At 37.2% G+C, this 277413-nt stretch overlaps 2 protein-coding genes across 15 annotated transcripts; one reads left to right on the forward strand and one right to left on the reverse strand.

Moving 5' to 3' along the window:
• Window positions 1-28272: 28272 nt before the first annotated feature.
• CDC14B (cell division cycle 14B) lies at window positions 28273-169768 on the forward strand. 14 transcript variants are annotated; one of them, XM_072596885.1, is made up of 19 exons: window positions 28273-28616; window positions 29326-29394; window positions 34778-34831; window positions 35212-35317; window positions 43167-43298; window positions 46997-47102; window positions 91356-91469; window positions 92149-92224; window positions 99029-99121; window positions 122752-122828; window positions 129243-129309; window positions 133758-133820; window positions 140429-140516; window positions 141150-141380; window positions 145915-146053; window positions 147465-147624; window positions 148435-148541; window positions 160530-160646; window positions 168222-168391. In XM_072596885.1, exons 1-19 carry the CDS (start codon window positions 28425-28427, stop codon window positions 168259-168261), a joined length of 2031 nt encoding a protein of 676 aa, XP_072452986.1. In that variant the 5' UTR covers window positions 28273-28424; the 3' UTR covers window positions 168262-168391. The 14 variants fall into 14 exon arrangements, with proteins under 14 accessions (XP_072452986.1, XP_072452984.1, XP_072452983.1 ...); XM_072596880.1 differs by lacking the exons at window positions 28273-28616; window positions 29326-29394; window positions 34778-34831; ... (2 more) ...; window positions 46997-47102; window positions 160530-160646 and adding exons at window positions 66080-66548; window positions 153507-153652 and having other exon boundaries at window positions 91379-91469; window positions 168222-169768; XM_072596877.1 differs by lacking the exons at window positions 28273-28616; window positions 29326-29394; window positions 34778-34831; ... (1 more) ...; window positions 43167-43298; window positions 46997-47102 and adding an exon at window positions 66080-66548 and having other exon boundaries at window positions 91379-91469.
• Window positions 169769-180255: 10487 nt separating this feature from the next.
• Window positions 180256-223652, reverse strand: HABP4 (hyaluronan binding protein 4). Its single transcript, XM_072596886.1, has 7 exons — window positions 223152-223652; window positions 217789-217951; window positions 207478-207642; window positions 197405-197488; window positions 190523-190697; window positions 184141-184323; window positions 180256-180614 (listed from the first exon to the last, which is right to left on the reverse strand). Exons 1-7 carry the CDS (start codon window positions 223555-223557, stop codon window positions 180558-180560), a joined length of 1233 nt encoding a protein of 410 aa, XP_072452987.1. The 5' UTR covers window positions 223558-223652; the 3' UTR covers window positions 180256-180557.
• Window positions 223653-277413: the final 53761 nt, after the last annotated feature.

Consider the following 277413-nt stretch of genomic DNA (forward strand, 5'->3'; position numbering starts at 1 on the left):
CTCAAGAACTTTGGATTTGATTGTGCAACAAGGGAGACACTGGCACAGGACCATTCAGAATGGTATGCCTACATCAGAAAGGGTGCTGTGCTCTATGAGCAAAGCAGAATTGAGACAGTACAAAGCAAACACAGGATGTGTAAATTAGGGGTATACACTCCAAATATTCACACAGACTATCTGTGCCCAACCTGTGGTAGAGCATTCTGAGCTCATATTGGTGTGATCAGCCATAGTCAGACACACTGAAATTTCACTTTATCATGGTGATGTCATTTTGGTCCTCTCCGAGAATGGACAACAACCAACCAACCAACCATTCAACTACCCCAATGGAGAAAGTTTCCTTGGTTTTTAGGTAGGGCCTTGTGCCACTTAAATGTGTCATTTGCATGTGATAATATTCTGCCCATGTGAAGTGACTTTTAGAGTCACACAACTGGTTAGTAGGGGAAGCAGATATCCTATCCATAACTACAATCTATGTTTTCAAGTCCTCTTATCAGCAAGAATATGGAAAAAGACAAATGGTAAGAACCAGATTTTCTCTAGAATTTTCTTTCCTCCAGAGAATTATTCCTGCACGAACTCCTATCCACACACCCCCTCCAAGAGACCAGTTCAATAATTAAACTAACATCCTTCAATCAATATATGCTTTAGCTTCTTAGTTAAACATTGTTTCTAAAGGACAGGGGTCTTCCTTTGCACCTTGAATATATACATCTGTTAAGTAGGTCAAGTTTGCATGGTGCAAACAACATAGGTGGATAAATCCTAGACCAACAAAGCAGGCAGAATGCTAAGTGAGAGTCTATACAGCATTATTTGTGGAGCACAGGGAAAGTTCTTCTCTTCCCAAAATATTCCTCTGGCTTGTCTGAAATTCATTTTAGAATCGTATTCTCTTGGTTGAAGAATTTGTCTGCCTATTAAAATGCAGCTGTAATACCACTGGAACAGGCTGTGTGTTAAAGCCTAATCTGTTTCAGTGAGTGTTTTCAGCAGATTTCTTTCTCGGAGAATAGGTTTTAATAAGAAGAAAAATATGCAGCTTAAGGGCACTGAGTGTCTAAGGGAAAAGGAGAGGGCGCAGAAAGGTGAGTCTGGGGCAGCACAACCATGGCTAACAATTTTAGCTTCTGAGACAAGCACCATAAAACTGAATCAAACAGCAAAAAAGGTTCCCTCAAATCACTTTAGGATAACTCTTTCCAGATCTTGGGATCTCCATGGGCAGGAGGCAGAAGATGAGGGTAAGATACCAGACACTTTCCTGCATACATGGAGAAAAAGAAACATGGAGAAGACATCTTGGAGACATAGTGGTAAAGAAAAGACAGGTCAGGAGTAGATCAGATCAGAGAGGAGCTAACTGGAAATACGGCTGGTGAAGGGATGAAAGTTTGCATCTAGTAGGTTTCTACTTGATTGTTATTCTTTTACTTACTGGGCATTTTTTTTCCTTCCTCTTATCTAGGCAGCACGATGGAAGGAATTCTGGGACTGGAGTCATGAAGATCCCAGGGCAGATCTAGCCTCAAATGCATCATCATCATCATCATTATCCCTAACATTCATATAGTACTTACTACGTGTCAGATACTATGCTAAGAGCTTTACAGTTATCTCATTTGATCCTCACAACAACACTGGGAGGTAGGTTCTATTATTTCTCCAATTTTACAGATGAGGAAACTGAGGCAAATAGAGGCTAAGTGACTTGCCCAGGGTCACAAAGCTAGCAAGCGTCTGAGGCTGGATTTGAACTTAGCTCTTCCTGACTCTAGGCCTAGCACTCAAATCTACGTACACCACTTGGGTGCTGTGGACAAGGGACTTAACCTCTTCTCAAAGGGTTGTTGTGAGGATCAAATAAGATCATATTTATAAAGTACTTAGCTCAGTATCTGGCACACAGTAAGCACTTAATAAATGCTTGTTCCCTTCCCTTCCATACCTCCACTAACAAAAAAAAAAAAAGACCCTGCTGGAATAGTGTGGGTGCTGTCACCTGTCAGCATCATCTAAATTTTGGCACCCTGGAGCAACCCTCACCCTGCCCCTACACATACCACCACCACTATCCCTCCCCATATCCCCATTCTAGTTTGGAAACTCATAGACAAACTTCGCCTCCTTCATAATTTTACCTCAAGTTAGAACTGAAATAATGCTAGAGAACAACTTCCCTAATTTCAGTTTTGTTCTTCTCCTAATAATAACTCACATTTCTATAGTCCTTTAAAGTTTACAAAATACTTTCTTGACAACATCCTCATGAGCCCAGTACATATTACAATTATTATACTGAAGCTTGGAGAGGTAAAAATAACCTGCTCAAAGGCATATAGTTAGCAAACATCAGAGCTAGAATTTTGCCCTATTGCCAAAACTCATTCTACTATACCTTGTTGACTCTCTGTAGTATTCCACATACAGTAGGCTCTCGATAAATTCTTGTTAACTAAATTATGTACCATAGCAGAAAGAGCTGGAAAATTGGCCCTATTAGAGATCAGAAGATTCATACTGGAGCAAACTCCTAGAGGAGCACAGAAGTAGAGCACACTGTGACACAGATGATTCATGAAGCAGGAAGGGAATGCAAGGAAGGAAGGAAGGAAGGAAGGAAGGAAGGAAGGAAGGAAGGAAGGAAGGAAGGAAGGAAGGAAGGAAGGAAGGAAGGAAGGAAGGAAGGAAGGAAGGAAGGAAGGAAGGAAGGAAGGAAAGAAGGAAGGAGGGAGGGAGAGAGGGAGGCAGATCTGTGCCACTATTATGGCTTGATAATCTAAGCCAGCAGTACCAGAATTTTCAGTATAGGGACTACAGAGGGGATCCTTTTGAATGACAAGCAAGTCCCAAAACTGAGCAAGAGAAGGCCGAACAAAGACTTTTATTCTTTGTGTGTCTGTGTACATGTGTGTCTATGTGTGTTTGTTAATTTTGGAGTCATATTCCTTACCATGACATATCTGGGTCATTTCATTTTATTATATAACACTCCAATTTGAACTTTTCTACTAGAGATTTATTTGAATCCTCAGCCCCGAAAATACAGACCAAAGAAGAAAATCTATCTGGCTTCTTCTTCTACCCAGGGAAACCCTAAAAATGTTAATATCTAGATAATTTTGCTCCTGTCTAGTGGGTATTCAGTTCCCCCAGAAACAATCAGTTTGACAAGAGATCTAATCTAGGATAAATCTTAGAGCATAATATAAGCCCTTTGAGGTTAGGAACTACTGCATTTTTCCTGTCTTCTACAATGTCTACCACATAATAGGCATTTAATTAAATATTTGTTCAATTAAATTGAAACTGACCAAAAGATACAGAGCAGAATCTTACAAGAATCATACAAGAGTCGCAAAATTGCTTCTCTCTTTTTCAGAAGACATCCAATAACCTCTCCCCTGGTAGATTCTACTTTCCATTGGGAACGCTACAATTCCATAATTCACTGTACAGTAAAGGGATAGGTGTGGGCTGCCCACTTAGACATTTTGTTCCTGGCTGTGACTGTTGTCTACTGTGCTCCACTATCTGAAAGGGAGAGGACTACGACTTTGCCCAGCCCATTTCTTACTGTGTCCGATGGCTTCCTTTTAGAACCTTTCCTTTAGGAAATCTTCAGTTACTCACAGATTAAAATGATTTATTCAGATTCAGCAGGGATTAAATTGTCAAGAAAAATTATATTACAACTATTCAGCAGTTTCAGCATTGTGCTTTTGTGTCTTTCACACTTGTAAAGGTCATACACACACAAAAATAAGTCTACTGGCCTCTTGTGAAGTTAGATAATTATCACTTATTTAGGCAATGAGCATGCTACAAGGAAAAATCACATGCTTTAGGATTATTTGTCATCAGTTCAGCTCCCATGAGCGTTAAACTCAACTTCAAGTTAACCTTGAAACTCTCAGAGTTAAAAGGGACAATTGTATAGAAGCCAGAAAAACAAAATGCCAACTACTAAACTTATCTTGGAACATTAAAGAAAAACGACCATATTAGCTATTGGCATGCTTTATAAAATAATTGCATTTTAACCTGTTGTTCAGTCATTTTTTCAGTCATGTCTAATCTGACCTCAGACACTTATTAGTTGTGTGATCCTGGGGAAGTCATTTTATCCTGTTTGTTCATCTATAAAATGAGCTGGGGAAGGAAACAGCAAACTGCTAGAGTATCTTTGCCAAGAAAACCTATGGGGGCAGTGATTGTTAAACATTAAAAAAAATAAAAAAATTAATAAAAAAAAAAAAAGAATTTCAAATAAAAAAAAAAAAAAAAAGAAAACCTATGGGATCACAAAGAGTCAAGACATGACTGAAAAACATCTCAACAAAAATCAGTCAGCAGATCATATCAAACCAGATGCATTCTCTCTCTCTCTCTCTCTCTCTCTCTCTCTCTCTCTCTCTCTCTCTCTCTCTCTCTCTCTCTCTCCCCCTCCCAATACCTCTCCCTCCCACCTTTTTTTTTCTTTTGAAAGGATAACTATTACAGGTAGATCAGGAACATGTAAGTATAGTTTAAACAAATTTAGCATATCTTTTGATAAAGCCTTTCATTTTATTCTACGGACAAAGTGTAGTGATGTGGGATAGAAAATATGGTATAATTAGGTAGTGTTAATAGTTGATAGAGAACAAATCCCCAAATCTGAAATGATTTCAGAAAGAATTTTTATTAGGTCATTTTGAAAAAGATAAAACCAGAAAAAAAGATGTGGCTTCTTCAAGATTTTGTGAAATTATTAGACAGGGTTCAGACAAGAGCATAAGAACATTTGCCTCTTTGGCATCACGTAAGCATTTTGAGATGTGTATCAGTACATCAGTATAAACATTCAAATTTGTGAAACCCAAAACACAAGCTTTAGGTGGACCCATAGCAAGACCTAGGTAGAATCAAAGCATTCTCTGTAGCCATCCAGTATCCCTAGAGCATTCCTGAAGTCAGCCTGACCTCTACCATATGTTCTGGGTCAGACAATTTTCTAGCCACATAAAATTAGGTTCAAACAATATTGATAAATATTAAAATATTTTCCCACAGTAGTGTCTGAGCTGATTGAATAGTTAGACCCAAAGAGGTACCAGATTGAAAGAAGGTATCCAGTGGAATACCTTGGACATCACTATCTTTCCATGTGCTCTGTTTAACATTTTTGTCAATGACTGGGTTACAAGGACACAGGTTGCAAATTTGGTGAGCATGACAATGACTTAAAGCTAACATAGTAAATGACAGGATCCCAACCCTTCCACCAATCTCCATTTATCATAACATTAGACTAAATATAATAAGCTAAAAGTTAATAGCAATAAATGAAGTTTTATGCTTGAGTTTCAAAAAACTGCATCACAAGAACAAAATGGGGAAGGTATGGCTAGATAATAGTTTGTCAGAGAAAAAAACCTAGGGTTTTTAGTAAACTACAATTTCAGAACGTGTCAACAGAGTAATGTCAGCTGAAAAAAAATAACACTCTTGGCATGCCTTGTGTGCCAAGAACTGGGTGACAGTTCTGATAAACTTTGCCTCAGTCAGACCAGATGTAGACTGTTGGATTCATTCCTGCCACATATTCGGAAAAGACATTATTAATTCATGTGGGATTTGTCAGAGGAAGAGAGAGAGAGAGAGAGACTAGAGAAGAAGGTAAGGAGGCGGGGGGGAGGGGATGAAATGGAGAATGGTTTTCATAAACAATTCTCTTTTTTATGTAGAGAGTGATCAGGATAGGGAAGAATTTTGAGATCCCCTTTGAGAACTGATCAAGAGGACTCAGGATGTTTAGCATGGAGAACAGAATTAAGGAAGAAATGCCAGCTATTTCATGTATTTGAACAGTAATCATGGGGGAAAGATATATAATTTGCTCCATTTTTCCTTACAGAACAGGTCTGTAAATAATGGGTGGAAGATGCAGATTCAGGCTCCATGTAAGGAAAAAAACAATTCAAAAGTGAAACACGTTACCTTGAGGTTTCCCTCTGAATAGAGATCTTCAAGCAAAGGCTGAACGATCATTTAGTAAATATGTTGTAGAAGAAATCCTTGTTCAGGCGTAGAACAGACCAGATGGCTTCCAAGATGCTCTCCAAATCTGCACGTTTGTAATAGTTCATCCGACTCACTTTTTAAATGAAGAGGCTAAGGCAAATAGCATAAATTTGACACCTGTTTTCTGATTCCAACTCCAAATTCTTTCAGTACACTATGTCAAGGCTTTGACAACAAGAAGGAACCCAACTCCAAGCCAGGCCAGAATTTTAAGTCCATTACAAAACAAAAAAACTGAGTATTTTATTTCAAGAAACCATAGGAAAAAAAACTTCTCAGATCCATTAGAACCAAGGGGCAAAGTGAAAAAAAATAAAAGACTCAACTGGTCTCCTCTTGAGATAAATCCCAAATTGGAAACACCCATAACCAAAATCTAGAGCTTCCAGGTCAAAGAAAAAAACTGCAAATATCTGTATAAAAAAAATGTTTTTGAGTACCAAGGAACCAAAGTTGTGTTTACATAAGACTGTACAACAACTATTAAGAAGAGAAATCTTGGAATATGACTCTCCTAAAAGCAAAACAAAAAACGTCCATGATCAAGCATTTTTTACCCTGAAAATCTAAGTAAAATTATATAAGAGGAAAATGGATCTTTAATAGAATACAGAAATTTCAAGCATTCCTGATTTTGAAAAGGAAGCCCCAGATAGAATCTGTGAAATGCAAACACAGGAGACAAGAAATAAATAAAGGTAAAATACATTTGACTATATGGAAGAAGTTAAATTATGACAAAGTACTTAAATTGTAATTAGGAGAGATTTATTCCTTCCAAATGCCACTGTCTTCAACAGTCACAGGGCCTGGAAGTGGTTTTATTCTGATTTGTTAACTTTAAGAAAGGAAAGACAAAGGAGGTGAAAAAAAATAAACCAGGGAAGAAGTTAGGGGGTGGGGAGATACTTACCACTTCTCATAATTGGAGCCCACCAGAAATATATAAAAACCTGTGGAAGGAGTGGCAGAAACAGGAATTTCAGGAACCGCACTCTTATCTGAACCAGGCAAAGGAAGGCTAAAAACACAACACACACACACACACACACACACACACACATACACACACACACACACAAACACATATATACAGAACTTATTATAGGCGTATGTAATAAAACATGAGAACAGGCAAGAATAGAAAAGAAGAGTGCTGTGTACAAAGGAGGAGAGAGAGAAGAAAGGAAAAGTCACAAGTAAAATAAGCTCCAACTGTGGGAGGTGGATCATAAAGGGGGAATTAAAAGGATAGAAAGGATGTGTGAAAAGCAGTAATAGGGGTTTGGCCTTCGTAAAAAGAGGAGAGGAAGAGGAGTAGGATTGGACCATTTCAATTACTGATTAATAATTTTAATCACATTCCTCTGTTTTCTCCACCTCTTATTAAAAGGGAGAGGGAAGGAAGGAAAGAAAAGTAAAAGAGGATATGATGGAGGGAAAAATACAATTAACATTTAAAACTGTGAATGTAATGAACTCCCCCATAAATCAGAAGAAGGTAGCAGAACCAAGTAGAAAGCAAATTCTAATAATTAACTGTTAATGAGAAACAAATGTCTAAATGTTAAAAGTTATATAATGAGGCAATGTGTATACATACATAAAATAGAATAATTATATACTTAAAGGAAAAATTAAGGTAAGAAAAAACAGCAAAACTATAAGCTGGGATACTCAGTGTCTTCTTTCAGACCTAAACAAATTAAACAAAATGATAAATAAGAAAGACATTAAAGATTTAAGTAGAATTTTAGAGAAAATAGATATTATAGATCTCTGGTAATTATTGAATTTGAATCAAAAGTATAATTTTTGTCAACTATAAATAGCACCCATACAAAAATTGACCATATGCATATTAAGACTCTATAAACTAATACAGAAAAACAGATATATATATATATGTATGTATGTATGTATGTATGTATTAGACACATCCTTTACTGACCACAAATTAATAAAAAGTTTAATAAATATAATAAAATATATCAATAATAATATTATTGTGACAATAATAAATATATTAAAATATTATAAACAATAAACAAATTTGTAAAAAGGAGTCAGTTTAAATGGAGCCTCAATAATTTAATTCTAAAAATTTTGTAAGTTAAAAATAAGATCAGAAATACAGCAATTATTTCATCAAATAAAATTATAAAAGTGAGAACATATGCCAAAACCTTTGTCAGTGCAATCCATAGGGAGAAATTTATCTCCAAACACTTTTCAAAAGAGAGAGACAGAGAGAAAGGATAGATCAATGAATTGGACCTGCAACTAAAATAAAACTGAAAAAGTAATATCAAATTCCAAATAAAGGCAAAAAATAGAAATTTACAGCAAAAATTGAAAATAAAATAACTAGCCAAATTGAAAAATAATTCCATTAATAAGATAAATAAGGAGATGATTTTTAAAGTCTAATAAAATCAACAGACCATTAGCTAACAAGAGAAAAATAAAATTGACAAAATGAAGAAGGGCAATTCCCAATAAATGACAAGATACTAAAGGAAATTATTAGAAGCTTCTTTGCCCAACTATATACCAACAAAATAATCAAGTTAAATATGTGAATTTATTTTTTTAAAAAATACTCATATAGGTAGAACAAGATATGGAGAAGTTTTAAAATCCAATCTCAGAAAAAAGATTTTGAACAAGTCATAAATGACTGACCAAATGAATTTCAAATAAATTATAACAAATACTTAACGAATAACTAACCCCACTATTAAATAAACTTGTTGCAAAAAAATAAGGGAAAAAGGAATTCTTTCTGTGAGACAAATATGGCCCTGATAGTTAAATCAGGGAGAAATAGAGCAAAGGAAAAATAAAAACTACAGCTCAATGTCTATAATGCACATAGCATATAAAAATATTGAGTAAAATTTTATTAAATAATGTAGAGTAACATATTTTTAAAACTATAAAGAAATTCTATTTATATCAGGAGTACAAATGATTTAGGCAGGTAGAGAAGGACACTCCCACTGCTGGTCCTTACACTTAGTAGCACTCCTTACTAAATGGGTTCTGGATGATCTGAGACAAAGAAAGAGGAAAAATGTACCCCCTCGGGGGCAGGTCTTCCCACTGCCCCTCCTTACATATCTTAAATATCAGACCTTTCCCCCAAGAATTTTGTTGGAGGGCTATGAGGCCAGAGGCACAATAATAACAGCTGAGGAAAGGGCAAAGGCAGGGTTATAAATACAATTAATTATAAACACCCTTTAAAGAAAGAAAGAATCATTAACTAATTGAAGGGATATTAATTGCTTGTGGTTGAATGATGTCAGTAAGATAAAATTGAAACTTCTTAAATTAATAAACAGTTCTGGTGCACTAGAGCACAGCTTCTTAACCTTTTTCCACTCATGACCCCTTGTTGTGTTTTGGCCACATTCATTGGTGTTATGTGGGCTGAAGGCACACACAGTGCAAAGTGCACACGCTTTGTGTTGAGAACCAAAGCTGCAATGAAGTTGCCCAATGCAACATAGGCAAGCACTGCCAAAAATAACTCAAATTCATTATACATTTGATTTTTAATTAATTTTTGGTTGTTGTGCATTCAGAAACCTTTTACTACTGTCAAATTTTTTACCACCCCATATAGGGTCACAAAGCACAGTTTAAGAAACACTGCTCCATAATTTGGAACTATGCCCAAAGGGCTGTAAAATCATGCACACCCTTTGACTTAGCAATACCACTACTAGGTCTATATCCCAAAAGAGATAAAAAACAAAAAGAAAAAAGGATCTATATGTACAAAAATATTCATAGCAGCTCATTTCTGGAGACAAAGAATTAGAAATTGAGGGAATACACGTCTAACAGAGAATGTCTGAGCAAGTTATGTTATGTGATGGAATACTATTATACTCTAAGAAATGATGAGCCGGATGCTCTCAAAAAAACCTAGAAAGACTTGTACAGACAGATGCAAAGTGAAATGTACTCTGTACAAAGCAGCAGTATTACTGTAAGATGATCAGCTGTGAATGACTTGGCCTTCTCAGCAGTACAACCATCCAAGACAGCTCTAAAGGAGAAAAATACCATCCATCCCCAGAGAAAGAACTAATAGTGTCTGAATACAGATTGAAGCATACTTTTTTCACTTTTTTTTTTTGAGGTTTTTTTGGGTCTGTTTTCTTTCACAACATGACTGTAATGAATCTGTTTTGCATGACTAGATATGGATAACCTATATAGAATTGCTTGCCTTCTCAATAGTGGTGGGGGGGAAGAGTAGAAGGGAGGAAGGGAGAGAATTTGGAACTCAGAGTTTTAAAAATGAATGTCAAAAATTGTTTTTACATGTACCTGGGGGAAAATTTTTTTAAAATAAATAAATACCTTTTTAAAAAATTGCTTCCATAGAGGCAGCTAGGTGGCATAATGGATAGAGTGATGGGCCTGGAGTCAGGAAGACTCACTTTCCTGAGCTCAGATCTCACCTGATATTTACTAGCTGTGTGACCATGGGCAAGTCACTTTATTTTGTTTGCCACCATCTCCTCATCTGTAAAAAGAGCTGGAGAAGGAAATGGCAAACTACTCCAGCACCTTAGCCAAGAAAACCCCAAATGGGATCACAAAGAGTCAGATATGACTGAAAAACAACTGAACAACTTAGTGTTCTAGCAATCAAACTACTAAGGGAAACTTTATAAAGTTAAATAAAATAATAACAAAGTTTATTTGAGGCATAAAAGTTCTAGAACTTTCAGGCAAATAATGAAAAAAAGTAGGAACTAAAGAGGAATATTGTCATAGGGTTCACATTATCACATAAAGCAGAAGCCATCAAAATTATTTGATACGGGTTTAAAAATGGAGAAGTAGATCAATGAAACACAGGAGATCCACAAGAACTTCTTCCCCTCAAAATGAACTAAATCGTCCAATGCTGGATAAGAGCAAGAAGACAAACTATTTTCATTAGCATATGAGCTCCTTGAGAAAAAAAGGACTGTATCCTTAGCATTTCCAGCAGTGCCTGGCACATAGCAAATACTTAATAAATATTTTTTGACTAATTATTTGGGGAAGAATTTCCTATTTCACAAGAATTGCTAGAAAAACTACATAGCAGTTTGGCAGAAACTAGGTTTAGAACAGGAAAACAATATGCACAACATCTACAACAATGTGAATAAAATGAAGTTAAACGCTATGTAATTATAATCATCAAGGTTTCCCCAAGAGGTGAATGTTTAAAATGCACCACTCTCCTTTTGTTGCAAAGGTGCTGGTCTATGGGCTTGGAATATTACATATACTCTCAGAATGCTGCATAGGATGTAATATTTGAGAAGTAAGAAAGAGAGGATAACAGGCAATCAACAGGCATTTATCAAGAACCTACTATGTGCCAGATACTACATTAAGGGCTGAAGATACAAAGACAGGCAAAAAACCAAAATCCCTGCTTGGGGCAGCTAGGTGGTACAGTGGATAGAGCACCAGTGCAGGAGTCAGGAAGATCTGAATTCAAATCTTACCTCAGACACTTGACACACACTAGCTGTGCGACTTTGGGCAAGTCACTTAACCCCAACTGCCTCATCCTGGGTCATCTCCAGTCATCCTGATGAATATCTGGTCACTGCATCCAGATGGCTCAGGAGGAGAAGTGAGCCTGGTGACCTGCACAGCCCTCCCTCACTCAAAACAAAGTCAAGCGCAAGTCATGTCTTTGTTTCTCTGATGGCATGGTCTTCTTCGGCAATGAAGGACGAACACACACAAACCAGTCTTATGGGTTAAATGGTTGAAGCCAAGTACAAAGAAGGAACTGAGAGGATCTCCCTATACAATCTTTATTAGCTTTGAATTTTTTATAACCAGCCCTCTAGGGTGTTTCAGTACTACCAAGTTTATTATATATAGAATTATTTATAGAATACATATAATTCTATAGATAATATATAAATCATACATGATATATAGAATTCTACTATATAATATAGAATTATATAGAATTCTACCTAAATATTATTTAGAATATATAGATAATATACCATATAGAGAAATAAATTCTAGAAGTACAACATATGTATTGGAAAGGATTCAGAATTTGGTGTTGGAAGGTCTAGGTCTAAATCTGAGTTCTGCCACTTGCTACCTGTGTGAGTCTGTACCATTTGGAGTCTTATTTTCCTCATCTGGGAAATAAGGAGGGTCAGATTCCATGACTTCTCAGGTCCCTTCAACCATGAATCCACTATCAAAAACAAGCCTTTGATGAAAAATGCCTCTTTAATGGAGATCTCCACTGTTATGCCAACTCCTTTCCCAGCCTAGAATCCTCATTGAATCATTCCTATGCTGCAGCTTTGCAATTAAACCACTGGATGTCAGGACAACACAATACTTGATAACCATGTTTGCATGCGAAGATTCTTCTGTCAGGCTGTATTTTATATCTAGTAGAATCCAGGTTTTCCTTTTAAAATTCAAAGTGTTCACTTCTCAACTCTGATTCTTAATTATCATGACAATTTGTCTGATATGTACATCAATATTCATTTCTCTTTCTCTTTTGTCTTCTCTTACCTGCATCCCCTATCAATCCTCTACCCTCACTCCTCACCTCCCAACACAGAAAGGAGAAAAATAACAGCTGTCTGAAATATTTTTAACAAAGGTTACTCACAAAAGAAGGTTTTCTTCCCTTAAGATTGACTGTATGGTTATTACTGGTGGCAAGCAGAGTGGGAAAAGGTACTATGAATCCTATTTAAAATCATACTCTTTAAAATGAATTTTTGTATTATTTAAATGATTTCCAAAGAACTATTTTCAAACACACGTACGCGCACACACTATAAAGAAACATTGTTTTCAATAGTATGTATATTTTAAAAAACAAAATGAGATTTAATTAACATTAAGGAATAAGAATTGTGTTGACTTTTTTTTGCATTGATAATTTCATTGGCTTTCAATTACCTCAGGTGATTATCCATTTACACAAGATTGGGAAGAATGGGCCTAATGAGAAATAGACCTCATGCACATGCAGCCTTCAGATCCCAGGTTTTCCTGGTCCTCCTTAATCATAAGACTTTCCCTCTGAGATTATCTCCAATTTACCCTGTATATATTTTGTTAGTACAGTTATTTGCACATTTTCTCCCCTATTAGACTGAATTTCTTGACAACAGGGACAGCTTCTTCAATATTCTCTATATTCCCTAGCCCTTAGCATGGTACCTAGCACACAGTAAGTATTTAATAACTGTTTACTTGACTTGCCCATGCTGTTTAAAGTTCATCAAGTTGACCTTTATTATAGTTTTGAGGAAAGAAGTCCATCTATAGGACAGAACTCCTGAAAAAGGATAATCTATTTAGTTACAAGAAGTCTAACAAATAAAAACAAGTTTAATCAAATAAAAAATAGAAAGTTTGTACTCCTTTAATAGTGTGTGTGTGTGTGTGTGTGTGTGTGTGTGTGTGTATGTCCTTCATTGCCAAAGAAGGCAGCCTCACTTCTCCTCCAGAGCCATCTGAATCCAGTGACCAGACATTCATCAGGATGACTGGAGATGACCCAGGATGAGGCAATTGGGGTTAAGTGACTTGCCCAAGGACACACAGCTAGTGAGTGTAAAAAGTGACATTTGAACTCAGGTCCTCTTGACTCCTGCACTGGTGCTCTATCCACTCACTGCACCACCTAGCTGCCCCACTCCTTTGACAGTATTAGCAACAAAATAGATACATCAAGCGAAATGACTGAAACGTGAGCTTCTATGCAAAATCGAAAAGTGGTAGGGAAAAAAAAAGATCTGAGATCACCTTATTATATGAAGAAGGACACCAATCATCACCTGAGTAAGGGCCAATGACTTGTTTATATGTATGTTACAAAAAGCATTCATATCAAGGTATATGACTTTGCCAAAAAACAAATTAAACAGCTCTTTCATCTGGTAGAATTTTTCCCTATTTCAAAACATAACTTGGGTAAAATAAGTGTAAAATTTTTAACATATGCAAAAGAAAGATAGAGACTGACCCCTATAAACTGGAATTTATAAGTCACATTGATTCAAAGGATGAAAGTGATAACTAAAAATACCTTGGTCTCCTCCAGGCAAGATGCATTAAGCATAAAAATTTCAGGGAGAAGGCTATGGCCGAAAATATTAAGACTTTTGCAGGCATTCCAATATCAAAGCTGAATAGGAAGAAGAATTTAAAGCAACATCAATTTAATACCAATCTCAGTGTACACTTCCAGAATTATAAATTGGACCATAACAAATCTTGAAAGTGCCCTAACCAAAAACAAACATGCAAAAAACGATGCAATGTTAATAAAAACATCACCTTAAGGAGACTATAGAAAGATTAATGCTCACCTGACCAAATGGAGGAATATGGGTGATACACTTCAGAGCACGACAGGTCAAAAACTATGGAAATTCTTTTCGGTACTTTTGCATCCTCCTCAGCTACAGGAGTAAGTAATGTAAGTGTCAAAGCCTTCCATTTTTGGATTTTAGAAAAAACAATACTGGAAATCTGTGACCTTGAAAACTTCAGGCTGTGTGTGAGTCCACGTTTTCCATGGAATACACAAACCACTTCCCAGAGCACCAGAATAGCCTTATAACAGGAAGTCAACATTGGATTTGTTGAATGTAACCAAGAGTTCCTTACTTCCAGAAGAAACCTATGAAATGACTAAGATATGAGTGGAACGATCAGGCCATCTGAATGAGTTTGGCCAATATAATACATCCCCCCATCCCCCAAAAAAAGCATCAGACATCTAGATCTCTGTCAGCCAGATTTATCCTCAAGAAATCATAGCTATTAGGGAAATGGATGACCAAAAGAGAACCAGTAGCTTAAATAATTTTTAAAAGGAGATGGACAAAAACCTGGAATTTCAAAATCTCCCCTTTGAATTTCATGGATGAATCCAACTAGTAGACAAATTATACCAGAATAGTACCTTTTTTTTTTAATCTTGTCTTCTATAACCATAATGAATGAATTCATTATTTCACAGCATTTGACAAAGTATAAAATTATCCTAGGACCTATATAGAGCAGTATATATTACAGCAATTGACACTGTAAGATTCATATGGGGAAAGCTGGAACTATCAAGAAATATTCCTAAGTATATGGGTCAAACATCACCATGGTAGAAGCAATTTGTCAGGTGTTTTTGAGTGGTCAACTGATTCTGACAACTCATGATGTACATCCTTAGCGGATTCTTCCAACTTCATCCAATATGAGTTCTATTATTCTGCATTCTCTAACTCTTTTTTTGAGTGCTGAGGTATTCTATAATATATTCAGTACCATGTCCAGAGTCGGCTCAAAATATCAATATTCCCTTATGGATGGTAACATCCACAAAGCAGCAGTATTTTTTTAAGTACCCCATTTATATTTTCTCAGTATTACTCCATCATGTCATTATTTAACCAGTCACCAAAGGGCAGTTTACTAACTGATGAAACAAGTAATCAATTCTCCAAAGAAAGTGACATGCAAAAGTATAAACAAATGAACAGCAAAGCATTCCACTTACACATAACTGGCAGTTAGCGCTGTTGTCATATTCACACTATTGATTAACAAGCATTTAATATAGAGATGCAACATAAGGGCACAGTAGTCCAAGCTCAGCAAAAGATTAGTATGCAGAGGAAAGAAAACCAATAATTCAAAATAAAATAAATTAGCCTTCAAAACAGTCCAACTGATAACTTCACTGACAAAGAAGAAAATACAATGGCATAACAGGAAAAAAATTAATTATATAATTTCAATCCAAAAAATTCAAATTAGAAAACAAAATGTCCAATAATTTTCCCTCAAAAGTAGCGATGTTGGGCTAAATTCAAACTTATACTCAAGCTGTAAAAAATAAATAAATAAATAAATGAATAAATGATTAATTAATATAAAATTGAAAATTTGAAAAATATCTAAATATATATATATATTAGTACATGTATATTCCCTCATGCAATGATCATGAAGGAAATTGGGTTCTAAAAATACCAGGAAGAAAAAAAATGGATTTTAAATTACCAAAGCAGAGAAAAGAAAATCCAAAAAACGAAAATATTGATGATGACTTTCCTACTTTGTAACCACTAGATGGGGATGTCCAGCAATATTCGGAATATTAAGGGAAAACAAAAGAGCTGCTCACTCTGTCCTCACTCAGTTAGTGCTATGGCTCCCTGATCTGCTGTTTTGGCATAGGGAAAAACACAAATTAAGGACCAGGATCTTTACTTGTAGTCTTCTCTGCTTTTGAGGAACTTGTAATGGTTGTGAAAACAAAACCATAAAGTTCTTTCTCAGTCTGGGGGAGATGGGTAGAAAGGGTAGGGAGCAGGAAGAGCAATGAAATGAATTCCTCTCCCAGCCAGCCTCCTCAGGCAAAGAAAGTTCATCCTTTCTGTTCACAGAAGCCTTTCATTCCCTGCCTTTCTGTCACAGCCCCTATGCTGTCAATGAAATACATAAGAAATCACAAAGCATTTTTGACTGGTCTCAGTTTTATGTTGCACATAAGATGCTTTCAAAGGCATGAATTAAATTCTTTTCAAAAGACTTAAGGAATAATGAAACTTTGGAGTAAATGCCTACCAACCACAAGCAAGGGTGGAAGCAAAGGGGGTAGGCCAACTGCAGTACTTATGAGAGAATTCAATCAGGCCAGCCCTACCTCTTAGCAGAAGGTTGAACAGGTGGAGGGAGTTTGGTTCTCCAGAAGTCATGATAACATCCATTTAAAATATGCAGGTTCCACTTGCTTCTCTAGCTTACTTATTCCTTCTCCATCAGAGTACTCCTCCACCTGCCTTTCTCTGAAGCAAGAGCCCTTAAACTTTCCACATTCATGCTGTGACCAGCTCAGCTCCGTGCCTTCCCTTTGCAGTCCCAGTGCCCAGTCTCAGAATTTCTTTCCAAGAGGTCCCATTCTGACCCACAAATCATCGATTCCTATCATACATATTTCCTTGTCTTAGAGGTTACAGTCCTCTCTGGGGATTGAAATTTGTGATCCTTTGCACAATCAGCTACAGAATTCTTGATGTCTGAAATTACAGAACAGCACAAAAATAAACATTAATGTTTAATTAAAAACAAATATGATTAACCCAACATCTCAGGCGATCACTTTAAGGTGTTACTTATAAAAGATGCAGACCAACAATCTATGCTTGAGACGTTGTTGTACGTTCAGGTGTATGCAACCCTCCATGACCTCATGGACCACACCATACCAATATTGTCCATTGGGTTTTCCTGTCAAAGATACTGGAGTGGTTTGCCATTTCCTTCTCCAGTGGATTAAGGCAAATAGAGGTTAATTAACTTGCCCAGGTCACACAGCTAATAAGTATCTGAGGCCAGATTTGAACTCCAATCTTCTGACTCCAGGCTCAGCACTCTTATCCTCTGAGTCTTCTAGCTGCCTACATAAGGCAGTGCAAAGAAAGCATCCCTTGACCTGATAGTTCAGAGACTACAAGGCTAAATTTCACACAGGGCGTAACACATACATGTCATAGCAGTATACGCACCTCCATAAGCAAAAGCAAACTTTCTTAATGGGAAGAAAAAATAAAGCAATAATAACCTCTGTAGGCATAAAAATTAATAAAATATGGAGAAACATTAGGACACATTCAAATAAACAAGTAGCAAAATTATGTATACTTATGATAGACTACAATATAGGCATGATACCAGCCCCGAAAACATAAATAAGAAAATAGAACAACAGGAGCATACTTAAACATGCAATTAATACATACATCAGTGATCATGTATTGTTACATGTAGGCACATATTACATGGGCAAATGTTAGCATCATTATCTGTCCGTATTTCTCCAGGTTCCCTGGAACATCATAAATTAGACTGGTCACTAGTCTAATAGATGTGACTCTCTCGTGTCCTGAAATCCTGCCCTCTGCTACACTTGAATGAGTTGGACTGATTACAATCCTCATCAGAACCATACCCTTGCAACTCTGAACCTGAACTCAGGAAGGGTCCAGGGTCCAGTATTACTCACAGAGGTTGCTGTTTGTCCTTCATTCTCAAAGAGGACCATGACATCAGGAAGATGATGTCATGATATGCAAGTGAGTTGGATTTAAGTGAGGGAGGGCTATGCAAATTCACCTGCCTCACTCTCTCTTCTGGGGCCAGCTGGGGTCAGTGGCCAGATATAGATCAGGAAAACTGGAGATGGCCCAGGATGCAATGGGGAACCTTGGGGTCATGTCTATACATTAGGAGGCTCTAAAGTTAAAGCTCCAGGCAGGAAAGCTCTTGTATCTGATTTTAATTGTCTCCTCTTATTCTGAACTTGTACTGCAAGACTAATAGATAAAGGTTCATTTCTCCAACTCCAGATAGTTTTCAGAGGACCTAGGGAGGTTCTTGCCCTTATACAGTAAACATAGTTCTTGATTGCCTCTCTGATGTCATGCACTGATTCCTAGCAAAATACATTCAGCACAGCTCTTGAACACTCCCAAGACCAAGATTGTCAAGAGATGTTACTGAGTGAGAGTTAAGAACTGTGAGTGATAGGGTTAACAGCACCAAGACATCATGATGTTTTCCAGGTTTGTAAGTGGCAGTCTGTATTGAAGAGTTTTCTCTACAGAATAGTCTGTGATGCTAAAGAAAGGTTAAGAATATAATAACATGAAATGCTTGCTAAGAATGTTTCCGATGTTTTTAATTTTCTTTTCTATTTGAATTAAATGCTTTTATTGATTCTATGCTGTGGTTTACCTGGGCTTTTTTTGAAGCATGGTAATAAGAATCTAGATATGGCTTAATATTATTACCAAAAAAAATTGATTCAATGCCATGGTTTAATCTAATTTTTTTAAAAACACAATGAGTTAATAATTTTACTAATAAATACAAAACTGGTACTCGTATATTATTTCAAAGTTTGAAAATGTTTTACATATTCTATCTCATCTTAGCATCCTAATAATTCTAAGAGATAGATATTACATGCATTTTTATTCCTATTTTACAGAGAAAGAAATTTGAGGGTTAAAAAAAAGTTAAGTGACTTGCTCAAGGTCACCCACCTCATAAGTATCAAAGAAAGGAATCGAATCTAGGTTTTTCTGAAATCATGTCCAACATTCTATTCAAAATGCCATATAGCCTGTCACGTTGATTTTAGAGGGCCTCACTTTTCACATCTTGGCTTGCGATTCAAGCTTCATTTCCAAAATACATCACTTAACTCCCGTCTACCAAACTTGTTACACAAAAGGCCAGGAGAAATAATGAGAAGCTAGTAAACTCATTTGTCCAAGAAAACAGCAAACAGAAATCATTATTATACAGATATAATACAGATTAAAATATATCAGAAAATATTCAAGAGTGAACGAGTTCTTTAGATGGAGTGAGATCTCATTTCAATTACGAAAGAGTTTTTGTTCTTTTGAACCCCACTAATCCATTGGTCACCATGCTAGTTCAGATCTTTATCATCTCTAACCTGGGTTCCTCTTTGTCTTCTTACCTCATCTGTCCCCCTTACACACAAGTACCAAAGTGATTTTCATAATTCCAGACCAGATCACTCCTCTACTCAATAAATTCATTTTGCTTTTAGGATGAAACTCTTCTTTTCGGTTTTTAAAGTCCATCACAATATGGCCCCCAACTACTTTTCCAAAATTAATATACATTATTTCCCTTCATACACTCAATGGTCCAGCCCAACTGACTTTCTTGCTGTTCCTCACTGAAGTATTCCCTCTCTCTTTTATATGCCTTTGCATTAGCTATCTCCCTTCCCCACCTGCCCCATACCTGGAACATATTCCTTCCTTACCTCTATCACTTAGAATCCTATGGTTCCTTCAAAGCCCCTGATCAACCATCACATTGTATGTGAAGTCTTTCATCATTCCCCAACTCCTAGTGTCCCCACATAAAAATATTTATTTTGTTTCTTTTGCCTATATTTATGTCTACACATGAGATCTCCCCACTAGAACTCTGGTTACTCAAAAAAACATCCCAAATAGTGAGTAAACTCATCAATCCATGTAAACAGCAAATGGAATTTGGAGGAATTATAGATGAGAACAATAGGAAAATAATGATGGTTCTAGGAATCCCAGAACCTTTGAATGTCACTGCAGATCCAAAGAGCATGAAAAGAAGTTAAGTTATCACAAAACTATGGAGTCCATCTGTCAATCTTTAGCAGAGAGGCAGATAACGTTGCATGTCTGAAGTCCTCCTCTCTCCACCTCTCTCCTCCACACACTTAGCTGCAGGAGACCTAATGCTTTCCTTCATTTTTGGAGGAGTGAATTTGGAGGAAATTGCTTCTTGAACTACTCAGTCAATAAGGCTGATGAAATATTTATAGCAGTATTTTTTTTTTTTGTAATAGCAAAGTGAAGGAAAGTGAATCCCAGTCAATTTGAGAAATGACTGAACAATTTTTAGTGAATGAACATAATGGAATATGTCATTAAAATGACAAATGAAAAATTCACAAAAACTTGGGAAGACTTGTATGAACTGAGGCAAAATGAAATTAACAGAACCAGAAGAAAATTTACACAATGTCCTCAATAATATAAAGGAAAATACTATTGATTCTGATTAATGCAATCTGAATGCTTGTTTGGTAAACCATGCTTTATACCTATTGATAAAGAGGTAGTAGATAATAAGTGTGGGGTGAGACATACATCACTAGACATGACCAATATATTGCTTTATTTTGCTTGATGGTACTTAGTTGTTAATATTGGAAGCATGGAAATCATTGGAATATGACAATGATCTTTTAAAAAGGAAAAGTACAATCCAGTAATACCAATTCTAGGGCTGTATCCCAAAGAGCTCATAGAAATGGGAAAAGGCTCCACATGTACAAAAATATTTACAGCAATTCTTTTTGTGGTGGCCAAGAACTGGAAATCGAGGGAATGCCCATCAGTTGGGGAATGGCTTAACAAGTTGTGCTATATGAATGTAATGGCATACTATTGTGCTCTTAGAAATGACCAACAGGTGGACTTCAGAAAAACCTGAAAAGACTTACATGAACTGATGCTGAGTTAAGCGAGCAGAGCCAGGAGAACATTATACACAGTAACAGCCGCAGTGTGTGAGGACTGATTTTGATAGATTTAGGCCCTTCACAGCAATGCAATGACCTAAAACATTTCCAAATGACTTATGATGCAAAATATCATCCACATCCAGAGAAAAGAACTATGGAATCAGAACGCAGAATGAAGTGACTATTTTCTCCTTTGTTAGGCTTTGTTTTGTTTTCATGGTTTCTCCCATTCATTTTAATTCTTCTATGCAACATGACTAATGTGAAAATATGTTTAGTAGGAATGTATGTATAGAATCCATATAAGATTGCATACCATCTTGGGGAGGGAAGGAGAGAAGGGGAAAAATTTGGAATTTGTGGAAGTGATTGTTGAAAACTGAAAACAAATAGATTAATAAATTTGGGGGGGGGGGGGGAGAAAAAAAGGAAAAGCACATAAACATTTTACAGAGTTCTGACCCATACCCTCCCACTGTGTATTAGGCTTCTTGGCTATAATAATAGTACTAGCTGGCATTTATATTGTGCTTTAAAACTCACAAAGCACTTCATATATGCTATCTCATTTGATTCTGACCTACTTATGTGGGAGGGGTACCATTATTTTCCTTGTTTTATAGAGTGAGAGAGGATAAATGACTTGACTAGGATCACGTAGCTGCTAAGTAAGCTAAGAACTCAGGTTTTTCTGACTACAAGTCTAACAATCTCTATATTACTTTTGCGTAGTAGTAGCTACCTCACTGGGGACTCCCAGAACTGGACAGTTCCAGACAAACTAAAACCTGTTAAAGACACTTGCTTGCAAAGACCAATGTCCCCCACTGCATCTGGGGCCATCTCCAGTTATCCTGATCTATATCTGACCCCTAGACCTAGATAACTCCAGAGGAGAGAATGAGGCTGGTGACTTTGCACATCCCTCCCTCACTTAAATCCAATTCACTTGCAAGTCATGACATCTCCTTCCTAATGTCATGGTCCTTTTCAAGAATGAAGGACAAACAAGAAAACAGCAACAGCACATACTAAGTGTTTAAAAAGTTCTTGTTAACTTATGGGCCAATTTTGTATATTTCTTTTTTCCGTATTTATTGATTTTATTTTAATTGATGGAATAATAATCATTTCTATAGCATAGCATAATAAAAAATATAATCACAAATTATATATATGAAACTGCAAATCTATTATGTACAATTTTGTATATGTCTTATATTTACTTATGTGTGAACATACTGTTCTTGCTCTAATAGAAGACACTCCTAGAAGAACTGTCTTGTTTTCATCTTTGCTTCTTGAGAATCTTGAACATCCCTGGAACATAGTAACAGTGTTAAAAATCTATGTATTCTACCATTTGAAAAATACATATATATACATAAAATATTGAAAAATACACACATACACACACATATATATAAAATCTCAAGAGTAGAGATGTTTTTTAAAAAATTAAGGCAAGCTCTTGTCTCATTCTTTTCTTGATGCTGAGCCTTGTTTTGAGGAAAGTAACAAGAATTTTGTTGTATTTTCTCTCTGGCTTCTTGTTTTGGAAAGGTCAAATTTTAGTATTTTTCTCCTCTTCTCTCAGAAAAGAGCTCAGAAGAAGTTTCCTTTCTCCTCTGTCTCTTCCATCCTTCACTTTTCTTTTTCAGACGGAGTTCAGAAACTGTATTATCTTTTCAAATGACCAAGGAGCTCTAAAATACCCTCAGCAAGAATAGTCCCTCAGGACCTTGGGAAAGCAGGTCTACCTGCCTACAGGTAAAATTGCAACATCTTTATCCACCCTTCCCCCTGTATTTTGTGAGCATGTATCTTTCCCCTCTTATAAACTATAACCCTTTTCAGCTTCTTTCTGTCTGTGTCTTCTCTGCCTGATTATGGTGTGTGAGATGCTCTTTTAGAAGATGTGAAAGCTGAGTTCCTAAAGACAAAAAATTACTTGATTGAACTGATTATAATTTTGAAGAAAATAATTTGCGTATTTGCTTTGAATTAAAATTTCTCCAATATGTCAACATGTATTTTAATTTTTTATGATTAATAAATTTACATTCATTTTTTTTAAAGAAATATCTATGAAAATGAGTTGTAAAGTGCCATCTGTCAAGTTGCACTGTCACTAAGAGATGCCAAGTTCACTTTATTTCAAGACTCTTGAAATATGCATAAAAGAAACATATGTCTAAGAGTAGTGCTTTACTTGCAAACTTGGTACAGATTCAAAAGCCTTTTCTCATTTTTTTTTTGAACTTCACATACACATGTAGCTGTCCTTTGTACATTCACAGTTCACATACCTACAAACATTGTATTTGTGTGTTTCACCATAAGGGTGCATAGAACATGAAAGGCAGATTCCCTGAGGTTCTCCAGTATTCTCCCTTGTTTCTCTCCATTAGTTCTTTGCACCTCAGGTGGAGTCCATTAAGGAAAGCCTGATTAGGGGAGGCTTGTTTTGTAGGAAGGCCCATACTTTTTGTTAATTTCTAATGAAGCATTGGGTCAAGAGGGTCATGATGGTTCTGACTCTGAAAAGTGTACATATACTCTGAGGTGAGGTTTTGCTTTGGGGCTTACTCTTTGGAAGATGGTTCGTGTGCCAGACGAGATTCTGGGTAGCTGTTGAGGAGCCCCCCATCTTTGAAAACCCAGATGATGATGCTTCTGTCTCTGGTAACTATGTATATATGTAAAGGTCAGACAACTGGATCTGTCTGTAGAGTGTAGAGTGAGTCACAACCTGACCATCATCAGGATGATAAGAAAGATAACAAAAGATAAAACTCATATACTGAGGCCTCACATGTTGTGAAGGCTGTCCCTCACTTGTAGCATGGGGTGTTATTGTGTGTCTTGCAGAGAGGCATAAAAAACATTTCTACTCTCTTCTCTCCCAACTCTTCTCTAAGGGAAACTTTAATTTCCTCTAGGAGGGTGTAGCATCAATGTGATACCCACAGCAGGCAGCAGCCGCTGTGGATATGCTACATCTGCATTTCCAGGGTAAATTTGCAAAATATAAAGTTTCTTCCTCAAAAAGAAAACCAAAATTTTTATTCAGATACCAGAAAGTCAATTCCACCAGGGTAACAACGAAGTTTGTACACATTACCAATAGAGGGAAGACTGCCATCCCCAAGCCTTCCCTCCATCAGGCCTCTCCCCAAACAAGCTCCCTTAGACAAAACCACTCCCTCTCTCACTCGCACTAGGTGCTCTGCTCTGTTCTGCCAGCTCTCTTCCTCAGCCCCACCTCACTCTCTATTCCTGCTGTACCCTTCCTGCTCCACCCATTCAACAGGCTCTTCCCACCATCAGCTCCATGTGACTCAGACTATGGGCTGGGCCAGAGCTCAAAGCAGGTCACATGAGCCTATTAAGGGGCAGGGAAGATCTTCAAATTCCCTTAACATTACAGAGGACAATTTTCCCTGTCTTGCCTGCTTTAAGCATATGTCTAATAAGGGACATTGCTTTGTCAAAGAGTATATATAGTTTACTGACCTTTCCCATATATTTCAAAATGCTTTCCAGAATAGTTGAACCAATTCACAGCTCTACCAACAGTGTGCCTATCTTCCCATAGTCTCTTCAGTGTTTATCAGTATGATCCCCTGTCCCAAAGTCCATTAGTATGCAACTCTCTCCTCATAGATGGAAATCAATGCCCTGTGCCTACATGAAGAATGGGTAGAGTTGGTGAGACTGGCAGAGAGGAGAGAGTTCCTCGATCTTTGAGATTTGGTTGTTTTGAGTCACTGATTCCCTTCAGACTCTGCATTTGCTTCTGGTACTTTTGGCTTTCAACTTCAAGAGAGAAAATGGAGGGTCCAACCCCACTTCAGGTTACTGATGGGAAAGACTCTGGGAAGAAGCCAACATGAGAGAGCTGGCAATCTCTGTCATGTCCCTATCTCCAGCTTGCTATATTAGACACTTCAGGAAACTGTAATGTTAGTGACAGTTAGATCTTCCCTGTTCATTAATAGGCTTCAGGTGAAGTCCATTAAGGGAAGCTTGATTAGTGGAGGCTTATTTTGTAGGAAGACCCACACCTTGTGTTAATTTCTAAGGAGGCACTGGGTCACACAGGTCATGATGCCCTCTGACTTTGGAAAGTGTATATATACTAAGGTAAGATTTTGCTCTTTGCTTCTTTGGAAGGTTTGTGTGCCAGATGAGACTCTGAGTAGTTGTTGAGGAGCACCCTCCAGCTTTGAAAACCCAGATGATATTGCTTCTCTCTCTGGCAACTATGTATGTATGTAATGGTCAGACAGTTTGATCTGTTGGTCAATCTGTGATATATGTATTGCTTATAGTCAGACAGTTAGAAGCCCTGTCTGTTGGTCTTTATTTCTCTGCTTGTATTTTCTCTGTTGGTATATGTGATTAAAGAAGATTGTTGACCCCCTCAATAGGTGCTTTCCATTTAGAAAAGCAGATCTAAGAATCTGTACTAGCAGGCCATCCTGGATGTGTCAAGGTGCTAGCTGCTACAGGAACTTCTCCTTAGATGAGATCTAGAATGTTCTCTTGATTTACCTGAGTTACCTTGCTCCCAATGGAAGAACCCCTTCTTTCTGTATTGTCTAGTATATATTTTCCTATGTATGCCTTTGCTGGCTTCTGATTTGGATAAATTGGTTTCTTGGCTAAGTGCTATGTGTGTGTTTATTGTAGAAATGGTGTTTGATGGAAAAGGACGGACATAGAACTTGGGGTCCCCAACAATGAAACAGTGAAGTTAGTTTAAACTGGAAAACCATATCCCCTGCACTAATAATATTTAAGGAAACAAGTAGGTATAATTCTAGCCTGGTACTCCGATCTCTGAGGACAGAAGAGTGGCCAAACTTCTGTTGGCCCTAATCTCCTGCTTCCTCTCCTGGCATGAATTAAAGTCTCACTTGGAGAAGGATGGGGGGAGAATAGGCTAGAAAAATCTGTTTTGCCTCCCTTCAAGTCACACAATGACACCCCCAAACTACATGTGGGAGACAGGCCCCAATGTATCAGTTTTGTCTTTTGTCATTTTTATCAATATGATGAATACAAAGTGAAATTTCAAAGTTATTTTAATACATACTTTGTCTTATTAGTGATTTGGAGGATTCTTTCATGTAATTATTTATAACTTCCATTTCCTCTTTTGAAAACAACCTATTCATACCCTCTGTATACCTGGAAAATGACTCTTGTTCTGTATCTCTATCAGTTCCCTACACAGCTTGGATGTCCTACCTTTTTCAAATATTTGCTACAAAGATTTTTCCCAATTAACTGCTTTTTTCTTTTAATTCTAGTCACAATCATTTTGTTCATGCAAAATCTTTTCAGCTTTATTAAATCAAAATTGCCCATTTTATCTCTTATCATCACTTATACCTTGTTTTAATTATTTTCTACCAGCCACAGTTGTGAAAGATATTTCCTTCAATTCTGTAATTGTTGAAATGACATCATCTTTTATATGTAAGTTATAACCATTTGAAGTTTATTGTGCTATGCAATTTAAGATGTTCACCTAAACTTAAATTCATCTCCACCAATAAGAAAATAGTCCCAAACCAATAGGTTTTGGGACAAGGGTTACAGATAGAAATAAAGATCTATTATGTACTATATCAAAGTATTTAATAGAACACTTTTTTGTAGCAGCAAAGAACTGGAATTGAAGTGAATTACCACCAAATGAACATAAATAATGGAATCTAGTTATTTCATATGAAATATGAAGAATTCAGAGAAGTATAAGAAGATTTACACGAACTTTATTCATTTATTTGTATGAACTTTATTCATTTGTATGAATAAAGTGATCGAAGCAGGACTGGAAAAAAATAAACAAAACAGCTCACTTAAAAACCCAACTGTATTGACCTAATCAACATGGAAATTTCCTCTGGTGATGCAGATTGTAACCCCAATAATGCCTGTCTATCTTGTCTGACTCTTATGTATTTTGTCTCATAAAGTTCACCACAGAAGGAGTGTCCCAAGGTGCTAAGGACTCCCACACTTTTTGTTGATTTTGGAAGAATGCCAGAATAGCATAGGCTATTCAGCAGGGATGGGGAATTTGTTCTGTGAAATTTGAATTTAGTCAAAGGGCTGCACTTAAGGACCTAGAGGGCCACGTGTGGCCTCAAGACCACAGGTTCCCCACCCCTGGTTTGGTTCTCTATCCCTTTCACCAATTGGCAAGCATATTGCTTTTGGTCATACATCTTTTGCTCCGATTTTTCTTTATAATTCTTTATGTGTTTATCTGTTTCAGTCTACTACATCATGATCCTCTCTTTAATTGCCTTCTGAGTAAGATATATTTTTAATTCCTCAGAGACTACAGTGCTTCATGACAAATGAACTATGGCTGGTCACTACATTTACCAATCAGTGTTGTTTTCCTTTACATTATTATGGACCTTGTGCCAGTTGTCAAAAACCCTGATAGAGTCCTGGTACTAAAAAAGATGGGTTTAATTGGGGTGGGAAATCCCTGCAGATGCATTATAATTTACAGTCTTAAGACAGCTGCCTGAAATACTGAGAGGTTAAGAGATTTATTTGTCCCATAACCACACAGCTACTTTGTATCCAATAGTTGAACTGAAGTATTCTTGAAGCCAACGCCAAGCCTCTACCCACTCTGCTTATCATGTTGAAGGGAAAAAAATGTGCTAACTTTTGAATGTTTTTATAGTGTGCTTTAAATAGTTCTGGGATTCATACAAGTCAATTTCTTGTCTTTTGCTGAAATTTACAACACAGTCTTTAGAAATTCCATCCGGCCCAGTAAAACAGCACAGTCAAGAGTGGGGAGTTAGGGGTCCCGCTGTGCTCAAGCTGATATAATCCAACGCTAATTTGTTATCTTTATTCCCCCTCCCTCCCATTTTTGGAAGGCCAAGGGCGTGGGTCTGCGTCTGTGTGTGTGCATGCCTAGACGTGAAGCGCAGGTCTAGACAGTCCAGCGAAGGAAGACCGATGCGGCCAAGGCCAGCCCTGCCCCTCGCAGCCCCTCTGGCTCCACCTTCGCGGACTCCGGAGGAAGAGACACTCAGCCTTCTCCCCGATCGTCCTTGAGCCGGCGAGCCCACCACGGGCCCCTCCATACCGAGGGCCTACCTTGTCCACCCCACCTCTCTTGTCCCCCGGGACGTAGGACGAGCCGGGGGTCCCAATGGCCAGCGCCGCGCTCGAAGCGGTCACGCAGCAGATTTGCAGCCTGGGCCCGCCGCAGCAGCCCGAGGCAGAGCTCGGCGTGCCCTTGGCCGAGGACGTGGCCGAGCTGCCCGTGCTGGATGCCGCGGGCAAAGGGATCCCGTTCGGGGCGCTCTTCCGGGAGCGCCGGGCCATCGTGGTGTTCGTGCGGGTGAGACCTGGCTGCAAAGTCCTCCATCGGAGCGGGGACGTTTCGCCTCCCCTGCCCTGCCTGCGATCGCTTCCTCCGCTGGCCTAGCCTTAAGTTGCTTCTAACCCACTTCAAGGAGGGGCTGTAGCTTCCTGGGAATCTGGGACAGGAGGAGCTTTATTGCGTTATACCCCCTGAGCATTAAAAGACCTTTCCTGTGGCAAGGGCTCTTCATCTCGGTTATCTCTTTTTATGCTATGCTCTACTCAGCCTTCTCCAATCGATGCTTTTAATACTTAAAATACATCGATTACAAAGGAAACCAAGTATATTGAAATAGTTATCAAAATATTTTTTAAAACAATAAGTTCATGGTCCCACCCTGCCTAGAGAGAGAAGCCAAGAGAATGAAAGCCTAGGTTTGTGACTGTGCTCCACTTCTGAGTATGAGGGTTGTTTCTTTCGCTTTTTGAAAGGGAAAAATGCAAATAGATGTCAGGCTGATCACAGCCCCTGGTTTGGAAGATGCTTTTCTCTCCTTTTTTCCTGTTCCCAAACACAACAACAACAAAAGAGGTGGTGGGTTCTTTTCAATTTTAATATGAATGCCCCCCCAAACACCTTTTGCTAAATTTTTGAGTGCTTTGAATTTAAGAAAACTCGACCCTTTCTGGATGCTCACATTGGGGTGAGTTCCTAACCTGCCTATCTTGCTGCATTGATGTTTCAGCATTTCTTGTGTTACATCTGTAAAGAATATGTGGAAGACCTGGCCAAAATCCCCAAGCATTTCTTACAAGTAAGTTTCCTAAGTGAGAATAATCAGTGTACTAACAGTGCAAGTGAAATATTAGCCCATCAATAAGCATTTACTAAGAGTGCCAAGCAGCAAGCTAGGTGCTGGAGTTCCAGATTATATCCTCTGACTTTAGATAGTTTATATTCTGTCAGGAGAAAAAAAAACGTGTGTGCATGTAAGTAAATACATAATATGTGTGTTTGTATGTATACGTGTGTGTATATACCTATATATACACACATACAGAGAAAATAAATACAAAGGTCACTAACAACAGTTTAGGAATGATCACATTAAGTTATAGAATCTCAGAGCTGAAAGGGACCTCAGAGGTCACAGAGTCCAGTCTATACCTGAACAAAGATGCCTTCTACAATTTGCCCAAAAAGGAATCATGTAGCCTTTGCTTTAATATTTCAAGTGAAGGAAAACTCATTACCTCAAAAGGCAACATATTCTACTTTTGCAAATTGTTAGGAAGTTTTTTCTTACATTAAGCCTTAATCTACCTCTGTTCAAGGTTTGCCCATGACTATTAGTTTTGTCCTCTGGGACAAAGCAAAATAATACCTTTGCATGCCAGCCCTTCAAATAATGTTGACAGACACATATCATTTCCCTCTTACATCTTCTCCAGGGTAAATATGCACAGTTTGACATTTGTATAGCATTTAAGGTTTGCAAAGCATATATGTGAGGTCGTTTATTATTCCAATTTTTATAAATAAGGAAACTGAGACTGAGAAAGGTTAAGTGACTCCCATGTTCACATAGCTAGTATGTGTTTGAAAGGCAAAATTCAAACTCAGTTCTTAATTCCAGGTCCAACATTCTATCTACCGTCACCCTCCTCTCTGGGCTAATTTGCCTTCAGTTATCCAAGTTTCTTTCTTACCACCATCTTGAATTTCAATTCACTTAACCATTATTGACCTATCCTTCCCAATCGGAAGATGATTTCAGAGCCCCTTTTCACAGGCTGAGGAGCTTGTCCTAGACTCTACAAGACTTGGGTCTACAGGACTTCCTAGTCAGGATTTGAAGTGCATGGTCTTAGTATAATGTGACACTGGGTGGCAAACAACATTGGACTGTGCTTTATTAGCACCATTCAAAACCCAAAGATGGTAATAAATCACAGGCCCAGTAAGCAACAGCAGCTGAGTAAATAAATACTGTAAGATTGAATCAGATGATATCTCCACAGTTCATGCAAATAGGAGTCAGATCTAGAGAAGGTGGCAGAAACACAATAATATATGCAAGAAGTAAGGCTTGAGAGACAGCAGGCTCTAAAATCTAGCATTTTTACTGCTTTATTGAAGTAGTAACAGTTCTTCTCTCAGGTTTCCACATGCATTCATTTTCACCTTCCATGTTTCTCATCCACAGTAGCCATTTGCAGAAGTCTTGTTGCTTGAAAGATATAGATGCCCATTTTATTTTCTGAATTTAAACCTCAGTTCTTTGTGTTCAGCCAAAGGTACATTTGATGCTACTTCATTGATTGGCTTGTGTGAAAGTAAAATGGATAGAGTATCTGATTAAATAACTCTAATATTAGTTGCTTTTATTCTTCCCTCACATGCTTTTTATGGTAATAAAACTCATTAATCATATAATTTAGGAAAGTCTTACTTATTGAAGGAGCTATGTAAATGCAATCTGTTTCTCTAAAATAATTTTTAAAATTTATTGATAGTTTTCTTTTGACACAACAGACACTTTCCAACAAACACCTTCCTCCCCACATATACACATAAATTATATGCCTCTAAGCAGTTAAACAAATTTTCTAAATAGTTGTGGTTATTTTTCTTTAAACAACTGATTGAAATTAACACATTACACTTTTCTAGTTAATTGACTTTTAATGGAAAGAAAGGATGTGGGCTTTAAGTCTATTAACTTGGTGCTGTTATTATTCACTATTATATCCTTTTTGAGTTCTTTTGCCTCTTGGGGACAACCTCTTTATTTGAATGACCTTTTCCTATGGCACCCTGATTTCAAGAAATACTCATTCGATTCTTTCCTGACCCTCTGTTGATCACCTATAAAATCCTATGGCCAAGTTCACTGGGGATTCTTCAGTCCCTCTGAGGCAGTGGACAGCATATTGGGCCTGGAGTCAGGATGACCTGAGCTTGCCTCTCACCTCGGGTCCTTACTAGCTATGTGACCACTGGGAAAGTCACTTAACTCAGTTTCCTCAACTTTTATAATGAAGATAATAATAGCACCTGCTCCACAGGTTTGTTGTGAGAATCACATGAGATAATTTCTGCAAAGTGGTGCTACATAGGCATTGTCTTCCCTTCCCCCTCCTTCCATGAACTGTTAACAGAGACTTCCACAACCTACGACAAAAGTCTTGCCTCCACTTTGCAACTTGTGAGCACTTGGCCAACATCTAGTTCTAGAAATGACCTTAGTGGCCATCAAGGCCAATGTGCTCGTTTTACAGATATGGAACCTGAGGCACTGAGAGGTTAAGTGACTCTCTTGGGGTCACACAGCTAATAAGTGCCTGAGAGAATCAAACCTAGGTCTTCCTGGACAAGGTACTATTGTGTGCTAGATTTGCATTTTTTAAAACTTCACTCATCTTTGATCTTATTAAAAGGTATTTTTGAAAATATCAATTATGTAAAAAATAGCATTTTCCCATACAGGATTGTACTTATCTCTTTTTTTGCAGGATAAGTTATCTTTGGGTACAAGTCATTTTCCTTTGCTTTTTGGTATCTTAAATTCCAGCCTAGTCTTTTAATTTCTCAATTTGTACTTGATGCAGTATGATGTTGTAGTGGGAATGCTGGATCTGGAATCAAAGGTCCAGGGTTTAAGTCCTCTGGGACTTATGAGTAAGTAACTTATCCTCTTCAAACCTGTTTTTAATCTGTAAAATGAGGAGATCAGAGTAGATGACCTTGAGGGTCTCATGTAGCTCCAAATCAGTGATGTGATATGTGCCTTTTTGGCTGCTTGTGAGATGTTTACTGAAGCTCTGAAATTTGTCAAAATGCCTTTAAGGGCGAGTTAAATTTAGGCTTCCTCTCTGTTAGTAGCCTGTGAACCAGTGCTTTGCCCTCTAGCCTCAATACTAAAAGGAAATTTTCTTACATGATTTCTTATAAGGTAGTAGATATGTGCACTCTCTTGCATCATGAGTTTTCTTTCTTCTTTTTTTGGAAGCCAGTTATTAGATTATTAAATTAGGGCCATTCACTGAAGTAATTGAAATGAGGCTCCTTGAATTTGAGAAATTTTATAATGAGGAGATTTGATTAGTTTCTTCTACTAATTTTGGCTCTTTTATTTCGTGGCATATAGCTCTCCAAAATGGTGATTATGAAGTGACCCAAGTATCCTAATTAAGGAGGGAAAAAAGAAGACCACGTGCCAAATTTAAATGTCAAAGAAGATTTATTAAAGTATAATCTTCACATCTTGTTAGAGACATAAGTAGGATACTTAAGCTATGATATGCCAATTTCCCAGGTTATGATGGTATGGCCTCCCAGCTTACCTTTTTTTTTTTGTAGTAGAAGTCCCATCTCATACGTGTTAGCTTTCCTTTTTTGTGTAGTAAAAGTTTCATCTCTAATGAGTGTTAGAGATGCCACCTTCCTTTTCTGGCATTCCAGGACAGTGATTGGTGGAAGAAGGTGTTATCTGTTACCTCCATTTTCAAGATCTATGTTTTTCTATCTCAGAGCACAGTAATTAGTTGTGAAGGATGAGAGCAGAATGTTCCCTGATGTATTCAAAGTTAGCTAAAAGGAGACACATGGAGAGTATTCACAATGCCTATTGCTGTGATGCAGTCTGGGCCAAGATGGGCACTTTACCTGTGAAGTAATTACTCATGGATAATAAACACTTATAGGATACATGCCAATTACCAGGCAGGTGTCAGAAAAAATGGTCCTAAGTTGTTCTCTGAAGTGAGGAATCTAAAGTCTCCTATGGTTTTTATTTTCTCTAGAATTCCACATGTGAAATTCTTACTCAGGAAAGGACAAATCAACATTCCATACACAAAGATCCTAAGAAGGTGATAAAGGCCTTGCTTGCTAATATAGCTGCGTATAAATATAGCTTTGTTATAAAAATAAATGAAAATATGCAAGTTTATTCAATAGCAATCAGTTTTAATTCATTTTTAGTCCTTAGGATGAGGAAAGATAGCACTTGGCAGTTACAGAGTTCTAGAAAGCACCATTATATCCTCATACACATAATAAGAAAGAACTGCTGAGATAGAAAGACCAAAAATTATAGAAAAAAATTACAAAACTGAAAGTTCTGTAGGGCTTCCCACAATTGTCTTACTCAATCTGTGCCCTTGGAGTAAGTTGCTTTAATTTGTAGAGATCTTACATCTTCTTCCAATTTTGCTCTTCTAGCTTTCGCTTTAGTATTTTTATTAACCTTTGAATTTTGACATTCATTCTCTTTCAGGATGTTCACTGCTTTATTTGTTTTTTAAAAACTTCTCCTCAACCATTTTCATTCTTTAAAGTTTTCTTTAAAACTCTGATTTTTATAAAAATATAAAGTAAGGCAAAAAGTCTAATGGAGGAGACACCGTGCAAGCAACTGTGTATGCACATGATGTAGACAGGGTAAATAATCATCAACAGATGTGAAGTGCTTTGCAAACCTTAAAGTACTGTATTATATTATTAATACATTATGCTATATAGTATATATATAACATATTATGCTATATTATGTTGTTAAGCTAGTGATTAGTAATTATTATTAAACTAATTGTTAATTATCTATCGATAAATATTTATTAAGCTTTAAAAAAATTCTGATTTTATTCATTATCCCTTCTTTTAATGCTTTTATCAAGCTTTTAAAAAAAAGTGAGGATACCCCATTCTATTTTCTGGAGTTTTATTCCACCACCATGGGGATGTCTCCTCTTCTTTCTTTGTGTCATATTATTTCTTTATTCAAGAGAAATTTTTCTACTTACGTGTTTGTTCATCGTTTTTCTCCAGGATTTTCCTTGTAAGGAAAGTACTCCTTTTCCTCCTTTTTTTTTTGTTTACACTTTTTCATTTTGCTAGCTATTTTGAGGTAATGAGGGAGAGCATTAGTCATGACCTCTCACTTAGCCATCTTGACACAACCCACAATTTAGAATTAGCATAACTTTTTTGTGATTACTTATACATTTTTGGAATCTTTTATCCTGATACTGTGAAATACTGTTATTAAAATAAAATAAAAATTGAAGGGTGAGGAGACAGGTGTAAAATGAATAGTTCCTAATAAATAAGACATTGTTAAAGAACTTTATAAGATACTATTAAAGATATGCTATAATCTTACATAGTCACATTTTTTTTTCTCTCTTTCAAAGGATGCTAATGTCGCACTAATAGTTATTGGTCAGTCATCTTTCCAACATATTGAGGTATGTAATCGGTAAATAAAAATTTTATTTCCGGTCCAAACTTATGATTCTATTGATGTAGGGAGCTCCCAGTGTGGAAATTCCCTCCACTGGGACTGAGCTGCAATAATCTGTAACTTGCCATCTCTCAAATACTCCCCTAGAGAATTTAGATGTAAGGACTATGTATCAGAGACAGTACTTGTATTCAATATTCCTAACTGTATCCACTGTGCCATACTTCCTCTCTACTTAGGAAAAAATAAGATTAAACCAATTTACTTTCAGACATTAGATGTGTGCGTCATGTAAATTTTTTGGCTACAAATAAAATTAAATCAGAGTTATTTTTTTCTATATATTTTCTTTTGAAAGACTTAGTTTTTCTCCTTCTTTCCTAGGCTTTCTGCAAACTGACAGGGTATTCTCATGAAATCTATGTTGACACTGAGAGAAAAATTTATAGAAAACTTGGAATGAAGAAGGGTGAAGGAATTGCTACTTCAGGTATGTATAATGCTGAGTCTTTTATTTTACTGTAAAAAATGTTAATATTTTCCTTTTGTGAATATATTTGCTTATGGATCTATAAACATGCATTACAGTAGAGAAAAAATAATAAGAGTCAAGGGCCTTTAAAATTTATTGATATTTTGCTTTTACTTCACCTTAATTTCTAAATTTATCCTTCCCAGGACTATGTTTTGTAAATAAATAGAAAAGAAAGAAGGGGAAAGGTGATCCAGCAAAACTGACCAAAACATCAGTTGAGCCTGAAATGTATGCAGTGTTCCATATCCATAGTCCACCACCTCTGAGAAGCAGCTAAGGATGGGCTTTTTCTCACTTCTTCTCCTGGGTCAGGCTTGGTCATTACAATTACACAATATTGAGTTTTGTTGTTTTTATTTCATTCTTATGTTTGTAGTCATGTGCAGATTTGTTTGCTTGGATCTCTTTCCTCTACATTAGTTCGTATAACTCTTCCCTCATTTTTCTGAATTCTTTATATGTTCATTGTTGGTTACATCGTAATAATATTCCATTCTATGCACGTAATAAGACTTATTTAACCATTTCCCAATCGGTGGGCATCTACTTTATTTCCAGGTCTTTGCTACCACAAAAGTGCTGCTATCAATATTTTGTTGTACAGTTTGACCTTATTTTCTGTCTTTGACATCTTTGGGGTATGTATTTAGATTTGGAATCTCTGAGACAAAGGAAATGGACATTTTAGTCTCTTTTAAAGCGAAATTCCAAACTGTTTTCCAGAATGGTTAGACTATTTCACAGTTCCATCAAAAGTGGATTCTGTCTGTTGGTCTTCCAGTAGCACCTTCAATATTACTAATAATAGCAGACATTTATATATAATTCTTACTATGTGCCAGGCAGGCCACGAGGTTGCTCAGTGGATAAAGTGCCAGACTTGGAGACAAGAAGACTTATCTTCGTGATACTCAGATACTGACTAGCTGTGTGACCCTAGGCAAGTCACTTAACCGTGTTTGCCTTAGTTCCTCAACTGTAAAATAAGCTAGAGAAGGAAATGGCAAACCCTTCCAGTATCTTTGCCAAGATAACCCCAAATGGGGTCATGAAGAGTTGGACGTGACCAAACAACAAATGTGCCAGGCTCACTGTTGCTAAGTACTTTACAGTTATTATTTCATTAGCACCTAACAATCCTGAGAGGTGTGTCTTCTTATTATCCTTGTTTTAGAGATGAGGAAACTGAGGTTAAATGATTTGTGTCTGAGGTTGGAGTTGAACTCAGGTCTTCATGACTCAAGGCCCTACTCTAACCACCTAACTGCCCCAAATCTTCAATTTAATTATCCCATCTTTTGTCATTGCTAATTTGCTGGGTGCAAAGCAATCAAAGTTGTTTTGATTTTCGTTCCTCTTACTACTAGTAATTTAGAGAAATCTTTCCTGTTTCCAATAGTTTGTAATTTTTTGTTCGATTCTGTTCCATTTCTTTTCAATCAACAAAAGTCTATTTCTCTTCCTTCCACCCTCTCTCCATTAAAAAAACAAAAACAAAACCCTTGTGACAAACATGCAAAGCCAAGCAAAATAAATACCCACATTGGTCAAGTCCCAAAAAAGTTTGAGAATTGGTTTTCCATATCATTGAACCACTTTTACATGGGAAAATGGTTCTTGGTCTTCCATTTTTGATTAAATTCTTTGCATATATATCATGAATATCACGTCATAAGCACACTGCAGAGAGAGTTTAGAATCAAGAAGGCTTGGATTAACATCCTACTTCAGACACTACCTCTGTAATGCTGGGCAAGTCATTTAACTTCATTGAGTCTCGGTTCACTCATTTGTAAAATGGGGGGAAGATCTCTTCTATCTTAAATCAATTATCCTATGATTCTTACGAGATATATATGATTCAGGGATTTTTCCAGTCAACCATATCCCACCTTATCTTAGTTGAATTGTGTTCATTCCAAAATTTCATGTAATCTAAATTGCCAAATTTAGATTATTTTGATCAAATATAATTTTTTTGGTGTGTGATTGCCTTTATTTTTTGTTTAGATTAGAGATCTCTCATTAGCCATAGTTGTGAACACTCTGAAAATCTTATCATCTTGTATTTTTTTTTAATGGTCTGATCTTTTATATTCAGACCATAACTCTACTTTTAGCTTGTGATGGCATACGTCAGAATTTTTGGTTTAAACCTCATTTCTGTCAAACTTCATTCCAATGCTCCCCCCAGCAGTTCTTGTCAAATAGGGAGTCATTCCCCAAGTCATGTGTGTCCTCAGATTTATTGAAAACTGGTTAGTTAGTTCATTCACTGGTTTCTGATTCCTCCTTATCTTGTCTCTTTCACTGATCTACTTTTTTATTATTAACCAATACAAACTAGTTTTGATAATTGTTTCTGCATCAAATAAATTATATTTTTTACATTACATTTTTTCATTTCAACCTTTGTTTATTAATTTTGTAATTTCATATATCATCTAGCATGTTAGTTTGATTAATTTGGCTCTAAATCAATAAATTAATTTAAATTTAGTATAATTTTTATTATATCACCGTGATCCGATAATGAACAATTCCAAAGAATTTGAAGCAATCTTTCCAATTATTTGTCATTCCTTATTTCCTCACAGTATTTTATAATTGTGCTTACATAAGTCTTGAGTGTACCTTCGCAAATTGATTCCCAGATATTTTACATATTATGCAGTTAGTTTTCATGATACTTCTTTCTATTATTTCTTCTATTCAGAGGCTCTTAAAATTATAATTTTATGAAAGATAATAATTTCTTACTTTAAGATAGACATTCCATCTTCATCTGGGATTTTACTTCCCCCAAATAGTAGTTATTATGTAGGGGGGTTGGGAGACAGAGGAGAGGCAGGTGTGAGTGGATTATCATATGAATCATGGCCATGACATTTTGAGAGAATCATTCCTGTACTCTTTGAGAATCTTAATAGATTCTGCATTCATAGAGCTCTGTGTAATTAGGATGATAGGATCATATACTGAAATGAAAGGGACCTCAGAGGCCCTCTAATCCAGCTTCTTCATTTTACAGATGAATAAGTTAGGTGGGAACTGTTTAGTTTAGTTGTTTATGCCTAAACTAAGAGTGATTCCTACAGTAAATATGTAAAGGTTGAAAGATAACACATATACTCCATGGTCCAGAGTATCCCCTTTCATAAAAGGTTCTGGCTCTGTGCTCATACAGACCAATTCAGCTGGGCAGAGAGTCAGATTTTTCTGTGTCTGGCTATGCCCTCATTCTGGAATAGAACTTCAAGGAAATTTCTAAAACCACGCTTAAGTATGGTCCATGTCCACAGTCTACGCAAGATCTGGATAATAGAGTATCTTCTAGAAAAATCAGTTAATGCACAATATGGAGATGCAGCCTAAGGCAGCTGTTTACATCTTTTGTCACAGAAAATATTTAAGATGCAAAGGATTGAACAGCACACATCAAAAAATACCAACAACATGTGGCTGTGTCTGGGATAATCCTGGTGATGCCCATGTTCTCCTCTGAGAAGTTCCTCATTCTCTGGTTGACTGATGGCCTAATCTCAAATTTAGTAACTCAACCTGTGAGGTAGGTAACTGGCAAGGTTGAAAAATGGTCCATTTTTCAGAATGCTGATTTCCTATCTTTAGAAAAGGAAAGAGAAGGGATTTGAAGTCTAGTCTCATGGGATAGTAAACATTCTTTCTGCCATGTGTTTGTAGGTTCCATTGGCACTGGGGAATGGTGGGGGGAATCAAGAGAGAAAAAACTTCTTCCTCCCTTCCCCTACTGCCACAAATGAGAGAGTATTGGAAGACTCTTAAAAGAGAAGGATCCAAGAGAGAGATAGGGACATTACTCTTCATTCATCTTATAGACCAACACGGGCAGTTCCTCCTCACTCTCAGGGCAGCTTCCAGTCTCTGAGGACCAATCAGGAGTGTCTGTGTCATTCCAGCAAGGTGCATGTCACTCAGCAAATAGAATGCATATCAAGTTCTGAGGGATGTGTCCCTTTCTGATAAAGATCCACACCCCATACATTTGTTAGGTGGATTAGGATGGGAGGAGGACTCAACTGACCCATGGAACTCCTTATCATATCCCCTCTCCAGCACACAGAGATTTTCTAAATTTGTTTCTGCTAATTGCTTATACGGCCCATAGAAGTTTTGAAGACCCTTATTCCAGTTCACACTCTCACAGATGAGTCTCAGATCCTGGAGCAAGGATATATCTGCCCCTCAGGATTGTAAGGGGTGAGAATTATCTAGTGCTATTGTCTTAAGCTTTCACTAATGTGCTTCACCCCAAGATTATCAGTTGAGAATCATTTAGACAACTAGCTTTTAGAAAGGAGTATTTTTATAGTAAGAATAATTGGTAGAAAATACCCCCACAAAGACACCCTGTCACACAAGTACATGTCAAGTCTCTGGGAAAATAAGCTCAAACTTAGATAGTACATGTGGTAAAGGAATAATTCTCAGCTCCTAGATGTTGGAAGTTTTCTTATCCCATTTGTGGAGTGCTCAAGAAATTTCCCTTAGGCATGACATGAATTCTTTGCTAGATTCCTTGTAGAGCTGTAAATCTTTGTCCACTTTGTCCTTGGCTCCCAGTACAGATGCTGCTAGGACACTAACAGGAAACACACTGTCCTCTTCTGACCAAAGTTGGCGGAGGGAGGGAAGACGAAGATCTGGTCAAAGCTGAAACCAGAGACCTCTCCTCCCCTCTCCGTCCCCAGGGTGCTACTTTTGAGGGGTTTACTGGAAAGCCACATTGTTTCAAACTCTCCAGTGACTCTAGCTGGAAAGTAACTTGACAGTTTATCTAGGTGGATGACTCCAGTTCTCTCTGACCTATCCAGAACTTTCCTCCTGTACAATGTAATTCCATTTCCAAGTGTATTTTTTAGCACTTAGTCTAAAACCTATGAGTGAGATTGATTGAGCGTCTTATCACTTACTTTAAGTGAGCTGACTTGATTGAATAAATCAGTCACCCCACTCTATAATTATAAAGGCAGGGTGGTGTAAGGAATCCTGACTCTGACCTTAGCACTTACGTGACAGTACAAATCACTTACTTTCTCTTCACCTCAGTTTCATTATCTATAAGGTAAGAGTATTAAACAAGATGACCTCGAGTTTTTTTTTCCCTACACTAAATCTTTGAGCTTACGATTCTGTTAAATTCTTTTGTTTCTTATTAGCTCCTAATAGGAAAAAGTGTCTTTTTCCCCCAGTGAAAAACAAAACGATATACGTCTCAAAATTGAATACAAAGCATTCTGTTTGTTAGACAGGAAATAGAAAAGTAAAATTTTGATTTAGATAAAGTGAAGCAAGTGAAAAGAAATGAGGTAAAGCAGTAAATTGCAAGGAAAATGGTTTGAAAAGTGGTAAATATGAGAAATTTTATACATAAGTAGTGAAAGAAAATAGCCCAATTAGAACTGTAACTGGCTGACAAACGGGAATACTAGAATCAGTAACCAAAATAGGTTTTAGAATTACCTTCCTTTGACTGTCTTTGAAAATCCAAGATATACCAAATCTCTAAAGCAGTGAAATCTGTTTTAGGGTGGATATATGGAGGTGGGTTGGAAGAGAGCTACATGTCAGTTTTGTTCCAAGAAAAAAGTTCTGTATGTGAAAAAATTATGTGAAAAAAGTGTGGAGAAAATACTTATTATTTATCAGTTATTAATATTATTCAAACCTAGCTTTATGTGTCTAGAAAAGCATCTAACAAAAAGATTACTACAGAGGTCAGGCTGACTCTCACACTCAGGGAAGATGGATAGCCCCAAATTAGATTAACCTACCAGCTCATATACAGTTCAAACTACTCTTCTGGAGACTACCTACTGCCTCTATGAAGCCAATCAGGCAAATAAATGTACTTTATACCGGTCTGCATTCTCTATAAGGTAACCTCACAAAGACTTGAGGAAGGAGCCACTCCTTCTTTCTGCCTCTCTCTCTGCCAAAAAACCTAATGAATTTCTTTCTAAAACTATTTCAAATGTTAGGGTTCATTCCCATGACTAACAAAAAATAAAAGTAAAATTGAGTCTTTTACATATAATAACCTTTGCAGAACTGTACTCTCAAATCCTAGGCAGTCAAGGACAAAGGAGGGAACAAAGTAAGGGTAATCAAGGGAAAGATGTTAGAAATAGACTAATTTCTAAAAAAGGCCCAGTGATCAGATGTATGGGATAGTGGAATGTCATCCACCTTAGGAGATCTGGGTTCATATTTCACCTCTGCCGCAGTGGCTGTGTGATATTAGACAAGTTATTTCACCGTTGGGCCTCAGTTCTCTTCATCCGTATAATGAGGGGGTTGAACTAGATGATATTGAATGTCATTTCCAGCTCTGGCATTATCTTATTATGATCTTATTATGAACTGAGTAAAAAGCCATAAGCATAAATGGAAAAGCTAAGAAAGAGAGCAGAAGAAAGATACAGAGATAAAAATTTAGAAAGTGAAGGAAGTTTTATTCCATCTGTAGTAGTATGGGAGTAAAGTTAGGGAATCAAATTCACTATAGGAAAAGAAAAAAAGTTAGCAAACAAGTAAAATACAAAAGTACTTGGGAAAGACAGAAGGTACTTGGAGGGAGAGTGAGGTTCAGAGTGGAATAACCCAAGAAGCAGAAAAAAATCATGACCAGTATGGCCAACTGTACAGGATTAGGAGGAGAAAATAAGCTAAATCTGTAATTACTCCCATTATAAACAAAAATCATAATAGGGAAATGGAAAGGAAAGCTAGTAAGATAAGTTGGTACATTTGTGAGATGATATCATGAAGAGCTAAACATTCATTTAAAATGGTTTTTTATGTTGAATTTAAATCTCAAAAATTATGTTCTACTGAGTCCCTTTATTTTTATATAACTATCATTTTTAGATATACAGCCCTCAACCTTACCTTAGAATTGATTATTCCCTTGTAACAGATACAACCAGTATCGTGACCAATTTAATATGTTTCATTATCTGTTCCCTGGGTTTTCATCTCTTCAAAGTCTAATTTCCTTTTAGTGATTTATTCATTTACGTTGTTGTTACCATTATGTATACTGTTCTGCTTACACACATTTCATTCCATGTCAGTTCAGAAAATTTTCCCATGTTTCTATGAATTCCTCATATTCATCACGTCTTATTACACAATAATATTTCATTACATTCCTGGTAACTTGATTCACCCATTCCCCAACTGATGGACACCCACGCTGTTTCAATTCTTTCACTATCACAAAAAGTAATTCTATTAGTATTTTGACACATATTAGATATTAGTATCTGCTTTGAATTTCCTTCAGATACATGCCTAGTATTAGCGATGCTAGATCAAAGAGTATGAAGAGACTAATTACATTTCGTTGTGGTTGTCCCAGTATTTCATCATGTTCAGATCTTCATGACCCCATTTGGAGCTTCCATGGTGAAGATACTGGAATGGTTTACCATTTCCTTCTCCAGATAATGTTTTACAAAAGAGGAGACTGAGGCAAAGAGGGTTAAGTGACTTGCCCAGGGTCACACAGCTGGTTGAATGTCAGAGGCCATATTTGAACTCAGAAAGATGAATCTTCCAGACTCCAGGCCCATCATTCTACCCACTGCTCCACTTAGCTGCCCCAGTTACATTAATATTCAGAATGATTAGACTAGCTCACAGTTCCAACAATACTGTATTGGTGTGCCTATCTTCCCACAGAGAGACTAATGATTTTTTTATCCTAAACCTTATAAAATATGAATTAATATAACCAGAAGATGAATGCTAAACATTTTAGTGCGGAGTCCACACGTGAAATCCAGTCTACTCTCAGGAAGCATTCAAAGCCTGTGGAGAGCAGTGACTGGCCCTGCCTTTGATTTTCAAGGAGATCCAGCTCAGCAAGGTGGAACGCTCATTTTAGGTCCTGGTAAGTCTCAGTTTTAAAAACAAGCAACTTCATTAATTAGATGTCTACTCTTTGTGACTTTTTCTTTGCTGTTATTAAAATCTGGAGGCCGTTCCCAACATAAGCACCATTTCTTCTCCAGCATATTAAATGCTTCCATCTTTCTTGCTTTGCCTGCACATAGTGTTTAATAAATCCAAGGTTGATTGACTGACTAATCTAGGGACTTCATCCTTTAATCCAGTACTTTAGATTTTCAAATGTGTTCATGGCTTTTCTTTCTAATGATAAATTTAATATAATACTCTCAATATTCACAAAGCAAGTAATGTCAGGTCACTGAGATTATAGGGATGAGCAAAAGAGAGAAACTGAAGTAATTCTAATTTAATGATTTGCAGGTATTTCACAAAATATCCTTCAGTTCCACAGAGTTCATAGGATTATAATCCAATTAAATAAACATTTATTATTCACCTACTATGTGCTAGACATTGGTGGTACAAATAAGAAAAAGTCTGTTATCAAGGAGTTTACAATCTAAAGGGGGGAAGTCAGAACATAAAAGGAAGCTGAAAAGAGAGAAGTGGGCACTAGGGGATCCCAGGGTTGGGGGTACGATGTATGATGTCAAAACCAAGCAGAGTTGCTGAACTGGAAAGTTCTGAAACCTCTTTAAAGGAAAGCTTTGGGAAAAGATTTTTGCTCTATCCTTCAGTCCTCAAATCAGAAGGCAGAGGCAACTGAGGGAGTCGAGAAGGTATTGAGTCACAAAAACTGAGGCAATTAGCATGGTGATCAGATTTCATGTTATCGTCTTATCTATAGTGAGGTATGATGTTCCACAGAGTTAAAAGCAAGTAGAACTACTGATGGAAAATGGAGAGTCATCATTGATGTAGAGATAGAAACTTAGAGATCATCTTTTTAAAAAAAATTTAATTTAATTCAACCCCTTCATTGAACAGATGTGGAAACTGAGGCCCAGAGCAGTTCATTAAGCAGCTCACCCAAGGTCACCCAAGCAGTCCAGGTCCTCTGACTTAAAATCCGGTACTCTTTTCACTGAAATAATGAGGACCAATGATTATTTTTCTTTATGATTAAAAGGTTTAGAATTTATCTTACACCTGATAAAACGAAGCATTCATTTATGAAGTGACGTACTAGAAGCAGCTAGCTGGTACAAGGAGTACTGGACCTGAAGTCAGTAAGACCTGAGTTCAGATTTGATTTCAGATGCTCACCAGTTCTGTACTCTTGGACAAGTCACTTAACCTCCCTTAGTCTCAATTTATGCATCTGTAAAATGAACAGGATAATAGTGCCTATCTCTCGGGGTTGTTGTGAGACTAAAATGAGATATAAGTAAAGCACTCTGCAAACTTCAAAGCTCTATATAAATCCTTATTATTATTATTCAGAGCCAGAAAGCAATTCAGCAGCAGAGATGCTGAAACATGTGAGACTTATTATTTGTACTGAGTGAAAAAAGGCCACACAAACTTCACAGCTTTATTCCCAATATTTAAAATAAAAACAAAATTCCCCTATTTTTTTTCTTTACAAAAGGTGCCAAGCAAGCCCTTCCCACTTGTGTAGTTAGACACACAACTTTTTAAGTTACAAATGTTAAAGGAAAGGAAGTACTTTTGAAGGACCTATAATTTTAGTGACATGGAGAATTCTTAAATAAGGAAACTCCCTCTGCCATTGCAAGGTCAGTGCCTTCTCTGAAGGTTGTCTTAGACAAGGGTACTTAACATTTTTGGGGTCCTGGACTTCTTTGGCAAACTAATGAAGCCACTGGATCCCCTCAGAGTACTGTTTTTAATTTCATAAATTAAAATACGTCAGATTACAAAGGAAACAAATAATGTTGAAATACAGTTATCAGAACATTTTTTAAAAAACAGGTTCATAGGCTTCACGTTAAGAACCCTCATCACAGAGAGTTTCTTGGAGAACTCAAAACTTAAGTGACTTGCCCAGGATCACCATCACCATCCTGTGCCAGAAACAGGACTTGAACTCGGACTTTCCTGGCTTTGAGATTATGCTTTCTACTGGCTTTACCAAGCTGCCTCTCTTTTAAAGGAATTCATATTTATAAGTTCATTTAGGATTTTGACCCAAAAAAATGTTATGTCTTTTGGTTCGTTTGTATAAACAACTGGAAGATGGAAAACCCAATCTGTTACATTATACTGGAATAGGGCCAGTAGTCAGGAAGACCTCTCTCTCAGTTCAAATACTTCTCCAGACACCTGTTAGCTGTGCGAAGCTGGGCACGTCCCTTAACCCTATTTGCCTTAGTTCCTCATCTTTAAAATAAGCTGGAGAAGGGAATGTCAGACAGCTCCAGTATCTTAGCCAAGAAAGCACCAAACTGGGTTGCGAAAAGTCAGACGTGGCTGAAAAATGACTGAATTGAATATGTAATTATCCCCATTTTACAGAGCTAATAAGTACCTGAGTCAGGATATGAACTCAGACCTTCCCAAGTCTAGGTACAGTGCTCTATCTACTATGGCACCTACCTGGCTTTAGTACTAATTAGGAGAAACATTATTAAAAATCTAACAACCAACGAAAACTATACTGAGAGAGAACTAATTGCATATGATTATTCACACACTTCCACAACATGACTAAGCATTTTCACTCATCTTTTAAAAGTAGTTATAATAGAGTGATTATAATGGGATAAAGTTATATAAGGCAATCTGATATAAATTCAAATTCTGCCTTTTAGGGCTCTTGTATAATTAATTTAATTCTATGGGAATGAAACATAGAATATAAATTTTTGTTCTGTCAGTTAACTAGCAGGCGTTTATTAATGAGGCACAGTGCTAGGTGCTTAGAATACAAATAGCTGAGATAGTACTTGCCCTCAAGGAACTTACAGTCTACACAGATAAATAATATGGAATACAGTGATTTACAGGATAGGGGAGGAAAAGCTAACAACTTTTAGGGGAATCTGGAAAGGCTTCTTGAAGGAGGTAATTCTTAATGTGGACTTTGAAGGGAGCAAAAGAGTTCCAAGAAAGAGAAATAAGGAGGGAGAGCATTCCAAACATGGAAGACAACCCATGCAAAGCCACTGAGGTAGGAGCTAGGTTGTATTGTGGTTGACTAAAGCTTATACTGCTATGGGTGTAATCGACCCTGAAAGGTAGGATGGAGTCAGATGGTGAAGGATTTTAGGTGCTTAACAAAAGCAGTGCATTTAGGCTTGTGACTATGGAGATCTAGGGGTTTTGTACTTGAAATCTTTCATGCCATGCTTGCAACTTCAATATTCCATTAAATTAGTGTTTTGGAGTGGAACTTTAAAAATGAATGATTTACTCAACTATTTCAGAAGCAAGGATGACTTATACCCCCTCAACATGTGTATGTCACCCCTATATTCTGCCATTCCATCTGGCCAGGGATTGGATTTGATATGCATAATAAAGAATTATAACCGAAGGTTAGAACTCAAGAATCTCTCCCCTGGGATCTTTTAAAGGGTCATCTATCACGCTCACTTAATGGTATTCCTTTGCATTCTTTGTTGCTGTAATGAATATTCTATAATCCAGGTGATTAATTTGCCTCTTTAGAACAATTAATTAAAAATCTAAAAAGCTCCCTTTATTCCACTATTAATAATAAATCTAGAAAATATACTTTATGTCACTAACTCAGTTTTTATTCTTCTGTTCCAGGTAACAACATCCATTTTATACACCTTGATAAGAATAGACTAGATCACAAGCCTATAAACTCTATTTTGCAGCTTGCAGGAGTTCAAAAAGTGAACTTTACAAATAAGTCTTTCATTATTGACATATGATTTAGAGACACACACTTCTCTTTTCAAGACTTTGTCCTGAGGGGGAAAAGTCTCCAAAAGAAAATTATGAGGTGATTAAGAAATGACCTGTCAGATAAATAAAAGAGATACTATTTGTTCTTAATATATTCTAAATGTCACTATGAAATATCAGAAATCTTTATAAGGCATTCTCTTTGTAGCTGCTCATAGCTCACATACTTCCATTCAGTTCACTTAATGCACAGAAAAATGTGTCCAGTGGTCACAGATGGCAGACCACCTGTTCAATCATCTGGTAGAGCCTTCTGCTTGAATATTAGGGGGACTGGATAATAAAATGTTGATTGTTCAACTCAACCTATTAATGGATAAATAGTCACAACAAAAATATGCTCAACTGACAGTTTTGCTATGAATTATTTCATTTTCTTTTTTGCATGTGTTTCTTTCTATAACAACATAGAAGTGTAAATTTTGAAAATTAAGTAATGTATTTAAGATCATAGGCAAGTATATTTTTTAAAAGAGCAATATTTAAAGTTTTTAAAAAATAAAAATGGAAAAATTTCTTATAGTATGTAATAAAGATAATTGATCATAATCATAATGATTACAGAAAGATTATCCTTAAAGAGTTAAGACTTACTGATCAGCAGAGATTACGCAAAGAAGTTATGGAAAATGTGCAACACTGAAGGATACAAAAATTTAGCCATCGACTAGATAGAGCACAATCAGTAGGGTACATATACACCAGAAACTCACTGTTCTTTAGAACCTAATAGAAAATAAATCCCCAATGAATACAGATCCCCAAAGTATTTTTGAGAATTCAGTAGGCAAACTACACTGAAATCATTACAGAGAGAACTGTTTCCCACAAAAACCCAGATGTAATATTTCATTTTTAAATAAACTTCCTCATACAAAATACTCTTTGCCTCTCAACTACTTGAGATGGAAAATTTCAAATATATAGAGGTAACTAAAACCATATGGGAATAAGATAAAAGTATTATATGTCATCCATATCCTCCTGCCTATGAAGGTACTTTCCAGAAAGTAAACAGAAGATGTGCCAATAGCTCAATGTTCTAATTCTGTTTTTTTAAAAGCAATAATTTTAGTTCACAAAACATGTCTACTACAGCAGCCACCCAGGCTAGTGACTTCCTTAATTGTCCTTTACCTTCCCCTTCATAGTCTTCCTTGGGTTCATTGCAACAAACTGCATGTCTCAGTAGAGTAATGAGATTTCCAGGCTTTGATTCCACTCCCATCTTAGCTGTTCAAATGGGCAAGTCATTTAAACCCTATTTGCCTCAGTTTCCCCATCTGTAAAATGAGCTGGAGAAGGAAATGACAATCCACTTCAGTATCTTTGCCAAGAAAATTCCAAATGGGTCACAAAGAGTCAGATGTGACTGAAAAATGACTAAGCAACAACAAAAAATATGGTGGTATTCTTTTATTATATGCTTTTATATATATAATAAAAGAATGATATAGGGTATTTTTTTATTATATAATAAAATTTTATGTACACACATATATACATAGATATACATACACATGTGTATGTGTATATATCTATGTACACACACACATATATGTATGAAAGCATGATACCAGGATAGTAATGTCCTCAGACCATTTCTGAACTCTATCAAAAAAGATGAGAATGAGATGACAATAAAAAAAAATAACATGGTCATATATGGTTAGATATTGGTTGTCTTCCACTTCAAAGGTGAATTCATTTGTAGCTATAACTAAGAACCTTGATTCTCCAGGCAAACCCAAAAGGTGCCCTCAGATTAACTTTTTTAAGAAAAATACTTTTGTTGGAAGGAGGCGAGAAAGCTCCTTGGAATACCTCAAAACTCAGGACAGAATACCTCATGGATTCTTCCCCTCATGAACAGAGACTTGTAGTGAGTAAAAATGATGCTGAGATGTAGTTTTCTCCAGGGCAAAATACCATTTTAGTGACTGATGCATTAAAATGGGTCACACTGGGACCTCACCAGCAAACCAGGGACCTGAGCATATCAATTTATTAGTTAGGCTAGCAGTAACAGAAATTGAACCAGTGACTTTCTGTTGATGTCCAAAGACCCAGAGTGAGGGTTGACAGGTTCTTTTAAAAACCTAAGAACGCCCTCCTTCTGATTGAACTGAGAGTACATTATTTGGTTCTTCCCTGGTCTTTAAAGGCAAGGCAGTCCCAGTTGGTAGACAGTTTAACGTGGAGGTGGGTTAAGAATTCTTAGCTCCTCCCTATTACTTCATTGTTGGGGGGGGGGGAAGGGAGGAGGGCAGGACTAATCTTGAGGTCATAGGATTAGTCTGTAGCACTGGAAAGTGGGCTGGCATTAAGATATGGCTGATTATTCCCCTCTCTGACACTAAAGAAATGCTAGCTTTCTGACACCCAACTGCTTCTAGCTAGCAATCTTGGCTAGGTAAACAAAAGCTATCTCAATCAGGTTTCCCCTGATTTGGTCTCCCCCTTATAGGTCAAGTCACCCCTAATTTTGAAACCGGAAAAGCAAGGACAAGAGACTTGTCTCCTAGGAAGAGTCTACCACAAGCTAGTTTTTTGTTTATGGGGTAAAGAGAGGCCAGGGTCCCACTTGGGAGGGGCCCAGCCCAAGCTGATTAACTAGGGAAGCCTTGGGGGCTAGGAGTGATCACTTTACTAGATCATGCCCTTCAGAAATTACCTGGTGAATTTACTATGAAAAAAGTGAGGTTTGATCAAATAGGGAAAAGGATGGATTTCAGATTAATATGATATAGCATTATATTAATTTTCTTCAGACCCCAGGACAAAGGAAGTTGCTTCTGGAGCATCCTACATCTAAGGGAAAGGAGCTTGGTAAGGCCAGGCTAGAGCAGAGTTTGCTTTAGTTGTGGTAGAGTCTTTGAATTCTTACCGTGACCAAGTTGGGGTCATGTGCTGGCCTTCACATCCATTGCAGCTTCAGTGCAAATCCCTGAATCATGTACACATAAGGCTCTTTGGCCTGTGTTTCATGACAGGTTGAGTAACTTACATCACACTGATCTCAGGCAGGGGATGCATCAAGGATGGACTACCCTAGTTGGTTATAGGTATGCCAGAGAAGGGACAGTCTCCCTCTTATGCTTCAGTACTACACCAATGACTCTCAGATCCTCCAACTCCAGCAAGGGGATCACAGCAACTCTCACCTCCCTCTGCCCTGGGACATGACCATAAGTGTCCTGGTGATTTGTGGCAGATATCAGAGGCTCAGGAGAATAGTGCAATAGTTAAACTGGGGATCAGTTAAGGGAGTGGATGGATATGTATGGGTCAATGGCATAATTATATAGCACTTTCATATTTGTAAAGCTCTTTACAACCTTGAGAGTTAGGTGCTATCCTTATCCCCATTTTTATAAATAAGGAAACTGAGGCACAGAGAAACCTTTTTTTTCCAGTAACTTATTCAGAGTTACATAACCAATAAATATCTAAGGTAAGAAAGAGTCAAGTCCTCAACCCCAAGCCTAGTCTTCTCCATCTACTATATTCTCTAACTGGTTAAAGTGGAAAGGCAAAAAAGCATGATCTCCAGTAGTTTCCCATTTTAACCAGTTCTTGTTAGTTAGGCACTCCCTTAGTAATACATGCTGTAGGAGTAAAATTCTGTCAATATCCTCTGAATTTTAAATGCCCTAGGACAAAGCCTCTGGTATCACTGCCTTTGTTAACCAAACATTTTGTTTAACAGTATTTTGTTGCAAAAAAACCAAAAAACTATGAGTCTTTATGTACAGATAAGATCTCTGGATCAAGGGTATGAATAACTTAGTAACTCTGTATAATTCCAAATGGCTTTCCAGAATAACTGAACCAATTATCATATCTTTTTTCTCTTCCCAGAATGTTTTCTATCCTTTAGCATCTCTACACATCCCAGGATTGTTTTAATTTGCATCTCTTTAATTGTTAATTATTTTAAAATATTTTTTCAGTTAATGATTGTGTTTCTTTTTTTTGAAAACTTTCTTCTCTTTTGACCATTTTATTGGGAAATGGTTCTTAAGGGTGCAGATGTATGACAATTACTTCTAGATTCTGGATAAGAGACTATTTTTGAGATATTTCATGCAAAGATATTTCTCACTCTGTATCTTTTTTTCTTTTTGCATCGTTGGTTTTATGTAAAAGTCATTTGAACAAAATTGTCTATTTTGGTTTTTATAATTTCTCCCATCCTCTATTTGATTACAAATTATTTCCCTATCCATTGTGATATATCTTTTCCCTTCTCTGCTATATTTTTGTGGTTTGATTTTTTAATAACTGGAACATTTATCTATATGGAAATTGTAGATGTATGACATGAAGTACTAGAGTAAACCTCTCAGCCTATCTTTCAGACTTATTTTGAGTTTTCTCAGTAGTTCTTGACAGATAGTGTTTTCCCCAATAGTTTATGTCTCCAGTTTTCTTTGATACTAGACATCTGTATACATTTGTTTCTAGGTCTTGAATGCCAATTACTTTCCATTAATCCACTTTTCTATTTTATCCAATATTCAGTGATTTTGATAATTTAATAATTCCTTTGCAAAATAGCTTTAAATAGTGGTAGCACAAAGCCCCTCTCCTTACTTGTTTTTTTCCATTATTTCCATTGATAGTTTTGGCATTTTGTTTCTCCAAATGAATGTTATTTTGTATAATTCTATAAAATATTCCCTGGATAATTTGATTGCTAAAGCACTATGACTTCAGGGGCAATTGCTTTGTCTCCTCAAGACCTCTTCACATATAATGTTGCCACTTTTTGTCTTCATTCTAATTTTTTTTGTTGCATCTCTGTATTTTGAGTCTTATCTCTTCCATTCTCTGCTCTAGGGTTTCTACTGCTTCAGTAAAAAAGTTCCAACTTCTGTTTTATACCATGGATTCACTTTTCAAATTTTTTAGAATTCCAATTTTGCTTCCTTTCATTTTCTCATTAAGTTTTTTGGCGACTGTGAGGGTTCCATTGTCTTTTCAGGGATTCCAGTTGTAATAATGATAGTATTTGCTAATAAAGATTTTCCCTTGCATTCTTTTACTCATTGTATTTATTGATTTTAGGGGACCTTTTGTAGCTTATTCATTTTTCCTGTTGACTTTCCTGTGAACACCTCCCTCTTTTTCCTTTCCTTTTGTTGTCAATTACTTTTACTTTGTTACATTTCTTACTGATCTGAGGTAATGAAGAGAGAGCTGATCTTAACCACAAGCTCTTACCCAGCCACCTTGCCACTGCTTTTGTGAATTGTCATTTAAAAATGAGAATGTCACTATAATTGTTTTATTTATAAACGACAGTTTTAATTAAGGGCAACACTGTGTAGCTCGAAATTCTATGTGCATTTTATTCTTGAAAATGCTGGCTTTTATTTTGTAGATGGTTGAACTTATCTATGAAGACACAAGTATACAATAATCCATTTCTCTAAGACTTGCAAATAGCCCTTACTTTGATTTGGTGAAGTACAATTGCAATGTGCAGTGTCATAGAACAATTGCCTACTTATTGTCTAAAAGCAAAGGTATTGTAAGCTGTAAAGCTTATTTACTAACAGTGTTTAAAATTTGAAATTTAATTCAGATCTTATTGTTTAAAGCAATTATTTCCCCTCTCAACTTGTGAGACAAACTACACGGAGATTTCTATTCACTCCTAGGTTTTATAATAGCTGTATTATAGTTGCTTTTAGAATTACAATGACCTGAATAGAAGATGGAACATTGTAGATAGCATACTATTGATTTACCTTTATAGGCAGAAAGGGGAAAAAGGTATTTACACCTTCTATTTAAAGATAGCAACTGGAATTTATGGAAGTGATTGTTGAAAACTGAAAACAAATAAATTAATGAATTTGGAAAAAAAAAAGATAGCAACCCATATCTTTTTTTAAGGGACAACCCTACTGTGGAACTTCATGTAGATGAAACTGTTTTTAGTCAATGTACATTTATTCAGCACCTACTAAGTGTGAGGTACTAGGCCAGGCACTATAAGAAAAACAAGTATGAAACATAGTCCCTGCTTTTACATGACTTTTTGTCTAGTTGAAGAATAAAAGCTCTATATAAGGATTCACAAGGTGTTGGTCAAATCTAAAGTATGAAAGTAATGAGGCGCATGTATAATATATACGTGTGTGTTCATCCTTCATTCCCGAAGAAGGCCATGCCATCAGAGAAATAATGACATGACTTGCACTTGACTTTGTTTTGAGTGAGGGAGGGCTGTGCAGGTCACCAGCCTCACTTCTCCTCCAGAGCCATCTGGATCCAGTGACCAGATATTCATCAGGATGACTGGAGATGACCCAGGATGAGGCAATTGGGGTTAAGTGACTTGCCTAAGGTCACACAGCTAGTGAGTGTCCAGTGTCTGAGGTGAGATTTGAACCTCCTGACTCCTGCAACGGTGCTGTATCCACTGCACCACCTAGCTGCCCCCAACATATATATATACACGTATATATGTCTGTGTGTGTGTGTGTGTATGCAGGCATGTATATACATACTGTTAATATTTAATATAAATTTTAGACTTTAATAAGGGCCAAAGTTTGAATTAAGAAGAGTCTGGACCTAATAGTCTCCTTTGTTTAGAGGAAAAACACAGATACCTTGGGTTGTAACTTCAGCTTTTGTCAAACTCTGTTAAGATAACAAATTCAAAGGCCTGTTTAGGACAGGATGTCTGTTATCTGGGTGATGGGACCTTTTCCTTATCTTAAATCACAGAGATATGCTACAGAATGAAGATGCCCATAGTTTGGGATCATAAAACCCAACTGACGCCACTTTTGTTTACAATGTGTCTATCTAAGAGAATTCCTTTCTCATGGCAAAATGTACTTAAGACAGTCGATTTCTGTACTAAGTCAGCCAGTTCTGATCCTGGCTCCATAGTGCTATGTAACCGTTTTCTATATGGGGAATTGATTAATTAATTAAATCATAAAATGTCTGCATTTAGCCTGTTGCCTTTTTTTGTAACCAAGTTTTCAGGTCAACAATACATACATACATACATATATGGCAAAGGCAACTCACATCTCCCGGTGCTACAAAACCTAGAAATCCCTTCCCTCTCCATAGAATCCTCATACACACTTCCTGCATCCTGCAGCTCAGCATCTCTGCTGACAGTGGGCAGCCCATCCATGCTTACAGGGTCTTCCCCAGAGCCAGCTTTGTTCTCTGCTGCTAGAGGTCCCATTCTTCAGTCCTGCTTTCCTTCCCTGGATGTCTATCTCTCTGTGGCAGCATCTGGAACATCTACCTCTATTCACTGCTAGATTCAGTATCTCCTACTGGTTTGGTAGCTCCCCTTCAAAGAGGTATGGTTCATGACCCATGTTTCTGTTCTCTCCCACACTCAAACTCGAACTACTAGATGGCTCGCTTTTTTATATAACATGACAAATTTAGTCAATTGCTCTATTTCCTATGTAGTGTCAGTTCCCTTCATCTGGTGGCCAAAGCCCTATAGTACTCTCAAGTTTGCAAAGGAACTTCTTTATGCATTTATTGTGGAGTTGTAGGAAAACTCAATATATCTTTTACACTTCATCTTCACACCTGGTAATTATATTCTGGACTTTCTATGGCTTTATCAGCAAAGGTAGGGGAGTTACCCTTCCCTACACTGATTACAATAATAGTTAATGGTTCAACTCCTGGGAGCCTTACCGACTTCTTTCTTTTTCTTTTTTCATACTTTTGGAGAAGGCAGAGGAAGTGAGAGCAATAAAGTATTTAAAAATTAGAAAATGGCAATATAGTAGTACAGGGCAGCTAGGTGGTACAGCAGATGGAGCGCCTGGCTTGGAGACAACAAGACTGCGGTTCAGATCTGGCCTCAGATATTTACTACCTGTCTAAGTCTGGACAAGTCATTTAATCCTGTTTTGCCTCAGTTTCCTCATCTATAAAATGAGCTCGAGAAGGGAATGGCAAACCACTCCAGTTGCGTTTGTCCATTGTTCTCAAAGATGACCATGACATCAAGATGATGACTTGCAGTTGACTTTGATTTGGGTGAGGGAGGGTTGTGCAAGGTCACCAACCTCATTTCTTCTCCTGAGCCATCTACGTCCAGTGGGCTGATATTCATCAGGATGACTGGAGATGCCCCAGGATGCAATGTGAGACCAGGCTAAGGTCTTATCACATTCTCACTTTGAGTGAGATACACTTATTCAGTGAATAGGTGTCTTTAAGTTACTCAAGGGATGGCCCCCTTAATCAAAAGAAAAAAAAATCAACCTGGAAGGGGAAGACCCTCGGGATTCCTGGGTAAAAGAGAAACAATTACTATTTAGCTATCATATTCACTCTGTGCTAGGTGGGTGGGGACTTATTGTTCAGTCTGTGAGATCCAGAGTGAATTGAGTTTAAGGCTTGATCTTTGAGCAAGAAATGTAGCTAGTAAACCCAGAAGAAAAAAAGGCAGCTTTTAGCCATGGAGTATTCCTTCCCCTGGCTAGAACACCAGAGGGGAGGGGAGGGGAGAAGAGGGGAGAGAAGAGATTGTTTCTCTTTCACCTGGGAACCCTGAGGGTCTTTCCCTGCCAGTTTGATTTTTTTTTTTTTGATTAAAAGGGCCATCCCTTGAGTAGCTACTTAAAGAAGCCTATTCATTGAATAGGTGCATCTCACTCAAAGTGAAAATGTGATAAGACCTTAGCCTGAAACGGCCAGGGTCTCACACTGAATCCTGGACCATCTCCAGTCATCCCGATGATTATCAGGCCACTGTACCCAGATGACTCAGGAGAAGAAACTGAGATAGGTGACCTTGCACAGCCCTCCCTCACTCAAATCAAAGTCAGCTTCAAGTCATGTCATCATCTTGATGTCATGGTTGTCTTTGAAAACAACAGTAGTAGAAGATGACATTTCCCAGAATTCTATGGGTCAAAAGCTTAGTTGATAGGTACCAAGCAAGAGACTGCTGAAAGGTTGGAGGAAAGTGGGAGTGAAAAAAGCATCAGTGTACTTGGATCCCATCACTAGGGATACTGAAAATACTTGGGATGATGAGGAAGCTTTATCATCTACAAGAGTTGGTGATCTGAGCATTGATGCCAACATGGAATCCATTGAAATTTCTAGCCATCCTCTCAAGTTGACCCCCACTCCAGCTGCAGAGTAATTCCCCAAGCATCCCCTTTTGTGTTTGTATGTTTTTGGAGGGGGTAGAGATCTGACTTACTCTGGGGAAAGTAAGGCAATTCTAACTGGGAATTCAAGCTGTGATTACTTTCTTTTGCTTTACTGTTCAGTTCTGTAATTAGTAAATGTTATGATTTTTCAATGACATTGGGAGCCTAGGCTTGCCAGAAGATGAGTCAACTAAATATCTTAGTAGCAAGCTAACTAAATGAGTTCCCTGGTGCTTTTAAATCTAGGTAGACCAAAGTAGATATTAATTACTGAGAACTTCCATGATTGAGTTGGATCTGACACCCAGATTATATCACGCCTGACAGTTTACAAAACCCTTTTCTCACAGTAACCCTTAGAGATAAATTTGATCGATTTAATTGAATTCAAGTAATAGCATCTTCTCCAATTTATGCATAAAATCATAGCACGGAAGGATGAAGAAAATTTCTTCATGTCACATGACTAGAAAGTGGTGAAACCAGGACCAGAATTCAGGTCTTTTAAATTACTGATCCAGGTCCAGTGATCTTATGCATTTCCAATACATCCCAAAGAACTTGAGAAAAGTTAGAAGATTGTTGCAATGGAGTAGATGTAATATGATGGGGTCTAGGTAAGTAACAATAGAAGGAGACAAGGAGAGATAAAAGTGAAAATAAAATATTGCAAACAGAATTGACAGGACTTGGTGACTAATTGGATGCAAAGGTCAAGGGGGGACAAGTCAAAAATGGCTCCATGGTTTCTAACCTGGTTGACTAGGAGAATAAGGGTACCACCGAGAGAAATGATAAAACCACAGAATCACAGAAAATCAGAGTTTGCTGTTAATTTCAGAGACCATCTAATCTGATCCCCAATGAGTGGTCATCCATTCATTAATTATAGGAAACACATCACCTTCTGAGACAGCACATTTCACTTCGTCTGCTTTCAACAGTTATAAAGTTTGTCCTTACATCCAACCTAAATATTCTTCTGCAGCTTCTACTCATTGCTATGAGTTCTGTCCTCTGAGGCAAAGTGCAAATCTAATCACTCTTTTACCTAACAAGCCCCTCAAATACTTGAATACATCTGTCATGTCAAAGTTTTCCCCTCTCCAGATTAAACATTCCAACAGCTTTAAATAATTCTCATTTACCGTGGCCTATTTTCTTCTTGAATCCTGGACACTCTTCACTTGAAGGCAGCATCTTGTCAATGTCCTTAGTAAAACACAGCCCCCAAAACATCACATGATACTCCAGATGGGATTTCACAAAGGCAAAATAAAATGAGTGTTACTCAATCCAAAGGGCTACTCAGTTTTGGGGTGAAGAAATGAAGGGTTTGGTTTTAAGTATGTTGAGTTCAAAGTGATGGCAGTACATCAAAGGGAAAATATCCATCAATCACTAGAGATGTGGATCTATAAAGGTCAGGTCTGGAGACTGAGATTTGTAAGCTTCCCAGATAGAGGTAATAAATAAAATTGTGAGAGTAAATGAGCTTTCTTAGAAAGAAAACCAGAGTGCCAAGGACCGATCTTTGGCCTATATCCACCGTTTAGAGGATGGGACGAGGAAGAGGAGCAGGCCAAAATGGAAAAAAGAAAAAGCAAAAAAGCAGCAAGGGAGAGAGAAAGAAAACCATAATGGTGTCTTTTCATACTCTAGTAACCCAATGAGGTGCAGTCAAGGATAGAACCACTTTTTTTAAAATCAAAATTTTATTGTAGTGAATAGATTACTTTAGAGAGAACAGTTATTGTTTACTTCCCTCTTCTACCTTCATTTCTATAATATTGCTTCTATTACTGCAACATCTCCTAAAGTCATCCCTGCTCTTTATTCTTACAAATTTATGGCATATAACCTCAAATGGGTTCAGGCTATGATTACCAATCTCCTTCCTTATATCATTTCTCACAGGCCCTTTTCTTTCTCCTCTTGCCAAAACCATTTCCCAGCACTTCACACTTAATATCAACTGTCCTAACCAGATTGAAGAGGGCTTTAATTTTTTTTTTTTTTTTTTTGGAGGCAATCAAGATTAGGTGACTTGCTTGGGGCCACATCTCTAGTATCTGAGGCCAGATTTAAACTCAGGTCCTCGTGACTTCAGGGCTGTTCCTCTATCTGCTATACCACCTAGTTGCCCCCATAGAGGGATTTAAATGTCAGCTTGAATTGTCAGGAACAGCTAAATGATACTGGACCTGGAGTCAGGAAGACCTGAGTTCAAATGTGGCTTCAGATAATCACTATGTGATGTCAGGAAATTAACTCAATCTGCTTCAGTTTTCTATAAAATGGGGATAATAACAACCCCTACTTCACAGGATTGTTCTAAGGATCAAATGAGATAATATTTGTAAAGCATTTTGTAAACCTTAAAGCAATCTATAAATGTTAGCTATTTTTATTGAGGAATTTTCCTTTTATCCTAGAGGCAATAGGGAGCTACTGAAGATTTCTGAGAAGGCAACTGACATGGTCAAACTTGTTTTCTCTTTTATCTGTAAACTCCTTGCAGGTATTGAAAATGTCATATATATGGTATAGTAGAAAGTAGAAAGAGTCATAGATTTGAAGTTAGAGATCCTGAGTTCAAATTGCAGCTTAACCACTGACTACAAGTCCTACATTAGGCAACTAACTTTGCCTCTCTAAGGATCCATAGAAGAATGTGGGCTTTGTTGGTGGGGGTGGTAGGAGGTGGTAAACAAAATACTGATATTACTACATATTTTTAAGCACAAAAAAATGAATGCTGACCAATTGCTCTAGATTTTAAAATCAGCCAGTTCCCCAAGTAACCCAGACATGGACAAATCTGAAATGCTGCCTGGGTAACTTGAAACTGAAAACTCACTTCTCTTGGTCAGTTATTTCTTCTTATGTTATTGTCATAGTTATATTGTAATATGCAACATTTTCATAGAATGTATTATTATTATAATTGTTCATTATCCTAATAAAAAAAGTTGCCCTCTCTGTGATGGCTGATTGGTTGATTTAAGAAAAATGGATGCAACTGGAAGTGAGTTCAATATTTGTCACTCCCTGTGCTTGTTACAACCTACATTTATTTAAAAAGAGAATACTTTCATATTTCTTCCCCAAAACACAGAGTTGCAGCATCTCAGAGCTGAAATGAACCCCAGAGGCCATGCAGTCCAACCATTATTGGATATGAATCTCCTTTATAACAGATGAAGTGGATTGAGTCAGGAGACCTGAGTTCAAAACCAACTTCATACACTTACTAGCTGCGTGGCTCTGGGCAAGTCACTTAACTAATGTCTCAGGTTCCTCAACTGCAAAATGGGAAGAATGATAGCACCTACTTCCTAGGGTTGTTCTGAGGATCAAGTACTTGTAAAGCATTTAACACAGAGCCCATCCCATAGTAGGTGCTTAACAAATCCTTGTTTTCTTCCTCTCTTCCTCTACAACATACCTGACAAGTGGTCATTCATTCTTTGCTTGGGGCTTCACTAGATTGTAATCATGCCTGAAATTTTCTTCCTCTTCCTCTCCATCTCCTGACTTCCCTGGTTGCCTTCAAGTCCCAACTAAAATTCTACCTTCTAAAAGTTTCCTAATCTCACTTAATACTAGTGCCTTCCTTCTACTGATTATCTCCAGTTTATTTTGAAGGAAGTCTTGGAGTCAAGAGATGGAGCATGTGATATGTGAGAAACAGCACTAAATCTCAGAATACGTGAGAGTGAGTTAGGTGTAAGAAGACTGGAAAGGTAGGAGGGGACAGAAAATACAAGTGAATGAGCTCTCCCATTGAGAGCAGGGTATCTCAGTTTAACTAGGAGAGAGTCTCTGCCATCCCTCCAAAAAAAAATTTCCTGAAGTCTCTAGGGAGGCAAGATGGAAATCAGAGAAAGGTGAGGAACCAGCCCTCCCCTATATGCCGGCCAGTGAATAGTTTACTGAACTTATAATCAAGAAAATCTTTGTTCAAATCCTGCCTCTCATACTTTCCAGCTACGTACACCTAGTCCATATTCACTGAGAACACTAGGAAACAAAAATCAGAACCAGGAGAGCTTTAAGTATCCTAAAGGTGGCAGACTTCTCTCTCAAGAGGCAATCGAGTACACATCAAAATCCTAACTCCAGGAATAAATCCACCAGATAGGGATGCTGAACTAGATTAAGAAAAAAAAAGTCTGAATCTCAAGGATTTCCATTTTTATTGATGCTATTTTAGCAGCTAGTTTCATATGAGACATTTAATTACACATTATTTAAATGTGTGTGCCTTAGAATGATTGGTTAAGCTAGAATAATACATTTTAATACAATTCCATTAAAGAGGGGAGAATGTCTTTTCTACACTAATCAGTCATACTCTCTTGCAAGAGAGTAGTAGACATACTACCGAATTTGTCAATTCAAGAGAGTTCAAACCACAATTCAGCAAGCAGACAACTCTAGAGATACATGGAAAAAGAGAATCAGTCACTTGAGGAAGAAAGCAGTTTGAAGGAGTAGATCACTTATTAGCAAAGAAAAAAGCTAGCTATGGAGAGGAGCATGAGTAGAAGTGTTCTACCCAAGGGAAGCTGCAAAGGATTTCCAGACACTATAGCACCAAGAATTATGAGTCACCTTTTCTATACACATGTATATGTGCCTCACATTATACTCAAAGTTGGAGAGTTCTTTCCATGGACGCTGTGTATATTTGTGGGAAAATGTACCTCAGGGTAATGGGAGGAATATTTTTTAACTACCTATTCTTAATTATGCCATTTGAGGAAATGCTTTTGTTAACAGCAGATTGAGTCCATTGGCCTACTTCATAGGATATCCACTGGTGGGGCCCATGAGTCAAAGGGCTCAAAGTGCAGAATATAGACAGACCCAAAGGGCTACCCCTATAATCCAATGTAGTTGGCATCCTTCTGGAGATTCAACCCTTAAGAGTGTGTAGATTAGGAAAGTATTCCAAAAAAGTAATGTTATATCTCGATGGATGGAGGGAAGGGGGGAGGGCTCATCAATGCCTTCTCATCCTGTGTGACTCTTTATTTATGTCCTTGAATAAGGCCTTTATATAAGATATATCTGATGTTTGGTCGTGTGCTCCTTGAGGGTAGAGACCATCTTATTTTTGCTTTTTTATGCCTAGTGCTTAGCATAATGCCTGGTATGCTGTAGATACTCACTATACTTATCAATTGATTGATTTTTAACATTAGGTAGATGCCAGTGCAATACTGGCTATATATTTCTTATTGTTCACTCTCACTACATGACAAGTCTGTCTCTTTTCCAGTCATATACTTTCTGAACAGCATCTTTTCTTCCATGTGATTAAGCTAAAACAATGCATAAAGTATTTAAAATACTAACAAAGCTGTTCTTTCTTTTTGGTTAAATTATAATCCTCTGCAAATTTATAGCATTCAGCAATTGATTATCATTTTTATGGGAAATTTGGACCATTTCTCTTCTACCATATGACCATTGCTCATTTGAACTTGCCTTAGTAATGATAACTCCCATTTATCAATGTAAAAGGGCAAATCCTTTAGGATTTACCCAAGTGCTTTATCTTAATAAGCTTTTCTCACAATAATCCTGTGAGGTAGGCTAAGTACATATTGTTTCATTATTTTCCTATGAAAAGACCAAAGACCAGAGAGTGTAGGTGACTTATCCAAGGAGTGAAGCCTTAAATACAAGTCCTCTGACTTCAAAATCAGTGTTCTTGTCATCATAACACACAACCTCAGAAAATGGAAAAAGGAAATAAGTGCCTTGTGTACTTACTCCAAAACCCACTGAGTGGCAGCCATGTACCATTTGTTCCAGGATACAGCTTCTTCCCCACTTCTTTGCCTACCCCAAGATCAGGGAGGTACATGCCACAGGAATCCAGTTTTACTCTTCTCGTTAGATTTCTGTCCACTGGGAATCTGCTTCTCCAAACTAATAAAGATGTCCTGTACAAGGCCACACTAGGGTGGATTTCATTTTCAAACTTTGATGAAGCCTCCAGAAGCCATAGTTTTGACTTTTCTATCATCTAGTCACAATCTAAGGGTCTTTCTTGACTTCTCCGTAGCCTATCAACTTCCAAGTTCTACATGCAGAGGGTCTCTCACATCCTTCTCTCTCTCTACAAACATGACCACTCTAGTTCAGGCCTTTATTACCTCTCATCTGGTTTACTGCAATACCTTCCTCCTTGTTCTCCCTCCATCCATCTTCTCTCCTCTCAAATCATCCTCCACAGAGCTGCCAAATGGATGTTCCTAAATCACAGGTATATCGTCTGTTCACACAAACTTCACTAGTTTCTTATTACCTTTAGGATAAAACGTAAACTCTCTTTGGCATTTAAAGAGCATCACAATCTAGTTCCTACTTACCCTGCTAGACTTTTTCCCTCATTAGCTCTCACGTACTCCACACTCTGGCCAGATTGGCACACTTCCTGTTTGTTCCCTGTTGTGTACACACACACACACACACACATACACACGTGAATAGGATATTGTTTGCGTTCATCCTTCGTTGCCGAAGAAGACCGTGCCATCGGAGAAAAATGATGACATGACTTGCACTTGACTTTGTTTTGAGTGAGGGAGGGCTGTGCCAAGTCACCAGCCTCACTTCTCCTCCAGAGCCATCTGAATCCAGTGACCAGATATTCATCAGGATGACTGGAGATGACCCAGGATGTACTGGGGAGTCCTTGGGCCCATTAGGCCAAGGTCTTTGCAGGTACTCACTTAGGGTGAGGCAACACCCATTCGTTGAATAGGACTGTTTAAGAAGTAGCCAGGGCATGGCCCCTTTAATGAGGTCAAGAAAAAGAAAGACATCAGATGGGGAGGAGTGGGGGTGGGGGTGGGGTGGGAATAGGAAATAATTAACAGAGGGAAGGGATTAGATATAGGGGTAGGGAACCTTGGGCCTGGAGGTGACCTGTAGCCTCGAGGACACAGGTTCCCCACCCAGTAAACTAGAATTAAAAGGGTTTGGGAAAGACGTCTTGTAAAAGATGGGATTTTAGTTGGTACCAAGAAACCAGAGAATTCAGTAGTCATAGTGGAGCAGACAGAACACTCCAAGCATGAGGGTCAGCCAAAGAAAAAACTATAACCTAGAGGAAGAGTATCTTGTTCATAAACAGCCAGGAGGCCAGTGTTATTGAACTGAAGAGTATTTGATGGGGAAAAAAGTGCAAGAAGACTGGAAAGTTAGGAGGGGGTTAGATTATAAGGGCTTTGAATGCCAGAGCATTTTTTATTTGATCTTGGAAGCAATAGGGAGCTACTAGAGTTTAATGAATAAAGGAGTAACATAATGGGACCTATACTTTAGGAATATTACTTTAATAAGGAGATGCAAACTGGTATGGAAAGGGGTGAAGGAAATAAGGATCTGTTTAGTACCTACTGTGCTAGGTACTTCACAAATATTATCTCTTGTGATCTTTGCAACAGTCCCAGTGAGGTAGGTGCTATTATTATCCCCATTTTACAGATGAAGGAACTTCGGCAAACACAGATGAAGTTGATTTGCCTAGGGTCACGCAGCTATTCCTGTCTGAGACTGGATTTGAACTCATGGTTTCCTGATTCTAGGCCCTTTGCTATGGCCAGTATGTCACCAGCTGATGTAATGCATAGAAGGCTGATCTTGGAGTCATGAAGACCTTTGTTCAAGGCTTGCCTCTTACACACATAGTAGCTTACACAACATACCGTGTGAGGATGACAGATCTCTTAATCTCTTTATGTCCTAGTATACCAGTAAACACCCCAACATACACAGGGAAGCCTGCTATCACAAGTTCTTTGATCTGCTTTTCTAAAAGGAAAAGCAACTTTTGAGGGGTTAATAATCTCCTTTAATCAAGCAGATATATCATTTACTTACTTCAGGAAATCAACAGACAGTGCTTCCAAACTGTCTGATGTAAGCAATACATATAGTCTAGCTGTCTGACCATAGTTGCCAGAAAGGGAAGCACCAACATCTGAGTTTTCAAAGGCAGGGTGCCTCCTTAGTGGCTTCCCAGAGTCTCATCTGACCTACAAAGCTTCTTCCAAAAACTAAGCCCCAAAGTAAAACCTTACCCTCAGAGTATTTATACTCTTTTCAGAGCCAAAGGGCATGACCCTCTGACCCAGTGTGCTCAATAGAAAAAACAAAAGGTACTTGGGTCCCTCCTACAAAACAACTCCCCTATTCAAGCTTCCCTCAATGGGCAGGCCCATCAATGTGTGGGGAAGATCTTCTTCAATCACATCATTCAATCAGAGGCATTTTTAGTAAAACAAAAACAGCAAAAGATTCTGCTTTGCTTGGCCTTATACCTAGGCAACTCTCTTGGACTGTACATAACCAGAGGAATTGCTTTTCTCCATCAGTACAGGGAGCTTTCAAACTTGGAAGTCTCTGCCCCTTTACCCTGCCTATCAAAAAAACATTCTATTCAGTTCAGGAAACATTAATAAAATTACTTTTCTGTGCAGAATACTGTGTTAGGTGCTGGAAGAAATAGAAAGTTTAAATTAGAAAACCATCCCTGCTCTTACTGTGCTTACAGTAAGATAAAGAGCAATGGCCTACAAATAACTAACATAGGATAACACATGCTTAGTGCATAAGAGAGGTTTGAAGTGCTGTTTCCAAGACCTTGGCCCTTGGCATTGACAATACAATTGGACTCAAACTTACTCAACTTTCTTCTAGGGGGCTGCCTTCCCCCAACCACAATATAAGTAACAAAGTCCATATGCTTCAGTTTATAAAGTGATAAGTAAGACCTGGGCTAAGAACAATGTCAGGTTTTTGCATAACTCATTCTACTAATGGGTTAAGTTGCTGTTGACACGTTGTTTTAAGACACTGAAGGGACAGGTGACTTCAAGTCATGCTAAGCACAAGAAACTGAAGAAAACATAAGATTTTTAAGGACATTTTTTGCTCTCTTCTCTTAAAACGTTATTGCAAGATTCCCATTCACTGGATTAGAGAGGCAAAGCCACGAAAGTTATTTTGGAATAATAAACCCCTCAGGTAGATAGATAATAGATAACAAGATAGATATGGATAGGAATGTAGATGTAGATACAGAGGAACACGTGGATATAGATGTTACTGTCGAGGGCGTGTATAAAACTTGTACAAATCAAAAAAGTATCTGCTTAGGAAACTAAATGTGAAGGGATACATGACAGAATTTTAGAAACAGTTTGGGGTAGGGTGGGGAACAGAGAAGAAACCTCAGGAGGCTTAGGGAGGCAGCTCAGCGTAGCCTAGAGGGCACTCTTTATCCCTGATTGGTGGAACTGTCCGTACTTCTCTATGGCGTCATTAGCTACTTGCTGGTAAACTGCCCCTGCTTCATGACGTCACATGCCCCTGGCCAATGAGAAGCCTTGGTTTGCAAGACTAGGCTAGGGCTGTGGGCATTTTTTGTGAATGAAACTCCACCGAAATCCCCTTCAGGGGTCCCCAGGAGCTGCCGGCCCCGGTGCCCTCGGCCGTCTCACCCACCGGGGCTCTCGCAGCCTTAATAGATGCTGGGATACCATCCTCAGACAGCCCTCTACCATCATCATCACCTTTAAGCTGCAGGGAACGTGGGGGCGGGTTAGAGAGAGGAGGAGGAGGAGCCGCCGCTGTTCCTGCCGCTGCCGCTGCGGCCGCCGAGGGGGCTGCGGGCAAAAGGAGGCGGTGGCGAAGTAGGGGCTTCCTCGTCTGGCAGCGGAGCCCGATCGCAGAGTGAGGAGCGTTCGCTCGGGCTCCTCCTCTTTTCCTCCTCCACCACTTCCTCCTGCTTCTCTCTGCTCCTCCTCTCCCCCCCACCCCCCCAGCTGCGGAGGCTCCTGTCCCCCCCGGACCTCCCCCCAGCTCCAGCAGCAACGCCAGAGCCCCCCCCATCCTCGGCGAACCCCATCGTTTGCCATTCTCCGCCCCCTGCTTTTTCTCCTCCTCTGGAGTGCATCGGTGCGGGGCTGGCGACGTCCACGGCCTCACGGGCGGGAGCTCAGGGCAATGGTCGTGGGTCCCCGGACGCCCCGCGCTCGGCTCCATGAAGCGGAAGAACGAGAGGCGATCCTCGAGCTGGCTCAAGGTCTCCGGCACCAAGAGCTCGCTGGACTTACTCGGAGCCAAGAAGAGCCGGCACTCGACCTCGCAGGACCTGGCGGAGCTGGAGCAGGAGGACGTGTACTTGGACATCACCGGTAAGGAGCGCCGCTGCCGGGGGGAACGTGTGCCCCGTCCCGCCCTGCCCTGCCGAGGTGCCACGCAGATCGGGGATGGCTGGGGGGATGCTGGTGGAGGAATGAAGGGGCGTGGCGAGTGCGCCCGACCTCTCCTCCGAGCCGTCTCTCCGGGCCGGGGGGCCCGAAACATCCCGCAGACGCCCTTCCTTGAATTCTAGCTCCCCAGCCCCCTGTTGCTCTGCCCCCTGGTTCAGGTGCTCTGTGGCATTTGCGGGAGCCAGGAGGCGGCGGGAAGGGAATCTAAACCCTTTGGGTACCTCCTCATCCCCCCAATCTTTCAGGGTCCTGAGATGCAGCCCCCAGGCTTCACCTTCCCCCCACCCCGCCCCCTTCTCCAGTTTCTGTTTCTTCCAGCTGCAAGCCAGGAGCTAGCTCATCTTGCTCTTAGGGCTGGCCCAGTCCGTCTTTTAGGACAATGAAAAATAAGCAACTTGGCCCCAGTGGTTGTGTTGGTTGAACAGAATCGAAATGGATTTCAAACTTGGAGCTTTAGTCTTTGGGGAACCTAACTCTTTTTCCCATTATCTCTGGGTTTTTCGGAGTTCTTCCATGGAATCGGGCTGCCAGCCAGGGTTTGGAGAGCCTGGCGCACATGTTAGTTTTGAACATCTTAAGGAACTACATTGTTTCCTTGAATCCTTTTAGGAGAAAGGGTTTTGCATCAGATTCAGGAGATACCCCTTCTGCTTTTGGCTGGGCTATCCAGTTTTTAAGTAGGAAATCAGCTAGAGGAGGTTGTATAGTCACTCGTGGTGTAGCATTTCCTGAGTCATAGCACTAAGGCCCAAACACCCATTTTCTTTGGCTGTTTTGGTGTCTCTCCCCCCTCCCTTTCTTGCTTCCCCCCCAAAAACAAACAAGCAAAGCTATGGCAGGGCCCAAGTGCTTGAAAAGGAGATCTGTTATTTTGATGGCATTTGGACTAGTTAAGTTGCTTTCATCACAGCTTGTCACTTCTAAAAAAGCAGTTAGTTCTGGATAACTGTATCCATTATTGAACAGTTTAATAAAGTCAAGATAGCAAATAGAGATCAAATTTCCCAGACCAACACAAAAGGTTAAATGTATTTTGTACACCCTATATATCATCTACTTTGTTTTTAATTCCATTTTTTTTTGCATCATATATCGCTTTAACCTCAGAGAAACCAGGCTTTTCCTAATACTAATACAGAAATGGAAGATTTTAAAAAATGAATTCAGCAGGAAGGTAATAATATACTATATCTTAATTAACAAATTACTTGCAAACAATTACGCTTTTAACAGCACTCTGGGTAGATAGTGAGATGGAGAAAGTTCCAGACTCTTGCTGGATACAGAGGGTATGTGGCCAAAGTGGCTGAGAGGGAAAAGCAATGAGGTTTCCCAAACGGAGGCCTCTTATAGGCATAGCTACATTGATAGGGGTTTCAAGCCCACTTATCTGTGGGGTAGGTACTACTGAGGTCACAGACTGGGAGAAACTTATGCTGAGAGACTAGACCTCTCCCCTTCTCTTCCTTACCCCCTTCCCTACTAGGGCTAGAGAGGGAAAACCTTTTCCAGCAGAGAGCTCCATTCCAAAAAAAGGGAAGTGAATCCTTAAATCTGAAAAGCAATCCCATCCTGTCTCCCACCTCTTGTTTTTTCCAACCTCTAGAAATGAAATTTCTGACCCCAACATATATTATTGGAATGCTTTCTCTTCCTTAATAGAGATATTACTGTATCACATTGAGGGTTGTGTGAGGATGTGGTAAGTATGAAAAGCCTTCAGAAAGATAGCCAGGAAATATTTTCCTGTCTGATTGCTTAATCAAATGTTGAGGGAGAAAGTCTTTTGTTTCATTTGAAATCCAGATTCAGTTTTTCAGATTTAAAAAACCTGGCAAGATGAGACAGGAGGAGATGAAACTAGTGTGAGTAGTAGAGTGGATACTTTAAGGAAGGCTTCTCTGGTGGAAAATCATCAGATTTCTTCAATTTTCTCTCTGGTCTATTTTGGAAGGGAAAAGAATTGGTATTGTACAATCATTCAGTTTTAACATAATTAAAAAACATGTTAAAGTAATTTGTTTGCAAGTTTTAAATAATCTTTTGTTAACAAGACCAACTTAATGAAGACTCAAACTCCAGGTGCAGGTTTAACTTTGAAATGACCTGAATTGAACCCCATGCTTTCTACAAGGTTCAAAATTACAATCTATTTCCTTTCTGCAAATTTTTGAAACTTCTAAGAAGACTATTCTACTATTCCACCTTTAGAGAAATATGTCAAGAAAAAATTTTGTTATTAATTTACTCAACACACCTGAAAATTGTTGGCACTAAAATTTGGCTACAACTGAAAATATTTTGAGAAATTGAAGAATTTGAGAAATTATTTTTTTTTGGTACAATGTTCATTATATTAACTGTGCCTGCAATCTTCCCTTAAATATTTAAAAACTGAATCTCATTATTTTAAAAGAAATAATCACCACTCATTTTTTTAAACTTATAGTATCAATTATTATAGTGTACCCACTACACAGGCACATAGTTTATTTTCTTTTCACAATATACTTTGTATTATCTGCAGGAATTTCTGCTGCTATGTATAGCTGTTTGTTTTCAGTTCAACACTCCAGAGATAACAATTTGCTCCGTACTGTTTTTATTGATTTTTCCCAGGGTTGGAAAGAGGGATAGAAGAAGTGTACCATAGATAGTAGGGAGAAGACTCTGTCTCTTTAGCAAGGCCTCTTTCCTAAATAAGCCTTCATATTATTATATAAAGAGGAGAGACAAATTCTTTATCGAACCATTTTTCAAAATTACTATCGTCTATGCAACACTTCGATATTTAGCGTGGCATTCAAAAAGGGGAATGGTATAAAAGTTTAGTATCACCTAGAGGACCTTATATTTGAGGAAACAAAAGTATATTTATATGAAACCGTAAGGAAATACCTAAATTGTAACATTTAAAACCATGCAGTGTAGCCTAGTATTGACTTTATATATGCATGCTGAGAGGAGACATGAATTTTGTGATTAGGCAGAGTGAGGTGGTGTATTAATCAAGGGAGGGTTTTTTTTGTTGATGCTGAGGAAGTGAGTTTTGATCTGGATCCGTAAGGCCCCTTTTAACTATAACATACTGTCATTCTTCCACTGAAAGGAAAGAAGCCATTTCAAGTAGAGAGGAAACAAACAATATGTTGAAAATAAGGTAAACTGAAGAGGAGGAGAGATGGTTAGGGAAAGTTGTTTTGTTATGGTCTGGACCTGTGCGAAAGCTTAGTGTTGAGCAATGACAATCTGACCCAGGTTCCTCCTCTTTCCCTCTTTAATGCCACCAGGAAATCTTTTTTTTTTTTTTAATGACTAGGAAAATAACTATTCCATTTTTATAATATACTGAAATCATTCAGAGACTCAATTTTTGTATTACTTTGTACTGCATTTACTAAAGAAAATTGATAATATGTATGCAGGTTAAGGGAAGATTTAGGATATCGTATTTAAAAAAAATTATATACCCTACTTTGTTAGTTTTCTCCTAAATATCTCATCTAATTTTACATTTTTTGATGTGTTCATATTCTTTTAACACACTTTATCAACACTTGATACGCACTAGCTGCGTGACCTTGGGCAAGTCACTTAACCCCAATTTCTTTATCCTGGGTCATCTCCAGTCATCCTGATGAATATCTCGTCACTGGATTCAGATGGCTCTGGAGGAGAAGTGAGGCTGGTGACCTGCACAGCCCTCCCTCGCTCAAAACAAAGTCAAGTCCAAGTCATGTCATCATTTCTCTGATGGCATGGTCTTCTTCGAAAACGAAGGACAAACATAAACACACATCAAGAGTTGATACAGTATATGCCAAGACTGTAATTCTTTTAAAAGCCCTCATTACATGACTTACTCCTTACACATGATGTTATGCTGGATACGCTAGAGGAAAAGATATAATGGATAAATCCCAAGGACTTAAGGAATTTATAGTCTACAGCCCATGACATTGACAGGAACAAGTGTGTAAAAGGTTATATATACTCAGAGACATTATATGGGTGTATGCAGTGGTGCAAGCCTTTTTGTGTGATATAGAATGAAGACTGCGATGAGAATTGCATTTTCAAATAAAGTAGAATCCAAGGACAAGTATTTAGTTCTCCATTAGTCTTCAAAAGTTTCATGAAAGAGATTGAACAGAACTTCAGAGTTGCAAGAAACCTTCTTGTCCAACTTGCACAAATCCATTTCTTGAACAAGAATCTCTTTTACAGTACATCTGACAAGTCATCATCCAGCCTTCAGTTAGTAAGGAATCAACTATGTCCTGAGGCAGTGCATGCCATTTTTTTCTTTTTTAAAAGAATTTAATTAATTGATTTTTAGTTTTCAACATTCACTTTTATAAGATTTTTGGTTCTAAATTTTTCCTCTCCTTCCTCTACTCCTCCCCCCTTTCCCAAGACAGCATGCAATCTTATATAAGCTGTACATGTATGATCATATTAAATATTTCCACATCAGTCATGTGAAAGAGGAATTGGAACAAAAGGGAAAAACCATGAGATAGAAAAAACAAAAAAAGAAAATCATATGCTTTGATCTGCATTCAGTCTCCATAGCTCTAGTGTTTCCATCATGAGTCCTTTAGAATTGTCTTAGATCATTCCATGCCAGTTTTTGAAAAGAAGTTTTCCTTATATTAATTGTAATTTTTCCTCTTTGCATCTTCTACCCATTATGCCTATTTAGTTTCCCTGACTCCTCTTGGGGCTGAGCAGAAAAAACCTAATACTAATAATACAAGTCTATACAAGATAGTCCTTAAACATGCTTTTTTTCGAGGTAAAATATCCCTAATTCCACAACTGATTCTAATGTATATTTCCTTTCCCCTCATCATCGTAGTCATCTTTCTCTAGGTCCGTATCAGTTGATTGATGTGGTCTGGTGAGGGCAGTGTGTAAATGAACCATTCCTCCTCTAGGCCTGTACATGATCCTTTTCTTTTTCGAAACTTGATGTCATTAGCTTCTTTTCTACTATATTCCACTAACTTATGTTATACTTTCCTTCCACTTCAACCCAAAGATCTTTTTTCATATGAACTATTGTTTATAACTCTGGGAGACTGTAAGGATGGGTGATAACTTTCACAGAAATAAGAAAGTTTAGCAGAAAGAAGTTTTTTTATAAGAGGGGAAATACAGTGAATTCAGTAATGAACATATTCGTTTTAAAATGTGCAAATAAAATGAGGACTGACTGAATGACCAGAGCCAATGGCTACTCATTGATTAGTCAATTTTATCTGAAAAAATTTGCTTTAAAAATTTGTTGGGAAAGAATTTTATAAACTGATCAATGAGTTTACAGTCGCCTAGATTCCTAACCTTTACTTTATCCCGGACTCCTTACTATCTATCCTTCGCTCCATACGTCCCGTTAGTTGCCAAATCTTGCCATTTCTACCATCACAGCTTCTCTCACATTCAATCCCTTCTTCATGCACATGGCTACTACTTTAGTTCCGACCCCAATCACCTCTTGTAATAATCTTCTATTTGGTCTCCGTGTCCCAAGTCTATCATCACTAGAGTGAATTATATACGGTGCTCCAAAAGTAATTTTCCTGAAACACAGATCTGAGAATGTGACTCTTCTATGTTCAGTAATCTCCAGTGGTTTCCTATTGCTTCTAGAATCAAATAGAAACTCCTCTGTTTGACTGGTAAAGCCCTTAAGAACCTGGCACCAAACCATCTTTAGCCTCATTGGACACTATTCTCCTTCTTGTACTCTTAATTCTGCTAAACCGGCCATCTGTCTGTTCTTCACACATGCCACTTCACGTCCTACCTCTGTGCCATCATGTCCTGGCCATCCCATGTACGTGTAATGTATACCTCCTCTGCCTCATGGAATCTATCTCGAAGACACAGTTCAAGCATAATTTTCTGCTTAAAGAAGGCTTTCCTAGTGTACCTTTCTTCCCAACCAACGTAGATTTACCTAGCTTGTATTTGTTAATAATGCTTTGTGTGGTTTGGTACGTACTTTTTATCTTCACCATTAGTATGTAAGCGCCTCGTGAGTAGGGATTGCTTCATTGCTTGCACTTGTATCCCCAGTGGCTAACAGAGCGCCCCGCACATAATAAGAACTTAATGAATATTTGTTGATTTATTACTCAGCTATTCTGTTGATAATCTAGCCCCCATCCTTCCATTTTGTCTGTCCACAAGAACTGAAGGAGAGACTTTGTTAAATGCTTTGCTAAAAGCCAATTATGCAGGTTTGCAACATTTCTCTGATTCATCAGTCACTTTCCCTGTCAAGAAAAAAATGAGATGACTCCTCACAATTCTTTGTGATGCAACTCAACTGTCTTAATAATCACTGCTCTAAAAGCAGTGATTTTACATTTAGATTCTGCTAAAAGACAAAAACATCCCTTTGCAAATCTGCATCTGTCCTTCCATTTATCATCTTAGAGTGTGGCCTAAGTTTCTGGGCCACCTGTCTCCACTCATTCTGATTTAGTGTTCCTGGAATTTTTCTTTAAAAAGTTTGTTGTTTTTTAGCTACTTACCTTTGTTTTCTTCAATACATTTGTTTTTTTTGGTCCTTTAGCTGACTAATACACAGTTCCTTGTATATCCATCCACATTATTCCCTTCAGGTAGCTCCCTTCTTTATCAAAATGGTTTGTGTTTGTACTGTCTTGTTGGGTGGACATCCTCAGAAGAATTTCAGAGCAAGAGGTCCTCTCTGTTATTTTGCTGAACTTATTGAAATCTGCTGTCCTAAAATCTAGGGGGCATATAATTTGCTAGGATTTACTTTTCTTTTTTATCATGGACTCACCACTTTCTCCTGGGATTTTCATCATTTCTACTTCAGCAAGCAATTTTTCTTTAGTGCTAGTCTAGACTAACACTTTCCCACATTGCTTCTTCTACCTTTTGAAAATGAAATAAACAGTAAAGTCAAGAATTCCTCAGCTTTTGGAAGAAAGTGTGCCAGCAGCTGTCTGGATAGCTGAACTCCATCACTACTCTTCCTCTGCTTCTGAGAATCATCTCTCCCATCTTGTGCTTGAGATTGATTTGGCTATCTAGTGATAAAACTTTATGGACTTTAAAAATATAATATACTTTTCTCTAAAGTTATCTCAGAGAAAAATAGAAACTCCTGATTATAGAAATGCTATTCCATTTCTGGTATAAATATGCTGTGTTTGCATAATGTTGTAGATTATGTTTTGGATAACATCAAATTGCTAATAAGCTTATGAGTCTTTGTTAAATAAAATAGAGTGCCTCGGGTAGCAAGTCCTTCAAATAACACATGTTCAATTGTTTTCCCTGATGTGATATAGCTTTTAAATATTGGTTTAAAATTAGGGCTTATGTTTTGCTCTTAAAATAATCTGAATTTTAAGAAATTGGGGTTTAGGAATAGGGAATGGACCTGTAATTGCAGTGGCATAGGAAGCTCCCAAATGAAGAAACTCACTACCAATGAAAATCAGCACCTCTTCAACTTAAGAGTCTTAGATATTTACTTAGAGCACTCAGAGGTTAAGTGATACACCTAGTTGCCACACAGCCAATAAATGTGTCAAAAGCAGGACCAAAACTTAGGTTTTATTGGTTCCAAGGCTTGTTCTCTATCCACTGCACCATGATGGCTCTCTGTTATTTTTAGCCAGCAGAACTGATACCAATCATGTACCTCAACAACTTGTATATTACAGTCTACTTGAAAGAAAACTGGTAATCAAAGGGCTTTTCCAAATTTAGTCATGTAATACAGAGAGATACATAATTACTTGTAGGAAATTGACATCAGGTCAGAAGTAAATAAAGAATTGTGCTTGTAACTAGCATTGACAAATATGTATGTATTTCCTTTTACCATCTTAAAGGTTGCCATTTTTATGTCTATTAAATCTATGGGGTAAGTAGAGGCACTAGTTAATACTGACACTTTCTAGATGTATGAATCAGCAAAGTTAGGTTAATTGGTATGAATCACTGGATTTTATTCTAATTTTTTTTATTATGAATTACCTCTAGCAGCGCTGTTCCTATCCAGTATTCATGGGTTTCTATTTGCTGCCATTTGTTCACCTTCTGAGTTTTAAAATTTATAAGCACTTGTGGTTACTCTTTTCAGAAGAGAAAAACAACCTTCTAGCATTTGATTTCATTTTTTTAATTTAAGCAGATTTTAAGACTATGTGGCATCCTCATCATCACATCTAAATTCTCTAGTCTATATGAATGTCTGAAGTCCTCTTCTCTCTTTTTTTTCTATAGCTTTTCATGGATACTGCTCCAACCAGGTATTCAGACATTGACTCATTGTAGTTATTTCTGCTGATTATAAACTGTAGAATTTAAGTTCATGCTGTCAGTTGTGATTCATGGGTCTCCCCTTTCCTGTTTGTTTGTCTAAATTTGGTTTGAGTTCAATTCAGTTTTATAGAAACATACTATCTTTATGTGTATGATTTCATTGATTTTTTCTTTTGATATGAAAACTTATCTTGGTTTCATAAGTGCATGGATACTGGTGAGGATGGGTGCTACAGTCTAAACTTATTGAAGTAATTCTGGAAGTCAAAATTAGGGCAAAGGGCATATTCTATAATGTTAAATTGTTGGATTTTTTTTTAATTTGAAATTCACCTTTTCAAGGTTTTGCTTGAAAGTAAGCTTGTAGAGAATTCCTACACACATCTTGGTGTCTAATTAGCTGGTCTTCATGGTTTTTAGGCATCTTAGTAGTAGTTTTTAGTTTAATGACTAGGCTTACTTTTTTAGTTTACTGTGTATTACCAAGTAGGAAAATCTATGACATATAACAATGAAGAGAAACTGTTTATCCACAGGTATCTTTCATATATCTGTAGGTTTATCTATATTGTGGTCTGAACCCTGTGATTTTCCAAGTGTTGGGAACTTCTGCTAGACCAATAGTATCTCTCCAACTTTTCTTCTTAAGAGAGCTGCCTAGGGAACTTAAGAGACTTGCTCATGGTCCCACAAAACCTGTGTGTGTTAGAAGCTGAACTTGAACGCAGGTGTGTTATTCAGACTCTGAGATCAGCTCTCTCTCTACTACAGCAGTACATACACCCATATAAATATATATGTATTTATATGCATATACACACATAAACATTTAATACACATCTATATATTCGCATAAAAGTTATAGAATAGATATGCTTTTACATGAGAGGTAGTATAGTAAATAGATAGAAGTTTGACCTTAAAGTCTGGAAGACCTGAGTTTAAATTCTAACTCTAACACATGCTATGTAGGTGACCATAGGTAAGTCACTTAAGGTCTTGGCACACCCAAAAAACTTTATGAAAATACAAATTGGGAGTTGTTCTGCATGAATGGAGGGAGTTTAATATCATGAGTTCCCTACACCAAGGAAATCACAATTCCAGACCTATGTCTGTATGTGCATGTATGTGTGTGCATTTTTGTGTATTTATACACATATCCACATCTAATTATTTTGATTTCCTTTAATATTTGTTGCATTTTATTTAAGGACAAATACCAAAAGAACAGGTTTGAAATATCAGGTGTGTGTTACTCTAAAGTATGCTTTGTATTTATTATTTTATTTCTTTAACCTTTTCTATGATGCTTTAAATTCTTTGGATCACGTATGTCTTATAGGACCAATATTCGGTGACTTTGTACCATGCTTTGTTCAATGTCCACTTCGGATTGTGGCTTCCCTGTCTGTCACGTGTAGGGCTGAGAAAAGCTAGGTTGTGTAAATTAATTTTGACCATATACTATCTTGTTTTATATTTAATGAGTCTGTTTTATTTCACTAAAACTTTGATCTCTAACATTCTGGCTCTTACATAATAATAATAACAGTAGCTAATATTTCTATAACATTATGCACCAAGCATTTTGTTTAAGTGATTTACAATTATGATCCTTGTGAGGTAGGTGCTATTACTACCCGCATTTTACAGATGAAGAAACTGAAGGAAACAGAAGTTAAATGACTTGCCCAAGGTCATAGAGCTAGAAGTAGGTTCTGAAGCCATATTTGAACTAAATAAAGTCTTTCTGATTTCAGGCCCAGAGATCTACTCCCTGCACCATCTCACTACGTAAAGAAAAACAGCTCATTCCAGCTATTTGGAATTCTCTTAGGGATTTGCAGGATATTATAATATTCTTACCAATTAAAATTTTCAAATGAAGATGTTTGAGATCTCTGGGGCGCCAGCTTCCTAGAACTTGTCAGCAGCTTGCAACCCTATATGCTTTATTATATTTATTTGAATTTATGAAAACTGTGAAGCATTCATATTTAGTAGACTGTTAAAACATGCAGGTATTCACTCAATGAATGTGGTAGGATGCAAAGATGTTTTAAGACCTGCGGAATGGGGATACAGAGTATGCAGATGACCAGCTCAGCCTTTTCCCTTCTTTCTCCCAGCTTGTATTATTCAGCCAGCTCTTCTACTAATCTATTAACCTAGACAATATTACTACTAATAATAGTTTACATTTACATATATTACTTTTAGGTATACAGATTACTTTGTTTACAACAATCCGATGAAATAGGCAAGTTTTACCATCTCCAGTTTTCAAATAGGGAAACTGACACCCAGTAGGACTTGCCCAGAGTCATGTAACTTGTTGTCATTCACTTTTTTCAGTCATGTCCAAATCTTCGTGACCCCATTTGGGGTTTTCTTGGCAAAGATACTGAAGTGGTTTGCCATTTCCTTGTCCAGCTCATTTTCCAGTAAGGGAATGGAGGCAAACTGAGTTAAGCGGGCTTACCTAGGGTCACACAGCCAGTAAATACGGAGGCCAACTTTACACTCAGAAAGATATCTTCCTTACTTCAGGCCCTACTCTGTCCCCTGTATTACCTTGCTGTCCAGTCACACAGCTGCTGAGTGAATTGAACCTTGGTCTCTTGCCCCCGAGTTCATTGCTTTTTCCGTTTTATCATTCTACCTCTCTGGCATGTGCCCTCTTTAAAAAAATTTCAACAATGTAAATTTGGGAGAATTTTGTGATGAAACACAGAATTCCTAATGCAACTAATGAGTGAGTCAGAGTTTCTAAAGTCCCTACGATAATTGTTCTACACATGCTTAGATGCTGCCTCATCTTCACAGGGCATTTTTCTCCCTTAAAATAAAAGACCTAAAAGGAACATTTCATATGAGTGTATAAATAGTTCTGTAGCAGAAAATATAATGAAAGCTGTTAACAAAAGAGATTGGGTGTATAGTTCAATTAATTACACATCTCAGTCTGACTTCTCAAAGTATCCCAGGAGGTAAAATGTTAAAATAAGAGACCTTATTCATTTTTGTTAGAGTAATTGTTCAGTACATATAAGTCTCACGAACAGAAAGTACTGGAGGACATTGAAATTTTCTATTTTGGAGTCTAAATTTCCTCTGAATCAAGCTGAAAATGCACCCTAATTTTTACATATATTTTCATGACTGTCACTGAGAGACAGCTTTGACATAACAGAATGAAATTCAGGTTGTGCTTTTTAATTTCTGTTATTTCTCAGCTTATGTTAAAAAATGTTACTATAATGCTGCTATTAGATTGCTTCTTTGAAACTAAGAGATGAAGCTGCAGAATGAAGACTGTTCATTCCTCTTGCTTTGAAAATAAAATAAATTGTCACTTCAATTCAAAAAAGCACTTATTAATCTCTTTATGGGGCAGTCGCTGTGCTAGTTGCCAGCATACTGAGACAAAAGTAATTTATTTCCTACCCTTGAAGAACTTATCTTTTTCTGTAAAATGAAGGGGTTGAAACTGGGTGAGTTATAAAATCCATTCCAGTTCATTCAGTGTCTGAGTCCTGGCTCAGACACTGTATCTATGACCATGGACATCTCTCTAATCCTCACTTTTCTCATTTGTAATATGGTGTCTAACACATGCTTTCTGTAAAAATATAAATTATTGGTACTTAATACAAATGTTAGTGGCCAGATATGGTCATCACTGGGGAAGAACTACGTGTATAATAAACATATTAACCAAGGCTTTATTTGTATTTTTTTTATAAAGGATTAGGCAACTAGGTGGTACAGTAGATAGAATGCTGGACCTGGAATCAGGAAGTCTCATCTTCCCAAGTTCAAATGTAGTCTCAGACACTTTACTAGACTTAAGTCACTTAACCCAGTTTGCCTCAGTTTTCTCATCTGTAAATGAGCTGGAGAAGGAAATGGCAGATCACTCGTATCTTTGCTAAAAAATATCCTGGGGTCAGGAAGACTCATGTTCTTCCTAAGTTCAAATGTAGTCTCAGACACTTTACTGGGCAAGTCACTTAATCCAATTTACCTCAGTTTCCTCATCTGTAAAATGAGCTGTAGAAGGAAATGTCAAAGCATTGTTGTAGCTTTGCTAAGAAAATCCCAAAAGGGGTCATGAAGAGTTAGACATGATTAAAAAATGACTGGACAACAAAAATTAAAAAGGATAATTATTTCTTTTAAGAAAGAGCCTTTTTCAATCATCATGACCACTCCGATGATGATGAAAATAACAAGGAATGGCCCACACGAATACATAGAAGGCATGGTGGATGAAATGATGGAGTTGGAATAAAGAGGACCTAAATTCTAATCCTGCTTCAGATATTTACTAGCTGGCTGATGCTAGGCAAGTTATTTAACTTTTCTCAGTCTCCTGTTTCCTTATGTATAAAATGGATGTAATAGTAGCACCTACAGGGTGAGGATCAGGTGAGATAATGTATGAAAAGAACTTTGCAAACTTTAAAGTGCTATATCAGTATTAGCTCCTATCATGATATGAGTCACACTTTAATATTTTTTTAGTAAACACAATTAAATCAGATTTTTACTCCTATTAAGATATTTTATTTTAAACCATATATGTGAAAAGTCTTAATAAAGCATAAAATCAATTAATCTTTATTGAGGGCTATGTGCCCAGCGCAGAATTACTTAGTGTGTATGCCTTCTTAGAGATATCAGAAGATGTTTGAGAAATGGGCACCTGATCTCAAAGAATTTACGTTCTATTGGGGCAGGGTTGGGGAGTCTGATACATGAAACAATTACCAAATAAAGGACTGGAATTAAATACTAAAATTATGTAGAATGTCTTGTAAGCACTAAGGAGGAGTTCAGAAAAAAAGCAGTACTCAACTTAAGAAAGCTTCCCAAGCAAAAGTGATACCTGGAATGATAAAAATTAGGTACCTTATGGTTTCATTGATACTTTTCCCAACTTTGTCTTACGGGATTTGTGGAACCATAGCAGTAGTAAGATGACTTAAGTAATATTTGATGTGGTGTGTGTGTGTGTGTGTGTGTACTGCAACTCCCCATGACTTAAGGCATGCTACAAACAAAAAAAAATCACCATTTGTTGGCCAACATTTCTGGTGATGAACCTGTCTGAACTTGGCAAAGCCAGTGCTTGAATGGTTGTCTGTTGCCAGACCCATACCTCAAACCTTTCCAGCTTGGTGTAGGCCCTGCCAGAGTTGGTGTTTTACTGACTTGTTTTGAGAATCTACAGTCCCTATACCCTGTGATAAGGCATAGGGAGAGGGCTTCAGTGGGCAGATCTAGAGTGTATGTACATTTTATTGCAAAATAGGTTTCTTTTCCTTTCAAACTGAATATGTGTCTAGGAATATTAAAGGAGAGAGGTGCTTCAAAGCTCATTTTGTTTTCAGGCTATTTGGTTTGGGTTTTATTTTTTAAATAGGATAACCAGATTTTGAGACAATGGTCTGAAGACTTCTGTCTTGCTAAAACCAAAAAAACCCCAAACCACAGTATTGTGGATTTTTAGCTTTTTTGATATGTGTGTGTTTTCTAATTTAGATTTTCACAAAATAGATTCATAGCATTTTAGAAGAGACTTTACAAGAGCTAATGGTACTCAGTCCTCTCATCTAATAGATGGAGAAAATGAGACTCAGAAAGTTGATAAATTGTCCAGGTTCAACCAAATAGCAACAGAGATGAGACTTGAACCAAGGTCTCCTGAATCCTAGACCAATGTTCTTAACTTCTGTCTCAGGTTCCAGACAACCTAATCAGGAAGTTTGGGAGAAGTTACTAACGTTAACGAGTGAAACCATGTCAGTGAATAAGTACCATTCAGGGGCTTCTAATGCAGTGGCTTGGGTCTTGGCAGGAATAGTTTTAAAATGAATATATCAAACCTTGGGTTTTTATACGCCAAAATCTATTGGATGAATTCAGTAAATACTTTAATGAATGACTATAATGCTGAAAGAACTGTGTTATATTTGTTCAGTGTCTTCTGGGGAAAACAGAGATGTATCCCTGACCTCAAGGAGTTTATAATCTTTTATATATAATACACACACACACACACACACAACCATGCACACATGCATATATATATATATACACACACACAAATATAGATATATGTATATATGAGTGGATGTATATAAAATGTGTATATATACCTATATATACATACATGCATGCATATAAAATCAGCTACTACAAAACACCACTCATGGCAAATATATGAGTTTGGAGGAGGGTAGCTACAGATGTGAGAATACATCCAGTGTGGTTTTCTATAAAAACCCATTTGGTTGCTAGTTTTCATTTCATTTCATTAGCACTACATAATGCATTTTCATTTCTATTCTACATCTCCCTCTGTTTTGTTCAGTACAAAAAAAATATAGTGGTTAAATGTTTTCACTTTCCTGGGCCCCTCATCCTCACCCTTTTAAGACTATCTTTCATCTTCTCTGTATGTTTCTCTGTCCTGATTTATGTTCATAGTCATCCATCCCCCATTAGAATATAAGCTCTATGAAGGCAAAGGCTTTTTATTTGTATCCCTAGTGCTTAGCACAGTGTCTGGTACGTACATAGTAAGTGCTTATTGATTAATTACTTTCTTCATTTTCATTGGAGGAAAGATGTAAGAAATTAGTCAAAATCCCTGACAATTTTGCGAGAGGTAGAAATAGCTAACATGTTTGTATAATCCTTTGAGGTAAGTACTGCGAGTATTACTGAGATTTTTCAGATGAGGAGGCTAAGGCTCAGGCAAGTAGAATTGTCTTCCCTTGGTTACACAGATAATAAGTACCCGAGATGGGATTTAAACCCACTGACTTCCTGACTCTCAAGACCACCTGTCTTTCTACTATATCAGACTTAACCTCTCATAAGTCTAATTAAATTTTACCCAAGGTTTCACATGTGAACAGGAAAGACAAAGCTTGGTTTTTTTCTTGTATTCTTATAGAAATTCTACAATAAAAATTTTGATTTAAAAGTGGTTAGAAATATTTTCAGTAGATTCAGGAGATCTCTGTCTGGTGCTAAAAGTGCTTAACTGAAAGTTAAGCTAGAAGACAGACAGATAGAAAGATAGATAGATAGATAATTTATTAAATGTACATACTATGTTCCAGGCACTGTGCTGTGTTATGAATAGAAACTTGAGCAAAAAGATAGTCTCTGCCTTGCCATAATCACTAAACCAGGAATTTGTTATTAATATCTTTAATTTTGATATCTGTTTAAATTAAAATATCCCTTTAAATGCTATATAGTTTAATTATTTAGTCTATCTAATGATGGTCAGATTTAATATGTTAAATTTCTGGTTACTTAAGTGAATAAATCAGAATTTAAGGAGCAAAATAATGAGACAGTTTATATACATGCATATGTGTATATATATATATACACGTTGTATATACACATACAAAAGATACAGATATGTGTATATATGTATATGTAATTTTTTTTTTTACGTGTAGCATAGTTGACTGCTAGCAATCCTAAGAATCAGGTTAACTTAGGTTCCAGTCTCACTGCTGACACATACTCACTTGGCTATGTGACTCTGGGCAAGTCTCTTTACCTTTCAGTATCCCTAAGCAACTTTCTAAGATTCTGAGTAGCTGAGTAGTTAGCGATCTGCATTTGTATGAGAAGTGCTGTCAGGGGGAGCTTTTTACACTGATGAAATCACAGGTCTGGGCCAAAGCCAAAATTTCTAACATGGATAATCTTAATAATTCTAGGTAAATTATTAGATGAATTTAAATTGGGTTTCAACACAATAGCAAACATAATAAAACATACTTATTAGTATGTAAGAACATTTTATATTTATGATCTTTTCAAAATTAAAAAAAAAACTTTTCCGAGTTCAAAGAAATATTTTTGTAACATAAAGGAATATAACACATCTTTACCCTATAATAAAAGTCTGAACTATCCCTGTGATTGCCACAAAAAATGGTCTGAAATATAAATGAGTAGGAATTCTATTTGTCAAACCAATATTTGAAAGATCAGTGATGATAAAAAAATTATTCTGACTATACAATGAATGCTTATAAAGCTGTTACAAACATGTAGTAGAGACTCTATATTCAGCTCTATAAGGATTATAAACTTAAGAGCTCCTCCATCTTTCCAGTTAACATGGTTTGGATGAAAATCAGTAACTTAAAAAAGAAAAATAAAATAAGGGTTCTTCCTTCGGTGAAAGGGAAAACATGTTTTAATCATCAGTACTGAATGTTTTATGCAAGATTATTGATAGGTTGGCTCCCACAGTGAGCTCAATGGCCCAGATCTGAGAATCCATTCTGATAACAATGACCTGTAATTAAAATCAGTATGCTCCATTTGCTGAATAACCCCATTTAAGTAGGTTGAGAAAGGGTGTTCAGCAAATATCCCACTTTCTTTCTTTCTTAGGTTTCCCCAAAGTTCTGCTGGCTCCAGCTTCCTTTGTTGTTTCCCAGGATGTTTTCTTCCATGATGTCACAGCTACCACAAGGAAGCCCTGCCGTAAAGTGAAGTGAGCCCCAAAAAGGCTCAGGTAAAGTGTTTCTTTATATGGTGTGGGTTTCAGTTTGCTTCCTTTGCTCTTTTCCTTTTTTTCTTTTCCTTTTCTTTCCTTTTTCTCTTTTTGATAAAATCTTAAATCTTGAAAGCCATATCATATAAAATATGTATTTTTTAAAGTCACTCAGCTGAACCCTTGGGTTATTTTTCCTGTGGGGCTTCCTTGGCATAGTTTCAGTTAGAGTAGTGAACAGGAGCAGTGACTGTTAGCATCATAGGATCTTGGAGACACACTCCCAAAGACTGAGACACCTCGAGATATTAAGATGTATACCAAAACTTGGGTTACTATAGTCACTAATAACCAGGAAAACGAATTGCTTAGAACTGTTCTATGGAAACCTAAAGTTTGACATTTTGAGAAGAGTTCTTATATCACAGGATTCTAAGAAACATACATTTTACGTAGACCAACTGTGAGCATATGTGCTCTGTAAAGTAAAACAAATCATTCTTATGGATTCTATTCAGTATCTGTCTAATCTATATTACTCTGTGAATTATAGGTTCCTTCTAGTACCATCAAATAAGTCTCTATCAAATTTCATCAAAATGTGTTGTTGTTTTTTTAAGTTACACTTGGAAACTTTTATCCACTACTTTTGGTTTTAAGATGGTTTTGATTTAAGAAGATACCCAGAATTAGAAACTGAATTTAGTAGAAAACATAACTTAATGCCTTAGGAATCTTTGGAAGTATTTTTCTGTCCCTCAGAGATAGCTCAGTAGGACAATATTATGTAGAGTTCTTTGCTCTTTACGACCTCTGCTAAACTCTCAAGAAAGTAGGGCCAGTATGTGAAAGCAATCTTATCAAGGTAATTTTTAATTATAGTTAGTGACAAGTGTCTAGATATGTCTTTTGCGAAGTACTCTGGCATTTTCAGAGCTCCTACTATGAGGAGCTCATCTATTGATGAGTTCTTTCTTTTTCCTCCACTAATAAATTTGAAATTCTTAATCATCTTCTGTGCAAATGGACTTTTCTAACCAAAGTTAGCCTTTGAATCTCTCCAGAAAGTCTTTTTAAACGGAAAAAGATCTTGTTGATGAATGTTAATAAGCATTCTTATCCTGGCAATGAGTGCTCTTTAAAAGCATCAAGGAAGCAACTGTGATAGGTTTTGAAAAAAAAATCTTCAGAACAATTAATATGATAAAGCATCAACAATTAATATTATAAATAAAAACTTTCTGTTTATAAAATAAAAAAATTCAAATATGTGTATTGAATTAGCATTTTGAAAATTGTATGAGTCAGATAAATTTTCAGTGAGTCAGTTAAAATTTCATTTTGTCTTTGTTATTTTCACTGAAGAACTTTAGAACCACATTTCTGTGCTTTTAGTTCTAGAAAAAAATAGCTTTTATAGCTAGGGTTATAAAGAATTCTTCTAAGCTTACATTTCTGAGGAATCTCACTTTCTTATATCTGAAATCAGCTGACTAGTACCACTACCCCACTGCCCTGATCATGGTCCAACTGTTATTCTTTATCCGTACATTTCATATTGACTAAAATAATACATTCCAATCTTACTAACCTCCATTACCTGTTTTTCTCTAAATCTTAAACTGATCTAATGTATTCTGTTTTTCTTTAAACAAGGCAGCTAAAGTCTTAAATGCTTTGTATATGATATTAAAAGTAGTGTTTGCATTCAGAAGGTTTTTCTTTTGAAATTTGTTTTTTTGACTGAAGATAAGGACCTTGCTATTGAGATAGGGATTCTAACTCAGGCTAGATGGGAGGAAAGCCAAGATAAAGGAAGAGTATCGTAATTCAGTGTGTGTAAAAGAATGCTGGTTAGCTCTCTTTTCTTGAGTCCAATGTGTTGTTTTAAGTTTTTTCCTTTTTCCTAGCCTAATGAGAACCAACTTTTTCTGACTAAGGAAGACTGTGCTGGCTGCATAATTGTTGTCTCCCTTTATCCCCCCCCCCAAAAAGAAGTAGGGGGATGAGTTATGCAAAGAAAATATTTCTTTTTCTCTTTAGATCATAGGATCCAGAGCTGAAAGGGACTTTGGACACCTTCTAGTACAGTGAGTCAAGGATACAGACATATTACTAGAGGTCTGTGAATATAGAGATACACACAAATATGCCTTTTTGGAGGTTGAATAAATGTCTTGCACATATACGCATGTATATATTACCATTTTCCCAAATTCCATAACTTTTGGTGTGACTAACAAAATACAAAGTCAATTATAAGCATTACTAAATTCATAGTAGCCCTTTGCCACGTATTTTCTCAATCCACCAGTATTAATAACACAACTTATTATATAGAGGTCCATTCATTTTTTTTTAATAATAAAGGGTCCCCTCATATAGAAACAGAATGAATCCCCTAATTCTTTCCAATTTCCTCATTTTATACTTAAGGAAAACTGAGGCCCAGAGAAGTTAAATATTTGCCAAAGTTCACGCAGCAAGTTAGTGGCAAAGTTAGACCCAAGGGTGTGTGCTCCAACTAGCTCTGATTGTTAAAATTTCAGTATAAGCATTTCTATCTCAGGAAATCAGCAAACTCTAAATTATGGATTGATTTATTGTTTTGTTGATTTTTCTTTGTGTGTTCGTCCTTCCATTGCCGAAGAAGACCATGCCATCAGAGAAATGATGACATGACTTGGACTTGACTTTGTTTTGAGTAAAGGAGGGCTGTGCAGGTCACCTGCCTCACTTCTCCTCCAGAGCCGTCGGAATCCAGTGACCATATATTCATCAGGATGACTGGAGATGACCCAGGATGTACTGGGGAGTCCTTGGGCCCATTAGGCCAAGGTCTTTGCAAGTACTCACTTAGGGTGAGGCAACACCCATTCATTGAATAGGCCTGTTTAAGAAGTAGCCTGGGCATGGCCCCTTTAATGAGGCCAGGAAAAAGAATGACTTCAGACTGGGAGGGAAACAGCAATAGTTACTATTGATAATCACTCTAAATCCAGGAGGGTCCAGAAGAGCCCTTAGGCAGGTGCCCATGTTGATTGCTAGACTTGGGAAAGTGATGGAAAAATGTAAATAGTAGCAAACTTAAAAAGTGTGTCTTGCTTACATTGTTCTTATTTTTTTTTCATTCTAGAGAGCCAGATTTTAAACATTTACCATCACCCCCAACTAGGCCCCCAATTTCCTGCCCAATGCTATGTATCACATTGGTTCTGAAAATGGGGAGGGGAAAGAGAGAGAAGAATTACATGTGAAATAAAACCATATAAATCATGATTCTGAGCTCTGCACTCTAAAAGAAGTTGAACCCCAGCTGTTTTCCTCCTGCTTATTATCTAGGACAAGTAGAACTAACACTGACAAACATATCCAGGAACTACTAAGGACTCACACACAGACATCACAAATTTAAATTTTGGATTCTCATTTTAAATTTTTGAAAGGGGACCCTTTCTAGCTCACTGCTCTTTTCAAAACACCCTCCTCCTATTTTCCCATACTTCCAAGATTTCTATTTGCTCTGGCAGGTACTTGGACAGTAACCATAGTAACTACACATAAATAGCAGTGGTAGTGATGGTAGTAATGTATATTATATGTATAGCATATAATATGTATAGCAACTCATAGTTATGTACTTTACATAGATTTTTTTTTCTGATCCTCCGAACAAGCCAGAGAGGTAGACCATTATAATACTCTGTATTATTAGTCCTGTTTTACAAATGAGGAAACTGAGGTTCACAGACACTTAACTTGTTCCAAGTCGCGAATGATGACAGAGCTGACAATTTAACTTAGGACTAACTAATATAGTAGAATTGAAAGAGTACTAGACTTAGAATCAGAGAATCTGGGCTCAGATCCAGTCCCTGTCACTACTTGTATTGTCTTAGATAAATGACTTAACCCTTCTGGGCCTCAGTTTCCCCATATGTAAAATGAAGGAGGTGGCCTCTAACGTCCCTTACAGTTTGAAAATATGAAATTCCTTGACTTTTCCCTATGTAGAGAAGACTATTAAGAACATTATGCATGTGTAGTTGGGGAAAAAAATAATTTTCAATACTGTGTACTGAAAAAAAATACAGAGATCTAAATAGTTAGAGCGAGGTACTCATCTCTTTTTATTATATCTGGGAACATTTTGTTGAGGAGATGGAATTTTATTCCTTGGGAAACACTTGACCATTTTATTCCTTCTTGATTTTTACAGAGATTATGTATCAGGTTGTCTGACACAGTATTTATTTGCCTCTCTTGCTGAAGTAAATTTTCAGAATCATTTGCATGCAATTTTTTTTAAAAAAAGCAGTCAAGATTGTATTTTGAAGAGTTTTATTGGGAGTGTAAATGTTTTGCTTCTGCCTTAAGCATCAGAGTTTTCATCACAGGGTGCCAAGGCTTTAGCATTCCCTTTCTGGAAAAAACAGATATGTAATATGTATGATACATACATGTGTGTTCTCTCTCTCTCTCTCTCTCTCTCTCTCTCTCTCTCTCTCTCTCTCTCTCTCTCTCTCTCTCTCTCCCCCTCTCTCCCCAGGATTTCTGTCTGTTCTGGCAGATACCTGAACAGTAACCATAGCAATAGCACATATATAGGAATCATAGTATCTATCTGTGTTATCATTCTATAGATCTGTCAATGCCTGCCCCTCTGAGGAGACTGAGCATTTGCAACAGTAGCTCCAGATGTCAGGATACTTTTACATTCCCCCCCCCCCCAAAAAAAAGCACTAAAGGAGGAAAAATATTTAGCGTGTATCTCCCTCACTCCATCTTCCAATCACTATTTATGAATCTTACTGTTTTGTACTGGAGCAGGAAGTATAAGAAAGTAGGAAGTAGGACGTGGTATTTTCATAGTGATGGATCCGCCGTCCAAAGTGGGTGATTTCATTTTCTCTCCAGCCAGATGTTTGGTTCAGCATCTTCTGCACTCTCCCCTTAGGTACGTACCTACCTAAGGAGCTAGAGACCAAGAAGAAGCTAGTGGAAGCTGACCCAACAGAGGGCGTGCTGTCTCTAGCACAGACCCACCAAACATTGGCTGCCTAAAGGGGAGGAGGTACTGAGGAAAGGGGATGAGACTGCCCATCAAAGGATCGTTTTCCTTTTCAAAAGATAAGACTCTCCGAGTTTCTGCCTGGCTCTTTAAGGTGCAGTCCCCTGATTGCGGTTTATTAAGGTGCATTCTCTGGATTGTAGCAATCTCCTAACTCCCTTTGCCCGAAGCTGGCGCAGCTGGAGACGTCTGTGGAGGCGGGGCCTCAGCGCCCCAGCTGCAATACCCCTCCTGGCTGGGCTGGTTCCGCATTCCAGCCGGTTGGAAATAACAGGGGGAGGAGCCTTGAATCTGGAGGAAACTGGCCCAGATACAAACTTTCACTTAGGGAGCTAATTCTGTATTTGTGTGTTTCCCTTTGCTTACTTAAATCAATATCTCTAGCCCAACTCTTTTCATCTCGTCACCTGAAATATTTTCCCATCTCTCAAAGAATTGTTTACAAGAATTTTTAAAAAATGCTCAGAAGAATCCACTGAAGTGCTTATTATGTTGAGAATTCTTTTATTTATTGCACAATTTGGAAATAACGCTTTAAAGTTGTTCATTTTTCAGTTTGCTAATGTTGAATCTGGAGGGTCTCAGGAAAGTTGGCAGTCCCCAGTGTTGGGCACGGTACCGAGGAGGAGATATTATACATATGGTTCCTCCTCCTTTGGACTCAGATATAGCCCTTTAAACTTTTTTCTCTCCTTTTATTTTGGGGGTGTGGCTCCGGCACTTCTTTCTAGCTGTGGATCTGGGAAGTTAGATCCGCCCTCCGGGCTCTTTAACTTTCCCCCTTTTTTCCCCCCTTCTTACTGTCCCACTTCCCCCCTCTCTTCCTCGCCCGTTTTCTTGGATGCTTTTAAAATCATGACTGGCAAGGAGAAACTTGTAGTGGAGGTGATAAAAGGTGAGTCTTACGCCAAGGGGGCGCCCAGCCTTGCTTGTCTGGAGTAGCAGCTCTGACCTCCACCCCGGGAGCGCAGTGTGGGAGGAGAAGAGTATAGGAGGGCTGAAGGGGAGAGTTGAGACCCCAGCCCCAGCTCTGGGCCCTAGCATTTCTTATGCATTTTCCATGACACTGGATCTTCTCTAAAGAAACCTCGACTCACTGGGGGTTTCCTCTGCCCCCAGTCCTTGGCCGACTTAGTCTGAGACCTCAAAAAAAATGAGCATGGTGTTAAAAAAAGGGGAGGGAGGGATCCCAAAATTTCCTTCTTTGCATTTCTGTATTGTATACTTTAAGAGTCACTGCAGTGTAGAGAATGGGAGAGGTAGAATTAAGCTGGATACTTTTCCCTGGAATACAGAATGACTGGACCTAGAGGTCAGGTCTAAAACCTGTGAGGGGCGTGCATGTCTTCCACCAGAACTCTTGAGTTCCTTGGGTCTTGGGGCTTTTTCTGAGTTAAACCTTTTAAAAGAAAAATCCACTAACTACGCAGGTTGCTGGGGAGAAGCATATAAATGTTTTTTCATGTGGGATATTATCATAGTAATCTTGTTCATTAACTTATTGTATTTGGGGTTTGTAACTGTAGCTATTTAAATATTGCGTTTTTTCAAGTAATTTGTTAAGTGTGGTTGCAGAAATTGACTTGAGTTCAGTGTAGCTCAGGACATTTCGAAGTTAAGTTTCGAGGAGCAATGCCGACTGGCGTCATTTGTTTCTTACCACTAGTTATACTGAAAATAGAACTTAAAATCAGTCTGCATTTGGCGACATTTTAAAGCAAGAATAAACATGTCACTATTGCTTTTTTCTGGACTTGATAGATATTGATGGTTTCTGGGGAAGGCTTAAAGACAAAGATTTCCGAGGGGAGGGGGTGGAGCCTAGTAACACTACTTTGTAGTCGAATGTTTGGTTGCTGTTTAACTATTCTAGGGGACCCTGGTGTATTTACTGCAGTTCTGAAGGTCTCACTCCAGACTGATGGAAAAGCCAACCCTTCTGGCATTTGTATTTTCAATAGTACCTTAGCCTTTAAAACAAACAACAAACAAAACTTAGTACTTCAGAATGTAACCCTTTGTTTAAAAAAAATGTGCCATAAAGACATGGATTGCTTTTGTTTGGTTCTTTGCTTTCTCTGAACTTAATTTAGAAGAAAAAAGAATCTCCTTTTTTAAAAATAACCCCCCCCCCCCAATGGTTTTATGGTTGAAGCATTTGGTTTATAACTTAATTGGCTGCATTAGCAGTTTTTTTCAGGATGTTCTGAACATGGAGAAATAGGATGCTATAGAAGAGGTTTTACATGTATGCTGGCTGTTTACAAATGCTATAATTAGCTGAAACCTCAGGATTTTAAGTATTATAATAAACAAGTGGTAGAAATTTGTTAATTTGCCCAAAAAGCAGGCAGTGCAACTCTATGGGAAGTCACTTATTCATATTTAAATTCAGAGGGTGAAAGATCATAGGATCACAGATTAAGAACTGGAAGGAATCTTAAGGGTCAGCTAGTCCAACCTCTCATTCTACAGATGAGTAAACTGAGGCCCAAAGAGGTTAAATGACTTACCAGTGTCACATAGTGGCAGAGGTGGGATTTGAACCCAGGACTTCTGACTTCATATCTTGACCTTTTCTGTTGCAAAGATGATAATCCTTTAAAAAAAAATCTGGTAATTGATTGATTGAAACAGCTTGCATTTTTTATTATTCACCAGTTGAGTTTTCTCGTATGTGGAAACATGCATGAAAAATAAAAGTTTGTAATAAAAGAAATCTGAGGATTTGGATAACTTACAAGACTTTTTTTTTCCTCTGAAGAAATCAAGCTTGTCATTTTAAGAGGAGCATTAGTTTTGACTTTTTTTGCATTTCAGATCGCCTTTGTTTTGCCATTCTTTACCAGAAACCAAAGAGTGCTGCAAACATACACTATTTCTCCATAGATGACGAATTTGAATATGAGAAGTAAGTATCATCTTGTGCTCTTCTAAAATGATAGGGAATCTGTTAGTTTTTTTCACTAAGCCAGAAGAGCACCTTAGTACAGCGCCTTAAGGACATATTAGTTTTGGGGGATTATAGGATTGGATAATTGGATATAGAGATTCCATTAATAAATTTCATCCTTCCTTCATGGGAAAATAGATCTTGCATGGGGGTGGATGGGGCGATTATGCTTTTTTTCCCCTCAAGTTTCAGAAACAGTTTGTACAGAATCAAAGAATGTTAAGAACTGGAAGGAACCTTAGAATTCATCTGTTCTATTTGAAACATATATTTTTAAATTTATGCTAATATTACATTAAATTGAGTTTAATATGAGGATATGCTTTACCTTTCTTATCAGTGGAGGACAAAAATTTGTCAGATGTAACAGTTTTTCCCCAAAAGTGTTTTCCAATTATTAGTGTGAGAATAGAAAAATATTTATTAATTGTATTCGTTGTGGTCATTTATTTTTGGAAGCTTTGTATTTGCCAGCATGTTTCCTCTATAACAAGGCAATATCTTTAAATTGTTTGTCCAGTAATAGCATATTATGTTGTGTTCTTTTCTTGTGATTTGATCTGCACAACAAAAACAGTCATTTATTCAGAAAAGCCAAACCATACCTATACAATTTTGTTTGTTTTCACTTTTAAAGCTTCTTCGCAGATTTTGGACCACTCAATCTGGCAATGGTTTACAGATATTGTTGCAAGATAAATAAGAAATTAAAGGTAAACTATTTTTTTGGTAGCAGATTGGATTTAAGTAATTAGCATTGACCTAGTCAGAAAAAAAAGATTCTTCTTCAAAAGAATAGTCTCAGGTGTTTTAGAATGACCTATGATGTTTCCTATGCATTTAGAGAAGGCACCTATATATGTATATTTAGAAAGTAACTGCATATATATGTACATATATGTTATCATTTTGGTTGAACAGTTCTTGTTTATGCCTCTACTGTTTTGATTTTTATTCGTTGTATTTGTGACAGTATTTTAAGAATCATAATATCCATGAGATAATAAGGAGAACACAATAGTATCTATACCAGTGGAGTTGAGGCATAAGCATAAACTGATCTCATATTTTCATTGACCATTATCTTTTTGCATTCTGTTCAAGCTAAAAGGATCCATTTTACAAATGATGAAACTGACGCCCAGCAGATGAAATTACTTTCCCAAAGTCACGGAAACATAGAACTAGCTATTATCTTAGACGCCCAGTGCCCTTTCTACTATACCTTCCACTGCTCACCTTTGATAAGAAACGCCAGCAAACAAAAGAATTGATTTGTTTCCTTGAGTAACTTTTGAATGTTGATGATTGTGTACTAGGTCAGACTATTCTGGGCCAGGCTTAACTCAGTCCAACCTTTCAGCTTGAGGAAGGAGGAGGCAATAAAACACTAGTGACCAACAATAAAAAATTATAGAACTCCTAACCCACAACATTACAATGTTAAACTCCCTTAGGCTGAGCCTTTCATGCCTCAGGCTGCAAGGAAGTCAAACAGCCTCTCTTTCCTTATAGGACCAGCCCAACCTATATAAAACCTAAAAAACCATTTTTATCACATAGACCTTTTCCTTGATTCTCTCACTCTACTGTAAATACTTGGTACTTTTTGTTTGCCAGTGTGGCCTAGGTCAGTTGAAGCAAAAAGGGTGTCAGGTAACTTGCCCGTGCAAGACAGAGAGTGTGGTAGTATATTTTTTTTTGCTTGATTTAATAGTATAAAATAAGAAAAGCAGTCTGGTTTAAAAAAAAAGTAAACTTAAAACTTTATATTGGTATTGGTAACTTATGTTAAAACATTTTAATAAAAAAAGATTCCATTTAACATCATGAATAATTAACATTAGTCCATTTTCCATTAATATCAGAGATACCAATGTCTGAAAGAATCTTGATGCCCATGTAGTCTAATTTGTAAATGAACAAGAATTCTCCAGTTCTTGCCTGCAAATGACCCACTAGCCTTTGTTTGAAGCTCCCTAGGAAGGGGAAACTACCACAAGGGAGCTTCTTATAATTTTGTATAATAAAATTGTTTAAAAAAAAAATTCCATCAAGCCTAAATCTTATTGTTTTCTTTTAAAAAATCATTTATATTCATTTTTTTTAAAAAATTCTTATTTCTGCTTTCTGGGACCAAGCAAAAATATTGAATTCCCTTTTCCATATGGCAGCCTTTCAAATACTCCTCCTAAGTGTTCTGTTCTCCAGGATAAAAATCCCTAGTTCCTTCAACTGAGATGTGGCATGGTCTAGAGTCCCCTCATCATTCCAGCCATCATTCTTTGAACCCTCTCTAGCTTATCAGTATCTTTCCTATAAATAATATGCCAAATGTATTCCAATAATGACAGGAGAAACTATCATCTCCCTGGTCTGAGACACTATGCTTCTCTTAAAGCCCATTAACTTTTTAAGCTACCATATGATACAGTTGACTCATTTAGTTTAAAGTCAACTAAAACCTTACATCTTTCTAAAATGTAACTGCTTGGTAGTCATGTGTTTCCTACTTTATTCTTCTGAAATTGGTTTTTGTGCACCAAAATATAAAACTTTGTGTTCTCATTAAATTTAATCTTACTGGATCCAGCCTAATATTTTAGACTAGTCAGATCTTTTGAGATCCTGATTCAGTCTTATAGTATATTGTCTATCACTCCTAGCTTTGTGCCATACTCAAGCCATTGATTAAAAAAAAAATTGAGTACCACCTTATTAGCTAGGATGCATCCATGTTGGTAGATAGTATAATAGATTGAGCACTGGACTTGGAGTAAGGATGACCTGAGTTCACATACTGCCTCAACCCTGGGCAAGTCACTTAATTTCTCCCTGCCTCAGTTTCCTCATCTGTAAAATGAGGAAAATAGCACCTGCTTCTCAGAGTTATTGTGAAGAATCCAAGGAGATAATACCTATGTAAAGAGATTTGCAAACATTTAAAAAAGCTGTTAGTATAGATCCCTGGGAAACACCACTAGAGACCTCTTCCACAGTTGATATTAAACTGTTAGTGACTCTTCTTTGGGTCTGATTTAGCCAGTTCCAAACTCACTTAAATGTGCTGTCACTTAGCGAACATCTCTCCATCTTGTTCACACATACAGTATGAGACTTTATCAAATGCTCAGCTAAAGTCTTAAGTAAATAGCTACAATATGGTCAACCAAACGACCAACCCTATTTTAGTGATGTTACCTTGTTAAAAAAAAAAGGAAATAAGATTAGTCCAGTATGACTTAGTCTCTAGAAGTAAAGTTTAGACATTAGACTTAGACATATTAGTCTAGTATGAAACTACCTTGGCTCATTGGGATTACTTATCCTTTGCTTTTTTTTAAGAAAAATATTTCAGTTATTTTCTATTAATTGTGTTACATATACATCATTATACCTAAACATGAAATAGCTAATGTACCTTAACTTTAATAACTATGTTATTATATGTATATATTCATGAGTATGTAAAGGAAGCACTAATTTTCATTTTATAAACTTCCCCACCGGCTCCATGATACCAATAGACTATGGTACTTCAGGCACTTTCCCTAACATTTTGGGCACCAAATTTCCATCACCATTTCTTTTTTCTTCTTTATCAACTATTCACCAGCCATAGTCAATAATAAACATTTATTAAACTCTCATTATGTGCCTGGCACTGTGCCAAGTGCTGGGATATAAATATGAAAAAAGAGAGTTCCTGACCTCAAGGTGCTTGTAATCTAATTATCCAAGACGACTTAGAAAAGGAAACTGAAAAACCAGGGAGGAGGAATGGTGTACGAGTCAGAGAAATCCCAGAAGCCACCTCAGCTAGGTGACAAACAAGATATTTTGAGCTGAGCTCTCTCCTTAAATGGAGGTTTTGGAGATTATGGCTCTACCCTCCAAGTCAGAGGGAAGTGATCCTACCAGAGTTGAAGGGATCTTGCAGAATCTTCCCTGACATGAGCATGATGATCCTAACAGTGAGCCTGACCTAATAAAGTCATCCCTTTAATAATATATCCCCCAAACCCACAGGCCTATATCTTTGATCTTCCCTTTTTTAAAGAAAAAAAATCCAGACAGTGCCTGTCCTTCCATCTTTCCTTTTCCAATCTCTTCTAAAGATGACAGACACTGGTTCTGTAATGACATCTGCCAGTTCTTTCACCATAATCCTGTGTTGTAGTTCATCTGGGCCTATGACTTGAACTCATCCAGGGCAGCTAGTTGCTCTCTTACTTTCTTCCTGTTTATCCTGACTGTCAACTCCTCCGCAGTTATTTCTGGACTGTTCTTTCCAGTTCAAAGGTCTTTCTCCTTGGCACAGAAAAGAGCAGCTAAGTAAGGACTATCTTCTTTCTGTCATGCATTATCATCACATCTATCAGGGTTGCTGACTTTCTTCTTTTCCCCAATATAGTTTATTTTCTGAATGTCTTGTTTTACTTACCAGAACCATACCCTGTTTTTATCTTTAGTTTGTTACCTGGCCCTACTTTCTTTTTATACACTCTTAAAAATCTGCTGTAGTCAATCATTTCCCTTTACATCCATATCAGTCTCTTTAGACAACTCCCCCTTTTTCTCCTTATTGAACTTGTGTCTTTCCTTATCATTTCATGCCTTCCAAATTTCATTCTTGAGAGTTTTGCCTCCTCCTTGAAGTTATCTCCCATGTCAATGTCTGTTCCATGGCACCTAAATGTAAAAGCTGCTCTTCAACCAGTGCACGTATTAGTGTGCCCATATTGATTAATGTCTGTCACAAATTCTAAGACTGAGTGCTAACTTTTCCCCTGAGGTTACCATTATTTCCTCTCTAAGCAACCACTTCCTCACTATAGATGAAAATCAGATCTAGAATAGAATTTTTCTCTACCAGTCAAATCAAAAAGCACTTATTACTGCTCCAGATGTATCTGTTACTTAGTATACACAGAAGGACATAGTTCCTGCTTTCAGGAAACTCACAGTCTGATGTGGAAGACAAAATGCAGAAACTTATGTATAAAAAAAGATGTCTACAGAATAAATTGGAGATAATCTCAATAGGGCAACTTCTTACAGAAGGTGGAATTTTGGCCGAGACTTGGAGGGAAGCCAGGAGAAGATAATGAAGAAAATTTAAGGCCTGTGGGACACCCTTCTTATTTCCTCCATCTATTGAAGGACAAAATCATTGAGACAGGTCAAGAAATTATTAGCTGTTTTGCTCTTGGTAGAGAGATGGCTTCAGCAGATGTCTGGATTATTGACATACCCACCATCTTCATTATATAATGTCACACTGCCAGGCTTGAGATAATGTTTTCCAAATTGATCATCTGTTTCCTCTCTCTCCAGGTTGTCTGTAGTATACACAGATAACGATGTAGCTTTAATTTCTGCTCTGTTCCTCTTTACCATACTTCCTCTGTTTTGCAGCCTGAATATTCTCGCCCGTATCTCTATCCTACCCTTTCTCCTTTTATCACTTCTGTCCATTTTTATTTGATGATACCCCAGTACAGTCATAATTTACTCTTGAACCTTGTCCCTCCAAGTTTCCTTGAGACTTAAAATGTCAAATTTCCTTCCTTGTCTTAGGATCTCTTAGTTTAACTTGCTTATTACCCATGCTTTGTGAATTTGTGTATAGACATCTGAGGCTATGAATTTTATTTGTGACTTTTTGGGGGGGGCGTGATTTTTATCTCGTGAACTTTTGACATTCTGCCATTTTTGCTATTTATATGGTGTCTTGATGGCGAGGTGGGGTGGTCTGGTAATTTTCTTCCTCCTACTTCCTTTTCAGTTTAAAGATCTTTTTCTTAGATTTGCAAGAACTCCAGGCAAATGTATTCTTACCAACTGTCCTTTTGTGCACTTCGTTTTAAGAGTCCGTTATTCTATAATCGAAACTGTGGTCCAGAAATCCAAGTCCTGTTGTCAGTTAGCATCTTGTTAAACAGCTCTTCACTCCCCAAATCTGTCTTTCTGTTTTGAAATGCTTCGTACCAATTGTCAGCAGTGATGAAAATACCACCTGAGGTCTTGCCTAAGATTTCACAAATCTTAAAAATGTTTTCTTCCTTCTGGCAGTATCATTTATGCCCATCGGAATCCCCAGGTAGGAGTCATCCTTGACAAGGCTTAGAATTAGGTTTCTTGTCATTTCCTGGATACTTGCCTCAAGAAGATAACAGACCCCTCTGTTGTTATCAAGTCTACAGAAAACTGCCTCAGGACCCCTCAGCAGGAAATCATCAACTACCAATTCTTAATTCTTTTTCAGCTGACCTTTACAGGGTAATCTATCGCCTGCTAGATAGCACATGTGCTTCCTTATCATCCTTTCTTCATATCCATAGTACCTTACAAATCATAAATACTTCTGAATTGAATGACCAGTGGCTGACACCTCCTTAGAGTCTCTTACCTTCCTCCGCAGGAGGAGCTTCATATCTGTTTGGTGGGCTCAGATGTTCAATCTCCTCTTTCTTTTACTCTCTTGGCTCTTTACCTAGGTAAAGATTTGTTTTTTCTATTAAAGTTCTTCATGTTTAATGAACACTTGATTTTTTCTCCCATAGCATACAGGTACATAGTACAAATTTTCACAGATTTGTAACTCTTCATTTTTTTCTTGGCTTCCTCCTTTTCTACTCTTTTTTATTCCATTACTACTCATGAAACAGATTGGGAGGAGGGAGGTTAACCTCAATTCACTGTTACTGGGATGATTAGCCACAATTTCCTTTTACTTTACCTTTGTCAGGAAGCTGTAGGGAAAAATATATATTTAAAAATACATTTTTCCATAATTTTATTTAATGTCTTTGTTTTAATTTTTATCAGAATTCATTTGTGGCTTTGGGGGCTTTACCATACTTTACATTAGATACATTATATGACTTCCTTTGTCTGATCTATTAACAACATGCAACTTATTTGCTTGTAGGCCCCACTACTGTTCCATAAAGTTGTGAATAAGGTATCTAGAATGAGTAGAAAATTAGAGTGTGCTAGTTAAAAATAAAAGAACCCAGATAGCATAAATCAAATATCTATTATTTAAACAGCCCAAGGGAGAGTGTATGCACACACACATACACACATACACACACACACACACACACACACACACACATACACACACACGTACAATATGGAGATCTGGCACCTTATCCTGAGTGAAATATTTTAAAATTAATTTTTATTGAAACATGAGCGTGTTATCCTTTATCTTAAAATTAGCATTATTTAATGATATAGACACAAATATCTGTGGAATTATGCATTAATTTTTAATAATCTTGGTGTTTTTAGCATTAATGATTTAGTATTGACCTCTCGTGTCTCAGTTGTTGAAAATTTTGAATTAAGATAGATTGTATGTCTTATTTCTAAGGAAAGTGCTTATAAGTGGAGAGGTTTGGGATTTTTTCTGAAATCACAGTATAAAGGGTAATATATCAGGCCACAAATATTTAATGAATTTTAACAATAAATGGAATACTGACAGCTATTCATTTTTAATGCAGTCCCTTACAATGATAAGGAAGAAAATAATTCATTTTACGGGCCCTGATCAGAGAAAACAAGCAAATGCAGCTTTCCTCATGGGGTGTTACCTAGTAAGTATTTCACTAACTCCCTCATTTAATAAGTGAAAAATGTACTTTATGCTCTGCTAGATGTTTTTAATCTGATGCTTTTTAAAAAGTGAATCTCTTGCTTTTGCTTAATAAGCAAATGTAGAAAGGGATAGGTTTTCATTGTGGTTTTCCCTGGAGTTAGGGAATTGGTGACTTGTACAAAATGGTCAGCTCCCAGGCTGAATTTTTAAAGGTCATAGAAACGTTTTTATATGCAATTATTTTGAAGATGGTTACAATTTTAGTATTTTTCAAAGCCTAAACATTTGCTTTAGGAGAAAGGCAGAAAGAACAGATGACAATTATAACGTGCTTTAAAATGTTTGGTGTTCTTTTTGTACATGTGGTAAAATTCAGTGCCAACCAACCCTTTTCTTCTTCTCAAAAACACTAATTGCAACTGAATGCATGAAGAGATTCAGAAAAGCTATACAAGGGAATGATTCTAAATAATGTGATGATTAGGGAGTAACAGATAAATATAGAGTATGGTTTTCATTTACTTGGAAGGTACTCTGCCTAAATGGAATAGGTTCCATTCACTGCAAAGTAACCGTGAGTTGGGTTCTTTTAATTGTGGGGAAAGACCTGGGTAATTTCATAATTACCATTGTTACCTGAGAGGCAGCATGGGATAGTGAATTTGAAGGCCAAGCTTGAAGTCATGAAGACCTGAGTTTTAGTAAAGCCTCTGTGTCATCAAGACCAAGTCACAACGAGTCAGTTCTGTAGGTAACTAACTCTCTAAAACTATTAAGTTACAAACAAGATTCCCACCTGCTTTGTTTGGGGAAAGTTTCCACACTAGTTCTCTACATGGATAAAATCGTGTCTTATCTTTTCTTCCCTCTTTCGTTTAAAAATATTTGCTACCTGCATAGTATCTAAGCATCTAACTTCCTCCCTCACACTTGACAACAGAGACTCAGAGTGATAGTATGATGGAGTGAATAGGATACCGGACATAGAGTCAGTGAGAATTGAATACAAATCCCACCTTAATAGCTAGATGACCCTATATAAGTCACATAACCTCTCTTAAGCCTCAGTTTCCTCATCTGTAAAACGAGGGGGTTGAACTTATTGGCCTCTACTTCCCTTGCACCTCTGGATCTATGATTTACAAGGAAATAAAGATTAGCTTTGACCTGTAAGAGCCTGGCTGTGTGCTTTGTAAGTCAGCAGACGTTCTGTTAATTGGAAAAAGTAGATTATTAAATATTTCTTTCATTAGTGTCTTACTCAGGATGCACATGTTAGGTTCATCAGAAGCTCCTTATTTGAGTTGAGGCAGCTTTAATACAGGTATAACTTGGAGATAATTGCATGTTTGGTTCCAGAGAGCACTGCAATAAAGTGAATATTGAAATAAAGTGAGTCACATGAATGTTTGGTTTCTCAGGTTAACACAATACTGTAATCTATTAAGTGTGCAATAGCATTATTCTAAAAAAATGTACATAATTTAATTAAAAAATACTTTGTTGCTTAAAAAAATGCTAATCATTATTCAGCAAGATGTAAATCTTTCTGCTGGTGGAAGGTCTTGCTTACTTTGTGATGGCTGCTGACTTATAAGGAAGGGTGTGGTTGCTGAAGGCTGGGGTGTCTGTGACAATTTCTGAAAATAAGACAATTAAGTTTGTTGCATGGATTGACTCTTTCACAAAGTATTTCCTGTATAGCATGTGATGCTGTTTGATAGCATTTTGCCTATAGTAGAATTCTTTCAAAATTGGAGTCAGTCCTCTCAAACCCTGTTGCTGTTTTATCAATTAAGTTTATGCAATTTTCAGTGCTACTGTGTCTCATGCGATAGGGAAAGCCGAAGGAGAGGGAGAGAGATGGGAGAATGGAATGGGCAGTTGGTGGAACAGTCAGAATACACACATTTATTAAGTTTACCATCTTATATGGGTGTGGTTTATGGCACCCTGAAACAATTATGGTGGTAACCTCAAAGATCATTGATTACAGATGACCATTAACGGATATAATAATAATTAAAAAGTTTGAAATACTATGAGAATTACCAAAATGTGACACAGAGACATGATGTGAGCATGTGTTTTTGGGAAAGTGGTGCTGATAGACTTACTTGATAATGAGTTGTCACAAACTTTCAGTTTGTAAAAAATGCTACCTTTGCAAAATACAATAAATGTAATGTCCAATAAAATGAGGTATGCCCTGATAACTTCCATTGCATGTTTGTCCTGCTTGATGTAGTATACTAAGTTTATAAAGTTCATTCCTCATAACGTCTCTGAGGTAGATAGGAAAAGTTTTAGTATCTGTATGTGTGTACGTGTGTGTTTCAGACCTCTGATTTTATCAGAGTAGGGTGCTACTGTAATGCCTATGTGATACCCATAGCAGCTGCTATTGTTATGCAGGCATATTTCCAGGGTAAATTCTCAAAAGTATAAATTCTTCCTCAGAGAGGAAACCAAGACATTTATTCAAACACCAGAAAGCCAAATCCATCATATTAACAAAGAAATCTATACATTATCAATGCAGGAATCATTCCTTCCCGCCTCCCCACGTACAAGCTCCCTTAGGCAAAACCACTCCCTCTCTCATTCACACTAGCTGCCCTGTTTGGCTCTGCCTGCTCTCAGCTCCACCTCACCCTGTCTTCCTGCTCTACCCATTCAGAGAACTCCTCCCACCATGGCTCTATGTGAGTCAAGCAGTAGGCTGGGCTCAAAGCAGGTCACATGGGCCTGTTAAGGAGAAGGGAAGATCTTCAAATTCCCTTCCCATTACAGCTACTAGGGAAGAAAACCAGAAATTCTTCTGCTACTTTAATTAGTTTGTCTTAGAGTTGGGACTCTAGAGTTTAAATGACTAACCCAGGCATATACAACTAGTATGTGTGATTGAACCCATCTCTTTCTTCCTCATAGACCTGCTTCCTATCAGTCCACACCATCTCCCCACCCTCCACCCTCGTTTTATTGATAGGAAACTGATGCCAAGAGATTCAGGTCAAATGACTTGCTCAGATTAAGTGGAAAATGATAGTAAATACCAGTGACTGAATTCAAACTCGGGTCCCAAGACCCCCATGTCCAGTACTCATTCTACTGTACCATGTAATTTTGCAGTTTTTTAAAGAATTATTTAGAGTTGCTTGGATCACACTTTAATGTCTAGAATTTCAAACTCAAATGAACAGTGATAAATGACACAGTGCAGAGAGGTGAAGATATACATCTGGAAAAGCCTTATTTTTTGTTCTTGATTTCTCTCTCTTGTTTTACAAGTCAAGTCACCTTCTGCTTGGATCTTCTGTGGGTTGGGCCTGCTGACACTGAGGAAATACTAATAGGCACTTGCATTTTCTCAGAGGTATTTTTCCCCCAGTACAAAGTCATGGAAACTTGACTTTTTGCAGCGGACATCGCCCTTTATAAAAAGAAAGAATTGAAAAGAGACAAATACTTTTCCTCCCTCTGTGAAAATAGCATTCTCTCTGCCCCTTTTTTTGGGGGGAGGGGTTTGGAAATTTAGAATTTGGCAAAGATTTAGAAAAATTCAGTTCCTACTCATTTATTATGTGTAAGTTATCCAAAAGATTTGCCATTTACTGATGGAATTTTCTCTTTGGAGAGATGAACAGTCCTAAGGGACATGCTTAAAAATGTATTCTCCCTAAAATAAATATTATTGTCTGCTGTCTTTTCCACTGCTGTTACTGTTAGCCAGAAAATCAGTGTTGTCTTACTGTTGCGTGAAAATAATTGGTGTAGGCCCTCCCTGAGTTAAAGACTTTTGATTTCTTAACATCCTGAAAAAGTGTATTAACAATTTATTCTTTTCCTTCACTCTTTTTCCCCCTTTCCCCACTCCCTGGATAGCAAGTAAGTTGTTCATCCTTGGCTCAGAGCATGGAAATTGTACCAAAGCCTCTCCTCTAACATCTCCTTTTCTCTGTCCTGGGGAAAATTGTAAATGCTATGTGCTTCCCTATTGCCCTATCTCTTCTACCATAAATTCTGCTATATATAGACATCTTCCTTCTTTCCTGTGTGTCTTCCACCTTTTGCCAAGTCAAGAAAATCTATTTATTTCCGTCTTTTCACTCTATGTAAAGCTAAAAAATTGACACCAGTTATAGCTAATAATGGTGACATACCTCTAGTGAGATGAAAGAAAACTTCAAGTTTGGAAGTGAAATTAAGCAGAGCCATTGCCTCCAGGTTTCAAAATTATTTGAAAATCCAAGTCTCTATTTCATCATCATTTTCTCTACATATTTTTCTTTTAGCAGAAGCATTCAAGATAAACTAAACTTCTCCATTCAATTTTGTTATTCTCTCCTTTTTTGTTGTTGACTACCACTAATTCAGTAGTGTTTTTACATTACATTTGTAGCATTTCACTGTTAGAAGGGACCTTAGAGGTCATGGCATTTAAACATTGGATCCAAGTCCTTGTTTTACATATATTAAAAATGAGGCTTTCCTAGTGTAAAGTGATTTACTCAGGCTTTACATAGCCAATTAACGGCTGAATAGGGGCTGGTTTTCCTCAAGTGTTCCGATTCTCAGTGCAGTCCTTGATCAACATACAACCAGGTTAATTTAATGATTTTATTAATACTTTAACAATCAGTAAATCTAGCCACTTTATAGTGTTGTTAAGTAGGAGAAAATATTATGAGTTTCAAGCAACTGACACAGTATTGGAATACATTTGTCAACTGGACTATTTAATGATGGTTAGCAGATTATAGATCTTGGTGGTTCCAGTCATTGCTTTAATATGTAGTTTCCCTGTTAATTTTAGTAATCATGCTTTTAACTAACAAGTCCCTGATCCCTAGTCTTGCTAGACTAACTCGAAGGCACTTCTTTATCCTGATAAGCATTTACATTATTTTTTATGGATTGTAATATTCATTCACTGATAAGAAGTTCTGTTAATTCAATCTCATGGGAAGAATCTTAAAATCTTAGGAATTTAAAATAGCTCTAAGGGTTATGGTAAGAATACATAATTTGCCATGCAACTTAAGATCAAGAGAATAACATATCTACGTTAGCCACCTCCACACACCTCTGAAAGCAGATGGATTGTGAATGCCCTGTTTTGTCCTACTATTTCGTAGATCACTGTGTCTAGTGATAACATATCGCTAAGAGAGATAGAAGTCTAGAGAAATGAAGCCCACATGAAAGTTGTAGGTCAGTGGTCAGGTAGGCAAACAAATCTAGAAAACCAAAGGGTGAAGCAAAGTTAGAGGTCCAAAGTCTTTGTAAATAGTGGGCAATTGTAGTAATGTTGTAGTACAAAGCAGAGATTTACAAAACCAGGCAAAGAGCAATTGGGAGATCCATTAGACCTTTGAAGAAAACACAAAGGAAGCACCAACTGAGAAGGAAGAACCTTGTTACTGTCGCAACATTGCTATCCAAACCTATGACTCATTTTTTCCCATTTTTATCCCAGTGAAAACCAGTCCTAAATGAGTGTGACCTAGAGATCTGAGGGCTGTGGTAACAGCACATTTAGTCCACTTGATGAGTTTGAAAGCAAGTTGCAGAATGCAGTAACCTCGTCAAGAGATATTTCTCAAGACAGTTTGAAAAAGTGGGTTACTATTTTTTTGTGTTCTGACTTTATATTCCATTCTGGTCTGACACAGTTACATGTCTCCTTGTTCTATTGATGAGCAGTGTAACTCTTGGATAAGAGATTTGACCTCTTGATTCCAAATTTCTGCTTCTGTAAATTGGGAAAATTCCACTAACCCCCATGTGCCTCACACGGTATTGTGAAGGGGGAGAATCAAATAATATAAGGGATAATGCTTTGAAAAAGTAAAAGAGTCCATTCAAATTTAAGTTATTACTTATGGATGAAAATCTGATTTGGGACTTACCATTTTGAGAGAGTTAATTTTCTGTAAACTTATCAGTATTTGCATAAGGACTTTGCAGAATAAATCTGTAATTTACTGCCTGTCTTTCATGTAGCTAAAATAGATGGAATTCCCCCTATAAAAGTGTGTCATATTAAACTTTTCCATTAGTCATCTTTCCTCCTACAGGGTGTGTAAGCATATGTCTGTTTTTTTCCATTTCTACGTAGCTTCAAGGACTATACATATTAAGCTGCAGCGTGACTAAAATGAAATCTAAATGAAGTTCTTGGCTGAGAAAAGAACATTACATCTCCTTACGAGTTACATGTATTGTGAATATGCATATGCAATACAGTTCTTCTTTTAGAGGAGAAATTAGGTAGTCTACTGGTACATTGTGCTGCCAGATGTTTGATGGGACTTTAAATATCCTTTGTGGTTTTTAAATCTCATGTGGTGGCTAAAATGTAAACTATGTAGCCAAAGGCTTCTAGATACACACACATACACAAACACACTTTTGAAAATTTGTATGTAAACAGGAAATGAGCAGACATGTCTAAAGCAACGTAGTTCTTTTACCCCTTGCTTTTCAGGATCTTAAGATAAATAAAATATAATCAAGTGATTTCTTTGAGTAGTTCTGTCTTTCAACATGACTTCTCAATCATGTGGTTGTTTGTTCTTCATTCTCCCAGAGCACCTTTTACATCAGGAAGTGATCTCTTAATGTGTAATTGAATTAAATTTGAGTGAGGCAGGGCTCTGCAAAGTCTCTCTCTTCCAGAGCCATCTGGGTCCAGTGCCAAGACATATAGATCAGGGTGACTGGAGATGACCCTGGATTCACTGGGACACCTTGGCTTTTCCAAACTAAGGTCTTTCCCAGGTCTCAGTTTGTCTGAGGCAACATCCATTTAATGATTAAGGCTAGGTAAGAAATGAGGCAAAATATGGCCTCTTTTACCTACTCCAAAAAAAAAAAAATAATGAAGAAAGAACTGGCAAACCACTCCAGAATCTTCTCCAGCAAAAATTCACAGTTTATCCACAGGGTCACAAAGAGTTGGACACAGTTAAGTAACCAAATAATGACATAACATAAACTCGTTGGAGGCAGGATTGTCTTTATTTTTGTCTATTTTTGTCTTAGTACCATGTCCTAGCATGGTATTTGGCATATTCCTTAAACTCTTGGTTCATGGATTGACTGAGGCTACTACAGAAAGGGCTGTATTATTACTTCTGATTTTGTCTAGTATTTTTTTATTACATATTATGTAATATATTATTATTATACATTATATATGCTATGTATTATACTTAAAATTTTATCTGTCTTATACTCAAAAAATTTCATAGTTTATGCCTAGAAAAATCCTCCCTACTCTTAATTTCAATATAAAAACATGTTAGGCACCAACCCCTAAAACTTATTACTTGATATTAAGAAAATCTCTGTATAGAGAAGTTAAGGGTTTCCCTGGAGGAAAAAAAAATTAATCTTTTTGGAGAAAAGACAAGGTTATGTTGTAAATACTCCATAGGAATAAAAGTCAGTATAGCGATAGTATTTAACCATAATGGTACAAGTTCCTAATTTTTTCTCAGCAATTAAACTACTTTCCATGCAGTGTCCTCCAGAAGGAAGCTGCAGGTTTCCTTATCATTTTAGTATTTTAAATTACATTTCCTAACATTGCAAGGCATGATTCCCGGAGCTCTCCTTAGACTTTCACTTGGTACTCTTGGTTACTATACTACAGAGTTCATGTGCCATTCCTTGCAGCACCATGTTTTCACAATGCTATTTGATAAGGGGGCAGTATGATGTCACGTGGATTTTCTAAGTGTATGGATTATCAGTAGGATGTTTTAGAAATTCTTTTCTAAAAACAAATCTCTCTAGAAAGAAATCTTTAATTGGGAGTTTATTGATAGGTGGTGTTGTTGATAGAAGTATCCAGGATTAGGGAAAATATATCTTGTACTTGTCAGAAAAATTCCTCAGTTTAAGATTAAACATAGTATTTTATTAGGAGAAGGAATCCTAGTTTTCATTTAGTACCACGCCCTTATTTTACAGATAAAGAGCCCTGTATGGGGCAAGTGGTTTCCCTGAGGCCACGTTGTTAATTTGTGACAGAACCAGAATTAGAATTCAGGTCTCCTGATTGCTGATCTATTGCTTTTTCCACTGGGTTGTGCGTAATTTGTAATTTGGCCTGGAGCAAGGAAGACCTAACTTCAAATTCTGCCTCTGGTCCTGTTAGTTGAATGACCTTGGGCAAGTTGTTTAACATCCCTCTCCTTCCATAAAATGGGACAATAAAAGCTCCTTTGGCTCAGTATTGTGAGGATAAAGTGAGTTTATCTATGTAAAGCAGTTTGCAAAAAATTCTACATAAATTCTAGCCATCATTGTTATTACATTACACTGTGCCCTTAATCTTTAAGAGTTGTCTTTTTTTCTGTCTACTGTCTTTTTAGAAAAGCTTTTACTGTCTTTTTTTCTTCCTCCTACACAGTTCTCCATGTAAAATCCCATTACTTGAAATGGCTTTGTGTATTCTAAATCTAGTTTATAAATGTAACTAGTAAAATTTGATTACGTTTTCCCCAAATTGGCATGTACTTCTATCCACTGAAGTATTGAAGTGAATTTTAACATCTGACTTATTAACAAATGTCTATCTCTCTGACTCATTATTGGATTTGTCATGTCATGGTGGCAGAAGATTGTTACTTAGAACAAATTATTTTTCTTTATAATAGAACTACAAATAAAATCCTAGTTCAGTCAAGCAATTAATCATCACGTGTTTATTGTGTCTAATATGGGCACTATGCTTCGGGCTAGGATGCCTAGAAAAGAAATGGAAGCCTTTCTTGTCCTCAAAGAGTTTGTTTTCCATTCAGTGTATGTATGTAAGTATATTCTAGATAAATACTAGTGTAATACTGGGTGAGGCCAGTTAGGGCTCAGTAGTTAGGGCTTCCAGTGGAGCTCTCACCACCACCACTCCCATTCAGCCTTTTCTTGGGACTTGATTTGATCTTTTACTGATCTTTCCGCTCTGCCCCCACCCTACTTCTAGGACTATGTTTTGCTTTCAAACCTGGCTGCTTAGCAAAGGAGATTATGGCTGCCTAACATACTCTCTTGTTTATTCATTCACACACTTTAATCCTAGTGAATGCCCCTGGTACGTGCATTTTTTTTTTGCTCAGAGTTATACTAAAATGACTACTAAATTAATATTTAATTAATTAGTTTAATTAATCAAGTTTAGTTCTCTTTTCCAATCACTGCCCCACCTATCCAACACTACATTAAGGCATTAGTTTACAAAGGAAAACTTAGACATTAACATTCCAAACACCTTGACTTTGCCACTAAGATGAAGAATGGGACTTTACTTTCTTCCTGGGTGCTGTTGAATGAGAAAGTCTGTAAAACTAGAATTATGTGTCATGGCTTAGAATGAAGCTTTTCAAGGACACTTGCTGTCTCTTCTTTGGTTATTATCCCGCTTTAACAGGAGGTAGAATTGATAGGACTTTGGCCACTGTTGGTTCTCTAGCATCAGGGAGTGTAAAGAGTCAAGGGAGACTTTGAGGTTGGGAGTCTGGGTGACTGGAAAGATGATAGTGATGAGGTTAATGGTGAGGGGAACCCCAAAATACCGACGGTCCGGGTCGTGCTCGAATGAATTCGACTCAAGCCTTCTTAAAGCCAAAGAAAACAAAGTTTATTAAGGATTCGCCTAATTGGGTTGCATCTTAAGGAGCCTAAGCTTTTGTAACGCTTGTATTCACAAGCGGGCCAGACACAATCCCAGCTAGACAGAGTCTGAGCTGGATTGAATCTGAGCGCCTTCATGGAGGCAAGGTGGGACTTAAATACAGAAAAGAGTATAGGAGGGGGGTGGGGGTCTGGTAGTCCAGGGTGAAGAGAGGAGGGGTTTAGGAAGGGTCTTGAGAAGTCCAAGGAGGGAATCCAAGGAGGGTCAAAGACTGGAAACACCTGGAGGCTATCAGGAGATAGACAATGGAGGGTTTGGGTGGGAAGCAGGTAGGGCAATCAAGGGATAACAGACAATGATCACAGATCTGTGTATGAAAGGCCAGATTCTGTGAGGAGAAACAGAGAGCACAGTTAGAGTATGAAAAGCCAGGTTAAGTGAGGAAATTCCAGGGGAGCTCAAGGAAGTTCCTAGAGTCTGAACCTCATCAATAGTACCCTTACTGGAGATAGAAAAGTTGAGAAAAGGGATGGATTTAGAGGGGAAAAAACAGGTTATGTTTTGGACATGTTGAGTTTGAGATGCTTTTTTGACATCTGTTTGGAAATTTCCAATATACTGTGATGGGGGACTAGACCCTAAAAGACCAGTACTGGGCATGTATTGTAGATCAAGGAGTCATTTGCATAGACATGATAATTAAGCCCATGTAAGCCAGTGAAGTCTCCAAGAAAGACAGTGTAGAAAGAGAAGAGGTCATAGGACAGATACTTAGAGCCTACTCAAAGTAATAAATATGAACCCAGCAAAGGAGAATCAGAAAGAATGGTCATAAGTCAGGGTTTTTAAACCAAGCTAATCAATGTCTTGATCTGCCCTTTTGTGAGTGAAGTTTAATATGTGCTTTAATTGTAATCCTGAGGCTGTTCACAACTGGTGCAGCTGGCAAGAAGCAGAGATACAATTTATTACTTTCTGCTCTTTAGCAGCAGGCTTAAAGAAGCTATGGTTACAGAGAGAAGGTAGGAAAGGTTTGCCTGTACACATAACAACATTGTTTAATAAATATTTATGAATAATAACCTGCTGTGTGATAGTGACTGCTAAATTCTGCGACATCAAAGAGAAAAAAATTAAATAGTCCCTGATCCTCAAGGAACTTATTTTATACTGTAAACTGAGAAGACAAAATTCCCAATGATCTTTTAATTCCCTAGTCTGATAGCCTTTCCTCAGGCCTTATCCTTAAATTCAATAGCATTTGATCCTGCTGAACACCCTCTCCTCCTGGAAACTCCTCTGTCTGGGTTTTCAAGACACACACTGCTCTTGGCTTTCCTCCTACGTGTGTAAAATATCTAAATTATGAAGGTCTTGATTTCTTGTAAATGTAAGCCTTTGTTCTCTTTTGTGTCTCAGTTCCTCAGTTGACATCTCATGTTTCAGCTTTTCTTTGACAGTATCATGATTCTCCAATATTCTGAACACCCAGGTTTTACAGTAAAATTTTATGATCTTGCATCCAGTCTTGATAAAAAGTTGTCCTCACTCTGTTATTTCTTGATACTGGGCATAAAGTACTACTATAAATATTTGGCTGTATATACTGTCTTTCCTTTTGTTATGTATTTCATTAGGGTATACTATTAGCTGTAGAGTTTAAAGGACAGAGATATTTTAGTCACTTTTCTCACCTAATTCTAAATGTTTTCCTGAATGGTCGGGCCAGTTCCCTAATGCACCCCCAGTGCATCGGTGTGGTCATGTTGCCACAACACCTCCAACGTTGACTATTCCTGACTTTTATCATCTTTACCTATTTACTGGGTATGAGGTGAGACCTCAAAATTATTTTGATTTGTGTTTTTATTATTAGTGATTTGGGACAATATTTCATATGCTGATTAATAATTTCCTGTGCTACTTTGGCAAATTGATTTTTCATGTCCTTTGACCACTTTTCAATTAATAGTTTTTCATCATGTATTTATGTGACATACATATATAGATAGCTTGTATATTATCTAAGAGAATTTGATTTGTAGATGTTTCTTAATAAATTATCTCCTTTACTAGTGCAAAAACCTTATTAATGTCATTTAATCTTTTTTATCTTTTGGGATTGCATGCATTTTCATGTTTTAAAATACTACACTTAGCCATAGCTGTGAAAGATACTCATTCTTATCCTTTTCTAATTTTTTATGGTATGATCTTTTATATAAAGTTTATATAAAATATATTCGGGTTGCATATCCATTCTGAGCTTATCATGGCATCGTGTGTAAGATGCTGGTCTAAACCTAATGTCTGCCAGTCTGCAATTCCATTTTTTCCAATATTCTTGTTAAATGAGTACTTCCCCAAGTAATTTGTTCTTAGTTTTGTCAAATATTGGGTTATTGAAATCTCTTGTTTCTGATTCTTCCTTAATCTAAGTCTTCATCAGTGTTCTACTGATCTACTTCCACATTTACCTATATTTAGCAGCATTTGCCCTTAAACGTCAGCATTTAAAAATCTGGTTATTTACATAATTGGCCATCATTTCTTAGACCCTGTATTCATTTATTAATTTCACAAGTACATAGGTAACTACTGTGTGCCACACCCTATACTACGAATTAGCTCTACAAAAGCAAAAAGGAAACAGTCCACACAACTTATACCCCACTGGGGAGAAAACCATAGATATACAGAAAATTGAATATGTAATAAATACAAAGTAATTTCTTATTAGGAAAATAATAGTAGTAATGAGGATGGGCTTCCTGTAGGAAGTGGGACCTGAGCCAAGCCTTGAAAGAAGCCAAGCCTTGAAAGAAGCCAAGCCTTGAAAGAAGCCACAGATGAGGCAGTGATAAGAAGGGGAATACATTCTATACATTGGGAATGACCTGTACAATTGCCAAGAGATAGGTAGTGGAATGTTGTGTATGGGCAACAGCAATAGACCAGTGTTATTGAAAGGTAAAATGGATGAAGGATAGTAACATGTCAGACTGGAAAGGTAGGCTGGAACCATGTTTTCTGAAGGGCTTTAAAAGATAAATATATGAGTTTACATTTTATCCTAGAGGCAAGAGGAAGCCACTGAAACTTCTTAAGCAGGGGAGTGAGATGGTTATGATGGAGTACAGGGTCTGGGAGCCCCCTCGAAGTCTCCTTGGATTTCCCCACTTGATCTGGCATTCCCTTGACCATAAGCTTTTCATATTAACTCTGCCCAAATTTGTTACTTCCGGATTTCTTTCCCCTACTTCCCACCCTTGATCCTATCAAAATCCCATTCTCCAGGCTACTGGCCACTCCCATCAAGATCCTCCCTAGATTCCACCTCTAGTCACCCCAGAATACTGGTCCTTTCCATCAAGATCCTCTCTAGATGCCCCATATTACTAACCATTCCCATCATGACCGTCCCTGGAACCCTCAGACTACTTGGGTACCCCTCATTCTTCCCTTAGTCTTTCTGTGTATAAGATCCGTCTTGTTTCCATGAAAGTACTTGATCATTCTGTCCTGCTTGTCAATACTAGCATCACAGAGTGCTCAGATTCTATCTAGCCTGCTCATGTTAGCGTTGCCAAGGTCCAAGGTTCAATCTGACTGACTGGCATTAGAGATGCAAATGCTGAAATTCCTTAATAGTCTATCCATTATGGCTCATCTTTAATAAACTTTGTTTTACTTTGGCTGAAAGAAGGCTTCGGTTGAATTCATTCGGGCAGCACCCGGTGTGTTGATATTTTGGGGTCCTGGGTACCCCTAACCCTCAACATTTAGATCTGCGCTGCTTTGGGAACAACAATCTAGCAGATCCCTGGTAGTTAAATTAGAGGAAAAGAGATTGGAAGCAGGAAAGCCAATTAGAATTCAATTCGGTAATTCAATAAACATTTATTAAGTGCCTACTTTGTGCCAGGCGCTGTGCTAACCATTGAATATACAAATAAAAAGGAAGACAGTCGCTTCCCTTAAGGAGTTTATAATCTAAGAGGAAGAAAACACAAAAGAGGGTAGGAAAGTGGGGGTAAGGGGTAACAGGTAGGGTACTTGGGGAGGGGACATTTTATCCTGTTAAAATCAAGCAGAGCTGCTGATGGAAAATGCAGAATTACCAGCAAAGTTCTTAAAGCTCTGTGTTCCATCCTTTGTTTTCAAAGAGGACCATGACATTAGAGAAATGATGACATGACTTGCATTTGACTTTGAGTGAGAGAGAGCTGTGCAAGGTCACCAGCCTCACTTTCTCCTCCTGAGCCATCTGGATTCAGTGGCCAGATATTCATCAGGATGACTGGAGATGGCCCAGGATGCAATGAAAGCTTGGGCAGGAAACGGGGGTTACACACAGGGTAAATGTAAAAAGCTGGAGTAGAATCTATAAAAGAAGACTTTGGGAGGAGTTTCGTATTCCACTCTTCAGCCTTCCAGTCAAAGAGCAGAAGGTGAGGGAGGTGATGAGATATGAGATGGTATGAGATTCTCTCCCAAGGGACATCTTGTTCTTGGAGTTGAAACCAGACAGCAGCAGATGCAGAGCAGAGTGATCTGAAAGTCAAATTTCTTTCCTTTATAAAGGTAGACTATTATTAGAAGGGTATTGAAACATTCTAGGAAAGAAATGTGAAGGCATATGAACCAAGGTTGTGACTGTATGAGTAGAAAGAAATGGAAATAAATGAAGTGTATCATCAGAGTAGAATTTTTATTAGATATTTGGGCAGAAGTGTTGAGGATGAGAATTAAGCCAAAATTGGTGTAATTAAATATCATTGTCCTAAATAAGAACGGTAAAGTTGTGAAGAGGGAAGGGTTTTAAGGGTGTTAACCTGAAAGTTTGGTTAAAGGAGGCAAACAGGCTAGCTGATATATACATTTATATTGCTTATTCCCTTAAAGCTAGCTGCGTGCTTGCACGGAGCCAAAACATAAGTTCTGACTGCCTGATAAAAGAATGAACAGCTTTAAATGTGTTTCAGGACAATTACAAGTGAGGATGTTTGTGCCTCCGATTCATGGTCTCCATATGTGTTTATACCATGAGTAAGGAAGTTTCTTAGTTTAATAAGTTGTAAATACAAATTGACTAGACAATTGACAAAGTAGTATCAGTTGGAAATTAAGATCCCAGGATAGCATATGCCCCTGTGATACCAAGATAAGAGAGGCCCCATTATTCTGGTTGCAGGCATCCTGCTCCTTGACATCGTTCTCTGGTCTTTGAAATTGTTGACGCAGGAAAGGGCATTTTTAGAGTAAAGCAAAGCAGTCTGATTAATTAGTTCAGGCTTTGGCCCTTATTGGGGTTCAGATAATCTGCAACATGATTATCAAGGGGAAAAATAAATGAATTAACTGTTTGGGACATAGTGAGTCTGAAATGCCTACAAATCTAGTTCAATGTGACCGGTAGATTGTTGGTGACTGGAGACTAGATAGAGTTAAAGGGAGAAAAGGGCAGAATATAGTTCTGGGGATTATTTGCATAGAGATAAACTGCCTATTGAAAAAGAAGGGAATGGAACCCTTAGGTTTGCCCAGAGGATGAAGGTGGGATTTGTAAGAAATCCAACCAAGGAAATTGGGAAAGATCAGATAGGTAGGAGGGAAGAGCCTAGAAAGCGCAGCATTATGAAAGTCTAGGGAGAAGCTAATGTAATAGAGGGCAAGGTGCCAACAGTGTCAAATGTACAGGGAGATCAGGAAGGATGAGGACAGAAAAGGCCATTGAGTGGCAATTAAAATGATTCAGAACTTTAGAGAGAGCTATTTCATCTGAGTGTGAAGACTGAAGCCAAATTGCCCTTCAATTCAAATACAAATTCAAACGCAAATATTATCCAATAGAACCCAGAGGGCAAAAGTGTGGTACAGAGTGTTTGAGTGATGACCTGTCACTCAAAGAAGAAGAACCAGAATGGATATGAAGGCAGAATATTTGACTGCTGAAAGGAAGAGTTGGATCATTAGGTTTCATAAATAGAACACAAAGTGCAGGTAGGGAGGTTCAGGGGTTCTGAGGCCCCCAAAATACCGACATTCCAGGTTCTGCTCAAATGAATTCAACTCAGGACTTCTTTAAACCAAAGAAAAACAGAGTTTATTAAAGATTCACCATATTGGGTTGACTCTTGAGGAGCCTAAAGCCTTTGAAACGCTTGTATTCACAAGCTGGCCAGATAGAATCTCAGCAAGACAGTCTGAGCTGGATTGAATCTGAGCGCCTTCATGGACACGAGATAGAATTTATATACAAAATGTCTGTGGGAAAGATCTAGAGATGGTCTGGTGGTCTGGGAGGAAAGTCTAAGGAGGATCTTGATGGGATTGGGATAACTAGTGATGTAATCCAGGGTGTAAAATAGATGGAAGCAACTGGGAGGTATCAGACTCTGCAGGACTTGGGTGGGATATAGGTGGGTCAATCTAGAGGTAACAGACAATGGAAGGCCAGGCTAGGCCAAGAGTCTGAACTCCATCATGTATTTCCACAAAAGAGGATATCTTTTAATTTTTTATTATTTTAAAAGTTTTCCTGACTTTAAAAAGTCTTAACTGCCTCCCAGTAGCTCCTCTTACTCTTCTCCACCAAAACCCAGAGCCTTCCTTTGTAACAAAAAAAATCAATTAAATAAAACCAGCCCACAGTATCCTCATTCAGCTGTATATACCGTTTTATACTTTTAGTCCACTACCTTCTATTAAAAGTTGGAAAGTATATTTTATCATCAGTCTTCAGAAACCAAGATTGGGTAGTATGTGTATAATTTCTTTACGTACACTGCTTCTCTACCACTTTTTGTATATTTTTTTTTCAATTTAAATTAGGAATACTCTTCTATTCCTGTACTTCAGTTATAAATCAAGTCCTGCTAAAACTCAAATGTTCTTATAAGATCAAAGATCAATATCCTTATTACCAGACTGTTATTTGCCTTTTTGTTTACTGATCTGAGGCCATGTTTATTATTATTTTTTTCCTCCTTCTTGGATGCTTTTTCCAATGAACTATTTTGCTTCTCCATTGCTTTGTTCTTTGAAGTTTGGATTCAATCCAAGTTCTGCACTTGGGGACCTAAAGGGTCACATGTGGCCTTGAGTCTGCAAGTTCCCCACCTCCTCTACCCTCTGAACTATCTCATTAAGCTGTTGTATATGGGTAGTTTTCTCTTTCCCTGTTTTCACTTAAAAGTTATCTTGTATGTATCTGAAAATTTTAGGCAAATATATTCTTACTAAGGTTATAGGAACATAGGTATAGAACTAGAAAGGACGATAGTATTCATGGACAGATAGGTGGTATTGATGTTTGGGGTAGTGGGGACCCTAAAATACCAACATGCCCAATTCCTGCTCAAATGAATTCGACAGAAGCCTTCTTAAAGCCAAAGAAAAACAAAGTTTATTAAAGATTTGCCATATTGGGTTGACTCTTAAGGAGCCTAAGCATTTGTAACAAGCTGGCCGGATACAATCTCAGCCAGACAGAGTCAGAGCTGGATTGAATCTGAGTGCCTTCATGGAGGCGAGATGGAATTTAAATACAGAAAATGACTTGGGAAGAATCCAGGTATGTCGCCAAGTAGTCCAGGTCCCAGGGATGGCCTAGATTGGGGAGGTCCGCCTGGAATGTAGATCAAACCCAGGGAAGATCCTGATGGGAGTGGCCGGTAGTCCAGACAATCCACAATCCTGGCTGAGCACCTGGGACCTCAAGAGAATGCTAAGAAGTTACGTGTAATAGGATCCAGGGGAGGTATATCCTAAATTCCTAAATCAAGGAAGGGGAATCCAAGGAGCCCCCAAGGCCAGGCTTTCTGGTGGGGCCCAGACAAATGGGACCAAAATCCTCCAGTCCAAGGGACAAAGGTCTCATCTTGAGCTTGTACCCCTTTACCCCCTCAGTGGTACAGTGGATAGAATGCTAGACCTGGAGTTAGGAAAACTCATCTTCCTGAGTTCAAATCTGGCCTCTGATACTTACTAGCTAGGTGACCCTGGACAAGTCAGTTAACTCTGTTTGCCTCAGTTTCCTCATCTGTAAAATAAACTGGAGAAGGAAGTGGCAAACCACTCAAGTATCTTTGCCAAGAAAACCTCAAATGGGGTCATAAAGATTTGGACATAACTGAATATCATAGTATTCGTCTAATCCAGTCCTTTTATAAATGAAGTAACTGAGCAGTCCAGAAAGAGTAGCTGATTTGTCCAAGGTCACACTAAGTTCTCCACAAGAAGCATTGAGACTACCCTTGAAATTTAATTGGTGACTTTAAAGGATGAAAGAACCATCCTCATAGAATTTGAGGCCCTTCAGACTTGGCAGTTATCTCAAGACCATGCCCAATATCCTGTTGAAACAAGGGTAAAAAATAGATTGATTTTGTTGAGTATTCTTTCGATGACAGAACCCCCTTTTGTTAACTATTGAATGACCTAGGATTGTCTCATTTTGTTCCATTACCAGACATAACCACCAGGACCCTCTCCTTATGGGCCTTTCTTACAATACATGTATTCTTGCATTTTATAATCCTCAGCCAGATTATAAAATCCTACAGACCACATTACTGTTTCACTGTTCTGTCTCCTCAGTATACAGCATACAGTCTGGCATGTAGGAGGTACTTGACAAATCCTTGCTTATTGATTAATCTTAAGCATTCCAGTCTTCCAGTTTCCATCATTCCAATGCTTCTTTCTCAGAGGGTCCATTTCCTACCATTTATGGGCAGAAAAGCTCCAGTTCAGGATTTCTTGACTCTCTTAACCCTTTTTTTTGGCATCCAACCTCCACATTCTGTCTGCTTAGGAATATTTTTCTTCTTGGAGTGACTCTTCCTTTCTTTCAGGGAACACTTTGGTCTCCTTGAGAAGCTATAGAGAGCTTTTCTCAAACTCTTTATCTTTCTTCTTTAGCAGTAAGGCCAAGCTTTGCTCTGCAATTATCCATTGAACCTGCGAGAACCATAGGTTTTCATATTTGCTAAACTGTGGTTCTCACTTCTCTGTGACTCATGCCCTTAAGTTATATGGATAATTGCCCAGGCATTTTTGGTTATTGTTTATTTCATCGTGCACTTTTCCTCTTCACTGGGTTGCAGCCTTTTGGCTCCATTGGGAAACTCCCTTATCATCGATTTTCTTACTTTTTCTTCTGTCTTATCATTTATTTATTTTTCATGTGTATAATGTTGCTAAGTCATTTCAGGCATGTCCAGCTCTGTAACCCCATTTGGGGTTTTCTTGGCAAACCTGCTGGAATGGTTTACCATTTCATTCTCTAGCTCATTTTACAGATGAGGAAACTGAGGCAAACAGGGTTAAGTGAGGCACAACTGAACAACCACCTGTTCCCTTTATTAGAGAGACAGCATGATGTGATCGAAAAGGCACTAGATTTAAGAATTAAAACACCTAACTTCAAGTGCTAACTCAGCTACTTCTGTGTGATACACAGCCTTTCTGAATACTTTGTAAAATAGGGAAAATATATTCTATCGTATGGGGTTATTGTGAGAAAATTGCATTGGCACATTTTAAAGGCCATCCTTAAAGTTGTCATGATGGTGATTTCTTGTTATCCTAAAGCTTATTCAGAGAACTGAGCCGTTTCAGTAACCTGCTTATTAATCTCCCTGATTCCTATTTCACTCCATTTGACAGTCTCAGCAGTCTGTCCTCCACCCAGAATCAAAGTGATGTTCCTGAAGTACAGAGCTGACCATCTTACCACACTCACCGATACCCACATGTGCTTGCGCATGCACACGTAAACACACACAACTTAAGTGGTGTCATGTCATTTCCAGGATATAAAGCCCTTCTCAACCTGGCTTCTCCCTACTTTTTCCACTCTTCCTCTTTGCACCACTAGCCTCATTGCAGTCTCACACAAGATACTTCATCATCCCTGGCTGCCCCTTATGTTTGCCTGGCTTCGTTCAAGCCTTGGTACCTTCTGGCGTTGCTCCTCATTTATTCTGTACGTACCTTTTATATACATAGTGGTTTGTATGTCATCTCCCCCATTAGAATGTGATCTCCTTGAGATCCTTGAAGGCAGGGGCTTTGTTTGTATGTTAGCACTTAGCACAGTGCCAGGCATATTATAAGTGCTTAATAAGTGCTTATTGACTGACTAATATATACATGAATATCTTCTGCCATCTGCTTTCATTCAATTATCCACTTTTAACATGGCCCTTTTTGTTTTCCTGCCATCATCCTCAATGATTTTCAAATCTATGCTTGTCATCTATTTAAAACACTAGTCTCATAGTTATTCATACTCTGGACTTGGATTCTCTGTCAGCCAATTTACCAACATAGTCACTTCCTGGCCTTGGTCATCAAGACGGCAGTAAAGTTAACTCTTGTTTCCTAGATCTTAAATTTAGTCTCATTTTTGGACCATTAACATTACCCCCTTACTTACATTCCCCCCCTGTATATCTCTTCTGAACTAGTTTGACCCTCCCTCTTCACCTAGGCTCCATGACTTCCCTTTTGGCTGCATTTTGACTCATGTTTCCATTTCAGTCCTGCTCTCAGTAACATTCTGGATTGAATGCCAGTCTTCAAGTCTGAGTCATCTACCAGTTTCTGTGTTTTTCTCCCAGCTACACGCCCGAAATGACTGGACAGCAAAACAAAGGGCTGCACAAAATCACCCATGCAGACCAAAGTCATAGTGACTTCAACTGGACCTCCTCATGTGGCCCCGCAGTTCTCTAATCAGTCACCTTCTCTGTACAGTCTAGCATGTTGCCCACGAAAGCTATTCCAGATCTCTCCTCCAGCCCCCAGTTGTACTACCTCTGACTCTTACTCTCCCAGATGACCTTATCTCTTCCTTTACTGAGAAGATAATGAGCTTATCTTGCTTGACTTCTCATATCTATTCTGTCTTCACCTTGATTCTCTGGTTCTTGGCCTCAGTCTCATAGAATCCTCTTAACTCCTTTTAAACTTGTAAAAAAGTGGTCCTATTTCTGACAGCACTTCTCTGTGACAGTAGATGTATTAGTCATCCTTCACCCTCTCTGGCTATTTTCTCTGTTTTCTCTTTCCATTCTTAATAATAGTTAATAATAGTATTTATAGAATGCTTTAAGGTTCACAAAGTGCTTTAAAAATATTTCATTTTATCATCGTAACAAACCAGGGAGACAAGTACTGTTATCCTCCTATTACAAATGAGACAAACAGGTTAAAAAACTGTCACACAACTAGTATCTAAGGCGGTTTCAACTCATGAATTCCTGACCCCAAGTCCAATACTCTCAACTGTGCCATCTGTCATTCTTTGTCTTCAGAATTTGCCGCAGTCCTCTGCTTTTCTTTCTACAGTATGTTCTTACTCGTCTAATCTTATGCTTCCACTATCACCTCTTAGTAGGAGACTACTGATTCTAAATCTCTAGTTAATATTTATCTCCTAGACCCAGTCTTATATCTCTGCATCTCTACTAAAATTTTCATCTGAGATGATGTCTTAGCATCCCCTCAAGCTGCCTTCCTTCAAGGTTCCAAGATTTTATTGGTGTGGATGCATTCTTCATTAATGAGCAACATATATTCTCATTCAATTTTTATAGTCGATATGGGTTTCTGTGGTATTAAAAAATATTTCTCTGTTGACCAGACAGCTCTACAAATATGCCTCCTCTGAGTTTAAGTGGGGGGGGCTTCTCAGATGCCAACCGTAAAGTCCATCGTTGGGTCCCCTTTACTCATTTAAAATCCTTTGGAGTAAAGTTCATTTACCATTTTTCTGTGTTGTACCCTCCTTTGGCCCTGTACTGAAGCTTATGGACTCCTTAGGATGATATTTTAAATGCACAAAATAATATAATAGGGTTACAGAGGAAAGAAATTCTATTGAAACACAGTTATCAAAGATACTACACATTCGTATGTGTATTTAACATGTGAATATGTACATATATGCATGTATGTGCATAATATATACCTTACAGATATTTGCATATATGAAACTTATGGACACCAGGTTAAGAACCCTTGTTAGAATACATACTTTCCCACACTTAATACAATGGCTGTTTTATGGTAAGATCTTGATAAGTGCTTGTTGATTGATAGCTTTATAATAAATAAATAATTGATCATTTTAAAGTGGTAACATTATTGAAGCAAAATTATTAAGCAAAGAACGAATAATGAAAAAAAACCACGCATTGTATGTTTACTACCTGCAAAGCACTGTTTTAAGCACCAGAGATAGAATAGAAAAGAAGGTCCCTGCTTTCAAGTAGCTCACATTCTAATGGCGAGGCAACATGTATGGAAGGCCCCATGAAAAGCAGATAGGAATCCCTCTTTAAAGAGGGATCATCTCCATTGATAAAATTATATTCATTTCTGGTGTTGAAGCATTTGACGATGCCAAAGACTTTGGTGGCAAGAACTTTTTTGTTTTTCTGGGAATATTCATATACTTAGAAGTAATGAAAGACACTTTTTAAAGTATTTTGTGGCTCTTCTCAGCAATGCAATGTTCTAACACAACTTCCAAAGGCTTATGATGAAAAATGCTATCCATATCCAGAGAAAGAATTGTGGAGTCTGAATGCAGATCGAAGCAGATTGTTTGCTCTTTCCCCTTTTTCTTTTATTTCTTCTTTCTCGTGATCCATTCCACTGGATATTGTCCTTCTTTACAACATGACTGATGTAATAATATGTTTAATATGAATGCATATGTAGAGCCTGTTATCAAATAGCATGCAATGTTGGGGAGGGGAGAGGGAAGGCAGGGGGAGAAAATTTAAAACTCGAAAGCTTATGTAACTGAATGTTCTAAACTAAAAATAAGCAAATAAATTTAAAAAAATAAAAAAATAAACTATTTTGCTCCTCTTCCTTTTTGCTAAATTTGCTACCTAAATTGGCCTTTTCTAGGATTTATATGATTAGTCTGTGAATTAGAGATGGATTTTTTATTGATGCCATGGTTTTCCTGCAAGTGTTGTTTAATAATGTCAGTGGTGACATAATAGAAGATTGAGCACATTTTCCTATTTTTGTTAACATACTGTAAATATTTTCAGTGCTTTCACAACTGAGGGACCCAGGAGTTTTGGTGTAGGCACTGCTCAAAGAGGTGTAGTATACTGGTGTATATTTTATAGGTTTCTTTTTAACCAGAATAAATAGTTAAGACATAATTTTCCTGAGCTATGGAAAATTGTCAAGAGGGGAATAATCTTAAAAAGGTTTTGTAATATTAACAATGCTTTCTCAGTGTTTTCTTTTAATGTGGATTTTCATATGTGATATACAAAATGCATTTTAGTGCTAAAATTCTTTCACTAAATTGGAGAAAGTTATGTCCTGAAATTATTGACCTTTTTCTTTCCTTAGCTCTTGTGTTCGGTCAGATGTGTGCTATTAAATTTGACCTCCATCCAAATTGATTTCTCTCTTAAAACTTGCTGTGTGGATGACTCTTAGCTCATCCCAGCTTCATTAGGGTTGAAGCATTTAAAAAAGTATAATGAAGAAAAGAATATTTTTTATTATTGTGTAATTGTTTGGCATTCGTTTAGGCACCACAGTATTCTTAGATCTATTGCAGTGTTTAGATGAGGAAATTAGCACTGTCTTGTTAGCCAAAACATTGATGGTTGCCCGTTCCTAAAATCTACTAGGAATCTTGATAAAATTTAGATGTGATAATATGTGTTTTGTGGAAAAAATAAAGAAAATGTTGTTACTTCTGTTAACAGCAGTTCAAAGGATTTGTGTTATTTTCACTTTATGCTTAAGCAGCCTGTCTTAGGCAGAGGAAGGCACACTTCTTCATCTTTTTTTTTCACTTCATCTTTTTTTTTTTTTTTTTAGAAATTGAACAATAATTTTTAGCTTGTTTTTACTAGAAGTAGAAATTATAAATAACGAGTTCTTAATCATATAATTTATGAATAAATTGCCCTATGTTTTTCCTCCTTTAAACCTAGATAATATATTTGGAGAGATCTCCAGAAGATACCTACAGGACGCTGTTGGTTGGAAACATATCCTATGTTCCTTTCAGGTGAGTATGAGAGTTTTTGGAGTCATTAATGACTTTTGTTTCACGTAATGCTCATTTCTAGATATTTTTCCTTTTCCATCTTCACCTTCCTTCTACTTGCATACATTTTTCATTGTAAGAAATTAAAAAATATAAGTGAAATCAGCCAGCACAGCAACCACATCCAAAAAGTATTTACAGTATTTCACATCCATTTTCCAAGAAAAGAAAAATCTGTTTTCTCATCTCTGCTCCAGTTCCAAGATTAATCATTAACAAATTTGAGAACTTTACTTAGGAATTTCGCTATTTTGAATCTTATGGATCTTGTGTTCTCATCCTTTATCCGTAGCACAGAGAAAATGGCTTGGTGTTTGTTTTTAAGAGAGGAGTTGGTAAATATCCATATGTGTTCATGATATATGTGCAAAAAAGCAACCAATAACCAAAAAGAAGGCTTGTTGAAGCAGCTGAGCTATCGTGCATACAGTGCTAATTGAAGACAAGTTAGAGATTTAATTTTTATGTTAGTCTGCTAGTTCCATATGCAATGACCTTTGCTGGCAAAAATTGTCCTCTGCACATGGACAGGTGGTCTCCAATTTTTGTGTGCCATGTTAAGAAGAAGCAAAGGAAGGGATTGGGTAGGATGTATTGCTAGCTTATTGGCTGCTACTGGAAAAACTATTGAATCATACATTCTATAGTTGGTATGTGAGTAATATCTTCCTAGTATATAAATACCATTAGCTTAAGTTCAAAGAAGTCATTATAAAACTTGCAGAAATATTTAATAGGCTGCCTTCTACTAGTACCATATGTTATCATGGTAAACAACTTCTGCAGCTTTATAAAAAGTTAATTCTCAAAAACATCCCATTTGATGTATTTACTGGTGTACTCAGGCATGTTATTTTAAACAAATGCTTGATTAATATCTTAGCTATTTGGTAAGATGGTTATACAAAATAATTATGTCATCTAGATGCGAAGTACCAAGAGAAAATTAGGCATCTGCTTTTGAAAGTATCTATCTTGTATATATTGATATTAGCATAGTTTCTTCATTCATTTTCCATGGCCTCATTGAAGCATTGAGATGATGTTGGATTCTTGAAGGCTATATCCATGAAGCATCAGCCCTAAAACCCAAGTTCTTAAACTGGAGAACAGAGAGTCCATGTATGGAATTCAGACTATCTAGAACTTGGATAGGGAAGAAAAAACAACACATTTTCTTTTTCACCAACCTCTGACATTTAGCATATCCTTCAATTATGAATGTAGGCAACCAACATTTTTCTGAGTTTGGGTCCACAAGCTTTTAACAAACTACCCAAAGGGTCCACGAATCAGAAATAGGTTAAGAACTCCTGCTTCAGAAGGTCCTATCTAATTGGAAATGCTTTGAATAGGAGCCCTGCAACAGATGGCAGATCTGCCCACCCCCATCCCCCAAGGAACCAGTATCACTTTGAAAGACTCATAACTAAGTTAAACACAGTTTGGTGAATTTGGGGCCATTATGAGGAAATCTGTCCTTTTGGAGTGGAGTTTTATAACATTTCTAGATGTGAAATTCCTGCAGGAATGGAGAAGGAATAGTTCAAAATACCTACCTGACCTGTATTGAATTATCAAGTCAGCAGAAATGATTTAAACTCAATAGGAAAAAAGAAGGAAAATATCATGGATTGTGAAGTCTGAACTGGGAAGGGATGAGAGGGGAGTTGTGACCTAAGTGATGAATTGTTTGTATGGAGATTAACCCTCTTCCTTCCTACATTGCAAAGAACATACAGGCTGAGGGATGATGTCATTTAGGAGGGAGACTGTTGCCCAAACAAGAACCAGAGAAGTGTTATGTTATAAGTAAAGGAAGAATTATTTGGCATAGACTAAGAGAATCGTATCTTTCCTCTAATAGTGTCCCAGCAGAACTGAGTATTCAGGCATTATACTCAAAAAAAGAACTATCTAGAAAAATTTAGCTTAGCCAGGTAATTTGAATTTCTCTTGTCATAGCCACCAAGAAAGGAGTTTCTCCAAAGTAAAATATAAAATCTCATTAGTTTGAATTAATTGGAAGGAGGGTCAGTCTGAATGAATGAAAAAATCTAAATGAAAAACTCTTAAAAAAGGAATTACATTATTATTTCTTTCAAGCACTTCACCTAAATCTAGCAAGCTTTTTGAAATTAGAGGTTCTGATAGTTCTTTGGAGAATGGACTTGTTATTTGCAGATAAGAGCTTCCATTTATATGTGCTTTTATACTACTGTTCCCACTTTGACTCCCATTAGAGAAGGAAATTTTCAGCTGAAGTGAATTTTTCCCATAAATTAATTTGACCCACATATAAAAAATCATTTTTAAAAACCATTGTTGGTACAAAATAGTTTCCTGCATTGGTCAATAGCAAGCCACGCAGAATATAACTTAGCCGTATCTTGATATTTAATAGTGGCCCTGAGATGAATTAGATGATTTCCAAATTCCTTTCCATTTCTAATATTCCATAATTTTTTAAAAAATTGAAAACCTATGATTCATTGCCCTAGGCATTTTCCGTTAAGGAAACTCCCCCCAACCAATGCGCATATATAACGATTTTTTTTTCATACTGTGCTATATAATACAGGAGCCAGCTTTGTGTTGCAGTGGACAGAGTGCCAGACCTGGAAGATTTGTTTTCTTGAGTTCAAATCTGACCTCAGACACTTACTAGCTGTGTGACTGTGGGCAAGACACTTAACCCTGTTTGCCTCAGTTTCCTCATCTGTAAAATGACTTACAGAAGGAAATGCCAAACCACTCCAATATCTTTGCCAAGAAACCCTGGATGGATCACCAGTCAGATACTAGTGAAAAACAACTGAACAACATTCTATAATAGAGTCATGATCATAACAAGACCGGTTAAGGTCATTTGCTTTAGAGTCCCTGCTGGAAGCTGAAATTTCTAAGCTTTTAACGATCTTCCAATCATTTCCTCCAAGTTTGTTGACTTTATAAGCTCAATTTTACATCATCTAAATTCCTCTCTAATCTCTGAATTGAGAAGCAAATACATTGGCCCTGTGACATTATTTTCCCCTTAAGATTCCTTCCAGGCTGCATTCCATGTGGTTGAGAAAGTCTTACTAATTAGTAGTAATTGACATTTTTACAGGGTATCCCAAAGGTCTTAACGTAATTTTAAACTTTAATAGGATACCTCATATAGGCTTGGTGCTTTAACATGATTTAAATACATTATCTCATTTGAGCCTCACAGCAACTGTCAAGGTACAAACTACAGGTTTTATTTAATCCTGTTTTGTAGATGAGAAAATGAAGGCTCAGAAAGATGAAGTGACTTGCCCAAGGTCACACAAGTAAAATGTCTCAGATTAAGTTCTGTGACTTTAGAGTGCATTTATTCTTTGCATTGTCCTATGCTGTCTTCTATCCAGTATGTGACATCACCTGTAGCTTGGAATTCTTACTAAGATAGATCGTGTCCTTCAAACTAGTTTTGCTTTTTGACAACCTATCCCTCCTTTGTTTTTTTTTTTTTTACGCTATTAAAATTAATGAGTCTAAATTAAATTAAATGAATTTTAATTAAGCTTAAGGGTTTAGTAACCTTTACTCCATAGAAAATATGAAGGTAAACTTTGGTTCAGCACACACGAAATTACAACAAATTCTAAATTAGTTAAATCCAAATGAAGGAGATTTTGTTATATTTTCCCTTAAGAATTTCTTTGTGGGAGTAGCCATGACATCATAGTTTAGGATTACATTATGATTTGAAAAATAAGTCTAGAGAACTTTTGTGCTTAGCTTACATTGGAAAATTATTAATATCCTCCATGGACAGTTCAGACCTAAAGGTAATATTACCAGTGTGCTTTATATTGGCCTTTGGGAATGCTTGAATAGGTGAAGAGGATCTGCTAATAGTTGATTAAAGGAAGGGAGGCAAATGTTGGGTTGATAATAACATCTCTGAACTCTACATGTAGGAACATTGGTCAGCCATTCTCAGTAGTGGAGTGCTCCTTGACCTACTCTTTGATTGCCATATTTAAGCCTATTAACCCAAACTCCACTGCAGGTGTTGCTAAACTGGGGTCCATAGATTTGTTTATTTTTCCAAATATTTTGTAAATGTATTTCAATAAAATTGGTTCCTCTTGTAATCCTATGGTTTTTATTTAAAACATTCTGATAAGGGATTCAAGAGTTTCACCAAGCCACCACAGAGTCCCTAATACATGAAAAAATGAAAGAACCACTCATTTAGGTAAACTTTATATTTGTATATTTTTTCATCAGTCAAATTTCAGTATATCTCAATAAATTAAGTTGATAGCCCCCATCAGTTGATCAAATATGATTTATCTAATAATGTAGAGAAGCATCCTTTCCTAATAGTGGTTAGTTATTTATAACTCTGTATTAAAACCTTTCATTTTATGATATTAAATATGTTAAAATCCTAAAATATACAGTTTATTGACAGAGAAGGAAATCAGTAGTAAAACAAAGGCATAGATAATTTGAAGTATTGTAGCTGTGAGAAAACTCATAGCCAGTGTCACATCGTATCCTCTATTTAATAGCAGATGATTTCCCTTCTCAAAACACAGTCCCCCACCGTTCAGTTTATCTCTACATTGACTTATGAATTAAAATTCTCATTATAATGTTTCTTTATAAAAAAATATTTGACAGTTCTCACAAGAAAGACATTTCCCTTTCTTTTAGCCTATATTCTCCATAGTCTACTTCCTAGAGCAAAAGTTAAAATACACAGTTTCTCCCTGAATCCATAGAGAGAAGCAGTTCATAGAGTGACCGTTTATCATTGTAGTTCCTTATTTCCGTATCATTAGATATGAGTTTATATAGCTTCTGGAGGAAAGGATTGAAACAGTTATTATACAGTTTACGTAGCACTCTAAATTTAATCCGAAAACCTGGTTTTAAAAAAAGTAGATGATAGTGTATTCTTTATGAGGCCCCTTTTTTTTTCTAATTCCATGAAGAGAATCCTTGAAATCAGAAAAAGCATTTAAAACCAAATTTGGTGACTTGGAGTGATGACAGTAGCTATCTAATCGCCTTCTCAAGCTTCATAATCCCATGCATTTTCTTCTTAAAGAAGAGACACATACATGGAAGTCATTCTAATCAAATCAAATAGTATTAACCAAAACAACCTGACAAGTGTTCTTTTCATTGTCTGTTTAATGGTATTATATCATAGTATCCAAACACCCTTGAAAATCAAGAATAAAAATTCCATTTGATACAATGCTTAGTTTTTCAAGTGAGACATGTAACATAGAACTTGAATCCAATGTGAATTTGTGTGTCTTTTGGTCTACAGGATTGATAACACCATGAATGATTCTGTTCTGTTGGGCATAGAGAGTGAATTAAATTTAAATAAAAGTTAAATAGCACCATTTTAAGCAAATTAGAATTTTTCATTATTTAATGCCCTGTAGTTGGCAGAAATGCTGTGTTATATGTCTTCCATTGAGAATTTTCTGAATGATGAGAGAAAATAATTGACTTCTCCATCCATCTATGTTCTGATTAATTTTTAAGGGGGTCTGCTATCCTGAGATAAGTATTGTACTACAGCTTGAACTTAAAATATAGTTTGTAAACACCTTACTTCCCCAGCATAACATTTACCTTGTTTTCATGAACAGTTCTGAGTTCTGGAAAAAGACATATAATGATTAATATATTTGCTTTTAAAATATTTCTCTTTTAAATTATAATAATATTTTGGCATGTGTAAAGTTAAAGTGAAAAACACATATAACTGTAGTACAAATCAAATGCCAAGAGGGATTGTCATCTTTTCATTGGAAAAAAGGAAAAGGAGTGTTTCTTTCTAGAAACAAATTTTGGGATCTAAACACAGCACTATGGAGTCTAAGGGTGCCTAGCAGTAGCATAAAATTACTTGGATTATCCAATAATGTTTTTAAAAAAATCCCTCCTTTGTTCCCTCCTATCCTTATTTTACACACACACACACACACACACACACGCGCGCGCACACACACACACACACACACACACCCCCAATATAAAGGTCTTTTGAGATGAGATGTAGTTGATAAAAAAAATTAAAGATGATTCATTTAAAAAAATCTAGTAGCTATCTTAATAAAAGTGATCCAAAATAATTATTTGGAGATAAGACAAAAGAAGGGCTGAACTTGAGAGTTTAATAGTTAGAAAAATCAAATAGGATTGTGCTTTTGGATATTAAATTAATAATATTTGATTTAAATTGATCCCTTTTTTTTTTTGAGGAAAAAAAACCCTGTTTGATTCTGCCATCCTCTAAATGGAACTATAAAAAAGTAGTTTTATTTATGAGAACTGACTGAGATACTCATTGAAATATTTGTGGAATTTCAGGGATGCTTCCTATGGTAATTGCACTTTCTACATAACACTACTGGACTGTTTTCAGGCAGTACATAAGGTAAGTGAATTAAAAGATGCTACTTTGCAGGGCTGTATTGTAATGTTAAAAAACCCAGTACTGAAAAATCTGGTCCAGCATTTTCAGGGGCTCGTGCCCCTTCGTGTTTCTTTCGAGAGATTCCTATGATTTCACATGTATTCTAATTTCTGAGGAATACGATATAACATGATAGTTGGAATAGGGGTGGGGGATGAATGTAGGGCTAGGGTTTTCACTTTGATGTTAAACTTGGTGCTATTTAAATAGTAGTAGATATCCTAACTTTATTTTTAAATTAAGTTTTACTGATATCTTTTGTTTTTATGTCATAGTTGTTTCTGGATATCCTCTATTTAATAGGATTCCATAACAGATTGATCTAAATAACTCTTCATATCTAAGTCAGCAGAGCTTATTTATAATATACAAACCACCAGTGTTTTATGCAGAAAGAACACAACAATTATATGTGCCATTTAGCTCAATTGTCCACCCGATTTGTCAGCTGTCTCTTTTGGTCCCCGAGAGGTCAAATGGTGCATGCGATAATTCTGTAAAAACTTGGTGTAATCCAGAACTGCAGACCTGATCCAGGTAGCAGTAGTGGTTAGTGGTATGGCAGTTTCATTCTAATTATGATATAGAGAACTGGAATATTTTTCAAGTGATAAAAGTTTCCGATGTTACAGATAGCTTGATAAAGGCCTTTTACTTAAGAAAAAAATTGATAACTTTGTTTACTTTATAATTCCTATAGCGTAAAACTTTGTTAAATGAGACACCATTAGAAGACACTGTTAAATTGCTTAACTTCTCTCATCTTTCTATGACCTTTTAAAGTCTAATGCTCTTATGAAAAAAGTCTCTAACATTTTTTTAACTGTTTCTAAGTTATTGACCTTTGACCTGTACAGCTCACTACTGAGTTTATAGCCTAAAGAAATTAATGACAGTACGAGTAGATCATATGATTAAAAATATTAATAGCACTGTTTATAATAAAAATCTGGAAATAATATATGTTCTCAACAGTAGAAATGACTGAATAGACTGGTGTGTGAATGTAGTAGAATATTAAAGAATGATAAATTTGAGGAATCCTGATACAGAAAGATATAAAATGATGTAAATTAGGAAGAACAATGTGTTCCATTTCTACAACAGTGCAAGAAAAGGCAGCTAAATTAGTTTATTTCAGAAGTTCAGGAAATAGAAATGTAGCCACAGACTCTTTAGAACCCTAGTTTTTCAGGATTTATTCAGAGATATAAAGTACCAGTACTAAAAGGCTGTAAAGACTGGATGTGCCAGGTGTGGCCTCCACCAGTCACTGAGTTCCTCATCTTTTGTCTGTTACGGCCCCAGAGAGGCAAAGTAGCACATGCATAGTTTTAGGAAAATCTGCTTTTAGAAACTGCTTTTAGACCTGAGTGGCAATAGGAGTCAGGAGAAGTAAGTACTATGTTATACTCAGGAGAGCACAGAGAACTGGGGGCTTTTTTTCAAACATATCTGTAGACCCCAAGTACTTTTTGAACGTCCTAACAATGAGTATGCTCCATAAGGGATTAGTGGAGTTCCTTTGTTTCTATCTATCCTCTCACACATCCCAAATAAAATAGGATAGACACTGTTGGTGTCCTGTTGTCAAACGTAAAAAAACTTTCCTTCCTTTTGAAAATCAGTAAACAAGTAACAAGTGATGCTTCTTGTCAATTGCAGTCATCTGTTAGGTGGTCTTAACATTCCAGGGAATGTCCTTCATGGGAAAGTTTGTTCAGATGTTTGGGAAATGTCTGTTCTAGCAGTAACAAATGTATCAAAATATGTGTGTGTGTGTACATGTGTCCATATTCTTTCAAGCCCCCAGCTCAAAGTCAAGTCTATTTTTTTCAAGCACTATCCCATATAATTCAGTTCTTGTACAACAGAAGAATTTGGTTAGTCAGTTAAGCTATGTTAATGTGACTCAATTCTTTTTAAATTCCCACCGATTTTGGCATGTGTGCTGTCAGCTTGTTGAACTTGTAATTAAAAGGCCATCAGGGCTATGAAAATGCCATATTAAAATAAGTTATGTTAGTACTGTACAGGACCTTAATAATTGGAATGGTATTTACATTTTGATAGTTAATAGTCTGTGGCTTATTTGTCCTGTAACAAAAAACAGCAACTTTTTTTCCGCTTCCCTCTTTTTAAAATTTTTACTTATTTATTTATTTTCAGTGTTCTACCATCGCTTCCATAACTTGGATTTTTTTTCCCCTTCCTTCCCCTCTTTCCCCCCTCCCTCCCTGAGATGGCATACAATTTTATATAGATTCTACACATACATTCCTATTAAATACATTTTCACCTTAGTCATGTTGCATAGAAGAATTAAAATGAATAGGAGAAATCATAAAACACACCAAAATGTAATATAAAAGAAATTGATCTGTTACATTCTGCGTTTGAATTCCATAGTTCTTTCTCTGGATGTGGAAGGCATTTTGCCTTAAGAGACCATTGGGAATTTTTTAAGTCCTTGCATTGCAGTGAAGTTCTAAGGCTACCAGAAAAAGTCCTCTCACACTGTGGTTGTTGCTGTGTATAAAGTTCTCCTGGTTCTGCTCCTTTCGCTCAGCAACAGTTCATATAAGTCTTTCCAGGCCTCTCTGAAGACTTCCTAAAACAGCAACTTTATAAGAATCTTAATGTGGATTTCTCAATATTCAGAGAGAAGAGTAATTAGTTTTTTTTTTCTTAAAGAGAAGGTTAACCTCATGTAGAGATTTTTAAAGTTATAGAGTTGTCAAATCCAGGGACTGGTTACTTCCATATTACCTGAAATACAGATGGATGCATTACACCTGCAGTCCCTCCTATACACTTAGGGAATATCTTGATCTGGCCACAGCCTGAAGCAAAAGACTGAGTTTAAAATAGCATTGGATGAAAGCCAGAGAATGTGTCTCCTCCTAATTGTAGCTGTAGACAGCAGAAAGGATTTACAATTCTTGGCACACCCTGACACACCAGAGAGATGTGCTGCTTCTGTTAGAACAGCTAAACCAGCATATGTTCCTATCCAAGCTTACTTGTCTGAAAAGCGAATTTTGGTCAACTTTTCAGGGTCACATCAATTCTATACATTAAGGATACTTATATTTAGTAAATTAACAAGAAGGAATTTAACGAGGATATATCTCAGAATTTGAGCTTAGAAATACATTTACAGAATAGTAGAATTAGGCAGGGGGAAGTGGTTGGTTTTTCAAATTCCTTATTAAGAATATGTATTTTTCAGTATTTTGACTCTCAAAATTGGCTTACATTCAGGTATTGGTATCTGAATTTTTTGTTAAATTGGTTTCCTTGGTGTTTTAGGTATTTTACTTTGTGCATTTAAGCATCATAATCCTGAGAAGGGGTCACTATACTGCCAAGGGAGTCCCTGATGCAAAAAAGATTATAGGTTGCACCTTTATAAATCCTATATGTTGATTAGAAATTCTTGTGTAAGTGCATTGAATACTAGTGTATTAATTAGTTCACTCAGCTTGAAAAAAATTCAGTGCTGGCAATGTTTAACTCATCTTTCTAGAAAATAGATACTAGATTTTTCATTTCACTATAGCAGTGTGGTATATTTGAGTCACAATGGCTATGATTCAGATAGAGGTTAGAGGACAGGATATTCACCTACATGAAGCATAGCAACTTCTGTTTTTAATGTTAATTAACGTTGCTCTGTGGGATTTCTTTTCAGTACACAAAACATTTGGTTTCTAAGAATTGGAATTTAAAGAATTTCTAAAATGAAAGTATATATGGAATATACAGGGTTGCTTCAGATGTTGTTTCTTTCACAGTCTATAAATTTCATTCAAAGGAATATTAAGGAGTGTTACTGAAGGTTAAATTCCCAATCCTTTTTTTTTTTTAAATGCGTAAAGGTGTTATTAATCTACATGGTCTGGTCTCGGTGGAAAACATAGATCAAATAAAGTATAATAAAAACTGAGGCAATTAGGCTTTGCTGCAGTAGAATAAATTCTGAGGAAGTTTGAAAGGCAGGTTGGTGTAATGGATAGAGAGGTAGCCTTGAAGCCAGAAATAACAGTCAAGTCATGACTGACATACTGGGTGTGTGACCCCTGTTTAATCTCTCAGTTCTCCAAGCAACTCTAAAGACTATACAGTTGCTGAGAAGATGCTGACCTGCACTGGTAGAGATAGCTTCCTCACCTGGGAATTTCTTATACTGATTAAATCACAGGTCTACTCCCTATTCCTATAATGAATACATTCTGTCATAACAAAGATCCCTTATGATGAAGGCATTTCAAGAAGCTCCAGCTCATTTATTTTGTGTTATGTTTAATAGAATATAATTATGCATCCCTTGAGAACGCCTTACTTTTTGCTGTAACAAGAATAGATCTGTAATTATTTGCTGTTTTAAAAGTTTCTTTTTTATTTAGGCAGTCCAGTATGGCTTTCTAAATTTTGAAAAATTTGACCTTGATGATTACGAGCATTATGAAGTAAGTCTACATGGTTTTTCTAATCCATTTCATATTTATATGTGTGCTGTAGTCATACTGACTCCAAAAAGCTATTTGTTTCTTTTATTACACATTTGTGTTTATCTGGTTTGAAAACTGGGAGAGAGGGAAGAGAGAAGTATAACATTTTCACATAACAATTACCAATGTCAATATCCATGATCTCAGGTGTGTTTTTCTTGACAAAAATTCAAAAACGGAAATCCAGTCATGTTAATTGGGAGTTGATTTCATTTCTATCACAAAAAAAAATGATTCTTATTTAAAAATTAAACAGTATTCCTTTGAAGCTCATCTGAGATGGTGCATTGAAATGTTCACATGCACGTTCAAAGTTAAAGAGAATTTGGCAATAGGCAAATGTAAAACAGGCACTAAAGGTTACCAATATCACATTGAAACCAATCAGAAATTGAGATAAAGCATAATTAAGGATTCCTGAATTGCCACCTGAGTTTTAACTCTAGAAGTCAAAATAGCTAATGAAGTTATTAGGTACAATTGTGCATTATAGTTAGTTATCTGTGTCTCTAGGTCTTATGCCCCTCTTAAGTTGTGAGTTTCATGAGGTCAAAAAAGTGTTTTATCTAAACACTCCTATCCCCTCCCCAAGCAGTATTTTGCACGAGAGACCTTAATTGGAATTGAATTTCAGGGGACAGATTAGATGGAGATTATTTCTCTTCATTGTTGACTGTGAGGAGCGGAATCACTCAGCAAGCATTTATTATCTACTATGTGCCAAGCACTGTGCTGAGAATGTACAGTGACATTTCAGAGCTATTGGTGATTTGGGGTGTGAGGGGTGTGATGACATGACGATGAGTTAGAGTCCTATAGAGCCCAGTTAGAGCCAAGCTTCTGAAATTGCTTAACCTGTTATCTTAAATAATAGCTGTCAGATTTGTTGCAGACTCAGTAAGTTCAATACCACAGTAATTATTGTAGCACTTAATGATATGAAAAACACTATGGAAATAAGAGTTATGCTTATCTTTTCCCTCTTCCCCATACTCTGTCCTACTTCTGCTCCTGCACTAACCATTCTTCCAGCGACCCAGGCTCGTAATCTTAGAAATCTTTAACTCCTGTCCTCTCACCATAATTAGTGTGTTGAAAAATCTGATTGATTCTCTTTTTTGAATATCCCAAGCATCTTCCTCCTACCCAGTGCTGCTGATGCCACTACCAGGAGTCAGACGCTGATTACTTTTTGTTTTTATTTAGTAACCTCAGAACCATTCTTTCTTATCCCAATGAAGCAGCATCCTGCTCTGAGACAATTTTCCTAAAGAATAGTTCTGATCATTCCCCTGTGGCAGCCTTAGATCTGAAATTTACTTTCTTGAAAAATGTTCCTGCTGTTTCCTAGTAGGTTATTTACCTCTTTCTCAGGAAGGTGGAATTGAGTGTGCTTGCCCTTACAGTACCTCTACAAGAATGTAATAATATATGTATGTAATATAGCTGACTTTCTGGCAAATTAATTGGAGAACCAAAAATTTCAGTAGCCATCTTCGATGTGTTTTTCTCACTTTTCAGAAAATAATGATCTTCTTTCACTGCTAACTAATATCAGTGTCCTTAGATTCATTGGAGCTATCATGAAGTTTGAGATTTTTTGCATCACTAACACAGTGAATTACAGGTACCTTCTTGGCAGCTGCTATTCACTTACTTACATTAAGTTTATTCATGAGATGTGAAGAATATTCTTCATGGTTTGAAGAATTTGTACTAAGGTGGTTTAGGAAAAACCCAAAGCAGACCGATTCTTCATTGTCATGGTAAGAAAGTGGTACTTTGGCAGTCTCGACATCCAAATGACAGTTTTCTTTCTTCTCTGTCTTGTGTGGTGCAAACATACTGAATTTGGAATCTAAGGACTTCTGCTCAAATCCATCTCTGCCATCTGTGTAGCCGTGCATAAATCACTTAACTCCTGAGCCACAGTTTTCTCATATCTAAAATAAGGAAGTTGAATTAAATGATCTCTTAAGAATGCCCTTCCAGTTCTAAACTTTCTGATCTTAATGATTAACTTGAAGCTGAATTCCAAACCAAGCAAAATTTCAAAATTGCATTATAGCAAAATTGAAGGTTGTATATTTATACATAATGGAACAACCTGATGAAATTCCTTATTGTACTAAGGGTACATTATTCTGAATCACGCCCTAATTAGTACGCCAAATCAGCAAGCTATTGTTGTGAAAGAATGGAAATATTGAATTCAACAAACATTTACTAAGTATCTATTAGAATAAGGCACTGCTAAATGCGATCGAGAAGACAAAGATGAAAACCTAAACCTTCCCATTTAAGATCTTATGTTCTGGTTTCCATTAAAGAACTTAGGTTGTAGTTTGAAAAAACTACTAATCTACTTGCTATTTTCTACATAAACATTCCATCTCCACCTTCCTTGGCTTCACAAAGACCATCCTCTTTGCCAGTTTGTCCTTTTTACTGCCATTTCTAGGAATTCCTACTTCTGTTTAAGGCTCAGCTCAAATGCTTCCTACAAATCTCTTTCTTAATTCTCTCAGTCGTTAGTGTACTTCCCCACTCCTCTCTCAGATTACTTTGTGCAAAGCTGTTATTTTCTCCCCTTCCCCTACTAGAATGTAAGATTTTTGAGGACAGCTGCTGTTTTAAATTTTGCCCCATTACCTAGCAAAGTACTTGGCGTATGATAGTTGCTTAATAAATGCTTGTTGAATTGAATTAAAAACAGGTGCTTTAGTTGATTCGCATATGAGAGGTTTAAACAAAGTTCACTGAAAACATGGAGGAATGAATGACTTCCTGATTATTTTTGAGGGGGAGAGAGAGAGAGAGAGATCAAGGAAGGCTTCATGGCAAAGATAGATAGCCTTTGAACTAGCAGCCAAATGTATGTAGCTAGAAGTAGAAGGTAAAGAAACCAGGGACCTGAATAACTGAAGCCCTATTATTTGAAACACTTTTTGAGATAAATAGATTAGAGAGAGCCAGCTTTGGAGTCGTCAGGAAGACGCCAGCTTTGGAGTCGTCAGGAAGACATGAGTTCAAATACTACCTCTTGACACATAACTGGCTGAAAAGGTGACAACAGCCAGTATTAATAGACAGAATTTCTTTACTGGGAGGGGTCCCTGCAGTAGAAAAACCACAGGTCTAGTCACTATCCCTGTATACAGTCCTTTTCTTAATTTCTTAAAAGACTTATTCAAACTAATCAAATTAGAGATAGATTATCCTTGTTCTTACTCAGGAAAGCTCTTTGAGTCAGTGAAATTTAATTAAGTAGAGACTAACAAACCAGTTTAGTATTAGTAGCTAGAATTTACGTAGTGTTTTAAAGTTTGCAAAGTGCTTTTCAGATATTATCTCTTTTTATACTCACAGCAACCCTAGCACAGGTAGGTGTTATCATTACCATTTTACAGATGAGGAAACTAAGGCTAAGAGAGGTAAAATTACTTGTCCAGGGTCACACAGCTAATTTGAAGGGCTAAGGCTGAATTTGAATGTATATCTTCTGCTTCAGATCCAAGTTTCTAAATGGTTCTTAGAAAAATGTGATCTCCTATTCATTGGCATCAGTTCAGTGAGTATTCCAAGGATTAGAAAGGTAGAATGGAGTACTAAGTAAAGGGCCACCCTGAGAGTCAGAAAAACTTGAAATCAAATACCACTTCTGAGACATATCGGCCATATAACTCCAGGCAAATCGCTGAATCCTTTAGTGCCTGACACAGCTCTCTGAGATTATAAGTATTAGAATAGGTATGCATCTGCTTTGGTAGAAAGGGAGGTTTTTTTTTTACCAGGAATTCCCTATACCAATGATCTCAAAGGTAAAAGTGTTCCAAAGACAGAATTTTCTTTGATTTAAAATATTTCAGAGAGATGTTTTGCGAGCTGCTGAGCAAATCACTTCAAAGTTCCCTCAACTGTAAAATGAGATTTTAATTAGATGACTTTTAATGTCTCTTGAAACTGTAAATCTAAGATCCATTGACCAAACTAAAGAACCTAGTTCCCATATCCAGTAACTTTAGCAGGAGAAAATGATACATGTATGGATGAAATCATTTGGCGAATTGGAAATACATTTGTTAAGCAGAATAATTTCTCTTTTCGTGATCACCATGTCTCAAGGATATTTAAGGATGAACAAAGGAGGACAGATAGAAAAAAATGGAAAAGATCTGCAAAGATTTTTTTTTTTTTAAATAATTTCTTTTCTCCTTCAAAACAACAGAACCTCCATACTGATCCTTAACACTGTATTCCTAGATTTGCTTTTAGAGGAGGTAGAAATAACACAGAAGTGAACAAAGTTGGGGAAATCTGCCAGATTTGATCATAGATGAAATTTGTGCTATTGGAAACACAATTGTGGCACATGGATAGATCCATTCACGTGATATCTGAAAGGGGGAAGATACACCAGTGGCATGAAAAAAAAGTCATACCTCATTAATGTTTTAATTTTTAATTTTAAATATTTAAATAATTCAAAGTTACATATTTAATTGAAATATTAAAATGTTTTAAAGGAACAACCCACCTGTATGTATATGTGTGTACGTATGTATATGTATATACGTACACACATATATACATATACATATATATATTTGTAAGAAAATAACCTATACACCCTTTGAAGGCATTTTCAATGAGAGAGCATTGGTAAGCAACATACAGGCTTTTTCACATATCCATACCATGTAGAAAATATAAGATCTCACCATATTTGTTTATTATAAAACAGCATTTGCTTCTGCAGAGCAAAGCATTACCTTTAAGAGTATTTCGAAAAGTACTGGTGATTGATGCATAAAAGAAATAAAAATTCCTTGAAAGACATAACCTTATTCAACCCCCTAATTATAAATATAAGGCTAGTAGATGGTAGGTAGGTGGCGCATTGGATAGAACCTGGACCTAGAGCCAGAAGGACCTGAATTCAAATTCAGCCCCATACGCTTTCTAGCTATGCAACTCTGGTCAAGCCACTTAACCTCTTTGCCTCAGTTTCCTCATTTGTAAAATGGGGAGAATAATAGCACCTACCTCTTAGAGTTTTTATGAGAATCAAATGAGATGGTATTTGTAAAGTGCTTAGTACGATGTCTGGCACATAGTAGGCATTTAATAAATGCTTGTTTCCTTCCTTTTTTCCTACTCACCAAAAGTGCGTTCCACTATCATGGAGGAAGCCCAGGTCAGTGTCCAAATTGAAACATGATTCCTATAGATCAGGGGTTCTTAACCTGGGGTCTGTTTAAATTGGATTATTAATATTTTGATAACTGTATTTCAATATAATTGGTTTCTTTTGCAACCTATGTAATTTTATTTTATGCATTTAAAAATAATGTTCTGAGAAGGAGTCCATAAGCTTTACCAGATGGCCAAGAGAGGTCCATGGCATGCAACAAAAGGTTAAGAACCACTGCTATAGATAGTGAGGTCCTCCAGATTCTCCTCTTTGCAGGTGGCTTCATCTCATTTATATCAAGTGGCATACTATATAGAACACTGGACTTGGAGTCAGGAAGACCTGAGTTTAAATCCTACCTCAAACATTTAATAGCTGTATTACTAGGCAAGACATTTAACCTCTCTGGGTCTCAGTTCCCTCATCTGTAAAATGGGGATGCTAATAGGACCAACCCCACTGTTGTTATGAGAATCAAATAAGAGAATGTGTAAAGCACCTGCAAACCTAAAGTGCTGTATAAATGCTTATTGTTTATCCTAATCACTTATATTAAGCATTAGTAGACTTTCTGGAAAAAATCTATGATCCTTCAAAAGAGTTTGGAATTTCCCAAAAACCAAGTGGATAAAACATGCTTATTGCTTAGACTACAACATACTGTTAAGTGGATAAGCTATGGAGAGCGCATCCATTTGTGTGTGTGTATGTGTGTGCACACATGCATGTATATATATATATATGTATGTATGTTTATTTATTTCTCAACAGACAATGTAAACAGACAATGAATGGAGTCTTGAGTAAGTCAGGAGAAGGAAAATTGACTTGATTGCCTTTAGGAAGCTCTTTTAATAACCCCAAACACCAGCTTTTTTAATACTAAAATTCTACTCATATTCTTTTATGATTGTGACTCATGGAACATTTCAGTCTGATAAAATAAAAACAGCTGTAACTCAGAGGACCATAAAGAGGTACAATGGTGGCTATGAGCAGGTTGCAATACATCCCAAATAAGATAATAAGGATGCCATCAGGGAGATATATGATGAAAAAGATATACTAGGCATGTGGGAAAATCCAGTCTTGACCAGCAGTGAGCTTATTGATATACTCCCAATATTAGCAGGAAGTAAGACAAATTAGATGAGCCCCCATTTGGTAAATTTATGATAGGATCTAGGCAAGAGTCCCATGGTGTGGATGAATTGTCCTCTGATTGGAAAGAACATCTCAGCTGATGAGGTAACAGATCCATTTTGATATTTAAGTCACTTAATGGCTTTTATAAATGTTACAATTAAGTTTCTAGAAATGTAGAGGGAAGGAAAAGTGTCAAGTAAAAATGTATGTATTCCTCTGTTCACAGAAAGCGGAAAATGGAGATTTAAACTGGATAATACCAGGCCGATTTATTGCCTTCTGTGGCCCTCACCCAAGAAGCCGACTTGAAAGTGGTATGCCAGAAAATGGAAATAAATCTTCTTGAGAAATTGAATAAGCACATTGTCCTTTTCTGGATGCCAGTCCGTATGTGTGTTGTTCAAGGGAAATAGAAATCTGAACTAAACCCTGAGCTTAGTTACATAAGCTATGCTTTTGGAAATCAGTCATTTGAGTGTGACTTTCTTATTTTATGATAACTCATTTTATGATAACTCATTTTGTTTTTTATTCAGTTATTCCAAAAAAGTCTCAAATCTGGTGTAGTGAATAGTGTTAGACTTGGAGTCAGGAAGACCTGATGTTAAATTCCACCTCAGAAGATTTACTATCAGTATGACCCTGAGCAAGTCTCTTAACTTCTTTCAGCCAGTTTCCTCAGCTGTAAAATAAGAAGGCTAGTCTTGGGAACCTGTGACATCCCTTCAGCTCTAAATTTACAGGCAGTAGAGAATGATTTGGGAGGGAGTAGAGCATGAGAGAAAAAGGGTATGGGGGGAGGAAGGGAGAGAGAAAGAGAAATCTTTTGATATCTCTACTTTTTTCTAAAAAGCATTCTAGCGGGCAGTCCCTGTTCATATAGAACTAAAATAACTTTTAGTCTGTTTTTATATTGTTCAAAGAAGAATATTTTTTAATCCCTACAGGTTACCACTATCATACACCTGAAGCCTATGTTCCGTATTTTAAAAGGCACAATGTTACCACCATTATCAGACTTAACAAAAAAGCATATGATGCCAGGAGGTTTACAGAGGCTGGTTTTGACCATCATGAACTTTTTTTTGCTGATGGCAGCATACCTAGTGATGCCATAGTCAAAGAATTTCTCAACATCTGTGAAAATGCTGAGGGTGTTATAGCAGTTCATTGCAAAGGTATGTTTGTTTTGTTGATAATGCATATCAGTGCTCTGAATTCTTTCTGTGCTTCTATGAATACAGTAAGTGGTAGACTTCAAGTTCACTGAGGATTTGGACTGGTTTCTCCTACACACTTTATGGCCACAAGTCTAGCTGATGAATACTTTGTATTTTTGGCACAGGTGTCCAGACCTGTGATTTCACTGGCATAAGGAGATCACTCTGATAGTAAAAATCAGATCTCTTTGAAAAAGCCAAACCAATCACTTTTCTCCTTGATCTCATTCCTCTCTTTTGCTGTCCGTTGCCCCATCTATCATTCTCTCCCTCCCTTCCCCCTCTCTCTGTCTCTCTCTCTCTCTCTCCACATCTTTGATCTTCCTCTGTCTACTGACTCATTCTCTGGTGCCTGCAAATTTTAATTTTTTCCTATTCTGACTTTGACAAACGTGAATATTTCCCTATACAGAGTAAAACAGGAGAATTGTAAAGATCATATTTGAAAAGTGTTTTGCAAACCTTAAAAAGCTCTGTATAAATGTTGTTACTCTACAAATATCTATTAAGTAGAACATGGAATTTTTAAAAATTTAATTATTTGTTTTCAGTTTTCAGCAATCACTTTCATAAGTCTTAAATTTTCTTCTCCCAGTCCCTCTCCCCTTTCTCTTTCTCCCCTCCTTCCTCGAGATGGCATGCAATCTTATATGGGTTCTACACATACATTCCTATTAAACACCTTTTCACATGTTGCATAGAAGAATTAAAAAGAATGGGAGAAACCATGAGAAAAACAAAACGTAAGAGAAGAGAGTCTGCTTCATTCTGTGTTCCAATTCCATAGTTCTTTCTCTGGCTGTGGATAACATTTTGCCTCTAGAGTCCTTTGGGAATGTTTTAGGTCCTTTCATTGCTGTGAAGGGCTAAGTCTATCAAAGTCAGTCATCGCACACTGTGACTGTTACTGTGTACAATGTTCTCCTGGTTCTGCTCCTTTCACTCAGCATCAGTTCTTATAAGTCTTTCCAGGTTTTTCTGAAGTCTGACTGTTCATCATATCTTATAGCACAATAGTATTCCATTACATTCATATACCACAACTTGTTCACCCATTCCCCAATTGATGGGCATTCCCTCAATTCCCAGTTCTTGGCCACCACAAAGAGAGCTGCTATAAATTTTTTTGTTCATGTAGAACCTTTTCCCATTTTTATGATCTCTTTGGGATACAGTTCTAGAAGCAACATTACTGGAACAAATCGTATGCACATTTTTGTAGCCCTTGGGCATGGTTCCAGATTGCTCTCCAGAATGGTTGGATCAGCTCACAGCTCCATCAACAATGAATTAGTTTTCCAGTTCTCCCACATCTTCTCCAACATTTATCATCTTCCTGTTCTGCCACGTTAGACAATCTGATAGGTGTGATGTACTACCTCAGAGTTGTTTTGATTTGCATCTCTCTAATCAATAGTGATTTAGAGCATTTTTTCATGACTATAGATAGCTTGAATTTCTTCCTCTGAAAACTCCCTGTTCATATCCTTTGACCATTTATCAATTGGGGAATGACTTGTATTCTTGTACATTTGACTCAGTTCACTATATATTTTAGAAATGAGGCCTTTATCACAGACACTAGTTGCAAAATTCTTTCCCAGTTTTCTGCTTCCCTCCTAATCTTGTTTGCATTGAGTTTGTGCAAAAGTTTTTCAATTTAATGTAATCAAAATCATCCATTTTGCACTTCATAATGTTCTCTATCTCTTGTTTGTAATTTCTCCATTCTCCATAAATCTGAGAGATACATTATCCCTTACTCCAGAACATGGAATTTTAAAAAATACATAATAAATTCAATATTAGCTCTAAAGTTTCTTGCTTATCCATGTCTGTCTCAATTTCTCTTCCGTATAATTAGAAAAATTGTCACTAATAATATTTTTTCTTGTTTTTTGACAACTCTATTGCTAGGTCCCCTCTTTCCCTGCTCCACCTTTCCAGATGTCCTACCTTATAATAAATAAGCAGTCATTCAGAACAGGTATACACATTGTCCATGGGTATGGCTCCTGTATTCTCTTACCTCTCTGTTATGATGTTAGAAACATGCTTCATCATAATTCTTCCTACTAAGTGTGAGACTCTAGAAAACTGACTGGGCAATCATTGCCTTCTACTAGTTTTGGGCTCTGGGGAAAGACAGCAGATACGCTGGCATATATGCTGGTGTTGAAAGGGATTCAGGCACAAACCTGTGATTCAGGGTTGATCCCTCCAGTGGAAACATAGAGGCCATTGCAAAATGAGTGCTTTGAGAATTCATGTTTTCTGGTGTTAATTCTTAATAATTTTAAGTTAACCCGCTTCTCTCTTATTTGACCTGTTGTTTCAACTGTCATTCCATAGTTGTATCTGGCAACTAGTACCTTTATTTCCTTAAGTTTTGGAGAGTTAAAAGATCTCACGGAAGTGTAATCTTGCTGGTCATGTTTATTTGTTTTTAAATTATTAAATTTTAAAAATTAAATTATTTTTAAAGAGCAGAAAGCATGGAATATTTCACATGGAAAATATCAGTTACAATAGTGATTTGAGTAAGTAATAGAGCTTCTTTTGTCTTAAAAGTTGTTCCTCAGACTGCCTCTTTCCTCTTCCATATTTCTAGGCATTGGTAATATCTTAGTAGAACTAAGCCAAAATATCCTACTTTACTAGCTGTTTACTCATGGTATATGAACTTTAGCCAAAAATGTGAAGCTCCCCATTCGGTAAAAATGAATCTATCTCCTATTTAAATTGTCCAACATTCCCCCTAAGTTGAAAATGCTATAAAACTGACCCATAAATCCTAAGCTTCAGGAATCTTACAGATAGCCATTTTATAACAAAATCTAGTATTTCATTATATAATCTTACCTAAATATGTAGCAGTGTGCTTCACTCTTTCCATGCATACATATCCAAGATTTATCAAAGCAACTGAATAGTGTTAGTCCATAGCTTAACTATGGACATCTGGCTAACGTAAGCTTTTCAGAATATCCGATCATCTCCCTGAACCCAATTCAAAGGGAAAGGAAGGGAGTAAGTAATAGTGTAAGTGAAAAGAGGAGCCAGATGGTTATCTGGCCTTGTTTCTGCCTTTGGTTTATATGTGGCTTAGGAAGTACCTTAGCCAGATAGGCTGTTATTTCTTTCCAGGTAGTGAATACTAGACTATCTCATAGTAGACCATCAGTGTCTTTAATTTAGATTTAGAACTGAAGATAGAAACCTTGAACTTTTTCTCCCTGAAGGTTAAAAAAAAAATCATTAGGCACTTGATCCTAGATACAGAGACAGATAGCTAAATCATTTTATGAGACCCCTACATACAGCAAATTTGTATGAAATTTGACCACTTTCATTTATCAGTGTATCACTGAAAAACAGTCTGCCATTGGATTCGTTGTTGTATAATACTTTATCCTTCTGAAAGCTACACTAGGGCTATGCTGCAGTGACCTATTTCTTATTAACAAATATGTCATCCTAATTAGCATAAGTAAAATTGATTAAATGATGAGGCTGATGAGTGACACAGAGTAAAACATAAACTGGAATTTGAAAGACTTGATTTCAGATTCTTCCTTAGATAGTTATTAGTTGTGTGATCCTGGACAAGTCACAGAGCCTCTGTGTGCCTCAGTTTCCTCAACTGAAAAATGAAAATAATAATAGCACCCACCTTATAGGATTGTTGTGAGGACAAGATGATAATTTTAAGCCACTTTGCAAATCTTAAAGTGCAAATCTGTAAATGCTATTAATTATTTAATGAAATGGAGAAGCCTCTTCCCAATTGTAATCATTCTAATGATAATAAAAAACAAAGATATATTATTATTTAACTTTTTGCCTGTGACCATTGTCTCAGCCTGATTTATCCCAGACCATCAATATAACAAACAGTAGTTGATTCCTCTTCATTATCTGCATGAGTTGTTTGTTTTTTTTTAAGTTATACCACAGTTTAATGTAGTTCCATCAAGGAGAATGTTTCTCCCTTTCTCCTTCCTAATTTTCCTCAATTTTTCTTCAGAAATCACAGTAAACATCTTTGCTTCTCTTTGTAGAATTCCATTTATTAGCTTTCTTTTGTTCAATTATTTTCCCAAGACATCCGTTCTCACCTTCTTTCTATTGCGTAGTTTTTATAAATCTTGATGCATCCTGAGTAAAACAGGATTTCTGACTCCGTAGAAAAGTCACTTTCCAGAGCTAATTTCTCAACTGACTCTATAATAAGACATTTCTTAGCTGTCAGTTTCTAAAGTGTCAGGACAAAACTGCTTTTCCCCTAATATTCTTTTTTGAGGACTTAAAGCTTCAGTAATGTTTTCTCTAGCTTTTGTAGGAGATTCAGTTGGAACAAGGGTTACAAAAGCAAATCTGTAACTCCTTTCTTGGAAAAATAAACTTCCTTTCAATAGAAAAGTTTATAGATGGCTAATTGTTTTTTTTTAAAAATTGCATGAAGTTCACAAAATAATATTTCTTTTCTTAGCTGGCCTTGGAAGGACAGGCACCCTGATAGCTTGTTATATCATAAAGCATTATAGGATGACAGTTCCTGAAACCATTGCCTGGATCAGAATCTGTAGACCTGGCTCTGTGATTGGACCTCAGCAACACTTTTTGATGTCGTAAGTAAAACTCCACTAGTTTCTCTGTGTGGCATAGAGGTGACCCTTATTTCTCAAAGGTTGTGACAGTAAAGTGTAAGTTCTGGCAGATTCTAACAAGCAGAAAAATTTTCTAGTGATGAATTGCAGGTCTGGGCTTTAAGGGGTTAGTCTTGTTAAATTCAGGAGAATTGTTACCTTGTTACCAAGTTGGTGAATTTCTTGGTTATAAGCAACAGTCAGATACCATGTGAAAGGGCTGCCATCCACAAAGGGAGGAAGTACTCCCGTTTATGGCATCAGATGCTTGAAGGATTAAATAATACTAGCTAAGATTTATATAGTACTTCCTGTATTCCAGGTTCTGTGCTAAGTGCTTTACTGTTACTATCTCATTTGATCCTCACACTAACCCTGGGAGGTAGATGCTATTATTATACCCATGTTACAGATGAGGAATCTGAGATAAACAGAAGTTAAGTGACTTGCCCAAGGTTGTACAGTTAGTACGCGTCTGAGGCCATATTTGAACTCAGGTCTTCCTGACTTCAGGCCCGACGATCTTTCTGCTGCTGCACCTAGCTGCCTTAGACTTGTGTAACGGTAAGCATCCCAAAATACACGGGGTGGGGGGGGGGGGTGGGGGGGGGGGCTACTACACAGGTTCTTAAATCTGCATTTATAAAAGGAAAGACAACTTTTGAGGGATCAACAATCCCTTTAATCAAGCTCAGGTGTCAGAGAAAATCAAAATTTCAGAGAAATCAAAAGTTAATCAACAGACATCTCTTCCAAAATGCCTGACCATTACATACATACACATGTCTGACCATTCTATATATACACAGTTACCAGAGCGGGAAGCATCAACTTGTGAGGGCACTTCTTAATGGCTTTCCAGAGTCTCTCTGGCCAAAGAGACTTTTCCAGTCATTAAGCCCCAAAGTAAAACCTCATGCTCGGAGTATTTATATACTTTTTAGAGCCAGAAGGCTCTGGCTCATTGCCTTAATATAAAAAAAAACAAAAGGTACTTGGGACCCTCCTACCAAATAACTCCCCTAATCACACTTCTCCCCAATGGGTGGGAGAGATCCTCCCCAATCACATTATTCAATCAGAGGCATTTTTAAAACAAAAACAGCAGAAGATCCTAATTTGATTACACATTACAACTTGACTCCATCAGAACCTAGCTGTCCTCTTCTATATTCCTGGGCATATGTGTTTAATAGAACTACAAACTGAAAAGACTAGAAGCTATTACTGAATTGTCTTTTCTTTGTCTCCGAAAATTGATGGTAGATATAATATCAGTTTTTGAAAAGGAGAGAAATAGTAGACTAGGACTTTTAAAGTGTTGACAGGGAAGACTGTCAAAGCATTGGCACGCTTCTGTAAAAAGTCTTGACATTATTTCCCTTTTCTGTAGGAAGCAGGCAAGCCTTTGGACAGAAGGCGACTATTACCGTAAGAAGTTAAGGGACCAGGAAAATGGAAGACACACAGCTGCAGTCACAAAAATCCTAACGGGGGTCGATGACATTTCTATAAATGAAACCCAGTCCGAAGAAACAAAAGATTCTGAATCGGTAATCGCCTCGAAATCCCACTGTTGTCTTTTGGTTAGATGCTTCTGCCGTGTGTTCTGCTGCTCATGAGAATCTTTTAGAGTGTGGAGAGAATGCAGGTGAAAATAAAGCCAAGTTGTGAGGGATTATTGTCCACATTTTTTCATTTCTTTATATCCCCCTTCAGATGCTTTTTCCCCCCTTCAAAAAGCCTGAGAATTAGTCACAAAAAAGGTTGGGTGACTGTTATGTTAAAGTCCTTTTCACACCTAGGCAAAGATTGAAACAGCAAAGAGGTATGTGAAATGGCTTTTCAGGTGGTCCTCATTCTGTTTTTTCAGTATTTTTTTCCCCTTTTCTTATCTGTTAATAAGCAGCTGGTTTAGTTCAAAATAGAACTTGAGGTAGAAGGGCTTGTTTTGATTGGATGGGGTGATCTTTGCACATATAAGTAGTGTTAAGATGCTTGGGGAACAAGAATGTGTCCTTTCATTTTCTCTTTATATGTGTATGTATAAAACATATACATGTATGTATGTATTTTAAATCCTATCTCTTTCGTGTTGGTGTATATATATATTTATATATATATATTTAAAATATTAGCATTGTTAGGTTATCACAATTACAGATTGTATATAATTGGAAACAATCCAACAGATTTCTTGAAATTCCACCTGTAGTTTTATTCTGAAGTGAGACGATATTTTAAAAATTAAATAGAAATTTGAAATAGACGTTCACATTATGGCAGGAAGTAAGTATTGATCTTTGCTGCAGTTGAAAGATGCCACTTAAAATCATTAGCTCAGTGTTTGTTTACTTATACAGTACAGTGATGATGGTGGTGATGAAATAAGCGGAATGACACAAGGTGATAAGCTCCTTGCCCTGAAAAGCAGAAGACGGGCAAAACCAGCTACTTCAATTCCTCTAACGTAAGTCTTTTTTTTTTTTTGCATATGCAATGTCTGTCTTTATTTTTGGACCTTTCCCCCCACTGTCATTTTAAAGTTTCAGATATATCGATGCATTTCAAAACAGTTTTTAAAAGCTATTTTTAAAAATGGTAGTAGATGTTGCCAATATCTTTGACTATAAAATGTTATACCTCATTTGTTTTTCTATTTCCGGGGTGTTTCCTTGTATGCCATGGGGCTTCACTAAGCTTTGTGAAACCCTGGATAATTGGTTAATCTGTATCCACATGTCCTTTTTAACTTGGTACAAAGTAGTGTGCGTGTGTGTGTGTGTGTGTGTGTGTATGCGTGTGGGTGTGCTAGAGCTGCAAAAAAAATCATAGTCAACTGAAATGCAGTTAGCATTCTTGCCTAAATGTAGGGAAATAATAAATTGGAGTTGGCTTAGTGTAAAATCTTGTATATGCACATGAAATTTCTCTCAGAAATTACTTTCAGAATCATCGAAGATTCTACCATTGGTAAGGGAAGGAGACAACTTTGATTATTGTAGACATTTTCTTTAAGCCTGTAATCTATATTGTTCAGTCCTTCTAATATGGCAGAAATAGTGGCAGAACTCTACCTTCCCAGTGCATCGTAAGAGCACAGTACCAAGTATTGTCCTTGCCTAGAAAGTAAAAGATGAAAGCAAGTGAGGTTGAAGTCTGGACATCTTAACCTTGTAGGCCACCTCTGATCTCATTGGGGTCCTAATACTTCTTGGGTTGAGCTCTCCAGGCTAAACCATTATTGTTTGTGGTAACCAGAGAGTGGAGTGATGTGCAAGATCAAGGATGCAAAACAAACCAACATACAAGCTGTCTGTTATAGTTTTCCTTTCCCATTTTTAAGATCCCCATAGTATTTTCTCTTTTTTGAAGACTTCACACCAAATAGATGTGATATAGATCATAGATATAATGATCTTTTATATATACACACACATGTACAAATGGATCAGATTTTTCTTAATATTGGTTTTATGTTGTGTTCACCACTAGAAATTCTAAAGTAGAATTCCCCATAAGACATAGTAGCCTTTGCTACTATCCAAATAATTACCAGAAATATTTCACTATCATCCCATTTTACCAATAATGCCATATGGACCTCAAAGGTAACCTTCCAGAGTGAGGTTTCCAGGCAGCCCTTGATACTCCTCAAGCAGCCAGTTGCTATACAATTACAATAAAATCTGTTAACTAGAATACTTGTGAAATGGTGTATTTGGGGAAATTTTTTCTGATTAATTCCTAGTTCTAAATACCTTTCTTCTTTCAACTCTTATTGAAAATATTTTTAAATTATTATTCATTGTCTTATTCAGTATTACTTTAATACTCCAGGGATTAATTACTTTAGGGATTAATAATTCACTAGTGTAGGTTCTTTTTCCACCGATAACCAATTGCAACCTCTCTCTAAAATATTAGACAGTCTTTGAGAGGTACTGTGGCCAAAAATGCTGTCATCTTACAATCAACCTGATGACAAATTTCCAAATATAGCTAGTTTAGTCCTTAAATAATATCCGTCTAGTTCTTTACTAGGTTTGCATTCATGTCCTTTAGAGCATAGTAGGGCTTCTCTCCCCCGACCTTGTGATTGGCTAGCATAATGAGAACCCAACATCACCTACACACTACAATGAGGCATCTGAAGAGGATTTCAGTGGTGTATAAAATACTGCATATGAGACATAATTGAATCCTGGATGATTTTAAGGTCTCACAGTGCCTCAAGGAGACCATTATTGGTCTCATTTTTAATGATACAGGTGTGGGAAGAGAATATGAAACTAAACAGAGGCTTTCCTTATCCCAGGACATGACCAATTTTTATTTTTTTAAATGAGTCTATTAGAGTTGTTCTTGAGATTTGCCCCTTTTTAAAGTCAATTTCTGGCAAGAAGGGATAAGATCTGCTTAATAAAAGTAAGGTACCAGTTAATCAGGATTTTCTGACTGAGTCCCAGGATTCATTTGTACTCATGTTTCCCTACAAGAGTTCAAACTGTCTAAAAACACATAGGGCTTGAAATATTTACTTCCTTCTGTACCAAAGACTGCAGGTGGAGACAGAAGACAATCTCGTGATGGCAGAGTTATGTGATGAAGTAAAAGAGGAATCACTGAGTGAAAATAAAAAGGAACTGTCTGAACATTATCAAAAGCCTTTATTTCTTACAGTCTTCCGTGGGGATTATATATGGTCTGCAGGGGTTAGATTCTTTTCATCTGAATGTGTGTGTAGTTCCCTGGGCTCACAATGGGATGGACGATGTAGGATGCAGGAAACAAGCAAAAGCAGAAGAAAAATATTGAATAAAACTAATAACTTGTTACTTGCCTTTTGCCAGACTGAGCATCTCTCTCCATCTAAACACCATCTAACCCTTACTTTGCTTAGATGCCTTTGGGCTTAAATCTAACTTAAACACTTCAAAGAGATAACAATTAACGGTTCCAACCTCACTTTTATTGACTCCTTATCCATACTTGCCAAGTCCCAGTGTTATCAGGGGATCCCTAATTCAGTTGTAGATAGTAGATTAGGCTATTTTTTTCTTTGGGGAAACTGAACTCAAAAATATACAGACAAGATCGTAAGTTTCTAAAAGTTAAAAACTGTGGCACTTTTTTTTCTGTGTTTTTTGGCTTCTCCTACAAAAGCTAGCACAGTGTCCTGTGCAATAGAGATTCCACAGATATGTGTTGAAACAAAAAAGCAGAATTATAAAATACTCTTAAGCCCTTAGTTGGGTGTTTCACACCTCAGACTACCTGTAACCAATCTTGCCTTCTGTCGTCTTGCTACATTATAACCTCCTGCTTATTTAACTCCTTGATTTCTATTATGACCATCACTTTGTTTTCTTATTCTGAAGACAGCCTCATTGGAATTAGGAGGAGAGGAAGGCTTGAGATGGCCTCCTTAACAATAAATTTTAGCTTCCAGAAAAGTCCTTTTCCAACAAACATGGGCATCATTCTGCTGAGGTAATGTGGAGCCCTGAACTGAGAATCGGGTTAAGTTCATTACTTCTGCCATTAACTACACATATCACTTTGGGCAAGTCTCTTCGTCTCCACATTAGTTTTATTTAGCCTCTGTTATTTTTATTAGAGCCGTTTGAGATAACTGTGGGTTACTAAGAAATGGACTAGTCTTTCTGAGAGTTTCCAGGCCAATAAACTGAGAGGCAGCACACCACAAAGCACACACGGATTCTGTGATTTGGTCTGTGTTGCTCTGAGCCTCTTTCTTTTTCTGCAGAATGAGGGATTTCACTAGATGACTTCTAGAGTTCCATCTCCAAGTCTATGTTGACGCTGCGTGGAAACTGCCTCTGCGAGGACAAATTGCAATCTTTCTGATCAGTCAGGCGATAGACCTTTACTAAGTAACTTTCTGTGTCAGACTTTTTGCTAGGTGCTGAAGATACAGAGATAAATGAAACATTTTCTCTCAAAGAGCTTACAGTCTATTGGGAAAGATAACACACACACAACTGTGAAAAATAAGTACACAATAATTTTTGGGTAAAGGGTGCTAGCGACAATGAGAAACAAGAAAGTCATGGAAAAGGTGACACTTGAACTGAACCTTGAAGGAAATGAGGAGGGTACTATGAAGGGGATTAATGTATATAATAAGGCCAGAAAGGTAGGTAGAAGTGTCCTAGAGGAGAGATGGGCACATGTGACCTTCCAGATCCTTGGGTGCAGCCTTTTGACTGAGTCCAAGTTTTAAAGAATAAATCCCTTTATTGAGGGGATGTGTTCTGTGAAGTTCTGCAGGTTCCCCACCTCTGTCTTAAAGAGCTATTGAGGCACTCAGAGATTGTGACTTGCTAAGGGTCATATAGCTAGTAAATATCAGGCAGAATTTGAACTCAGATCTTCCTTGATCCAGTTCAGCCTTCTGTCCATGCTTCCTCTAGATTGAGAATGCTCAGGCTGAAAAGAGATCTTTAGCTTGTGATAAAAATTATTCAGTAGGAAATAATTTTTTTGAAGAAACAAAATTATATTAGATGGTCACAAGGGATCATAAGTTAAGGAAAATTAAAATGAAAATTTTGAAAAGCAAAATGCTTCCTTCATATCTTAATGTCTAAAATGTGCATGCTTATATAATATTCTATATTACTAAAACACTATACATTTATTGCTCCCATTCTTAAACACATACAAGATAGATAAATTAAAAGCAAATGAGCAGTATTTTGTGTGCGTGGTTTATGAAGTCAGTCTCACTAATATTGCCACATCTCATATAATCAGTGATTATTGTAGCACAATAATCACATTTCAAATGATCTGCCTTTAAACATCAACAACGGCTGTGCTGTTTCTGTATATAATTCTTCTATAATTCTATAGTTAAACTTTTTTTTTTTTTTTTTTTTTTTTTGCTGGGAGGGAGGAATGGTGCAGAAAGGAATTAGACCTTGGAATTTCAGTTATATAACTATGACTGAAACTAGGATCAAAGTCATTATAAAATAGAATTAGTTAACACAATTAATTTTCCCAGTTAGAAATTCATTTTGACTGTCAAATCAAAACAAAAACATGATATAATTCAAGTCAAAAAGCAGGTGGTATTGATTGGCATTACTGAGTTTATATCATTTCCATACCATCCATCTCTCTTATACATTGTGTTCTTTCTCTGAGTTATTGGTGTTTTTTTTCTCTTCTGACCTCTGGAAATTAGTTTACTTCTCACTTTTATGTTGGCTCCAAATAAAATGATAAAATTATTTTTTCATAAGAAATGTTGAAATCCTATTGAGCTCCTTTTATTCTTTGCGTTACTTTCCCCTTACCCCAGATTTCCATGGGGCTAAGATTCATATTCAGCTTATTTTTTTTAATTTTTGTTTTTGCTTCCCAATTTGAACGTTTATTCTTTTCCTCCCCCACCCCTTTCTAGATGTATCCTAGCTGTGCTGACCTGTGCACTCTATAGTATTGTCATCTGGTGGATTGTTTGTGACTGCATTCTTCCCATCCTGCTATTCTGTCTAGATGGTTTAAGAACCTAGTAACCATCAGGACCCTTTGACAGATAGCCACTGTGTAAGTGTCCCATTCCATTTCTCTACTATTACTCACTTTTGGTGTCCAGTATGTTTCTCATGATGCATGTGTTTACCCATATTCCCCCTCTCCCAGCTTTATCGTAAAGGTTTAATTTGATTTGCATTTTTTAAAAGATTCTTTTGAGTGTGGTAAAAACTGTTCAAGTCGACTGTTCAAAGGGGATGGTAACATATAGGACATTTAAAAGATCCATCTTTTGATTTTGTCTTTGAAGTAAAATGAAATATAAATGAAATAAAAATAAGGATAGTGATCATTTTTATCTCATCCCATAATTCATCAAATGAAGTTATTTTTCATTTTGATTTTCTTCTATAGAATATGTGTGTGCAGTTTCTCTTAGAGAACTTACTCTTTAGTTTACACACTTTTTCGGTTCAATGAGAAAAATGCTCTTGCTGGTGTTTTATTAAATGGTGATTGCGTACCCTTCATCTTGTCTTTTAAAATCTGTTTTCCAGCCATTATGACAGTTTAGTCTTAGTGTTTCCCCTCTGTTAAGTTTTAGTTGTTTTCTTTCCCCTGTAGAAATGTTCTATTTCTCTCACTTTTGGGGAATTGCAGTAGATACAGCTTCTCAACACTTTCTGTCAAATCAAAAGAAGAAGGAAAGGGGCAAGTTTTATAGCATTATTTTATGAGTGATGGTGACTTCTGCTTTCCACCACCATCACCACCATCCTCCTTCTCCCATCCTTCCCTTAAAAAGTTGTTTTCATAAAAATTTTCTGAAACATGTATTATTGGAGTTAAGTGTTCACTTGGAAAATCAACTTCAAAAGGAAAGTCATGACAAGAAGAGTCAGGACTTCTTTGTTATAGAAGAATAATTTGGGAAGAAAAAAATCTAAGAACTCATGCCAGAGTCCTCAGTGACAGTAAAGAGAAGTTCTCTCCTATTTTCTCTGATATTCCTCCTCTAGGATTTCTGACCAGCCTATAAAAGATTTGCCAAGATCTTCTGCTCCAAAGATGAAATAGAAGGTTGCCTCAACCAAGAATAAAATCTGCTACTCAGTGGGCTTAGTATGACTTTAAAGCACTGGAAATTCCATTTTCATCTTGAAAATCAGAAAGATCTTGAAAATCCCATTTCTCCCCATTGATTCTTGAAAGTAAAAAAACTTATTGTATTCTTGTTTATGACATTCTCCTAGACATATTACTGCTTAATTAATTAAGCTTCATTAATACACAGTTATAAGGTTATACTACCTGTTATATTTTCCCTGTGGAGGTACTTTTTCTTTATGCTTAGAAGACTGTAAGATTTCAGAATATTTGCTAACTCTACAAGGACTGGTTCATTGGAAAGAGGTGACAAATAACTTTTAACATTTATCTCCACAAAGAAGGATGAGCATTTTATGGACATATTAGCCTCTCTCAGCTGTCCCATAGATAGAGGGATATAGGGCACAAGCTGCAACTTTTAAATTATTATTATAGAGACTTGATGAGGCATAGAGTTCATCTTGAAAGAGCCTTCTCTTCATACCTTCTTGTCTTTTATAACCATTCCTGGTTTTTTGTTGTTTGGTATTTCTAGATTAATTTTGAACTATCTCTGTGTGTGTGTGTATATTTTAGAATTTTCATCTGTATTTTACTGACAACTACAATCTTTATTTTTGTTTATTTAAATTTCCAACAGGGTGAGTTGTAAGTTATTCTTTTTGTAGTAGATGAAAGATAGTACAAGAAATAGAGTTATTTTTTCACATCCATCATTGGTCTTAATCTCCTTTCATCAGTTACTTATTTATGAGGCAAGAGGGGAAGTTTAGCACTGGGGTTGGAGGTCCAAATTGGGAAGCCAGCATGTGGATACTTACTATACACAGGACTCTGGCCAAGTCAGAGTAACCTTTTGGAGACTGTTTCCTCTATAAAATTAAGAGACTAACTGAAATGTGTATAGTATCATGAGGTTTGCAGAGTGCTTTCCTTACCTTTGAACATCACAGAAGTCTGCAGGGAGGCATCGTAGGTACGTTGTTACCTTCATTTTACAGAGGAGGAAAGTGAGCATCTGAGTGTGCCTTGTCCAGGCTCACACAAATAGGAAGCATCAGAGAGGGGTTTGAACAAGATTTTATTCCAGATCCAGCACTTTATCTCTTTTCATGGTTGTTTTATAAACTTAGAAAGTTCTACTGGGAGTTACTGTTTGTAAGATTAGTACCTATACTACCTCTTACTGAATGCAAATCCTTAAGCCCTGTGGGCTCTTTGTTTTTTTCTTTGGTATGAGGTATCTCTTTTCACATTTGTTCCCAACAGTTGCTTGCTTTGGGGATCCTAGCAGAGTGAGGGATCAAAATTAGATTGCATCATTCTGTTATCTGTTGACTCTGTTCTCTAAAATAAATAGTGTTGCCTGCTGCAGCTGTCTTCTCACCATCTTCGTGACAGATGAGGCTATTTGATTCCATCAGTAACATATCTACTATTTTCTGATAGGTAATTTTTTTTAACAGCATGCTGTGGTCTGGCATGTTTAAAAATTAGGATGGCTTTTATTGATAGAAGGAACTCCATTTACCCATCCATGCAGACTAAAACTTCCTCATGCCAGCAGGGTCACAGAGTCAGGAGGTGGGTGTCAGAGGTAAGAGTTGAACCCAGGCCTTTCTGGCTTTAAGACCAGCTCTCTATTCACCCTACCACATTGCAGAGATTGGGATATCCTAGGTAGAAAATCATATTTGTCGCATGCATGGGTTATCAGTTTTTAATGTATTTGAATAAAAGAAAATACCTCTGAAACTATACTGACTATAACTTAACCTTCTTTTAGGAACTTGGATTGCTTCAGTATCTTCCTGAACGTCATTTAGGGTTGTTCAGAAATTTCTCTTGATTCAGTTTGGTTCAATAGGGTGGCAGATACACCAGCTCTTTCCCTGCTGTGTTGTTCATATTTGGATATTCTAAGGTGACCAGAATAGCCAGGTGGATGAGGCCTTTGATTTCTCCCCTGGAAGCAAGGGCTTTCACACTAAATATTCAGTTTTGTGGCATGAAAGGCATCTAGTACTTTGCTTTTCAGGCTGGCAAATTCTTTAAAGTTTCAGAGCTCACAGAGGCTCAAAGATATGAGAACCAGTGAGAAGAGAAGGGGATTGTAAATGTAAGCCATGGAAAACAGAATCTTGATGAAAGATTTGACAGTAGAAGGGGAGAAAGTGTATCTGAAAGGTATTGTATTTAATGAAGCAATGTCAGTAGCTTGATTTGAGAGATGTAAGAGAGTGAGAGGAAAACACTGTATTTCATCAGATTATGCTATTTTGCCGAATGTAGTTGTGATGTGCTGTGATAGGGGCTAGGAGGAACCTCAATGATGGGCTAAGACACAGACCCTGCCCTCATGGGTCTTGTAGTCTAGTGAGGGAGTAGTAACATACACACAAAAAATTGTAGTTCATAACAAAGCATAAGTGTATCAGGACACAAATCATATTCTGAAGGAATAAAAGTCATTACCATTTGAGAGGACCAGAGGAGGCTTCTTGGAAGTGGCATTAGACTTTGACTGTAAAAGATGGATAGGCTTCCATCCAGGATAGACCAGGAGAGATGGGGGTAAGTAAGGATTTCTATCCCAGGCATGATAGGGAACAGCATGAGCAAAGTTTTGGAGGCAAAAAAAAAATGCAGTAGGTATGCAGAGACAGCAGCTCAGCTGGGCTACATCACATGAGGGGAGTAGTACGAGGCTGGAAAAGCAAGGTGCCATCAGATTTTGAAGGGCACTGAAAGTGAGACTGTAAAAGAGTTTGGCAGTAGTCAATAAGGAGTCATGAGATAATATTCAGGAGAGCTGGGATATAACAAGATCTATGCACAAGGGAGATTCGTCTGGGGGTAGTAGGAGTGGATCAGAAGGGGAAGAGAATGGGGAATTAAGAGGTTTGTATCAAAGTTACGGCATTGCCAGTAAAGAGGAAGGGAATGAGTATGTGAGAGATTGTAGAGATATAATTAATAAATGTGGAAATTAAGGGAAAAGATGAGTGACACATGACTCTGAGGAGACCTAATTTTGGTGTATCCTGTTTTCTCTCACTTCACTGATCTATAGTAAATTCCAAAGACTGTGGCATAAAGTATGAATTTAATGAATGACTTTTGATGATGACAAATTCTGTGAGGATGAAAAGTCATATAATGTGGTAAATTACCTAGCATTTAGCACAGTGCCTAGCACATAGTAGGTGCTTTATAAATGTTTTTTAGGTTGATTGGTTGTTGGTTGAGTTCACCAAATGAATTCACTTGTGGAGGAAAATTTCTAACTTGATTAGCCAAGATTCATTTTTTCATAGAAAGGTAACATGATTCAAAACTATTATTCATGTGCTTTGCACATACTTGTACTACTAAATATTTTCTTACTTTGCATAGGCAGGTAGTGAATGAATTGAGTAATCTTTCTCAGCTGAGACCAGTAATGCCCTGTTTAACTGTCTATTATGGTTCTATGTCCTGGGATTTTTTTTTTTTCTAGAACATTCAGCACAGGTGACTTGACTGTGACTAATTCCAAATCAATTGAAGGGTGGTTATTGGCTAATTTGTTTACAACTCATTGCCTCAGGACTGAAGGAGAGATATTTTAACAAGCTTTTGAATATTTGAAGGATGATTTCATGCTCTGTCTTCTCCATTAAAAACAAAACAGTTTTCCCCGCCATCAAATATGTCAGTCCTGTCCTCGAAAGCTGTCAAGAAGAAAGCATGATTTTTCTGTTATGATCTTGGCACAGTTATGGAGTGGATTAGATAATTAATCCCTGGGAAACTCTTCCAGATTTCTAATGATTCTGTGATAAGCGAAGCACACATGCTGTCAGCAGTAGCAGTGGGAGTTAGTCTTTTGGCTGATGACCTTGGCTGCCTTGACTGTGGTTAAAGAAGTGCTAACTTTGTTGGAGGGGTTCTTTATCTTTACTGGGTCATGAAGGGACTACCTCCCTTTGGTTAAATATTAACTGAAGCCACCAAAAAAAAAAAAATGTATACAAGCCAAAACTGTCCAATGTAGGACTTAAATTGGAGCTGGGTTCTGCTGTACCTTAGGATCATTAAATTATAAGGGATTATTATCATTTTGTTTTTATCAATGCAGAATTAGTTAGAGGAGGAAATGGTAGAATACATTCTTAGGATTGACGACCAGTGTCCTGACCAGTAGTTGTTGCTCGACACAGAAAATAATTTATAAAAGCATCCTAATCTAGAGAGGCAGCATGACGTACTTCATACCAAGTACAAGTCCTATCTCTGGTCTCAGGCAAGTTATTACATTTCTAAATGCCCTGGGCAGCTTCTGTAAGTTGTAGAGAAGATGCTGATCTGAATTGGTAGCAGTTTCCTTAGCTAGAGTTCCATATATCAATGAAATCACCTGTCCGGTCAAAAAATACATGAATAATCTTGTAAATTATCATTATTAAGATACAGTATCGTAAGAATGCGCAAGTGAAAAGTGGAAAAAAAGAAATCTTTCTTTTCCTCTAGTCAATCCAAGTTTAGTTATTGTCAAACATCAGTATTTGAGCTGAGCAGCTTGAGTGGACCTGGGTGTTTAGATTTTTAAAATGTAGTCCAAGTCCCAAAGCCCAGTAATCTGGGACTCTCAGTTTATTGGTGGAGGTCAGTGCCATGAGGGGCACTCAAAATCACTTCCCTTCTTCTCTTAGCCACCATTCCATTCTTTGCTGTTGCCTTGCAACAATAATGTGAAACATGGTTTATTTCCATTATGAAATGTGAAATTTGTCTGGGTTTCTCATTTCTAATCCATGGGCATAATTATGTGAGTGTCAGACATGTTTGGTTTTTGTTTGCCTTTTACTGTTTATTAAGAAACCAAGTTCTTTAAGGTGACCCAAAATGTATAACTTTGTTTTTGCTTCCTTGATATAGTAGCCTAATATAGAGAGACAGAGCAACCTCTTGTATAGAAAGTTGATCTCAGAGCCTGCAAGACCTGGGTTCTAGTCCTGGTTCTGACATATACTGGTTCTGATATATACTGACATATACTTGAGCAAATCACTTAACATGTCAGTGATCTAGGCAACTCTTAGTCTAAGCCTTTTCAGTTGCAGAGAACGTGCTACCTGCTTTGGAAAAAGGATTTTCCTGACCTGGAAATTCCCTATACATATGAAATAAGAGATCTAGCTGGTCTCTAACCCTATCCTACTTTGGAAAAACCCAAGGATTACACTTTTATTTCATTAGGAACTTGGAGGCATAGTAACAGATCATTGATATAATCCAAATGAGGCTTGAATTTGCTGAATGGATGTTCAAGTCATGAAAAAGCATCTTATTTAATGTTATCATAGCCAAAGAGAAGTTAAACTAACTCTGCTTTGAGTTGTTTCTTACTGTTTGTAGTTGTAGTGATTATAAACTTCTTGGTCTTGAAGAACTGACATGATTTTTTACTTTTTGTAACTGAAAAACCATTAGGCACTAGAAGATTCATTAACTTTAAACACATAGGGGTGACTTTTTTCTTTTGGGAGCTGATTTAAAAGTCAAAGACTCATCAAGATTCCTCAAAGCACACTAGGTCAGGGAAAAAAGAATTCTGATAATCCTGACCTTTCTCCTGTAAAGGGGGGATTAATAGACAGCACATAACACATCAAGAATGCCTTTGATTACAGAGGACATATGCTGTAAAACATGCTTCAGCATCTGTGAACAAATTTGTTTCTGGAAACGTCAGTCCATATTGAAAATATGTTTTATACTGGGGAAAAAAATGACTTCTGTCAGCAATTTGAAAACAGTTACAATTCATGTGATTTTATTTTTTCCAACTTTTCAGAGTAATTCTTCAGTCCAGTGTTCAGAGCAGTAAAACATCTGAACCTAACATTTCTGACAGTTCAGGCATTTTTCAAAGAGCTACCAGATCTGCTACAAGAAAAAGCAGTTTTAAAAGGTGAGGAAAGAATCTTACCTTTCTGAAAAGATTCATGCTTTGCTTTTTTTAGCACAGCTTTTTGGACCATCCCTGTCCACTTACGGGAGCTGGCGTTTACCATTGGAGAAAGCAGATTCCCAGGAACCAAAAAACAAAAATACTAAAACCTGTCTTTCTTTTTTAATGTACTCTGAATTTTTGGAACTTTTAATGCTGTTGTCATGCTTTGGTTTAGCCATAGATGATTCTGGACACTGGAAACTTTGAGCTCTTGTTTTTGACATGTTATAAAGTTAGGAATTGCTACGTTTTCACAGATACTTAACGTCATCTCAGAACCCTTTCTTAAAGTTTGGAAGAAACTCCTTCCACACATGACACTCAGTGAGATTGTCCAGATCACAGGGATAGCTGATGATGAAATAGGCCTCACGCTGCATTTCCTTTTGTGACTGTACCTCTCTTTTTCTCACTCAGAAACTATGCCAGATAGTTTGGACTTAGCATTTTTTCTCAGCCTTGCATAATGAAAAGCTTTTTAACAACATTAATATAACATATCTCTATCATCTCTCTCATGTAGGCTTTATGCTTAACATAACCCTAGAAGATTTGTTATTGAAGGTGCCTTTGCGGGGACAAGATGAAGGCAGTGGAGTGGAAATAGAATTCATTCTGAGGAAAAGTTTCAAATCTTGGCTCTGATCTGTAATAACTGTGTCACCTTGGGTCAGTTACTCAGTGTGTGTGTGCTTCAGTTTTCTCATTTGTAAAATGATGAGAATGAGGCTTGCATTGTTTCTTTAGTACAGAGTGTTTGTAAAACTTAGAAGAGACAGATGGATCTTTGTAAACTATAAAGTTCTATGTAGTGAAACTCTTAAGGGTTTTTTTTAATCACTCATTATTGTTGAGTTCTGCATGTGATTTTTTAAAATAGTCATATGAACTAGAACTGGGAGGGACTTCAGAGATAATCTGTTCCAACTATTTTCATATTTTGTAGATGTAAGTATAGCTTTATGGAGGTTAAATGATCTGCCCAGAATCACACGAGCAAAGTGAGATTTGACCTCAGGTCCCCTAATTTAAGTCTGGTGCTCCACGCATCATTCCAGATGTGCTTTTATTATGTCCCAGCTATTTATTTCATACTGAATGGCATTCTCCTCAGACTTGAATGTGCACTACATAGCCATATCAGCTAGGAGAGCAAATATCTTAACTAAAGTAAAGTAAAAAAAATCTAAAGGGCATCCTTGTAGCAAGATCTGAATCTTAATTTTAATTCTTTGCTGAATTGTAGGGGAAACTCAAGATACACCCACGCCTGACAGACACATTTATGAAAAGGCAACCCTATCACAGACCTCACAAAGGTGCAACGTAACCAAGTTTTACAAAGCACAAATTTCTAAGTATTGCAAACCAAAATAATTTTTCTTACACATTTAAGGGCAGCGATATAGAAAGCAAGGAGCATTGCTGAGGGGAAGAGAGTTAGCCTTAGAGTTGAGATAATCAGGGTTCAACTCCTACCTCTAAAAATATACTAGCCATGCTGCATTGGGTATTTAGCCTCTCAGTACTCTCAGGTACTTCTGCAAGATCATAATTTACAAGTGAGTGGTGATCATCCTTAGCAGAGAGTTTCCTTTCCCAAAGCCCCTCTCAGAGATGAATTCACATCTTTGAACAATCCCGGTAGCTGGTGTTCAGTTGTTTCACTTGGATTTTACTCTTCATGACACCTTTTGGGATTTTCTTAGCAAAGATACTGGAGTGGTATGCCATTTCCTTCTCCAGCTCATTTTATAGATGAGGAAACTTAGGCAAACCGGATTAAATGATTTGTCCAGGGAATTCAGGAAGATGAGTCTTCTTGACTCCAAGCCTGACCTTCTATCCCCTGTACCACCTAGCACAGTAGTATAGTTGAAAATTCATCACATCTGTTGGTGGGAGCGGTGTGAAAGGATGCAGAAAGTGCAGAGGACAAGGGGTGAAGAATGTTTATTGACGGTTGGATTGTGTCACTGTTCATTTGCAAAAAAGTATGCCACTTAAAACTGCCTGTGGTAGACTCCAGTTAAAAAGGAATGCTATAAAACAGGAAAACATGATTGCTTTGTTTGCATACTTTTCACTGAATTGATTTTAATACGCCGTCGAAGGTCTTATTTTTCTTTGTCAGTTTGTACTCTCAAAGATACTGAAATTAGCTTAAAAAAAAGTCCTCACCTCTCACCTTTTTAGTATTTTCTCAGAAACTAAATCATTAGATAATACTTTGAAGACTTATTTCTCATTCCTTCTCTCTGCTCTTATCAGATAATACCCTCTTCCAGAGTTATGTTGGGAGTAAACTGCTTAAATTATCACATTGTGGATACATAGAGCACAAGAGAAGGAATTGTGTGAACATCACCTTACATGTGAGAGTAAAAGGAAGAAAAAATCTGCATAGATAGATAAAATATAGAGCATTCAATAACTTTAAATGGGCATACAGAATTGGCATAGCCATTTCACCAGCCTTGAATGCGTTTTTTCTGTCGTCATAAAGGTAGGGAGAAGTTTTGCCCCTCCCACCCTGTTGATGTAAACCCAGAAGGTAAGGAATAGATAGATAACAGTGTAGCTGGGGGGAGACATAGTGCATAGAGAGCCAGATACTATTATTGGAGAACAGATAACAAGGTATCAACAAAGACATGTCTATGCCCTCTACAGAATCTGAAGAAACTTTTCAGCAGGAATTGAAAGGGCTACTAGCCATCAGCCGGCTGAATTTTGGCCATGCCTAAAAAAATCTAAATCTAAAAATAATGCCTGCCCTGAAAGTAGTGAGATTGGGAGTAGTTTCATATGATCCTTGTGCTTGTAACAGAGGCCACAGCAGGGTTATGGATGGGAGTTCTCTCTTCAGTGGCCATGTCTTTTGCAGCAGAGCTATTCCCTCAGTAGGAGACAACACATTCAGCCCTGAGAGGGTGAGAGCAGGACTCAGATCAAGGAGCATAACCTCTGACAGCTGAGAAAAGAGATGTCTGGGTTCAAGAGAGATCTAGCCTTTACAATCCAAAGTTGAGCTGCAGAAAGGATCAGACACAGAGACTGACTGAACAACCTGCCCAGCAAAGATACTGAGTCCAGAAGGGAGTGCCATCAAAATGCCATGAGAAAAGAAAGGATGTCATAGCCTTATAATATCAGAGGACTTTGTCACCCTGGCTATCTGTGTGCCTTGCTTCTTGTTTGCTTTTAAGGCCCACTCTTCCAGGGTCACTGTGTATTTTTGTGAGAGAGTACACTCTAGGTTTGTGGCAGTGAATGTTTTGAAGCTACCCATTCCTGGTACACTATCTAAGTTAATGCTTTTTGGGTTTTTTTAACTAATTGTGACTCCTGACTAGAAAAAGTAACCCCGTGGGTTGGGGCTTGTGAGTTACAGTTTTAGGAGTACGTAACTACAGAATGCCCATAAGTCTGCAACTAGTTGTGTACTTTCTCCTCCCTTCCCCAACCAGGGACCCAGACTACAAACCTGTATTCTCCCATAAACTTAGCTTTCTTTTTTTTTTTTAATTCACATATCCTTTTATTTTTTAAATTTACCTTTTGCTGATTTCTTAGTCACTTTAGACATATGGATAACTTTTATCACAGAACTGAGTTAGACCACAGATTTGGTAATATCAAAAACTAGGGTTACTCTAAGTATCCTTTAGTATAGATTGATATTTGGAAACTGATTTTCTAGTTGCTTCTCATAACCCTTTTTCACAGTTTCACCACTTAAGTTTGTTCTACCATTAAAAGGTGGAAAATTACCACGGAGAATTGAAAACTATGTTTAGCTTATGATAATGATATTTTAAAGTTCTCATTCCAAAGTGTTGGGGATATGCTTTCCCACCACCTTTTGGATAATTGAAAAACTCATTGTCCAGATAAAGAATGTACTGGTATCTAAGTTTGTCATATGGGCCATTTTTTACTGTAAATGTTTTTTTTTCCTTTTAGGTGTAAGTACCTGGGCATTCAGTATGAGCCAGGGTTTTGTAAACATCTAAATGTGCTTTTGCTTATTTGGACAGTGCCTTCTAGGTTTACCGTGAAATGGAACCCAAGACTCTGGCTCAAGGCTAGAGTCCTGCTGCAAAGCATTTAGTGGTTGTTCACGTATTGAATACCTGTCACCTCCATCTAGGACTTGTCTATTCCTTTCACATCCATAGCCTTCTAGAGAACTCTGTAGTGATCCAAACTTGTCCCTTCTGGTAGTGAAGGTTCCAGAGCAAATTTTGAGGACCTAGGATGCATAATCACTTTGGAAGAAGGCATTGACAGCATGTATAAAGCAGTGTACAACTAGTTTGGATAGCTGTGAGAAACACTTCAACTTACCCAAACCTGCATAGAAAGGAGAAGATTTGGGGCAGTGGGGAAATAGATATGAAGCAGGAATTATGCTCTTGTAAATGGAAAACTCCTTATACAAAACACATAATTAGCAAATTCTTTGTCTGTTATTTGCATGTCTTTGTGTCACTTGTTTTTTCTCATAGCCCTAATTTCTTGAACTGAAAACAGCCATACAAGGCATTCTGGATAAATAATATATGTGAGGTATAGTCACTATCTTTTATTGAAAGGAAAGAACCTGTGACCTAGTTCTTGGTGAATTTTAGAAGGGGAAATATGTGTATAATCTGCTGCATTTTAGTAGAGTTTAGAATAGCTAAAATAAGGATTTTCAAATATTGGATTCTTTTAAATATCCAATTTATTATTAAAAAATCATACCCTGTTCTTCTCCTGGGGTTTTAGGTAGCTTCCTCAGGGCCCAAAGATTGATTCTACTCACAGTTCTGTCAGAGGCTTTCTCTTGATATCCTATTCATGTATTTATATCTGTGGGTGCTCTACTTACATATCAGTTCTCCAATTTATTTCAGTTATTTGCTTCTGCTTATGAAGTGGTTTTCTGCTCAGATGTTCCATAAATACTCTCACTGAAATTCATAAAATAGCTTCTGATTGGTTTCAGTCAGGTTGCAAAGTTCTACAACTTTGGAGAGTTTCTTTGGCAGACTGATAAAGAGTTATCAACTATGATTGGAAGAAGAGATAAAGCACATGTCTTAGCCATACTCCCTCTCTACTTCCTCATCATTCTAGAGGAAATTCCACCATGTTTAATGTGGCAAGCATGCACAATAGGAATGTGTGTGTATATATTTATACCAGCTGTGTAACTCCTTAAAACTACAGCAATTTAAATGGAGAGACATGGTATTTAAACCTGCTTTGATAAATGGCAAGCTAGCTAATTGACCAACAGAGTCCTTTGACTTTGGAGTGTTAGGGCTAGGAGATGAGTTACATGCTTTTCTATTCCCTAGGTCTATAGAGTGAAAGTAATAAAATATTGATCCCTTGAGATGCAGCTGAAGGAATGTATAAACATTTCTCTTTGGGGAATATTTAATAGATAGTTTTGTAGGATTTGTCTATGTTCAATTTTCACTCTGATTCTCTAAAACCCCTATTTTAGTGTAAGTCACATCTTGTAGTGCTAAGAAATTTTCAGAAGTCTTATTTCATCATTTTGTTTTCATTTGGTTCTCTCAAGTAGATATTCTCTTTGAATAAACCCTTTCTTTAAAAGGTTATGCTCAGGAATCCCTGATTTTCCTAGGAAGCCATCCTACGTACAAATTCATTCATTCTCTCTACAAGAATATTTTTGTTGTAATCTCTGTTACCTTTAGTTGACATATTCTTTAACATCTGTCTTTCTGGACCATCATAATATTTATTTACCTCTGGGTTTTTGCATGTTTGTTCACAGTGAAGTACTAGGGATAGAGACTGTACCTATGATTTCATTAGTGTTGGGAGCTCTTGGGTGAGAGAACTTCCTCTTCCTATGCAGATCAGCACCTTCTCGTCTTAGAGAGTTCCTAGAGTACTGAGAGGTTGATTGACTTTCATAGAGCTGCACACAACCAGGATGTGTCAAAGGCAGAATAAAAACTCAGAAATTCCTGATTCCAAAGCCAGCTCTTATTCTGACTAATCAGAGTTGCCACCGAATGAATGCGATTCTATAGGCTTGCTGTCCAAGGTCCTGTTGCTTATAAAATTTAAATATTTCTTTGTTAATTATTTTCGAAATGCTTTCATTTTTTAGATTTCTTTACCGAAACACTTATTTGTGACATTTCCTTCTTTGTCTGTACTATGGTTCTTTGCCTCTTGTGGTGGCAGGAACTCAGATCTCCAGTACTGTGACTTCTGAAACTTTAGAATTCCTGACTCTTCTGATTAGATGTCAAAGTGTATCTGGTTGTAACAGTCCTAGTATATCATTAGCTTGTAGGCTATTGTTTTTTTCCAGTGGCAGGAGGTAATGAGTAGTGGATCTGGTTGCTCGGCAAAGGCAGTAGATCACTTTAAAGTTAACTCCAGTAACAAATCTGGCAACTTAGACCCAACATGGTGAGCTGTGAAAATTAAGAGAGTTAAGTAAAAACTGTTATAGTGGAAGTTAGTATATATAGATGTCAGTCATCCAGAATCTTTTCTTTCTATGACAGATTTGTTCCAGGTAAAGCATTTGCTTTATGACTTGTTTTCTTTAACTCTTTTGTTGTATTGCACTTAAAGAAGTGGGGCAGGAGGGATTAGAACAATCTCATTTCCTGAGTTTTTCCTCCTCAGTTGAGGTGCGTGCAGTTCTTTTTCCTTATGGAGTGTGCAGATCATACTTCTGTGCTCTTTCATAACGAGAGTGGAGATTTCACCAAGCATGGTAGCATATTTAAATGTTATTCCACAAGGCAGGTAAATGTCCCTTGTATCATTCTACTGTTAGTTAAACTGGAAACTGCTGGAGCTGCCAGAGCCTTTTCTGTTACCTAATTCTGTCTTTTAAATAGTTAATATTTCTTTAGTTCTTCTGGAGCAGCTAGGTGGCTCAGCGGATAGAGTGCTGGGCCTGGAGTCAGGAATTGCTAAGTTCAAATCCAGTCTTAGACACTTACTAGCTGCGTGACCCCAGGGCAAGTCACTTAGTCCTGTTTGCCTCAGTTTCCTTATCTGTAAAATGAGCTGGAGAAGGAAATGGAAAACCACTCCAGTAACTTTGCCAAGAAGACCCCTAATGTGTTCATGAAGAGTCAAACAGGACTGTACAACATCAGTCTTTCTCCTTTCCCATAGTCTAGTTCCCAAAAGAGAAGGAAAGAAAAATACTTTGTGACAAATGTTCTTATACAAATTATGTCATTTTAATTGTTTTAATGTTCTTTTCTTGCAGAATTGAATCATTTTCTGCTCAGCATCATCACTTGTCTGTCCTTTTATGGTTAATAATTGTACTACACTTCTAAAATCTTTGTTTTAAAAAGGTACCCCAGGACCCTTTATGATTGTTCATCTTAAATGTGATATTTTTAGCATATATTGGCAAAAATGTTTTTTATGAGAGTGTTGTATTATTTTGTCTTTGACCAGTATTGTGAGTACAAGGCATTTTTACAGATTCATTGTCAATATCCTGTTTTGTTTTGTTTTTTTCCCCAGTAGCCACTCCATTCCAAGGACTAGAACGGTTTTGCGTTAAGTTTTAAAAAAAAAATGTGGCCGGAACTGAAGGAATCTTCTAGGAAAAGGAAAACAATGGGACCCAGCACAATTTGTTTGAAAACCAAACATAAAGCAAAAAAAAAAAAAAATTCTTATTTGCCTCCAGCTAAGAGACTTGGTCAATGAAGAAAATGTACATGAGAGATTAATTGGTTGACTGTTCATACTATTGAGTCTTGAGGCCAATGATTTGATGAAGAGCTCAAATCTCTGTGTGAAGAAATCTTTGAAGTTTGGTAAACAAACAAAAATAATCTATTGTAAATTTAGTCTCAGGTGTAAATATGAAACCCTCTATTGTCAAGAGGGTTCAAGAGTCTGTTTGGTGCATGTGTATAAATTGTGATGGCAATCATTTTTAGCTCTTGGCCTCCAAAGGAATGGAGAATTCAAGGCAGGCTTCTGTATATTTATTTTCTGTTTGTCTTTGCTATGTTCTATTAAGATGTAAAAGGAAACTGCTTTATGGAAAGAGTATTTTTTTCTTGATTTGCTGTAATTTGGTTTATTCCATGTTATTTAGCTAAGTACCACCAAACTGCTTGCTTTTCACCAAAAATGTGTTTTACTGGTCACCTTATATAAACACTGTTACATGTTTTGGTACAAAATGGTTCTTTTGGAAAATATTTGAAAACTAGTGAAAGAATATGATCATTGCTTTAGAAGGTCAAGAAGGAGAACTGGTTTCAAATAGTACAAATGCTGCATAACTTCATTCCTCATCCTTAAGACCATTTAGTAAGTAAATAGTGCCCTGTGACTGGTCACTGTTTTGTTGCCTAGTAACATGAACAGAAAGCTTTTCTTTAAAAAAGAAAAAAAAAGAAAGAAAGAATACTGTGACTTCTATTTCCCTTTACAAAACAAAGATTACCAAGTAATTGAAATTTTTCTTATGGTACTACTTTAATTGAATTCTGCTCTTGCTTCTTTCCCTTATCTGATCTCCTCCTTCATTTCAGACGATATATTTGTTTATATCTATGGATTTCAGTTATTGGTAAATATGAGACCTCACTTATTGCCTTTATTTAGGGTATACAAAAATGTAACTCTTTGTATAGTGCCTTCTTCAAACCAACGAAGCAGAGTAGATTCTGTGAATATTAGATGACAATTATAGAAATTTAATTTAAAATTTGACGTATCTTATTATGTACAATAATGGGGGACCCAGTAGAAAAGAATATTTGAGCATCCTGAGTTCACATATAGTTGTTTTCCACATACACATGAATGAAGTGTATGATTGTTACTTCACTAGACCAGTTTCAGGCTGTCCAGTTCGAGAAGTTGGACCGTTGAAATCTCCTAGAAAATGTATACTTTTATAATATAATACAAATGCATAGAATAAATGTCAGCCATGTTTATTTTTATACCTAATTTATTTTTAAGAGCTGTTGTTAAAACAGAAGAGGCCCCATTAGGGCTGAAGGATGATTGTAATTTAGCCTGTAAATGCAAAAAAAAAAAAAAGACTTTAAAGCAGTGGTGGTTCCATTTGGGGGGGCAAGGGGTAATTCTCTCATGTAACACATTGAAATTGATAGCTGACATAGGTTCCAGCAGTTTAGCACAAAATAATCCTTTCCACCCTTGAGACTAGTGATTTGAGGGTAAGATTGGACACAAAGACTGCTAGGATATCTACTATTAAATTAATGGCCCAAAGGCAGTCATTTCCCCATGTAGCTACTGACTCTTCTTTTCTAAGCCATGTTGGGGAAAAGAGTATTCTGCTTTACCATGGTGGGGGGTGGGAGGGGGACAGGAAAGAGGGAAGCCCACAGTTATAAAAAGTGAATATAACATTAAACTCCCAATTCTCAGGTCTATTTTCTCATTCTGACTCTTATTTCTTTAAAGACTTTCCTCTATTAATAACCATATATATAATCAAACTCAAATCTCAACCACTTGTAGTTTCCTTACTAAACTTATTGGTCTCTTAAAACAAAATGGGAAAACTTCTGCTCACCATCTGTAAAATGAGCATCTTGTCTCCAAGATTGGTTAAGATAATTCTTTTTATTTTTTGGCTAGTAATAAAGAATCTTGGCTGAAGTGTTTCCTCCATAAACATTTTAGCCTCCAAAAATTGCCATCACGAGTCCTCAACTCAGCCTTTCTTGAATTTCTAAGTATTTTACATTTCAGCAAGGATCTTTCTCCATATTTTAATGTTCATCTGCTCTGTTCATACCAGAATTAGTCATAGGAAGTCTGAGTTTGGTTAAAAAGCATTTCTTTGTTGGCCGCCCTCAGTGACTTGAGCTGGTATATGCCAAACAAAACAGCAGACAGAGCATGTGGGTGGGGGTGGGGGAAAAGGGACATATTTAGGGATTAAGCAGCATCTGGGTATGGCTGCTGAAAAGATTCCTGTTGTTAGAAGTCAGCTTTTGCTGTCTTTTTTTTTTTTTTTAGTTTTTGCTTTTTGATCTCCAAAAATAGAACCAAATTCTTCTAAGGTTTCTCACTCATTTTGTAGAAGCACTATTTAAACATAAAGAATAGTTTGTCAGATAAAGAGATTTCTTGTTCAAAGGAGACCAAATGCCCTGAAGAAATGGATAGAAAACTAGCCTCAAATAATAAGCTCTGGATTCAAGTCTAACCTTTAACATGTACTTGCCCTGGGCAAATTTCTTAACTTCCCAGTACCCTTGGCATCTCAAAAGGAACCCAAGTTGAAAAAAAGTGCCCATTTGCACCTTCCCCATCTGTTGCTCTCTACCATAATGAAATTCTGATAGGATCCCCCCAAAAAACTATATTCAACAGCCCTGTAGATTTCTCATGACCACTCTGCATTTTTATGGTTAAACAAGTTAAGTATTTTTAGTAGCTCTTCCATCTCGTTGGGACTGAAATAGTGACATTTAAGAGAGGTAGTAAAATAAAAATAGTTATCTCTGAATTATTTTTGGTCATGAAAATAACTTCCTCATTATCTTCTCTTCTCAGAAAAAACAAACACCAAATCTGTGAAGTGTTCAGATTTGTTTATTGGAAGCAAAGAAAAATTAAAAACTTTATGAAACCCTTAGCAGAAAAGGAAGATTAGAGATAGATGTCTTAACTGCCAGGTTTTAAATTTTAGAAAGTATTTTTTTAACTAGCTGTGAAGAACTTTCACCAAGCATTGCCTCAGTATAACAAGTAGCCTTACTTGTCTACCAATGTGGTTGCTCTCCTAAACTTCACAATTGTTTAGTCCTGATATTTAGCTCTAACCCTCAGTCCCTTTGTCATGGGGATTTTCATAGGAAAAATGTTTCCAAAATTTCTACCTCGCTTCTTTCCTTCAAGTTTTAGTTAGGAGCTGATTTCCCCATCGGAATGATTGGGGCCGTCATGTTTGAGACTGAAGTACGATCCACTGTGACACTTAACTGTGGAGCTGTTGCTTTCTTGGGAGACATTCTCCTATAAGAAAGGCCCAAAGGTAATGACTTTGATAATTTACATTATCTCTCTGGGCAACAAGCCATTTACTCAAAGAAGTTTGTGAAAAATAGCTTCAATTTCTATTTTCATACATCCTCTCTCATACCATCTCCCATTTCCCCTTGTTGAATTTTATCAAAAACTTTTTAAATAACTGTTGCTCAGCCCCTCCTTGAAGACAGTGTTTTTTTTTTTTCTTACTCTTTCATAATTCTTTCTCTCCAAATAATGACAGAGTGGGGTTAGCTCCCCCACCCCGTCTCTCCAGATCTTTGTATTCTCCATGTTGCTAAATGGAAATGCTGCAGATATGTTTTTAAAGACTGGACACTTAATAGTGTGTAAAAAATTACCTCCAGTTCATAGAGAGAGAAAAATTGACAGCAGCTCAGTTCATCTGATTTGAGTACTGCAATTTTGTATTAATAATTTGCAGATTTTATCTAATGTGCACTCATATATAGGTTATAAAAAGTTTTCAAGTGTAACTGATTAATCAGTACTTGTTTAACCATTGTCTTGATTTTTTTAAATTAAAATGTATATTTCTATTCATATTTTTTAAATCAGAGGGATCTGGTAGAGCGAATGTTTATTTTACTTAAGGTATTTTTCAGGTAAAGCTTCATAATGTCTTGTAAACTAGCTAGTTTAATAAGTATCGTGTCATTTGAAAATCTTGTGTATTGTAACTGATTTTATACAAAATGTTAAATAGTGAAAATTGTATGCCGAAGATCATATACAATTAAAACTATTAACCAGAAGCTGCTGCTTTATTTTCTGTTAATATTTACTCATCATCAAAAACTGTCGCAACTAAAATACAAGTCATCATTTGTGGCCTTTTCCTGGGGCTGTAGGAATAGGAAGCATCTCACACTGAGGAAGTTATTGAAGTAAAATCCTTTGGTGAACACTTAGAATTCTGGCATCAAGTGATGCCAGATAGAAGTGAACTTTTCCTCTTAGGAAAGAATTCAGATTAACAAAAATAGTTAAGGTCAAGTCGAATAAATGATTATTAAATCACAAACTGGAGTACAAAGAGTTTTACATATCATGTAGGCTAACTTCCTCATTGTACCGGGGAGAAAATGAAGGCCAAGAAGTTAAGTGACTTGTCTATGGTAACACGGCTAGTGAGTGGCGACTCACAATACTGGATACTTTTCCCTGACCCTTTCCACTATCCTATGGTCTCCCTTGGCCACATACAGCATACTCTCAATGAGCTGTGTGGCATGGGAGAAAGAAAAGGTCCAGCTAGAATCAAACTAACAGCGGGAAAGAAAAAGAAAAGAAAAGAAACCCATTTTATTTGGAATTGCTTTCCTAAACAATCACATACACTCTTTGTATAGGGAAACTTATAAGTGCACCCCGGAAGCACAAGCAACCCCGGAATCATTCAGATTGTCTGGCTGGCATTATGAGGAGACAAATACTTATGTACATAGACAACATCCTAATAGAAGAAAAATACTTGACTCATGGACATCAGAAAAAGATGGTGATTGATTGAAAAATCTGTCTGTGATGCAAGGCCAAGTTTGATCAAAGTGCTATGAAGTGTCAGAAAGAACCAGTTAGCTTGACAGTCTTTCTTAAAACTATCAAAACTACTTCTTGAATACACTAGTGTAGGAGAAAGATGGGTGGATGTAGAGTCAGAGTACCTGAATCCCTGTTTTGCCACCATATAACTATCTCTGTGACCTTGAGCAAACTACTTAACCTGTTTAGAGGTTTGGCTAGATTAAGGTGGAGCTCAAAATTGACATTCCTTGTAATTGGACCAAATAAAAGTTGAAGAAAAAATTCTTCCCATTTATAACGGATGATACATTTTTTATTTTTCAACATTTCATTAAATACATTAAAGGGGAAATAAAATGATGCAGAAATCCTCAGGGAGCATTAGGAATTTATTTTTTAATTACATTTCTGTACACTGCCATTTTTACAATGATTTCCCACTGTATTCCTACCCCCATGCCTTCACTTTAAAATCAAGTATACAAAAAAGTTTCACAAACTTACACATATCGTTGAAGTTCATTATATGTTAGCCCACACCTGTAGTTCCTCCCATTCTTTAGGTGTGAAAAAAATAGGAAATGGTTTGAGTTTCAGGTTAATGGAATACTTTCTGGCCACTTTTTCGGATGAAAGAAGTGGCCTCATTTCTTGGTTTTCTAAGCTTTATTTGCTAAGCTATCATGATCATATATTTAGGCACTGAAGGTGCTAATTCCTAAAGATAAATTATAGTTTTATTGTGTGGATTCAAAGCTTATTTGACAATACCCTCAGCTATTTAATACTGGGGAGAGGGGAGAGATGGAAAGTGGGTAACATGAAACTGATGCACCTAGTCTGAATTCATACATAATTATTTCCATTGTCCAGTGCCCCTGGTTCGAGCAGGATTAAAATGCAGAGTTATATTTTTCTCCTAATCATGTGTAATAGGATTCTGCTTTTTTCCAGATGTTGCTCCCTCCCACAGATATTTATGTAATAGGTGATTTTTATAAGTAGCCTTATTGGAAGAAAGGTAAATGAGTGGTTACTCAGGTAAGTCCTCTTGATTCTGCCCCTCACCACTATTCCCCAGTTAAATAACACAACACACGTACAAATCTGATCTCATTCAGCGTCTAGTTGAAATAAATTTTTTCAGGGTACATGTGTATCAGTATTTATCAATCCCTATAACTATATATGTGTGCAAAGAGATATAATTGAAGATATATAGCTACCTCACAGTACTGTTGTAAGCTATTACTTGTAAACTCAAACTCTGTGATCACAAATAATTTATACTACTACTACTTTGTATTAAGTGATTATCGAAGTTGTTTAAAGAGAGGCAAGGATGTTCTATCCAAAGAGATTAGTTTTGATAATATTAGATATAATCCTTGTTATATAAAAGATATCAGGATATTTTGGTAGTAAGATAATTACATGTGATTATAATGGTGTAAGATCTTTAAAAGTGATCAGAGGCACCATTTATTGGGGAGACAAAATGGAATTATGCAGTTATGCATGATTTGAGAGTTAGGGGCTTGCTACAATAACCATCATTCCTAGTGACAGGAAGGATTGAGTTTTACTGTAAGAAAACAATGTTTTTATGGAGTACCTATTGCCTAACACTGGCCAATAATTCCTTGGTCATAATCTTCTTACATATTTTTTTGACAGGACTGCTGTAATCCATGCCTTTTAGGGATTTTACTACTTTTATTAGGGACAAAAAAGGCAAAATGAGTGAAGTCACTAAAGTAATACACAGCTAGCATCATGGGTTTTTCAAGTTAGGGTTTTTTGCATTTGGCCTGAGGTGAGTCTATAGGCAAGGTGTAGAAGTGTGAAACTGGGTAAAGTGACTAGGAAGAAGCGGTGACTCTAAGTCCAGGCTGCCTTTAATGGCAAGGAAACAGGATGGGAGCTAAACAGTATTTTACATTCTCAAGTAGCTATGATTTCTCACCTACAAAAAAATTATAGACATTTTGTCACAAGTGCAAATGTATAGATGTGAGCAATAAATAGGGTAGCACTGGAGTCGGCATCAGTGACCAAATAATGAACTTAGTATCTTGAAGACTTTTTCTACCTCGTCCTTCCCTCCATCTCCCAAAGTAGCCCCTAGTCAAGGTAAGCCTAAGTGACCCATACTGTGAAGAGGAAATTTGAGAAGCAGTTGGTTTTTAGTAGTAAAAACTGTTACCAGTAATGTACTACAGTTGCCATTTCTGAATAGGCACACTGCTATTTATATCAATTTTGTTTTTATAAATACCAGTTTTTTTACTTTACACCTCTTTAGGATCATAGGTCCTGAGCTGGGATGTCAGAAACTGTCTTGTTCAATTCCTCAACTTTATAGAATTGTCCTAGGGAGGTAAATGGACACTGTTAACATACCTAAACTTTTGGTGGGATATTTATCCAGACTGGCCACAAAATCTTAAAAGCCTGTACAGTCTTCAGACTTGGAAATGGCAAGGTTTGGAATCAGGAATATTAATGTTTGGGAATTAAAAGAAACTTTACTCTCTTATGAATAGTTTGAGTAGAACCTACATCTCAACTTGATAATTCCTGTTTCAAATGGAAAAAGAAAGTGAAGTCGTTAAGAAAACTTCCCCTAGGTTTCTTGTTTTGGACCTGAGAGATGAAGACTTCTCCAATCCTTTGCAACTTCAAAGCCTCATCTCTTCAGAAAAATGGCTTCGTTATGAAATTTTCTTCCCCAGTAACAATGAGCAGATTATAGGGCACACTGAATTCTTCCTATAGATGTGGCACCTCAGGGTGGTCAAATCCTAACGTTACACCTGATTCCTTTTGCCTTCCCACACTTTTTCCACACTTCCCTCAAATCCAACTTACACATGAGGAAATATTTAAAATGAAACAATCTGTGGGAAAGTTTGCATCTTGTTTTGATTGGTGATAAAAGCTAAAAAGATAGTTATCCATGAACAAATTTAACAGCCAAATCCATTTAAAGCAGAATGCCTGGAGCCCTACTAAATGTGTCTGCTATTTTATCCTGTTCTCTAAAAGTACCCAGCTTGCTAACGGATGTCAATTGTTTGAAGCTTTTTTTTTAAGCATTTGAGCTGCTTCTTTTTCTATGGGCATTACAACAACCACCTTAAGGGAAAAAAATAATGCATTTTGTGCTTTGAGATGGGACTCAAAAAATAATTACACCCAATAAGTGGAAATCAAAGCAAAGAAAAAAACCTAGTCCATAATTCAGAAAACATCTGCATTTCGGACCCATGTGGTTCTTCCTTCTTTCTACCTCTACTGTGATTTGCCTAAAAATCGCTTCCTTGTCCACTAAGGCCATAGGGGTGCCCAGTGTGTCAAGCAACCACTTCCATTGAGGAACACTTTGCCATTCTTTGCAGCCAAGCAAAAATCTAGTCCGTCCAAGAAAAGCAGGTAATGCACATAAAATAACGACCATCGGATGCCACATGATGGCACTTGGCAGAAATCTACATGTGAGACATATTATACATAAGTAAAACTGATTCTCCAATCTTAGACGTACTAATCAGTCAATAAACACCTCTTTGTCATTCACAATGGTAGCACATTATCATAAAATGTAGATTGCTTGTGATTTTTAGCATGGAAGGAGGAGAAAAAAAACAGACTAGGATTTTGACAGTCATTACCATCATATGACTGAGTTTCCATCAGGTATAGAAGACTTGAAATAACTGACAAGTGTGGTTATTAAAAAAATAAAAAGCCTACATACAAGGATATCTCATCATATGGCTAACTAACTACTGGGGGTCAGGAGAAATAAAAGTCATCCTGCTGTCATTCTCAAAAATGACAAGTTTCGAGCAGTCCCCACAGAAATAATGAGGAGGGTGGACAGAAATGCTGTCTAGAAACCCAACTGGCCTCTAAACATCAAAACAGTTTGGACACTACATTCTAGCATGGGGGAAGGGCAGAAGGGGGAAGATAGTGTCTCTTAAGGATTTAGGTAGGAGAAAACAGATGGACACCATTTGAAGATTGACCTCAGAAAGTATTCTTCATAATACTGAGAAGAAACAGAAGGCAGCATTTTTCAGATGAAACCTGGAAACTTTCAAGTTGGAAAGACTGTATACCAGCTTTTGGGAGGTGCCATTTCTTAGAGTAATGATCAAAAAATGCAACTGGTCTCATTGTTAATAATATTAGATTTCTAGTCCATAGTGCTGATTAACATGACTTCTTTCAAAGGGGGAAAAAATCACTTCATGTTTACATTTATTCACAGGAACGAATACAAGAAATATTTATTGAGTTGAAAACAGGGTGGAGAAATATGTACAAAATGCTGCTGTTGCTGCATATGAGATCATAAGTAGTACGGTGTTACCACCACAGATTTAGCAATAAAAGCACTGTTTAACATTAGGCATGTGATATACTTCAGAATCAGTTCAAACTGGCATTTAAAACCACTGTACCTGAAATTTTATCCAAATTATAGTTATGAAACCTATCCACAACAAAATAAAATAATCTTTTAACAAAAATTGTGATCACTTCCCATGACTTCACTTTTTTCTACCAAATCAAACCACACCACCAGTTTTCAAAAAATAGAGACATATCTAACCCAACTCCAGTAAGTTGTTATTTCCTTGGAAATCAACTTGTGAATCATGTTCATAAGACAAGAGGACTGGCTTCTCCTTAGTAACCATAAGTTCTATAACTCATATATTTGGTAGGTTTAGAGCAACCAGATTTTTGACATTTATTAAGCTATTACATATGCACCAGACACCATCTAGATCTAGGGCTCTTAAATTTAGTGTGTAATGGAGCCCTCCTTAAGAATAAAGTTTGTAAATACATAAAATAAAACACATGTGATTACAAAGGAAACCAATCACTTTGAAAATAGTTACTAAAAGACAAAAAAATTCAGGGCCCCCAGGTAAAGCACCTCTATCTAGACTGCAGTTTTTTGATTCTTGTTTTAATGCAGCCCATCCTCCTTCATAGTGTACTCTTGAATTCTACTGCTACAAATTTTAAATGCCTGATGGCCTTCCAGATCACTTTGATCTTACTGAGTAAACTATTTTAGGAAACAGGAAGACCTGATAGCATCCAATGGTATACCTCCTGGGAAACTTTGCCTCTTTTCTTGTATTGTAAAAGGAAAAACATATTGCTACCTGCCCCAGAAATAGGTTGGCAAGCGACAGATAAGTTTTCAAACCCACGTAGAGCCTAAAAAAAAATTATGATAAACATATACAGCTAAATTCTCACTCTTTCTCACAGACTCATCCTCTACTGCTACAATAAAGTACTGAATAAAAATTTCCCTGCTTTCTGGTATTCTTTAGGAACCAGACAATTCCTTATAGTACGCTAGAAAATTCAAACCAAACCAAACCACCATACACATACAATTTTGTCTTATGTACCCGGCTGACCAACCTTATAACAAAGTATATGAGGAGGCTCAGATGAGACAACAGGCCCTTTGAAAACTGCTCCCCCAAATTAAATTTGTTCTAAGGCTACAGGCAAAGGAGACAAAGCGACATGGTGCAGCATTTTAAGATTTGAAAAGCACACAGCATTTTGGCAGAATGAGAGGTCAAGTCAATTACCACATGTAATCTACATTCCAGAGGGATGTTTTTTATATCAGCCTACTACTGCTTTGCCAATTTCTAATGAGACATGGCAAGGAGAAATAAGTTAATATGATTTCATGAATGTGAATACTATTCTCACAACGTTCTAATGAATAGTACTGAACATGGCATTCATTCTTACTAGATTTCTTTTTACTTCAGCTTAGCAGTGTTGTTTTATTGTGTGTTTACCAAAAGGAGGAAATTAGACAAAATCTGTTCGCATACCCTAGAGCTCAAGTATGGACTGAATACCAAGAGACCTAAAAATAGGTGACCTAGATATCATTTAAAAACATTTGGAATTGAGTTTTAATATGGCTCCACACAGCTTTTTTGTTTGTTTATTAAACAAAAGTTTGCTACCCTCTTCTTTTTACCTATATAATACTGAAAGCTAGAGTGGGGTGAAGTAGCTTCATTCACATTGTCTTCCCTGTTCTGATGACAACACCAATGAGTCTGGCTGAACTTTACCAAAGGGAGCAGGATGAAGGAAGCAGGGAGACAGCAGCAGATAAGAATGTTTCTCCCATCTTCTGTAGCAGCAACTTGAAGTGGGGTGTTTTTTTTTTTGATCCTGGACTCTAGGAGGCAGCAGTGAAACTATACACAGAGGGAGCAAAGGCCATGACAAGTAAATAAATTTTGTCACTGCCACCGTCCAACCTATTTTCTCCTTTATCATCTCCTTTTCCTTCCTCTCCACTTTTTTTGCAGGCTTGATGGGCTCTATCAGATGATACGCATTCCTCAAACATAATTACTCTTCTTCAAGCTAGAGACTATGCAAACATTTTTATATGTGGACTAGATAAATTTTCTTGTCTTTTTTTGTCTTCTGAGTAAGACCTAACATTATTGAAAACAGCACATAGATCAAGGCACTGTTAAAAGCTACACCCTCCCTTGCTTTGGTCTTTTCCCTCCTGCCTGCCCAGTCATCTCAGACCCCTTAAAAAATATGGCATGTCATGAGGTAGCGACCAATATTTGCATAATAGAAAATTTAAAGTGTCTTTTAGGGCATAGAGTTGAAAGTTACCTTGCAAATGAAAAGAAACAAAAACATCCAGCAGATACTATAACACTTACACACACATAGAAAAACTATTAATTCAATTGTATTTTAATTTTTTGGTCTCTGAAAATAACTGTTACTGCTTAAATTTGTCCAAGTAATATATAATTTAATAATGAAGCAAAACAACCTCCAGTGTCTACAGGGCTTGATGTAGCCTGAACTATAATTTATAGCTTATATTATTCTTTAATTTTGTGAAAAATGTCAATATATTCTCTATATACACATCTTAAACATCATTCTTGAACTTTATTTGAAATCCCTTGAGTATAACAATGATCGTCATCCCTCACCTTCTTGCCAGAAGGTTCTTAATGAATCCAGAACACCTTGCTCTAGGAATCTCTGGAGTTGCACCTACCTCAAACTCCCAAACCAAAAAGTGCAACAAGTTCACACTACAAGGGGAAAAAAGCAACTTCTATTGTTTTCATAGATTGAGACTATCCCTCTTCCCCATAGCAAGGAAAGTCTTTTTTTTCCCATAGCTGTGCCAAAGCTACTTTATGATGCTGTTAAACAAGGGCTCTTTCAAGCTAAAGCAGGAAAGTCTTCAGGGTCATCTGGGTTTGGAGCGATGATTTGTGTCTATAAAAGAAAAAGAAATTTAAAATTAGTATGTTGAAGATCCTTAATCTAACCAAGGGGAACTCAAAAGAGAATGGAATCTCTAAAACAAGTATTATTCTATCCGGGACTCCAAGCTTCTGCCACAGCCATCCTGGACGACATTTGAGAAGTCAATAACATTTATTCATAATAGGCATCAAAGAGATAAGGTGATCTACCTTCAGGAAGAAAGTACTTTAACTGAAAGTACACACCATATACACACAACACAAAGAACTTTTATGAAATAGCATCCAGGTATAAATATATATGATGTGATCAGTACTCAATAAAGAGTAAGGCACCTACTCTAGAAGTATGATTTAAGTTCTATCAGCTGAATGGGAAAGAGCAGAGGAAAGGTAGAAGAAAGCAGTGGATGAGAAGAGCCCCAGATTCCAGTGCTAACTCTATCTCCAGTTATATGTCTCTGAACATGAAAGAAGTCATAGATAAAGGAATATATAACAACGAAAAACATCAGAATTGTGATTAATCCAGTGAACATTTTTAACTTTAGATCCTCAAAACCCTGAGATATTTTGTGTGTTGCTGCTTAAGTGAGACTCTCATTGCATGACTCTGAGAGGCAGTTGGTGCAAAAGCTTGGAGGTGCAGAGACCTTTTTCCTGAGTTCCAAACCCTCCGGACCCCCTCTTTGGAGAAAAAGCCAGAGAGAAAAAGGAAAGACTTTGGGAAATCAGGGATATGTTCAAGTGTCAGTTTCTTTACACATGGCTGCAACTTTCCAAAATCTTTTGTGTGTATGTGTTTGTATGTTTCATACTACAGAGGCCTTGGAACCACATGGATCATCTCTCTAGAAAGGAAGGATAGAAAAAAAAAATCTCTGTTCTCCCAAGCTCTCCCATCAACTCTGTCCTCCCTCCTATCTGAATTAGTATTCTTTCCACCAAGAAAAGTCTCACACTTTTTGCTTTTTAAGCAACTCTTAAAACAACCCCAGTGTTTGGTACACAATAGGTGTGGAGTGTGGCATTCACTGTTAGATATGGCCACAGCTTTTGTGTTCTAAGAGTACTTTATGAGAGTCATTAGAAGTAATAGCAATGTTTTAAAAAGTGTCAATAATTTATTTTTAAAGAGGGAGGGAGAGAATTTGGAGCTCAAAAGTTTTAAAAAACAAATGTTAAAAATTGTTTTTATATGTAACTGGAGAAAAATAATATACTAAATGAAAAGATTAAAAGTCAGACCAGGATAACTTTCGGGTGGCTGTAAGGACTATGAGGCGGCAGAGGCAACCACATTGGGATCAAGAAGAAGGCCTTGGAGCTGTAAGAGACTTAAAAGAGAGTCTGTGGTCCAAAAATGAAGCCCAACGAGGTAATTGGCTCAACAACACATTGCTAGTTTTTTTATCCGAGTCCAGTGGGACAGGACTTAAGCATGGATAGGACTTCGAGGCTATTTCGCTGTGGCTGTTTTTTGTTTTTTTTTAAATCCCTAGCACTTGGTGCGATGCCTGACACACAGAAAGTGCTTAATGTCTGTTGACTTGATTTGACTTGAAAAGATAAAACTACTTAAGTCTTACTTTACTTTTTATTTCCTCTCTTCAAGGAAAAAGAACACAAAAATCATCAACAGGTAATAGGAACACAAGGTAAGAGAAAATATTCTCACTTAAAACATCAACAAATAAACTTTATTGGGTAGCACCTGGTACCCTCAATGAGTTCAATTCATCTGACCCCCTGCTAAACTTTAATGGGTAATCTCTGAGCTATTATGGCAAAATAAAGAGGTGCCACAGTACTGGTAAATGAAAAACCCATCTAAATTCCAAAAAAGGGATATTTCAAATGATAAGCAAGAGAACTTGACAATGAAACCTGATCAAATTCTATGATGTGGTGCTAAAAAAGGATAAGAAGAGATTCTTTTCAGTATAGAATCTAAGAATTAGAAAGCACACCAGAGACTAATCAGTACAACTTATAGCTAGCCAGGAAGATGTTTCTATCACATTCTCTACAAGTAACATTAAGACAGATAGCATGCTTATCTAAATCACAGATAACACAAAATGAAGAATGATAACATAAACAGGAGATGGCAGAAAATTATGAATATTGGGCAAGAAATTGAAGGTCTTGGGGACACAAGTTATATTTTTATCATGGCTGCCAATCAGACAAGAGTCTGGAAAAGAGAGTTTAGAAGTCTAAACAAACAGCAAAACAATAAATCAGGCCATGACTTGAAGCATTTGTTTATAAAATGCCCATGTTGAAGTTTAAACAATCCTCTCATGAGCCAGTTCAAGCTGGCAATAGCACACCCCTAATATGTCAAAGGAAAACAGAATGATGAGAGAGGACTTGCAATTATGTTATCCCGGGAAAAACTGAAGTAATTGAGGATGGCTGGCTGAATTATTTGGAAAAGAGAATTGTTGGGGAAAGACTGAGGAAGATGCATGATAGCTATCTTTTAATACCTGAAGGACCAGCAATTGGATTTACTTTTTGCATCTCCAGAAGACAAAAAATGAGGCCCATGGGTAGGACAAATTGAATAAAGATCATGCATTTCTATCTAAGGCCATTTACAAATTTATTCACATTAATATTAAATATAAAAGTTCACTTTAATTTAAAAAAAAAAAACCCTTTATAGCAACTAGTACTTTGCTCCTAGATAAAATGCTTAGGGAAGTAGTTAACCTGGCCAATAAACATATTATTCGAACAGGTCTTTAGTGGTGTGATAAGAGAACTCTGGGATTGGGAGGGAAGTCAGGCTTGCTGAGCTTTTTTAACTAAACCTTTTGTAATTCTAAAATTCAAAATTATTTAGTACTGAAACTGAATGTCATGTCAAAGGAAGCATTTTTCCTTTCCCTCCAGATTTCTTTTCTCATTTGGATAAAATCCTGATTTCTAATTAGGACCAGATGATTACTTTTAATAACTGCCTTCTTTTACTCAAAATTGCCAAGAGATTGTTTATATATTTTCTAATGCTAGAACACTGTATCAGTTAACATGGTCAAAAAATGGTTGAAGTTCATAAATTATATTGTAAGATACCCACAAGGTGGCACTATAACATAATGGAAACTATTAACCATAGGCCCATATATATCAGTAAGGATATCCTAGCTAATGTTATTTGCTATCAAACTTGTGGTTTTTGTTCAATCTGAGAAATGAAATGAGTTTTACTTGCTCTTCAAGAGTTCTGGGCTCTCTATGACCATGCCTGAATCATTATCAGGCACATGAAAATACAGGTGAAAGGCAGGCACATGAAAATCGATACCAGGATATCAAAGTACCTTCTTTTTATGCATTAGAACATCTGACAATGATGAAAGAAAGAAAATGTGTAAACTGTAAGGTAGCTTAGAGATATTAAAGAATGGATTCATCATAAATTTAAGTAGTTGAGCTAGAAAAAAATGCAATACTGATCATCCCTACCTTTTCAAAAGCTTTACAAAATAATTTAGTACTTTTTAAGTAAACAAAACACCTACCACAACTTCTGGTCTGGATCCAGATTCTTCCACCCTCCTGATTCTTCCTCGACCTCGTGTACTGCCTCTGCTTCCACGTCCAGGACGAGGCAGATTACCAAAATTAATCTCCAATTGGGATGTGATGTCATTGGCTGCTCTTCGGAAAACATGGGTATCATCCTCATAGTCATCCTTTATCATCTGAAAGGTAGTTATTTTATTATACGTAAACAAATCTCCAAGGTCCCTTGAAGTTCTGCCATTGTGTGGTTCTCACAGACATCTAAACTATGGTAAACCAATCAGACCTTGTGTGTGTGTGTGTGTGTATGTGTGTGTGTGTGTGTGTGTGTGTGTGTTTAGTACACATCATATTTTAAGCTTGTATCAAAGGCTAAAATGTTTTTACACTTTGAATTGATCTAGTTCTATCACTAAGTAAAACAAAAATTACGTCTTTCATTAGATTTTCAAATAAATGTATCTGTACAGTTTTCATAATCATACCCTCTTGAATCCCTTCTATTACTATTTTAATTAAGAACTGAATTATAATGCTTACAGGGAATCCTCTGTTTCCTCCCAGCTTGTCATTCTAAAATCAGGTAGTATCAGCATCAGCTAAGATAAATGTTTAAATCTCCAAATACATTTTAATTATCTAAATCTTTCAATTCAGATCTTAAGAGATGATTTTTGAAGTTATTTCCTATTTGTTCATAAATGTTATTTTAACTATCTGCTATAAATCTAATATACATTATACTATGAGTTTACTTTAAGAACATTTATTTAATAAATACATATTACTGAATAACATTTCATGATATAGTATCCTTCTTTGTCACTCAAGAGTTGCAGTCAATAGAAAAGAACTTGAAAGGGTTATTTTTGAATATCACCAGCTTACTTCCCTAGTTAGTTATTTTTGTTCCACCCTTTCCATCACGAGGACCTTTCTCCCACGTGAGTAACGTGACTCACATGTGGGCACACACAGAATGTGTGTCCGTTATTACTGTCCCACCCACGCCAACCTTTAATTTCCTCACCTGAGCTTTAGCGCACCTAACTGTTCTTATACTCCTGGGTCTTACTTGTATTTATCTTCAGTTATTTGTTCTTGCTTCTGTCTTTGGTGCATTTAAAAAAAATTAATTAGTTGAAGAGTTTCCTCTACACTTACATTGGATTCTTTTTTCAAATTCTCTATTCTCTATTCTCATCAGAGTTTTATCCTCAGGATCAGGCATTTCTTTCTCTCACCCTCTGATACATGACCTCACATATTCTAGGGCCATGTCAGACAGCGTCTGGCTTTCCTTTCCTCTAGCATAAATGCTAACATGGCATAGACATTCTCCCTCTCCTCCCCACTCCAGCCTCAATCTCCACTCCAGCAATCAGTTCTTCTTGTTGGAGAGAATCAGATCCAGAAAAGAAGTTCCTTTTCTTATTCCTTCTACCTTTTGAAAGATAAAATTGTCATGAAGGTGAATCAAGGAATTTTTAGCTGCTCTGTTTTTGGAAATGAGAGAGCTCTAACAGGCACCCGGATAACTGTCAGGCTTTTGATCTTCTGCCCAGAACATCTTAAAGAGAAGATGTTCTGGGCAGAAGAACATCTATCCAGATGACGGATTGCTCCTGTGGGCTGCTGCTTGTCCTCAGCCTAATGCATTTCACCATGCTTGCCCCAACTGGTTCCTAAGTTGGCTTGTATGAGTTTTTCTTCTTAATTTGTAATGCTGTTACTTATCACACACCCAAACTTTTTACCCATCCTGTGATTAAGATTTATGGATTCAGAATCAATTCCAGACCTGGGTTCTCATATCCCATGCCAAGGCTCAGTGATACCTATAATGTACAATTTACCTCTTTGTATTAAGGATCCCTAGGTCACCTTGCTTTTTTCACATCTTGAATCATATGACATTGGGTCAGATTAAGGAGCAGTATGAAATAGTGTTTTTGACTGTCACCTACATGTTATGTTCGAAAAACATTTTTTACCTTGGAAGAAATTATTTCTCACGTCCCCAAACAAAAAGGATTTAAGAAACCGAATGGCAAGACAATCGCCTAGTGATAAAACCACTGGCCTCTTTTAAAAAAAGTCGATTTTGCCTTAAATTAAGCTTTTCTGTCTCCAAAATTCACACCAAAATTGACTCTTACATGGCAGTGCAGTATTCTGTAGCCTCTACAAAATTCAGTTCTGTGTCACTGCCCACACATTAAAAGATTTCACAAAGAGCACTAGATAATTCTTGCATTTCTCATTAATATGCAAATTAAATTAAATTAAAGCTGTGACATTTTCAGCACCTTGTGAATGGGCAATAAAATATATCATAAAAAATTTCTGAATCAATATTTATCTGACCTGAGGAGTTTGAAGGGAAAAATCTTAAACTGTTTTTTCCTCTTAATGCCTTTTATAAATCTAAAGTTTCTTTCTGGGTTTAGGATATGTCTGCATTTGACCTTTAATCTTTCTTGAAAGTAAAGAATGCTGGGAGATTTCTGTAGTTGTTTCTTATTTCGTTAACTAGGCAAAAGCTCTCATTACATAATTCCTTATGACTAAAGTTTGCTCCTCTTGATAGTTGCAGATAGTATTCAATTTATTAGATTTTAGACAAAGTTTCAAGATACGTTTAACTAAAATTTAGTTGCATGCCCTTTTGCATCACATGAGAATTGATATTTGTTAGACATTAGTCAATGCAGAAATGAATTGAAATGAAAAGCTTTACACAAAGCATATTTATAATGCTAAGAACTACTGTAACTGTAATAATAATTCACATTTATATAAACACTGTAAGGTTTGCAAAGCACTTCCCCCACAACAGGTAAGTGAGGTAAGTAGTGCATGTACTATCTCTATTTTAGAGGTGAGAAAATAGAGCCTCTAAGGGGGTAAGTGACTTGCCCATGCACAGAGCCAGTAAATGAGGCAGGATTCAGACCCTGAGTTCCTGACTCCAAGGCCAGCATTCTATTTACTTTTCCAGGCTTTTCTCTCAAATAAGTGCACTTTTTCATAAGTTATAATTTTTCAAATTCTAAATGAACTTGCAATCACTTTTTAAAAAACTGGATTGCAATTATACTTTTTAAAGTGTTAATAACTTTTAAATTCTCAAATTTTGTTGGATTTGGAAAATTTGTGGGTAGGAGTGAAATTTGGAAAGTTTGTAGGTAGGAGTGAAATAGAGTAGCAAAGGAAACATTAAAGCTCAAATGTCAATGATGTAATGGAAAGGGTGCAGGTCCCCAAGTCTTTAAAAGAGTTCTCCACCTAGATGTCCCATCAGCCCCTCAAAGGAAACATATCTGAAGCCAAGCTCTTTGCCCCTAAAATGATCCTCTCACTTCAGACTACTACAAAAACCTCCTGACTAGTCTCATAGCCTTCACCCACTGTCTCTCCATCTACTATCCAATTGGAAAGGAGTAGTAGTTGTTTTCAGTCACTTCATTCAACTCTCCATGACCCTACATTTGGGGTTTTCTTGGTACAGATACTGGAGTGGTTTGCCATTTCCTTCTCCAGCTCATTTTACAAATGAGGAAACTGAGGCAAACAGGGTGAAGTAACTTACCCAGGGGTCACACAGCTAGTAAGTGTCAGAGGCCAGATCTGAACTTGTCTTCCTGACTCCATACCTGATGCTCTTATCCACGGTACCACCTAGCTGCCCATAGCTGGAAAGTAATTTTCCTAAAATATAGATCTAGTCATTGCCACTTCTATATTAAGTAAACTCCAGTAGTTCCTTATTACCTCAAGGATCAAATATAAGGCCTTTTTGGCATTTGGAGTCTTTTATAATCTGGCTCCAATCTGTCTTTCCAGTTTTATTACATGTCACTTCCCTCCACACATTCTGGCCAAGCCAGACTATTCTGGCTATTCCTCACATTTCTCTGTGCTCCTACATATGAAAATATTCCTCCTCCTCCTCCCTTTCCTCTTTGATTCCTTGGTTTCCTTCAAGATCCAGCTCAAGCACCATATCTGGCATGAAGTCCTTCATGGTGCCCTCAGCCTACAAGTATCTTGTGTCTGTTCTGTATATACCTATATGGGTACCTGCAGTCTTTATCCAACAGAATTTCCATTTCTTGAAGACGGTTTCAAATTTTGCAGTTATCTTTGTACCTGTATCACCAGTACACTATAGGTGTTTTTAAAAATGCTTGCTGACTGATTGTTTATGTAATCTTTTATCACTCACACACAAAAGCTTCTACATGAATTGCCTCAATAAGAGAAATTTTAATACAAATAATTAGAACGCTGATGTTCAGAGGATAAATACCAAAGCAGTTTATGTTAGCATGTTCACTGAAACGTATCAAGAAAAGGAATGATTTGGTGGAATCACTCTGTTCTTATAATTTGGGTTGGGGTTTTCTTTTTAAACATAATAGAACTTTTAATAAGCCAACAACAACATCCCAGAAGTGGTCCCTATACCGAACACAAGATATGAATATTGTTATTCTATAAGATTTGCCAATAAACTTTTAGATTTTTGCTTTCAGTTTAAGTAAGTTCATATGAATTTGGATGGAAATGAACCTACTGTGTCACTGCTAGAGTGAAGCGATGATGAAATCCCCTCTACCAAAACAGAAGGACACTTTCTCTGTAATGAACAACCTTTGAGTTTCCAGGGGCAATGACAGGTTAAATGACTTGCCCAGAATCATACAGCTATGGTTATTAAAATTATTGCAAAGCAACGAATTGGCAACTTACTAATAATATTCTCAGATAGTATGACACTCCTAATAGATCTTCTAAGCAATCTAGTGTCATGGGTCCAAGACTTAAATCATCAGCAGGCTGATAGAGTATCCCAATAGGAAACACAGAGGGCAGCAAAACACATCTTTTCCCTAGATCATACTTTGATTCAGTAAATCCTACTTATTAGTGTAATTCTGCTTGAGTCTAGACAGTGTCTAGATCTTTGCAAATAAGATCTACACAAATAAGTATACTATACAACTGTATGAATACTGTTATCAGTGCTTTAAGAAATCCATACAAAACAGAATCCAAAACTATTAAAGAAAGAAGATGCTGAAGAGCTAAAACTAGTAAGAATAATTTGTACAAATTTCTAACATATAATTAAACTCCCATAACTAATGAAACAAATTTGTGATCAAAGTCTTATCTGACTACAACTGAAAAGTACAAGATTAGTTAATATACTTTATAATGCCCTATAATTTGGAGCTTAAATCATTTTGAGAAAGTCTTAAATAGCTTCAATTAAATTCTGATATCATAGGAGCAAAGCTGTTCAGATTCATTTAGAGTGGGTTTATATATAGCCATATCATTTTCTTTGCCTTGATGTGTCACTATATTTCTATTTCTATCCTAATAGTAATACAGTTTTGAAAATTGATACAAATCTAAGGGTAATATAATAAAATAAAAAATAAATATATTTTGCTTAGCTATAAAAATACAAGTCATATAAAATATATGACCTACTATAGTAAACAGTATATAAAGTTCTGGAGTCTAGTTCACATTTTTAGTTAAGGACAATTCAAATAAGATTCATTTAGCATACAGTATTTAATTAAAAAAGGCAATTAAATAAACTTGTTTTATGACACCCTAACATGTACGTTTCTAAAATGTAAGTGCTTATGAGACTATAACAACTCAGACTTCAGTGAAAAATGCTGCTTTGTACTTTAAATGATTTGTTATTTTAAAGAATAATGAAGACACAATGAGACATTCACTATGTATCTATGATACATAGATATGTATATGTATCTAGATACATATATAGATATGTAGATAGATATGTATCTATCAGCTCTGATTATCTGTTTGTAAGAATTTTATTTCTTAATTATATTAACGAAGTTGGACCCATGAGAAGACTTAAGAAAATGTATATCTTTGCAGAGGTGGGAGGCCATGTATATAGACAATATATACAGTTATCAGATTTGGTTGATTAGTTTTGATGAAATGATTTTTTTTCCCTCTCTTATTCTTTGTTACACAAGGGATAGCTTTTGTGTACAGGAATGGGGAGAAGTATAGGACAATAAATTTAGACCAGGAAGGAACCTCAGCAATCATTTAGTCTAGCCCCCTTATTTTAGAGATCAAAAAATTAAGTAACTTGCCCAATGTCACATAGGTGATAAGTATCAAAGGTGGAATTTAAAACTAGGTCCTCTGACTTCCAACAGATATCAATAACAATTTTTTTAAGAATTTAAAGATGATTTTTAAAGGAAGCTGAAATGCTGTTAATGCTAAATTATCAGAAAAGAAGAAGGCACTTTCTCCCAACATGGGAAAAATTAGAATTGTCTCTAAAAGCTAAAAGGCAATGCTTACATCGTCTCTGTATTTTGACTTGTGAATCACCACTGCTTTGGAAGGAACGCTGGATTCAGGCTTCCGGATGTTGAATTCAGGCTTTGGTCGATTTTGCTCTTGGAGGTTTTTCCATTCATCTAAGGTCATTTCTTGAACTTGAGATTCTTCTGCTGGCTCCCCAACTTCAGCCACTCTAAAAATTATAGTTGTAAAGATTTAATTAGCTAGTGATATATCAAAAAAGAAAGGAAAAGTGGTACTTTTCAATTTGGCAATGTATTTCATATACTACCCATCACACAAACATTATGTAAACTAAGGGAAAATATTTAATTATACTCTGCCATTGAATTTTTGTTTTTTATGATTTCTTACTACAGTTACTATATTTTATCTTCAGGTGGTATCAAGAAGATAGGTAAAACATGAGCTCCATGACAATAATGTCACAAGTACCCATTTTCATGGCAGATTGCATAAAATGGCCAAAGAAATAAAATGACGGATAACTTATCAAGAGAAGTCTTTCATCAAAAGAAAAAATAACAACCAAACATTTGAAATAGAAACTGGACCTAAAATGTCCACTTTTTTCAAGATTCTCTTAAGGATGATGTAGTTATGTTTTTAAAGGCCTTTCTTACAAGAAAAATAAATTGTACTAAACAGACAAAATAGAAGGAAGAGTCTGCAAAAATGAGAAACTAATGGGAAACTTCATTCACTACACTAAGAAGATTTATTTCTACATAAAAAGCATTACTTAAAATACTAGGAGCTTTTCTAATGCTAAAATTTTATGATTTTGTGTTATTTTTAGGTCTGGAGATTAGGGATAATACAGCAGGAACTCCAACTAAGCTGGAAGGTTGCATGATTTGAAGGTTTTATGAACCCAACAAAGTGCTGACTGAAGCATAATTTTTTGCTTTCTTTATAAAATTATTCTTTTTTTTTTGCTTTCCCCCTGCAAAAGGGCTAATACAGAAACATGTTTTAGATGACTTCCCATGCATAATTGATATTATGTTGCTTGCCTTCTCAGTGGGTGGGGAAGGAGAGAATTTGGAACTCAAAAAATTTTTAAATGAATGTTAAAAATAAAAAATTAAACGAAAATTAAAAATAAAATCAAAGGCCAGCAGTTAAAAAGAAGAAAAGTATAGGAACAAAATAAGTGCAAGAAGTCTCCCTACTAAGAATGTTAATAGCACACATTCTATATAACTGCACAATAGAAGGCTCGCAAGAAGACAAATGAAATATTAAAAATTATTTACACTGTCAAAAAATAATAATGTTAATTAAAGAATCAGTCTCACAAAACAAGTTCAAAGATTTCTATGTATCCAAGAATCTTTAAACAAACAATAAAACACTAGTTGATAAAAATCAGTAATTTTTCAACTTGACATCAAATCAAAAGAAAAAAATCTACTCAAGTGTTTAAAAATAAGAATGCAACCTACAAATTATTTGGACGCAACAAGAGATCCTGACTTAAAAGTACTGAGTGGCTAGAAAAACAATCAAATGAAGACTGTTAAGTCACATGCAAAGCCATGAATTTTAAAACAGATGTAGTGTTTTCCCTATTATCACCAACCTAATATGGCACCTTGTCTATTCTTCTTCACTTAGAAACACATGCTTACAGAAGACTTCCCTCTTTCATACTCAATTTTTTCTTGCCTGTTTTGACAAGAGATGCATAGTAAGGTACAATATTGCTGAGGGATGATAGGGTAAAGATTATATATTTAGACTGTTTTGAAAGTAGGTCATGATTTCAAAAGCAACTCAGCAGTAAGACCAAAAGTACCAAAATGATGGCTCTTCTGTGATAATTTTAAGAATTGTTTGGTTGATAAAACACTAAAAGAGAATCCTCATTAGAAGCTTCGGCAGTGACCTGATGTTCAGTATGAATGAATATATTTTAATCTACTTGAAGTCAGAAATATGTCAGAGTATACTGTTGCTGATAATAATATCACAACTATGCCACTCTAAATTTATGAAAGAAGAAACAAGGGCTTCTATTTTGGATGTGATTTTCATCAAGAAGAGAGAGAGAGAGATGGGCAGTCTTGGATATGAGCTTTAGATGTGGAGAAAGCACATTTCAAAGTGTGCCAAAGAAATGATATGCCAGATTGATACAACAGACCAAAAAATCCAAGCCTAAACAGAAAAACTGGGAAGCAATTATTCACAACGCCAAGAATTCTTTGGGAGTTTCTTTAAGTAAAATGCACCTGGCTGTTCAGGTGCATTTAATGCTTTCAGGAACATGTATGCTGCATAAAATGAAGAATAATTCATTATTATATTATTATATATTATATACTATACTATTCTATATTATATACTATTATACTGGATATCTTGAGGTTTCTACCTGGGAAGAAAAAGCATCAAAAACAAAGTAGTTCAGAACAAGAGAAACTGTTTTTGAAAATGTATCACAGAACCAAATAAAATATGATTTATGAAACTCTGGAGTCTTCTTTTGAATTTAAACATTTTATATTTCTCTCTGATCTAGTTTTTTAATATAATACATGGTAGTGTTCCTAACTACAAAGTCACTAGCATTTAAAAATGCTAAAACTTTAAGTAGTTGTTTGTGGAATTTTGAATTGGTTCAGCTACTCCAAAGAGCAATTTGGAATTAAGCTTTAGGAAATGACTTAAATGGGAAGAGGAGCACGTGCTTTATGAGGCCGGGCCGCTTCTTTAAAGAGCATGGAGGTGTGGTCTTGTTCGCCTCAGCTGTAAAAACACCCCCTTGGAGAATTGGTTAGCATAGGTTTTAAGCAAAATTCCCACTGCCCTGTGGAATAACTTTCAAATATCGAGATTAGTGAGGTGAATGTTGAGGCAGAGGAGTAGCTGTTTTGTTTAAATTAGTATCTTTAAATCTTGTTCTCCTTTGTCACCAGTTCTCCTTTGTTTTTACTGCACTGAATGGTCCATGAATGCCTCACTACATTTTAACACTGACCCTGAATCAATGGGTTAGCTGAAGCTAGAGCTGGCCCCAAGGAGACAAAAAATAGGGGGAAAGGAAAACAATATACACACACCACTACAATGTAAATGGAAAGAACAAGAAGAACTAAAAATTAAAAACGGAACACAAACACAAATGGAATGGCCAAGCTTGGACTTGAAGAAGAGACAGAAGAATGTCAGCACAGCTATTCTTTCTGGGCTGAGAGGAGTAAGGGAGGGAAAATATTAAACTAGTATTTATTAAGCATCCATTATGTGCCAAGCGTGACACTAGGAATAAAAATATAATGAAAATAATTTGTACTCTCAGGGATCTTATAACATATGCTGTTGGACTTGACTGATAGGTATAACGACCTATCTTATTGTTCACTTTTCATTTTTAAAAGGGACAGATCTATTTAAGGGAAGGAGAAGAGACTGGGAAATGAAATCATGTATAAACAAAAGATATCAATAAACACTAATTTTTTAAACTTATGTAGGGCTGGACATGGTGGCATAAGCCTGTAATCTGCACTGCTGAGAAGGTTGAGGATGGTGGATTAACTGAGTTCAGGAGTTCTGATCTGCAGAATGCTAAGCCTACTGGACATCTACACTAACTGCAGCTCCAATGTGTTGTGGCCCTGGAGGCCACTATGCTTCCTAAGATGGGAAGAACCAGCCTATGTCAAAAACAGAACGAGTCAAATCTCCTGTGCTGATCAGAAATGGGATCAGGCACATGGGGGGGGGGGGGGACAGAGAGATAGGGAGGGGGGAGGGAGAGGCAGAGACAGAGAGACCCTGTGTAAAAAAGCATGTTCAGTAGTAACAAGAAACAGACATGATTGGAAAAGAAAAAGAAAAAAATACAACAGCTATCGTTGGCAAACATGACTCTCTCAACATACCTGACCAAAGCATGTGTCTTCTATGAAAGAAGTCAATATATTTGCATTCAAATTGGCAGCAAAATTCACAATAATAGAAGTCCAAATGCAATAAATAAAGTATTCCACTCTGGATAAAACAAAAGTATGTGTATGCATACATATTTTTTTTTAAAAGAAAAGTTTAAAAAGGGGAAAAAAAATGAAGCAAAAACAAAACACAATGAATTATTTGTCCTAATATATAATGAAAACAAATGCTCTATTAAAACATTCTTTTTTTTCTCTCTATGGGTTAACTCCTTTCAAAAATAGACAAATTCTAATGTCTAACAGAGACATTAAAGACAATAATAGGCAATGTTTAATAAAAACATTGAAGGCTATTATTCCTTCTAATTTATAAACAAACATATCTCCAAAGTCTTGACCTCAATTCTTTAAACTATAGGTCATATGGAAATATAAAATAACAGATGGTATTATTTACTTAGTGCAATTGTGACCATATCAAGTGTTACCAGGAAGATTTCAAACTGTATTTAGATGAGAAGTAAACAGAAAGAATTGTGAATTGTCAAATATTTCAGGCCTGTCCTTAATAGCATTTGTAGAAAAATGCCAAAACACTAACATACTGTGCAAATATTGCTACAGATATGCTGAGTCCTATAATGCTGAAAAACAGCCTTACTTTCATGGAGAATGGATACATGGGCATGGTGGTGAGGAGAATCTTATGCACAAGATAAACTTTTCTACAAATGCCATTTCTCCCTATTTTTCTCATCATTTCCCACCTTCCTCTTGAGTGGTGAGTTTAGACATCAAATAGCCAGTCTCACTGAACTTTCAAGAAACAAGAACTCTCTGAGTATAGGGACAATTGGCTTTATTTTTTAAACTTTGGCTTTATGCTTAAGTAAACATGTAATTAATGAATCATTTGTAAAGAACTAATACACATGAAAAACAAAGCCAAATTCAAAAGGAAAACATTCCCAGACAAGCTCTGAAAAATTCCTGTCAAAGACAATATAACTGTCACAGAATATACAAAAGATGTAAGGGTGATATAAAGTAGAAAAGTAGGTGTAGGGGGCAGAGCCAAGATGATGGAGAAAAGGCAGTGTCTCCCCTGAGATCTCCCAAATTCCCCTTAAAACAAATTCTGGAGCAGCAGAACCCACAAAAGAAAAGAGTAAAATAATTTTTCAGCCAAAGACAACTTAAAAGGTCAGCAAGAAAGTCTGAACTCAAGGGTGAGAGCTGAGTACAGGCCAGGCCCCAGCAAACCAGTGGCAGGGGTTAGGTGTGACTGAATCAGTGGCTTAGGTTTACAAGCTCTCATCATAAGGATGTCAGACAATTGGTCAGAAGGAGATGACAAGGGTTCCTTTGTTGGTACTGGGGGTGGGGTGCAAGACTCTGTTGCATTATCTATAGTCAGATCCAGGTTGCAGTCTTGGGGTTGTAGTCCCAGGGTGAGAAGGAGCATTAACTCATCAGAGCTTATGGCAGAAGGGTAACAAAGACCCTGGTCACAGTTCCAGGTTGGAAAAGAGTGCTTGTGATTGCTCACAGACTGGAGCACAGATTAGATGAGTTATAAACATACATCTCCTTATATCATATATTAACTTGGAAGAACTAAAAAACTACAGAGTCTAAGAACTAGCTCTGAAAACAACTGCACAAAAAAACTGAAGCTTGGGACAGTGCACCCTCCACCCTGGAAGCAGAACCCAACTTTAACACAGTTGAAAAGGTTGAAAAATGTGCAAACAACAACAACAAAAGAACCTGACCATAGAAAGTTACTATGGTGACAGGGAAGATCAAAACACAAACTCAGAAGACAACAAAGTCAAAACTGCAACATCAAAAGCCTTAAAAGAAAGTGCAAATGGGTCTCAGGCCCCAAAAGAATTCCTGGAAGAGTTCAAAAAGGATTTTAAAAATCAAAGTAAAGAGAAAAATGGGAAAAGAAATGAGAGTGATGAAAGAAAATCATGGAAAAATCAACAGCATGATAAAAGGGACACAAAAATCCACTGAAGAGAAGTCCTTAAAAGCAGAATTGGCCAAATGGAAAAATATGTATAAAAATTCACGAAGAAAAGAACTCCTTAAAAAGCAGAACTGGCCCAATGGAAAAGGAGGTACAAAAGTTCACTGAAGAAAATAATTCCTTAATAATTAGAATTGGGCAAGTGGAAGTTACTGACTTCATGAGACATCAAGAAACAATAAAACAAAATCAAAAGAATGAAAAAATAGAAGACAATGTAAAATATCTCATTGGTAAAACAACTGACCAGGAAAACAGATCCAGGAGAGATAATTGAAGAATCACTAGACTACCTGAAAATCAGGATCAAAAAAGAGCCTAGACATCATCTTTCAAGAAATTGTCAAGGAAAACTGCCCTGATATTTTTGAACCAGAGGGTAAAACAGAAATTGAAAGAATTGACTGATCACCTCTTGAAAGAAATCCTAAAGTAAAAACTCCCAGCAATATTACAGCCAAATTCCAGACCTTCCTGATCAAAGAGAAAATACTACAAGCAGCCAAAAAGAAACAATTCAAATATTGTGGAGACAGTATTCTGAAACAAAATTTAGTTTGGAAGGCAAAGGAGATAGGATTACAACCAAGAATCGCCTACCATCAAAACTGAGCATAATTCTTCAGGGGAAAAACTGACATTTAATGAAATAAAGGACTTTCAGGTACTTCTAATAAAAAGACCAGGGCTGAATAAAAAAATTTGATTTTAAAATACAAGACTTGAGAGAAGCACACACACACACACACACACACATATGTATAGATATAGAGATAGAGATATAGATAGATAGATACAGATATATGTAGACACACACATACCTACATACATACACACACATATATGTATGTATTGTATTACTATGTTTCTGAACCATTACTTGACCAATAACTGTTGAAATGCCCAAATTAAGAATACTTAAATGAAACACGATACTTAGTCAAAGATTCTCCTTCAGGTACTCCTTGGTGCTCTTCTATTTCTGTAGTCTCTTCCATGGGAGCAGTTTGTTCCAACTCACTATAAAATAATAAAAATATAGTCATAATAAAATTATTATTGTTATCCATAAAAATACGTACATATGTAGAAATGTGATAAATCAGAAATCCACCTGATATTTTCAAATATCCTTTTTCTTGATTTCTTAAGAAGCAACTTTTAATGTTCCCATAATGTTATTACATCACTAGATATTTATATATCACCTTGACAATTACCATTGAAAATCAAAAGGATCATTGCATTTCTTTGAACTCAAACATAAAGAATAAATCATTCTAAGACAGAAAGTTGCAATCCGAGATTCTCTCCTGTACAAACAAAAATTAGACATTATAGCCACAGAAAATACTAAGATCTTTGATTACAGATGTTGATAGAAATTTTCTAAAATGGGAAAAAAATGACAAGAAATGATCTCCCACTTTACAACTGGATACTCCAGTGTACATTCAATTACAAAAATGAACTATAAGTAACTTGAATTTTAAAAATGTATAAATTATGTATAATTTATACTTATATACTATAAAATCTGTGTAAACTATAGTATGTTATATATAATTATACACGCATATATGTATGTGTACATATACATATACATACACATACATAAAAACACTCTTAAGAAAAATCCATAGGAGAGAATAAAAGGAGGCACTATGGTAGATATGTAATATATACAACAGAGTCTCTGTCAACCTCAACTTGAGAATCACTGATTTAGCAAAGAGCACCTCTCTGAAACACACATCACTTTTGTTTATACGGTAGATAAATATACATTTCTATTTAAAATTCAAACAACTCGTGCTGCTGAACAGAGCTGGAAAATATGATGTAACTGTGTAGACTGAATTAATCCACTATAAATTTGTGTTCCTCAATGCAGGAAGAAAATCTTTTTATACTTCCCTAATCTACTTACTGACCCACTTACCACAGTGGCTCTTCCAAATCTTTTCATCCCTCCTTAAACCTTCTGTGGCTCCCCTTCCTTCCATCACCTCAGATTAGCACCTTGCCTCATATTTCACTGAAAAAATTAAGGGAATTTGCTGAGAGCTCCCTTTCCTCCTTTGTTCATATCCCATCACTCAGTTGCCTTCTACCACTATCTGATCCTTCACCCCATTTCGACCCTTCTTGCCAGTGGAAATCCCTTTCTGCGTGCACATGATTACATTTCATTCCATTTTCTCTAACAGAATCATCGCTGATCCACAGTCTCTCCCTGTTCTACAGCTGCTTCTCTGCTTTCTAAAAATATGCCCAATCCCTCCATCATCAAACAAACTTTCATTTTACTTGTTCTTTTCTGCTACCTTTCATTTTATATTTCTCCTCTTTTTTGTGGTTAAACTCCTATTTGAAATGGCCCCTCTATAATCAGTGCCTCCACTTACTTTCCTCTCACTCTCTTCCTCACTCTACAATCTAGCTTCCAACATCATCATGTAACTGAAACTACTCTCTCCAAAGTTACCAGTGATCTCTTAATTGACAAATCTAAAGGCCTTTTCTCAATACTAATCTTTCTTAACCTCTCAGCAGCTTTTGCCACCATCAATTAATCTCTTCCTAATACTCTCCTCTCCAGGTTCCTGTCACATAATCTAATCTCTTTTGGTCTGACCATTCTCTCTGTCTCCTTTACTGAATCTTCAGCCAGGTCCGCTCTGCTAACAGTGGATATCCTCCAAAGCTCTGTTGTGGGGCTCTATTATCTTCTCCTTCTCTAACATTTCACTTAGTGATCCCATCAGTTCCCATGGATTCAATTATCTCTATGCTAAGGATTCTCAGATTCACCTAGCCCTAATTTCCAAGCTCACATCCCCAAATGCCTATTGGACATCTTAGACTGTATATCTTGCAGACATCTTCAACTCAATGTGTCAACCCAATTCATCATCTTTTCCCCAAAACCTTTTCCATTCTTTCCTTTTACTATGGAGAACCCCATCATCATTCCAGGCCATACAGGCTCACAACTTAAGAGCCTGTCATTATCAATTACTCATTCTTTCTTATGCCTCCCCACCCCGATATACAATCTGTTTACAAATCCTATCAATTTTGTTTACATTATCTTCATGGCAGAAAGGTCAAACAATAGATAGGAGTGCTGAATCTGGAATCAGAAAAATATGATTTAAATCCACCCTCAGACACTAGCTGTTTGATCCTGTGCAAATAATTTAAGCTCTCAATGCCTGTTGCCTCATCTGTAAAATGTGGATACCTATTTCTCAGGGTTGATTTGATAAAATGAGATATTTGTAAAGTACTCTGCGAACCTTAAAGTGCTATATAAATATATATATAAATATATAAATGCTATATAAATATTTTTATTATTATTGTTATCATAATTATATCTCTATAATATCCCTTTTCTCTCCTCTGATGCTGCCACAAATCTATTGTGCAGGTTCTCATCACTTCAAAGCTTGACTACTGCAAAGGACTTCCATTTGAGCTGCCTGCCTCAAATCTCTCCTGTCTTTAATCCATCATCCACTCAGCTACCAAAGTGATTTTCCTAGAACACAGGTCTGACCTCCCCGCACCATCCAGTTAACTCCAATGGCTCCCTATCACCTCCAAGATCAAATATAAAATCCTGTGTTTGGAAGGCCCTTCCTACCTTTTTAAAAGTCTTGTACACCTTACTCCCTTCCTCTCCTCATACTTTATGTACATTGCCAGTCTGTCTCCTGACTCCTTCCATTTTTTTCTGGCTCTGTCCCTAAAGCCTGGAATTCTCTCCTTCACACCTCTATCCTGGCTTCTCTGGCTTCCTACCTTCTGCAGAACAAACAAACAAACACCACTTATCATGATCCCCCTTCATGGCAGTCCTTTATCTTCTCTGCATCATTTGTGCCAAATTGTTTAAAAGTCATCTCCTCCATCGGACTGTGATCCTCGAGGGCACGATGTGTCTTTGGCCTTTCTTTGTACTGCCAGCATTTAACACGGTGCCTGGCATGTAAAAGGCACTTCATAAAAATGCTTACTGACTTGAAACAATGTTTGGTTCTTCGTAGCTCCAAGGAGAACTGGCAGCAATGACTCTCTTACAACCAGAAACATTTTAAATTTAGTAAATAATGTTCTTCCCCTTCCCCCTTAAATGTTTTATTGATGTTCATCAACAATGCCATGACCATCATGGTTACTTCCCAAAGACACAGTTGGCCCCCACTAGAACACTCCCTTGTTAACAACAACAACAAAAAAAAAGCAGTGAAAAAGAAATTTAGAATATAAATTGATCACATCTAAAAGTTTGGGCCTCATTCCACCCTTAAGAGCTTACTACCTATTTCCGGGGCACATGAGACAAATTTCAGTATCAGCCTTCTCAAAGTTCTGAAGTCTTTTAATGCTGTTTTCCTGCATAGCACTGTGGTCACTGTATAAACTATTCTCCTTCTACTTACTTAAGTCTGCATCAGTTCATGTAAGTCTTCCTAAGTTTCTCTGAATTCTTGCTACTTACAGGTTTTTACAGCTCAACAGTATTCCATTATATTCATGTGTCACAATTTCTTCAGCCATTTTTCAACTGATGGGCATTCAATGTCCTTCCAGTTCTTTGCTTCTAAAACCATGCCACTATAAATACTTTAATACAGAGAAAGCTTTTCCTTCCATTTTTTAATCTCTATAGAGTCATAGCTGGATTAAAGGACATATAGTTTAGTGATTTTTTTATAATTCCAAACTTTTTTCCCAGAATGGCTGGACTAGTTTAAGTATTATGTATTACTATACTTGTCCTTCTACAAGCCCTTCAACATTTGTGATTTTTGTCTTTTTGCTATCCTTGCCAGTTATGATGGGTGGGAAGTGAAACCTCAGAAATAATTTGTGTTCCTATTATTAATGATTTGGAGCATTCTTTCAAATGACTGTGGATAACCTACATACCTTTTAAAGACTACTAGTTTCCATCATTTGTTTGACAATTTATCTACCCAACACAATAAATATTTCAAATAAATGTTTTCCTATTTATTCTAATGCTAATCATAAAAACACTTAATCTCAAATGAACCTGAACAAAGAATACTCATCTTTTTTTGAATACTTCAGTAAGGCAAGAATTATTTAAGGTACTAATGTTGGGTAGTACCCAATCTTTTCTTGTCCTGCTTCCACAAATACCTAAAATTATGGAGCCATAACTCAACTTGCTCTGCTACAAAAGGATAATAATATTTATCTCAAGGAGGTCCCTTTGCTTACTCCAGAAGTGAGAGAGCTGTCCAAGAGGGAATGGGATTAACATTTATCTATTCCAGAATGTAAATTCAAATTGTACTTTAATGTATCTTCAAGATACATAAAAATGTTACCTAAAATCATTGTGGGAGCAGAGAGTCATATTGGGGGACTGGACTATGCCCGTTTGAACATTTATCTCTCCAAGCTATAAATGTTTGCATATCAGCTTAATATTAAATTAAATAAAATTGCTTCTGGCAGGTGAACACCAAAATGCCGGGTACAATGTCAGTATTTCTGATAGTGGGCTACACATTATTTTTCAGTCTGAATACACATTATATCCACCTTTTTTCCTATTTCTCTTATGCTGTTTTTGTTATCATTTACACTGTGCAATCCACATCTTTAACATGGTGTAGCCTCTTCACAAAGACTGGTATTCCATGAGTCCTTGTCAAACATCGTCAGAAAAATGCAGGTATTTGGGGAACATCTGCAAAATTGTGAATTAGTGGGATATTGCTGTGCTGTTAAGAGGCGCTATATGAATACAAAGAATTCAGAGACACTTGGAAAGATTTTTATGAAATGAAAAAGAGAAAAGCAGTACTAAGAAAACACGAGATATAATTACCATGATAACATAAGGGAAAAATAAGAGTCAAAGATATCTGAATTTGGATAATAAGAAAAACACCTAGATTTTATATAGCACTTTAAAGTTTGCAAAATACTTTATGTATGTTATCTTATTTGATCCCAACAACCCGGTAAGGTAGATGCTATTATTATCACCATTTTGCAGATAAGGAAACTGAGGCTGACAAAGTTAACGGACCTGCCCAGGGCCACACAATTCAGTTCTGAGGAAGGATTCAAACAAGCTCTTCCTAACTCCAAGTCCAACACGACTGCCTCATACCTCGTTGTTCCTAGATCAAAGCACTGATGATGAAACACCTCTTATGGAGCTCCACTTGCACAGGCTGTCAGACATGGGCAATGTGCTGATCTATTTTGCTTAATTGTATTTGTTACAAGATGCAATTCTAGAAGGATGGTACAATCAGGAAATAATGAAAATGTATAAAAAAGTCAATCTTTTTAAAAAATTGGTTAGAAATGCAGATCTTTATTTCAAAGAGATGCCTGGGGCATTAAAAATAAACTATGTGACTTCCCAAAGGCAATTAGGATTATCTTCACCTATTCAATTTTGGCTCTGGCTCATGGTCCATATACAATGTGCCCAAGCTTTGTTGTTGTTGGGCACCTAGGTGGCACAGTGGATATAGTGCCAAACCTGGAATCAGGAAGACCTGATCTCAAATCCAGCTGCAGACACTTCCTAGCTGTGTGACCCTGGGCACATCACTTAACCCTGTTTGCCTGTTTCCTCATTTTTAAAATAAGCTGGAAAAGGAAATGGAAAACCACTCCAGTATCTTTGCCAAGAAAACATGAAATGGGATCACAAAGAGTCAGATAGGACTGAAACAACTGAACAACAAGTACCCCTTATTAGCAGAGCACTGTGCCTTATAATACAAAGACCAAAACAAAATGCACCTATCTTCTATTGTGAAAACAGTAGCATATGAGTATATACAAAATATATAGGAAGTGAGATACAAAAGTTGTTTCCTGAGAGTGGGCTGAAGCACTAGCAGCTGGGCAGATTAGAAAAGGTCTTATATAGAAACTGGCATTGGGGCTGAGCTTTGAAATTCCAGAATTCTAAACCAAGGTGAAAAGGGAGTGCGTTCCAGGTTAAAGGACTAACCCATGCAAAGGCACGGAGACAGGTGATTAAATATTGTGTAGAAAAAATACCAAGTAATATAGTTTGGCAGGAACATGTAATGAATGGGAGTAATGTGTGGTAAGTTTGGCAAGGTAAGTTGGAGTCATATTGTAAAGAGTTTTAAATACTAAAGAAGTTTGAGTTTTATCCCTGGGGCAAAAGAGAGCTACAGAATTAACATGGTCAGGGTGTGTGCTTTAGAAATATCACTTCTGACAGAGGATGGATTGGAGAGGGGAGAAATCTGAAGCAGGGAGACTAATTAAGAGGCTATTACAACAGTCTGGGCAAAAGGGGATGATGACAAGAACTTAGGGTAGTGGTTGTATGGGTAGTGGATTGGGGGATAAGAAGATGTTTTTTGTACATGGTGAGTTTAAGTTGCCTATGGGACAATCAGGTGGATATGTATAATGTAGCTCCGGCAAAAAATGAGGGATGGATATGAAGATCTGTGAGTCATCTGCAGAGAGATGATAAACAAGTCATACGGCTTGTTCATTTAACTATATAATATCATATGGATAATAGGCATTCTTCACCCACTCAGTTTTCTGTATGGATAGTGAGGGCAAATTATCATTTAAGAACTTCTAATATATTTCAGGACTTGATGTATAAGGCCAATGCCAAGTGTAAATGAGCATTTGGAGGACTTAACTCACATAATCATAGATCGAGAGTTAGAAGGGACCTCAGGGGACACCTAGTCCAACCCCCTCATCTTACAGATCAGGAAATGGAGGTCCAAGGAAGTTATGACTTATTAAGGTAGCACAAGTGTAACACAACAGAGGTGGCATTGAAGTCCAGTTTCTATGATTCTAAAGACAATACCTATTCTATTGTATTATGAGAATCCCTGTCTGATTTGGATTCTCCATTGACTATGACAGCAAATACCAACTCTTCTCTTGGCAAGCACAGATTTTCCTTTTAGCTTGATGAAATTATAGTGGAATGTTGTTTTTTTTTTTTAAATTTTTGGTCTATTAGCTAGATGGTTTTTTCCCTTAGTCACTGTTTTGTAACTTGAGAAAATTTGGAAATTACCTTTTTAAGTCCTAATTAAACTTGGATAGGTCATCCTTCCAACCTACAAAGGTGTAACAAGTCATACCTTCCACTTTATAAGTGGGCAGGTTCATTTACAAATGGGCTAGATGCCATAAATAAGCCATAACAAACAGACATGATATACTGTGTATTTAAACAGAAACAGAAATGCTTTACACATGCAGCAGTTTTTGAGTATATGAACACAGATGACCCATGGAAAAGTACTGCCATGAACAGGAAAGCTAAATGAATAAGCTAGAGTCCTACCTTTTTTTTTTTTTTTTACAACACTGCATCCTAGTTAAATACCATAAGTCTCAATAATGTTAGAGGGGTATATATTCAAAATATTAATATTGAAACATGCCTGTAAACCATAAAGAATAAAAAAGGAACGATTTTTAAATTATTTTACCACTTAACATTATCAGCTTCAATGTTTCTTGCCAATTCTCTCACTAATCGACGGAAAATTTTTCATTTTATTTATTTATTATTTTGGAGGGCAATTGAGATTAAGTGACTTGCCCAGGGTCACGCAGCTAGCAAGTGTTAAGTGTCAGAGGCCAGAACTCAGGTCTTCCTGACTCCAAGGCTGGCACCTTGTCCACTGCACCACGCAGCTACTCAGACATTTTTTTTAGTTATTCTGTATGCTGAATGTGTACAAGTAATATATAAATTATACACATACATGCACGCAGAGCAAGCTAGCAGAAATACATTGCTAATATATCAAACTTCAAAGTTTTTTTTGTTTGGTCTCTTACTCCATATTTATACAATAACTCCAACAAAGGAAAAAAAGTTGAGGTTTGCTGCCAGCTAATCGTCCCACTAACAATACTAAAATTAGAAAGGGCAAAAATAACAATGAAAAGAAGGAGAAAAGGGAAACAAAAATTAAGAATCCCTTCCATACCAACAAAAACTCATTGAATGCTTTCATTTCTTAAAACGAATTTTACATGTACCATACTACCAAATTTAATTTTTAAATGTGTTTATAAAAATTATGACAATCCTAAGGGAAAAAGGAAAGAAAGAAAAAGAATGAAGTCAGTATATGCAGGATGAGCACTTTGGAGTCAGAAAGCTGTGCTGCAATGTGACCTCTCAACCATGCTATGGTGTGACTACGGGCAAGTACTTAGCCTTTTAGTGGCTCAGACAACTGCTACAGATGAAGATGCCAATCAGGTGTTTTCGCAGCAAGGACACAGTATCCTTGGATGAAATCACAGGTCCAGACCCAAAAACAACACAGCAGCAACCATTTTTAATATCACAGAAATCTAATTCCAGAAACTCATTGGACATACAATACCCCACATTTTTTTTGTCTACAGACATAGTTTCTAGCTCATAGAAGCAATCTATCCTTTCCTGAAACCAGAAATATCACACAATAGAATGAATCTTAGGATATCAAGATACCTACTTTTATAAAAGCTGTTTGAGGAATATCTTAGTATTGTTACAGTTGTTATGAAAGATACAAAAAGGAGGGGGAGAGGAAAGATATGAAAAAAAGTAAAAATCTAATGGAATAAAAGCACCAGGAGAAAGTTTCAAAATTTCAACATCAAGAAAGACTTTTCTTTCAGTTTTCTGCCCCCAGTTAAAAAAGTGCATCTGAATTCTGGAAATAATTTTAAGAGAACAAAGTAAAACATCATGGGCTTACAAAAATATTGAGAAAAATTAAAGCGTGTCTATGTAATTATTTCTATGAGGCACTGTGATATGGTGGAAACACCCTGGATTCAGTCAGGCAACCTGAATTCAAATCATACCACCATCACTCAGTGGCTGTGTGACCAGGGACAGCATTCCCTTAACATCACAAAACCTGTTTTCTCGTGTAAAATAAGGACAATAATATACGTATTTCCTACCTCACAAGGATGTGGTAAGAAAGGGTTTTGAAAAGCTTAAAGCCCTATTTAATATATTATAAAAAACACTCTGAGGAATCTGCACATACAAACATAGCAAATACTCAAACATTTGGTTTGATGGATTACAAAACTGTTGACTTAAAATAATAAAACAGTACACTACTTGGTGAAATTAGAAAAGGAAGTTAAAATGTCACAGCACACTACACAAAAGCCAGGCACCCAAATGTTAGCTGAAGAAAATTTCATTTTATTTTAAGTCCACTCAGTAGAGATGTCCCATGAATTTTATGAACAAGATACCTTATAAAAGTACATATTTGCCTTTAAACTAGGCCCTCCTTAACAACACACAAATAGGAAAATATTTCAAGCAGATCACTGAGGAAAACTATTTTTATGAAAGGAAAGCAGACTCCCAGGCAATAAGAATAGCTCAAGTTTATATACAGTTCTTCAAAGGTTTGCAAATGGTTTGCACCATTTCATTTGCTTCTTATGTAACCTTGAGAGGTACAGAATATTATTTGTCTTTTGTTGATGAGGAAACTTGAGCTTTGGAGAAGGGAAGTGACTTAATCAGGGTCTCACAGCTAAGACGTGTTTGAAGAAGGATTTGAACCCATGTTTCCTGATTCTGACCTCAGCACTCAGAACTCTATTATGTCATTCTGCTTTCCCAAAAGATGACTAGATAATAAATTTTCCATTTGATTTCAGAATGTGCAGTGGGCATAAATATGGATGCACCTTATATCATCTTTAACTGATCCTTATTTCCACTTCCACCCTTTCTATCTCCTGCTCTGGTGCCTCTAAAAGTAGAAACAATTTTGTTTTAAATTGAAGACCTATTTCCCTTAGTCATTCAATTCAGAAACAGTCTAAACAAAAAGGTGGGAAGCTAGACAAAAGGTATATTAATTCAAAACTAATTTAAACCATAAGAACATTTCACATTATCTAATGCTACAGTGAAACCCAGCATATCCAAAAGAACTTACGTTTTATTATTTCCAGCACTGTGTCTTTCAAATTCTCTCTTCCCTCTTTGGTCAAAACCATCAAAAGTTCTGTTCATTCCCCCACTTCTTCCTCTGCTCCGCATTCCACCTCTGATGCCTCCGCGGCCTCTAATTGGTCTTTCCCGTTCAAATCTTTCAACTGGCCTAAAGGGAGGAAAAAAAAATACTAAAAGAATTAGGGTGGTTAAATATCATTATTTTTTAACTTGATAAAAATTTAAAAATTCTTATTAGCATGTTACAAGGTATAGCTCAAAAGGTACTAAAGCATTTTCTAAATTAACAATGAAGTAGAAACCATGAGAGCAAGGGTTCACAACCTGAAGTCCAGGGTCTTTGTATAGATTTCAGAGAGTCTTTGAATTTAGATGTGAAAAAATACCTTTTTATTTTCACTAACCTTTGGTTTCCTTTACAAATTCTATGTATTTCATTTTTATATTTAAAAGCATTATTATTCTGAGAAGAGGTTCCATAGCCTTTACCGGAATATGCAAGATTCAAGACACACAAAAAAGTTAAGAATCCCTGTACTAGAGAGTATCTTTAAAATAATACTATTTTTAAGTAGAAATTTAAAATAGGATTAAAAAAACACTGACTGGGCCTTTCTGTAACTGACAAATAGTCAAGGGACAAAAAAAGGTAGTTTTTAAAGGAAGAATCCAAGCCATGGATGGCCAATGGCCATATGAAAAAAATGATCCAAATCATTAATCATTAAGGAAATGCAAATTAAAGCAACTCCAGTTTCACATCACATCCATCTGATTGACAAAGATGACAAAAATGGAAAATGAATGACAAATTCTGGAAGGGTTATAGAAAAATAGGCGCATTAATGCACTCTTGGTGAGCTAGGAATTGGCACCACCAATCTAGAAAGCAATCTGAAGCTATGCCCCAGAAATCATTAAACTGCATACACCTAAATCCTTTAGTGGATGAAAAGGATCCATATGTACAAAAATACTTAAAGCAGCTCTTTTTGAAGTCACAAACAAGTGGAAACCAAGGAGGTTCTATCCATCAATTGGGTAATAGCTGAAATACTCTCATCTCCATCCTACTCACTCCATTCCAGTGATTCTGAACCCTAAGCTGTCAGTATACAAACTCCATTCTTACCATTTCCCACTGTAAACTACTTACTTCTACCTCTCAACCCTATTCCTAATGTCGAACTCCAGATCTATCTACTTTTCTACATTGGTCCCTGGAATGCCTGCTCCATGGTTTGTAATGCTTTCATTTTAAAATATATTCTTTCTCACTCCTTCATCTTCTTGCATTCAGAGACCTGGTTCTTCCCTAAGACATCGTATCAGTGACTACCCTACCCTTTCCAGCACTAATTGCTCCTTGTTACTACTTCTAAAATCTCCCTCTACCACCATCACTTATGAACCTCTCTTCCTTTGAGAATCACTCAATTCATATTTGTTACCCAACTGAGATCTGGACAGCTTTTATCTACAAACCCTTAGGAAATTCTCCTTCCTTACTTGATGAGGGCACTGCCTGAATCATGATCTTTTTCTCCACCTTAGCTCATGTCCTCATACTATTAAATTCCAAATACATATTGATAAACCCTTAAGTACCCTCACTTCTCAATTCCTCCAATCTGGCTATCCCCCCAAACTAAACTCCAATCTAAAGAGTTATTGCATACTTAATATTACCATCACCCACAAATGCTCCATATCCATGTTCATTAACTCTGAAAATTCATTAATCTGATCATATTTTTATCATTCTACCTTCAGCTCTCTTAAGGCCTATTCTTCATTGGTTCATCCTTGCCTCTAATCCCTCCAGCCTTCAGTTCTTTCCCAAGCCATCACCCTTATCTCAACTCCCTGGAGAACCATTTCAGCTCTACATTTATTCTATTGCTAATCATGCAAAGGAGACTAAGAAAAAGTACGGTCAGACAAGACAAATAGGAAGAGAACCCAGGATAGAACAATGACACAACAACTCAGAGAGCAAAAAGTATTAAGAACAATGTGCCTGACAATGTCGAAGGCTGGAGAAAGCCAAAGATGATGAAGACTGAGAAAAAAACCATTAGATTTGGAAATTAAGAAATCGTTGGTAGTTTTGGAAATGGCAATTTCAGTTGAATGAGACTGGAAGTCAAATTGGTTTCTTAAGGAAAAAATTCACAAACTAAGGCTGAACATTGTATTATCCTCAACATCCATTGTCTTTATTCCTACTGCTAGTGGAACTAGAGAAAATCATGACGCTGTGCTGACTGGAATACACTACAAATTTATGTCACATTAACATCAACTGGGCTTGCAGCAAGACAATCTTTTATGTCTCTCTAATTGAATAACTATCCTGTTCCCCATGGTGGCTTTTTAAAACGCTTTTATCCCTCCTCAAACCTTCCATGGCACCCTTAAACAAAAGGGCATTTGCTAAGAATTCCTCTCTCCCTTCTTCCTCATCTCATATCACTATACTGTGCTTTCCTTCTTTGCCCCGTGTCTTACATGACAAGATGGCTCTTCTCTTTAGGGAGGCAAACTCCATATTCCAAGGTGATCCCATTCCACCCCATCTTCCCTATCAGACTGCCCCCCTCTACCATCTTGATTTCTCATTCATTTTCCATCTCTCCCTGTTTACTTGCTGCCTTAGTGCTGCCTAAAAACATGTTCATGTCTTGCTTACCCTTTAAAAACTCTCACTTGATCCATCCATCTCTATTATCATCATTATCTTTCCTCCCTTTCATGGCTAAACTTCCTGAGAAAGTCATCTCTAATGGCATCTTCATTCACCCTCTCCTTTTTCCCTCCAAAAATTGAACTTTGTCTCAACCACAAAAAGTCAGGATTAGAGATAGATACACATGTAAATTTAGACAGAGTTCAACCTCTGTCTACATGTTAGGAATTTTGCTAATAGGATCAGAACATTTGTAATAGAACTCACAATTTTTCATCTAAAATAAACTCCCTACATTAAAAAAGGCCTCCATATTGAACCTATAGGCTATTACATTACTCTTGGGTTTCAAAATAAACCCATTAAAAATAAACTAATTTACACCCAGGTATTACAAGCACATATATCCTAGACAGATGTTTCAAAAGAACGAGTTAGGGCTAGAATTGAATGGGTAGAGAACTGTGGGAGAAAAAATTAAGACCCATAAACATATGGGTCATAATAGAATATTACTGTGCCATTAGAAATGATGAAAGAGGTGAAGAGAATCCTGAGAAGATCAGAGAATTAATGTAATCTGCACAGAACCAAGAGAATAATTTATATGATAACACTGTAAAAAGAAACCAACTGTGAAAGACCAGAGGACTGGTGATTAAGCAGTCTACCCACATAATAGAGAGGTGATGAACTTAATGTAGAATGAAATATGTTTATATTTGGATTTGGGCAGGTAGAATGGATAGAGTGCCAGGTCTGAAGTCAAGAAGAAACCACTCCAGTATCTTTGTCAAGAAAACCCCAAATGGGGTCACTAAGAGTTGGACACAACTGAAACAAATGAACAACAACAAATATCTGGATTTGACCCAATGAAAGAATTCATTTTCCTGACTACATATAGTTAGCACATATGTCCTGGCCAGGACAAATCCAAGACGGAACTGTCTATTTTGCTGTCTTCCTCGGAGCAGAGGGGGACAAACAGCTTATCCTAATACGTACATTCCTAAGCTTGGGGGCAGAATTTGGGAGGGAGCCAGTTCAAGTTTAAGACCCCATTCTAAGGGGAACAGCAGCAGCCTCTGTTCTGAGATAGTGAACAGTAGCAGCAAATGTGGTATTTATTGTTCCCCAGCAGCAACACTCAGCCTGGTCATAAGGAGCATTAGCAGCATCCAGACCTTGACAAAGGCCCCAACACAAAGGGATCAGAGGTAATGCCTGGGCTTGGCATAAAGCAGCAGTGGCAATGTTGTTTATGGCAGTACTTGAGCCCAGCAAAAGCAAAAAACTCATATTGGCCCCAGCCAAGAAAGCAGTGTCAAAGCACAGCAGAGGGGGCACTGCAAACAGGTCCACCAGAGCACCATGTTTAATTTTAGAACAGATAAGGACCCTCCACATTGTTGCCAGTGGCTAACTCCACAACTGTCCTTTGCCACGGGACTAGGGGATAGAATTATTGGGAGCTGCTTTGCTTTATAATAACATGGGGAAGGTAAAACTCTCTATAAAACTAACTACCCAGCCCCTACTGAAGACTTGTGCATTGCATGACCTTCTCATCACCAACAGTATCTTCCGTTTACCTAAATGCAATAAAACTTCATGGATGCACCCTTGCAGCAAACGCTGGAATCTAATAGACTACGTGATTATAAGGAGAAAAAAAAGACAAGATATGAGAGTGACAAAGGCAATGTGTGGTGCAGAGTGCTGGACTGATCATAGACTTATCTTTTCCAAGCTAAATATTCACATTCATCAAAAGCGCCACCCCCAGGGCAAAATGACTACCAGAAGAATGAATGTCAACAAATTAGAGCTCTTCTCTGAGCATGAACAGATTGTTGCTACCTTGGAGGGAAAGTTGAGCCAACACACAGTTGGCAATGGTGGAGCAGAAAAGGAGGAGGCAGCTTTCAGAGATTTGGTGTACAGCACTGCATTTGCTCATCTGGGTCAGAACACTCTCAAACACCAAGACTGGTTTGATGAAAATGATGGGGAAATTCAGAAGCTGCTAAACGAAAAATGAGAACTCCACAAGATTTACCAATAGGATAGTTCATCCGCCTCTAAGAAGGCAGCATTTAATTCCATCAAAAGCAAAATACAAGCAAAGCTTAGAGAGATATAGGATTCCTGGTTCAGTAAGAAGGCAGATGAAATTCAGTTTTATGCTGATAGTAACAATCCAAAGCACTTTTATGATTCCCTGAAGCTATTTATAGACCAAAAACCTACTGTGCATCACAACTACTCAGTGCTGATGGAGCCACATTGATTAGTGATAAGGACATGATCCTAGAGGAGCGGGCTGAACACTTCCATAGTGTTCTCAACAGACCATCATCAATCAATGCTGAGGCCACTGACCTTTTACCTCAGGTTGAAGTCAATTCCTCCTTAGCTGAACTTCCAACTGAAGAAGTGGTTTTGAGGGCCATTAGGCTCCTTTCATGTGGCAAAGCACCTGGTGCTGATTCTATAGCAGCTGAGATTTCCAAGGTAGGGGATCATTGCTCATACAAAAGCTGAATGAAATTTTCCAGGTTATATGGCAAGAGGAGGTTATTCCCCAGGATTTCAAGGATGCCTCCATTGTCCATCTCTATCGTTGGTTGTGTTTGTCCTTCGTTGCCAAAGAAGTCCATGACATCAGAGAAGTGATGACATGACTTGCACTTGACTTTGTTTTGAGTGAGGGATGGCTGTGCAAGGTCACCAGCCTCACTTCTTCTCCTGAGCCATCTGGGTCCAGTGACCAGATATTCATCAGGATGACCAGAGATGACCTAGGATGTACTGGGAGGCCCTGGGCCCTTTAGGCTAAGGTCTTTGCAGGCACTCACTTAGGGAGAGGCAATGCTCATTCATAGAACAGGCCTATTTAAGAAGTAGCCATGGCATTGGCCCCTTTAATGAGGCAAGGAAAGGGAAGGGAAGGAAAGGAAAAGGAAGGGAAGGGAAGGGAAGAGAACGGAAGGGAAGGAGCCAGTAAAACCCAAGTCAACTGTACACCTTTTTTGGCCATCAAGTACCAGTAATGGTACCAAGAAACTAAAGACATAAATATTAACAGCCAGATTTATTCCAATTTGAAGACTGCAATGATGTGTTACTTAACCCCAGAAAACTAGAAAAGAAACTGAGATAATTAAATATTCAGTAAAATAACAGGATCAGCATGTTTTACTGATGACAATAAAATTATTTTCAATACATGCCCTTTGTAAAAGAAGTAAAATTAATGTTACTACATAACAATCCTAAAGAACAGGTGGGCTAAAGAAAAAAATTACAGAAAGAAAAATAATTTCATCAAATAAATGACAATGTAGCAAATTTTTTGAGATGTAACTTAAGTAGTCCTAAAGGGAAAATTTATATCTCTAAACATTTCTATCATCAAAAAAAGGAAAAGAATATATCAAAGAATTACACATACAATTAGAAAACCAACTAATTAAGAAAACTCAATTAAACACCAAAATATAATTCCTGAAAATCCAAAAAGAGATTACCAAATTGAAAGAGAAAAGACATTGAATTAATAAATGAAAGTATCTGAACTTTCTTCCCTTTCTCTATACATTACGTAGGGCCTCCCCCTGAGTATATCACCTCCATGCAGAGGCTGGGTCTGTGACCTGGCACTGGGTAGAGGGTGATAAAGCTGCCAATTCACATCTGTCTCTGTAGTTGTACCATGGTATGTGAGTGTTGCAGATACTCCTCTAGATCTGGTGCACAACCTTGTGCACAACCTTTCCCTGGCTGTCTGAGTGCTCCACACATGGTATACTCCTGGATCAACTCAGTCCCCGCTGTCCATAGATATGCAGTATTTTTCTGTCTCCCTATGCCAACAACTCACTATGACTTCTGATTTCAATCTGGTGAATTTTCTAGATTTAGAGGAGATTGGTGGAAGACAGCTTGGCCACATCAATTCTGACCACTCCACTACCTTATCTCTCTAGAGTGTAAGCATTCTTTACTATTTTAATTAATTTATTTAATCAGTATTATACTAATCAAACTACCAAAAGAAAACTTTATGAAACTAGAAAAAATGATAAAATACAACTGGAAGAACAAAAGATCAAGAATCTCAAAGAAACTTACAAAAAAAAATGGGAATGAAGGGAACAGGTTGTCCTGTGACAGTCACAGGGGGGTCTTTCTCTTAGTCATTGCTGGCAAAATTCTTGCTACAGTCCTCCTTAATAGGCTGAGCCTTCACCTGGAAGATGGTCATATACCTGAGAGCCAGTGTAGTTTCAGAAAGGGTTGAGGAGAAATTGATATGGTGTTTACTGTCCGACAACTCCAGGAGAAATGCCAGGAGCAAAACAGCAGCCTGTAAACAGTGTTTGTAAATCTGACCAAGGCCTTTGACACTGTTAGTCATGAGGGCTTATGGAAAATTATGTCAAAATTTGGTTGCCCAGAGAAACTCATCAGTTTTGTACATCAATTTCATGATGGCATGTTTGCCCGGGTTCTGGATAGTGGTCAATGCTCTCGTGCCTTCCCAGTCACCAAAGGAGTGAAACAAGGATGTGTACTTCCTCCCGTGCTTTTTAGCATGATGCTTTCAGCCATGTTGTCAAACGCTTTCAATATGGAAATACATTTTACATGACTGCATGCGTATAGCCCATATCAAACTGCTTGCCATCTTAGGGAAGGGGGAAGGAAGGGAGGGAAGAAGAGAATTTGAAACTCAAAAGTTTAAAAAATGAAATGTTAACAATTGCTTTTACATATAATAGGAAAAAATGAAAACGATATTGTATCTATCCTGTACATAACCATATTACATGTTCCTCCAACAGAATATAATCTCTGAGCGAAGGGAATTGTTTCATTTGCCCAGGATCACACAGCTGGTAAGTATCTGAGGCCATATTTGAACTCAGGAGGATGAGTCTTACTGACTCCATGCCTAGCACTCTATCCACTGTGCTACCTAGCTGCCCTGTCTCTATGCCCAAATACAAATGCCAGGCAGGTAGGAAGCATTTAATAAAGGGTTAGTGAGTTGACTGACAAATCATATTATCATTATCAACATCATGATCTATGGGAATAAAAATAGGTTATTTTATCAACTTAGGAGCTTTTGAACTCAGGATCCTAAATTCATGGAGGGTGTTTAATAAGTCCTCAAGCTTTTCTCAACGTATGGTAAGTCTTCTTTGACAATCTGCAAATGAAAGAGTTTTTGCATAGGAACCAAAGCAAATGTATAGAGCATATAGTAAATAAATGTCTCTCCACCACTTTTGGTTTACTCTGTAATGGACTAACCAGATGACAGTGACAAGAATAGTACGTGATGGCCACACACCAATGCTGTGCAATGTGTATCACTGAAAGCAGTATTCACATCAATAACATCACAGAACCAAAGCAATCCCAGTGCCTTGCACATAATAAATGTTTATTTAATTGAGGAGTGAGTGAGCAGTGAAGAAAAGCCAGTGAGTGTATAGGAAGCAAAGTGCTTATGACAGTGAAGGGGAGAAAAGATGGCAGAGTCTAATTAAGGATTTTTCAGAATTGGGTAGATTTAAGCAGGTTTATAAGCAGCTACTGAAAAGAACCTGTAAAAAAAACAGCTAGATGACTTGGTAGAAAGACAACGACTGATGGGGCGAGCGCCCAGGAACAGGAGTATACAGGATCAATGTACTTGGCAAAGACAAAGGTCACTTCTTTCCAAAGAGACATAAGAGGTCATGTATGGGTGAAGATGTAAAAGGTTCTGAGGTGTTGAGCAGAAAGACAAAGGAATTCACAGCAGATAGCCTCTATTTTTTTTTCAATAAAGTAAAAGGCAAGGTTATTTTGATATTGGTCAGAGTTGAAGAAGGTATTGATTAAAGGGAGGGCATGAAAGAACATTGGAATTAATGTCACAAACCCACATTTAAACTCTGTCTTCCACACTGATTGTGTAACTTGGACAAATCACTGAGTCTCTCTAAAACTCAGCTCTCATACTTTAACAATGAGGAAAATAATACCTTCCTCACAGGGTTGTTTGTAAGGGAAGTGTTTTATATATTTGTAAAGGGATATTCCTCTTAGTTCAAACACATACACACACACACACACACACACACAACACACACATAACCTAGTATTATTTGGTTATGTACTTGGAGTCAGGAAGACTATATGGTTCAAATCTCACCTCTCAAAGACTGATCTGTATAACACTAGGCAAATTATTTAGCTTTTCTGTGCCTCAGTTTCCTCATCTGTAAAATTATTTAAAGGTCTCTTATCCAATTCTTAATCTATGATTCTAATTCTATAAAATTAGGGGTACTCAAAGCAGTTATTTACCTACCTTAGACAAATGAAGGAACTAAATGTACAAACAGAAAATCTTTCTAAGTGAAATAAAATTGCTATTTGTTGACAAAATATCTCCAACAGTCTACTACTGATCTCTAGTCTCACATCTCCAACTGCCTGTTGAACATCCCAAACTGCATGTCTTACGGACATCTTTTAACATGTACAAAAACTAAAATTAAAATTTAATATATCAAAAACAGAACCTATTTTCTTTCCCAATAACTCCTTCTCCTCCCTTCCAAAGTTCCTATTACTAGGGGCACCACCATCCTCCCAGTCACTTGGGTTTACAACCTAGGTGTCTGTAATGCCCAATTCCCCATTTGCCTTCACCACCAGCCCCATACAATCTATGGCTAAGTCTTTTCAGTTATACCACTACAATATCTTTAATAAATGCTCCCTTCTCTCCTCTGACTTCTGGCACTACTCAGATGTCCAGACCCTAATCACCTCCCACCCACACTACCTTCAATTGCCTGATAATTAGATGCCCTTGTTTCAAAACATCTCCCTACTCCACCATCAAAGTGATCTTCTTAAAGCACAGGTCTTACCATATTACCTCCTTCCCTCATTCAGTAAACTCCAGTTATTCCCAATCACCTCTAAAAATATAAAACCCTGTTTGGAATATAAAGCCCTTCATAATTTGGCTCTTCCTACCCTCCCAGTCTTGTAACACCTTATTCCTCTTGCCATGTACTTTATGATCTGGCAACACTGGCCTCCCTGCTGTTCCCTGCATGAGATACTCCTTTTCTCTACTTCTTCTACTTTCCCTGGCTCTGTTCCATCATGCCTGAAATTCTCTCCCTCATCTTTGCATCCTGGATTCCCTGGCTTCCTTTAAGTCTAAGATAAAATCCTACCTCCAAAAAAAAAAGCCTTTCCTGGTCCCCTTCAAAGCTAGTGCTTTTCTGTTGAGATTATGTCCAATTTATTCTATATATATGACTTATGCATAGTTGTTTGCCCATCAGACCATGATGCTTTTGAGAGCAAGCACTATTTTTTTTGCCTTTCTGTAGCCCGAGAACTTAGCACAGTGCCTGCCATATAATAGGGCACATAATGCCTATTGACTTTACTGTTAGCAGCAAGAAATGATGCTGAAGGCCAGTGCAGTTTAGATAATATTGAGCTGCTACTTGTACTGTTAAGTTCCTTTCCCAAATTCTCACCCCTAACTGTGTCACCTTAAGTCATATAGGTACCTACTTTCCAATGGTAAACTTTTCCACTGTAAACTCCACTTGTCTCTCCATTTCATAGGGTCGATACTCCCTGTAAGTTCTTCGTTCTGTCTTATCCAGTTTTACATCTGCTCCTCGGTTATCATTCCATGCCTGCTGCTCCCCTCTTTTAGCAGCTCGCTTTTGACCTGAAATTTGAAAAAGATGTCACAATGTAATACCTACATCAAAACAATACTGAATTTAACTCTGAGAAGGAATATTAAACTGCCTTGATAGGCAACATAACATAGTGAATATCATTCAAGAAAACTTTCAGTCGGGTAGGCCTGGATTGAAGTCCTGTCACTGATATTTATTATCTATGTGACCACAGGTAAGTCACCTAAACACTCAATGCTCAGGGCAAACTTCTAAGGAGAGAGACAGGCTGCAGATTTGTATCCATAGAAAGTTTCCACAAAAAGAATTCCCCACACCAACGAAACCACGGGTTCAAACTTTTTTTTGGTTATATTCTCCAATTTGCCACAAGACAAATACTCTTGTATAAAGTTCTTTAACCAATTATAATAATTCCTTGGTTCACCCATGTTTTAATAAGTATGGATAACGCAATAACAATAAAGTCACCATATTTCATTAGTTTGAATGACTAAAACATGATGGCCAGAGTTTATTTGGAGCAAGCAAATGAAAATACTGTGCAAACTATGGCTGATTCCTTGTACTTCGCAAAGGACACTCTTAGTGGATAGAACCCAACTCCATGTTAATTACAACTATTAAGAACAACTAAAATTACCAGTGAACCAGTAAATATTTTTTTCTATTTGTAATTAATATGTGTATTTTTTAATTAAGATTTTGTCCTCAATGAAATTTACATATGTGAATTCTGTTCCTCATATATGAAATTGATTTTGTCACTTTACACATTCAAAAGACTAAAAGTCAAATTATTCCGCTTTCAGCTGAAAGCTATGAACAGAAAACCTAGCAAAAACACATCTAATTTTAACAAAGAGCTTTATTTCACAGGTCAAGTTTATTGATTGTCCATTGACTAAGAGGTCTCTTCTATTCATATAATTTAACTCAGCTCTACCATATGATTTTTTTTCTTCTATTAGGATTTGTGGGTGTAAAAATTTAATATCACAGTTAACTATTTTGAACTATTGGAATGCTTATCAATGATATTTACTTTACACACCAGACAAAGAATTTCAATGAGAGTTTGATTCTAAATTAACTTTTTCCATGTAAAACTCTAAAGACCAGATATAAAAATAAAAGTTCTAATAAATTAAAAGATTCAATTTTCAGTAAAAAACATATGTGTCACTGAAAATGGAGGTAAGTTAAGTCCCTGTCCAAAAAATAACATTTCTTGATGTTAAAATATGGAATACTGCTATTATGATAGTAATTAGCATATTAAAATCTGATATGCCATAGATTTAAATTCAATTTGCAATGGTTGTAATATGCCTAATTCTTGAAAACGGTTTAAACAGGTTTCTATCTTGTAACAAAATTACAATCTGAGCTCATGACTTATTTGGTTCCATACAAAATATTGCTATATTCATAAATGTAGTATTATGGTTTTATTGAGCCAGAACAATGATGAAAAGACTGGTGAGAATGTTGAGAAGGCCAAAATCTCATGCAGTGTTAGCTCATTTGGCACATGTTGCTAAAACAGAAAGGGATACCATGTAAACTGAAATTATATGCCTTGGTAAGTATGATTATCAAAATGAATTAATAAATAGGAAAATGAAAGATTGTTCTAACATGTATTTTAAATTGAAGATTGATTGTGAACACAGTCATCATCACATGCACTAACAAAACATGTAAATGTGTTTTATCTATAAATAATATGAATTTTTCTTAACTTAAACTCAAAGTCATTTTAATGCATATTAAGAATCAAATGTAGGTAGGGGGGTCAATTAACTATGATTTTTAAAAATACCACTTGGGTAGAAAACTCCTCACAAGAATTTAGACAACACTCTTCTCTGACTTCAGTGTGTGTGTGTGAGTGTGTGAGAGACAAGAGACCAGACAGAGACAGACACATAGAGGGAGACAGAGAGAGAGAGGAAAGAAAATCAGGGTTGAGGTCCTTGCTCAGGATCACAGAACTAATAAGTGTCCACTCGAATATATTTTAAAAGGTTAGAATAAATTAATTTAAATGAAGAATCGTGTAGTTTTATATTTGCCCTTACTAAGACCTCTTTGCCAAAAACCTTGTCCTTTTCTGAGTGCTTGTCTTTTATAAACTGGATGAAGTAATCTGTATTGTAATGTTTTTTCCTGCCTTGAAAATCCTAAAAGATGTATATTATCAGTGGTTCCAATTTTGGAAATACAGTATTAGGAATTCACTGAGGCACAACCCAGTTCCTTTCTCTATGCTGGATCAGCAACTGTGAGTGCATAATGCAAACCTTGCATTTCACAGCCCTTTTCAATAAAGGGCTGGCACATGCAATTTGATCACTGATCAAAGAATTAGACAAGCAAGTTCATATAAAAGGGACTAAATAAATGGCATCTACAACAATTATCAGGCAAAAATCAAGTTTTTAGTTTAAGGACCACATCAGGGGATTTTGTATAGTTACAGAAAGGGAACTTCTATAGTTATAGTTACTAAGGAAGAACTCTGATAATCTCCAGAAACAAGGTCCACTTACAGGGATCTGCATTTGCTAAATTTACATTTTTTCAACACCTGATCAGCTATTTAAACAAAAGAAAGAAACATTAGGCATTTGCAATGAAAAAAAAATCTGTGATTTGTATAACATTCTCTGATTAATAAATGATCTACTAAATCACTTCACTCCTTTGAACTGTGGTTTCCTGTCCACATTAAGTTTTCACATACAAATAATGTTCTACTGGAGTGAAAACTCAGAGACAACAAAGTCCAATACCTACCACTTTAATAATATTCCAAGGCTGTAATCTTGGGACTTGCATTTTCAAAAGTACTACACAGAAGCTTAACAAGATAATGTCACAAAAACAAATGCTTTGATTTGCTCCTGGAGTCCAAGATATTCCTAAATGAACACAAAGCCTTTAGACTACTAAAGCCAACCAAAATTCTTTAAAATGAATCTCATAAGAATTGTAAAGTAATAAGATAGTGCAAAAACTTTCCTAGACAGAGGAAAAGAGACTACCAAAGCTGTTAAAATCAACTTTTAAAAAGTTGATTTAGGAACTTACAATAATGTTAATCATATTAGTTAGGTACCACTTAATATAAAGTTTCATACTAACAGCAGAGGGCAGAGAACACAAATCTTCATTTTTTGGAATAACACATAGAGTAAGGTAAAGAATTAACCTAAAGTTAAACAAAATGTTTTTAATCAATGGAAAAAAAATCTACATTAGCAGAGTTTTAACTTAACTACTTGATAATGACCTCACAGGTACCATATGAGCAAAATGGCATAGTACATAAACACAGCTTTCAAATGTCATCCCTAACTGGCATGCTAAAAATACTTAGTGACACATTTAGACAGTTTTGTAAAGGAATGTAACTAACAGTAAAACGATAGCTCTTGATTATACTTCCCAGGTAAAAATAATTCGTTATTATCTAGTGCCTTCAGACAAATTCTTAAAGCTTAAATTAGGCCAAATGACTCAGTGCTACTGATGTATGATTCCTTATACAAATGGACCTAGGGTCACTACAGTAGACAGCATGCATGCCTATGGATAAATTGAAAAATCTACTCCATTTCACTTTCTTTCATATTTAGGAGATTGCCACATTAAATCCTCTCATTTTAAACAGAAAGCAAATAGAGCAGTAGCTTTCTGCAAACCTCATAGCCATTGCCTGAATTAGACTGTGCAGAAGGCAAAAGTGGTTGATTGTCTTGTAGAGTTAAAGGTCATCGATTAGTGCACATTATCAGGAGGCAAGGCGAAATAATGAAATACATTTACTTTGTAGAAATATTAACACATCAACCTGGAGTCCTGATTTTCTACTTGCTACAAAGAAATAAGGCATCTCAACAACATTATAGAATCATTTTTGAATACACTCGGGTGGAGTGCAATCTCTCTAATATATCAGCAACAGATTGACATAATCCAAAATTCAAAACAAAAAACGCTGTCCATGACTGTACGTCAAATTTTAATACCAGATGATAATAGAAAACTTGCATAATATTATTTAAACTACTGAATCCCCCGGTGCCAACTTAGCACTCTAGTGAACTCTAGGCTGTGCCTTGCGCGGATGCACAGCCCTAACAAGTCAGCCAGGGATTGGTTCTGAACCTCAGGTAGCTTGAAATCAAATACTTTTAATGCCACCCTTACTATCTACATTCTCCCTTTTCAAAACAGAACTTAGCTGCTCAACATCATTCCATTACTTCCATACTTAACAGGTATCATCATTACCAGGTTGCTCCAGATAATCCAGGCTCTCATGTCAGCCCAGAGTCTCAAAAGTCTTCTTCGTTCCTTTCCCCCTTCCAGTATCCTCGACTCTGGGGCTACTTTTATCTCTGCCTCTCAAAGAAGAAATTCTCTACCTCCTCCCCCGCATTTAAACCAAAAGAAAGAAAGTATAATTTTTCCCCTCCAATTGTCCTTGGCAGAATTGGGGGTGGGGTTCCTTTGGATTTTCCAGGTCTGTCTCCACACCTCATTCTGCTAGCCTTCCAAACCCACTTTTGACACCCCTAACCCCCGTGCCCAGCTTTTCAGAGGGATGAGAGGGAGAATGCGATGGGAGAAAGGCCCGAGATGACGTCCCTCTTTCCCATTTTTCTCCTATCATCGTCTGCCTGCAGAGTTTCCACCGCAGCCTCAATACTTCCCTTGCTACCCTCGTGGGGGGATGGAGGTGGGGGTGGGGCGGAAAAGAACGGGGTCCTAGAAGATGTGACCATCCAAAGGGGGGATGGCTGCACACATTATGGTCCACAGATGGAAGGGAATACTATTGTGCCGTAAGAAACGGTGAAGGGGACGGGGCGAGGTTCGGAGAAACCTGGGTAAGATTCGTTTGCACGGGTGCGGGGCGACATCAGCAGAACCCTAAGGACGTCCCAAAGAACCGCGACACGGACAGACAGACAACTTTGAAGAGTTAAGAACTCTGCTAGACCGCGATGCCGGAGGCCCGGGATGCGGGAGAGCTACGCTTTCGGCCGCGGCCCATGCGGGAGCTTCCGGCCGGACTCTGCGGATCTCTCGCCACCAGGGAGGGGGGCGGAGGGGGAAAGAGGGTGGGCAGATTGGGGATAACTAAAAAAGGAGAAAATAAATAAACGGGGAAACGCTCCCGCAGCCGGCCGGGAGGGAGGGGCGTGGGCGTACCGGGCGGCTGCGGGCCTCCCCCAAAGCTGTCGGGCTGGGAGAAGGGGGAGGAGAAGATCTTGCGGTCTTTCTGGGACTCCCTCCGGCCGCCGCCGCCTCCGCCGCCGATGCCGCCGCCGCCGCCGCTCAGCCGGAGTCCCGCAGCCCCCGCCGAGGCGGGCCTCCGGCCCCCGCCCCCGCCGCCCCCGCCGCCGCCCGCAGCCCCCGCCGCCTCGTCGCGCTTCTTGCGCTGCTGCTGCTGCTGCCGCTGCCGCTGCCGCTCGGCCTCGCGCAGGATGTCGAACGGGTCCGACTCGTCGTCCAGCAGCTGGTGGAAGCGGTTGGCCACCGCGCAGCCGAAAGTCTCCTGCATCGCGGAGGTGGCGGCTGCGGCGGCGGCCACCGGGCTGCCCAGAGCCCCCTTCATGGCCGCTCCCTCCTTCTCTCGACTGCCGCCGCAGCCGATGCCAGTCTTTAACGGAGCTGGGAGCTCAGCCCCATCCCGCAGCCGCCCCCGCCGCCGCGATGGCCCTCAGCCCTCCGCGGTCCCCGGCCCCACTACCCGCACCCCCCCCCCCACAGCCAGCCGCCCCCGTCTCCCCGCCAGCCGCCGTAGATGTCCCAGCTCTGGAGGCCCCGCCCTCCAACCAATCAATGGGGTTGGTCACGCCCAGACCCTCCGTCACGGCCAATCGCCTGCCTTCTCCTGTCTCGTCACGCTAACTTTCCGCCCCGCCTCGGTCCGCCTACCAGCCCCGGGGAGGAGGTATTGACTCCAGGGGCGGGGCTTGGGGCAGTAAAATGAGAGAAGCGTGGTTTTAGCTGGGGTCGGACAGGTTCCTCCCGCTAGTGCAGTCCGAGCTCTTTGGCCGTTCTTTAGAGGAGAGTGGTGGCTGGACTCTCGAGACTGGTGATTTGCGTGAGGGGCCTCTAGTGAGCGGGTTTTTGTTTTATTTTAACATCCATCCAAGTTCATCCCTAGGAGAGGGGAAGAAGTACTGAGGTCTGAGTCTCGCTGGTGCAAAGACTCTGTGCCAACCGTCCGGTCTGCTGGACTGTAGTTAAGGGCCCTGCCAGCTCTGAGCCCAGCCCCGACTCCTTCGGTGCTGGCCAGCCCTGCCAGCTCTGAGCCCAGCCCCGACTCCTCCGGTGCTGGCCAGCCCCGCTCTCTTTACCTTTGTAAGGTAACCGTGGAGTCAGTCTGGCAGTGTGCAGCAGATGCGCGTAATCTGTGTGCTTTCACAACTGCATCCTGGAGGAAATGTCCCTTCCGTTTGTTTTCCTTCTCTTTAACCCCAGGTTACCACAGTCTGGCTTCTGTCCACTCCTGTTCCTAAACAGTGAAAAAGAATTCTGGAAGAAATCCCCAAACCGAGCCTGACTAGCGTCACTACAGCTTTATTCCTACCTGACCTCCGCTGAACCTAGTACCAGTACATGGCCACCCCTTTATTTATCTCATTGAACCCAATCCACCGCATTGGCGATTCCAAATCTCTTAAGTCCCCAGCTTTACCAATACGACTCCAAGGAAATGACCTTGTTTTTACTAAGACCTTGGGAGCCATTCATTCAATCAACATGTGTTTCTTAAATACCTAGTGTGTGCAAAAAAAGAAGGCTGAGCGCTTTCAATAATCTTTTCCTCTCTTTCCCTCCCCCTAAAGCTTCCAGTGTTTTCTTTCACCATTCAGTACCAGGGGTTGAAGGGGCCCTCCTCCTTGCCAAACCTAACTCTTTTCTCTTGATCACGACCACTCTCAGATCCTTTACTGCGTCAATCAATCCCAATTTCTCTCATGTGTTCTTCAATAATTTCCCCGACATTTCTGAATCTGCCACCATATTTCTCTAGCCTTCACTGCGGTAGAGTCTACACTCATCGCTTCCACCTTCTTGGCACCCAATCATTCTTTAAACCCTTTTAATTTGGCTTCAGTTCCCATCATTCTATGAAATTGTTCTGTCCAAAGTCATCAGTAACCTCCTTATTGCTTATTTTCAGAACTCAGCTCTTTTAGCCTCATTTGCAGCATGAATTTTCTTATCAATTTCATTAACTGTCATCAATCTGCCAAAAAAAAAAAAATTAGAAGACAAGCTTTATTAAGGTTGGAGGCCTATGCCACCAGTAGATGATAGGGAATGACTTCATTCACAATTCAACAAGCAATTTTATGAATTGTATGAAAATTATATGAAACAAAAAATACAGCTGCTCATTACAATACAGCTGGTCATACAAAGAAAAGATAATACACTATTGTATCATATTGACTTTGCAGTCCATAAAAGACTGCAGATCTTTTTCAGATAATATACTTAGCTAAGAAGACCTGCCCTATCTTAGGAAGTTGATTTTTTAAAATACAAGTGTAAGAATTTACACATATCCTCATAAAATTAAACCACATCACTTTTGTCCTCATGTCCAAAATCTTTGTGGTGCTTAATTCATTCAACATGTTAGCTACTACTCCTAGCTTTGGTTCATTTGCAAATTTCACAAATATGCCATTTATCTCTTTACCCATGGCAATGATTAAAATGCTAAGTTCAAAGAACTGATCCTTGAGGTACTCCACTAGAGAACTTCCAAGTTAACGTACAAACAATAATTATTCTTTAGATAGGGGCATTCAATTGGTTCTAAATTCACCTGACTATGATCATCTAACCTATATCTCTCTAACTTGTCTTCAAGGACAGTATGAGAAATTTTGTCATGTGTTTTCTAAAACCCAGGTAAACGAGGTATCTCTAGCATTCCTCCAATATAAAAGTCTAATAATGCTGACAAAAATGGATGACCTGTCCTTGATTAAGTCGTGTTGGTTGTTAGTGATTGCTGCTTTCTTTTCTAAATGTTCACTAACTTTAAGAACAGCTCCTTGAATTTTACCAGAATCAGTCACACTCACCTGTAGTTTGCAGATTTCATTCTCTTCCATTTTTTGTAAGTCATTATAACATTTGGCCTTCTCAGATTATACAGGATCTCTTCTAGTCTGCAAGATCTTTCAAATATCATTGACTGATATAGCAGTCATGTCCACCTATTCTTTCTTAGTTCTAAAGTGGGATATAGTTCTTCTACATGGTGACATGGAGATAGAATCTAGTTCACCCTGAAGTACAATTCATTTGGACTGGTGATTAGAGGTCATCAAAAGCAATGTACTTTGACAATCTCCTTGTTTGTCTTGGTTGTCAACTTTAAGTCAATTTTGCTTTGTCTTTTCTGATCCAAAGATCATTCTTCTTGGTAAAGAAAAAAAAAAGAAAACAGAAAAAAGCTGAGTGTTTTTTTCTTCTTTCCAATTGTTGTATTTTTCTTCCATTTTGATTAGCAGTCCTGTTTAATCATCTTTCTTTTTTGCCAGTATAGCAAAAAACAATATTAAAAGAATCCTTTTTTCTTCTCACTTTCCTCACCAAACCTTAGCTCATTCAGCATTCCTGACACTATTATTATAGCGGTATAGGGAGCAGCTAGGGAGTTAAGTGGATAGAGCCTTGGAGTCAGGAGGACCTAATTCAAAGCCAGAGTCAGACACTTACCAGTTGTGTGACCTTAAGCGAATCACTTAACCTGTCTACCAAAAAAAAAATAGAACTATGGCATATTTTCATATTCACCTTATTATCTGACTTGTACTTCTAACTTCTGCACACACATTAAAAAAATTCTAAATGGATTGCTGTGTTTGCTATGCGTTCACATCATCTTTTTTTTTGGAAAACTCCTTTCTCCACTTGGTTAGAATCATTTCTCTTCATGTCTGTGCACTTCATTCCTGAGCATATAGAGCAAAATTCTACACAATTCCACTCTCTCTTTTTTCATCCCCACTTTTCACTTGTCTTTCATTTCTCCCTATCTATTGGATGCTTCTCTGCTGCCTATGAACATGCCCATATGTCTCTCCCCCACACCCCATGCTCAAAAAGACCATCACTTGATCCATCCAGCCCTAATATCTATCATACTATATCTCTCCTCCCTTCTGTAGTTAAACTTCTTGAGAAGGGTATCTAGAATTGGTGGCTCTACTTCTCAATCTCTTCTAGACTCTCTATAATCTGACTTCAACCAAAATTGTTCTTTCCAAAGTTACTAATAATTTCTTAATTGCTAAATCGAGTGGTCTTTTCTCCATCCTTTGTAACCTCTGAGCAGTTTTTAATTATCAGTCACCTTATTCTGCTTGATATTCTTCTCAGTAGTTTTTCATGATACACACTACTCCCTCTTGATTCTCATTCTATCTATCTTACCCCTCCTCAGTCTCTTTTGCTTGCTATTTATCTAGGTCACACCCATTAACAAGCAAGATACATGTGGGTATCTCACAGGGCTCTGTCCTGGGTCCTTTTCTCTTCTACTTCTGTAATCTTTCACCTGGTGATCTAATCAGTTCCTATGGATTTAATTATCATGTCTATGCTGATGATTTTTTTCATTTTTAATATATTTCATTTTTTCCCCAATTACATGTTAAAACAAATTTTCAACTTTTTTTTTTTAATTTTTGAGTTCCAAATCTATCTCTTCCTCCCTTCCCTCTTCCATGAGATGGTAAGCAATCAGATATAGGGTATACATATGCATTCATGTAAAATATTTCTGTATTAGTCATTTTGTACAAGAAGATTTGAATAAAAGAGAATGAAAGGTAGAAAGTGAAAAATAGCCTACTTCAGTCTGTATTTAAATAATATCAGTTCTTGCTTGCCTTGGGTCATACTGCTGAGAATAACTAAGTTATTCACAGTTCATCATACAGTATGGCTGTTACTGTGTACAGTGTTCTCCTGTTTCTGTTCACTTCACTTTACATCAGCTCATATAAGCCCAGGTTTTTCTGAAATTAGTCTGCTCGTTATTTTTTACAGAACAATAATGGTCCATCACACTCATATAGCACAGCTTGTTTAGCCCTTCCCCAATTGATGGGCATCCTTTTGATTTCCAATTCTTGCCACCACAAGAAAAGGTGCTATAAATATTTTTGTACAAATAGGTCCTTCTCTCTCTCTCTTTTTTTTATATCTTTGGCATATGAACCTAACAGTGATATTGTTGGATCAAAGGATATGCATAGCTTTATATCCCTTTGGGTATAATTCCAAATTGCTCTCCAGAGTGGTTCAACCAGTTCACAACTCCACCAACAGTGCATTAGTATCCCAGTTTTCCAACATTACCTCCAACATTTATCATTTTCCTTTTCTCAGTCTGATAGGTGGGACCTTCAGAGTTATTTTAATTTATATTTTATATAATATATATAATATAATATATATAATATATATTTTAATTTATATATGTCTAATAATTATTTAGATATTTTTCTTGTGACTATAGATAGCTTTGATTTCTTTGTCTGAAAACTGCCTGTTATCTTTTGATCATTTATTAATTGGGGAATGACAGTGTATGTTTATCAATTTGACTGTTTTTCTATTTATTTAAAAAATAAAGCCTTTATCAGAGATACTTGTTGCAAAAAAATTTCTCCCAGTTTTCTGCTTTCCTTTTAATTTTGGTTGCATTGTTTTTGCACAAGCAAAACCACAAGCAAAAACTTTTAAATTTTATATGATCAAAATTATCGATTTTACATTCTGTGGTGCTCTCTATATTTTCTTTAGTCCCAAATTCATCCCTTATCCATAGAGCTGGCAGATAAACTATTCCATGCTCACCTAATTTGCTTATGGTATCACCATTTTTGTATAAATCACATACCTATTTTGACCTTATCTTGGTATTCAGTGTGAGGTGTTGGTCTATACTTAGTTTTTGCCATAGTGTTTTCCAGTTTTCTTACCAGTTTATATCAAATAATGAATTTTTGCTCCAAAAACTTTGATCTTTGGTTTTATCACGTACTAGATTATTAAGGTCATTTACTACTGTGTCTTGTGTGCCTAATCTGTTTCACAGATCCACCATGTATTTCTTAGTTAGTACCAGTTTTGAGAATTACCACTTTATACAGTTTGAGATCTGGAATGGCTAGACCACCTTTCTTCTCATTTCTTTCATTGATTTCCTACATAGCTTTGACCTTTTGTTGTTCCAGATGAATTTTATTATTTTTTCTAAATGCTAATGATTTTCAAATCTTCTTATCCATCTCTAACCTCTCTCCTGACCTTTGGTCTCATATTTCTAACTGCCTATTAGTCATGTCAAACTGAATGTCTCAGAGACATCTTAAACTCAACATGTACAAAACTAATCTCATCATTAACCCTACAAATACTCCCATCTTCCTAACTTTCTTATTACTTTTGAAGAGAAGAAACATCCTTTTCACCAGTTCTTTTGCCTGGTCTCCAGCCCTCTAGAGGAAAAGAAATACCATTCCATTCAGAAAGGTCTGCCAATAAATAGCCTGCTGGTTGATTTCCCTGCCACAATTCTCTCCCCATTCCAGTCCATCTTCAAGTCAGCTGCCAAAGTGAACTCCTGTCATCTGGACAGGACTGACCAGGTCACCCTGCTACTTAATAAACTCCAAGGGCATCCTTTTGCTTCTAGGATCAAATGTAAAATCCTCAACTTTACAATCAAATGCTTCATAACCTGCCTCCCTCATCTTTCCAGTCTTATGTCTTACACTCCTTCCCCCTCCCACTCATCTAGTCTGTGATTCAGTAACACTGTCCTTTTAGCTGCACATTCATATTTCTATCCTGTACGTTTCATTGGCTGTCCCCCATGCATAGAATGCTTTCCTTCCACATCTATGCCTTTGGATTCCACGGTTTCTTTGAAGTACCAGCAAAAATCACCTTCTACAGGAAGACTTTCCTGATCCCCCTTAATTGTAGTGCCTTCCCTCAGTTGACTTTTCAATTTATCCTGTAAGTATCTTGCATGTACATAGTTGTTTGAATATTGTTTTCCTATTAGATTATGAGCTCCGTGAGAACAGAGACTGTTAGGTTGTTTGGGGTTTTTTTGACCTTTATATCTCCAGTACTTAGCACAGTGCCTGGTATATAACAAGCACTTTAAATGTTTATTGGTGTATTGATTGAACTATCTAAGAAATCCTCAAAGGAAACTGGTATAAAATGTCAGGAAATATTATTTTCTATGACCTGGCTGTGGTAGAGCAACTTGTAGAAGCATATCTATTATGCTTTCAATACAATGGCAAGCAACATCATTTGTACTCTTTGCAACTAAGAAATGCAAGGTCACTATATCTGAACCCTCTGGAATCTGCTGTCCAAAAAATCTGTGATGGATTTCAAATTATGCCCAGATTTCCTCTCCTTCTTTTGGTCACTTTTCCCCAAGGTTCTCACCATTTCTGTCTCAGAAATCAGTTATTTCTTGTTCATGATGATGGAATACCTATTCATTTTTTCTTCCACTTTTTCTAAGAATGAAATTATCATTAATAAAAGTCCAGAATTTATTAGATGTCAGTAGCTTGAAAAATACTCTGCTTTCCTAATAATCAAAGATTAAAAAAACCAACTTTGAATTACTACCTATTAAAATGGCAAAAAAAAAATATTGAAAGACAATGAAATAATATAGCTATGGTTGTAGAGAAACTAATAGATTCATTAATTGTCAGTGAAAAGTATGTCCAAAAAGATTCTATAAATTTGTAGTTGAACTGCATACATAAATTACAAAAATAATTATGACCTTTCACCCAACAAGTCCCATTATTGGAAATATATCCTTTTAAATGCCAAGTGTTGCCGATAGCCACTAGTCTAATCCTATTCAGCCAGAAGGATGAGACTTTTGGAGTCCTACACTCATTTTGATTATTATCGTACTCTGCCTCATTGAGTAGAAGTTCAGGGGATGTGCCAAGCTCTATATAGTTCTCAAAGTCCTTCTAACTCTGGGTGGCCTCACTGTTTCTTCACTCTACTGAATATGGTTATTGTGAATTTACCCAGTCAGAACCAACTCTGAGCACTCATCCTACCAGAAACTTTGCCTGCTTCCTGAAATATCTATATTTGACTGAAACCTAGTCATGTGACTTTGGCATAGTGGAGTTGATCCCTACAGGTACAGACAGAATATGCTCAAATGTATCCAGTATTTTACTCTTGAAATAAGAGCAATAAAAACAATAACCAGCACATAATAAATGTATTATTACCAATAATAATGTTTAATATTGATAATAATTTATTTATTTTTAATTTATTTATTTAACTTTTAACATTCATTTTCACAAAATTTTGGGTTCCAAATTTTCTCCCCATTTGTCCCCTCCCCCCACCCGAAAACACCGAGCATTCTGATTGCCCTTATCACTAATCTGCCCTCTCTTCTATCATGCCTCCCTTCCCTTGTCCCCATCTTCTCTTTTGTCCTGTAGGGCCAGATAACTTTCTGTACCCCATTGCCTGTATTTCTTATTTCCTAGCTGTATGCAAGAACAATACTGAACAGTTGTTCCTAAAACTTTGAGTTCCAACTTCTCTTCATCCCTCCCTCCCTACCCATTCCCTTTGGAAGGCAAGCAGTTCAATATAGGCCATATCTGTGTAGTTTTGCAAATGACTTCCATAATAGTCATGTTGTGTAAGACTAACTATATTTCCCTCCATCCTATCTTGCCCCCCATTGCTTCTATTCTCTCTTTTGATCCTGTCCCTCCCCAAGAGTGTTGACTTCAGATTGCTCCCTCCTCCTACTGCCCTCCCTTCCATCATCCCCCCCACCCTGCTTATCCCCTTCTCCCCCACTTTCCTGTATTGTAAGATAGGTTTTCATACCAAAATGAATGTGTATTTTGTTCTTTCCTTGAGTCAAGTGTGATGAGAGTAAACTTCATGTTTTTCTCTCACCTTCCCCCTTTTTCCCTCCACTAAAAAGTCTTTTGCCTGCCTCTTTTATGAGAGATAATTTGCCCCATTCCATTTCTTCCTTTCTCCTCCCAATATATTTCTCTCTCACTGCTTAATTTCATTTTTTTAAAGATATGATCCCATCCTATTCTATTCACTCTGTGCTCTGTCTCTGTGTGTGCATGTGTGCATGCGTGTGTATGTGTGTGTGTGCATGTAATCCCACCAACTACCCAGATACTGAAAAGTTTCAAGAGTTACAAATATTGTCTTTCCATGTAGGAATGTAAACAGTTCAACTTTAGTAAAGTCCCTTGTGACTTCCCTTTGCTGTTTACCTTTTCATGCTTCTCTTCATTCTTGTCTTTGAAAGTCAAATTTCTTTTCAGCTCTGGTCTTTTCATCAAGAATGCTTGAAAGTCCTCTATTTCATTGAAAGACCAATTTTTCCCCTGAAGTCTTATACTCAGTTTTGCTGGGTAAGTGATTCTTGGTTTTAGTCCTAGTTCCTTTGACTTCTGGAATATCCTATTCCATGCCCTTCGATCCCTTAATGTAGAAGCTGCTAGATCTTGTGTTATCCTGATTGTATTTCCACAATACTTGAATTGTTTCTTTCTAGCTGCTTGCAATATTTTCTCCTTGACCAGGGAACTCTGGAATTTGGCCACAATGTTCCTAGGAGTTTCTCTTTTAGGATCTCTTTCAGGAGGGGATTGGTGGATTCTTTCAATATTTATTTTGCCCTCTGGTTCTAGAATCTCAGGGCAGTTTTCCTTGATAATTTCATGAAAGATGATGTCTAGGCTCTTTTTTTGATCATGGCTTTCAGGTAATCCCATAATTTTTAAATTGTCTCTCCTGGATCTATTTTCCAGGTCAGTTGTTTTTCTAATGAGATATTTCACATTATCTTCCATTTTTTCATTCTTTTGGTTTTGTTTTGTGATTTCTTGGTTTCTCATAAAGTCATTGGCCTCCATCTGTTCCATTCTAATTTTGAAAGAACTATTTTCTTCAGTGAGCTTTTGAACCTCCTTTTCCATTTGGCTAATTCTGCTTTTGAAAGCATTCTTCTCCTCATTGGCTTTTTGAACCTCTTTTGCCAGTTGAGTTAGCCTATTTTTCAAGGTGTTATTTTCTTCAGCATTTTTTTGGGTCTCCTTTAGCAGGGTGTTTATTTGTTTTTCATGCTTTACTTGCATGTCTCTCATTTCTCTTCCCAGTTTTTCCTCCACCTCTCTAACTTGATTTTAAAAATCCTTTTTGAGCTCTTCCATGGCCTGAGCCCATTGAATGGGCTGGGATACAGAAGCCTTGACTTCTGTGTCTTTCCCTGATGGTAAGCATTGTTCTTCCTCATCAGAAAGGGAGGGAGGAAATACCTGTTCACCAAGAAAGTAACCTTCTATAGTCTTATTTTTTTTCCCTTTTCTGGGCATTTTCCAAGCAAGTGACTTGACTTCTGAGTGTCTTGTCCACCCCCACCTCGCCTCCAGATCCACCCAGCCAGTGCTTGGGGTCTGAGATTCAAATGCTGCTTCCCAGCCTCAGGGCTTTGGGTGGGGGTGGGGCTGCTATTCAGTGTGAGATTAAGTTTAGGTGCTCAGGTCAGGGCAGGGCTGCCACTCAGGGCTCAGTTCCCTCAGAGGGTTTATGCAGAGACCTTCAACTATGGATCCAGGCTCCAGCCTGCTTTGGGAGCCCGGGTCTGCTACCACCTCCGCTGCTGCCTCCTGAGGGGGCCTGAGTTATGGGGACACCCTACTCCCCTCTCAACCAGCCAAAGAGACCCTTTCACTGACCTTCAGCACCTGTGGGTGGAGGGACCTGCGTGGCCGCTGGAGATTCTGTCCCTGAAGCCTGCTCGGATCTGCTCCTCCCAATGCCACGCAGCCAAGGCAGGGCTGGGCTCTGCTCCCGGTCCAGGGTGTGATGGACCTTTGGTGTCTGTTTTCAGGGCTCTCTGGAACAGAAATCTCCTCTACTCTGTTATTCTGTGGCTTCTGCTGGTCCCGAATGTGTTGGGAGTTCTTCTTTACAGGTATTTTATGGGCTGTGGGTTTCAGAGCTAGCATATGTGTGTCTTTCTACTCTGCTATCTTGGCTCCTCCCCTACCGATAATAATTTTAAAAAGCATAGTTTTGGACACACAACTTCTAGATACAGGCAAATCTTCCTCTCCCTTGACAGCAAATAGACTGCTGCAACCTCCAAGGAATTCTAGGAAAGATGCTGGTTCATTAATTTAGTTGACCAGAGCCACTCTATCTGAAAATGGGCAGAGGAATATAGACAATACAACATGGTTCCCAGCTGATATTTGACTCATTCCATCTAGAAAGGCTATCCATTAGTTGAAGACTCAGGCATTCTTGGATCCTGTCCTTATAGCACAAGACATGGACTTGGGAGCTGAGGCAAATGGAATTGCTAACATCTAGTGTTTTTCTATTGGGTATCCTGTTCCTGGCAGAGAATTCTGATTTTCACTACAGCTAGCTCATCATTTGTAGAATAAGGATGTAAGCAAAGGAAGGACCAGTATGAAGCAAATCTTTCTGCCCCACTTGTCATTTTGCTTTCTTTCTCTACCTTGGTCTCTTCAGCACAAGTTTCTTTTCTTTTTTTAAAAAGCCAAATAAAAGAACATTTAATGAAATTATTAAATCCAGTCATTCCACTATGAAAATTATATCAAACTTTATTCTAACTTTCATTTAACTATACTATCTGGTTGACTAAATATAGTGTTTAAAACATATTCAAGTTCACAACTAAATTTATATTACAAAAAAAAGTCTGACAGCTAAACTAAATAAAAGAATATATTTTATTATGCATATGCTAAAAAAAACCACACTTTGCTAGTAATCAAATTTTCATACATATAACTCCTTCCTAACAAAACACTTTAAAAAATTAGAATACAAATACAACTTTCAGAAGAAACCCCTCCCCATTCCCAAAAAGATGCATATAAACTTTTTTAGATGAAAACATGTTGGAAACTAGAATTCACAGTTAAAAATAATCCTGTGATAGATCCTTTCATACTGTGAAAAATCTTTTATGAAATCCAGTTTTACTTTATTCTGTCTTTCAATTTCTTTAAGGAGTGCACAATTTGTGTAGCCTTAAGTTCTATCAGAAAATTATGGTTCTTAAATGAGGATAATAATGGGAGTAGAGGTTGAAAGATTCAAAAGAGGAGGTATGTGTATTCTGTTGGCCTACCACTTTAATGTTCCAAGTAGCTGCTAAATTTGACAACTAATCAAAATACCAATGATTAGAAAAGAATCATAATCTAAATTTATCTCAATACTCAAATAAAAAAGGTAAATTGTAAATAAATAAACCTTTTCTGGGTCTTCTTTGTTGTCTGTCATGCTTACAACCGAAATATAGAAAATCAGTTATTTACTTGGTACCTGTGCAACTTCCTTTGAACTCCATAGATACTGATACAATTCAAAAAATGAGTTTCAATGGATAATTTCCAAAGAACACAAAAGTTGCAATTCATAGGCACATGGAACAACTATGGGCATGGTATCATATACTTCTATGGCAAAGAAACTTAGATCCATTCCTTGATTCAAGGAGCCATATTTTATTCTCTGGGACATTAAAATGTTTATGAGCAAAATATTTCTTCAGAAGAGAAATAAAATGGTTTTGAGCTTGTAGTCAGATATTTTCTTTGCAGGGCAGACATCTGAAGAGTAAAAATACACTTTGGCTGTATCAAGTTTTAAGCGAGCTCCATGATTTTGCACAGTCTGAGAAGTAATTTGCTCTTTTTTCCTTTACCTTTTTAGATTTTGGTTCTTCTAGAGTTTGGAAACATTCAGACTCAATGCAAGGCTTTCTTTTCTTTTTTTCTTCTCATGATCACATTGACAGCCACAGAGATACTAGTTAAACTAAGAGTCCTAAAAGAATGAAGATAACATGCTATTGACCTCTTGACAGAAAAGTGATGAATTTAAAATGCAGAAAGAGACATACATTTTCAGAAGTGTCTAATGTGTGGATTTGCTGAGCTATGTTGCTACATATTAAGGGCTTTACTTTTCATATTTCTTATTGTGGTTCAATTGTGGTGGTAGGGTATAGTGGAAGGGACAGACTAATTTAAAATACATGTTAATTAGAAAATCAAAATAAACTATTTTAAAAAATAATGAATATGAAGAAGTCAGAGAAGCATGAGAAGATTTATATGAACTAAAGGTACTCATCAGAACTAGGAAGACGATATGCACAATGACTTTAATGATGTAAGCAGAAAGAAAAAAAAGTGAATTCTCTATCATTATAATGACCAAGCTTGGCCCTGGACAAGGGTGAGAAAATATACCTCTTTCTCTTCTTTGCTTAGATAGGGAACAGATTATGACTTAAACAAAAGAAATTTGAGAAGACCTTTCTGACATAATGTATAGTGGGAAAAACTAAGCCAGTAGAAAATAGTAGATCCTATGACCATGTGAGGGGAAAAGTCAATGAGAAGGAATGGAGAAGCAAAAGACTGCAGATTGAAACTAAAGAGGAGTAAATGAAAAGTTATTGCACAACCTTCATGGAAATTAGCTAATTTAAATGTAATTATCTACTAAGCTAGTTTTATTACTTGTGCAACATCTGTTTCAAAAGACTCTCATACAAATTATAAAAATGGTACTGTTTCTTTAAGAAGGAAGTTATTAAAGTTAAAATTGCAACTACCATTCTTTGAAGTGCTTCTGATTAAATTAGGGAGACAGTCTGTTTTAGAGAGGTAATTTTGATATATAAACATCTATGAGGAGTCTGTGAAGGAGACAGAAAGAAGGCAAGGAGAAACTCCTTTTTAGAACTATCTTAATTGTTTTAGGAAGAAATCTTATAAAGAGAATTTTTTAGGGGTGAATCTAAAAGAAGAAATCTTAAGGAGTGAGATCCTGAGAGAAGCTGAAAATGCTGTCTTATTGTTATATTTGGAGATAGGCAGAATTCAGAGAAAAAAGGAGATATTTGCTTTATTATTTATTTCATCACTAATTATGTATTCATGAAGTTTAATACTTACTTAATCTTATGAGATTAATAGATTTACTACATAGAGATATAAGTAACTGCTACTGGGAAAGGAAGTTTCTCCAATTAGTTAAAAATATTATTTAAGGAACCATGATGGGATATTGAGCTAAATGATTAATTGGGTAGAGGTTGAAATCTTATTGATTAATAAGAAAATATCTAACATACCCCTGGATTATTTTAGATCTCAGGATGGTAAGACTAAATATGAGAATGAGTCAAGTAACTAGATGAAGGATGAAATGAAGTGAGGGATCTTATGTATTCTGTTACACATGAAAAATAGTCAATCAAACTCTGCTACATTTGTATTAATGTTCAATATGTGAATTAATTTTTAGGATGCCTCAGTCTGGGGTCATGGGTCTTCCTGTACAGTGAATAAGATTTCCAGATTGGTAAAAATTCCAATTACATTCATACCACCACACATCCCATGTTTTGAGAGTGCTAAGACTCTATAGGTGACTGACAAAAATTGTCATGTATATATGCTATCCATTATAAATAAGTTGGATTTATACCAGGAGTTCAAGGATGCTTCAATGTTAAGGAAATAAATAATATAATAAATCATATTAATAACAAAACAAACAAAATCACATGACTATATCAAGAGATAGAGATTTTTAAAATGTAGAACTCATCTGTGTTTTTTTAAACATCAAAAAGGATGAGAATAACAGGATTTTTCTTTAATATAATCGATCATGTTTATCTAAAACCAAGATCTAACTGTTGATATTAGAAAAACTCAGGAAATCTTTCCAATAAGAGCAGGCAAAAATCAAGAATACCCATGACCACCACTATTATTTGACAAGCTAGGTATAAGATTAAAACAAAAATAAATAAACAAATAAATAAATGAAGGATCAAATATGGTCAGGAAGAGACAAAGTTATCACTATTTTCAGATTACGTGGTTTACTTAGAAAATCAAAATAAGATTGTTTGAGACAGTCTTACAACCATAAATCCACAAAAATCACCATTTCTATATGTTGCTAATGGGAAAAAAACAAAAAGAAAAGCTTCGTTTGAAACAATGACTAGGGAGACTCAAAACAGAGAAATAAACTGTAGACCAATATCTCTAACGAATATTGATGCAGAAATTTTGAACATACATCACAAAGATGACCAGACCGGATTTATAACAGAAATTCAGAGCTGGTTCAATATCAGGAAAACAATAACTATAACTAACTGTATAAATAACCAGAAAAATAACAAAAATCACACAAATATGTCAATAATGCAGAAGATGCTTTTGATTTCCATGGGGGAAAAACCTAGAAAGTTGAGGAATAAATGGAACTTTCCTTAAAAAGATAAATAGTGTTTATCTTAAACCAAGGAAGCAAAATTATCACTTTTTGCAAATGATATAATTGTTTGCTTATGGAACCTTAGAGAGCCAACTGAAAACATAACTGAAACAATTAACACCTTCAGCAAAGTTGAAGGGAATAAAATAAACCCACATAAATTGTTAGCATTTCTGTAAATTATCAACAAAATCTAGTAGGAAGAGATAGAAGAAGAAATTCCATTTTTATAGATAATAAACATCATCAGTATAAAATACTCAGGAGTTTACCTTAAAAGACACACACACACAGAAATTACACAATTACAAAACACTCTTATACAAACAAAGGCAGATATGAATAATTTGAAAAATATTCATTGCTCAAGGGTAGGCCAAGCCAATATAATGAAAATTATAACACTCCTCAATTAATTTACACATTCAGTGCCATACCAATCAAACTACCCAAGGATTGATTTCTAGAGCTAGAAAAAAAAATAATAAAGTTAATCTGGAGGAACAAAAAGTTGAGAAAATTAATGGAGAAAAGTGAGAAGAAAGGGGATCGAGTAATACTAGGCCACAACTGCACTACAAAGCCATAACTATCCAAATAACTTGCCATTGGTGAAGAAATAGTAGAGTCAGTGGAACAGATTGGGCATGTAATATACAGAAACAAACAAGGTTGGTAGCTTTGTGTTTGATAAACCCAAAGATGACAGCAACTGAGGCAAGAACTCACTATTAGACAAAAAACTTGAGAAAAACAGAAAACATTCTGGCAGAAACTAGGTATAGACTGGTATTTCACACGCATCCCAAAACAAGCTCCAAATGGGTACTTGGACATGTAATCTCATAAATAAATTAGAGGATCATGCAAGAAATTACCTATCAGATCTATGAACTGGGCAAGAGTTTACGTCCAAACAAGAAACACGTTCAGAGAAAGTAAAATGGACAACTTTGATGATATAAAATTTAAGTTTTTGTACAAACAACACCAATACAGCTGAAATTAGAAAATAAATAGGAAATTGGAAGGAGGGGATCTTTATCACAAGTTTCTCTAATAAGGATCTCATTTATAAGATATATATGGAACTGAGTCCAGTTTATGAGAATTAGAGTCATTCCCAGTTGATAGTCAAAGGATATGAATAAGCACTTTTCAGTGGAAGATAACCAAGTTATCAATAGTTACATTTTTAAAAATCCTCTAAATTACTATAATCAGAGAAATGTAAATCAAAACAACTCTGAGGTATCTCCTTATACCTATCAGATTGGCTGCAGGGCCTGGAGAAAACAGATTATGTTATGGAGAAAACATTAATGTACTGTTGATGGAGTATAAAGTAATTTGGCCATTCTGGAAAGCAATTTGAAACTCAATCCTCAAAAAACAATTAAACAGTGTAAATACCTTTTGTCCCAATAATATTGGCAGTATGTCTATACGCCAAGGATATCAAAGAAGAGAAAGGAAGCATCTTTACAAAAATTCTTATAGTAGCTCTTTTTTGTGTTGGCAAAGAATTAGAAATTGAGGGAGGATACAAAGGCTAAAAAACAAGTTATAGTATATGGATGTGATGAAAAACTATTATACTATAAGAAATAATGAAGATGGTTTCAGAGAAACCTGGGAAGATTTGTAAGAACTGATATAAAGTGAAGTGAGCAGAAATAACCAAGAGAACAATTTATATAATAACACCAATATTGTAAAAATAATCAATTTTAAAAGAGTTTATTAAATCTTGGTCAGCACAATGACCAACCACAATTCTAAAAGACCCATGATAAAAGATACTATCTACCTTCCTTTTTTGTTTGTAGTTGGGACATTTGGCCTGAGCTTCTGTACTTTTATATTTTCTCCTGCTTTCACAGCTCCATCTGGAGGCCTGACAGTTTTCAGTGTACCCAAAGTGGTATGATCCAGGGAGAGATCTGTTCACTGCCCTCTTGATTTGAGCTCTACAATTACTGACCTAAGTTTGGGTCTGTTGACTTGTTGGGTGGTTGAGTCTCAGGAGACTGCTACTGGACTTAGTCACTGTTAGCCTGTTTGAAGATTCTACAGATTCAAAGTGACTGAAGTGCAGGCTCACCTTTGGTCTAGTTCTGCCCTGGTTTTTCCACTGCAGGCTTATGTGTGCTGCGCTAAAAGCAAGCATTGCTCTGTTTCTGAGCCACACATTAATCAAAGCCACACAGCTATATTCTAAAATTTGTTTCTTATTCATCATACATCAAAAAGACCCACACTGGCCTGCGACCACTTCTCTCTGCCCTGGGTCTGTGACTCAGATCTGGGTAATGGGGGTTAGAGATGCCAGATAGCACTGTTTCTATACACAGCGCTAGTTCAGGGACCCCCTGAGATCTCTTTCTGCCCTGGTGCTGTCTCAGCCCTCTTTCCATTGATGGGAACTGGAATGCTGCCTGAAACTGCTGTCATACATACTCCTGGCCTGCCCCTGTACCTAGTAGCTTCAGACCTCTCTGTCTCTTTAATGTTCCCTAGGCTGGAAAAATGATGCACAGTAATTGTTTCTTGGCTTTCCTGATTAGAATTCAGACTGATGTATTTTGTAGGTATCTGGAGAGGAGTTGTGCTGGGCAAGCTAGGCAAAAATGCTTTCTCTTCTGCCATCTTGATTCCAGCTCATGCATCTACATTTTCAACCCTATTTTATCTAATTCAGATAGGATGCCCCCTTCACTCTACACATGTATACTTTCCTCAAAGACTCTAGTTACGAATTTGACCACACCCTGATCTTCACTGTTTGAAGGCCAGGGATGCTACATTTTGTCCCTCCTGCAGTGTTCTCTAGCCACTCTTGTGTGTGTGTGTGTGTGTGTGTGTGTGTGTGTGTTGGGGGAAGGATTGGAGCCCCTCACTGATATCCAATTGCAGGACTGGGCTCCCTGTACCCCAGTTGCATCTAATTTCTAACAGTTGGATTAACTTTTACAAACTTTTTTATTTCAAAGGCATATTTGACAAACATATGGCCAACCCTCCCCCTCAATGTAGTGCATAATTACCCTCCTCCCAAACTGTACCACTTTATACTCTGGATGAGAGGGAAAAGGAATTAGATAAACAGTTTAGCTCAGTTCCTATATATCACATTCCCAAATTCCAAGACCAAAACTCCTCCTGGGTTTAGTTCCAGGTATTCAGCCTTTTCAGGGTTTCCCTGCTGTGCTAGCTGGCTACAACATCTCACTTGCAATCTTGGCTCTGAGGTCACCAGGATCTATGATTCCAGGTGCAATGGGGATTACCACATGCATCTGAAAATAAGGACAAACAAAACTGAATAAGACAGATACCCCAGGCCCATTTCTAGGAAGCAAGGAGTAAAAGGAAGGGCAGAAGAAAGAAACCTTTCCCTCTTACTAGTTTGGTTTATGTGAGTCATAATAAATCAGGAAAGACTGCACAGGAAAGGGAATGAGACTGTCTCAGCGAGAAGGTTTTAAAGATTTAGCCTATTGCAGTTATGCAGCCAATAAAAAGAGGCTACTGCTACCCATGTGATGGTGGAGCACAGAATGTCCTCTCCCAGAATCAGGGTGTCTCCATGTTAGAAAATCTAGGCATGCTCCAAGCCCCTGTTATATGTAAAGATGATGATGATGATGACACATTCTCCTTCCTTATTTCTTGCCTAGTGTTTTCCTTCCCCCCTTTCCTCCCTTCTTTTAAAATGAAAAAAAAAAACCAACCCAAACCATCCCCACATTTTGTGTTTCTCCTCTACCCTCCTTGTGATCCTTCAAGGCATTAGGATTCTGAACATACCCTGACTTCTTTTCCCATATTAGAATGTAAGTACTTGACTGTGATGGCACTGGCTACCACAGGGACAGGAAAAGAACTAGAGGCAGTATGAGGACCTCAGGGAGCCAAGATGGTGGAGGAGTAGGAAGAAATAGAGTGATCTCCATCCCCCAACTCCTCCAAACAGATCTGGAAAATGAACCAAACCTAATCCTGATTGGGAAATTCAAGGAAAAAAAATCACAGTGATTCATTCCCTCCTAGTCCCACTCCCCTTTACTCCAGATCAACTTAGGCAGAAAGACTGAAAGATCTGAGAATTGTAGTGATGGTGGAATGTTCCAACACCAAGATATGAAGAGGTCACGGATTCAGTATGGAAGGGTCCTAAACTTGTGCAGTATTGAGGAATGGGTATCAACTGGTCCTTCTTCTTTACGACCCAATTCCAGGTCATAGATCCAGAGTGAACTAAGGGAGGGAACCTGTACCTAAGGGAGGCATTCTTGGATGACTATTGGTCAAGGATGCTAAGCTGTGTACTGAGCAAGGAACAAGTTCAGAAGCAAACAATTATTTGTTTTGTTCAGATCCCAAGAATGGAGCAGGGGTCTCAACTCCAGCCTCCAGCTCAGTCTGAAGCCTACGATAGAATAACTAGCGCAGGAATCCCAGAACAAAGGGTGGCCTGAAGTTCTGTCACTCTGAACTAGCAGAACTTTCCAGTTGGATGATAGTCACAGAGTGCAGTAACAGTCTACTGGAACTCAAAATCGGGCAAGCAACAGCAGCAACTGTATTGCTCAGACTCAAAGCCACTTCATGAACTTGCAGAGCTCAGACCACTATGAGAGCATTAAAAGACTGTAGGTCTGCAACGTGATGATTCCAGTTGTCTCTTCTCAACCTTCCTTCCAAGTCAATTGTTTCTAGTAGTGGTTGTATTGTACTTTTTTCTATTTTTAAAAAAAAATCTTTTGTCTTCTTGTTATTCTATGGAATTGAGTTTTGTTTGCTTCCTTCTATTTTTTTCAGGAAGTATACTGTTTAGGTAAAGTTTGCTGCTTTCTATTCTTTTTTAAAAAAATATTTATTTCCCCCTAATTACATGCTAATAATTTTTTTAACATTTTGAAAAAAGTTTTGACTTCCAAATTTTATCCACCCCTTCTTTCCTCTCCTCCTCCCTCCATGAGATGGTAAACAATACAGTATAGGTTATACATGTGCAATCATTTTTATACATGTATTAGTCATTTTGTACAAGAAGATTCCAATAAAAAAAATGAAAGAAACGAAGTGAAAAATAGCATACTTCAGTCTATATTTAGACAGTATTAGTTCTTTCTCTGGAGGTAGATAGTACGCATCATCTTTAGTCCTTTGAGATTGTCTTGAATCATTGTATTGCTGAGAATAGCTAAGTCATTCACAACTCTTCATTGCACAATATTGCTGTTACTGTATACAATGTTCTCCTATTTCTGCTTACTTCACTTTGCATCAGTTCATGTAAGTCTTTTCAGGTTTTTTTCTTAAATCATCTTACTTGTCATTTCTTATAGCATAATAATAGTCCATACTGCAACTTTTTAGCCATTCCTTAGTTGATGGGCATCCCTTCAATTTCCAATTCTTAACCACCACAAAAAGAGCTGCTATAAATATTTTTGTACAAATAGGTCCAACCTCCACCCCCTTTTGCATGTTTTGGGGATGTAGACTTAATAGTGGTATTGCTGGATCAAAGGGTATACACAGTTTTATAGTCCTTTGGCCATAGTTCCAAATTGCTCTCAGAATGGTTGGATCAATTCACAACTCCACTAACACTGCAATAGTGCAGGGTTCTTAAACATTTTCCACTCATGACCTCTTTTCACCTGAGAAATTTTTACACAGTCCTGGGTATATAGCTATGTAATAGGTATACAAATCAAACATTTACTGATGATGAAACATAAAGAAATTTGTTTTCAAATAATTCTTTGGTATACATATAATTTTACCATTAATTAAAGATGAAAACAAATTTGCATACTAATGAGATAGGTGTGCTTGTTTATTTACATATAAAGAATTAAATCTTAGTAGAATATTTGATACTACAGGACAGAGAGCATCTTCAACATTTTTCAAAGCTGTTCAATATTTTGATTTTATGATTGTCAATGCTGAGAATGCTGATTCACATAAATACGTAGTACAAAATGGCAGAAGTATCTTTAGGGCCATTTCAGAAATTGTTAAAAATTCTTTCCTTAATCCCAAGCTAAAATTAATTTAGTGATTTTGTATGTACAGTAAAAAACACTGCAATTCATAACATAGAATAGTCTTGAATAGAAGCATTTGTTGGCATTGCATGGCATGACAAAGTGCTCAGTTCAAAGTGTGTTTGTTGTGTGTTCAGAACCAAGGCTGTAATGAAGTTGTGAGACACAACATGGACAAGCACTTCCAAAAATACCTTGGATTTATTATGCTTTTGATTTTGAATTAATTTTTGGTCATGGTGTATTTAGAAACTTTTTACTGTCTCCAGATTTTTTGTGACCCTCACATTCATTTATGTGACCCCATGGGGTCATGACTCATAGTTTAAAAAGTGCTTCGTTAGTGTCACAGTTTTCCCACATCCTCTCCCACATCTATCATTTTCCTTTTTCTTGTCATATTAGTCAATCTGATTGGTGTGAGGTGGTACCTCAGAGTTGTTCAATTTGCATTTCTCTAATCAATAGTGATTTAGAGCATTTTTCTGCCTTCTGTTCTAAGCCAATCATCCTCATGCTTTTCCCCTCACAAACTCATTTTACTACTAATTTCATTTTTTACCTATTGCTACTTATTCCTGCCACTCTTGGCATCCTTTTGGCCAATCCATTTTTTTTCTCTGAGATTCTGCTAATAACTGTTCTAGACTTACTCTGTTCTTTTGGGTTAACCTCTTGGGTTTTTCTTAATCCATGGTATTTCCTCATTTTGTTCAGTGTTTCCTTCTCTTTACTCATGATGAATACTTGTTGAGTCACTAAATTCCTCCATCTAGCTCAGAAATGCATAAAAAAAAAATCAGGAGGGATTCTGCGAAAGAATCCAATATTGATTCATATAAATAGGTGTGGTATCTGTCAGCATTCTGACCAGGGACACGTCCAGGGACCCTGAAGCCTGTAGCACTCTGCAGGTAGGAAGCACCAACCAGAGCTCTGACTAGGTATACTCTGCAGGGGCAGAAGCTTACAATGCTCTGAGTAGCAATATTCCTGGACCCTGAAGTCTACAGTGCTCAAACTGGAGATAATCCAGTGGGGCCTGAGGTCTGCAGCTTTGAAGGAGAATGTTCTATAAAGGCTCAAAGTATGACCACTCCACAGAGATTACAAAGAAAGTCTCAAAATTCTGATGAAGGCGCTGATCAACCAAGATTACAGAAATCTGATGCTTAGTCATACTTCTCACTTCTTAAAAGACAAACTATGGATGAGAGATACATAAATGTGTAGATTTAACTTGTTTTATTTGGATATACATGTTACAAGAAAGTGGGTTTATTTTTATTTGGGAATATTAGAAGAAATGATAGAATAGAAATATTTATTCCAAAAATAAGAAAAGAAGGAAAAAGATGAAATATTTTTAAGTGCACAAAGGAGACCATAAGGAAGCTGAGAGAGATATAAACAAGAACGATGGTTGTGAAACTTGTTGCTAGTCTTATTTAAACACTTTTGAAGTTACACATATGTAAATATATAATAGAGCTTCATAGGCTCATACACAATTCTCCTTTTCTCTTAATATAGAAAGGATAATGTTTGTTGATACTAGTTAAATTTATAAGAACAAAAAAAGATGTTTTTTAAAAATTAAGTGAGAAGAATCAGGGACACAAGAAACATTGGCTATAGCCAAGTAAACAGAAGGATAATAACAACAAAACTTGGATGCTGTATAATTATAGTGATGAAACTTGACCTTTAGGGAGAGAAGCATGGCTTTGGTAGAATGGGTGTGGAACACTGCGTATATTGCCAGATTTGGATGATACATTTAGTGGAATTGGTTAGAAAAGAGACAGCTGGCAGCAGAGTGGAGAGAGTGTTGGTTCTAGAGCCAGGAAGACTTGAGTTCCAGTTGGGCCACAGGCACCCTGAAAAAGTCTTCTAACTTTTGTTTGCCTCAGTTTCTTCAACAGGAAAATGAGGAGAATAATAGTACTTACCTCCCAGGGTTGTTGTAAGAATAAAATGTATTTTAAAATGTCTAGCACAGTATCTGACAAACAGTAGATACAATATAAATGCTTATTCCCTCCCCCTTGATTTTGCTGAATTTTTTCTCTTTCTTTTATTCTTCATATTAAGGAACACCTCTGTGGGAAGAGGCATATTTGGAAGCAAATACAATACAAAAACAGAAAAATAATCAAAATTGAAAAATAAGCGCTTTGTTGGGGGGTTGAGAATTATAGTTTAAAGAGATAGATATCTACAGAGTATTGAGACTCTAAGGTAACCATTCCCTACAAGTGGGGGAGAATCCCTAGATGCTGTAGCAGTAAGTTCTCCCCCCCCCCCCCATCATGTGATTGCATTAAATCATCATCCATCTCAGGAAGAAAAAAGGAGACAGAGCCTATGCACAAAATATACATATTCAAATGAAAATTTTTTGAAGGAGTCCTCAGAAGTGTTGGAGTCAGGAGGTGCTATAAATATCCAAGTCAGTATCCAATGCAATTTGCTGTTGCAGAAAATAGCAGCTCACCAAGATGACTTCCCAGATATCTAGGAAATGTCCCCTTTTTGATGGTTGTTGTTAAGTTTTCTTTGTTTCCCCAGAGTTTCTAGAATGATAACTTATAGGGAATCCAAGTCCAAAATGTTATCTCCATTTCCAGATCAGTGCTTTGGAACCTTTAGATGCTCTATGGGTTGAGAGGACAAAGAAGGGAGAATTTAGAGAGGAGTTCAAATCAAACCCATAGATGAGTCTAGATCCATTCTCATAGTTATGACCCTTGATGCCAATATCCATGATTGGATTCCAAAATACTCTCCCTTTCTCAGGTGGTCATGAGTTCATCTATGATATTCAGGATGTATTCTCTTCAACCAGCATGTATGTACACTAGCATGTTGAATACTCAGAGCACAAGTAGCTATATCTTCTCCTTACAGAGGTTCTAGGGGTAACCTTGGGGGACAATGGGTCTTTAAAATGCTACTGGTTCAATCCCCTTTTCTAATATGTTCCCTTCTAATATCATTGCCAATGATTGGTACCTCAGTATCAGTTAACCAATTACTATCTCCTTGACATCATCAACAAGCAATTAACATCAATTAGTTTTTGTAAGAGAATATTTACCAAGAGGATATAGCATGAAGACAAATTCAAACACACTCCCGTAAACCAGAATACATTCTCCCCTTTGCCATCTTGGTCGCTAGACATAGTGGGTTCAAACTTAAATGGTTCCTATAAACATTCATCCCTACCAAACTCCTTTCCTGGCGAGCTACTCATTTGCTCCAGGATGCAGACTCTCAGATGCTAGGTCTATTCAAGGCTGGTCTGGTGTCAGGCCTAGAGGCCTAAGGGCTACCCGAATCTTACCTTACCTATCGCAGGTCTTCGGCTGGCCAAACCGGATAAACGTATAAGAGAAGAGACTTTCCAGAGTCGAACAAGGGTTAGGCTTTATTCAGGGTCTTGGTTACATGTGTAGGGGGAACTCTTCCTGAGGAGAGAGAAATCTCCCAAGAAGGCAAAGATCTTACAGTAAGAGAATGGAAGCAGAAGTGGGGGAGGGAGAGAGGGGAGAGGGAAGAGAGAAGAGAGGAGAGAGGGAAGAGGGGCCTTCTGTCCTCTAAGGGCCCCTCAGTGCTAAGTGCGCCTTCAGGCTTTCCTGACCCTACTTAAGCTCTCCCGCCGCATAGTTTGCACCTGAATACTGTGCCTGTTAGACAACAATAGGTGTGCTCAGACCCCGGGCCAATCTCGAGGGCAGGGATGCTCTCTCCCAGCACATTTACCATGGGAAGAGGTGGAAATGCACGAGAGACCCCGGTCTCATACCTCAATTCCCTGCTGTTCCGTGGGGGGCCTCATGAGAACTCTAAGGTTTAGAAGTCCTCACCTTTACCTGCCCGAGACTGTCCACATGGAACTGAGCTTACACCCCCAACAATCTGGATCTCTCAGTTTACTCCTTAAGATGTACTTATTAAGGGGGCTGAGCCAAGATGGCTGAGTAATAGCACAGATTTTCTACAGTGCTCCCACCAAGCCCAGCCTGTAAAAAATGGCTCTAAACAAATTCTGGAGATACGGAACCCACAGAATGACAGAGTGAAGCAAATCTCTATCCCAAGACAGCCTAAAAGGTCACCAGGAAGTGTCTATCATGCCACTCTGGGAGCAGAGCACAGTCCAGTGTGGGCTGTGAGTGCACAAAGGGGACCTGAGCAGGCCTTGGGGAGACTGAATCTCTCACACCTGTGGTGGTTTCCAGATTCATAACCCCAAAACACTGAGGAAAAATTGGAAAGTCAGTGGGAAAAGCCTGTGGGACCAGTGCAGGAGAGTGGAGTGGTCTGGTCCCAGCCCCAGGGCAGCAGAGTGGGGAGGACTTAGAGGAACCCTTAGCAGCCACAGCACCAGCAGCAGGGCAGCTGCAGTCACTACTTCTGGAGCTCTAGGCCCACAGATTGTGGGAGGATCCAGCAACTGACAGTACACCCTCCACCCCCACTGGAAGCAGAGAACTACCTTGACAAAGAGCTCAGAAGTCAAGTAAATGGCTGGGGAAATGAGCAAAAACTTGAAAAAGAATCAGACTATAGAATCTTACTTTGGTGGCAAGGAAGACCAAAGCATGCAAATAGAAGAAAACAAAGTTAAAGCTCCTCCATCCAAAGACTCAAAGAAAAATATGAATTGGTGGGGGCAGAGCCAAGATGGTGGAGTAGAAGGACATACCTGTGATAGCTGTACCCCCAAAGCCCATAAAATACCTATAAAAAATGACTCTAGACAAATTCTAGAGCAGCAGAAGCCACAAAAAGACAGAATGAAAGAGATTTCCAGCCCAAGACAGCCTGGAAGGCTGACAGGAAAGCAGAGTGCATCCCAGCCCAGCCTTCGCCACACTGCATGGCAGGGACAGGACTGGAGCAGGTCTCAGGGCATGGAATCCCAGGTGGCAGCTGCTGTCTTCAGATTTCTCAACCCACAAAAGCTGAAGACAGCTTCAAAGGTTAGTGCAAAGATCTTTCACCTAAGTGAGAAGGGAACATGGTCTGGACCTGGCCCCAGTTGGTGGCAGCATCCATTTAAAAAAATTTTTTTTATTAATTTTATTTATTTCCAGTGTTCTACAATCACTACCATATAACATAGATTTTTTCCCCTCTCCCTGTCTCCTCCATCCCCAAGATGGCATCCAATTTTATATAGGTTCTACACATACATTCTTATTAAATACATTTTCACTATAGTCATAGGCAGCATCCATTTTTGGAGCCCTTGGCCTAAATACATTGGGAAAATTGAGCAATTGATCTGCATCTCAGCCTTGAGTGGCAGTCCTAGGGTGAGGAGGAGCTCTTGTGTGGTAGAGCTGGTGGAGGCTCTGGAGAGGGAATTCTACTTGCAGATCCTGGGCAGAAAAGCTTGTGGTTGCTTCCAGACCAGAGCACAGGCCAGAAGTGGAGTAAACTGTTCTCCCTTGATTGTGCCACCTTGGAGGAACTGAGAACTCACAGGTCCCTAGAATATATACTCCACTTGACAAAGGATTCAAAAGTCATGTAACTGGCTGAAAAAATGCCCCCAAAAGAGAAAATAAGACTATAGAAGGTTACTTTCTTGGTGAACAGATATTTTCTTCCATCCTTTCAGATGAATAAGAACAATGCACACCATCAGAGGAAGACATAAGAGTAAAGGCTTCTGCATCCAAAACTTCAAAAAAAAAAATATCCAGTGGTCTCAGGCCATGGAAGAGCTCAAAAAGGATTTGAAAATCAAGTAAGAGAGGTGGAGGAAAAATTGGGAAGAGAAATGAGAGTGATACAAGAAAATCATGAAAAGTTAGTTAACAGTTTGCTAAAGGAGACCCCAAAAATGCTGAACAAAATAACACTTTTAAAAAGAGACTAACCCAAATGGCAAAAGAGGTCCAAAAAGCCAATGAGGAGGAAAATGCTTTGAAAAGCAGAATTAACTAAATGGAAAAGGAAGTTTGAAAGCTCATTGAAGAAAATAGTTCTTTAAAAATTAGAATGGAGCAGATGGAAGCTAATGACTTTATGAGAAACAAAGAAATTACAAAACAAAACCAAAAGAATGAGAAAATAGAAGACACTGTGAAATATCTCATTGGAAGAACAACTGACCTGGAAAATAGATCCAGGAGAGCCAATTTAAAAATTATATGACTACCTGAAAACCATCATCAGAAAAGAGCTTAGACATCATCTTTCATGAAATTATCAAGGAAAATTGCCCTGAGATTCTAGACCCAGAGGCTAAAATATTGAAAGAATCCACTGATCACCTTCTGAAAGAGATCCAAAAAGAAAAACTTCTAGGAATATTGTAGTCAAATTCCAGAGTTCCCAGGTCAAGGAGAAAATATTGCAAGCAGCAAGAAAGCAACAATTTGAGTATTGTGGTAATACAATCAGGATAACACAAGATCTAGCATCTTATACACTGAGGCATCAAAGAGCTTGGTAGATAAAGTTCCAAAAGTCAAAGGAACTAGGATTAAAACCAAGAATCACCTACCCAGCAAAGCTGAGTATAATACTTCAGGGGTAAAAATGGTCCTTCAATGAAACAGAGGACTTCCAAGCATTCTTGATGAAAAGACCAGAGCTGAAAAGAAAATTTGCTTTCAAACACGAGAAGCATGAAAAGGTAAAAAGGAAAGAGAAATCATAAGGGACTTACTAAAGTTGAACTGTTTACATTCCTACATGCAAAGATAATATTTGTAACTCTTGAGACTTTTCTCACTGTTTGGGTAGTTTGAAGGGATTATATACATATATATAGACAGAGGGCACAGGGTGAGTTGACTAGGAAGGGATGATATCTAAAAAAATAAAATTAAGGAGTGAGAGAGGAATATATTGGGAGGAGAAAGGGAGAAATGAAATTGAGCAAATTATCCTTCATAAAAGAGACAAGAAAAAGCTTTTTCAATGGAGGGGAAAAAGGGGGAGATGAGAGGGAAAAAGTGAAGCTTACTCTCATCACATTTGGCGTAAGATGGGAATAACCTGCTCACTCAATTTGGTATGAAAATCTATCTTACACTACAGGAAAGTAGGGGAGAAGGGGACAAGTGGGGTGAGGGGAATGATAGAAGGGAGTAATTAGAAGTAAACACTTTTGGGGAGGAACAAGGTCAAAAGAGAGAATAGAATAAATGGAGGGAAAAATAGTGACGATTATTGAAGTCTTTTGCAAAACTACACATATATAGCCTATATTCAATTGCTTGCCTTCTCAGTGGGGATGGGTGGGGAGGAAGGAAGGGAGAGAAGTTGGAACTCAAAGGTTTAGGAACAAATGTTGAGAATTGTTTTTGCATGCAACTGGGAAATAAGAAGTACAGGTAATGGGGTATAGAAATCTATCTTGCCTTACAAGAAAATCAAGGAGATGGGGATAAGACAAGGGAGGGGTGTGATAGAAGGGAGGGCAGATTGAGGGAAGGGGTAATCAGAATGCACACGGTCTTCAGGTGGGGGGGGAGAGATGGGGAGAAAACTTGGAACTCAAAATCTTGTGGAAATGAGTGTTGAAAACTGAAAATAAATAAATTTTAAAAAATAAAAATAAAAAGATATACTCACTGAGCTCAGCTGTCCACATACTCTGTTATGGACTCTAGTTCCTGAACCTTTGGCAGCTCTTCTAATCTGTTGAAGCTCACAAGGTTGTAGCCTTGTCCATTCCATCCTCTATACTTAATCACCCCGAACTAGGAAAGAAGATATAACACAACAGAGACGGAAAAGCAATAGCACTATGTGTTCCAAGGTCATGCAGCAAGTCTCAAGTCACACTTGCACGAATTTTTTCTCTTGACTGCCACAGGGAAAAAGGGCGCAATTTACCTTTTGTAAGTACTCTCAACCGCAAACTCAGTTATGGCTCCACAGTCAATTAAAGGCATTTCCTGCACTCTCTTTTACATGTATAAACACAAAGATATTAATTTTTTTTTCAACAAACTGAATTTCTGGTTGAAGTCTTAACTGTCCTGGGAAGAGAGTCTTAGTATTTAAAAAGAATACATAGGTTCAATAAATAGGTTAACATTCTCAGTGTTAATACTCATATTGCAGTGTCTTGCATCAATGTAGGCCAGCATAAAATTACCTGAGACTAGAACAAGTTTTAAAGCACCCACCCACCACCATGCACTTACAATTCAACATTCATTATAATCACCTAATAGGAGTATCCCATTCAAAGTCCAAAATGCACCTTTAGATTTCCCTGTGAACTACCCTGTGAAAAGTATATGGAATTGGCCTCAAACAGCAGTTGAACTTGAGCCCTAGTAGAAAATTGGGAGTAAACTGCTGAACCCAATCTAAAACTGTTCTGAAATTGTAACAATATGCCTGCTTGGAAACTGAAGTCAGATTCTTCAGTCAGAATCTCCTAGAGAATATGTGCTATGCCCCATACTGTTAACACCACAAAAAGGGTCTTTGAACTTATTTCTTTGAGCTAGCAGTTCTAGCCTGGTTTGTAACATTTTGCAATTAAATGTTAAACCAGAAATTACTCTCTATATTATCTTCAGAATATATAAAAGCTCCTTGACTGTTTCTCAGAGTTTCTGTGAAACTCTTGAGACTACATGAAATAACAAAATGTGACTTTAATCTGATTCCAAACACAGACTCAAGGCTTGTTGTATTTTTTTTCAACCAGTCCAAAGAGTAGGCCAGATGACTGACCTCATCTTCCTACTGACTCAGTCCCCTGCTCACTGATATTTAGAGTGTACATGATGGTGCTACCCTCTGTCAATATGGGTTCCTGGAGGTTAAGAACTCTAGTAAACTGGCATCTCCCCTATTCTATATCTAGAAAATGTCTACCTCTTCCCCTAATGCCTATCATTTAAAATTACTGTCAGTCAATAAGTATTTATTAAGTTCTTGATCTGTGCTATGCAGTGTGCTAAATTATAGATATACAAAAAAGTAAAAAAAGTCTCTGCTTTCAATGACTTCACATTTGTATGGGAGACAATATACAGGCAACTACATACATACAAAATACAGAGAAGATGGAAGGTAATCTCAGGGGCAAGGCACTAGCAGTGGGGGATGAGGGAATGAGGGAAGGACACAGAAAGGTTTCCTACAGAAAACTGGATTTCAGCTGAGACTTAAAGTCAGAGAAATCCTGGAGGAGGATGTAAGAAGGGACAGCATTCTAGTTTTGATGTGAAAAACTCCTTCCCTTCCTATTTCTTAATCCTTCATTCATACCTAGCTCAGCTTTACTCTTCCCCAATCCCATTCTGCCTCTACCTATATTTTCCATTGTGCCATCTAGAAATACTTTACTTATAGTGTTTCTTTATCCTTACCTTTGCCCTCATACTTGAGGGCTATGATACATATATATTTCTGTTCTCTTAAATACACTGACTTTCTAGATCATCAGTCTCTTGAATTCCCATGACCATTCTCTTTGCTCAACCTCAGTCAGTATTATGAATTCTATGTGAAACCATTTGCTTTTATTTAAAATACATGTAGTAAATTCCATATATTACTTTTAAAACTGTCCTGTTGCTCTAAGTTTCTTTCTGAATGTCTTTCTGTTCTTCTCTTTGCATTTAAAAAATGCTTCAGTAGTCCTCTTTTTCGGAGCATCTGTTTTGACAACCCTCCGATTACTCAACAATGCCTATAACCAAGATGACAAGAGAGGCAGAAATCCTCATAACAAATAAGCATAGTCAAACAAAACAAATTCACACAGTGACCATGTCCAAAAACATATATCTCTGAACCTTATGCTCATTACCTCTCTGTCAGGAAATGAGTAATACACTTCACCATAATTCCTCTGAAGATATGATGGTCATTGCTTTGATCAGAATGCTTAAGACTTGCAACACTGTTACCATTATTCTTTAAAAAGTTGTTATGTCTTTATAAACTGTTCTCTTGCTTCTACTTGCTTAACTCTGCATCAGTTCATAACTAGCCAGAATTTTCTGAAATCATTTTCATCATTTCTTATAGTAACCATTTTCATTACATGAATATACCACATTTTGTTCAGCTATTCTCCAAAGTGTCTACAAGGTAGTTCTAGGTTTTTTCTTATTTTTCTTTTGCGTTTTCCTTTCAGAATCAGGAAGCTTGTTTTACTTGTGACCAATCTCTTCCCCATATTATCCACCCTCTTAACTATTCCCCTCATTTCTGCTTGTTCCCATGCTGAAGTTAATATACTTTTCCATCAAAATGTTTGTTTATGTATGTGTATATACAACCATCATCTGTTAGTTTTTGGTAAGAATGAGACTCATTTGATGGCCAGTCCTCCCCCACCATTCCTTCTTCCATATTTGTGTATTCTCATGCACCCCAATTATGAGAAATAACAAGTTCTAACCCCTTCACTCATCTATATTGATAGTATACACTTCTTCTCATCCTCTCTTCTCTTTACCCTCTTAAAACTCCCAGCACAGAACCAATGCACCCCCAGGTTCTCTTGTTTTTATTATTTAATTACTTCAATATACTTTGAAGATATTAAAGTTCTGAAAAGAGGTTTGCTTCTTCTCCCCAATTAGAACATTAACAGTGCATCATCATATAGCTCCTTCCAACTGTTTAAATAAATTTTGTTTTCTGGTTTTTTTTGGACCCTGTGTTTGTATTTCAAAGTGCCTATTCTGCCCTGGACTTTTCATTAGAAATGCTTGAAAGTTTTGTATTCCATCAAAGAAAGCCACTTTTCCAAAACCATAACAAAATAAAGCCAAAGATAGTATAAATATAGGAAATGCTTGTTTTATTCCACAAATATGTATCGATGTAAAATTTTAAAAGAATATATTTGATCATATAAATTGAATGAACTTTCCCTTTGAGTACAATCAGCTAAGCCAAAAGAGAGTTCAAAATGTCAAACAAGGCGAAATCACCCGAAGTTTCAAGTGTAGTAAACTAATTAGGGATATGATCCAAGTTTTGCAGGTTTTCTTTCCTGAGTATTTTCCTTCAGTGACCTAAGATAGGTTGGGATGTTATATCTTTTCTCTCAAAGCCAGAAGCCCAAAGAGCCCAGGATCTCTCTCTCTCTCTCTTTCTGTCTCTCCTGCTTTCACCAACTCTGTCCTGATCCTCTTGCAGATGCTGGACATTGAGCAATTCATCCACATAAGGAGAGATTCCTATATAATTGGCCCTTTGAGTCAAGGGTTTGCACAAATATATATTTGATTTTTTTGTTTCTTTCCCTCATTCTTGAATCCCTTGATAAGGACCAAAGAGCAAAGTGTAGGACTATCATTTTCCTAGAACAATAAAATACTTTACTTTCTAACACCTGGTTCTAGGAAATGATATTACTTCTTTCTAGACCCCAAATCTTGAGATTTAAATTAATTTATACCTAGAATCAAATGTCTTAGTGTACTCCAGAGAAAATAGCTCTCTTTACCAATAAGAAAAATGTTTTTAAAACTTATATAATGTTTTATTCTTATCCATTTTCAGATTTTACTTGCAAAGAGGTGTTATTAAGAAGAGAGGGGGCAGGTGAAGCACGGAGTTTAAGAACATGATCATAAAAAAATGGAACAAGCCATAAGTGAGCTCCCTAAGAAAAAATTCCCAAGACCAGATAGATTTACAAGTGGATTCTATCAAACATTTAAGGGATAATTAATCCCAATAATATAAGCTATTAAAAAAGATATGACACAAATATGGTTTTAATACCTAAATCAAGCAGGCAAAAACAGAAAAAGAAAATTATAGGTCAATTTCCCTAATGAATATTGATGCAAAAATTTTAAATTGAATGATAGCAAGGTGATTACAGCAATAAATCACAAAGTTCATACAATATGACCAGGTGACATTTATACCAGGAATGCATGACTGGTTCAATATTAGAAAAATTGTAAGCATAATTGACCATATCAGTAACAAAAACAGCAAAAATAAAATTATTATCTCAATAGGTGCAAAAAAACTTTCAACAAAATACAACACTCATTCCTATTAAAAATACTAGAAAACACAGGAATAAATGAAGCCTTTCTTAAAATGATAAATAATCTATCTAAAACCAAGTGCAAATATTATCTGTTATGGGGATAAGCTACAAGCCTTTTCAATAATCTCAGAAGTGACACAAGGATGTCCGTTATCATCACTATTATTTAATATTTTATTAGAAATGCTAGCTCTAATTTGCACTTCTCCAATCAATTGTGAGTTAGAGTATTTTTTTTAATATGCTAGAGACAGCTTTGACTACTATAGTCATATGAAAAAAATACTTTAACTCACTATTGATTGGAGAAATGCAAATTAAAACAATTTTGAGGAACTACCTCATAACTATTAGATTAACTAATAAGACAGAAAAGGTAAATGACAAATGTCGGAGGGGTTGTGGGAAAATTGGAACACATGCATTGTTGGTGCAGTTGTGAACTGATTCAATCATTCTGTAGAACAATTTGGACCCATAAAATAAATACCCTTTAACCTAATAATACCACTATTAGATCCTTATCTCAAAAGCGATTTAAAAAACCAAAAAGGAAAAGGACTTCTATGTACAAAAATATTTATAGCAATTCTTTTCTGGAGCAAAGAATTAGAAATTGAGGGATGGCTATCAATTGGGGAATGGCTAAACAAATTGGGCTATGTGATTTTTATGGAGTACTATTGAAATATAGGAAGTGATAAACAGGATGCTCTCAGAAAAACCTGCAAAGACTTACATGGGCTGATACAAAGTGAAATGTACTGTGTACAAAATAATAATATTGTAAGATGATCAGCTGTGAATGACTTAGCTATTCTCAGCAATACAAAAATTCTATCTATCCCCAGAGAAAAAACTGATGATGTCTGAATACGAACTGAAGCATACTTTTAAAAAAACTTTATTTTTCTTGAGGTTTTTTTTTTTGTCTATCTTTGCTTTTACAACGTGATAGCTATGGGTAATCATGATTGCATGATTCTACATGTATAACCTATATCAAATTACTTGTCTTCTCAATGATGGAGGGGCGGGGTGGAGAGGGAAGAAGGGAAAGAAATTAAAAAATTGTTTTTACATGTGACTGGGGAAAAATAAAATACTAAATAAAATTTAAAAATGCTAGCTCTAGCAATAAGACAAGAAAATGAAATTGATGAAATGAAAATAGGCCACAAGGGGAAAAAATCACCCTTTTCAGATGATATGATTGAATATTTAGTAGCAACTAAAGTATCAACTAAAAAGCTAGTTGAAACAATGAATCTTAGTGCAGCTGCAAGATATAAAATAAACCTAAATGATCATCAGCATTTCTATACATTACCCCCCCCAAACAAACAAACAAACCCAGCAGAAATTGACAGAAAGGGAAAGTCCATTTCCTCACCCTAAGTGAATACCTGCAAAGACCTTGGCCTAAAGGACCCAAGGTCTCCCAGTGCATCCTGGGTCATCTCTAGTCATCCTGACGACTATCTGGTCACTGGATTCAGATGGCTCTGGAGAAGTGAGGCTGGTGACCTGCACAGCCCTCCCTCACTCAAAACAAAGTCAGCTACAAGTCTTGTCATCATTTCTCTGATAGCATACTCTTCTTCGGTAATGAAGGATGAACACAAGACATTATAAAATGCTAGTAAGGCTATCTGCCAAGACAAATCTAGGGACTATATGAACACAGTTACAGAACCCTTTTAGCATAAACATCTAAAGCACTGAAGGAATGTTATTGCTTATAGGCAGGTTGCCAAAGTTCTAGCAAAATTAAATTGCTATGCCAATCAATCTACTCAATTTTTTTCTTTATTTTTCTTCCTTTTTTTGCTTTCCTCCTCCTGCCCACCCTCACATACCCATAACATGGCTAGTATGGAAATACGTTTTTTATGACTTCACATGTGTACTTGATATCATATTACTTGCCTCCTCAATGGGCGGAGGAAGAGTGGGAAAGAATTTAGAATTCAAAATTTTAAAAAATAAATATTAAAAATTAAGAAAATCATAATGAAGCAATTCATTCTTTTGTTAGTGTATAACTTCTGAAAGTTTTTGTCTCCTCAAATCAGTCAAGCTCTGTTGATGTTGCACATTAGCTGCATTTTGTGAGACTAAAATGTTAACATTTTAGTATTTCTAAGTGCCTCTGAGTAATCTTAAAGCAGCATAAACCACTTTGTGACTCAGAAGCCTGAACGCTATACGAACTACCCTAATTGTGGATAGAATTATTGATGTCATTTGCTTCATTTTTGGTAGTTTTTGTTGTGAAGCCATGAGTCCAGAGAACTCCTCCCCTGACACCTGAAGATGAACAATTAAAGCTTCACAGGATGATTACACATAAACAGATAAGCCAGGAAGGAGTATCTGTTATTCATCTGATCTAGTTTGTTTCTTAGCTAAGCCCTAACAATGAGCTAAGATCCAGCATTATAGAATCACAAAATTTAGAGACAGACAGGACGTCAGCAGCCATCTAGTCCAAATAATAGCCCAAAGGAACTCCAATTACAGCATACTTAACTTGTTCATTCTACCTATGCTTGAAAATCTCCAAGATTTACAAGGTTTTCACTACCTCTAAAGGCAGTACATTGTACTTTTAGACAGTTTTAATTATTAGAATTTTTCATGGCATCAGGTCCCCATTTCCCTCTTTGTAACTTCTACCAATTCTCCAGAGTCTGCCTTTTAGGGGAAAAGAGAATATGTCTAACCCCTCTTCCATAGCTATCATATGTTCCCAAGTCTTCTCCAAATTAATTCAATTCCCCTCACTAATCTGGTTACCTTCTCTGGATGCTCTGTAACTTTCTAATGGTCTTTTAAAATTGTGATGCTCGTAACTGAACACAATAAATGTGGTCTGAGTAGCGCAAAGTCTGACTTTGGCCCAAGATCACATTAGCTTTTTTGACTTCTGCATCATGTTGCTGATTCATATTGAGCCTAAAACTTAAACTAAAACTTAAGATATCTTTTTCAGATATGAAACAATGCCTTTCCATCTTTTCCTTTAGAATCTCATGCTATAAAAATGAAAGACTTTACATTTATACCTATTTCATTTCTTTTCATTAGGTAGAGCCCAATGCCCTACACTGTTGAGATCTTTTTGGATCCTGACTCTAATCCAGTTGGTCAAATTACCCTCCCATCTATTGTCATCTATAAATTTATTGAATGTGCCATTTATGCCTTCATCCAAATTGTTTTTTTAATTTTTTTGTTCTTTTCTTTTAAATTTATTTATTTAACTTTTAACATTCATTTTCACAAAATTTTGGGTTCCAAATTTTCTCCCCATTTCTCCCCTCCCCCATCCCAAAACACCGAGCATTCTAATTGCCCCTATCACTGATCTGCCCTCTCTTCTAACATCCCTCCCTTCCCTTGTCCCCATCTTCTCTTTTGTCCTGTAGGGCCAGATAACTTTCTATACCCCATTACCTGCATTTTTTATTTCCTAGTAGTAAGAACAATACTCGACAGTTGTTCCTAAAACTTTGACTTCCAACTTCTCTTCATCCCTCCCCACCCATTCCCTTTGGGAAACAAGCAATTCAATATAGGCCATATCTGTGTAGTTTTGCAAATGACTTCCATAGTAGTCATGTTGTGTAAGACTAACTATATTTCCCTCCATCCTATCCTGCCTGCCATTGCTTCTGTTCTCTCTTTGGATCCTGTCCCTCCCCAAGAGTGTTGACTTCAAATTGCTCCCTCCTCCCACTGCCCTTCCTTCCATCATCCCCCCACCCTGCTTATCCCCTTCTCCCCCACTTTCCTGTATTATAAGATAGGTTTTCATACCTAAATGAGTGTGCATTTTATTCCTTCCTTTAGTCGAAGTGATGAGAGTAAGCTTCATGTTTTTTTCTCACCTCCCCTCTTTTTCCCTCCACTGAAAAGTCTTTTGCTTATCTCTTTTATGAGAGATAATTTGCCCCATTCCATTTCTCCCTTTCTCCTCCCAATATATTTCTCTTTCATTGTTTTTAAGATATGATCCCATCCTATTCAATTCATTCTGTGCTGTGTGTGTGTGTGTGTGTGTGTGTGTGTGTGTGTGTGTGTGTGTAGTCCCACCAACTACCCAGATACTGAAAAGTTTCAAGAGTTACAAATATTGTCTTTCCATGTAGGAATGTAAACAGTTCAACTTTAGTAAGTCCCTTATAACTTCTCTTTGCTGTTTACCTTTTTTCATGCTTCTCTTCATTCTTGTGTTTAAAAGTCAAATTTTTTTTTTTCAGCTCTGGTCTTTTCATCAGGAATGCTTGAAAGTCCTCTATTTCATTGAAAAACCATTTTTCCCCCTGAAGTATTATACTCAGTTTTGCTGGGTAGGTGATTCTTGGTGTTAGTTCTAGTTCCTTTGACTTCTGGAATATCATTTTCCATGCCCTTTGATCCCTTAATGTAGAAGCTGCTAGATCTTGTGTTATCCTGATTGTATTTCCACAATATTTGAATTGTTTCTTTCTAGCTGCTTGCAATATTTTCTCCTTGACCTGGGAACTCTGAAATTTGGCCACAATGTACCTAGGAGTTTCTCTTTTAGGATCTCTTTCAGGTGGGGATTGGTGGATTCTTTCAATATTTATTTTGCCCTCTGGTTCTAGAATATCAGAGCAGTTTTCCTTGATAATTTCATGAAAGATGATGTCTAGGCTCTTTTTTTGATCATGGCTTTCAGGTAATCCCATAATTTTTAGATTGTCTCTCCTGGATCTATTTTCCAGGTCAGTTGTTTTTCCAATGAGATATTTCACATTATCTTCCATTTTTTCATTCTTTTGGTTTTGTTTTGTGATTTCTTGGTTTCTCATAAAGTCATTGGCCTCCATCTGTTCCATTCTAATTTTGAAAGAACTATTTTCTTCAGTGAGCTTTTGAATCTCCTTTTCCATTTGGTTAATTCTGCTTTTGAAAGCATTCTTCTCCTCATTGGCTTTTTGAACCTCTTTTGCCAATTGAGTTAGCCTATTTTTAAAGGTGTTATTTTCTTCACCATTTTTTTTGGGTCTCCTTTAGCAAGGTGTTGACCTGCTTTTCATGCTTTTCTTGCATCTCTCTCATTTCTCTTCCCAGTTTTTCCTCCACCTCTCTAACTTGATTTTCAAAATCCTTTTTGAGCTCTTCCATGGCCTGAACCCATTGAATATTTATTTTGGATGTTTGGGATACTTGACTTTTATGTCTTTCCCTGATGGTAAGCATTGTTCTTCCTCATCAGAAAGGATGGGAGGAGAAATCTGTTCACCAAGAAAGTAACCTTCTATAGTCTTATTTTTTTTCCCTTTTTTTGGGCATTTTCACAACCAGTTACTTGACTTTTGGGTCCTTTGTCAAGAGTAGGGTATACTCTGGGAATCTGTGAGATCTCAGTTCCTCCAAGGTGGCCCAATCAAGCGTGTACTGGTCTGGATGCAGAGAGGGATTTTTATGCCCAGAATCTTAGCAGATACCTCTCCACAGCCACTTGGCCTCCAGTTCCCAAGTCAACACTGGGGGTTGATTTTCAGATAAGCTGGATGGACAGGGCTGCCATTCAGTGTGAGACAAAGAACAGCTCTCTCAGGGCCTCCACCCAGGGTGGAGGCAAAACTCAGCTCTTCAATGCCCCCAGGGGTTTTTATGCTCCAACAATGGAGCCTGCTGTGCAGGCTCTGTGGCTACTGCCTGCTGCTGGAGCTATGGGAAAGCCCTTCTCCCTTCCTGGCCTGCTGATTAAACCCCGTCACTGACCTTTGGCACCTGTGGGCCTAGGGATCTGAGGACCTGCTACTGCAACTGGAGATTCTGCCCCTGAGGTGTCCTCCTCCCAGAGTCTCATTGCACTGCACCGTTTGGCCAAGGCTGGGCTGGGCTCTGCATCTGGCACAACCGATGTTTCCATGGGCCTTTCAGGTCACTGTGGGCTGGAAATCTTCTCCACTCTGTTGTTCTCTACTTCTGCTGCTCCAGAATTTGTTGAGAGTCCCTCTCTACAGGTATTTTATGGGCTGTGGGGAAGACCCTGCGTGAGTGTGTCTTTCTTGGCTCCACCCCCCATCCAAATTGTTGATAATAATGTTAAACAGCATAGAACCAAATACAAATTCCTGGAGCACTCCATTGGAGACCTTCTACTCATTTGACACTAACCCATTAATGACTCTTTGAGCATGGCTATTCCACTAATGGAATAGTATGACTCTTACATGTAATTGTATTATCCAGATAGTCTTTTCATAAAGGAATTTGAAGTGAGGTCCACCAGGCAAACCTATTTGAACCAGAAGTAGTCCAGTCTGAAAGGAAACATTTGCTAGAAAGCACTATGGGATCTCAGGGAAATGAACCAAGCAGTCCGTACTGTGATGTCAGGGTTATATAGCCCCAAGAAAGGAAGTAGCCCAGATGCCTCTCTAGGGCTGCAGAGTATTTTGTAAAAATTTAACTATAAAAGGCAGCACTAAATATAATATCTGGCTAGTGGATTTATTTCACAAATTCACCAGGAGTAGGTGGGCTAAGAGAAAGAAAGATGTACTAAGGTCATCAACCTCTTCAGCAGAGTATGGGGGGTAATTGTCATGGTCAGTGAAAGGCAGCTAAAGCCCTAAGGAGAGAAAAAAGTGGATTCTAAAGAATGAATAAATTAATGAGTGAATGCAAAAAACATTTGTTAAACATTTACTATATGCAAAGCTATTTGGTAAGCACTAAGACTGTAAACAATAAATCAACGTAACCCCTGTTCCTAAAAAAATCACATTCTGATAGGAGGAAACAATATATAATGTACCTTCTCCAAAGGAAATGCTCCTCCTACCTAGCATGTATCAGATCTCTCAACCAAGACTCTTCATATGCCTTTAATTCTGAAGTGAAGAAGTGGATAACTCTAAAAATTAGACTCCCTTAATTATTTAAGACTATAATTTTGCCACCGCATCTGGCTGTCTGCCTTCCACAGGCCAACTAGGTGATGTGTTGGGCCAAGAGTCAGGAAGACCTAAATTTAAATCCAGCCGTGTGGTGTTGGGCAAGTGAGTTTCCCTCTGCCTCAGTTTCCTCATCTGTAAAATGGAGATCATAAGAGCACCTACCTCCCAGGGTTGTTGTGAAGATCAAATGAGATAATATTTGTAAAGTACTTATCACAGTACCTGGTACATAGTAAGCATTTTATAAGCATTTGTTCCCTTCCCTTCCCCTCCCCATCAGGTTGTGACTTCACTGTCAGTGCAACAAGCTGGAGACTTGTCATAGATAAGGAAGGAACATCAGAGAGAGATAATATATCCCATTATCATTGCATTAAATGGTATGCACAAGTGACTTACCACAAGATCACCTAATTAGAAAGCATGTACTAATAAATGGTAGGGGGAATGTCAAACAAGCACAAACACCTCTCCTGCCTTAAGAAGCTCCCCAAACTCCTAAACAGAGCTTTCTCTGGTGGATGGAATTAGATTTGAACAGATTGAGTTTCACGTGCATAATAGAAATACAAGTAAAGATGTTGAGCAGGCAATTGGAAATATGGAATTAAAATATAGTAGACAGAATGGGAGTACACGGATTTTGGAGTCATCTGTATAGCAATTATGATTGAACTCATTGGAGCAGATCACCAAAGGAAGAGTTTAGATAGAAATGAAAGGAGCAACAAGGCCAAGACTTTTTTTTTTTTGGAAGGGGAGGTGAATAATGATGAATTAGTGAAGGAGACCAAGACAGGTGGAGGGATTATTGGAGAGAGCAGTATCACAGAAGCCCAGGGGGGAGAAAATAGCTAAAAGGAGAAGTATGGGCAACAATGCTTCAGAAACATCGAGGAGGGTAAGAACTGAGAAAAAGTCATCTGATTTAATAATTAGGAAGTTGGTAGTAACTTTTAGAGAGTAATTTCAATAGAATGATGAAAGTCAAAAGCCAGATTACTTAGTAGTAAAAAAAAAAAATTAAATATCTAAAAGAACTGTTGCGTGATGTTTTCAAATAGAACAGGGGAGAAGAAAAAAGTCAAAATCCTGTCCTGAGAACAAACTGAAAGTTCTAGCAAATCCAGGTCCGGAGAGGAGAGGGAGACAGGTCTTAAAACTTGCTTATAGAAGACAAAATAGCATAACAGTGGACTTCTGTAGGCACCTAGTACTGCAGGAAGATGTTCAGGATCAAGCACTTATGATAAAAGAAAATATATTAATATATTAGCAGTACTTTTAGTTTTTAAAACAGAATATATTTGGGAAGATTATATAAATACTACCATTTGATTCATCTAGTTTTCACTTGTAACATACTCATACATTTCAATATCGTATTTTTCTTTGAATGCCAAGAGTGATATCATTAATATTTTATAATTGCTTGTTAGTGAAAATGTAGACTATACAAGATCACAATACAGAATCTAGTAGCTGTGTGAACATGTAAATTATTTAAAATATTGTCAATGTAACTCTTATTTTGGCTCTGAACCATATCCTCCTTGCCACACTTGAATGGAGAAGGAAAGTACTTGTTGTCCTACAAATAGGAAACGGGAACTATGTGAAGGCAATTAAAAAAAAAAACAAACCAAGTGAGGGAGTGTGTGTGTGTTCATCCTTCATTGCCGAAGAAGACCATGCCATCAGAGAAATAATGACATGACTTGCTCTTGACTGTGTTTTGAGTGAGGGAGGGCTGTGCAGGTCACCAGCCTCACTTCTCCTCCAGAGCCGTCTGAATCCAGTGACCAGATAGTCATCAGGATGACTGGAGATGACCCAGGATAAGGCAGGTGGGTTTAAGTGACTTGCCCAAGGTCACATAGCTAGTGAGTGTCAAGTGTCTGAGGTGAGATTTGAACTCAGGCCCTCCTGACTCCTGCATTGGTGCTCTATGCACTGCACCACCTACCTGCCCAAGCAAAGGAGTAGAGAGGACCAGGAGGAAGTTATATCATTAAACTGAGTGGGATGATAGGAACTTTGATGAAGATAGGGGTGGGATGGAGAGGGGAGAGGATGGTGATTTGAATGAATCCAGCCTGACTCTTATCCTTTAGTCACTTTTCAGAGATATGATTTTGTTAGCTAAGCTACATACTTTTGAGAATGACCTCAGTTGAGGAAGAAATGTGTAATACATATGTAACAGTGGCCATTCTTTCTGGGAAGCATTGTTGAAGCTAAGTTTCCTTGGACATTACATATGCTCTCAGTCCTTTCTCTGCCCTTCTAGAGACCCATAGTTTCTAAACTCTTTTTTTTAAAGAGATCCCCATTGTTTTCTAATAGAGACCCTTCACTTCTAAACTCACTGCCAACTCAAGCCTTCAATGATACCACCTCCCTGAGCTTCCTCTCCCCTCTGACTGGAGGTCTGGAGGGAAGAGTACCAAAGTCTCCCTTTACAGAGAGGAGAAACTGGACTTAGCTTACTTCACTTTGCATCTGCTGCCCTTTTTGGTTTCAACTCTATGGCAAACTAGATACTTCCACACTGGGTAGCCCCTGATATCCACTCCCATTAACCCTCACTCAGTTCCACTTTTTTCTGCCTCCTTTTGTGTGTTGTCTCCCCCTTTAGGTTGTGAATTCCTTGAGACCAAGAACTGTCTTTCTTTTGTATAATTGTATCCCCAGCACTTAGCAAAGTGCCTGTCATATAGTAAGCACTAATAAATGGATTATTGAATTACTTATGGGATTGTATTGTTTTCTCCCTTCTGAAGACACTTATGCTCTGACTCCAGTTGGAAAAGCTGGTGTGAATGGTATAGAAAATCAATTAGAAAAGAGTAAATTAGAAAGGATTGCCTTCCTGCAGTGAGGACTCAATTGAGACTAGGGTAGCACTTGCAGTTTCAGAACACAATAAATTATCCATTTCTATTCAATAACATGGCACATCATTTACCTTCACATCTACATGTCAAAATTCTTACGTCAATAGTACCTTAAGCTATGATGCAGGTGATAGCAGTCACATAAGTCACCTAGGACAATGATATAGTCTGAAGAGAGTGATCAGCATACAGTAGGGAGAAGAGTGGGGTCCGGAGTAGAAGACTTGCTCCATAGAAAGATTTCACTAGAATCTGTACAACCTAAATTACTTGAATGACTTTATAGTTAATACTTTTCCTTCTTCAAGGTTCAAATTGTTTCTTTCTGTTGTTAGGGTCTAACTAGCTTGTAGACAAAGGGGATTTGGACTGCCTAGTCTGGGGAAAATTTGTGGACTACTAATCAGTGCTGGTTGTTTTTAATGCATTGGTTTTATTGATTTTAAATAGTGAGATTAAAGAACTGACCCTAACTATACTATGCTTTTGTTAATTACTTCAATTGAAATTGCAGCAAGAATTGAATAGGTGGAAGACTTTTTCCTATTGGGTGGGGGATACTGTAAATCAAGTGTCTGGATAAATAGAAGTGTACAATAAATCCTCGACCTGTTCAGGTGACTATTGCCATCTGCCAAAAGGGTATGTGAAGGGGAGAGAGAGAAAATAAATTCTCTGGCATTACCCTAGAGCATCCTCTGGTGTTGGGTGGAGTGTATAACTGCTAGGAATTAGGTTGACAGAACTTGCTTCTTATCACTTCTGATGGTTACAAATGATTTGGTAACAGTATACAGAGAGAAGCAACCTTGGTGTAGCATAATGGTATCAAGACTTTTTTGATCATGTACATCTACTGGTAAAAAGTTTGGGGGGTACACAACCTTAATCTTCCTTAAACTTATTTCCTTTCATCTGAGACTACCCCAAATTCATTCGATCTATATCTTGTTTGTACAAAGTTGTTTGCATATTGTCTTCCCCATTAGACTGAGCTCCTTGAGAGAAGATTTTTTCTTTTCTTTGTATCACCAGCACACTATCTGCCACATAGAAGTTGCTTTATAAATGCTAAATGAGTAGCACAACACTGTTTCTATGTATTTGTATATTTATTTATAAATTATATGCATGTAACTACATGAATTATACTGAAATTATGAAATTACATGAACATTTAAAATGTGCATTATAGATGAAAAATATTTGATCTTATAGTCAATAGGCATCTATTAGAATTTGAGTAGGGCAGTAACAAGTTTAGAGAAAAGATACTTTGATAGCTGTGTGAGTACAATGAATTGGAAAGGGCACTGACTTGAGGCAGGAAGGCTAATTGGGTGTCCATTACAATTGTCCAGGTGAGATGGGACAAGTGACTGAACTTTTGGGTTATATAACTCAGTGAGTGGAGAGGAAGGGATGGATGTGAAAGATGTTGTCAAAGGCAAACTTTGGTAATTGATTGAATTTGTTGAGTGGGGAATGAGGAATCAAGGATGAAGTCAAGGCTACAAAATTGACTGACTAGGAAGATAATGATGAGAAGTTTGGAAGAGGAGTGTGTTTTGGGGAAAGATCATATAATCATCATCCATCCATGCCTACCCATACTGTGTTACTCTTTTCCTCTTTAAAATAGGACAAGTAAGAGAGGGAGCTCACTCACTGGGCCCTTCCTTAAATCATAGAACTAGCCTATTAAGGGTACCTGTTGAAGCCATGATGTGATGGTGAAAGAAGGGTGTGGGAATATGGGGGGGGGGGCGGGGTAGGGAGGTCAAGAGGAATTCTAATGTTATCTAGGTCAGGGTAGTTATAACAGCCCTAAATTGTTCATATCTTGCAACCTAGAAAGGCCAGAGGTGGGGAAAGCATGTAAAGGCAGCATTGAGGGAGTAGTGTAGTTGTGTTCAAAGTAAAGTATATTTGTTGGCTATGGGGATGGAATGTGACCAGTCTTCCCACTCTCATTGGCTGATAATACCTCCTTAGGGGTCAAACCATGGACTTCACTTTGGAGACCACTGTGTTCAAGTCTTGCCTTTGGAACATATTACTTGTATGATTCTGCAATTCTCCAGGCCTATAAATTGCAGGGCAGGTGCTGATTTTCATTGATAAGAGCAAGTTTCTCACCAGGAACCCCCTCTATGCCAATGAAATCACAATTTTGCTACCAAAAATGTTTTTTGTCCTAGCCACATATTGAAATGAATAATTTTACAAGTAAATACAAATTAAAATATTTTGCAAACAAAATAAAATAAGATAATTCAAATAAATTTTGATTATGTATGGAGAGCTCTAATCTCATTTCATTTCAGAAGGCATTGCTACAAAGAAGGAATAGCCATAGGCACACTCTGATATTTCCATTTGCTCAGTATTTTGAGAGAATTAAATATGAAAAGGAAATCATCTACCAAAATTACTTTCTTACCACTGGGGGGAAACACTAGCCATTGACTTACTATAGTATTTTTTACCCGTGTTCTAAGTAAGCAAAAATCACTTTCCAATAAATGACCAGAAGTTTTTAAAAATGCTCTATTAACTGTTAGCAATGTTATTGGGGGAAAATACTCTTCTGAACTTTCATATGGATTTTTATTTTTTCATTTTATTCCCAGAGTAATATGATCACAAGTGTCATTAAAAATGCAATGGAAAATGTCCACTCCAAAAGGATTTGACTCCCCCAAATATTTTTGCTTCCTTACCCCCCCCCCCACATGCACAAATTCTCTCAGTATTTACTAAGAGCAGTTCCAAGAAGGGTATTATTAACTTATTTCCAATAAATTGGAATGTACAGCAGCTGGGTTGTACAATCCCATACTTGGCAATTATGAAGCACCTCCCAGAAACTGGGGTCTTCTCAAATGAATGGTAGAGTGGGAGAGGAAACTGTTAATACATCATGAAAGTAATTTGAAAACTTTGAGGAAGTTTCATTAATCTTTTAGGAATATGATTATACCAATTTGTTAGGCCACAGCCAAGCAGTTGTGGGGATACTTTGTATCTCTCTCCCCAAACTTTTTTTTCTCCGGATCTATGATTTCTGTGGTGTAGTGCTGTTATATCAAATTCAAATGAATACAGAGTGCCATTAAACTATTCATAAAGATCCCTACAGGCCCATAGTGATGTAGAGAACCACACATTACAATATCAATGTTTTGTTGTATTTTTATTTTGTTAAAGATCTCTCAGATATATCTAGTTTGAGCAACACTCAGTAGTATTGTGGGCCTTGCATACTGGATACCACTTGTGGAGAAAAATCTTAGTGAGGAAATTACTTTACCAATGCAGATTAGCAACTCTTCTGTAATATATTATCTTAGAAAATTAGCTGGCTGGGAGACTAAGAAACTGAAGGATCTGTTCAAGACCACATAGCCAGTATGCGTCAGAGTTGGGACTTGAAACCCCAGTCTTTATGACTCTTTATTCATCATGTCACGAGATCAAATAACTTGATGGTAGGGACTGAATCCTTTTGTTAGAGTGGTGTTTTAGAAGTCACAAGACTTAGAATCAAAAAATCTGCTTTCAGAGGCCCGCTCTGCCACTTACTAGCTTGTATGACTTTAGGCAATTCAGTATCGAACTGTTGTCCCTAGTCTTTTGAGGATAGCCACACATCTCCATAAATTGCACATTCAAATGCCTATAATTTCTCCCAATGGGTGACTAGTCTTCATTAAGGACCCCCTCAAACCAAAGTACTTCTGCTTAATTTCCAAATAATGTTAGCTATATAGGTTCTGTGCTAGTCTGGTTCCAGGATTTCAAAGGACATTGAAAAGGCATCACATTAAGTTGATTTAATTGCGGGCTTTATTGAGCCTGTACTGAATTAATTGAATTACAGGATTTATTGACAGTATATAAATTGATTTCGTAGCACAAAAAAGGTACAAGATGTGTGTACTTCAATTTGGTTGGGGGCAAGGAAATGAAGTCTTATATACAAGGTGGCTGAACACCAGGAAATCAACTTGATCCAGGAAATTATGAGGGTTTTTTCTCCCCAAGGCTCTTAGGTTCACTTGCTTATTGGTGGGGCAGTTTTTGGTGGTGGTGGTGGTGGTGGTGAGGAATGCAATCTTTTTTCCAAAAGGTTTGGATATGAGAGATGGGCTGGAAGACAGGCAAGTGCTATTCCCAAAACTCTTCAATTCAAGTCTATCCTAGATTTTCTTCACAAAAGTTTAAGATGAGGTGGTGGTTAAAATGGTGTCAGTGGTTTAAATTCAAGGTTCAGATCACTTGCTAGTGCTGCCTTGCTCCCCACCTCTTTATCAGACCAATCAATCAAATAGCTCGTGAATTTTTCAAAGCCCAAGTCTCATTTGTTCTCCCATGTAGATGAGTGGATGGGGGGATGGCACAAAGACAATGCCAAGCTCCAAGGACAAGGATGTTGTGTCCTCTACTTTTTCATTCCTTCATTGCTGATTTAGTTACGAAATACCTTAAAGGGGTTTTATGGCACACTATAATGTAAGAGCTAAAATTGTATCTATCCACGGAGCATTAAAAGACAATAAGAAAGCATCCAGGACATTGGATAGATCCTCTGTGGGGGAATTATGGAAAAAACAGTCAAGAAGTTTACAGGATTAGAAGGGCTCATGAGCTTCCATCCCCAGCGCTGGAAGAACTACTTATATCCATGAGTATCAGACAAATCCTGCAATCCTTCTAAGCCCAACTCAAATGCTATTTTCCCATGAGCTTCTCCCTGATGGCCATGAAGCTAGAAAAGATCTCTTTCTCATTATCATTTTGTTTACATCTTTCTTATCTGCTTGTAACATTCCCCTTTCTCTTCCCTTACTATCAACAATGACTTCTGTTCTTACTTTACTGAGAAAATTTGAGGTCATCCAAGAAGAAATCCATCAACTACATTCTTATCTGCCTTTTCCCTTTCATCTTGAAAGAGGTGTCTTTACTTCTCACCAAATCCAAACCAACCAACCAACCAATCTTCCCTTGTTTTCAGTACTAACACAAACTATTGCCCTATCCCTTTCTCCTTCAAGAATAATCTTTTAGGCAGTGTGACTACACTCAAAGTCTTTATTTCTTGACTATGTCTAACAGCAAGCACACTGACACATCCAGCATGGCCTGCTAGCACAGGTTCTTCGATCTGCTTTTCTAAAAGGAAAATAACTTTTGAGGGGGTCAACAATCTTCTTTAATCACATATACAAAAAGAGAAAATACAAGCAGAGAAATAAAGACCAACAGACAGGGATTCTAACTGTCTGACCATAAGCAATACATACATCACAGATCAACAAACAGTTCCAGCTGTCTGACCATTACATACATACATAGTTACCAGACAGAGAAGCACCAACATCTGGATTTTCAAAGCCAGGGATGGAGGTGGGGCGACTCCTTAAAGGTTACTCAAAGTCTCATCTGGCACATGAACCTTCTTCCAAAGAGTAAACCCCAAAGCAAAAACCTCACCTCAGAGTCAGGAGACATCACAACCCTCATGTTTCAGGGCTAATTAACAAAAGGTGTGAAAGCCTTCAGGCAAGCAAACCTCCCCATAAGCAAATACTATCTTTTAAATAAGTTCCTCCCCCAGTGGGCTCCACTTGAGATCCATTAATGGGCAGGAAAGATCTTTAATTCCCATGAACATAAATTTAGCTTTCATCTATACCTAAAAAACTTTCTCCAAGGTCACTAATGATCATCTAGATACACTTTCCTTTACTGGATTCCATGACACTGAACATCTTGCTTCTTTCTCATTTCTCTTGTTCCTTCTCTATCTCCTTTGCTTTCTTTTCTTCAAATATTGGTGCCCTTCAAGGGTCTTTCCCATAACCCCCTTTTTCATATCTCTACCTCATCTTCTTTAGAAATTTCAGCTTATTCTATCACTTCAATTATCTCTTCTCAGAATTCCAATTCCTTATCTTCTATTTCCTGATGGATATCCTTTTAACATTTTCAATACTCAGTATGTTCAAACCTGAATTAACCAAAAACTTCTTCAAATTTTCCTTTCCCCCTCCCTTTTCCATACTGATGATGGCACCATCATCCTATCATTTTATTCTTGAAAACTAATAACATTGGAGTCATCTTTGATTTAATTGAACAGTTCCAACTCCTCAAAAACATTTCTCATATCATTCTGCTCTTTTCTACTCTCATTGAAACCATCATAGGTTTAACTTCCTTTGTTTTTCATTGAGATGACTGTAATAGTCTTCTAAGTGGTCTTCCTGTCTCCAGTTTAGCCCCTCCTTAACTCATACCTCACACAAATGTCCAACTGAATTTCTGAGCGTATTGAACTAATTACTTTATTCCTCTGTTTAAAATATTTAACTGTTCCTGTTATCTACTAAATAAAGTGCAAATTTCTGATCAGCTTTGAAGCCTTTCTACATTCTATATCCAGTCTACTTTTTAGATTTTTCATGCTACTCAATCACTTGCTCTACTTGCTTGTAGGAGTAACATCTACCCCATATAGGCTAAGCTAGTTTTTTCCTTAAATTATATTGAAACTCTTTTAGACTTTATTAACCAAAGACACAAAAGCTCAGATCACTGATGTAGTTTCCTAGTAGCCTGAGTACAAAAGCTAGCACACAAGGAGTCAAGGCTCCTTCTTCAAACTTAAACCAGACTAGCCTGCATCAGACCTATTCTAAAACATTGTTCTTGTCCTACCCTTTTATATTTTCATGTTTTTGCTTACACCAACTAAAACAACATGTAATACTCCCATGCCCCCTTAATCATCAAGCCCAGTCACCATAAAATGAGCTCACACTCTTCCTTTAACACACAACTCATTAGCTAGTTCTTCCAGAAAGCTTCCTTTGCCAGACAGCCCCATTCCAGTAGAAAACAACTTCTGTTATGTCTCATTTCTCTTAATGCTTTGTGAGAAACTGTATATACCCTACTTTTTCTTTAATATAGTGATCTGTGTAGGTGTTTTTTCTTTCCCAAGATTGTAAGTTCTTTGTGAATATAGTCTGTCATATCTCTCATTGTATCTTTAATACCTATCACAATGCTTTGCTCACAAGTGCTTAAAAATGTTTGTCAAATGGAATTATGTTTGTACATATGTTATTTCATCTACTAATCATGAGCTTCTTGAGGTCAGGGACTATTCCTTGGTTCATCTTTGTGTGTCTCAAGAACCTACCACATTTGTAAGTGGTACATTTCATTCAAAATGTGTTAAATAAAGAACATTTAATATTAAAAGAGCTAGTCAAAAATGCAGTTTTCTTTTCACACATAATGCTTCAAATTCCACAATTCCAATGGAATAATAGTGAATAAAAACTGGTATATAAAAATGAAATCATATTACTTTACACTTGTAATCTGTTGCTCATACTTTTTTTTTTTTTGAGAGAACCTATGACATCGCAGGGTAATATTTTGACTTGGGTGTGAATTGGATTTAAGTGAGGCAGAGTTGTACAAAGTCCTCAGGTTCACTTTCTCTTCCAGAGTCAACAAAGACCAGTGACAAGTCAAAAGTCAGGACAATGAATGATGGACCCAGGATGCAGTGGGTGACCTTGGTGTCTTTGATGTCTGACCAGGCTCTAAGCACTTCACAATACCTGCTTCAGGCACCTCTATGGCCATTGGAACAAATTGTTTCCATCTGCCCATTGTGCCAGAGGAAGTCTTCACATGCTTGGAGTAGACATCCCCCTAACTCTCTGGTGGGTTTTTAGGTCTATTGGTTACCTTCAACATAGCTTAGCCCATCTGCCGAAATGGTGTTACTAGAGTGTGGCTGCTGCACATGGTACAGCTTTTTGGATTGTAGATGAGAATTGAATGAAAGGTGGACACCAAAAGTAGATGAGCAGCCCTGAAAAGTGAGCTCTCACACCAGAGGCACTAGTTCTCCTTGAACACTCCATATACCCCATTTGTAATTTATTATCACCATTAATATATAAATTTGAAACCATGATGTTGCATTTTACCCTGATGATGTTATATCCTAGATTTATTACTATCTATTCCACTTCTATCACCACCATGCTAGTTTAAGCATTCATCACCTCTCACCCTGAATATTGAAATTGCCTGCTAATTGGTCTCCCCACCTTGTCTTTCCCCTCTTTATCCATCCTTTATACAGCTGCCAAATTGATATTCCCAAAGTAGCATGTCAGCCTACTGCTAAAGAAACTACAGTGGCTCTCAATTGCCTTTAGATGAAATTTTAACTCCGCTGTTAGGCATTTGAAATCCTTTACAATGTGCCTCCAGCCTGCCTTTCTAGACTTAACTCACATTTCTTTCATTCGTCCCCTTTCTGTTCTAAGAAAACTGATTTAAGTACAGTTCTCCATTCATAACATTGTATCTTCCTTCTCCACATCTTTATAAGACTGTTCTGCATGCCTAGAACATATTCCCTCTTAATCTCTACTTCTTAGGAACCCCTTTTGGCTGTTGTTGAGTCATTTCAGTCATGTCCAACTCTTCATAGCCCTATTTGGGGTTTTCTTGGCAAAGACACTGGAGTGGATTGCCATATCCTTCTCCAGCCCATTTTACAGATAAAGGAACTGAAGCAAACAGGATTAAATGACTTGCCCAAGGGGATACATCTGGTAGGACTAGTAAGTAATATGACCTAACTAGTAAGAGTCTGAGGCCAGATTTGAATTCAGGAAGACAAGTCTTCCTCACTCCAGGCCCTTCAAAGCACAGCTCAGGTACCATCTTCTACATATGTCCTATCCTTATCCTCCTAATTGCTAGTGTCCTTCCTTCATCCCAGAAATTACTTTGTAAGTATTTGATATTTAGTTATCTGTGCAGATGTTGCTTTATAGTAAAGTCATTTATATATACTTACTATAAAACAACATCTAGGCTGTTAGGTTAGGTTAGTTTAGCTTAACCTTTATTTTTATTCAACACCCTACAATTACACCTGAGGTTATGGTATAGTAAGGAGACTAGTTATAAACTATTCCTTCTATAACTCTGGGATACATTTCCCACAAATACACACAAAGAGTGTGCTCAAACATACAATACAATAAGAGTAAGGCATATATCTTAGATATTTTTCTCCCTCCCTCCCCCTTCTTCCCCTTTCCCTCCCTCCCTCCCCAAAACAGCTTGCAATCTTATATAGATTCTACACATACATTCTTATTAAATACATTTTCACCTTATTCATGTTGCATAAAAGAATTAAAATGAATGGGAGAAGCCATGAAAAGCAAAACAAAACATAACATAAGAGAAAATGATCTGCTTCATTCGTCAATCCAATTGCATAGTTCTTTCTCTGGATGTGGAAGGCATTTTGTCTCAAGAGTCCATTGGGGATTTTTTTTAAGTCCTTGCATTGCTGTGAAGGGCTAAGCCTAACAGAAAAATTCCTCACACCATGTAGTTGTTGCTGTGTGCAAAGTTCTCCTGGTTCTGCTCCTTTCACTCAGCATCAGTTCATATAAGTCCTTCCAGGCCTCTCTGAAGTCTTCCTGTTCATCATTTCTTATAGCACAATAGTATTCCATTACATTCATATACCACAACTTGTTCAGCCATTCCCCAATTGATAAACATCCTCTTGTTTTCCAGTTCTTGTCCATCACAAAGAGAGCTGCTATAAATATTTTTGTGTATGTAGAACTCATTCCCATTTTTATGATCTCTTTTGGATATAGTCCTAAAAGTGAAATTGCTGGGTCAAAGGGTATGTACATTTTTGTAGCCCTTTGAGCATAGTTCCAAACTGGTCTCCAGAATGGTTGGATCAGCTCACAGCTCCACCAACAATGAATTAGTGTTCCAACTTCCAGGTTTTTCCAAAATCAGCCTGCCCATCATTTTTTATAGCACAATAGTATTCCGTTATATTCATGTTCCATAACTTATTCAGCCATGGACATCCCCTCAATTTCTAATTCTTGGGCATCATAAAAAGAGCTGCTGTAAATATTTTTGTACATGTAGGACCCTTTTCCATTTTCATGATCTCTTTGATATACAGACCTAGAAGTGGTATTGCTAGGTCAAAGGGTATGCACAGTTTTATAGCCCTTTGGGCATAATTCCAAATTGCTCTCTAGAATGGTTGCATCAATTCACAACTCCACCAACAATGCATTAATGTTCCAATTTTCCCACATCTTCTCCAACATTTGTCATTTTCCTGTTTTGTCATATTAGCCAATCTGATAGGTGTGATGTGGTATGTGCCTCCGAGTTGTTTTGATTTACATTTCTCTAATCAATAATGTTTAGCATAGCTCTCATTTCTTTTTCCAAATTTTCCTTTACTACTCTTACTTGATTTTTAAAGCAATTTTAGAAGTGCTTCTAGGAATTCTTGTTGGGCTTGTGTCCAATCTGTATTTTTCTTTGAGATATTTTCAAGTAATTGTTTTCTTCTGAGTTTGTGTCTTTATCTTCTCTCTTACCATAGTAGCCTTTTTATGGTAAGATTCTTTTATTGTTGTTTACTCATTTTTTTCAGCCTACTTCTTGACTTTGGACTTTAGATTAGAGATGGACTTCGCTCACCTCGGGGAGGGGGTGGGAGGGTGACTGGTCTGAGCTTTCCAATTTTTTTCATGTCCTATTTTCACACTTTATATAAGTTTTTGGTGCTTTTAATGTGGTGTGATCTGGGGAGAGAGAGAGATCTGGTCACTGCCCTCCTTGTCTGCTCTGGTCTTTAGGACCTCTGTTCCCTCATAACTGTGACTACTCTGCCCTGGAACTGTGATCAGGAACTGGGTAATGAGTGACAAAGCTCCTAAATGGTACCAAAGTGCTAATACAATGGTTCCTCTGGGATCTCTTTCTGACCTGGTGTTCATTCCTCTTGCTGTCCCTGGAAGCTGCTGCTGCCCCACAGCACACAATAGAAGCTGCTTCTACTATGCTTTTCTTCCAGGTAGCCCCCACAGCAGTGTCCACAGATCTCTCTATTTTTTTCAGCTGCCTGGGCTGTAAATATTACTCACTGTGACTTTTCCCACTTAGAATTCTGTTTGCTGTTTTCTGTAGTCATTTTATAGGAGAAGATTT

Source organism: Notamacropus eugenii, chromosome 3, assembly GCF_028372415.1.
Source record: "Notamacropus eugenii isolate mMacEug1 chromosome 3, mMacEug1.pri_v2, whole genome shotgun sequence".
NCBI classification, from domain to species: domain Eukaryota; kingdom Metazoa; phylum Chordata; class Mammalia; order Diprotodontia; family Macropodidae; genus Notamacropus; species Notamacropus eugenii.

Bases quoted from the DNA above. Each gene is read 5' to 3' on its own strand.
- CDC14B (XM_072596885.1), top strand. From the start codon at position 28,425: ATGGCCAGCGCCGCGCTCGAAGCGGTCACGCAGCAGATTTGCAGCCTG. The intron at 140,517-141,149 runs GTATGCCAGAAA...TAATCCCTACAG, and splicing joins AAGAAGCCGACTTGAAAGTG to GTTACCACTATCATACACCT. The intron at 147,625-148,434 runs GTAATCGCCTCG...TTACTTATACAG, and splicing joins AAACAAAAGATTCTGAATCG to TACAGTGATGATGGTGGTGA.
- HABP4 (XM_072596886.1), bottom strand. From the start codon at position 223,557: ATGAAGGGGGCTCTGGGCAGCCCGGTGGCCGCCGCCGCAGCCGCCACC. The intron at 217,952-223,151 runs GTACGCCCACGC...TTCAAATTTCAG, and splicing joins GGGAGGCCCGCAGCCGCCCG to GTCAAAAGCGAGCTGCTAAA. The intron at 184,324-190,522 runs GTAAGCATTGCC...ACTACCTTTCAG, and splicing joins AGTCAAAATACAGAGACGAT to ATGATAAAGGATGACTATGA.